The 243,000-nt window shown below is 45.5% G+C and overlaps 1 protein-coding gene across 1 annotated transcript; it reads right to left on the bottom strand.

Moving 5' to 3' along the window:
- Positions 1–98,830: 98,830 nt before the first annotated feature.
- On the bottom strand, positions 98,831–224,890 carry DYNLT3 (dynein light chain Tctex-type 3). Its single transcript, XM_086949186.1, has 5 exons — positions 224,707–224,890; positions 193,889–193,930; positions 147,105–147,228; positions 122,995–123,072; positions 98,831–99,785 (listed from the first exon to the last, which is right to left on the bottom strand). The coding sequence occupies exons 1-5, from the start codon at positions 224,734–224,736 to the stop codon at positions 99,709–99,711; spliced, it is 351 nt and encodes a 116-aa protein (XP_086805312.1). The 5' UTR covers positions 224,737–224,890; the 3' UTR covers positions 98,831–99,708.
- Positions 224,891–243,000: the final 18,110 nt, after the last annotated feature.

The raw sequence follows: 243,000 nt of genomic DNA, 5'->3' as shown, positions 1-243,000 counted from the left end.
ACCCTTTGAGAGGGTGGGCATCGACATTGTAGGGCCTTTGGATCCACCAACAACAGCTGGTCACAGGTTTATCCTGGTTCTGGTGGATCATGCCACACGGTACCCAGAGGCAATACCTCTGAGGACAGTCACTGCACCTGTAGTGGCAAGAGCCCTAATGGGAATCTTTACCCGAGTGGGATTTCCCAAGGAAGTTGTGTCCGATAGGGGGACCAACTTCATGTCAGCTTATATGCGGGCAATGTGTAAGGAGTGTGGAGTGACCTACCGGTTCACCACTCCTTATCACCCCCAGTCGAATGGACTGGTGGAGAGGTTTAATAAGACCTTGAAGGGCATGATCAGAAGTCTGCCCGAGAGCCTGCGGAGGAAATGGGATGTCCTCCTACCCTGTTTACTCTTTTCCTACAGGGAAGTGCCCCAGAAGGGAGTGGGCTTCAGCCCCTTTGAGCTTCTGTATGGGCACCCTGTACGTGGTCCTCTCAGCCTGGTGAAGGATGGTTGGGAGAAGTCTCCCAGGAAACCCCCCCAGGATGTGGTGAGCTACATGCTGGCCTTCAGGAGCCAAATGGCAAAGTTGTGGAAGCAAGCTTCTGACAACTTGGAGGCCAGCTAGGCAGTCATGAAGGAGTGGTATGACCACAATGCTCACCAGGTGGAATTGGAGCCTGGACAGAAAGTGTGGGTGATGGAGCCTGGAGAGCTTAGCGCCCTCCAGGATCGCTGGACAGGCCCCTTTGAGGTGTTGGAGAAGAAGGGTAAGGCCACATACCTGGTGGACCTTAAGACCCCTCGACAGCCCCTACGGGTGCTGCATGCCAACTGACTCAAGCCCCACCATGAGAGGCCCGAAGTCATGTTGATGATGGTGACTGACGGGGAAGAGGAAGCGGAAAGCGAACCTCTCCCAGATCTCTTTTCGTCCCAAGAGAAGGATGGGTCAGTGGAGGGAGTGATTCTCTCTCCTACTCTAACTCCTGAGCAACGGGAGGACTGCCGCCAGATCCTGGAGCAGTACTCTTCGTTGTTCTCCCTTGTCCCGGGAAGGACCCACCTGTGTACCCATGACGTGGACACAGGAGACAGCCCACCAGTGAAGTCAAAGACCTACCGGCTGTCTGACAAGGTGAAGGCTAGCATCCATGGAGAAGTTGCCAAGATGCTAGAGCTGGGAGTAATTGAACCTTCCAACAGCCCTTGGTCCAGTCCGGTGGTGCTCGTGCCAAAAGCCGCACCACCAGGCACCACACCCGAACTAAGGTTCTGTGTGGATTACCGAGGACTGAATTCAGTAACCAAGACTGATGCTCATCCGATCCCTAGGGCGGATGAATTGATTGACCGGCTAGGAGCTGCCCAATATCTGAGTACCTTTGACCTCACTTCAGGGTACTGGCAGATCTCCTTGACAGATGGAGCAAGGGAAAGGTCAGCCTTCTCCACGCCTGAGGGACACTACCAGTTCTGTGTGATGCCCTTTGGGCTCAAGAACGCCCCTGCCACATTTCAGCGGCTGGTGAACCAGGTCCTCTCTGGATTGGAGAGTTTCTCTGCTGCCTACTTGGATGACATTGCTGTCTTCAGTAGCAGCTGGGAGGACCATCTGCAGCATTTGCAGGCTGTTCTCCAAGCCCTGAGACAAGCTGGATTGACCATCAAAGCCAGCAAATGCCAGATTGGGCAGGGGTCGGTTGTGTACCTTGGACACTTGGTGGGTAGGGGGACTGTGCAGCCCCTGCAGGCGAAGATTGAGGCAATCATGGCCTGGGAACCCCCCAAGACACAGACTGAGGTCCGAGCTTTCCTGGGCCTCACAGGTTACTACCGTCGCTTTGTGAAGGGGTATGGCACTATTGTAGCGCCCCTCACAGAGCTCACCTCCAAGAAACAACCTCGACGGGTAGTTTGGACAGGAGCTTGTCAGCAAGCTTTCGAGAAATTGAAACAGGCAATGTGTGCGGCACCGGTCCTGAAGGCCCCAGACTTCTCCAAGGAGTTCATTGTCCAAACAGATGCATCAGAACATGGCATTGGGGCAGTGTTATCGCAACTGAATGAAGAGGGCCTGGATCAACCTGTAGTCTTCTTATCCAGGAGACTGCTTCCCCGGGAACAGAAGTGGAGTGCCATTGAGAGGGAAGCTTTTGCGGTGGTGTGGGCTCTGAAGAAGCTGCGGCCATACCTCTTTGGCTCGCACTTCCTGGTTCAGACTGACCACCGACCCCTTTGTTGGCTGATGCAAATGAAGGGGGAAAATCCCAAGTTGTTGAGGTGGTCCATCTCCCTGCAGGGAATGGACTTCCGGGTGGAACATCGGCCTGGAGTGGACCACGCCAATGCAGACGGTCTCTCCAGGTATTTCCGCCTTAGTGATGAGGACTCCCAAGGGGTTGGGTAGTTCTCCCCACTTTCAGCTGGGGGGGACGCTTGTTAGACCTGTCTGGCTTTTTGGCGAAGTCCCTCCTAATTTTTATTTCTTTTGTCCCCTTTTTGCCCCTCATACCCTTATTAATTTTTTGTCTACTGACTTTTTGTAGGTGTTGGCCAGGGGGATAGGGGTTCTTTCTCCCCCTCATAATCCTTTACCTCAGGCCCAGAGGCCTGTTCTGACAGGAAAGTTGGCACCACCTAAGATGGTGGCCACCAACTGCCCCAACTGTCACAAACAGAATTTGGCCATAGCCTAACATAGGGCATTCCAGAACCTTCTGGTCCATTCTGGACCACTGAGAGGGCAGCCTATATAAGGCGGAATGCTGGACAGCCATTTTGTCTGTCAGTGAGGAGCAGCTAGAGTGAAGGCTGAGGTCTAGTGGGGGTAGGATTCTGAAGGGTGGTTTCCTCTACAAGAGTAGCCCTCTGTCAAGGTTTTCCCACCTCCTTTGTCCTGTTGTCCTAGCCAAGTTAGCTCATCCTGCTGATCCTGGACAGATAAGTGAAGGGGTTAATTCTAGTAGTCCTGGGAGCTGAGCTGAGAGTTCCCCTGTGCCCCTAGTCTGCCCAGTAAGGAGGAATAGGGGGTTAGTGCTAAGAAAGTACAATTTGGCTTTATCCTGAAGGAGCCCCCCCTCCTCTTCGTTTTTAGTGAAGAAAGGAAATATCTTCATTGAACAACTGTCCTAATTCCTTACCATTGACTGGTCCTGTGGTGTGTGGCAAACCCCTCTGCCTGCTGAGTGGAAGGTGGGAGGTGAACTGGGAGCTGGACCTCTTAAACACCGATCGCGCTCTGTGCTAGCACCCTCCCGGGATCCACTGAGCCTGAGAAGCCTGGCGAGGCTTCCCTTTGTGAGCGGGACCCCGGGGGCGCCGATCGCGCATGAGTTGCGTTGCCGGTAGCGACCTCGTCCTGAAGGAACTGAAGGAGTCACTGCGCACGTCCCGTCGGATGCAGCTATCCCCGGAAGGAGGGGCAGAGAGGTGAGCAGGCCCGAGAGTGTAGCGTCTCTCCCTGGAGCGGGATCAGTGGGAGGCGGCCTCGGCGAGAGCGCTTCCGCGCATGCCCGCCGGAGAAGTGACTGCGGAGACCAGCGCTGAGGAGAGGCGCCGGAGAGTTCTGTGGCTGGCTGAGTAATCGGCCCGCTTCTTCCTGCTCGAGCGCCGCGCTGAGGAGCCGGCCTGGGCAGGGAGGAAGAGTGATAAGGCCCGGCAGGGATCTGGGGGTTTGTGGTGCCGCCCTGATTATTTCTAGCGCGAGTGCAGCGCAAAGGAGTCGGCCTGAGGCGAGAGAGAGCCTCTTCAGTCTTGGTTATTTCCAGCGCGAGTGCAGCGCAAAGGAGTCGGCCTGAGGCGAGAGAGAGCCTCTTCAGTCTTGGTTCCCCGGGCCCACGCGCCTGTTAACCCTTTACATCTGGTGCAGAACTATCCAACAACAACAGTCACAAGTAAGGAGGTAGCTACGTGGGGGATTGTCTTCCACAGGTTTAATTGGATATAAATTAAGACTCTGACTCTGGGAGTACAGCGTCTATGAGGAATCCCTCTCAGGGTTCATTCTATTTACAACAGTTCTATAGAAAAGTGTCTTAAGTGGTGCTTAAACAATTTCTTCCTGAACAGGAATAGAGAGAGGACTGTAATGTTATCCCTGTAAAAGAAAATGTTGTTCTAATCTGTTTTGAGTGCTGATCTGGCCAAAAGTACAAAGTAATACAGTGATAAGAAATGTTATACAGTAAACAGAGTACAGTAGAAGCCTAACTGAGCTAAAACAAGTGTTAGAGTTACCTACCAGTTTTGGTTAAGTGATCTATCTATTCTATAAATGCTGGTGGTCATTAGAATTTAGAATTGGGAAGTACTTCTGCTATATTCCACACAAACTGCAGTGTAATTGAATTGTGTATCCTAGAGTAATAAGTGTAAGAGTACTGACAAGTTAATTGATTAATTGCTTAGCAGTTTAGTAATATAATTGCTGATACTAAAGTGACCTGAAATGTTCTGAGCTATTTATATTTGAGAACAGAGAGTATATTATTTTTATATAAAGCAGTACGAATTTTCACACATTTTTGGTGTAGTGTTTTCTTTTTGAGTGCTATTGCGTGGAATTACTTTTGGGTGGTCTGCAACCTTTACACTGTGCCTCTGATATGCTAGTCTTGCCCTAGGCCAGGCTACCTAATTCCAACACCCCTGATATAAGTCCCAATACTTTGGGAAAATATAGACAGACACCTTTCATAAATGGAAAAATGGCTCAGGCCTATAGGGACACTTGTGCCAGTGTCACAATGGTGACACCTAACTTTGTGGACCCTGGACAGATCATGCCAGGTACAGATTTCCTGGTGACCAATGCAAGCAATGTCACTACCAGTCACAGTATGGCAATTGTAGCTTTCTCCTGGGGAGGGGTAACTGGCCAAAAGAAGGTTGTAGTTAGTTCAGACCTCCCAGTGGATTGTTTGTTGGGCAATGATTTGGAGTCATCACAATGGTCAGAAGTGGAGCAGAGGACTCACATGGAAATGTTAGGCTTGCCAGCACATGTGTTTGCTGTGACCAGGTCACAGGTCAGGAAATGCCCCACTGAACAGGTGCTGGATCCTGGAACAATGCACCAGACACCTTCCAAGAAGAAGAGCAGTAGGGTTAAGGCTGTGCCTTCCCCCTTGCCCCAGGTTGTGGATCAAGTCTCAGAGGAGGCTGACCTACAGGAATTGAGGGAAACTGAGCCTAAAGAGTTTGAACTTGATCAAGTTGAATTCCTGGGCTCAGGGGGACCCTCAAGGGAAGACCTGGGGAAGGAACAGTTAGACTGCCCTTCCCTTGAACCCCTCAGACAGCAGGCTGCTGCTGAGGCTGCTGGGAACGCCACAGGTACCCACAAGGTATACTGGGAAGATGGACTCCTGTACACTGAGGCAAGAGACCCCAAGCCTGTCATGACCAGGAGGCTGGTTGTACCCTTGACTCAGAGAGGTTTCCTCCTTACCTTGGCCCATGAGATTCCCTTAGCAGATCACTTAGGCCAGACAAAGACTTGGGACAGGCTTGTCTCACACTTTCACTGGCCACACATGAATGAGGATACCAAGGAGTTTTGTCGCTCCTGTGTCACTTGCCAAGCCAGTGGTAAGTCAGGTGGCACAACAAAGGCCCCCCTTATACCAATGCCTGTGGTGGGGGTGCCCTTTGAAAGAGTGGAGATTGACATTGTTGGTCCAATGGAACCCCAGACAGCATCAGGGCACAAGTTTATACTGGTGGTAGTGGATCATGCCACCAGGTATCCTGAAGCTATTCCACTTAGGACCACTACAGCACCTGTAGTGGCAAGGGCCCTAGTTGGAGTGTTCTCCAGAGTGGGCTTCCCTAAGGAGGTTGTCTCTGACAGAGGTGCAAACTTCATGTCAAGCTACTTAACTGCTATGTGGAAGGAATGTGATGTCAACTACAAGTTCACTACACCCTATCATCCACAATGCAATGGGCTTGTTGAAAGGTTCAACAGGACCCTAAAAGGGATGATTCATGGACTACCTGAAAAGCTCAGGCGTAGATGGGATGTCCTGATTCCCTGCCTTCTGTTTGCTTAAGGAGAGGTCCCACAAAAGGGGGTTGGCTACAGCCCTTTTGAACTTTTGTATGGGCATCCTGTGAGAGGCCCCCTGTGTTTGGTGAAGGAAGGATGGGAGAGACCTCTCAAAAAGCCTGCAACCAACATAGTGGACTATGTAATTGGTCTCCGCTCCAGGATGGCTGAGTATATGGAGAAGGCATCTGAAAACCTTAAGGCCAGTCAAGAACTTCAAAAAGCTTGGCATGACCAAAAGGCTGTCCTGACTGTTTACCAGCCTGGACAGAAGGTGTGGGTGTTGGAGCCAGTGGCCCCAGCAGCACTCAAAGACAAATGGTCTGGGCCCCACACAATTCTTGAGCAAAAGGGAGAGGTCACCTACCTGGTGGACCTTGGAACTCCCAGGAGTCCCCACAGGGTACTCCATGTCAACAGGCTCAAAGCATATGTCGGCAGGAAGGACATGAGCTTGCTCATGGCCATTGATGAGGGACAGGAGGAAGAGAGTGACCCTCTCCCAGACCTACTCACTCAGAATCCTGATGATGGGTCAGTAGATGGTGTTGTCTTTTGTGGCAGCCTCTCTGAGCATCAGCAGAAAGACTGTAAACAGGTTCTTCAGTCTTTCAGACACATGTTCTCTCTGACACCCAGTCAGACCAATTGGTGTACCCATGAGGTTGACACTGGTGACAGCCTGCCAGTTAAGAGTAAAATCTACAGGCAGCCTGATCATGTTAGAGACTGCATCAAAACTGAAGTGCAGAAAATGTTGGAGTTGGGAGTCATTGAACCCTCAGATAGCCCTTGGGCTAGTCCAGTAGTCCTAGTGCCAAAACCTCACACCCAGGATGGTAAGAGAGAGATGAGGTTCTGCGTAGACTACAGGGGTCTCAATGCAGTCACTAAGACTGATGCCCACCCAATACCAAGGGCAGATGAACTTATAGATAGATTGGCTTCTGCCAACTACTTAAGTACATTTGACCTGACAGCTGGGTATTGGCAAATCAGGTTAGCTGAGGATGCCAAGCCCAAGACAGCATTTTCAACCCCTGGTGGGCATTATCAATTTGTGGTAATGCCCTTTGGTCTGAAAAATGCACCTGCCACCTTCCAAAGGTTGGTGAATCATGTTCTCACTGGGCTGGATGACTTCTGTGCAGCATATCTAGATGATATTGCTGTCTTTAGCTCCACCTGGGAGGATCACCTGGTCCACCTGAGGAAAGTGTTAGAGGCTCTGCAAGCAGCAGGCCTCACTATCAAGGCCACCAAGTGCCAGATAGGGCAGACACAGGTTGTATACCTGGGCCACCTTGTAGGTGGAGGCCAGGTTCAGCCACTGGAGAGCAAAATACAGTCAATCAGGGACTGGGCTCCTCCAACCACCCAGACTCAGGTTCGAGCTTTCTTGGGCCTGACTGGTTACTACAGAAAGTTTGTCAGGAACTATGGATCCATTGTGACTCCATTCAATGAACTGACAAGTAAGAAAATGCCAAAAAAGGTTCAGTGGACAGCAGGCTGTCAAAAAGCATTCGATGACCTAAAGCAGGCCATGTGCACAGCACCTATCCTTAAGAGTCCAGACTACTCCAAACCATTCATTGTCCAAACAGATGCTTCTGGGTTGGGTGTGGGAGCTGTTCTATCTCAACTGAATTTTGATGGTCAAGACCAGCCCATTGCTTTTATAAGCAGAAGGCTGACCCCCAGAGAGAAGAATTGGTCAGCTATTGAGAGGGAGGCCTTTGCTGTCGTTTGGGCCCTGAAGAAGCTGAGGCCATACTTGTTTGGCACTCACTTCAAGATTCAGACCGACCATAAGCCCCTCTTGTGGCTAAATCAGATGAAGGGTGAAAACCCCAAACTGCTTAGGTGGTCCATTTCCCTACAGGGGATGGACTTTACAGTGGAACATAGACCTGGTACTGATCATGGCAATGCCGATGGGCTCTCCAGATATTTCCACTTAGAACAAGAAGACTCACCTGGCCAAGGTTAGCTTATTGTCCCAAAGTTTGGGGGGGGGTCATGTAGGAGAGTAGGGTCTGCAATCCTATGATCACCCCGATTTTTTGCTTTTGTTTCACTGGTTTACGACTTTCTCTGGCTGTGGGCCTGCCAATCAGACCCACAGCCTGGCTGTTCTCTCTCTAAATTACCACATGTACCCTAGGTGCATTTACCAATTGGTACTGGGCCACCTTATCAGACCCTGTAACTCAGGGCATAGGTGTACCCAGGGCCTACCAGGGGCTGAAGCATGTATTATGCCACCCCTGGCTGGCCTCCTAAATTTGACACAACTGGCTGCATGACAGCTGGGGCAAAGTCGTGTAATCACCCTTTGCTGTAGATATAGTATAACTATATCTAACCCTAAAAATGGACACACAGATTCCTATCAGTCACTCCTATGGCAGGCCTTGACAATCCTGAAGGCAGAGTGCTTGGAATCGTGTGAGATGGTGCTCTGGCATGAGCTGAGCCTGTCTGCAGCTTGCGGAACCAAGTCCTAATAGCTGTTCCATGATATCGCATGCCATATACTCTTAAGTGCATTATAATCCTCGCGGTTAAATGCTATCTTTGGTATTGCTTTATCAAAACATGTCGAGTAAGGTGTCATACGAATTGGAATACTAGCCCCTCGCCAATTCTGGCGACGGGGTTAGCATTCCACCCTTCTAGAGGGACACGACATGTATGTAACTGTGAACCCCTGTTAAAGTTAAACTAAGCCTCAGCTCCACAAAATGGATGCTGCCACCACAGACACGAGTCTGACCCCCTGCAGCTGGGAGTCCTTCCAGCGAGGGGAGCCTGGACAAAGGGTTTCCTGTCGAGGGCGGTGCTAGCACCGTCCCAGACAGGGTTTTGTGTATCCTGGGTAGGCAGGGCTTTACAGGAAGGTGACTGCTGAGTGGCACCCCGGTGCTCACTACGCATAGGCCGGTCAGAACCAGTTCCAGGGGCACACCAGCCCCTGGCCTGGGGAAAGTCCGGCATGGGAGAGGGGTGTAACCACCCCCCTCCTAGTCCCACCCATAGGCAGGACCTAGTCACCGGGTCAGCCCCCTTTTTTAGTATAAAGATAGGAGCGGGCCCCCTGTTCAAATTAGATCATCTTTGGAATCAAGACACGACTTTCTGCGAAAGGACATCAAGATTTCTTCTTCAAGATTCTCCCTTGTGGCTAAGGAGTAGTCACCCTGCATCAAGCGGGCACCATCCTAAGAACACTGCGGTCTGCTGCAAGTCCTTCCTCCGGAATCCGACTGCCCAGCTCGACGAGACCCGGCTTCCCTGGCACCTCTGACCTCTACTCACCTCTACAGCCAAGCTGAGACCCGTGAGTGCGACGAGACCTCGAGGGACCGACGATCGCCAAGACTGCACGACTTCTTTGCAACAAGCCCACCGTGTGCTCCACTGGTGAGTGCTTTGGGGTCCGAGAAGCCCCAACCCTGAGCAGCTCCAGCACCGAAGATCAGCCCTCCAGCATCTCCACGATCTGCGTGGGGCCCTTCTGCTTTTGCCTGCTCACCGCGCTGTGTGGCTACTAGCCGGCTGGCTTGTGGCCTTCTTCACGACGCCCGACAACATCACTGCTGCTGGTCTGGTTGCTCCAGACTGGCCCTTGCTTCCATCTTCAAGAGAGGCACCCCGGACCCTCCTGGTCCACTCCAGACGCCATTTTGAGTCCACCGCGTGGGCTTGAATTTGCCAAGGCTTTGTTGCCCAATCCTGGGTCCAGCAACGCCGACAGCTTCATCCATCGTGGGACAGCTCGCTCCTCCATCCTGGTCGCCGACAACGCCTCCTGGTCCGTGAGATCTGCGAGCACAACGTCACCCACTCACCTAGTCGAGGTGACTACCATCCGGTGCCCTCCTGGTGCCACCTGACTACTGGCTAGTAGTCACGAACTTGGTCCCCTCTGCTTTCAGGTGTCATCTATCTTCAAGATCCAGGCTTGGATCACTTCGAACTCTCTTCACTGGTCGCCTGCCAGCATCTTTCTTCCAGGCTCCTGGTCCGTCTACGAGGATTCCCGACGTCTTTTGAGACCTATGCAGCTGCAGCCCCTGGGCTAGGTAACTTCGGCATTTCGGTGCCCCAGCATAGCCTCACTATCCAAGGGTCAGAATCCACTTTCGTTTTCCTCCTACCAGGTCGGGTTCGCCCGAGAACACTAACTCTGTGAAATCTAGCTACCATAGACTTTGTCCCGCATCACGCGTGAGAGTGCACACTCTGCACCCGAGTCCCCTGGGTCTCCTAGAAGTAATCTGAAGATTCTATAGTCAAGATCTAGCGATTCCAAAGCCTATTAGTACTGTACTTACCTGCTAGTAATTTCGCATTCCACTTTCAGAGTATATGGTTTTCCGTGCCCCTCGGGCATTTGTATATACTGTGCTAACTTAAGTATTCTCGTAAGAGTTTTGTTTTGTGCTTAGTACCCTGTCCTCATAAAGAGTACAGGGCTGTTGTGATTTTAATAAATACACTGTTTATTTTCATAACACTTGTGTGGTGTCCTTTCACTTGGTGTTCAAGGGGTATATGTGTGGTATAACAGCTGGCTTAACACGCCCTCTCGAGTCTTTAGCCTTAGACTGCTCGTATCCACGCTACTAGGATAGCTGGTCTATAAGGTTGACTTACAACCAATCATCAATAAGGGTTGCTGGACTGATACATAGTGTTCACTAGAATAGTGAGCACTGCATATCAGGCCACCTTCTCACACTTGTCACTATACCTTGCATTGAATGTTTAAAGCCTGAGGTGTTGGCAATTCACCTACTATCAATACTGACCCACTAGAAACTATGGTCTGATGAATTAAGGGTTTTTACCCATTCTCTGTGGGTAAATGTGATGACACATATTAGGAAAGATTTTTATGTAACCAGCCATTTTACCTATCGGTGAAAGAATGAAATGCAGCCAAAATATCAAATATGAGTTTGATATTTCCTGATTCTCTGTAGTTTATAAAATAATTAAACTAGACCTAAAACATGAAACAAAATCCTGCATCTGTAGACCAAAGGCCACAAAACTGAAAAAGTAAAAGGAAGAAGAAACAATATTTTAGTGGCATCCCTAGAGAACAAAACTCTAGCAGAACAATGTTAGCGAGTCTTTCTTACTGCTACTTGTATAACAAAGTTAAATTGTATTTACCCCATCAGGAAGAAAAAAATGACTTTCACTCTCTTTTTCCTTTCTTTGAATGGCATTTAGTTTGTGGTTGTCCAGGTGTTTTATCAGTGTTTATATATTTTCACCGGTGAGGACTTTTTTTCTTTCAGTGGGGTTTTATCAGTTATTATAGGTTTAAACCTAAAACCCCACAGCCTATTTATGAGCTTACGATAGATAGTGGAAGTAGTCTTCCTAAGAACGGGATCGAGAAGTAGGCGATCCTCCATGGGGGAATACTCCAGAATGGAAGTGTCTCCTCGAATGTGTGAGCGCCGGGCATGCGTGAGGCACAGGTAGTGATATCGCTGTGAGTCGTGCATGTCGTTTTCTTTTTTCAGATATTTAAATGATCGGGGGCGTCCCCCTTCCACACGTCCCCCAGGTATTCAATGCCTATGAGCTTCCAACCCCGAAAGCCAGCCAATCGGGACACCTCCGCCAACTGCACACCCAGCCATAGGGGGTTCTACCAGTCAGGGAGCCCGGCCACCCCAGAAATGTATTCACCTTCCTCCAGCACTGAACCACCACTCCAGTATGCGAAGGCCAGCCTGCGGGCATAGAACAATGGTTCACAGTTACCTCTCAGCATCACCAGCCGGTCCACCCTTTATGCCGGCTCCGACTTATTGGTGTACTCCAAGTCGTTGACCACCTGCAGCTGGGAGGTCCAATAGTATAGTTCCACCACTGAGAGGGCCAGTCCCCCATCGTACACCCCCTCGTAAGTTTGCGAAGAGCTATCCAGGGGTTGCCACCATCCCAGAGTAGCGTCCGCACCGCCTGTGATATCCATTTAAAGACCCCTGGTGGAATCGGATACAGCGTGTTTTGTATATAGAGGAGGCGAGGCAGTGCTAGCATCTTGAACATTGTGGCACGTCCCGCAAGAGAGAGAGGCAGAGTACACTGGTGGCCTACGTCCGTTGTCAGGCGTGTCAGCTGGGGCTCCGGGATTTTTGAGAGGAACTCCGCCTTGTCTCTGGTAATATACACCCCCAGATACTTGAAACCGTCCACTGTTATCACCGCGGGGCACCTGGTCAGTATCCGCAGAGGAGGCCTGGAGAGCGGAAAGATTAGTGATTTCGCCCGTTGATTTTGAATCCTGAATAGCTACCAAAGAGCTCAAAGAGGTGGAGTGCCTGCGCCATCGACTGGTAGGGCCAAGCCATATATAACACGATGTCATCTGCATAGAGGCTAATGCGCTCTTCTCAGTCGTCATTCAATGCCAAACCCCAGAACAACCTTTCCCTCCTAATCCAGTGAGCCAGCAGCTCCTGACTAGGCCGAATAGGAGGGGGGCAGGGAACATCCCAGCCTCGTGCCCCATCTGAGTGAGAAGGCTCTGGACACCGTCCCATTAACTTGCACTCGTGCCAACAGCTGTTCATACAGGAGGCGCACCCAACTACAAAAAGTCGGACCGAAACCCAAGCGTTGCAGGACCATGAAGAGGTACGGCCATTCAATACTGTGGAATATGCCATATTTAAGTGAATATGGTGCATTCCTGCCTTTTCCTCTATGCTGGTGTACTTTAGGCAGCCTAGCACCAACGCATACACCCTTGCAGTACGAGGCAAGGTGGCTGTGTTGTAGGCAGGATTGTTTTTGTGCAGGAAGGGACACCTTTCTGCACAAAAACAATCCCGGGAAGCATATTCCTCTAGCGTTGTGTCCTGCCGAATGCAGCACACATAGAAAGAGGAAGTAATGAGGAGAAATAAAGGGATTTCTCCTTGTTACGCCTCCCCTGAGAAGGCGTAAAATTTTAGAGCATTCCCAGGTTTACAAGTTCTTGTAAATCTAGGAATGTGTCAAAATCCATGGGAGTTGCGTTGGACCACTGACCGCAATGTCCAAGGAATGCCTACCCAGGGCAAAGTAGCGCAACACCGCGATTTGCACTGCTTTGCGCTATTCCAGATTTAAGAAGCCACTCAGAGCGATGCAAAGTGGCTTTGTGGAGCTTGATAAATCTGTCTCTGAAGTTTGCACCACACATGTAGCCCACTGCATGGTACAAACGCGATGCAACCCTCTCATAAATATGTCCCTAAATCTCTAAGGCAATAAAATGCCAGTGTTCTAAAAGTAGCATTTTCAAAATTTAAATTTGAAATCCGACTCAACTGGTTACCTAGCCCTGTTTGGAAATTATCACTTATTAGATGTAATAAGGTAACTTCAATTGTAGCCTATGGGCAGTGGCAGGGCATCCATTGGGGGCGCTGGGACGTTGTACTACCAATGCCATGGCCCTATTCAAATTCTTAGTTCTACTTCTCCGACGCTATAAATTCCAATCAGGACTCCTGATTGGAATTAGCGTAGGAGAAGTAGAACGAGGGATGCTGAAGGGGGTGGGCGGGCCGGGCTGGGTTGCAGCGGCACTCAGGGAGAGGAGTGACCGCAGTGCTGAGCACATTAGACAACTGTCAGCAATAGTGTGCATGTTCATTTCTGGGCTTGTAATTTCTGCGATCAGCGTGAACATGCGCACTAGCCTTCCTTTAAGAGACCGAGGGTTGCTTTATGCGCAGCCCCCGGTCTCCTGACGGGCAGGGAGTATCCCTGCCCTCAGCCAATCCTCGCGCTGCTGGAGCAGCGTCAGTAGAGTGGTCGGCAGTGACGTCGCGGCTGTTCGAAGGGCGTGGGACCCTGGCCCAGGAGCAGTGACCGTGTCTGGCAAGGAGTTGAGGCTGCGCGGTACCCGACAGTAAGGTACCGTCCGTTTTATTTTTATTTATTTATTGCCCAAATCACGCGCCATCCTCTCCTCCCGCGAGCATAGAAGCGCAGTGTTTTCATTACAAGTCCGGGCTTCTGCTAGACTGTTGTGCAGACATGACATGGCATGGATGAGGGGCTGTCTCTCTCTTTCTTCTTTACCTGCGCCACGAGAAACCCATGAGGAAAGTCAGTGCCCGCAACTAAACCCAATGCTCTAGTATCGGCCCAATGCAGGGAAAACCCAAGCAGCCCAAGATCGACCCTTCAAAGGTGGTGGTGGTAAGTGAGGCAAGTGGGAGCTTGATCAGTATGGAAACGCTGTGAACTTTAGGTGAAAAATGCATTGTATTCAAGATTCTTATTCTAGAAGTTGCAGTCCGTCAAAGTATTTGTCGCGCGCGGTGCGCCTCACAAACGAATGCCTGTTGGTTGCATGCCATGTGCGTACTAGCTTTTTGGGGACTAAAATGCGCTGCTGTGTTATTTGTTGGCAGGTTATTTTTGGTTGGTATGTCGGAAAAAAAAGTACAATGGAGCTAGGAATAGACTCTGTAATTGCTTCTAAGCGCTCTGCAGACATATGAAAAGTCTTTTTTTACCGCCACATTGGGTAGCTCTGCATCAAAGCTAAACAATATTCAGAAGCAGTGCTCATATAATGCTGGCTTCTGCTCAGACCTGCAAAGGAAAGCTGCTTCAGTGAATTTGAAATACGTGCATACTTGCTTTAAAGAAGCAGTGTAAAATGACTATTAAAGGAACGAACGAGAAGCATTAGGTAAGGCCTTATTCTAGGATTCCTGTTCCATTCATGGGGAGAAACCCACGTTTGAAATGTGTGAATCCTTACACCAGCTACTTGCCCACACTCAGTCACAGATAGGAACGCAGTTGTTCTGAACAGATTTTCAGTGTTGCATCATTGAAGTCATAGGAATTGTTAAAAAGCATCACACAAACAGCAAGGACAGCATTTGTATTCAGTGGACAGTGGTACGGTTGTAGTTAGCATGTCATTTACAGAAGGCACAACCTGCCAAAATCGATATCAATGGTCCCACTAGGGATCCACAAAATTATATATGGGGTGACATTAGCAGAACATCAGAGCCATAGACTTTACTGGTATTTTAGAAACATAGTTTTTTTATTAACATGTTTTATATAAAAAAAAATTTGGACCAAATTAATGGTTTTTATAAAAGACATTTCATTGATATACATTTTTCAATTAGTGATAGAACAGAATAACACGAGTTCAATGTAAAAACAATTCAGATAAAATGCATACATAAGTTTCACGCACTCCCTAACACACAAAAGCAACTCACACACTATCCAGGGATAACTAATTCATTCGCTACCTCATTCATTCATATAGTGGAATACAAAGGGGGAAGGAAGGAGCACCCGCGGCTACAATGGAAGGAAGTGATGGTTATTAGGGCAAGGGTGCGAATTATGGACGCCGAACAGGTGACCGGATATAGTCCACAAGGACTATGCTGCTGCAGTCCATAAAGTTCACGCCAACGCGCGTTTCCGTGTTAGATGCCAGAGTGGGCCACACCTTCTTCAGGGCGGGAGTGTATTCAAACAGGGAGGGGAAACAAACGAGCAAGTATATATGGACGATGTGGCATTTACTTTTTTCACTGATTCATTTACAGGATAATCCCAACTATCGACTCGATGGATAAATAGAGAGGGTTCCGGGTCCTGTCAGGGGGGAAGGTCCTCCTATTTCATCATCAGGCTGTATCTGTCCTGTGTATCCGTTTAGTCGAGTCAGAGATATGCGGTTCAAACAGCAAGAATCAATATGGTGTATCTGGTCCCAGGAGAAAGCTATTCCTTTCCTGTTGGGTCCAACGGTAATTAACGACTCCGCTGTGGACTGGTAGCGGGTTCGTAGACAGTTTAGGACACGGGGCGGGGAGGGCACTAAGAACAATCCGGCATGTCGATCGTTGAAATGTTTCAGGCCAGCAAAACAAGTCACAGATAATCTTTGGCAATGAATGGAATCGGCCGCCAAGCTCCGCCCTCGTCCCAGTGTCGAACCCCTGTTTTCCTGCCAATAATCAAAAAATCCCTTTGGGGAACACCCTTCTATTATACATTTACAGAAGGCAAATCTTCCATTGAGTTGGCCACCGGATTTGCACAGGCACAGATGTGCTGATGGCAGGGCTCGAGTTGGGGTAACACGCGGGTGGACGGCGTCCCTCCACTTATTTTACAGGGTGGACGCCGTCCCCCCTGCCAAACCTCTTTGGCCAACTCTAAAAATGGGGGTGAAGTCAGGGGTTTAAGAGGGTGATACCATTAAGGTGAACGGAGAATCGGTTTTTCGGAGAGCGATGGAAAGAGGGCGACCTCAAATCTATGGGGCATTTTGCATGTCCGGAGAGTGAGCATAAATGATAAAAAAGTGACACCTGCCCAATGAGGACGTTTGACAGACAGGTGTGCATGTTGTGTTCCGTTAAAGACATGCTGAAATAGCAGAAGGGTTCAGAAATTGCATCTTTAATCTGCCTTCTTTTGCTGCAGGTATTAGTGAAATTAGTCCATAACAGAAGTAGTCAGGTATCGGAGACATAACTGTTTTACAGCAACAAAAAAAGCACTTTGAGTTTCTATTTTGTTAAACTGGGCTCTAACGTTCGAATAGACTGTATTATGTTATATAGGAACAACATCAAGGCAGCGAAATAATGTCAAAATGATGCAGGGAAGTACAGACAGGCTAGGAAAAATAAACACATCGCAAGTGGCGCTGGCTTCTCAGATGCAATCGCATCTAAAGGGTGAGCGAGGGGAGGCAATGAACCGATGGTGTAAGCCACCTTTTGTGACGTCAGTTCCTGTTGTGATGTCACTTCCGGTGACAGCGTCCCCCCCACTTCTTTTTTTAGGACTTGTGCCCTGACTGATGGTATTATGAGACACACAAATGATAACGTCTGGAAATTGGGATTTAATGAAAATGTAATCTATGTATCATAAAGGAAAATGACTTCATTTGTTTTGATCCGATTGGAGTCTCTGCTTCCTTCGCATTTCAGAATTATGGAGATGTGCTTACATTTGTGCTCTCCTAACTGCTTGTGAATTGTGGGATGTTTGTACAGTTCATTTGCAGCAGGGTTTTGAATTTTGATTTTGTGACAAAAAATGGCATCCTACAACCGTTCCTTTTTTGTACCCAGCAAAATCGTCTTATTTCACTTTACAAAATTCTTTCACTGCAATCAGAGAAAGAAAATTAAATACCAATCTCCCTTTTAAAACAATTTGTAAAATGACTGAGTCAGACATTGGACCTCTCTGAAAGCACAGAAAATGTGAAAAGATAAAACAAAATTTGAAACCATCTTTATTACTCCTTCATCTTCTAAACTCCGGCATTGTTATTTTGGACATGTTGCAGCACCCCATAAAGCCCTACGTCAGGGAGCACTTCTGCCAAAGTGGAAAGATTCAATAGAGTAGGCATAAATAAAGTAAATGGTATATTTTGCACCTCATTTCTCAGTGAATTTGGTCATCCACCTATCCATCTCCATTCTTCCTACTCTCCATCCACCCTTCCTCACTTCATGCACCTATCCATCCTTCCCTACCCCCATTTAATGATCCTTCTTAAATCTATTTGTTTCTCAATCCATCCACCCATCTCTCCAACAATCTGTCTTCCTTTGTTCTATTCATCCATCTTTCTCCTGGTTGGAACTCCCAGTCCGTCCATCTTTCTCTTCTTCCTTTCTTTGCTCCACCCTTCTCTCTCTTTCTTCCTTTTGTGTTGTCCTGTTGCATTTGTTCCCCTAATCCACAGTTTCATTATACTATTCTCTTGCAGTGCTGTTTATGATGGCCTTCCATCAACATCACTAAAGTCATAAACAACATGTGAAAGGTTTTCATCTTACACACTTCCCAGAGGCACCCTGCCCACTTACTAAAGTGTGGGAAGGAGGGTTATGCCACCCTACCGAGTTAATGCACCTCCGCTAGGTCCTGTATGGAAACAGGCCTATACATCAGCATGTGGCATAAAACTGTAGTTATTAAGGGCACCCAATACCTAATCACTCTTCCTTGTTTACTAAATAGATAACACCTTCATACCAGAGGTTCTCATGTGTTATAAAGGACAAACATGTGAATCAATCTCTGAACTAGAGATGGAAAAAACATAGACCTCAAAGGGCAAGATACCTCCTCTGGCCTGGGCAACACAGCTGAAAACCTGTCAAGTAATGAATATGCAGGTATCTGCCCCCCTACCCTCTGATCTAGGTCCCTGGCATTGTTATTGGCGATAAGCTAATATTGTTTGAAATGCCGCACTTGATAACACCTCTTTGTGGTTACCAACTTTTTGATTTAATTCAGCATTTGTCTGATTTCTTTGAAGATCAGCCCTATTGTCAAATCTGAGGCAGGGGTTGTGAAACTACTGAAAGGAAGATGGATCAAAGGTCCCAGCCTCACTGTCGATAATACTGCAAAGTTGCTCTACCAGTCTTTACCTATCAGTTCCTCTTAGCTTAAGCTTTCCCATTTGTCTACCTATATAATTATCATATGAAATCTCTTTATTGATTCATAACTACAACTTCACAATTGCTTTACTAACCTTCTGGCTTTTTCAAAATTGCTTGGAAATGCACCATTTGCCCACTCTTTTTTCAAAACTTTTTTGGGGGAAGAAACCCCCCTGGAACCAAACCTTTGATGGTCGTTCTCGCTCGCCACCGGCGACGGACTCATCACGAACCTTTACGCCATAACACTTTCAAATGTCACCAGCCTCCACTGCCTACGGGAGAGTTAGGCCTTGCCTTGAAGAACAAATGTAAGAGGTTTTCACTACCAAAACATGTAAAACTTAAAAGTACATGTCCCACTTTTTAAATATACTGCACCCTGCCCACTGGGGTGTCCAGGGCCTACTCTAGGGACTACTCTGTCTGGGAGCAGAAGGGCAGGAGTTATTTAAGAAGTTCCCTGAGTTGACTCAAGAGGAAAGATGAGGGCTGAATGAATTTAAGATTGTCTTAAAAAACGACATCAATATTATTTTCCAAGGGTATTATATTGTAGCTGTATTATTTTGGGCAAAATGTATAGAAAAAAAAATGAAAGTGTGTAAGAATATATCACTGTTCTCAGGAAAATAGCTACTTATTGTCAATTTGGGGAATTAGTGGAGGAAACAATGAGGCAAATTTTTTTGTCCTTAGCAGTCTGACATGATAAAGAAATGAAGGTTCACAGATGACCTTTCTTTGAGAGATGTTATGCTTAATGCCATGGTGTGCACCATATGCTGAGTTGTGTGGAAGGGGTGAAGAAGGATAACAGTGGTGACGAAAATATGTGGAAGTAAATAGTGGGGGTGAATCAGTCAATCAATGTTAGGGTACTTGGTTTTATTGTGGGTTGGTGGGCCTTAAGGCTAATAGCAAGGACAGCTGGGCAGTGAAGGTAATCTGCAATACACTGTCAGCTATTTTGCAAAACACTGGGAAATAGGAAGGGGACAAAGATGCAAACTTGAAGTTTTGCAGCAAGTTCACAAAGGAAGGGTGACCGGAAAGAAAGATGGTTGGAAGGTACAAACTCATTTGGGTGGGAAGAACTTGCATAGAGGAATGGAGTAGTTTTACATGGCACCCCATTTTGGGCCCAGTGGTCTAAGAGGAAACTTCACTGATCTAGTCCATAAGGGGCACCTGGGTATTGTGAAGTTCTAAGAGTGTATGTGGGAGGATTAAGACTTGAAAGTGGAGAGGACTATCAGGAAGTGTGGAGAGAATGAGGCCAGTGATAAAGTGTGTAAGATTAGAGTTGCTAAAGTGTATATAGGAAGTTACCCGAATGCCCATTTGAAGAAATTGCAGTCAACATTGTTGTATATCACAAAGATGATGGCTCTACGACCAACAGGTTGAATGTCATGGTGGTGTTGACCCAGTGGCCTGAGATGTCCTGTATGAAAGATATTACATCATCTTCCGTCATCAAATTTGTGGTAGAGTTGTTCAGTCATGAAAGTTTTCCCAAAGCGTAATTGATCAATAATGGGTTCCACTTATGCTCTCAAGAGGAAGATGACTTTCTGAATTTTCGTAACTTAGTCTAAAAAAATTATCTTTGTACCACCCTGATACCAATCGAATGGTGGAACACTTTACCAAAACCCTGAAAGAAGGCATACATTTATTGGAAGCAAGTTTTACAAGAACTCCTTGTAGCATATTTCTTGACAACCCACATTACCAAGAGTAAGACACCTTTTGAGTTATTTTGCATAAAGCATTCCTCATTCTAAGTTACATCCAGGACTGATGGTTGTATGGGTTAAATGGCATATGAAAATCTCACTGATGGATAGATAGAGGGAGAATGAGTTGAATAAAGCAGCTGAAAGAAAATGCTATTTTAATGAAAGAAAGGGAGTAATAAGCACAAAGGTTTGTATAAGGGATTGGGTTTAAATGTGTGGCCCAGTCGCCGCACAAAACTACATGGAAAATATTTAATAAGTCCATCCAAATAAAGGATGGCTGTTAGACCTGGCACCATAGGCGTGGGTCTCCCTTCCATTTTTTGCTGTTGCCTCCTGTATTGGCGCTATGTTTTTGCTGGTCTAGATGCTTTGGGCAGTTTGCCACTGCTGTTCAGTGCCAAAGTGCAAGTACTACCTATTGTAAATTGTTGTAATGGATTAGTGACTCCATGATTGGCTATTTGGTTTACTTGTCAGACCCTAGTATAGTGCACCATATGTGCACAGGGCCTGTAAATCAAATACTGCTAGTGGGCTTGCAGCAGTGGTTGTGCCACCCACAGAAGCAGCGTGTAAAATATGGCTCAGGCCTGCCATTACAGAGCATGTGTGCAGTCTGGGACTGCCATGTCGACCTGGCAAGTGCACACACTTGCAAGCCCCTAAACCTTCCCTTTTCTACATGTTAGACACCCCTAAGGTAGGCCCAAGGTACTCCCATGGGCAAAGTGCATTGTGTGTAAAAGGTAGGACATGCCCTGATGTGTGTGGCATGTCATGATAGTGAATTACAGCCAATTTTGTTTTTCACCATTGCAAGGCTGCCTGTTCCTATAGGCCAGAATGGGCAGTTTGATTATAACATCTTATAATCCTAACTGACCCGGGGAACAAGGTAGAAATTCGAGTTTAGTATGCCCGAACTCAGAACGTTAAAATACATCTTTATTGGGTGATTTTTACATTCTGTGTTTGAAAATACCACTTTTAGAAAGTAGGTATTTTCTTGCCTAACCATCCAGTATGTCTCTGCTGGGTTTGTGCATTTCATGTCTGGTTTGTGAGTGACAGGGGGCTGGAGAGGGCCTTGGCTCCAGCAGTCTGATGGGTCAGTGATGGGCTGAGTAGGACCTGCATTGAATAGGGAGTTGGGGGCGGAGATTTCCTTTCACTGACCTGAGCCCTCAAAGAATAGAGAGTAGGGGGAGGAGATTTCCTTTCAACTACCTGGGCCAGGTCTGCTCTCAAACAATGCTGTCTCCACCTCCTACCAGGAAGCTGCACCCAGGAGGACACAACTGGTTTTGACTAGGTACAGACACTCTCTGCCTTCAGAGAACAAAGTATTTGGCAGTATAAATATTGGGGCCCAGACCCCAGAACTTTAGATCACTTCTGGGAATCAAGACAAACCTTTGCCAAGGAGAGGAACCAAGGAAGCGGAAGGAGGAAACTGTCCCTGCGATAGTGACTGTTTGGGGTTGTCCTGCAGTGGTTACTTTATTGCCAAGGAAAGGAGAAAAGGAACTTTGTGTGTACTTTAATCATCTTGAGGAAGATCTCCAAGGGCTTAAAGCTGAGCTTGCCTCCTGTTCTGAAGTCTCAGGGACAAAAAGACTTCACCACCAGCTCCCCCTGAATTCCTTGCTGGGAATTCTACCTACACTGAGATGCCTGCTGTTGTTTGGGCCCTCTGAGAGACTGCGTGTCACTGGGAGCTGAAAGCGCGATGCAACAAGAATCGTGTCGCCGCCATAGTAGTTGCCGTCGCATCCTCGAAGAAGCGTGCCGCCGATGCAGCTGTTCGCCGTCGCATCACAGACGAAGCATGTCGCATCACCGGAGAAGCGTGTCGCCACCGCAGAGGTCACACTCGTATCCCCAGAGAAGCGTGTCGCAGGGCCTGTCGCGGCTCAAAAATTCATCAATTTCACCGCCCGGCCATTGGGCGTGCATGCCTTGCATCCAACATTGTTGCATCGCATCCAAGACACCATTTTGTCGCATCGCACCAGATCACAGTAAGAAACAGACGCTTCGCCTCCTCTCCGGTAATGAACAGATGCATCGCTTCCCCTGCGCTGCAGTAAGAAACAGGTGCACCGCCTCCCCCAAAGCAAGGAACTGAGGCATCACCTTCCCTGTGATTCTTTTGTTTGTTTTGCGTGATACATCCAAGGCACTTTGAGAGTAAAGTGTTGCATTTACCATCTACCTCGAACTAAGCTATTTGTACCATTTTAAAGTCATATTCTTGATATTGTATTGTGGATTTTTGTTGTTTGGTCTTGTGTTAAGTCTAGTAAAGATTACTTATTTTTCTAAACTGATGTGGTGTCCATTTGTAGTGTTTTCAATGTATTCCTGTATGTGTTCATAAATGCTTTACACACGGCCTCTGAGATAAGCCTGTCTGCTCGTGCCAAGCTACCAAGGGAGGGGGCAGGGGTTATATAGGAGTGTATCGCCCTTTTACTGACTAGAAGCAAGGGTCCCTATTTGGACAAAGGTGTATAGCATTGCCAACTAGAGACCCCCATTTCTAACAATGGCACAGTATGGAATTTAGGTAGATTTACCCTATGGAAGAAGAAGCTTTTGGATGGAAGGAGTCTGCCTCCTAGACAGGTTGTAAAGTTACAAAGGGTGGGCATGGTGGTGGCCATGAATTAGTCCACGACAGCAATGTGGGTTCAGAGTATGGAGGGAAAATGGTCAGTAGGAAATTGACATATTCGAAAGTCTTTGGTGTGTTTCTCCCAAGAGAATTCTTTTTGTTTTGTGTATATTATTGGTCTCTGTTTTGTGTTCCTTTGTATTGGCGTGATATTGTTTGCTGCTTTTCCTTTTAGAAGTTTTGCTTCATTTTCATCTGCTATATTTTTTAGCTAAGTGTTCGAGTCTATGATTGTGTGTCTTGGCATTATATTTGATTGCATAAATACACATAAATCTGGCAGTCACCTATGTGCTCATTGTCATGAAAAGCTGTATGGGAGGCAGTGGTATCTTGGCTACAATACCTACCAGTAGTATGAGGAAACATGCTTCTATAGGTCTCTAGCTGGACTGTGTGTCAGGGTCTAATTTGACAGTTACCTGTAGTCGGTTGGTGGGTGAGGTCATGTTTCACTCTCTTTTGTAAATCTCTTCAACAGTGGCCAACATATTTCTTGCACCTTGTAGGATCTCCTTTTGGCCAGCTAACCTAATCCTGTGGTCCCTGAGGCCCATGTTCTACTTTAAAATTTAAGCGAGGTCCCACAAAGAAATGCCTAACAAGCACACATGTTCATCAGGCCGGGCATGTGACCTTGCTCAATAGGAATGGTTGATAAGAACAGATTCTGCAGCTGCTCTGAAGACCAAAATTTGGGTTTTTTGAAATTTTCTGTGTATTATTTATATATGTATTTCTGGTGGATTAACCAACATGTCCCCCTCTGCATCACTGGGTGCAAATATCAAACAAAAGTCTAGTCATCGTCCACCATTTTAGTATGATGTGGCTAGGAACTCTGCTTAGGGCTGGTTGTTCTCCTCAGGCTGTGTGCCTTTTAGCAGATGCAGAGGCTTAAGTTTACCACTGGTGGCAGCTTACCCTTGCATGTTGTTGCAATCCAGGAGATTTCACAGGCCTTGGACAGGATGCTGATGGGAGGCTCAACGGTGCTACGGGGAGGCCCTCTTGAGTTCCCCATCAACAGAGCAAAAGCCAAGTGGCCTTAAAAGCGTCCTACTTGTCCAAGTATTGTGGAAGCTGTCAGGTGGCAAAAGCCCTAGGGGAGTCTTGGCGGTCTACGCTCTATATGTCATGCTATTGCCCTACTTCCCCCAGTTAATTTCCATAGGAGGTCACAATGATATTTTCTTTAACAAGCTTGTGCGGGGAGGTGAATCTTCTGTGCCTTGGTTGCACTACACCTAGGCATGACTTTTCCTTCTATGAAGGGCTGCTAGTGCCATGTGATTGTCCTGTCTACCCAATCCTGAAAGCATGATCATAGACCAGGTGAGAGCAGGTCAGTCTGAAACACCATGTAGCTCTCACGTCATTTGCTCAGTGGGTACACCTGTCTGGTTAATCCTGCTAGTAACATACGCTTATCTCAAAGATTTTGACATGCATGTGCTAGTATCTGCGGCTGGTACAGTAAAACTGTGAAAGCCTCATTTAATAATTTAGGGTCCTTGATTTGCTCCACCTTCAATAATGTTATTTAAATACTTTCTTTTTAACATTTTTACAATTTGGAATTGATAGTTCAAAACTTTGTTTAAACTAATTTTGGGTACATTTTCGGCAGCTTAACGAGTTTGTGGAATCATCTGGGGCTCTTTACCCGACTCAATCAGGGTTCCGTGCTGCTCTGGTGGAGATCTCCGAGGCGGTTAGGGAGTGTCTGGACTGTGGCGGCAGAGCGGCTCAAATTTTATTGGACCTCTCTGCCGCGTTCGACACGGTGCCTCACCAACGCCTTCTCGCTCGGCTTGCTGATATTGGGGTCTCCGGCCTTGCCCTGGACTGGCTGAGCTCCTTTCTCTCGTCTAGATCCCAGCAGGTCTGGCTCCCTCCTTTTTCATCCTTGGCTAAGCCTCTCACGACTGGGGTCCCTCAGGGCTCCACTTTGAGCCCTCTGCTTTTTAATGTTTATTTGACCCCCTGATAGAGCTAGCCGAACAACTGGGGGCCAAAATTATCGCCTATGCCGATGACACGCAGCTGTTGTTCACCTGGCCCAGCGCTGTCTTAGATACAGAGCGGATTCAGACCTGTCTATCCTCAGTTTTCAATTGGTTAGCTTCCGCACAATTGAAGTGCAATGAGGATAAGACTGAAATTCTGCTCTACGGTCAATTCCCCCCTAACTTCAGAGAATCACTTTGGCCGGTTGGTTTCCCGATGCCCTGTTCAGTTAATGTCCTCACTAAGAACTTGGGGGTCTGGCTTGGGGAAGACCTCCGGTTTGAGGGGCATATCAAGAAGCTGACTGGAGGCTGCTTCGGGACTCTCAAGGCGCTCCGGAAGTTTTTCCCTTATCTTCCTGCCTCAGCAAGAGAGTCAGTAGCGAGAGCTCTAATTCTCTCGCGGCTCGACTATTCCAACGCTCTGCTGAGTGGCTCCCCGGCTTACATGGTGAGGCGTCTCCAGGTGATCCAAAACGCGACCGCCAGACTGCTGGGTAATATTTCCAGCCGGGTTAGCGTAAGGAATCACCTGCAGAGTCTGCACTGGTTGCCAGTTCCTCAAAGGATTATTTTTAAAATTTTGACACTGGCTCATATAGCTATCAATGGGCTAGGACCCGCCTACTTGATGAAACGATTTAGTCGCTACTCTCCCAATCGATCCCTGCGCTCTGCCGCCCAACATCTGCTGCAGGTTCCTCGCTTCCGGCGTACCCGGCTGGGAGGGCAATCAGTGGCGGTGAAGGCCGCTTTGGCCTGGAATGAGCTTCCTCTATCCCTGCGAGCTACCTTGAATTTTGGTTCTTTTAAAAAAGCACTGAAAACCCATCTGTTTCGGCTGGCCTGCTAGCTTTCTCTTCTTTGTAGTGTTGGCTGTTTAATATGTTCCTTCATCTTCGCGCCAGGATACTCCGGCAGAAATTGAGCGCGTTACAAAACAGCATAACATAGCATAACATAACATAACATTTCAAAAAGTTGGAATTTATTTAAACATTTTGCTTGCACTTTTAAAGATTTTGAACTTGTTGGCAGTGGTGGGTTTGGCAAGTAAAATTGTGCAAAACACCATGCCTCCTCAGTTTGTACTCAGCTATATGCAAATCAGTCTTGACCCTGCTTCAATCAGAACAGTCCAGCCCGAACTGCCAATCCAGGTCCTCTCTGACTAGAACACAAGCAACCCAGGACCGGTTTCACACTCATTATGGGCTCATCAGCCAGGCATAGCTTGGTACCATTAACACACACATCTGGGTATACCTGTCACACTTAGGATGACACACTAAAGAATGCACAAAGTGATGTAGGGAATGCTTAAATGAATCTCATCCACTGGTAATTACTCAGGACCACTTCCCAATCAATCGTTATTTTGCACACCATGCAATATGAGTTTGTACCTAGCTTTATGCAACTCAGTCTTGACCCTGCTCCAATCACAACAATCCAGCCCAAACTGCCAAGCAGTAAAGACTGTCACTTGGAGCAGACCATATAACGTGCCACGAATCTGAATGTCCATGACTCGAAATAATCATACCTGAGCCACTGCAAACCTCTTCAGCTGGTCAGCAAATGTCTGCAACCCACCATGAACAACACTAACTGCATGCAGTCCTGCTGTACATCAAGTCTGTCTACAACTATACACAGCATCACACACACTCTGCCTTAGTCTCTTAAGCATATTTTAATTTTAAATACAAAGTAAAACCCAACCGATGACTATATCCCTGAAGAGAACAGAATGCAAGCCTAAATGCAGCATTACGAACAAAGGTTTCCATGGCTTGATCAACAAACATGAAAAAGATTAAAGCACACAAATCATCAACAAACATGAAAAAGATTAAAGCACACAAAACATGGTGGGAACACCCAACACATGCATCATATTAATATAACCCATGGTATGCCATCCATCTACCTTCCCACATGTCCACTGGGGGTTTGGAAGCTATGCAGTCCATGTCCTAGCAACTACAGTATGGTTCTACCAAGTCACCTTCTTTTCTGCTTGCTGTTGAGAGCCACATCCTACAGTCACACCTACTATTATCTTCAGCAACTCAACATCTACCATCACGTATGTGCAACACCTTTTAAAAACAGCACACACATTTAGGATTGGAGCTTAATCCTTGGGTAGAATAAAATGTATGCCTGAGAGCTATGTTGGCGCTGTGTACAGTTGCTTGTTGATGAATACATTTATTTGAAGAAAGGGGGTAAACTTCTTTCCTATAGAGTAGTCCTGTGTTGTATGTTTATTATTACTGAGTATTTTCTATGCTGTTGTTATTGAGTATAGGCCATATTTTGTTTATACATCCACACTGCTGGAAGAATAAACAATCCCAATTACAACTATCCACTTACTCTAGTATCGCTAGACTACCCAGGTGCAACACACTTACCTAAAATTATCCATGCCTCTGGTTCCTGTGCATTTTCCATGATTGGTGAGAGTTGCACCAGACTCAATCTGTCCAGCCCCACCACCCACCTGTTGGAACATTACCTGCAAAGACTATGGAATGCAGTATATGCCTCAGTACTCATACACCAATAACTACAATGAAACAGACATCCTGAATCAACAAAGAATACACATCAAGACCATCAACAAATGCTAATCTATGTGTCTTACAAAGTAATGCACTGTATAACAAAATTTCTTTCTACACTTTTTTACTGGTGCCACATCATCACCAGTGGCCTTTGGCTGATGATGATCCAGAAGTAAAAGGGTACTACTGGCCAGAAACCTGAGTCATGGTCGTGGAAGGTCCAGCACCTCAGCCGTTCTCTGCAATGTCATGGAAATAACACAATGGATCTAGAAATGTAACACTGCCACCCAAGATATGGCTTTTCAATGCTAGTGTGCAAAGTGCTAGGCTACTTTGTTCCCACTCATTGTCTTACAAATATTTTTGCGTTGGCGGATATGGTGTTTATGGAAGTTTCAAGATCATTAGACACATCCACAGAAATGACTAGTTCATAAAACATTTCTTGGATGGAATTTTCAATGCCTTTCGGTGTTCTATTTTCTAATAACCCTTCATTAACATTAATAATCTACCCTCCAAACTCACAATGAATGTGTTGGGATTGTTCCTCTGGTATGCATCAATGGACCATTTTGTTCTTATATCTTCCAAGTCAGCACACATGTTTGCTAGTTTTTTAATTTATTTTCGACAACTCTGAAAGTGTGCATCTTATACTGTATACTTCTAATGTCAAAGTGTATTAGATTGTGTTGGGCCTATGTAGGCATCCTGAGTGGTGTGAATTTTGAGTCACATATGCCTTAAGTTAAGACCTGAGGTAGATGAAAGTTTAGGTCTTGGTTTTCTTGGGCTTTCTGGTTATGGAGTATATCCAGTAATAATATTAACGTGTCATCATAACTAAACAGTTCTCTTATAGGCCCTGTCATATCAATGTCTGCAGTAAGCGGGCTGCATTTGTCTGGTTCTAACTTCACCTACAATCAATACTAGCAGTTCCTTGTAACTCCTCGAAGTATAACTTTTATTGCCACATGCAAACACCTAATGAGACATGGCATAGTGGACATTTCGTTACATGATGCCTCCATCACTGATCAATGGCTATTGCACTCAAAGCACTGCACAAGCAACATTGTATTGACATTGCCTTAGGCATTTAAATACGGTGAGCACAATGGGCTACGAATATGATTGGGGGCTCATCCTAAGTTTAGATTGCTTGCCCGCAGTCAGCAATATTTCATTAACATTGCACTGCAAGGGATAATGATTGTATGACTGGGCCTAGAACATCCAAGCTATTTTCTATGAAGACAGGGAATGGTCTATTACTCATGTAAATGTAATGTCTCCCACATTCCATCCACGATCACTGGTGAAGGTAGGTGGACTAGCTCGGTAGGTCACCACAATTCACAACTCGTATCTCCACTTCAGATACTACACCGAGTTGTGGTATTCATGCAAGAAATTTGGTTTGTGTTTAATTTGAGTGAGAATTTACTGGTTTTAACTGGTGCGGGTTCTTTCTAGGTCTGTAGTCAACAGTATCTCGTCCTTCATTTTTTGTGACCGTTTCGGGGGCAGTGCGGCTGCCACCTCTTCCCCATGAGCAATGATTTCTTCCTGGCTGTGATTCATTCTGTCAATGGTCTATGACAACTGTTTTATCTTTGCCAGCTTATCATTAGTTTTGTCCTCAGCAACATGCCATCTCCTTTCATTTCTGTGGCAGTTCCTCCTATGGGTGCCATTACATTTATTTGATCAAGACATTGTTCCGCAATTAACATTTTTTTTTGCATATGATATTTTGGAACTCAGAGCTAGTTTGTTCTTTTTTTTTTATCTACACAATGAGTATCTCCACTTTCTCATTAATAACAGTAGATGTCACTTCCTGTATTTGCTCTCTTCTACTTTGTAGCTCCTGGGCTTTGACAGGTGTTTGATGGATCATGGCTGACTTCTGTTTTTCTTCCTCAGTCTGTAGGTTGACTTCCCCAAATATGTTTGGAACAGCGACTTGGTTTTATGTGCGCATGACATGTATTTTGCAGTGCATCATCGAAATGTGATGCTTGATGTTTCTGACACTACACAAACCTCTGATACTGGCAAAATAGGCACATGATTTGGCTGCCTTTTGCATCTCTCTGCACCACAATTGTAAATCAGGTACTGGTGGAGCGCATCACCAGGCCCTAAGGTTGTCTATTCCTCCTCCCTCACACACCCAGGCTGTTACTGAAGGCACTTTGTTTACAATTTGTACTCTCTTTCAAGCTGTGTAAAAAAAATGTACTCTTCATTTTAGCTAAGCTAGTATTTAATTTGTTAATTCTCATTCTGAGAGCATGTGGGATATGAAACATCTTGCAGCCCCACATGTTTTCCTATTTTTATGTATTTAGAATACAATGTGTATCAGATTACAAGTATTTTGCAATCGCAAACGGTGCAAATCGCAAAATATTGGGTTTGTGACAGCAAAATAGCAATTTCCTAGATTTTAAAGTCATATATTGAGGCAGAAAAGAGTTTCGAACTCACAAAATAGGTTTTGCAACTAATACCGAATCATAGTTAGGAAGGGGCACAAAAGTTGGGTCCTACCTAAATGTGAACACATTTACTATATTTCAATGATTTATAATTCTTGTTGAATATCATTGAACAGTTTCCAACATCTTATAGAAACTGGTTGCTGATTCGCACAGGGGGAACACGGGATGCTTTAAAAAAATGCTTTCCATTTTGGAATGCAAACACAGGGATGAAGTCTGCTGTTCCTTTCATCCCACAATGCCTGTGTTTGTAACCAATCATAGGAGGTCGAAAAATGTGGCCTGCCTAATTAATGATTATTATGTGGGTCGTTCTGTGACCTCATACCAATACTCATTTTGCAACATGATTTAGTAGGACATAACGTGTTTTCAAAGTCCGTGCACAAAATGTCAACGCCCAATTTGCGACTCCTGTTTGCGAACATAGGGCTAGATGTTTGAAAGAATAGCATCTCGCAAATCGGTAATAAAACAGTTTGCAAATGGGAAAAAGGCTTCTCGCAATGTACGAACGCCATTCACAAACCACAAATAGCGATGCAACCGGTTTGCAAATCGTTATTTTTTGAGACCGTAAATAGCAACATGCAATTTAGAAATACTTAATTGTGAATCGCAAACGGAATGTTAGGGGCAGTTGCAAAGAGCAAAGTCACAGCATTACCCATTTACACATGCAATTTACCACCAATTCAAAAGAGGTGGTAACTGGGTACAAAGTATAAAAGCAGGCCCAGAATGCATAAGGGGTTTACAGAATGGCTGCCCTGTACATATTAGCAAGGAAGATGCGCACACTGGCTGCTCAGCAGAGGAGGGCGTGGAGACAAGAGAGGATTTTCAGAGTCAGGCTGACCATTTTTCAACAAACAGAGGAAGACATTTATTACAAATACAGACTAAGTAGCAATGCTATTTGGAGCTAATAGCCCTTTTAAAGCCACATCTAGAAAGCACTGCTCTGCACAGCAATTCCATCCCCACCCTTGCTCAGGTGTTGGGCTTGTTACACCTATTAGCCATTGGAAGTTACCAGGATGTGATAGCTGTTGCAGGAGGGTTGTCTCAAAGTGTGCTTTCACGTTTCTTCCAGACATTCCTAGATGCCATGCTCCTCTACATCCACCTCCACATATACCTGCCCAGAAATTATGAGGAAATGCAAAGTACAAAACTGCAATTTTACAGGATTGCCAAGTTTCCCCATGTCATAGGATGTATAGATGGGAAGCATGTTCTCCATACCATCTTGAATACCTTTTTAGGACCTGAAAACATACTAATTCCCTTAATATTCAAGTGGTTTGCAATGCGTACCATATAATAAATGATATTGTGTCACAATAACCAGGAAGCACCAATGACTCCATCATGTTTAGGCACAGTGGAATATACAGACGAGTGCCGCTCGCAGGATGGACTGTACTTTTTTGTTTGTTTGACCGCCCTTCAATGCCGGAACTACAGGGACCAGGAGCCTCGGAACTCAGCACACCTGAGCTGCAACGCCCATTGCCCACAGCGCCACAAAAATCCTATCGGCCCACGCTTTGCGGGAGCCGCTCTTAGGAGGGACTGTGCTTTTTGTTTGTTTGGCCGCCCTTCAACGCCGGAACTACAGGGACCAGGAGCCTCGGATCTCAGCACACCTGTGCTGTCATGCCCATTGCCCACTGCGCCACAAAACTCCTCGCGGCCCCCGCTTCACGAGACGCGCGCAGGCGCGCTCCGGGCGAAGCCCGGACCAAGGACGGGCCCGTCTGAGGCCGGTTGGGGCCGGGCTGGGCCACCCCTCGAACACTTAAGGAACTGTAAGTGTATCTATACTCTGGACTTCACATTACATATCCTATTTGACATTCCCGTGGTTCGTGAATATAACATTGTGCGGGCTAAGGAAAAATGGCGGGACATGTAGGAAAAGGAAGAAAGGCAGCGATTGGTGGGAGTGTTACGGTGACATTGGATAATTTTATAACTAGTGCTACTTCAGTGCTAGAGCATGAAATAGCTCTAACAGAACGCCGTCTCTCACTAGAACCATTTTACTCAAATCGATCATCTCTGGGGGATTAATGCTAGCAGTTACACCAGACCAAGCGGAAAAACGCCCTAATGATAATAATGTGGGGGATAGCGATGGTCATCGGTCACTGGAGATGATTAATTTACCTGTGACAGAAGATGCCAGTCCCATTGCGGTAATTAAGGAATCAATTGAGTCAGGTTCAGTTAATATATCTATCGAAATTGCACCACATTCCACGACAAGATCCAAGTCTAAAAATAAATCTAATACTCAAATTGCAAAACAACCGTTAGAAGTGGGATCAAATGTGAAGAGGAAACATGGAGGGGATTCTCAGAAGGCAAAGAGTCTAAATCCGAATAATAAGCATAGAATAAAAAAGTGCTGTAATACAGACTTTAGCTATACCAGAAACTATACCTTCAATGACATCTAATCCCTTGTCAAAGTCAGTGTCTATGGACCTGACTGAATCTTGTGCGCCCTCGCCAACATTTTCAGAGGATTCTATGGAGAAAATTGAGCATTTGTTTAAGTCATTAATGTTACCCCTGTTGGAGAGGATAAAAACGATTGGTGATAGGCTATGAAAACTCGAACAAGCAACTTTAGTTAACAATGATATAGTGAGGAAATATGCTGAGAGCATTCCTAGACAAAGTGTGGTGATTCCAATTGGGGAGCTGGCAAGCACAATGGCCCCACAGTTTACTCCAACCTTAACTAACACCCCCCATGCTAATGAATGGAACCAGCCAAGATGCTATAGCTCTAGAAAATAGGACGTCAAGTACAGAAGGAGGGGGAGGACAAGGGATGGGGGTAGGGAGGCTGGTAAAGGCATTAGGAGACAACAGGTTGGCCAAACAAGATATATGTGCAGGTAAGGGAGCAAAAGAAACTGTAAAACAAAAGAGTACACTCCCACGTATTGATTTACCACCAGAGTCTTTTCCATATACCGTCGTGTGGACGGGGTCCCTGAGCTGGACAAGGGTAAAATAGAAACTTATCCTCAATTAAAAAACAAAGTAACTTTTTGGCTGAATAAGAACAGACCTATCCCGACTTATATGCATGGCGAAATCCTGCATGTTCGAAGAATAAGCTGGGTGGGCCATAGACCAAAGGACCAACCAGGCGTCTGAATTATTGTTAATTTCAGGGACAGACGGGTGGTTAGTCATATCTGCAGATGGATCCGACAAAGGGGAGTGGGTGGAATTCAAACTTCAGATTTAAGACATTTCTATCCTCCCTCTCTTCTTGCTCCACTAAACTTTTATTTCCTGGGGATACAAGGAGGAGGCTCCATATAACAATCAATGTATTATACCTACTTTTAATCGTTTTGACACTCTCTATGGACCTGAGGGAGCGGATTGACTGAGTACGGGGACTTTTAGCGCCGTTAATTTGGTGCCTAATCCGCCGAGAGCTACATCTCTGATTGAAATTGCCCCTAGAGGACTAAATTGCTCGCAAGCAGCCGCCAGGGTAAGAGCTGGGGTTATTGATTCTGAAGAGCCGGTCGCACTGAAGGATAGTGGCACCGAAATTAATATCTCGACTGAAGACTCTATTAATGTTAATTGCAACTCGGGTTGTATTACTCAGGTGGATATTGTTCCAAACAAGGGCAAGTGGTCGATAATGTTTTGGAAATCGCTGGTGTGAAAACTAAGATGTCTAATCAAATCTGGTTGAATCTTGCCAATGAATTTGATATAGTAAGTTGGCAAGAAACTTGGGTAAGGGAGGCGCACCACTTGTGCGGTTTTAAAACTTTTTTTTCCCCAGCAATAGGCTCAGTTCATGGTAGAGCCAAAGGGGGGCTATGCACTTATGTATCGAATGTTTTTAAATGTGTGAAAATAGAGATTCCCATTAATAATAATTGAATTGAACTGAATGGAGATTTATAATGCGCAGAACAATGACCCGCAGGTATCAAGGCGCCTAACAAAATGATCAGAAAAGGGGCAAGGAAAAGAAACAGGAAACCTTACATGTATGCTTGCCGAAAAAGAAGGGTTTTTAGCGCAGAGCGGAAGTGCTGTAAAGACGGGAGAGATCTCAGATCCAGGGGAAGGTCATTCCACCACTTAGGAGCAAGAGTGGAAAAAGCTCTACCACCCCATTTGGCTCTTTGTACACGAGGGGTGGTCAGACGCAATTTTCCAGAGGAACGCAAGTTCCTTCTGGGAGTATAGTGGGAAATGATGGATCCGATTCCTGTGTCGCTGTTTTTGACAATGGCTCTATAGGTCATACATAGAACCTTGAACCGAATTCGGTGTTCAACCGGCAGCCAATGCAGCGTTTTCCTGGCTGCAGTGGCCGAGGAGCGTCTGGGAATATCCAGAACAAATCTAGCTATAGCGTTTTGGACTACCTGTAGGCGCTGCAGCTGGCCTTTGTTAAGCCCAGCATATAGCGCATTACAGTAATCCAGGCGCGAGCCGATGAGAGCAACAGCTATTTGTTTTCTTGCCTCGAGGGAGAGATATTTCCTGATCCTTCGTAGGGTGTGGATCAGACCCCAGCAGGTGGAGACAGTTCTGCTCACCTGGCTGCCTAGGTCGAGGGCAGGGTCTATCAGCACCCCGAGGTTCTTGGCAGACGTTGTAGGGGAAGGGCAAGTTCCTAGAGAGTCGGGCCACCAATTGGCTGACCAGATGTTTTCTTTCCCCCGAACACCATCACCTCAGTCTTCTCACCATTCAGTTTTAGGGAGTTCTGAATCATCCAATGGCCAACCGCCTCCATACAAGATCTAAACTTGGAGGTGATCAGTTCATCTGAATGGGGAAGAGAGACGAGGATTTGAGTGTCGTCTGCATAAGAGACTACCTCCATCCCGAAAGATCTTATTAGTTTGGCTAGTGGGGTAACATAGATATTGAAAAGGGTCGGGCTTATAATAGATATTATAATATGGTTAAGATACAAATAGATAAAGTACAGTGCTTGCTTATTGTAAATTTTTATAATAATGCTTCGGTAGAGGTAATGGATGAAATGTTGAAAGGATTGAGTGCAGATCTTAAATATATGTTAGGAGGGAAAACCAAGGAAGTCTTTGCTGTCTGGGGAGGGGATTTTAACTCCTCATTATGTAAAAGAGGGGAACATGGAATATGCGGTATATCGTTGAACAAAGAGATTAGTTTATCGCACTTTGAACATTCTGTATGTGGGGACCTTTTGAATGAGATTATGTTTTCGTGTGACAAGGGTTTTGCAAACAAAGCTTGTCAACCCGAGGTCCCTTTTTGCCCCACATTCAATGGGAGAGGTGCATTTTCAACAATTGATTTCATATTGACCTCGGCCAGATATAGTGAACAGGTCAAAAAATGTAATACTTTAGATATCGCACTGAGCGATCATTTCCCGCTAACCATGGAAATCTTAAACCCCGATTATGAATTTGATAAAGACAGCTTCACAAGACAGGTTGCAGACGATATTGCTTTGAACCGACAAAATGGGTATTCCCTGAAATGGACCAAAGTGGTCCCTGAGGATTTCCATCAGAATATATTTAGGAAATGTGAAACTAGTTTTGATGTTTGTCTGGATGGAAATGCTCTTGACTCTGTAATTATTAAAAATGTCTTAATTATAACCTCACACATTAAAACTAGCCTGTGGGTTTGTAGGAAAAATCCTAAAAATAATGCAGCCAGCTGGTTTGATACAGCTTGCACTAAGGCTTATTCCAACCTTAAATATGCCCTAACTGATCCTGTAAGAGATCAGAACTCAATCAGGGAATTGCGAAAGGTTTACAAAATAATGCTGAAACAGTGAAAAGATACCTTGAAAAAGGAAGCATGGGAATCATTGTGTGAGGCTTATTTGAGTAGAGATACTGTAGCTTTCTGGAAAGCAGTCAATGCACCCTTTCTAAGTGAGAAAACTAAGGCTAGAATAGAGATAGCTATTTCCGAGAGAGAATGGATAGAGCATTATGCAGATTTATATAGTGTGGCGGTCCCTATGGATCAGATTCCACTAGTAAATGAGGTGGATGAGGAGATTTTAAATAGCAACAGAAAAATGGACCTGCGTATTATTTTGAATGAAGTCACCCTGGGTATAAAAGCTAGCCTGGGAAGTAAGGCCCCAGGCTCCGATGGGGTGCCAGTAGATTTGTATAAAAATAATATAGCCTTATGGTGTCCACTCCTCACGAACCTTTTTAATGCATCTTGCTCGAACGGATTGCTATACTCTTGGTTTGAGTCTATTATTGTGCCCATATTTAAAAAGGGAGATAGGACACGTTGCGCATGCTATCGCCCGATATCATTATTAGACTCAACCATTAAGATCTTTGGGCGTGTAATTTTAAACAGATTGCAAACATGGGCTGAAGAACATTCTATAATTAGTGATCTTCAATATGGTTTTAGAAAAGGCCTTGGCACTATTGACCAGGGCCTTAATTTGCACATTCTTTTAGAAAAATATACCAAAGCTAGGGGAAGTCACATATTTTTTACTTTTGTCGGCTTTCGATTGCGTCACCCACAGTAAACTTTGGCAGATTCTAGAAAAATTGGGTGTGGAGGAAAATACAATTTTCTTTCTTAGGGAACTTTACATGGGAGCCCGGGCCACAGTTAGATTTGGTAGGAATGGAGAATGTACTAAGCCTATTAATATCGCAAGAGGAGTACAGCAAGGGTGCGTGCTTTCTCCCTTCCTATTTACAATTTACATTAATGATTTGGAAAATAGATTAGTTCAGGAGTGCAGGGACATGCCCATGATAGTTAATAGATCGGTCCCAGCACTACTATACGTGGATGACGCGGTTCTGATGGCCCGGACACCCTTGGCCATGCAAAGGATGATTACATCTTTTTCCCATTTTATGACCAAGTTGGATTTGAGAATTAATTGCACGAAAACGTTTTGTATGAATTGTGGTCCCGGGGCACAAAACAAGAAGAAAGTAACGTACATTAATTCTAAACCGTTGGAATTTACTCCAACTTTTCCTTACTTAGGTATATTGTTTGATTAAACTGGCCTATGGAACACAACAAGACACGGAGGTTGTTGTTTTGTAAATCCATAATGGCCCTTACAAATTTTAGCAAAAAATTGGGCAAAAACCCGATTGGGGAACTTTTAACTGTTTACAGAGCGACTTGTGAATCAATTGCTACATATGGTGCAGGAATATGGGGGTATGCAAGTGTGAAATCATTACAGGTGTAACTGTTTTATGAGATACCTTCTAACAGTCCCAGACAGCGTTTCTACGTATATTTGCCACACTGAACTAGGCCAACCATATATACAGGATGTTATCAACGCCCAGCCGATACTATTGTGGCATAGGGTTTGGACTACGGAGGAGTGTGTTCTTAATCAATCAATAATGAGAGATGCGATGAGTTTGGATAACATCAGTAAAATAAGATGGTTATCATATGTAAAGACGTTTCTCATACAAAGAGGCCACGAGAGTACTATGAGGATCCATTATTGTTGTCCCATGTTATGTTATGTTGTTATGTTATTTTTATACTTCTATAGCGCACGGCCACTCCACGGAGTATCCCGGCGCTTTATCGAAGGAAACCCAACCGAAGAAGGGAGAACATAACACTGAGAGGACGTGCAGACACAGGAAGCAAAATCAAATTAAGGGAAAAGCCATGTCTTAAGGGCCTTTCGGAAGGACAGAAGGCTAGAGGTCTGTCTCAAAGAGATTGGGAGGTCATTCCAAGCATGAGGAGCTAAGTAGCGAAAAGACCGTCCTCCTGCTCTAGCACGCTTGATAATGGGAACACTAATTTTTGATAGGGACGAAGATCTGAGAGATCTGGGGGGGTTATACCAGGACAATCGTTTGGAAATATATTTGGGGCCTATGCCATGTAGGGCCTTGAAGGTCGTGGTCAAAGTTTTAAACAGGATCCTTTTAGCAATAGGAAGCCAGTGTAGTGTTGAGAGAAGATCAGTGGCTCTGGCTTTTCTAGGAAAACCAAAGATGACTCGCGCTGCAGAATTCTGGGCGATTTGCAGACGCCTGACCAGGTATTTGGGAAGTCCCAGAAACAAAACATTAGCATAATCCAGCCTAGAACCAATCAGTGCCTGGACAATGATTTTTCTGTGCTGGATGGAGACTAGAGGGAGGAATTTACGAAGCATCCGAAGGATGCCGAAACATTTCCCAGTAAGAGATGAGATATGCGGTCCGAAAGATAACTCCTTGTCAATCAAAACTCCCAAATTTTTGGCTTTCAAAGACGAACTAGTGGGAGGAAACATATCTTGCGGCCACCAGGGTTTCCAATCAGGCTCAGAAGTACAACCAAAGAAGAGCAACTCCGACTTGTCGGAGTTGCACTTCAGCCCATGACGTCCAAACCACTCAAAAACAGCGCTCAAACAGCCCCTGACCTGGGCATCGTCAAACAGGCCATCCTTGTTGCTTACAAAGAGGAGCTGGGTGTCGTCAGCATAGGTGACAATCCGGGCGCCGAAGGACTCCGCCGTCACCGCCAGGGGGGCCATAAAGATGTTAAAAAGGAGGGGGCTCAGGATGGAACCTTGAGGAACCCCCACTTCTAGCGGTGACATTTCGGCGGAGTAGGGAGGCGCCCAGATTGTCTGCCGGCGGTCGGCTAAGAAGGATTTAAGCCAGTTCCACACCGTTCCCCATGTGTCTAGGAGAAAATTAAAAAACGATGTATGACGCATTTGGGAGACAAGAGAATGAGCATTGAAATGATGAAAAGTACTGTGGTTGCTCATCAATTAAGAATGATCACTAGCAATATCCAACCATATGTTAATTACACATGAAATATTTTGAAAGGTTTTTACTGACGCGCTTTAGATTTAACATTTTATTTAGATTTTTCAGTTTCCCCAAAATGAATGATTGGACAAAGCAACTTCATAAATGTCCATGTGACGATCTGTCCAATCAATCGGATATGCATATATTGCTATTTTGTAAGTTTTATATTGTACAGAGGAAAAGATGGATTGTGCCCATATTGAAGATCATGGATGTTAATCAGTGTCGCCCTGCTTTTTTAGCTATCCAGAAGCTAGATAATATACTAACTATTGCTTCTGTCTCTGCCTTTAAAAAAATGTTTTTAGAGTACGAAAATCAACTCATACTTCAGCGTAAATAGTTATTTTCTTTCTTTTTAAAAGTGTAATGATGGCTATTTTTATATATGTATATTCATATCTTCTTTTTATGTTGTGATTTTTAATTGTACTTTTATGGTTGTTTTTGCATACAATAACCGTATAAAGTTAATACTGAGTGAATGAATGAGTGGAAAGAGGGGAGTTTGATGAAGTATATTTATTAGGTACTGAAAATAAATGTAAATATAGATATGTGATTGACCAATCCTCACAAAATGTATGTTGTCTCACACTAATATATGTTTGTCAGGAGACCGCTCATATTCTTTACATCTCGGGATTCTCACACCCTAACTTTCTCCCCCTGCCCAAAATGAATGGCAAAACAACAGTGCACCTCGTTGCACCAGTGCTATGTGATATAGCAGGCATTTGCCCCAACTAAATCACGTTTTTGCTTCCTACATAAGAGTTGGGGTGCCTTACAATATGTACCAGAAATTGCATGCAAGGTTGTAGCAATGTGTCCCATCCTATGCAATATTGCCTGCAGGAGGCCTACATATTATGGTGTCTGAATCAGACAATGATGATCCTGGCCCACCTGTTCAGTAGCCAACAGAGGACAGCAGAGCTGTGGAGGGGAGAAGGCACAGGGACCACATGCCACACATTACTTCTAACGGTAAGTCATATTTAATTCCACAAAATGTAACAAAATGATGCCACTTGTTTGATTCCTCAAAGTAAAGATACTTATAATGTAAGGTGTTTCACAGCCGTTTTCAAGCAATCTGTTATTGTCATAAATCTTTACAACATGAAGTCACCATCTAAGTCGGTTACAGCACCAACAATAACTAAGCCAACATATATACACACTCCCTGATGCTGCCCCTCAATGTTTTTTGTGTGACTGCGTCCAGAATGGGATGTACCATTATGTTGAGGTTCAGGAGTACGGCTGCTACTGCATCTCCGCACACGTGGATCTGTGGCAGAGATGCTGCTGAAGCTGGACAACTCCTCACTGTCACGATGCTCTGCACCCACTCCCATTGCAATCTGCGCTGTTTGTGTGGCTTCTGCTGCAGTGGTAATCTGGCCAAGGCCCGTAGACGCATCCCAAGTGAAGTGGCCCATTTCAACCTGATGGCCATGAAGTGTTCTGGGATGGCTCTCATACAATACTGCAGAGGGGTTACATTTTTGGCACTAAATAGCGACCTCCTCCAAAAAGCAGACCCACAACAGTAACTTTTGTTAAGTACAGGCTAAGTAACTGAGGGACTTAACCTGGGAAAAGGATTTTTTTTTTATTAGAATGAACTGAAGTAAATTATTCAGTAAATTGAGAATGAGTGATTTTATATAAGGCAAGAATGGAAATGTTAATATAATGAAAGTTATTTTAGGGTAAGGATTAACCAAATATCTTTTGTAACTTTTTGAAAGTGAAAATGTTATATAGTATTTCTTTTTCCATTTTAACATTTATGAAATGCACTTTATGGTTAGGGTTAACAAGTTAAACTTTCTTTTACTGACTCTCCAGCAATACTGGTTCTTCCTCCATCATTTGTGCCTGTTCTTCTCCATCATCAATAGGGTTTTCAATGCCTTCCTCAGGCGCATCTATTTGGATAATGGACAAACTTTTGATTTCATTACACGAGGAACACAATTCTCTTTAGTTTTAATTAATGTTATAAATGCCTGACACAGACTACACTGTTTCTTTTTTACTACAAGTCTCAAAATGCACAATATGGGGTACTTTTCCATAGAATAATCCCATACTGGTATGTCTGTATTAGTTCAATTTTTAAATGCATGTAGAAGACAGTTTTAAGTTGGCAAGTGTTACAATTGCTAAAGTTTTACATTTACTTTGAGGTGGAGCAGGTGCGAAAGTGTCTAGGTTGCCTAAACCAATAAATACTTCTGCCCCCGGGGTAGTCTCTACCATTGCCTCCAGTGTAGTTGGTGGGGGTACTGTTGAGGGTCACCTCCTGTTGCCCGTGATTCACTCAGGTGTGTTGCGACCTTTTCTTTGGTGCGAGACCAGAGGTCCTACCACCTCTTCGATGAGCGATGTGCCACACCTACAGCATTTATTGCTGCTGGATCTCCTTCCAGATGTTGCTCTTTTGTGTCTGAGACACAGTCATAGCTGACTGCCCAAACAGGAGGTCATGGCTGTTACAGCACTCCTCAGTCAGTATCTCAAGTTTTTTGTTCAGAGAAATTCAATTTGTGCTTTCTCCCCTCGCCTCCTTCTCTGGCCCTTGGCTGTCCATTTTTTTGTTGCATAATGTATTTTTGTGGTCCTCAGGTTACTTTAAATGTGCGTATACAACAAAAGGGAAGGAGCCAGTCTATTGAATCAGACACAACAACCTAATGAGTGCTCAGAAAGAAATCCCACCAGACTCAGATCACTTCCTCAGCAGTCGGCATGAGTGTGAACTCCATCAGCCCACCCTTTTTGGCGGAGCCTCGTCATCTGGAATGCAACGGAGGAGAGTTTATGCAGCCAATGTTGCCCACAGGCTAACAGTATTGGATACCTAACTCCTTGCTCCAAAATTCACTCAGCCGAAATGCCTACCAAAGTATGCGAGTTCTGACGGTGTGCAGTGATATGGTGAATGTGAAAATAAAAATGGCTATAGAGACGAAAAATATGTTTATTTAGGATCGTCTGTTTGTCATAGATAAAAACAACCTGATAGTATGAAAAAAATTAACTATCTCTTTACAATAGGTAAAGTCGACATGTTTCAGCCGTGATGGCAAATCTGCCCTGCTTTCTTCAGGACTTAGTGGATGAAAAACTACTACTGCATCAGAATAACATCTATGTCATGAAAATATTCAAGAAAATGTATTCAAAAAGGAAGGAGTATGTCAGTGGTCAAAGACCACCCTACCAGAGCTGGAAAGCATGTCCATGTAGGAAAGTACGTACTCTTCTTTTCCTAAAAGAACCAAATAAAGTTAAACTGAGTATAAGGTGAGCGTAACAGAACTGAGCACAAAGGTTGTGAGTCACAGATTAAATCAAGCAAGTAATTAACCGTCCCAGCCCTATCAGTGGCTTTATCTAAAATAAAATGTATTTAAGATGAATTTAATAACTACTCACCCAACGTTCTGTGGGAGTATGCCTCCCCTCACCCGGCTACTGCTCGGTAGTTGAGGCCCCGCTCTATTTGTAGGTGAAACAGGGAAAAATGTGATGTCATCATACCACACATACCCTTAGTTTCACTCATACATCCAATAAGTTATAAACCTAAGTCAAATATGAAATCTCATCTTTCAACACCAGGCTGTAATGCAGGTAAACTGTTTGAATTAAGATAGGCCTTTTATTTAGATGGGGTCCCTTGCCACATTAGAAGAAAAAGGAAGAGCTCATAGGTCTCCTGGTACTAGATCTAGTACTGTTAACTGGTTACTAAAGATTCAACAGTAATATTGTGCTATATATACATGGAAAACAGTATGAAGTCTAGTGAAAAAATGTGTTAAAAACTTGCCCAAGTATTAGTCAGCAAGTTAAAAAGCCCAAAAAACGGTTTTGAAAATCATCTAGCAAAAGAGGCAAATTACAGAGAGGAGCAACCCTCAAAGGCTTCTTCCTTACCTGTCCGTCGGTACCCCGTGTCAGGCTTCGAGCTGGAGGGGGAGGTACCAGACGGCAGGAAGGTGGTGCCTTTTATAACACAGTTGATTGGACTAACTAGCCCTCATCAACTGATATTCCAATGGACGGGACCGACATTGTTAAGTAAACAGGCGCCCGCCAATTGCGTTATATCAGCTGAAAAGTAGCGAGCCATGTGCGAGTATGTAGCGCACCTCGTAACGTCAATATCCTGTTTGGTAAAGACGCATGTGCGCCTGGTAGTGTCTTGGCTGAGGTGGAGCAGGTGCGAAAGTGTCCAGGTTGCCTAAACCAATTAATACTCCTGCCCCCGGGGTAGTCTCTACCATTGCCTCCAGTGTAGTTGGTGGGGGTACTGTTAAGGGTCACCTCCTGTTGCCCGGGATTCACTCAGGTGTGTTGCGACCTTTTCTTTGGTGCGAGACCAGAGGTCGTAACACCTCTTCAATGAGCGATGTGCCACACCTACAGCATTTATTGCTGCTGGATCTCCTTCCAGATGTTGCTCTTTTGTGTCTGAGGCACAGTCATAGCTGACTGCCCAAACAGGAGGTCATGGCTGTTACAGCACTCCTCAGTCAGTATCTCAAGTTTTTTGTTCAGAGAAATTCAATTTGTGCTTTCTCCCCTCGCCTCCTTCTCTGGCCCTTGGCTGTCCATTTTTTTGTTGCATAATATATTTTTGTGGTCCTCAGGTTACTTTTAAATGTGCTCCACTTCTCCACCCTCACTATGCCTGCTTCCCTGGCTTCTGAGATGCAGCACTTCCTGGTTCTGGAGAAATCACCCTGAACCAGGAAGCATATTTGCGAGTGAGTTCACTAATTAAGACTACATTTGCAATTTAGGTTGTTGTAATACTTTATTTCGATAAAAACAAACTTTATCATAAAAGTACATACAATTCATTGTTAAAAAGAGGTAAAAAAACACTTTAAAAAGGTAAGATCTTTTCTAGAGCAAGTGGAGACACTATAAGTTAAAAAATAGATTAAATAAAGTCCTAAAACAGAGAACCGGAGATATTCTAGTGCATTATAATACACAGTAGTTTCCTACCCCGTTTTCGATTTTATCAGTCTTGAACGTATCTGCCAAACCTTTCCCAAGAATTTGGCATCTCTGCAAAAAATCATCATAGATGTTGTGTCCGTTACCAATATGCGGAGTGCCATCGCATGGTGCCTGACTCCCAGTTCTCTGCATACTGGCTTTAACCACCTTCTCCCGGGTCCACTGTATGCTCTACAGGCAAATAAAAAGTGTGCTAGGGACTCATTAGGGTTTGGAACTTAGGTGATTGCTAAATGCAGTTTCTAAATTAAGAAAGCAACTATTTTGCGAGTCACAAATTTCTACCGGCCACCGTACATACATGCCGAATTGTGATTACCAAATAGCGATTCGCAAAAAAAATCGCAATTTTGAAAATCGCAGTTCGTACATAGTCTTAGTAAATGTTGCCCACAGTTCACTAATTCACTGGGTGGTGAAATTCAAAATTCAAGTTGGTTTTATTTTGAGGCGCTATGTGTGTTAATGTCCATTAGATGGTGCTCTGTCCCCAAAAAGAGCTGCTTCCTCTTTTTCTTTTTCATTAAACTGTGCTCATTTTGGTTAGAAAATGCAATTTATATGATAGTAGCAGCTTTATTTGGCGTGTTTGTGCATATAACCTATGCTGCTACTCTTTGAAATAATTTCTTTAATGAACTTTGCATCTCAGTGATCCCAAAGACAAACTTTCACGAGTAAGTGAAATTTTTCTTTAAATCATTCAATATGGAGCCATTAATAGCATATACATAATTCCTACTAGGAATGTCTTGGCTTTCTGAGGACAGATGTATTGTTTTGCATTTATTTATCATTTTTATAAAGTCCAAGCCAACTGAGGAGGTGTCCGTGCACTGTACAGCAGAACCAAAACTTTACCAGTATGGCAGGAAGTCAGAGAAAATATATTGACAGCCTTTGAAAACCAGTATCAAAGGGGTGTAGTGAGGAAGGAGACCAAAGGATAAAAGAGGAACATATCAGGTTAAGTAAATGGGAGTGAGAAAGGAAGGAGACAGTGGGTTTAGGAGGTAGGTAAAACAATACAGGGAAAGGGGTTAGGAAATCATGAAAAAGGGAGACCCCAAAAAGAAGGGACCCAAGAGTTAGGCAGGAAGAGTGAAGGACAGAATTAAAGTAGAATGCAAATAGGTGAAAGAGTGTATGGGTAGTTTTGGGATTCAATGGGAATGAGTGGGTGTAAAGAGAGACTGATGTAGAGAGATAATAACGAGATAAGCGAATTGAGAACGTTGAGTGGTAGGCCTCCATTAGGAAGGAGCTAATTAATTATATGAGTGGAAAGTTAAGAATGTGGTGTGAAGACAAGCAGAGCTGATGGGAGAGGGTTCAAACACACTGTGGTTGGAATAGAGTGAGCATGAAGTCAGCAATGAAATGAAATTGAATAGATTTTAAACCGATGTGCTTTTAGACCTTTGCTAAATTGGAAGATGTTTTAACAGAGTCTCCTACATGGACGTTGATTCACCAAAATGCCAGGGGTAGCAGAAGTGACATCATATTTCCTATGAACTTAATGATGTCACAGGAAGAGTCCTCATATGACCTTTGACCCTGTATCATCCCAAGACGTGATGTTGTATAACTTTAATCCAGATGACATCATAATAATTAACATTGGTGAAGATACATATTAACATAATTAATATTATATATTCTTCTACGGGAGAACAAAGGGTGGAGGTTTCTCTTCCCTGAAAAAAAGTTTGAAATAATAAGGCTTTACTAGTGAATTTTAATGCAAAATTTTCACATACATTTTATAAAAAAAGCCATAGTCTCTAAATAAACACTCACTAAATATTCAAGTCCTTTCATGGTGTGCCAAGCTACTTACGTCTGACGGTCGCCATGAGTTCACCCAAATATATTTTTTAAATGTCCTATGGGTACCTCCTTATGTCAAACAATACCTCCATTGCTAGGACTAGCATTTTGCTGTAGTGGCCCAAACATTAAATACAATATGCCAGTGCCAGAATATTCCTAATACTGCTTCTCTTGCACTATAGAGGTCCATTATGTCAAAGGTTATGTCTCATATGTCAAGGACCATATTTTATCATGGATGGTCCCAAAACCTTGCCATGGTTGTCTTCCAAATGCCAAGCATTTACTCAAATGTGCCATCACAAGCAACTTGCCACAGGTGTCAACTATGCCAAGAATTTCCTCCAGGAGGCCAGCGCTGGCACTTTTTTATGGGTACTCCATACCAAAATATACCTACAGAGTACGAGCAGTAGCATTTTACAGTGGGTATCCAATATACAAGTATTGCCTCCAGTATTCCAATGCCAACATTTTGCCAGGAGTGCTTCTATAAGCCAAGAAGCATGCCAGGTCCAACAGTGGATCTACAAGCATAGCAGCCCATGCTCACTTACATTCACTTATTCACACTCATTCTATCACTAGCACTGACTTGCACTCATTCATTTTCACCTAATCTTGTGCACTCATTCACCCTGAATCACTCATTCACACTCTCTCACTTACTGTTACTCACTTATACTTATTCACTCATTTTGACACACACCCACGATCCTATATACAAAAAATGTCAATTGATACTTGTATAGCGCACTACTCACCCGCAAGGGTCTCAAGGCACTTGTACGAATACCGCTGTGGAACCCATCCTGGCTTTCCCTGTGAGGCGTCCACTCCTGGGCACCCCCAAGGTGGAGGCCAGGCATCCTTAGCGTTGTGGGGGGCGTTGTGGAGATTAAGCAAGCTATTGCCCGGAGTTGCAGAGTGGGACTCCATGATTGGAATAGGCACCGAGGCGAGAATTATCAGGTCCGTGGAATTTTGAGCCCAAGACCCGCCGAGGCGGGGAATTGAACCCTGGTCCCGGGACAGAACTTTGCATCAGGGTCTGCCGCTCTAACCATTGAGCCACACGTCTCTACAAACATACATGCTCACACATATACATGCTGTCTTACCCAAACTCCCTCTCAACCACATGCACTCACAAAACATACAGTAAAACTATTTTATTTTTCTTATCCAAGATGCAAGTGAAGGTCCAGATTTTGCTGCTCGGCGTTTTATTACACTAATGGTGAATAATAAACTATTATTCACCATTAATGTATTACAAATGAGCAGCAAACCGGGTTAGAGTCTGATTCTGATAATGCAAGACACTCCTGCGTTCTCAGCACTGAGTTTGCGACCTGTGAGGCCAGGGGTCACAAAGACAGTGCAAGGGGTAGCAAGTGGGCAAGCTAGGGATCACAACTGCGACCCCTGGTGACACCTAAATGACATCCATGAACAGGAGGAATGCATGGCAATTTTACACATCAGCTAGAATGGAATTACCATAATCCAGTTCCGAAAGAACAATAGCCTGAACAACAGTGGTGCAACAAAGGCCCCTGCAGTGTGGGCGGGGGGGGGGGGGGGGGTCAAGCTTCAGGGGACCCTTCAGCACGGTACCCTGACCTGAGAGCTCTTGATTAAGACTGGAGGGGGCCTCCTAAAGTTTCATTATCCCACTGCTGTATAACAGTGTGGAAGCCCTTAAGATGAACCTGCAATGTAAGTTTTTTTAGGGTATGTAGTGCAACTAAAGCAGTGCAATCAATTTGTGAGCTCATAGCCAAATGGTTGTTAATCCACAGCTCCAGTAATTTAACCTCGTCTACTGGAGTGGGTGAGAAACCACCAGTCTTGATTCTGATACCCATTTAATTTTAAATATGGACTCTTGAGGATGTCCAAGCATTATCACTTTGTAACATGAGGAATTTCATGGGCACCCAATTATGGAGTTTAGTTGTACAATGTGTAATAGCACAGATATATTGTGGTGAAGCTATTATTAGGTACAGATGTGTATGGTCTGCATCCTAGTAAATCATAACCACCTCCATCAAAATGTAAGTGATTCCACATATAGGTTGAACAGCAATGGGCACAGTGAGAGAGTCCTGAAGAAACCTACACACAACAGACGAGAGGACAGAGCTATACCATCCTCACAAGTTGTTTTTGGTTGGTTAGGAATGAGATAAACCATTAAAGTACCTTACCCCGAAAGCCCACAGCGACAAACCTTTTGTGGTCAATAGTATCAAATACTGCAGGTAACCAGGAAGGATGAGGATGCAGACATCACCCCCACCCAACATTTTGTGAAATTCATTTAGGGTTTTAAGAAGAGAGACTTCTGTACTGCATCAATTAGAGGATGCAGGATTATCTTACTTTATATATTATTTTGTAACTTTATGTAATGCTTACTACCCTGACAAAAGAAGCAGAGAAACATTTTGCGAAAAGGTAGCATGCTACTTACTCCACGAAGTCCAGAGTTAGTTTCCAGCGTGAACAAGTAAATGTTTCAATAATATATACATTAGGCCTCACTACTAGAGGTGGTAGACCGATTAGTTGTGTGCTTTTTGTTGTCTAAAGAACGTTAATTGTTATTGTGGTTATTAATGCAGATGCCTAAGTTGTAGATTATTACACATTCTTGATGGTGTTTTTGTGATTTGGAAGTAAATTGAGAGCATGCAGTGAAGTGAATGTACCAAGACATAATTAGATGTCCTTGTGCACTGTGTTGCTAAATGTGAATAGTGTTGTTAAAAAGAGTACAGATCTTTTCAATTTGATACTGCTTATACGTGCAGGGTCATTGAGTCTCAGAGGGAGTGTGTGATTCCTGTGCACTCAGGGAATGGTTCACAAACAGGGTCATGCAATCTACAAGTACTAATAGAATTTTTTTTTAGGGTTCGACAGTGGCACTAGCTGGCTGTGGTGGGTGTTTGTTCGATGTGAGACCTAGGTGAAGCTGAAATAACCACCCAACGTAGGTCTTTGGTCTAGAGATCCACCCCCCAGCTCCTGATGCAAAACTCCTGCAAATAAATTTGGAGAATTTACCAGGGAGCTGAACTTCAGGTGATCAGGCGGGTTGTTGAGGATTACCTGTTGCGGTTACCCAAGAGAGGAAGAGGCGGGGTAACCGCCAAGAATCACCCGGCTGTTTCTTCAGTACTGGAGCTTCTTTTGCGGACAAATGAACCACTTGCCGTAATAGAGCCCGGAGCAGCAGTTACAAACGCAGAGAGCAGCACCGGGAAAGGCCGTAACAAGGAGGTGAGTCCTGCATATATCCATGAAGAGTCCCATGGCGCCCTGGACGGAGGGAGCACAGAGGGCACTGATATGACTTGTGCGCTGATACATGATAGTGCATTAGAGCCCCCCTCCAACCCCCCCCATTTCGGTTGGATGGTGCGGGCGAAAAAGGAGCAAAGGGGAATGAAATTGACAGTGCTGCTTTCTTGGGTAAAAGTAATCCCGCTGAAGCAGGCGCCTGCCTAGTAGCCCCCCTGGTCACTTGGACATCGTAGAGGTAACAGGGAAGGGTAAATCGGGGAATAATGGCAATATTGGCAACATTGGGAGTAAAGGGAGAGGGACTAATAATAATCAAATGGCCAAACCAGAATAAGAGATTAAAAGCAGAAGGCAGCCCATGATGTCTGCCCCAGAAGCTAATAAAGCTACCGTACTAAATGATCTGTCATTGGACAAAAATAAGGGTTGAATTAGATAAAGAACCCAGTGACTGTTTTTTTTCAGTTTCAGAGGGGGCGGAGTAGGTCTCCGGGGGCTAATAGTCGCGATCCCGAATATAGTGAGAAAGATCGCCCCTCAACAGCTAAAAAAACTTTGCTACAAAGTGGTACTCCGAACAGGGGGAGGAAAGACTTGAAATGGCATTATACATCAGCCACTCCACTATCAGGTTCACTCTCAAGCAAATCCCTGGTGGTAGCCGATGGGACCCCACGCTGGATATAATACATCAAGCGATCCTTGCGCACAGGGAGGAAACACAACAAAATAGCTGAAGGGCAGAGGCAGAGATAAGGAAAATGTAGGGGGCCATCAGGAAGCTTTCTAAAATGTCTGTAAACATGGGAGAGAAAGTGACCAATCTCGAAGAGAGAATCGTGGCAACGGAAGCAGAAGCGACAAGTGCTACAGCCCTGGCGGAGGCCCATGGTTCACAAATTGAAGACATTTAATGGAAACTAGAATTGTTTTAAAATAGACAAAGGAGGAATAACCTCAGGGTGCTTGGGGTCTAGGAGGGCCTGGAGGGGTTAGATACAAGGAGTTATATAATTGATTTCTTTAAGGCGGCTTTTCCCAAACTGTCGGAGTGGAACTGGGCAGCAGAAATTCAAAGAGCGCATCGCACTCCGTTTAAGTTACAAGCCCCAGCAAAAGAGGGCGATAGGCCACGGGATATATTGGTATTTTTCGGGAACTTCCTCCTACGGCAAACAATCTCAGAGAAAGCAAGACCAGACGCCAAAAGATCAAGCGGAGGGGTCTCATTCTTTGTTCAACCTGATTTCTGCCACTCAATGGTAGAAAGGCGATAGAGGCAGAGACAGCTTATAAAACCTTTTCAGGATAAAAATATTCAGGACTACCTCGTTAATCCAGCGCAATTTAAGGTTATCAACCAGGAGAATACACAATTTTTCCCATCAGAGATAAAAGCAAAAGAATACCTGGACTCCCTGGACAAATAAAGATGCTATTGTTTTTTTGAATAGTGGGGGAAAAGAAGAACTGAAATATACGAACTGTTGGTTCTAAAAGGTTTCGGGAGCAGAGGGTGAGGGGTGGTATAGTATAGTTAGGTGGTTTGAGATTTATGATGTGTTATGGTAGTTACAAGGGTATAAAATAGTTTAGTTATTGATGTGTTGAAGGGACCCACAAGCCACTAGGGCCGCACACATCACATGCACAGACTAAGGTCTGAACGTCTCGATGGGGTGGAGGGGCGAGTGGAGCTAGAGAAGGGTGGGGGGTTTCATGGGGGGTGTTGGGTTGGGGGAAGGATGGGGGTGCATTGCACTTCACATGGAAGGGAGGGAAATAATAAAAGGAAAACACCTGGTGCAATAATGTTTTTGTATGGCTTAAGATATGGGATAATTCAGTAGAGAATAAGGGGGAAGCTTAAGATTTGGTCACTTAATATAAGGGGTCTGAATGATTGGAGCAAAAGACAGAGGTTGGGTCAATTAGTTAGATCAAATCAGATTGATATGATTTGCTTACAGGAGACTCATTTACCCTGGGTGAAACAACACTTGTTAAGTATTAAAGGTTTTGACCTGTTGGCCTGCTCCTCACAGACATCCACTGTCAGAGGGGTGGCAATATTCGCTAGATCCAGCTTAGGAGGAGCTGGACATCATCTGTCAGACACCTTAGGCGGGTGGGTTCTTGTGGAACTGGAGTTTGGATTTAGATTGTGTACAATTCATGGCTCCAATCAGGATGAATCTGAGGTTTTTGATCAATTGGAGGTGGAACTTTTGAACTGGCCATGTCCCCTTGTATTGTGTAGGGATTTCAATATTTCTGCAGACCTTATTTATTTTGGAAATAGGGTATGCTGGCCGTAAGCCTAAGGTATTTAGAGCATTGAGTTCATTGATGAAATCACATAGTATGATGGATGTATGGGGGATAAAGAACCTAATAATCCAGGGTTCAGATATTTTTCATGCCCTTTTAAGAACTACACTAAGATGGACTACTTTCTTATCTCTTCCACTGAGGCGCAAAGAGCCAGCTTTAAAAAACTACCAAAGGTGATCTCCGACCACAGTCCACTAATTTTAAGATATGACGTAGATACGCTAAATAGGCCCTGTACTAGGTGGACCTTTGAGAGGAGATTGCTAATAGACCCCAATTTTGTAGAACATTTAAGGAACTGGGCCCAAAATTATTTTGATATAAATCGCTATTGTGCATCCCTAAATACTGTGTGGGACTCATTTAAAGCAGCCTTGAGAGGTGAGACGATTAGTTTTTCTGCCAGGCTGAGGAAAGAGGCTGGGGAGCAGAATGACAGATTAGTGGGCCAGCTGGCAGAGGCAGAAGAGCTACACATGAGGGATATAGCACAGGGAAGGGATGCCGATGACATCACTAGAAAATTCAAGTTTTCAAAGCGGAACTATACAAATGGATAGCTCAGAAAAATGAAGATGAGTAATAGACGGACAAGGGGAAGATGTACAAGACGGGAGAGCAGGCGGGTAAACTCCTAGCACTAAGGATTAGGCCGAGATGTAGAAGGAATATAATACTGAATATACATGAAAGAAACGAGGAGTATTCAGGGCCAGATGATATCTGTAAGGTTTTTAAGAATTTTAACCAAAAAATATATATGGAGGAGGAGAGAGCAGATTTTGGTAGTTTGGCGTTTGAAGATCTAGGCCCTTAACTGGCCGAGCAGGACCGAGCCGAGTTGGATAATGATGTGGTAGTAGGGGAAGTAGGAGATGTAGTGCAGGATTTATCAGCAAGTAGGCTGCGGGGCCTGATAGTATCCCGCTTGAAGTATACAAATGTCTACAGGATGTGATAGCTCCCCTGCTGCTGGATCTATTCAACTGTATAATCTGTTCCGGGGAAATTCCAGATTCCTGGAACGAAGCAAATATTATTGTATTCCATAAAAAAGGTAAGCCTAAGGAAAATCCTGGCTCGTACCACCCAATATCCTTCATAAATAACGACACAGAGATCTATGCGAAGGTCTTGGCTAAAAAGACTGGGAAGGGTCATTGGCGGTCTGGTTTCCCCGTGGCAGCATGGGTTTATCCCAGGTCGAGGGACAACGGATCATATTAGGAGGGCCATCATGTTGTTTGATGTGCAGGCTGTCACGGGGGGATGGATGGCCATGATCCTTCTGTACCTAGAAAAGGCCTTTGATCGTGTCACATGGAAGTATTTATGGGGATATTGGAACGAAGGGGCTTTGGCCCTAAAATGATGAGTGCTATTAAGGCTATGTATGCTGATGCTAAAGCCAGAATCCAGTTGATGGGAGGTAGCTCAGAAAAGGTTTATATTTCACGGGGGACGCGACAAGGGTGCCCATGTTCACCTATCCGGTTTGCCCTGTATATTGATCCGCTGGTACGGAGGATACTAGGGTGTGAGGATATTAAGCCGGTAGTTTGTAAAGGGTTCGAACCCAAGCTTTTGACTTATGCCGATGATTTGGCTATAACCACCATTGAACCAGATACGGCTCTCACAGCACTGACAGGGATAGCTATGGAGTTCGGACACTTTTCGGGGTACCTCTGTGGTTCTGAAATTCTAAAACCTGTCTGCATTTTAATCTTGCCCTCACGTAGGCCAGTGAAGTGGGCCCAACGAACAAGTGGCTTTACCTTCTGAGTTTGTGCATATATTAATTTGGGTTTCTCTGACTCTGAATGAACTGCAGAGAGAGTAACCCTTTTCACCGGAAACTGACCTTTTGCAAAACCAGTTCCGCTAGCTGATCGTTGTCTGAGTTTTTCAATCACTGTTCAGGACCTTGTTAACCATTAGTTTCCTTGCGCATATGTTATCTTAAACAATATCTAAATGGCTTCTTTCCTTAAAGACTTTCTTTTCTGAAACATGGGTTTTCGCTATGTGTCGTGACTGCCATCTAGTGTTACTTTTTATGTAGGCCTCAGAAGTTAGTTTGTGAGCAAAGCAGTCTGACCTGTTGTGAATCATATATGCACAATAATCAGGGATTTCTTCGTGCGCTGGAGTTAATTTTAGAAGCTGGCCTTTCACCTAAGAATTGACCCTGCCAAGCCAATTTCCTTGCAAGATCGTTATTTACCTTTTCCAATCACTATTTAAGACATTTGTTAACTTTTAAAGTTTCTTTACGTATTTGTTATCTGGCACATTATCTGAAACTACTTTTCCTGACTATTTCTCCATTTCATGGGTTATGCTTTCAATTAAGGGTTTGTGCGGGCCTTCCAGATTATTATTTAGATATGTCTAAATATTAACTTGTGGGTTGGGACACTGTAAAATGAGCTTTACTGTATGATGCTGTGTGATGTCATGTACTTTCTATTGGTTGAATTTTGATGCAGGGGTGTGCATTTTAAATGTACCTTTTTGTGTATAAATAGGGATGTCTCGCCTTAGTAAAATTGAGCAGTTTCTTGAGTTGTACACCGTGTTGTATTGCTGGGATTTCTGCTACTAGCTACAGCTAATAAATTTGATTTCTGACTCCACCTAGAAGTATTCCGTGTCTCTGTATACCAAGGCAAGGGAACCTAGAGGACTCTGGGCCTGTCCCTGATGCCGCTGGGTACTTGAAAACCCGGTTCTTCAGTTGGCGCTCAATGTGGGGCGACTTCAGTGGTACCGGTCCAAGCCTGAAGATTGCGAGGAGCTACGTGAGGAAATTCTGGAAGAGGTGGACCAAAGGACTTTTCTGCGAAGCTCCCCGCTTTCCAACGGCTGCGAAGGACTGCTGCCCTGACTGTCGCCTTGTCTTGGACCCTCCGATTGATGTTTGTAAAGCGAGACGATAGACGGTCTTCTGGTGGCGTGACAGATATTTGGTTAAGTATAAGTGGGTCGCTCCCACGACTTTGTTTGATTCCTTGGTTTTGATTTGGCTGCTGCAGTATCCAAAGCCAAAGGGTTTGTATATTTACGGGTGTATAATTTTTTTTATTCCCTTTGAAATTTGAAACCAGACTAGTGAGGAAGATGCCTGGTCTTGGTAAATTTGGTAATTGGTTTGTTTGCGGTAGTAACAGGGATTCCCGATTGGAGGATTCATGTCCGATACCTCGAGTTGGAACTCCGACTTATGAACTTTACTCAAAACACGGAGTGGGCCCTATTACTTATAATGAAGTATGGGTCCGCTACACTAAAAAGGATGGTGTTTTACAATGGCCCCCACATGGTAGTTTTGAAACAGAGATTTTAGACAATCTAGAAGTTAAGCTATTTAAGAAGAAAGCCCGCCCGGCAATGTTTGACTCTTTCTGCCTTTGGCGTAAGGAAGCCAAACAGAGAGAAATTAAGCAAGCAAAGAGAGATAGGAAAGATAAAAATATGTCAGTATTGCAAGCTGCTAGACAGTTTAAGGAAGATGGAGAAGAGCGTGCGAGTGAAGTCTTAGATAGACAGCGTTGCGTGGCCATAGATAAATGTTATCCGGCCTTGCCGTCTTCTCCTCCGAAACTGATGGAAGACCCTGAAAAAGATCCTTTGATCTCTCATTTACTGAGATTGCCTCCTCCCTATGTGCAGGGTGCTACTGTGCCTCCATTACCCCCAGTTGTCCCACCCTTTGTTGTTCAACCTCCTACTGTTGTTCAGCCACCCGGTGCTCCACAGATGGTTTTGCCTTCTCCTGCGCAAACCATTCTAGGGTCGCCAGCCTTGCTATCAGCTTTGCCTCAAACTCCTTTGCCTTCTGCTTCTGCATCTTCGATTTCTACTGTTCTTGTTCCTACACCTTCCTTGCCTCAGAATACGTATTCTCCTGTTCTTATGTCTGCTTCTTCTCCTTCTGTTCGAAAACGAATGACAGAAACTGTCTCTAATTTGTTGTCACCATTGTTTGGGTCACTGAATATGACCCCTGTTTCGGAACGTAAACAGAGTCGTAGTCAGCTTCCTAGTTCTGAAGAACGGACAGTGTTGGATTTGTTGGCTCGTAGGTGGATTTTAAAAGCTTTGAGGTATAATTTGCCAGCAGTTATGGATGTTTTCTTTCAGTGGGAACCGCCTAAGCAAAGGTATGTTTTTGATGTAATGTGTACTTTTTTGCGTCAGGAATGAGAAGATAATGAGTTGGATCCGATTCCGCAGGATGTGCTTGATGTTCAGTCAGATTTTGCCAAAGGGATGATAGTTGAATCTGATGTTATGGATGCCGTAGAGACGATACTTGCTTTCAGATCTAGGCTTTCGCCTCAGACATTGTATGAACCTGATTCTTCTGTAAGGAGGAAAGTGAAACAGTACCCTATGAGAGAAGTTCCTCCGGTATGGAAAGAAGCAGTTCAGGCTAATGTAAATTTGGGTATTCAGGCCGCTCCGGCTCATTTTCAGCGAGTATGGGTACATGTCCCTTGGAAGAGAGCAGAGGTCTTGGCTCTTAAGCAGACCTTACCTGATCCTCGTAAGAATCCTGCTGGTTATTACAAGGAGTTGTCCGAGACAGTTGATGCGTGTATTATGAATTTAGCTGACATCGATATGTTGATGGGTAATGTAGTCCCTCAACCGTTGTGGGCGAAGATTCATCATGAGAATCATGCTGCTGAATTAGGCGAATATTGTTGCTGCAGATGGTAGACAGGAGGGAGGTGCTAAACCTGAACCTCTAGTTTCAGAATTACCAGGTAGAATTATTAATCTGATGAAAATGATGATGCCCGCTTTACGAGTGAATTGGGATAAGTTAGCAGCATGTAAGCAGAAGAAAGACGAGAGTGTATCTGATTTCTTCACTAGGTTTGAAGAAAAGTTTATTGATCATAGTGGCCAGGATATGAGTACGGAGGGTGGTCAAATGTTGTTTGTGGATAAATTTGTCTTTAATTTGCTTCCCGAACTTTCTAATAAGTTAAAGGACTCTGAGAGTTCATGGGCTGTCTCTTCGTCGGCCCAGATATTGGCTACTGCACAATATTACGAGAATAGGGATAAAGATGAGAAGGATAAAGTGGAGAAGAAAACTAAAGAGATGAAGACGAAAGTTCTTTTGCAGCAAGCTTATCCGCCTCGTCAGAATCAGCCTCAGTTTCAGCAACCTCCACAATTTCAGAGATTGTTACAGAAGCCCGAGCCTTATGTTCAGCTATTCTTTCCTGGCCCTAATAAGTGTGCTTATTGCAGAGAGGAAGGTCAATACAAGAATAATTGCCCGGCTTTGTTACAGCGTGCAAATGGTGTATCTGGTCAGAGAGGTCGTGGTAGTTTTCAGCAAGCTCCTAGGGGTAGGGGACGTGGTGTGTTTCCTCAGAATGAGCGTTCCTCTTCCCTACAGAATTCTGCAAATTATTTTGACAGACAGAATGTGCCAAGTGGTCAGTCTGCCCAGTATTATGTTGAGGATTACTATGTCGAAGGTGAGAGTTCTGGTTATAATGATAACTAGGACAACCAAGGACAAAGTGAGGGAGTAGTGTCAGTTCCAGTAGACCAGAGTGGACCTTATGTTGAAGTGAATACATCAGGTGTGGTAGAAACTTTTCTTTTGGAGACTGGTGCGATGAAGAGTTCTATTATGCACTCTAAACTTCCTGGTGCACCTTTGTCTGGCTTGACCAATGTTTCAGTAGGATTTTCAGGCGCCCCAGTTCGTAATCCGGTTTCTAGTCCTTTGTCCCTTTCGATTGGCCCTTGTGAATTGGAAGCTCCACTTATTTTAACGACTGGTTATGGTGAGAATCTGTTGGGTTTGGACTTGCTGAAAAGATTATATGCAACATTACATTGTTCTTCTTCAGGAGTACAACTTGCCCTTGGTAAGAAAGTGATTTCCCCAATGTATTTGTCTAAGGATTGTTTGCCACTGGAATTGCGTTTGCTTCCTGATACCCTTTGGGCTACAGGTCCAAATGATTTTGGTCTTTTGCAGATTCCACCTTATGTTGTCACGCTTAAGTCAAATGCTAGGCTACCTCGTATTCCACAATACAAGATCTCGAGCGATGGCGAGAGAGCTCTTTTAGCGATTGTTTATGATCTGGTTGAGAAGGGTGTAGTTGAGGAAACGAGAGGTAATGTTTGTAACAGTCCTGTTTTGCCTATCCTTAAACGTACTGATGCTTCTCAGCCACCTGTGTACCGGTTTGTGATCGACCTTCGAGAGGTAAACAAGATCGTCGTGCCACAGTTTCCTGTGGTACCTGATATCACTGCTTTGTTGAATTTGATTCCTGCTTCGGCAGCTTGGTTTTCTGTCATCGATTTGAAGAATGCTTTCTTCAGTATTCCTATTGCTGAGGAGAGCAGGGATATTTTTGGCTTCTCATTAGGAGGCCGAAGCTTCCGGTTTAAGAGAGCTCCCCAAGGTTATTGTGAAAGTCCCTCCATCTATAGTCAGGCGTTGAAAACTCAGCTTGACACTTTTGTGTTACCTGTTGGTGCTACTCTTATTCAGTACGTCGATGATTTGTTGATTACTGCTGATGATGAAAGGATTTGTAAAGAGGCTACTCTTTCTTTGTTGCGGTATTTGTCTGACCTTCATCATAAAGTGTCACCTTCAAAGCTGCAATATTGTCGCCAAGAAGTGACCTACTTAGGTCATCTCTTGTCAAAGGAGGGAAGGAGATTGACCCCAGAACGAATTCAACCAATTGTGCAAATGAATATACCATCCACACAGAGAGAAGTGCGTGCCTTTTTAGGTATTACATCATATTGTAGACAGTGGATCCCCAATTTTTCACTGTTGGCGAAACCTCAGTTAGCATTGACTCTGGAAGATACTCCACATCCTCTTCCTTGGTCTGATGAATGTCAGAAAAGTTTTTCTGACCTACGCGATGCATTGTGTTCGGCACCTGTGTTGGGTACCCCAGACTATAGTAAGCCTTTCACGTTGTACGTGCACGAGAGAGAAGGTTGTGCGTTGTCAGTGTTGACACAACCATTTGGGGACAAGCAGCGTCCATGTGCGTATTTCTCCTCTACGTTAGACCCAGTTGCTTAGGCGTTGCCGAGTTGTCTGAGAGCTACAGCTGCAACGGCTGTTTCTATCCGACATTCTGCTGGTTTGGTATTGGACAACATGTTGATCGTGATGGTCCCACATGCAGTGGATACCTTATTAAACAGGACTAAGACACAGCACCTTACTAGTGCACGTCTGTCAGGTTACGAGTTGACATTGTTGGCTAGTCATGTTCACATTAAAAGATGTAATGTGCTGAATCCAGCTACGTTGTTACCGATCTCTATAGAGACGGATCCTCAGGAACAGCATGATTGTTTTCTTCGTACAGAGGAAGAAACGAAAGCTAGAGTTGACCTCAGGGATACTCCCCTTGCGAATGTTGATGGTACCCTATGGGTAGATGGTTCGTGTTTTAAGCTTCCGAATGGTGAAACAACTGCAGCGTATGCTATTACAACTTTACATACAGTTGTTGAGACAGCACGCATACCACAGAATTCTGCGCAAGCAGCAGAATTGATTGCACTGACTAGAGCATGCGTGTTGTCAGAGGGAAAGCGAGTGAATGTTTACACCGACAGCCAGTATGCATTTGGAGTTGCCCATAGTTTTGGGCGTTTGTGGAGAGAGAGTGGGTTCCTTACTTCCCATGGAACGAAAATTCAGCATGGGCAGTTGGTGAATGAACTTTTGGAATCTCTCACTCTCCCAAAGCAGATTGCAATTATGAAGTGCAGTGCGCATAAGAAAGTTGTGGACGATGTTGGTCGAGGGAATGCGTTTGCGGATGTAGTTGCGAAGGAAACGGCGAAAGATATGATGAGCCGTATGTATGTTGCAGGCCCAGCTAATTGGGGTATGGCTGGTGGAATGTGTGAAGACACAATAGAAAGTGTGAAAATGATTCAGGGTGAAGCGACTGAGAAAGAAGTGAGTGTTTGGAGAGAAACTACGGGTATGTTGGATTTGACAGGTTGTTGGGTTGAGTTGTCAGAACACCAGCGATGGCTGTTGCCAGATGCGTATGTGCTCCCAGTGGTTACAATGGCTCATGGAATGGCTCACATAAGTTCGAAGGGAATATGCAAGTTGTTGGCTCCAGTTTGGCAGAATGCTGGAATTCCGAAATGTGCAGAGAATGTGGTGAAACATTGTATGATTTGTTTGAAGTATAATCCTGGTAAGGGAACTCCAACTCCAGCTGGTCACTTTGCTCCTCCGACGTATCCGTGTGAGGTGATACAGCTAGATTATATACATATGGAGAGATGCAACAATTTGAAGTATGTCCTTGTGGTTGTTTGTGCCTTTTCCAGATGGATAGAGGCCTACCCCCTAAAGGATAATACTGTCTTGTCTACAGCCAAGGTTTTGCTGAGAGAGTACTTCCCTAGGTATGGTTTGCCGAGAATTGTATGGTCGGACAATGGGAGTGAATTTGTTGGTCAAATTATGAAGAAAGTGTGTGCTGGATTGGGAATAAATCAGAAGTTCCATGCAGCGAATCACCCCCAGTCTGCTGGACTTGTTGAATGTTACAATGGTACCTTGAAGCTGAAATTAGCTAAGGTACAAGCAAGCACTGGCCTTCATGGCCGGATGCCTTGCCGTTGGCTCTTTTGTCAACAAGGACGACTGTGCATTCTCGAGTGGGACTTAGTCTGTATGAAATTGTGTTTGGTCGTCCTGCGAATGTTTGGGGTGTGCCTCATCCTAAAGAATACAGCAGTATCGAGTACCCTATGTTGGTGGATTACTTACATGACTTGACTGCTAAATTACGTGTTCTCCACCAACAGGTCCATAACAGTTTGCCGACAGCTACTACAGATCCAGGAATTTCAATCCAACCTGGTCAATAAGTCCTCATCAAGAACTTCCAGTGTACCAAGAATTTGGAGCCTAGATGGGCTGGTCCCTATTTGGTATTGCTGGTCACTGGAACTGCTGTTAGAGTAGCTGGCAAAAAGAACTGGGTGCATGCCACCCATACGAAAAAAGTTCCTTTGCCTTTACCGTATGATAAGTGGATGAGGGATGGTATAGCTGATACAGATTGCTAGCGAGTCCCCACATTTGTGCCTTTTAGTGATGCTCATTTGACATGGACACGGTCAGAACACGAGGATGATGATGTTCTGCAAGCTGCTGTGCCTCCTCATCTAAAGATTGACACCACCAATCCAGAACTTTTGTTTATGGACCAAACTGTGCCGACTAAATAACGTTACAACCTCCGATCCCGGAATAAATAAAGGGACTTTGAACATTATTTTTTTCCACACAGAGATCAAAAAGAGACAATTTCTTCAAGTATTTTGCATTTGACTTTTCTTTTTCTTTTTCTCTTGCTTTTTCTGAAATTGTATTTTGGTTTTCTGTTAAATTTTTAATTGGTTACCATTTGCCAGTTGCAGGGTCACGTAGGAGTACCAACGGTTCAGTTTGTGACTTGAGTAGTGGCAGTAGGTCTGCAGGACTTGCAGTGTCCCTACGACCTGCTAATAATCACAGCTGAAGTACTCTGTCAAGATTGCATGAGCGACATTAGAAAATGGAGATTGTATTGAGGAATGACGATAAAAAGCAAGAGATTAAAAAAAGATATTATAGAATGTTGTTCTCTAAGTGTGGTATAGCTTTATCTATTTTAATACTTTTATGTATTCTTTTAGCTACTATATTCTGGTTTGTTTCTTCTACACAATTGACGTCTGCACCAACTTCTCAACCTACTCATTCTTTTTCTACTGTTTCTTCACATGAGTTTCATACGTTACCTGTACATGAACAGACACGAAGATCAGAATTTGTGAACAATTCGTTCATACAGATGTTGCATCAGCATCAGCTAGTCATAAATACCACGAATTGTTGGGTGTGTGGTCTTATGCCACATACTACAGATAAGGGAATGCCATATTTGGTTTTGCCTTTTTCGCCTAACGGGTCAGTTTGGGCACTCCAATAAATGTTTATCTATGCGAATGAAGCCTCTCCTGTACGTTCCGTCAAAGACAATGCAAGTAATAATGCCTTGATACAGGGAATAGTTGATATGATTAGAGATATCGATGCGTATAACGCTATCCCTAGAGATGAGGTACGAGCATATGTCGGTTGGAATAAGACGACATATAGTGCTAGCTTGACGGGGAAAGAAAGACAGCGAAGGTCTCCTCCTATTTGGATTGTACCCCACCGAGGTCATCTTTGTTTGCAAGGTAATGGTCAGAATCCGAGAGCTGGGCTTGGTAAGAGTGTGTGTGTTCACACATTAGCAATATTACAGCTGAGCTTCAAGCGGATCGCCTTATGACATTACAGAACCGTTTTGTTTTGGATATTATACTTGCAGATAGAGGAGGGGTATGCAAATTGATTAGATCTAGTTGCTGCGTTTTCATACCAGATAATGCCCGGACAGTGTACCAAGCCATCTCTAGACTACATAAGATCTCTGAGTCTATTCATGTGGACGAAGGATACTGGTCGTTGATGGGATGGTTATGGGAGTCGTTGTCCAAATGGGGATGGAAGATTCTGACGTTCCTTGGTATGGTGTTAGCTATCCTTTTCTCGTGTTGTTTATGCATCCAGTGTGGTCCCGCCATTTGTAGTCTTTGTGCTATGATCTGTGTGAGAAGACCAGTTCCGAGAGAAGTGAAGGATAATAAGATGATGTTCCAGCAACACCTTGATGACCTGATGAGAATAGATATAGACCTAGATTCAGATTGCCATGAGTTTAGGTTATTGCCTACGTAATGGCAAAAGGAGGGTCTGTGGTTCTGAAATTCTCAAACCTGTCTGCATTTTAATCTTGCCCTCACGTAGGCCAGTGAAGTGGGCCCAACGAACAAGTGGCTTTGCCTTCTGAGTTCGTGCATATATTAATTTGGGTTTCTCTGACTCTGAATGAACTGCAGAGAGAGTAACCCTTTTCACCTGAAACTGACCTTTTGCAAAACCAGTTCCGCTAGCTGATCGTTGTCTGAGTTTTTCAATCACTGTTCAGGATCTTGTTAACCATTAGTTTCCTTGTGCATATGTTATCTTAAACAATATCTAAATGGCTTCTTTCCTTAAAGACTTTCTTTTCTGAAACATGGGTTTTCGCTATGTGTCATGACTGCCATCTAGTGTTACTTTTTATGTAGGCCTCAGAAGTTAGTTTCTGAGCAAAGCAGTCTGACCTGTTGTGAATCATATATACACATTAACCAGGGATTTCTTTGTGCGCTGGAGTTAATTTTAGAAGCTGGCCTTTCACCTAAGAATTGACCCTGCCAAGCCAATTTCCCTGCAAGATCGTTATTTACCTTTTTCAATCACTATACAAGACATTTGTTAACCTTTAAAGTTTCTTTACGTATTTGTTATCTGGCACATTATCTGAAACTACTTTTCCTGACTATTTCTCCATTTCATGGGTTATGCTTTCAATTAAGGGTTTGTGCGGGCCTTCCAGATTATTATTTAGATATGCCTAAATATTAACTTGTAGGTTGGGACACTGTAAAATGAGCTTTACTGTATGATGCTGTGTGATGTCATGTACTTTCTATTGGTTGAATTTTGGTGCAGGGGTGTGCATTTTAAATGTACCTTTTTGTGTATAAATAGGGATGTCTCGCCTTAGTAAAATTGAGCAGTTTCTTGAGTTATACACTGTGTTGTATTGCTGGGATTTCTGCTACTAGCTGCAGCTAATAAATTTGATCTCTGACGTCACCTAGAAGTATTCCGTGTCTCTGTATACCAGGGCAAGGGAACCTAGAGGACTCTGGGCGTGTCCCTGACGCCGCTGGGTACTTGAAAACCCAGTTCTTCACCTCCTTAATGAAAGTAAAACCCAGATAATATGTACTAGCATTATTATAAGGCAGGATGGAAGATATACGGATTGAGCGGTTTATCTGGGGTTTAGGATGTCCTGTAATGTTTACAGTCATTGAGGAGAATTTTACCCCGCTTCTTAGTTTAATGGGGGCAGAGTTAAAAAGAATAGATGCCATACATCTGTCTATAATAGGGAGAGCCAATGTGCTCAAGATGACTATGCTCCCTAAAATACTGTATCTCTTTCGCTCTATCCCGCTTATGTTGGGGGAGGGTGTGATTAAATCTTTAGAGGCAGTGTTTGTGAGTATTATTTGGCAGTATGGAAAAACCAGACGATCGCTGAAATATTTGTCCCTGCCGCAAGCTAAGGGAGGGTTGGCAGTCCCTAATATTAGATTTTATTATATGGCTTGTTTATTTAGTCGGCAATATTATTAGATCCGGCCACAGATATGTCTGACTCCCGCTTTGGTAATTTAAATCCCCCATCCATCTATTAATTGCTTTTAGGCAGAGAAGCGTTTGGGCTCCTGCTGCGCAAAACTGATAGACGCTATTATAACAAAATGCAATATAAGGTGTTAGATGGCATCTGGGGAGTCTGAAAGGTAGTTCAGAAAACAATGGCAATCCCGAAAATGAATTGTTACACTCCCCTCTGGAACTCCAGTAGCTTTCCACAATTTAGCAGTGATAGGCTGAGGAGACTTTGGGAGCAGCAAGGAGTCAGAAGAATAGGGGACCTATTTGCAGGGGACATCCTGATGAGTTTTGAGGATATTCAACGGAACTATGAAGTCCCAGTCAATCAAGGCTTTAAGTTTCTTCAATTTATCGAACTTTGATTGGTATTAGACCATGGATCTCCCCAGGCAGCAGAATAAATATGATTGAGTATTTATTAGGACAGGGAACTAAAATTAAAATGGTAAATGGTTTATAGGTCACTAATGTTAACAATACAAGATGATTTGGATAAGGTTGAGGGGATCCAGATGTTGACTTATATAAAGCGCTCCAATTGGCTGGGAAACTGTTTCGCTCCACGAATCTGAGAGCCCAACATTACAAAACACTGTTTAATTTATATTTTACACCAGCTAAGCGATTTGTTTGGGGTAAAAGGGACGATGACAAGTGCCCGAGGTGTTGCGAAGGCCAGGCAAATCTGGGGCATATGTTTTATCATTGTAAAAAACTAAGCAGAATCTGTACTGAGATTCGGAAGTTCTGGGAGGGGCTGCTAGTTGTTAAGGTCAACCTATCCCCTACCCTAATGATAATAGGAACTGATGGTAATTTGGGGCTTAATAAGGAGGATGAAGCCTTTGTTTTTATAGGGGTGGCGGTTCTCCGGATATTGCTAGCAGCAGGATGGAAGGATACTACAGCACCCTCCTTCCAGATGTGGCTGGCTAGACTCCTGGGGATTCATAACATCGAATCCTCCTTATATACCCGAAGAGGCAGGAGGATGAGGGAGTTGGGGATGAACATTTGGGCCCCCCTCAAGAGTTGGATAGATTCCCGCCTTTAATTGGTCTTATGCTAATTTTATCTTGGATCTTAATCAACTTAAGTGGCCAGCAGCTGCTGTGAAGATTGAAGGCAAGACTTTTGCCCCTAAACATGATTTCTATGAAGTAATGCTGTGTATATATATGAATTTCCCTGTAATTTTAATATTGAAAGCCATGTTTTAACATACATTTTGTGTGATCCTAGACTGTTTAAATATTTCTACAATAACCTTTTAAACTAAATCAATTATAAAAGGTATGAATTGTTGATTGTACCAGGTATTTAAAATAAAAATATTTAAACAAAAATAAAAAAGAAATATTTTAGGGTATTAATTTTCATTAAAAATCTTGTACCTTCCAGATTTTTCAGTTTACTGAGAGTTGTCAGAAATGTTTTTGTTGCTATCTCCTTATCCATAACGTGGGAACGATAGACACAGGTCTTCTTGATCCTAATTCTTTACAGATACAAATGGTATTTTGAAGCGAGAACAATGTGAGTATACCCTTAAATTGGGGAAAAAAGGCAAAGGATAAAAAGGAAACTAAATGTGAAAAGAATTTGGAAAATCTAAAATGGCAGGACAAGCAGGTTCTTACTAATAATTAAATGGTATTGGAAAAAAAATACATTTCAAATATTTGAACATCTTAAGTATTGACCACCGTGTAGTGCACTTTAAAGCAACATTCATTATTAGAAACAATCATTCCAATGAAAAGAAAACATTGGTAATGCCAATAGGTCTGGCTTTAAAGCAATGGAGTATAGTAATGTAAAGTATTCCAAGTAAATAGCATGGTAATATATATGTATTTGTGTGGAAGCAAAGAAGCGCAGAAGAATAGTGATGTAGGCAAAAAGGTGTGATGACAGTTGCACTGTCAAGCCAGACCTAACAATCCATGTAGGTTAATGACCACCCTCCTCCCATCTGTGCTTCTGCCAGAGAAAAACAACATAAATGATCAAGTTATCTAAGACACTATAATAGCATTACAATTTCGTGTGTGTGCCACAGAAAATTCAAGCTCAGGCAGCTGGATAAATAAACAAAATTATCACAGCTGCATGGATGGCAAGCACTTTTTTTCTGGAAGCACACAACTTCTGCCCACTCAAAATATGTAATCCTGGCTCCCAAAATGTGTTTGGAGTCAAAGCCAGTCTCCTATTGATTCTCATACAATTGTCTGGCAACAGCTGCCCCATCTAGCCTGACGTAAAAAGGACAAATTCATGGATTATCGCAATTAGGACTGTCGTAAACAGAAATTAATTTTGTTGGTGCTACTACAGTAAAGTAAAAAGTGACTGAATAAATGTGCTGTAAAAACAACGTACATTTCAAGCAGTGCTTTATACCACACTTTGCTAGTACCAATTGATGGTATTCAATGTATTGACCTTTAGAAGATGAAAAGCTAACACTGCTGAGATTCAAACTTGTGTTTTTCAAACTGCTGCTGATGGTTGCAGCGAGCACGAACCCGTTGAGCCACTTTGCGCAACTATGCCCTTACGTTTATGATTATGAAATATCTTTGTGATACTGTGTAATTACCTATGCTTTTATGAGGGCTCCATGAAAGGTAGTGGGCCTGTGGCGGAAGTGACGTGCTTATTTGCCTCTTACATCTGATTAGTATTTTAAAGCAGTTTGGTTAAATGTTCTCCTTAGGGATATGAGTTCTTATTCACAAAGCATCTGAACATTGACCATCGACAACCTCAATGAAAAGCCAGGGTGATGCAAGATGGAAATGTGTGTAAATACTACTAATAGAGTACATGCACAAACAACAGGATGGTTTTTGAAAAACGGAGAATGCTTTCTGTGCTCTCGGCAAGGAAAGGTACTCAAGTCTCTCCCGCCACAGGTGGGAAATTGTGAATAAAATCTGGATTAATTTAGGCACAAAGTCCAACAGAACCTTGCTGCGTACCCTGTAACATAGGTGTAGTTACTGGTAGTGACATCAGAGAAAGCAATATCAGAGGAAGTGGCGCCATCATACCTGCTATGTCATATGCTGGCATACTCGAATTTGGTGTGGATCTCCCAATTTTTCAGGCCACAACAGCTTTATGTTGCTTTTCTGTAGCCTAAAACTGCCACCACTTCAATGTAAGGCAATGGGGAAAATACATTATGTAACAAAATCTCCCTTTCCTGGTTCAAAATGTTGTCATGAATGCCATGGTAGCGATATCTTTTAGGAAATACTTTTGGGGATGGGGAACAGAGCATTTTGATAGACATTTGCAGATATGCTTATAATAGGGCTTATATGTGTCAGTTTGCCATGACACTTTCTTTCTCCATGGAATGTTATGCGAGTGAACATAAAGAGGTTAAATTGTAATCACAAATTACGGTGTACAAAGGCGTCGGAAGGACCCATGTGTTTTTCAGCTCTTTGTGCCAGTTTTGACTTGTAAGCTAATCACACTTTACATTCTTTCCTAATATATGTATATGCCAAAGGACCCCAGCATGCAGAGACTGGTTGTCTATAACGCAGGGTGTTAGTCAAGGTCTCATACTTGATAAGGGTCTTCCCAGTAGGTATACATGTGCAGGAGGTATCTGGAAAACCAATTTGTAGGGGTGTGTTCCATGCCAGGGGGAGGGGGAGAGGGAGAGTGCGAGGGAGAGGGAGGGGGAGGGGGAGGGGGAGGGGAGGGAGAGGGAGGGGGAGGGGGAGAGGGAGAGGGAGGGGGAGGGGGAGAGGGCGGGGGAGGAGGAGGGGGGAGGGGGGAGAGGGAGGAGGGAGAGGGAGAGGGAGGGGGAGAGGGAGGGGGAGAGGGAGAGGGAGGAGGGGGAGGGAGTGGGGGAGGGGGGAGAGGGAGGGGAGGAGGGAGAGGGAGGGGGAGGGGGAGGAGGAGAGGGAGAGGGAGAGGGGAGGAGAAGGGAGAAGGGAGAGGGGAGAGGGAGAGGGAGAGGGAGAGGGAGAGGGAGGGGGAGAGGGAGGGAAGGGGATGAGGGGGAGGGGGAGAGGTAGAGGGAGAGAGAGAGAGAGAGGAGAGAGAGAGAGAAAGAGAGAGAGAGAGAGAGAGAGAGAGAGAGAGAGAGAGCATCACATCGCTTCAATCAGTCTCTTTGGTCTTTTGCACTCTCTTCTCTGCCGTGTCTCTCCTTTGTCCATCTGCGCGCCTTCATCCTGTCTTGTGCCTCTTGGTGCGACTGTGCCTCCGTCTTCTTCCCTGATCTTCAGTTCCTTGAAGTGTGAGCTGTTTCGTGTGATGTGGTAGCATCCTGCTGATGCCGTTATCATGGGCCCCTTTATCTCAGTCACCGTCAACAGCTCCTTTGAGAACGGGCTGCATGATTTCCTTAGCTGCTGCTGCCGCACCACCACTGTGTCTTCTTGCTGTAGTTGCGCCGGAGTGGCATGTCTCCTTGCATCTGCGTAGGTCTTCATCTTCACTTTTGCTTCTTGATCTTTGGTGGCAATGCTGCCTCGCTCTTGCTTCCAGCTGCGGTATCCTTGTCCTGCTTGATCGGCCCAGCAGTAGCTCAGCGGGACACCGTCCTGTGGAGCTGTGAGGATTGTTTCCGTAGTCTCTTGCTACTTGGCACAGAGACTGCCCTATTGATATCTGTGTCAGTTTAGCTCTTTGTACAGCCTTCTTTATGTTTCCCATAAATCTTTCTGCCATGCCATTTACTTGTGGCCACAGGGGCGTTATTTTCAGGTGACAGATCCCTAGATACTCCATGAACTTTCTGAACTCCTCCCCTGAGAATGGTGGACCATTGTCTGTCTTTAGAGTTTGCGGGGAGCCCCACACCGCAAAAACGTTGTCCATGGCCGGCAGCGTTGAGCTTGCTGATGTTGACGACACTTGTCGCACAATGGGAAACCTGGCAAACTCATCAATTATCAAAAGAAGGTAGTTTCCGGTTTCCAGGGGCCCGTAGAAGTCTGGTGTTAGCTCGATCCACACTGCCTTCGGGAGCTCCGACATGTGTAGTGGTTCTGGTTTTGCTGGCTGCCCTGTCACTTGGCAGATATAGTAGTGTGCAACTGTGGCTTCTACCATGTTGTCCAAACCCGGGAACCACACTTTCTCCTGTAGCAGTTTTTTGTCGCAACTATGCCTCTAAGTGATTTGTGCGCTAGATTCACCGTCTGCCTCCTCAGCGCTCTTGGCATCACTTTTCTAGTTCCTCTGATTATTATTCCATTTTTAGTCTCTGAGAGCTCCTCATGGATCTTTTTGAATCCCAGCATTTCTTCTTTGATCACCCTGTTGTCCATGATGCTGTTGTTGTTGACATGCCATATCAACAAAGAGAGAGGTAGGGAGGGAGCAACACTCTTATTCCCCCCTGACATTATGAACAACAATGAAAGAGTGTTATTTGTTTGAAAACACAAGGGTATTCGAGCACATAGAGCAACAACACCTATTTGGTGTGTTTAGAAAGCCCTAACTCACCGACCTGGTCGGTGACATGCTTCATCATTGGGCCCCAATAGGAGTGACCGAATGCCACCCCAGTGTGCTTCAACGCCAGATTTACTGCGGAGCGGGTAATGTGAAGATGTGGGAGCTAAATGATAAACTACGTTAATAAGGAGAGTGTGAAGTGGTGAGTTTAAAAATGTCTTTATTGTATCAAAAATTAATTTAATGGCTGATCAAAAAGACATTAAAAATGTGTTGGAGAGCCAGGCCAACTAAGTTGAATGGTCTGTTTCCAATACTCTTAAGTGATGGTCAACATGTTTCTGCCAATGTTGGTGTGATTAACCTGGCATTCGTCAGGACCTATGGTAAAATATACCCCGGCGGTATGGACACGCTAAGGCCCACCCTACCAAGGGACGTGAAAGTTAAAAGTCGTCTGAAAAACTGCAAATGCAAAGGGGGGCCACACAAATAAAAATCGTATGGTGGTAGGTACCCTCTAGTGTCTCTGGATTCAGGAGACTCCAAAAATTAAAATGCACCTGTGGAAGCAAACAACACACACAAACATAAAGAGACAAACAAACAATTAGTTTATGCTCAAGAGTTTGTGAGTAATAAAAATGTGACTTGTGCTCGAGTGTTCCGACAGACACACACATCAATACACTAGCTATATAGTTAGTGGCTCCGCCTGAGGGTGTGTGATGAGCTGCGTCAAAGACAGCAGGTCGGTGAAATGACGATCAAAATAAATTGCCCGTGCCGGTGGGCATTGAAAGTTGCCCACAGGAGCGCGTGTGTGCTTCGATGCGCCAAAAGGGGCCAAGGGAATAGGTGTTACTATGGAGGACAGACAGGCTATAGTTGTAAGCCCTTAAGCAACGCAAGGCGCGTTGCATGTGTGCCACAGGCGGATCAATGGGCCAAAGGCCGGGGACCCCTCTACCCCGCATAATGATAACAAAGAGGCGATGGTTTCTCACTTGAGAGGCGAGAGAATATCACCACATAGACCTCGGGAGGGGGGTGAAGGCGTATTTGGCAAACCCTGCAAACAAAAACGAACAAGGGAACAAACTTTAAAAGGAGCCATCAATAGTACTTAGCTGGTATAGATCATGTGGACTAAGAAGCACTCACACCCGCGACGCCAGACACACGTATGTAAACATGCACGTTCCCTCTGAACCGGGTCTTGACGATGGGAGCCCGGTTTTCATGAGTGGAATAAATAGCAAGATCAGGGCGAGCGCGCTCGCATTTTCGGGGGTGGGGGTGGCTACGGAGAGCCGACGTGGTGTCAGCCAAAAGCCAGTGGTGCTGTGGCGGGTAGCAGTGCCATATCTCTAGTGGAGAAGTAGAGCGCTGAATTGCTCGTATCAATCCAACGTGAAAACATTTATTAAATATCACGCTGGTGACAAGTAAACGCACAGAAGTAGGGCAAATGAGTACTGGACCCGGTTGTGCAAGCACACAGATGGTCAATGTGCAGGTATGGGGTATCCTGGAAAACGGGCCAAATTACTGTAGGGAAGTCTTTTATATGTATCCAAGCTCCCAATCAGTGGGCTCCCTCAGATAGCATATATAACACAGAGTGATGCAAATGGCATCAACGGTGTATGTTAGGAGCCCTGGCAAGCAGGGGCTTGTTCGTGTGGCTTAAAGTTTGTGGATATTTCTTACATGAAAGATACCAATATAAGGGCTATATCACACCATGTGAGGTGATGACAGCAACAGTGTAGGTCTTGGGCCATCAAGACAGAAGCACTGAGATGGAGATGGACATGCCTCCACCTCTGTTGTCTGTTCTTGACCGCTTGCTTTGTGGCATCCCTTTCGGTTTCTAGTTCCAACTCTTCCATCGTTATGGATGCTGGAGTATTGTGTTTTAGTACAAAGTTCAGGTACTCCTCCGCCATCGATGTTGCCTCAGGTGCATGAAGTAGAGGGTGCCGTGACATGTAATCTGCCGGGTTGTGCTCTTTCCCTGGTTTGTGTACGACTTTGAATTCGTAGTCCATGCGTCGTATGCCCCATCTCTCTATTCTGGGTGGTATTTTCGCGTTAGGATTTCCAAAGATCGTTACCAAAGCCTGATCATCTGTTATGATGGTGAATGGTTTCCCATATATGAACATGTTATTGTGCTCACATGCCCATACTACTGCGAGGCTTTCTTTCTCTGGCCTTCTCAACATCGGACAAGCTTTTGCTTCCGTAGGACACTATGCATCTAGGTGATTCTTTGCCTGGCCTGTGTTGTACCAGTATGGCTCCCAGCCCCACCGGGCTGGCGTCCACCATCAATTCTGTGCATAGCAGCGGATCAAAGTATTCAAGGTGGTCTACCGCTATCACTGTCTGTCGGATGGCCTCAAATGCCTTGTTGCAGTTTTCAGTTCATATGAATGTCTGGCCTTGTTTTGTCAGTTCTCTCTGCAGTGTGCTTACCGTGGCAAAGTCTTTTATGTATCTTGGGCAGTAGCTGGCAAGCCCAAGGAATGACCTCACTTCTGCAACGTCACTCGGATTTTTAGCTTTTTCTAGCATGTACACTTTGCTGCGATCTGGTCGCATTCCTTTTTTGGAGAAATTGTGTCCGAAGAACACCAGTTCATCTTGCCCAATTTCGCACTTGTCTTCGTTTAGCGTCAGCCCTGCTTGTTCTGAGGGCATACATCTTGCAATGCTTTGTCATGTTCGTCATCTGATTTACCAAACACCAGAATGTCGTCACTGCAGTTCAAACTGTTTTTACCGGTCTTATTACTTGCCTTATTGTCTCTTGAAATATTTCAGCCGCCAATGAGATTCCAAAGCTTAGTCGCTTGTATCGAAAAAGACCCATGTGCGTGGAGAATGTTCTGATATATCTAGAATGAGGGTCAAGTTCTAGCTGATGATATCCTTTGCACAGGTCCAGCTTTGACAATCAACATGCTCCTTTCAGGCACCTGATCCTGCCGTCGAGGTGTGGTCCAGGGTGTCCTTCACGTTCAATTGCTGTGTTCGGTATTCTCATGTCAACACAGATGCGAATTTTGGATGTGTTCTTCTTTGGTACTGCCACTATTGGCGACACCCATGGTGTCGGTCCCTCTGCCGGCTCTATGATGTCATGACTTACCAATGCTTCTATTTCTTCCTCGACTTGGGGTTGCAAATGTATTGGCACTCGCCTGTGGTGTTGAGCCACCGGTTTTACTGCTTCATTGATGTGCAGTGTTATTTTTCAAACTTTTAGTTTCCCTAATCCATGTAGGATTCCGGGATAATCTCGCAGGATGTTTTTCTTCTCTGACATGTGGTACGTCATTGCGAGGAGGCCCATTACCTGCGCTGTGACATTGCTCAGTAGGCACGGTGTGGGAATGTCACCCTTTAGTACATGTATGTCTTCCTTGCTTGTTTGGCCTTTATATGTCAGTGTCTCTGTAAATTTTTCCATGTTCATCACTGGTTTTCTTGATCCCCACATGAATACATCAACTCTGGATGGCACCAGCGCTGGCTTTACCTCCATTTTCTCATATTCCGATACACAAATGATGTTGCATGTGGCTCCGCTGTCCAGCACGAACCGCGTTTTGTGTTGCCCCACATCTATGGTCACGGTCTCAGTTTTTTTTTACTTGGTTCTTCTCCATCAGGTGGATGCTTTCTCGACCTGTGTCTTCTGCGGACCTCACAACAGCATCGGACATTCGGTATAGGCGTTCTGCCTTTTCTTCCTCCTCTTCTCCTTCCGATTCAGCCGATGAGCTGTGGTTTGTCGTCATTATCGGTCTTCCTCTCTCACTTCTGAATTGCAGTCCCAGACATGTGCTGGCGAAGTGATTGTTCATGTTGCATTTCCTGCATGTCTGGTCCATTGCCGGGCACGCGCCCTTGTGTGGGAATTCAAGCCCACATCTGTAGCAGGTCTTTTCCTGTTGTTTCCTTGCCGCCTGCTCATTGTAACCTTTCTTCCAGGTGTTCATGCGGCTGCTCTCCACCATGCGGTCTGCTTGTTCTATTTGCTGTTCCTTACCCCGCTCCATCTGCTGTGCTTGCACCGGTGCCCTCGCTTCGGCCCTCGCCAACGATAGAATGTTTTCCAGCGAGGTTGGTTATTTCAGAATTCGTGCGCGGAATTCCGTGTCACGGCATCCCTCGATGATGCGCAGACGAATGGCTTGTTCATTGTCGAACTTGTCAAATTCACAGTGTGTTACTAGCTTGTGTAGTCGTGTCGCAAGTCATCTAGGGATTCATCTGTGTGCTGAAAAGCGATTGTGAAGGTGTATCTCTCAAAATCAATGTTTCTTTGCGGATCAAATCTCTTTGTGAGACACTTTATTAGCCCTTTGTATGTCGTCGTTTCTTCATCCGGGAGTGTCACAAGTAGGTTGTCTACTTCATCGCCGACAAGGTTTAGAAACAAATCCATTCGCTTGGCGTCTGTTACATCCGTGGCGCGCATGTAACGTTCAAATTTGTGAATCCATTGCTCCCATCTGATCCCTACTTGTGGCTCTGATAAGTTGAACGGGAGGGGTCTGTGGTATTGAGCGCTCTGCTTCTCACTCCTTTGTTCTGTAATTTTGTGGCACTTCTTCCTTTCTTCTTCTTTTTGTTGTCTTTGCTTTCTTCTTCTTCTTTCACCTTTATTTGTCTTAATTCCACTCTTACAGGTGGTTTTTGCTGGCTCCTTTTGAGTTCCTTTCTCTTGTTCTGCGTGCTTTCTGTGCGCTGTCTCTTAATGTTTGTCTTTGTTTCCTTTTATTTCCTCTCTTTCGGTGGTCTCACTTGCTTCTTTTGAGCTTTTTTTTGTTCTATGCTTTGTCTCATTATATTCCTGTTAAGTTGCCTTTATTCTATCTATTTGTCCCTTCTTGCTCCTTTTTCTCTAACTTTTTCTGTATTCATCTGTTTCCTGACTTCAAAATGGCCGCCGGGGTTTTCTGGCTCCCTATTGGCCGGGCCGCCTCATTCTAAGATGGCCGCCCAATTCTCGCGAGATCGTGGGCTCTTCCGGCTCCCGCCTGACTTCAAAATGGCTGCCGGGGATGATCTGGCTGCCTATTGGTCGCTTTGTCTGCCTTTATGATGGCCACCACTGCTCCCGCGAGATCTCGCGTGTGACTTCGACCGTCGCTCGCCGCGCTTTTTTTCAAAATTGGACACAGCCTATTACCGGCCAGCTGATATCCCCCGTCTTTCCTCACTATGCTTGTTGCGGTCGGGGTGGGCTCCCGCGCCGTCCTTCTGCTAGGCCACACGGACCAGGGTGGACTCCTGTCTCCGTATTTTATCACCGCTGGGCACCGGACACACACCCTGGGAACCGGACACCTTCATTGCCAGTTGTCGTGTCGTTGGATTTCAAGCATGACAGGAGTCATCAATTTGCATACGGTATCTTTATTCGTTTGTGGGACAGCATGTGGACCCACGTCCTGTCTCGTCCCCCATTCCTGTCAGTCTTCCCCTTATCCGTCCCCTGACCGGATCTGGTGTCCAGTTTCTTGCCCCCTCCCACGAGTCATTGTCCAGGGTCCTAGTGCCCTGTGTCCAGGTCACGACAAGTACGTCTACATCCAAGACGTAATGATGACGGTGTGTCTCCAGTGATTCGATTGGTGGGAGACCGGTGGGAATGGGGATGTACCATCCAGATCCTTCCACAGAGTTCTCTCTGAAAGGCCAAGCGTTGTGTATCACTCGTGCCACTTTGGTGCAGCCTGCCAAATAAAGGCGAGCAGAGGTAAATATCACTGGTTCATGACTAATAAATAACTAAGACTATTAGTATCTATGCACTCAGCCAGAGATATTGGCATTGACCATGTTTTTCTTTCATTGAAGTGATTGTTCCTAATGATGACATGTGTTGCTTGTCTGGAGTCTGTTCTGCATTGGCTTGGCTTGGGAGTTTTCTTCGCTTTTCAAATCTTGGCTTCACACTTTCCCCACCTAGAGTCTCCAAGCAGCATTTTTGTATTCTCTTTTCTAATCATTAGGCAGGTTCTGACCAATCCCATCCTTTCCAGTGCCTTAATATGCAATGTGCAGTTAAAGCTGCCCAACCAGGCAGCAGACCTGTGACTCCAGAGCCTCAGCATAGAGGCAGAGTGGAGATGAGAGAGCAGAAGTGAACAGAGAAGGAGACACTGCTGAAAGAAGAGGCAAGGGAGATGCTGGGTAAGAGAACATGAATGAAGAAATTCATTAGAGACAGGAGCAAGAATGGAGAAGAGGAGGGGAGAAATTAAACATTGGGGAGGGGAAAATCCACGCCAGAATGGGGAATTAGAAAGATAGAGTGACAAGTGAAATTGAGTCAGAGAATGATTATGAGATGAGCAGAGTGGGCCAGAGGTTGAAGAGAGGTGGAAGGGACAGACACTAGACTAAAGATACTGTTTACAGATTATTCCCTGTATGTTATGCCATTGAATTTATAGAGCACTGCGATTAATTGTAGCAGGGTTCTGGCACTAATAATATTGAAACAGACAGAAAAGTATAGGGAACTAATCAGATAGAGCAAAGATCTTCTTGAAAATGAGGTTTTTCTATCTACTAAGCAACTTAAAAAGCCATGTCCTTAAGGCCTTTCTAAACGGAAGGAGAGAGGGAGACAGTCCGAGTACGGTCTGAAGCTTCTTCCCCAGCAAGGCCGCCCTCACCGAAAAGCCTTTGCCTCCAGACTGCACTCATTTGTACCTAGGCACTACCAATAGTTTAGCCTCTGCGGAATATAGAAGAGGAGGTGGAATGTAGTTGTACGTCTGCCTTAGGTACACTGAGCCATAATGGTGTACTAATTGGGACACCATATATAGAGCTTTAAAGGACATTTTCTTGCCAACTTCAACCAGAGCAGAGTTTCTAATGCCTGTGAGGCAGAGGAGAACTGTGAAGCTCCCACGGCCAGATGAGATGCCGCGTTTTGTACTTGAGGTAGCTTCCGCAAGAGACCTTTATGCAATCCAAGGTAAAAGGATTTGCAATAGTAGAGGTGACTTAATATGGTCTCTGGTTACACTATTGAGTATCCAGGAAAGAGAATCCAGATGATGAAGCCTGTCACCTCAGTGAGTGATGGGTTTCCATCCTTTTTAAAGGATTTTCTTTTTTAAAGATGTTTCTTTGCCTCTTACTAGGTAGTATCCTCTGTATACAGCTCACTATGTGGTACTGCAATTCTGGACCCTGCCGTTTCACCAGCCTCGGGGTCCACACACTCGTATCGCAAATGTCGCCGTACCATGACGAATTTGGTATCTACGAACCGGTAATGATTAGGACATCATCCCTATGCATTTGCGTCATGATTGAATGATGCTAACACCCTCAAATCTTGATTTCCGTCTAGAACCCGCAGACTCCATTTTGTAAACGGCATCCATCTTATGACTTGCCCTCATATAGTCAATTGATTAAAACCGAGTTTGATCTGAAAGGACACGTCCACCGTAGCTGACTTCCCCATGACCTGGCCGAGCTGACTCCACTGCCTCCAGCCAAGCCTGTTTGGGCAGCTCCTCGCCCAGTGGCCGAGCCAAATATCATCAAGGCACAACATGTCATAAACCCTTCACTACATACAGACCCTGTTTTCCACACACACACACACCTGTCCATGATTCTTGTTTATGACCCGTTTTATGATGGGAGGGTGCTCGACCTTATTGGCATTTCATCGATATCTGATGGGAGTTCTGGATCTGGCGGGGTAATCCATCACCAACTGGACATCTGAAATATGTGCTGACCAGCATGACTTCGCTCTTTGTATTATTGTGGAAATATTTGTATTGCCATATCATAAACTTAAGAATTCTTGCCTGCAGCTGTTATTTATGTATATAAGGAGAAGTCTGGCTCTGTAAAAACGAACAGTCTCCTGAGAACTTACGGCCCGTGCGGTCGTACTTCTAGGACACATGTTACTTGGTTGCAGCCAATAAAACTCGATCTCTGACTTCAACTAGAAGACTCTGTGTTTCTGTAAGTCCAGAACAGGGAGAACCTAGAGGTCTTCGGGTGTGGTCCCCTGGCACCACCGGGTCTCTAAAAACCCGGCACCTCAGTTGGCGCCCAACTCGAGGCGATATCAAGCGGTGACGGTCCAAGCCAGATGTTCATGAGGAGCTTCGTGTGAAAATTCCTGAGGGCGGCCAGCCACTTCAGCGACCCCTGCATGTCGACGTGGTTCCGAAGGTCTTTGCTGCGAGGTTCCCCGCGTCCCGACAGCTACGAAGGACTGCTGCCCTGACTATCGCCCTGTTTTGGACCCAGTGATCCTTGGTAGAGCGAAACGATAGACGAGTCTTCTAGTGACGTCACCGATCTTCAATATTCAGTTAAGTATAAGTGCAGCGTCTCCCAGTTCTTAGTTTGGTTCTTAGTTTGGTTCTTAGTCTTGGTATCCCAGAGATACGGTTTGTATTGGTACTTGCAAGCACCAAAACCGAGGGATTCGTGTATTCACGAAAATATTGTAATTAGATAATCCCTTGAAGTTTGAAGCTAGACTAGTGAGCGAAGATGCCTGGTCTCAGCAGACTTGGAAACTTGTTTTGTCTTGGTTGTAGTAAGGACTCCCGATTAGAGGATTCGTGTCCGGTTCCTCCGATTGGAACTCCAACATATGAGTTATATATAAAGCACGGAGTAGGTCCTATCGCGTATAATGAGGTATGGATAAAATACACCCGCAAGGATGGTGTTTTAAAATGGCCCCAACATGGTAGTTTTGACTCAGAAATATTAGACAACCTCAAGGTCAAATTGTTCAAGAAGAAACCCCGGCCGGCGATGTTTGACTCTTTTCGCTTATGGCGCAAAGAAGCCAAACAGAAAGAAATAAAATTAGCAAAGAAAAACAAAAGAGGTATGTCGATGGTACAAGCTGCCATCGCATACAGGGATAATGAGGAAGAGCAGGAAAGTGAACAAATGCTCAGAAGCAGGAAACTAGCAATAGATAAATGCTACCCGATGTTACCACATGGGGGACAAGACTCAAAGGGTACATCCGAGAAAGATCCACTAATGTCCCATTTATTGAACTCACCACCCCCATATACATCAAGTGTTGTGGGACCCCCGAGACGTATTGTTATACCGCGCCCTGGCGCACGAAAAGCAGCTCTTGCACAAGCACCAGCTCCTCTTCAGCTGCTTCCTACTTCTCCGGCGCAGCCTTCTCAAGGGCCGCCGCCTTTGCTCCATACTCCATCTACCTCTACAACTTTGCCTACCGCTCCAACTATTAACTATGATACTACGTCTGCTACTGCCTCAACTTCCTCTGCTGTTGCTTCGATTTCCTCTTTACATCAGCCTGTCTTTTCTGGCGCATCTGCCTCGCCGCAAGCTTCTCCTTCTGTCAGACAGAGAGTAACAAGTACTGTCACTGGTCTATTCTCGCCTTTCTTCGGGTCACCTAAAACGACCCCTAAAACAGAACGTAGACAGTTGCGTAGTCAACTACCCGACTACGAGGAGAGAGAAGTGCTGAATGAGTTAGCACGCAAATGGGTTACTGATACTGTAAGGTATGATGTTCAGTCTGTCATGACAGTCTTCAGTCAGTGGGATTAGTCCACTCAGAGATATGTATTTGAGGAGATGTGCGTGTACCTCTGGGAAGATTTACAAGACAATGACCCAAAACGCAGAATGCAGGAACTAGCCGGCATGCGATTCAAATTTTACGAAGGCATGATTGTAGGTGCCGATGTGGAAAAAGCAATGGATCTGTTGTTATCTTATAGGAGTCAGGGAAACAGCTCTAGATCATTCAACGAGGATGATGTGTCTGGTAGGAAAAAGGCGCGACAGTACCCCATGAGAGAGGTTCCTCCAGTATGGAGGGAAGGTGATGCGAATTCACAACCACCTGTTCCACCGCATTTCCAGCGAGTATGGGTACATGTCCCCTGGAAAAGATCCGAAGTTTTAGCACTCAAACAGACATTACCTGATCCACGTAAAAACCCAGCAGGATATTACAAGGAGTTGTCACAGACTGCCAGCTCATGTATAATGAATTTAGCAGATATAGACATGTTGTTTGGGAATGTTGTTCCGCATCCTTTATGGAGTAAAATTCGTCATGCAGATCACGATCAAGAACTAGGTGACTCATGGGCTAATATTACTGCTACTGATGCTAGACAAATTGGTGGTTCTAAACCCGAGCCCTTAATAGCAGACCTTCCCGGTAGGATCATCGCTTACATGAAAACGTTAATGCCTGAATTACGTGTAAATTGGGACAAGCTATCTGCGTGCAAGCAGAAGAAAGATGAGAATGTGTCTGACTTTTTCACGAGATTTGAGGAGACTTTCACCGATCACAGTGGTCAGGACATGGCTACCGAGGGTGGCCAAAGATTGTTTGTAGACAAATTTGTACATAATCTGCTTCCTGAACTGTGCAATAAATTGAAAGATTCAGAGAGTGCTTGGGCTGTTTCCAAGTCAGCGCAGATTTTAGCCACAGCCCAGTACTACGAAAATTGGCGCAAAGACGAGCTAGATAAGACAGAGAAAAAGACTAAAGAACTAAAGACTAAAGTTCTTCTCCAGCAAGCGTATCCGCCTCGTACTCCTAGTCAGCCCAATTATCAGCAACCGCAGCAGTATTCGAGAAACGCGCAAGGGAACGAGTTTTCCCACCAGCGTTCTCCGTATGGCCCAAATCAATGTGCAAAGAAGAGGGTCATTTCAAAAGTAATTGCCAAGCTCTTGCACGACGTTTAAACGGTGTCTCCGGCGCAAGAGGTAGAGGTGTTCAACAGGCTCCTAGAGGTAGGGGCCGTGGAAATTTCTCCCAGAACACCACTTCTTTTCCGCCTCAGAATTCTATGAATAGCTTTGACCAACAGAATAATGCGTCTTCCAGGTCAGCTCAGTACTATGCAGATGACTATTACGCAGAAAACGAGAATGAGGGTAATAGTTGCTAGGACAGCCATGGACAAAGAGAGGGAGTTGTTTCAGTTCCAGTAGATCAGAATGGAGCTTATGTCGAGGTGATTACATCCGGAGTGTCGGAACCATTTCTGCTGGATACTGGTGCTACAAAAAGTTCGATTATGCACTCAAAACTTCCTGGCGCACCTTTGTCTGGCGAAATGAATGTTTCAGTAGGTTTTTCTGGCGCCCCTGTTAGAAACCCGATCTCCAATCCCATGCCCCTTTCTGTTGGCCCATGCGATTTAGAAGCACCCCTCATTCTTACAACAGGTTGTGGCGAAAATTTGTTAGGTTTGGATTTACTGAAGAGATTATATGCGACCTTGTACTGTTCTCCTTCGGGAGTACAACTTACGCTTGGTAAGAGAGTGATTTCCCCGATGTATTTGTCAAAAGAAAGAATTCCGACTGAGTTGTCATCTCTTCCAGATGTACTTTGGGCGAATGGTTCCAATGATGTGGGTCATTTGGAAATAGCACCGTATGTCATAACATTAAAAGCTAATGTTAGGTTGCCACGTATTCCCCAATATAGAATATCAAACGAATGTGAAAAGGCTTTGTTAGCGATTGTCTACGATCTGATTGCGAAAGATGTAATCGAAGAGACTACAGGCAACATTTGTAACAGTCCTGTTTTGCCTGTCTTAAAGCGTACGGATCCTTCACAGCCCCCTGTGTACCGATTTGTGATCGATCTCAGGGAAGTGAATAAGATCGTTGTACCGCAGTTTCCAGTCGTTCCCGACATTACTGCCTTACTGACAATGGTTCCAGCTTCAGCCAATTGGTTTTCGGTGATTGACCTGAAGAACGCTTTCTTCAGCATCCCGATTGCCGAGGAGAGCAGAGATATCTTCGGCTTCAATCTAGGAGGACGAAGCTTCCGCTTTAAACGCGCTCCTCAGGGCTACTGTGAGAGTCCATCAATATTCAGTCAGGCTCTGAAAACACAACTAGATACGATTGTTCTACCTAGTGGCGCGACTCTGATCCATTATGTAGACGATCTACTGATCGCTGCAGATACTGAAGAAATTTGCAAGCAAGCCACATTGTCATTGTTGCATCATTTATGTGACATGAAGCACAAGGTCTCGCTTTCCAAACTACAATTTTGCCGACAAGAAGTAACCTACTTAGGTCACATCTTATCGAAGGAGGGAAGGAGACTGACCCCAGAAAGAATACAGGCAATTGCAGAATTGAGTATCCCAAGGACACAAAGAGAAGTGCGTGCCTTCTTGGGCATTACATCGTACTGTAGACAATGGATACCGAACTTCTCACAGTTGGCCAAACCTTTGCTGGCATTAATGCGTAAAGACACACCCAATCCTTTGCCTTGGTCTGAAGATTGTCAGGCGAGTTTCCATGAGTTGCGTGAGGCATTATGTTCGGCTCCTGTGTTGGGCAACCCCGACTACAGCAAGCCGTTTACATTATACGTCCATGAGAAGGAAGGTTGCGCATTATCAGTCTTGACGCAGCACTTTGGGGACAAACAACGCCCATGTGCATATTTCTCCGTGACTCTAGATCCCGTAGCTAAGGCATTACCGAGTTGCTTGAGGGCCACTGCCGCAGCAGCTGTCTGTATTCGACAGTCCGCTGGGTTAGTCATGAATAATACCCTGACCGTTATGGTCCCGCATGCAGTAGATATTTTACTAAACAGACGAAGACACAACATCTGACTAGTGCTCGACTGTCAGGCTATGAATTGACCCTGTTAGCGAGTCACATTCACATAAAAAGGTGTGATACACTCAACCCCGCTACGTTATTACCTATTCCAGCAAAGACAGATGAGGTCGATAAACATGATTGCTTTTTTAGGACAGAGGAAGAGACAAAAGGGAGAGTAGACTTACAGGACACTCCTCTCTCTGAATGTAATGATAATTTATGGGTTGATGGTTCATGTTTCAAGTTGCCGAATGGTGATACGACTGCAGCATATGCTGTGACAACATTACACACGATTGTAGAGACAGCTCGCATCCCCCACAATTCCGCGCAAGCAGCAGAGTTAGTCGCACTCACAAGAGCGTGCGTGTTGGCGAAAGGAAAACGAGTGAACGTGTACACTGATAGTCAGTACGCCTTTGGCGTAGCCCACAGTTTTGGAAGATTGTGGCGTGAACGTGGGTTCCTGACATCGCATGGTGCAAAGATTCAACACGGCCAGCTAGTACACGACCTTCTCGAGTCACGGACCTTGCCCCTACAGGTTGCGATCGTGAAGTGCAGCGCGCATAGAAAGATCCGAGATGATGTTGGTCGAGGGAATGCATTTGCCGATGAGGTCGCGAAAGAGACTGCAAGGAACACAATGAGTCGAATGTATGTTGTAGGTCCTGCTAGATGGACCCCTGATGTGGGTATGTGTGAGGACACCATCGAAAGCGTGAAGTCCATACAAGCTGATGCTACCGAGAAAGAGGTGAATGAATGGAGAGAAAGCAAGGGTAGATTAGATGCGAATGGTTGTTGGGTCGAACTGTCAGAACATCAGCGATGGTTGTTACCTAACGCTTATGTGCTCGCAGTGGTAACGATGGCCCATGGAATGGCACACGTCAGTGTGAAAGGAATATGTAAGCTGTTGGCCCCAGTATGGCAGAATAGTGGTATCCCAAAATGTGCAGAGAATCTGGTCAGAAATTGTATGGTGTGTTTGAAGCACAATCCCGGTAGAGGAACCCCAACCCCAGCTGGTCATTTTGCACCTCCAACGTATCCGTTCGAGGTCTTGCAACTCGACTTCATTCACATGGAGAGGTGCAATAACCTGAAATATGTCCTTGTTGTCGTTTGCGCTTTCTCCAGGTGGGTAGAAGCGTACCCCCTTAAGGACAACACTGCATTGTCAACTGCCAAAGCCCTTGTCAAGGAATTCTTCCCTAGATTTGGCATGCCTAGAATTGTCTGGAGTGATAATGGAAGTGAATTTGTGGGCCGAGTAATGAAGAGAGTGTGTGAGTGTCTAGGCATCCGCCAGAAGTTCCATGCTGCAAACCACCCCCAATCGGCAGGCCTGGTAGAGTGCTATAATGGCACGTTAAAATTGAAACTGGCCAAAATCCAAGCCAGCACAGGTCTCAAGTGGCCAGACGCCCTGCCTTTAGCACTCCTGTCTACCAGGATGATTGTCCATTCTAGACTGGGACTTAGCCCACACGAGATCGTGTTCGGGCGCCCAGCAAATATATGGGGAGTACCGAGGCCAAGAAAGCTCAGTGAGATCGAGTACCCTGCACTGTTTGACTATTTGCACGAATTGACAACTAAACTGCATGCTTTACATCAACAGGTCCACAGCTCCTCTCCACCGGCATCTGATGATCCAGGCCATGCTATCGAACCTGGCTTCTGGATCCTGATTCGCAACTTCAGACGAGCAAAGAACGAGGAGCCTCGCTGGACCGGAGCTTTCCAGGTTTTGCTGTCGACCCGCTCTGCAGTACGTGTCCACGGAAAGAAACATTGGGTGCACGGCGCCCATTGCAAAAGGGTCCCGTTGCCCCTTCCATACGACCGATGGGTCCAGCAAGGAGTCGCTGACTCCGAGACTGAGTTTATACCACGTTTTGTCCTCTTCAGCGATGCACGACTAAAAGGAACTGGTACCGACAAAGAGAGCGATTGTATTTTGCAAGAATCTGTGCCACCGTCGCTGCAGTTGGACACTACAGAACCTGAAACACTGTTTGAAGATCACACCGTGCCTGGAAAAGAACAATATAATCTGAGGCCAAGACCAAGGAACTGACATACCCGAATTAGTGCGATCTTCCCTTTTCCCATGAACTATTTTTGATTTCGCAGCTCTCTCGCCCAGGGAACTAGCTCATTTTTGATTTTCGAACCGCCATCCGGTTCTGCTGCTAAGGCTGCGGTTGAAGTCTGAGGAGTGCAGCCGGGGACGCCTAGGTCAACGGTTCTGGTCAGTCTGAGGGAATCACCCCGGACTGGACAGAGCGCACATCTTGGCAGAAGCAACCTCCCACCGCGGGCAGCAACCAGAGGATGGAGTTTCCGAGGGTAGAGAGACCTGCTAGACGCATGAACTTTGAAAAGAAAATATGTATTGTAATGGCAAGAAGACGAACTCTGGTATTAAGCATCTCAATGTTGTGTAGTATAATAATGTTTTTAACTGGCTATGCTCTGTCCATCTTTCGAGTTCCATTCATACACAACACCCAGCTCACACCTCCTCCTACCGTTCCCACACACTCCTTTCACCCTTTACCTGAACACGAGTCTGCCAGAAGACTAGAATTCGTAAACAACTCATTTGTCCAACTCCTCCACCAGCACCAATCTGTGATGAACACTACGAACTGTTGGATATGCGGACTCATGCCACACACTACGGATAAAGGCATCCCTTACTTTTTCCTGCCATTTAGTTACTTCGGTTCTCTGTGGGCCTTCCAGACCATGTTCCTGTTTTCCCTTGAACCATACGTTCGAGGGGAGAACTTAAACAATAAGGCACTTGTGGCAGGAATCCGAAATATGAGTAGAGATATCGACACAGTTAGAGCCACTCCCAAAGATGAGTTTACACCATACAGTAGATGGACCATCACCAAGTATGGATTTCCCTAACTGAGAACCAGAAATCAAAGAAATCCTCCCCAGTCTGGGTAGTACCCCACCGTGGTCACTTGTGTCTGCAAGGTATTGGCAGGGATCCCAAAGCACAGTTGGGGAAGAGCATATGCACGGAAACATATGTGTTTGCCTCCCGAACTTCCCCTCCATTCTTGGCGGCTAAAGGCACCTATTTTGTCTGCCATGACAAAGCATACACATGGTTGCCCTCTGACTTCTCGGGCACATGTTTTATCTCGTTTCTGCTGCCACCCACCTACACGGCCGGGGCAGATTACCATCGGACAAGGACAGTTAGGGGTGTCGTGAGTCAAGACGACACCGCGGGTCAAGAATTTGGAGACTTCGCAAAGGGTTTTCTGCCATTTTGGGGGCCTATGGTGAACAGCAGGAACATTCGACAATTGACGAGAATAGTTGAGTCTGCCGTGACTGAAACGGCCGGTACCCTTAGCAACTTGACAACTGAGCTTCAGTCGGATCGACTTATGACCCTTCAAAACCGGGTTGCCCTGGATGTCATACTTGCAGACCGTGGTGGTGTATGTAGAGTGATCCAATCTAGTTGCTGCATTTTCATCCCCGATAATGCTCCGACAGTGTACCAGGCCATCTCCAAGTTACACAAAATCTCGGATTCTCTTCACATAGAAAAAGGGGATTGGTCTCTGCTAGGGTGGTTCTGGGAACTGATCTCTGCCTGGGGATGGAAAACTCTGATCTTCATTGGGATGATCTTAGCCGTTCTGTTTATGTTCTGCCTGTTTGTACAGTGCGCTCCTGCAATATGTGGCCTCTGCGCCACTTCATGTGTAAGGAAGCCTGTGTCAAGGGACGAACTGAGCAACAGAATGATGCTACAGCAGCATCTCTGTGAATTCATCAATACAGATCTGGATTCAGATTAGAGTTATTGCCTAATATGAGGGCAAAAGGAGGGTCTGTGGTACTGCAATTCTGGACCCTGCCGTTTCACCAGCCTCGGGGTCCACACACTCGTATCGCAAATGTCGCCGTACCATGACGCATTTGGTATCTACGAACCGGTAATGATTAGGACATCATCCCTATGCATTTGCGTCATGATTGAATGATGCTAACACCCTCAAATCTTGATTTCCGTCTCGAACCCGCAGACTCCATTTTGTAAACGGCATCCATCTTATGACTTGCCCTCATATAGTCAATTGATTAAAACCGAGTTTGATCTGAAAGGACACGTCCACCGTAGCTGACTTCCCCATGACCTGGCCGAGCTGACTCCACTGCCTCCAGCCAAGCCTGTTTGGGCAGCTCCTCGCCCAGTGGCCGAGCCAGATATCATCAAGGCACAACATGTCATAAACCCTTCACTACATACAGACCCTGTTTTCCACAAACACACACACCTGTCCATGATTCTTGTTTATGACCCGTTTTATGATGGGAGGGTGCTCGACCTTATTGGCATTTCATCGATATCTGATGGGAGTTCTGGATCTGGCGGGGTAATCCATCACCAACTGGACATCTGAAATATGTGCTGACCAGCATGACTTCGCTCTTTGTATTATTGTGGAAATATTTGTATTGCCATATCATAAACTTAAGAATTCTTGCCTGCAGCTGTTATTTATGTATATAAGGAGAAGTCTGGTTCTGTAAAAACGAACAGTCTCCTGAGAACTTACGGCCCGTGCGGTCGTACTTCTAGGACACATGTTACTTGGTTGCAGCCAATAAAACTCGATCTCTGACTTCAACTAGAAGACTCTGTGTTTCTGTAAGTCCAGAACATGGAGAACCTAGAGGTCTTCGGGTGTGGTCCCCTGGCACCACCGGGTCTCTAAAAACCCGGCACCTCAACTAGGGGCTCTGCAACTAAATAGGTTTTTACGCCTTCTACACTTTCAAGACCCATGGATAGTTTGTTTGATCTATAAGCACACTTAGAGGAGTATATCCATGCTAGGTCTTTTAATATTCCCTCGGACCCTATTTAAATGGTTTGTTTATTTTTGACTCAATATTGTCACCTGGATAACTACTCGATGGGCTGATTTATGCAGATAAGGGAGAATCTTCACTAGGACATCAGGCAGGAAGAAACAGGTGGCTGCTACATGCTGGACTTGGGCAGCAAAGGAGAGTTCGGGTACCAGGTAGACTCCCAGACTTTTAACTCCCGCAGACAGAGCAGGACAGCCTGGTCACGTATCATGCCAAGCTTCAGACGGTAAATGCTCAGGCAAGTGAATTGAATTGAATTTCGGCAAGTTGTTTTGCACCCATTAAGAGACTTCAGACACACAATGATGGAACTAGACCAAGGACTCTGCAACTTTATTCTCAAAACAAGATGATACTTTCCTAAGGATTTTATAAGCTGGGCTAGTGACCTGATGTCAAAATAATATACAGTGATTATTGTCTGGTGAGATGGTGGAGTGGGGATGAAGCTGAATGCGACAGATACTAGGTATGAATGAGGAAGAGACACCGCAGCAAGAGGAAGCAAAACCAAACAGTGCTAAAATTTGGACACAGGGTGGGGAAAAAGATTAGAAGAGGGATAAACATAACAATAGGAATGCAGAAAAGTGGAACTCTTGTTAGAGATGGAGGAAAAGAGACTGGACGAGTAAACGCAATGTGAGAAGAGAAGAGAAAAACATTGGGCAAATAATGAGAGGCACATGCAAGTGAAAGAAGACAGAGGTGTTGTGAGAGAAGGAGCAAAAGAAGGGCTGTGGAGAGAGCAGGAAATGTAAAAAGATGGGAAAAGAACATGGAAACAAGGTGCATTTTGGGAAGGGTGGCTGCAAATGAGAGATAGAGTACATATAGGAGAGGAAAGAGAACCATTCTGAAGAGGAAAGAGGAATTGCAGAGATGTAAATGAGAAAGATCATAGAAAGGAAACAAATAAACTGACAGAGATAGACGAAAATATGATTGGATAGAGCAGGTGAAAAAGAGACAATATAGAGAAGTGGTGGAGAGAAAGATATTGTACAACAGAAGAAAAAAGGGGCAGTCACTAGAGAGAGTACACTGAGAATGAGTGATACGTTAGAAGAAGAAGGTGAAAAGAATACATGCATTAACACATAGATGAAGTGGTCTCGGTTCAGCACTCTTTATCCACTGGTATGTTCAATTGTCATACACACTTTGCTTTTGCCCACCCCAACATACAGCAAGGGGCAATAGGCCAGTCACTTCAATCACTGGCGCTCTTCCAAGCATTGTCCAAAACATATGTACATCCACCTAAAAATAAGTGCACTTCAGGTCCAAAGCTGGTGGGATAATACTTTACATTGCCAATGCTTGTTCTTTACATTTTTTTTGCCTGTTATAGTTTTTTTAGTCAATTTCTTGTGTTTCAACTATGCCTTCAGGTTACAGTAATTGAAAGTCAATAGGACATTTTCTTTGAGCCAATCTGGCTCATATTTCCCTATGAAGTGCACTATACCTAAACAGAGTTTAAATACCTGTTCAATGTACCGTACAACACTGCAAGGAAGCATTCACACTGTTTTATTAAAATTAAATGCGTGTTTTCTTTTCAATGAGAAATTTTGATTGCAATCCTATGGATACTAGGTTTTGGCGTAGACTGATTTTTTTTTTGTTTTTTATTTTATGGCATCTGCTTGCAAAACCAAAGTACTTAATTCACTCGCTTTTAAAGGCCAGACATACTGGCATTTACGATGTTTGTTTTACTTTCCAGTGTAGTCAAAAGTGCGTCCTCTCTTCCTTCTACTTAGAGTTTACCTCTGTTAGTTTCCTCAACAGGTGGTGCTCAATTTATTTCCAGCTTTACCAATCAGTGCTCAACACAAGTTTATTTTAAAAATAAAATCTACTTCGGCTCAAAAAAGTCCCTGCCGGGGGAGGTGAAACTACAGTGTGTGGGGGCTGAGCTGCAGAAGGTGGGTAGGGCTTTCAAGAAGTGTGAGGTCTGTGCCTTCAGTGTTTCTAGGCGAGGTTTAGTTTCAACCAGCTCAGATCTTCTCCAGCAATGAGTCCTTCTATTGTCTTGTTAGCATCAGAACCAGCTACATGAACCAGGAAGGGGAACTCTTGGACCGCAGAGTGCTCTGCCATGATTTGCACATAGTTAAGGTGACCAAAGCACCTGTATATTTGAGCATGTGCATACACAAACACGTATATATTACAGTCAGATAGCAACCGCAATTTTGTTGCCATAGTTGTTATATGTTCAAGTGCTTCATTAATTATGCTTATATTTGTTATTCCATATGAAAAGCATTTTCAAAATTTGCTAACATCGGTTCAATTTGAAAAATATGCAAATATTCTTACAAATAAATGAATCACTTTTGTTTCACTCCTGAAATATTTTTGCAGTTTCCAGGAATAGGCCATAAAGTATGGACTCATGGCACTATTGGATATAGATGCAAAAACCATCTAGACTTTTTCACTATAAACACACAGTAGAATGCAAAGTTATTTTGTAACCACTCACTCAGGCTTTCATGGAGAAGTAGCACATGTTGATAACACATGAATCTACTTAAAACAGCCAAGCAAGCTTGAGGTCATGACTCTCTTACAGTGCATTGTTGATTTCTTGCATGCCTTCTTACTTCTTCTATAATTCATACTCATACTAGTACTTCGTGAACTTTTACAACAACACACTTTCCTTCTTTGGAGTATCGTCACTTATTGAAAAATATCAGCTGCTTATTTTTTTTCCCTTTTATCAGAATATTGGGGTTGATCACTTAACACCATCTTACTATAACAACCTTTATTACTATTTTCACTTGCTTGTTTGTATAAAAAATATATTTATTTTTTAAATGGTTAAATGTACAAAATACTTAAGGGTTTCCATATCCTAGCAGCCTGGGTGAGAGGGAATCTGCTGATTTGTGGGATAGAATTGGTGGAAGGCTATGAAGATAGAATATCCCTATACGCAGATGACATACTACTGTATCTATAATCACCGCCTAGTTAAATTAACAGAATTCTCCATATATATACTAACTTCGGCAAGTAATCCGGTTTTACCATGAATACGTCCAAATTCATAGTGTACACTTTATATGCTCCACCACCAAGGGTGCCACCCAAATATGTGGCAACAGTGGTGACAAAAGGTTTTTGTTACCTTGGAATATATATTACACCAGATCCAGCCCTCTTCAGCACAAACAACTTCATGGGTGCCATGTCCCGTCTTCACAAAGATGTGCGGCATTGGAGATCTCTACCTTTGGCCCTACTGGATCTCGCAGCACTGTTCAAAATGCGGGCACTACCACGGTTCTTATATGTTGTACAAAATACCCCTTTAAAAATCCCCGGAACATACTTCACCAATATCGAGAGTTACGTGAGAACATTGTTGTGAGATGGCAAACCCTTATGCATAGCGACACACAAACTGACAAGAAGCTGGTATCACAGTGGGAATGCACTGCCCAATATTAGACTACATTTCTGGGCATCTCAATTTGTAGTTGTCAATCACTGGGTCTATCATCCTCAAGATGAACCAGCGTATCAGGTGGATAAGCTGCTCATGTGTCCCAATGGTTACAAAGGAGCCCTAAATATCAACCTTAAACGCCAAAAACTAACGGGCCCAACAATCCTAACAATTGCAATATGGCATCAAACAAAAAACTAGGATAGTGACGCACGCAATAACTCTGTGAGCATCCGAACAGCTGGGCAAGCTAGGCACCCAACCAGGGTTTGTTGATAAGTGGGATGTCTTCGGCATTTCATCAGTAGGAGACTTCTGGAAAAAAGGAAGGGTAATCCTGTTCTCTGAGCTGCAATCAGAGTATAAAATGACTAATCAGGAAGCACTCAGAAACCTACAAATACGTCATGCCCTCACAACAGCCATTCCGTGAGATGAGGTAGTGCCAGAAGCATCCCCACTGGAAGATAGACTATTATCAGAACATATGAGTCGTAATGCAACTTCAATGACATCAAAAAGTAAGTAACAATTTACCGGACCCATTCCTACTACTCCAAGAGCATTGGCAAAGGGACTTAGGAAATCTAGAGGATGAAGAATTGCAGGAAGCACTGATGTTCCCCCGGGAGGCAGCCATTCCACTGAAATACCAACCGATTCAGCTTAAAATACTACTTAGGACATATCTCTCTGGTGGTACACTAACCAAGATGGGGAGGAGGGATGACTCAATGTGTCTTAGACTATGCACAAAGGAGGGCACATTTCACCATACCATCTGGCAATGCCCTGCTATCCAACCGTTCTGGGAGGTTATTATGTCCCAGATGCGAAGTGTAAGTGAGAAGGAAATCCACCCCACCCCTAAACTATGCTTACTTAACATATGGGAGGCCACATATCTCACAGCTGTGGAGCAACAGTGGGTCACACTAGGGTTGACTCTTACCAAGCGAAACATAGCTTTTAGGTGGGGGACAGGTGAGAGAACTACACGGTAGGGATGGGCAAGAGATATGGACAGATGTGTGATTGCTGAAAAAGACGTGAATAAGAACAGAGAATGCTCCAGAAAATGGGACAAACTATAGGGAAAGTGGAACACATATAGAGGAGAGATATGTATCTCCCCCACAAGAGAACTCAAAAGGGATCTCACGGTGAGATTTTTCAGGGAAAACGTTGGTGTGGATATTTGAGACTTATCTTCAGATGTAATATACGTCATATATATTATATTGCATACCGTATGCTTTCTGTAAAATAACATTCTACTGCCTGACTACTGTGTGACTGAATAACTTTCAATAAAAAGAATTTCAAAGACAAAAAAAATTATATGATATTGGACAAAGAAATGTAGTAAGCTAAAGGTAACTGGTGACTAATAATAACGATAAGCCATTCATCCCTAAATATACCATATGAAAAACTATTAATTCTGTGTAGAACGTATGTGCAGTGCAAGGACCATACTAAATGTACATGTTTAATTTTTTTGGTTCCAATGTTTTTAAAAAATGACAATTCAGCCATATTACTCTGGAAAACAAAATCATTTATTTGTTGAACGCATATCTATACAGAATGCTCTCATCTTTTTTACAGTTCATAGTGCAATCAAGGCAGACATAGGTTCAATAATGCATTCATGCACTGCACAGCTTGCATCAACTGCATCACAAGGAGTCCTAATAATACTAATATTTTGCTATGTATAGAGCACTTCGAATTAAAAGCCCTGGTTAACAGAACTTAATGATTGTATATGCAATATCAACAGAAATATATTACCTGAATATTAAACAAGATTTTGGCATTCTACAAAAGAACACAACGTTAGTGCAAGTCATATTGCCACAAAGATTGTAGACCATAAAACCTTAAAATTGAACTTGTATTCGCAACAAGCATTGCATACTTTCATAGATTTTCCAGAATCCAAAGCCAAACCAGTATGCACTAAGCAATCCTATATGCTGTTGCGGTCAAACATAGTGTGATGACACAGCATGAGTTTAGAAGAGTCATGGTGCAACTCTGCTTACACTCAATGGTCAGTTGATTTGTGACTGAGAACCTTTGTCAAATGCAAAATATTTCTCGAAGCCAAATATTTATAACATTGCAAAACCAACTCAAATCCAAGATTTTACTCTGCAGAACATCATTTACTGTTTAGGAGCACAAATGAATACACTTCAAATGTGCAGTGATTTGAGAGCAAAGGTACAGGCTTGGCGTCTTTTCAAGGGAAGACAACCTGTGGCCAGTGATGTCCCAATACACAAGCCAAAGGCCTTCACTCCCTCCCTGACCTCCATTTCAATTTTGAAACAGCTCTTGTTTGAATTTGCCAATTAAGGCTCTTAGTTCTGGGAGCAGTTGACAGCATGGGTTATCAGCCTTTACACCCACAAAACTAGTCCAAACTCACACAATCTTCGAGTCTCAGTACATGATAACATTCTGTGGCATTGGCTTAAGCCACCATTCGCCAGAGCCGATGTAAAGCTTCTACAAAGTCATGTGTAATTCAGGCACTGTATCAGTAATTGACTTCTGTCTATTGGAACTACATGTTGTGCAGGTGAAAGCCCAGCCTTACAAAAAAACATAAAACACTTTCTTCTTGAAGACCAAAATGTAAAAAAAGCAAGGTGCACCAAGGATGGAATTCCTTTGCTGCTTTTATGCGTTTCTCGTTCTTGACAACAATGACCTAAAAATCGAGTCCCCTGGAAATGATGATTTCTGAATAACGACATTGTGTAATCTATTTACACTAGTATGCATTTAAACACATTTTTTATTATTGTATATCGGCAATATGATATTGTACAAGTGTATATATTTGTGCAAAATTAAGCAAATAAGAATCCCAGAGGTAACCCAATAACACCATAAGTACCAGCAGATGGAGACATGCATCCACATACATCCTCGTGAGCCTGCAGGTTGGTTACATTTAAACACTGAAACCTGGCAGTAATTTACAGATGCCTACTCCCTGATAAACTGTAAGAGAAAGGTAGCTTTTCCGCCTGCATGTCAACTTACCACTAATGCGAAGAGGTGGTTACAACACACTGCTGCATTACATGGGCATATAAACGTCTGAAAACGCTTTGTATACAAAGATGCATCATAATAGTTAATTTTACCTTCATCTATATGGCTTCGTTCCCAACGTTGGTATAAGAAAGAGTGTTTTAGTCATGTTTTCAAATAATAAATCAACAGTTTTGAAAATTATTTTCCACAAGTACTTTTGAAATGTCTGATAAAGCTAGAATTGAGAATACTTCAATGATTAGGTTAAGAAAATGGTGTTTGTGTGCTTGTACCTAAACCACAGCTATGCAATAACCTTTATTTTCCTCTTAAATGGTTTCTGCTTACTTCTATCAAAATGTATTTTTAAGTTACAAGTTACATTTCCTGGTCTGTCTTCATGGTTATAAATTTCTCAGTACTTATATGGGTATCAAACCCATAGAATCAAATGAACCATTTCCTATAGCAAAGAATGACAATGCCACCCACACTAAACGCAGCACTTGGAGAGTGAGGGGAGGGGATATAGAAACTGGGGAAGAAATGGTTCCTAAATCCGCTTTCATATATAGTATGGCGTTAATTCCAAAATGCAGGCGAATCAAAATGTCCACCAGAAATAAATATGTGGGCAGCAATTAGAAATTAATATGTGGGCAGCAATTATCCACAACATAATTCAGCCAAATATATACTCCTTCAACAACAACAAAACCTGGTGGAAATATCTGAAGAAATCACCACCACCTTAAATCAGCATCTCCCATCATCCCTGAAACTAACAGGAAGGGCAGTAACCAGCGGTGGTTCCTCCGCAATGGTAGAGGAGCGTCACCCCACTGGCTCAAAGCCAACAGCTGAAAAGTCAAACAATATTTTATTTTTCAGCTGCTGGCTCAGCCAGCGTGTGTAGGGAGGGAAGAGGAATGAAGTGGTATGTGCACTTCTAAGTGTCAATGTCTGTTTGACTAGCTATCTTAGGCCGGCCAAATAAACATGTGCAATTAGATTTCTCCAACCCAGCTGTTTTGCACAGAAACAGCATAGACTCCCTATGTCTGAGTGAGCATTGAACCAGCCCATGTGGCCAATCCCCGCAATGCTCTCATGTTATTGGTAATAGCATGAGAGCAGTCCGGGGATTGACAGGGAGCCTCTGATGCTTTCCCAGTGTCTGCTGGGACCACGAAGCAGAGGAACACCGAGGCGCACGGCGGCCGGTATCTTTAGGAAAGTCTTATTTTTTTATTATCCCTTCGTGCTCTCCCTCCAGCGCTCGTGCCCATCCACAACCCCTCCAGCCGCCACACCACTTTTTGTTTGTGTCAGCCGACACAGTAACATGGGTCAATAGCAGACCTCAGTACAATCTTAGGTGCTGATTAGGATGCAAGGACTGGAACCAGCCGTCTGTAAGGCAGCGGTCCCGCACCCCGATTACGATGTTAAACATGCAGGATATGACCACCATAGCGGCAGTCACATCCAGCATGTTTAACATTGCTGAGGGTGCATTGCAGCGGGTGCTGCTGACTGAAGCACCCTCAGCAATGCTAAAAAAGCATGCTGTGTGTTTCCCTGCACTACGTGGCAGGCACCATACGGTGCCTGCCAACTGGTGAAAGGAAATGTAGGTGCGTACCATGGTACCCCCCAGTACACAACCACCTCTACCAACACAAGGGGGGCTCGCAACTTGCCCCCGAATCCAGTCCCTGCTAGCCTTTCCATGGAGGTTTCACCTCCATAGAAAGGCTGGCTTTAGGCAGCAACGTAATTTGGCGGATGGTGCCTGCTAGGCACCGCCACCCTTTTACACATGCTGGCCGGAACGATTGCCTGTGGCAGACCCGTGGTGGGCAGACTTTGCGTCCGCCAGCACACAGCCCGCCATCATAATAGGGTGGGCGGGAAGTGCTTGGCGATGGCGGAGAAACCACCACCGGCAGCCTGCCAGTGGCGGTTTCACCTCCATCATAATCGGCCCCTTAATGCACAACTATGCCCTGATTTAGAGCTTGACGGACGGATACATTGTCATACACGTGAGGGGTATTTCATCTACTTTATTCGAGTGGTTAGGCCTTACCTGCACTGTAAGGCCCCATGTCAGTGCATCCTGTTGGGATTCTGGATTGAAGTTATGAGCACTAACAGTTTGGTGTCGTCCCTAAATAAGAGTAGTTCATTTATCCACCCAAAAACATAGGACCTTATTTACAGTACTGCAGATGGGTACTTTGTCACACACGTTATGGATATCCTGTGACATCACGGATATCCTCCACCTGCAATAAGCCACTTGAGATATCAGTTGTGTTTGTGACAGAGGACCCATCAACTAAACTCTATATTAGGCCCTATGTTTTTGAGTGAATACATGAATTATTTTTAGTTAGGTACGAGACAATGCACCAAACTGCAGGCCCACATCCTAACATGAAGCACTGACAAGGGGCCATACAATTCAGGTGAGCTTTAGGGCACTGCCATTAAGGCATTTTGCCCTTCCATCCTTTATATGGGTGCCACAGTAGATTACCACTCTTAGGTGAGAAAAAGAAAGCTGAAACATGCAGCAAAAGAGGTGTGGTACTAGCACGTTTGAGTGCATATTTGTGGAATATTTTAGCACTATGCTTCTAGTAACATATAGCTAGGGCGGTGTCACCACAAGTACAGAATGGGATAACAAGCTAACCAATTCAGAAAATGTATCTCTGATTTAGCACCAATCTTTAAATGAGGGCTCTATGATTTCTCGGGAAACAGACCACACCTACTATTATTTCTATCTCAAAATATCTTGCCATAAATCTATGTTCCTGAAATTTAAGGCAAAACAGGCACTTGGCAGTCAACATCTTTCATGGTTTTATGCTTCTCCACATTCATCGCACATTCCATCTTGGTAGACTGACTGATCTTTTTGTTCCACTGACTCAACTATGCAGCCATAAGAAGCCCTGCAGCCAAAATCCCTGGAAGCTTGGTATTGAATTGCCGGTGAAGAAGTTGTCTCATTAACTAAGGTGTCTATGGGAGGGACGGGGTGGTGAATACAATGTTTGGCCAAATAATGAAAGCCATTAAAGGAAGATAGTTTCTGGTGAGATAAAATGTGAGTGAGGAAACATATCTGAGTACCTGAGGACAAGATGGAAAGGGGCTGGGGTCACAAAAAAGGTGAATTAGTGTACATAAGGAACATTTTCATTTCTCTCTGCAACAGTTACCAGGCTTTCCAAAGTCATAACACTGGAACACTTGGCACAGCCAACACTTCTCTTTCGTTAGACCTTAACTATTATATACTTATATTTTATGTGCAAATTCTACATGTTACACCTTAAAATATTAAAACACTGACAATATACACGAAATCTATGAAGTGACATTATCCTTTCTACATTTCAGGCCTCATGGAAACATAATGTATGTAAGTGCCAACATGTGACTTTAACTCAGAAAGCAGGTGTTGTGCCAGATCCATGCTTTAAATTTGGCAGGCTCGATTGATGTTTTATTGAAAGGTGACTTCTGATTCGCTGCCAATCTGCTTGTACTGCCCTCTCCTTCATGTGATAAGCCACACCACAAAACTTCATGAACCTCAGAATGAACATTTTCAATAATAATAATAATAATAATAATAATAATAATAATAAAGCCATTTCTAAAGCGCCTGGCTGCACTAAAAATAGTGTGTCCCCGCGCTAGAATGCTACTATATCTCAAGAGACAGAAGTTGAAGAGAATGAAGCAAGGGTCAGAGGGAGGAGAGAGAATTAGATAACTGGAAACAGATGAGTTTTAAGTTTAGCACGGAATCTAGTTTCTGAAGGTTCCATTCGAAGGTCAAGTGGTAGTTCATTCCAGTGTTTAGGAGCCAGGTACCTGAAAGAACGGCCACCCATCCTGGCTCTGCGGGTACGGGGGAGTTTGAACAGCATAGCTCTGGTCGACCTCAGGTTTCTGGTGGGGCAGTGAATTGTGAGGAGCTTTTGCAAATAGCCTGGGCCTTTGCCCTGGGCGATGCGATGCATAAAGCATAAGGCTTTAAATTTAATGCGTTCCTTGACCGGAAGCCAGTGAAGCTTCGCTAGATCATTCTTCCCAGATGCTCTACGAGGCAGGTTAAGTACCAGGCGGGCAGCAGCGTTTTGCACGCACTGCAGTTGGTGCAGGCCTTTTTTACTTAGACCTAGGAGCAGGACATTGCCGTAGTCAAGATGGGGTGTGACTAGGACGTGGACAAGTGTCTTTCTGGCGTTGATGGGGAGAAGGTCAAGGACTTTACGGAGGGTTTTTAGTGTGCTAAAGCATCTGCCCGTGACTTTATTGACCTGAGACCTGAAAGAGAGATCCGAGTCGAGCATCACTCCAAGATTTCTGACAGAGTCCGCGGGAGAAGGAAAATTGCCCAGTTCCGCCGGCCACCACATGTGCGACCAGGCAGAGGGGGATTTACCAACAACTAAAAGTTCAGTTTTTTCACCATTCAGGCGCAGACAGTTGTTATTCATCCATATTGCCACTGATGACAAGCATTTGGAAAAGTTAATGGCATCTTCCGTATGGTCGAGCGAAAGCTTGATCATCAGTTGGGTATCGTCAGCATAGGTGACAATATCCACCCCGAAAGCTTCAACTATATGAGCCAGGGGTTCCATATAAAGGTTGAACAGGGTAGGGCTTAAGCTGGAGCCCTGTGGAACCCCATGGCTCAGCTTCCGGGGGGAGGATTTGAAAGGGGGACAGTGCATCTGGAAACTTCTGTTAACCAGGAAAGATGTTATCCAGGCATGGGCAGATCCCTCCACTCCCATGTCGGAGAGGCAAGAGAGCAGCTTTGTGTGAAGCACGGTGTCAAATGCTGCACTGAGGTCTAAGAAAATCAACGCTGCTGTCTGTCCTTCGTCCACCATCTGTCTGAGGCACTCAGTGGAGTAGAGGACGGCTGACTTTATCCCACATTAACTGGCAACCCTTATAATGAGTGTCCACAACCACTTACTGATTAGCATCGACAGCTATGCCCCCCCTCAATTTCAAAGTGGTTCCATCCTAAAGTTTTTAAAGTAAGAAAAGCTCTTTGTTTGCTCAGTGTCTAATACATTCCTCAGCAAAGCCATATGCTGTTGGTAAATCAATACTCATGAATAAAACTGTGGATTTGGATTTATACAATGGAAAATGTGAGATTTAAAACAGTTTAGGTATCACCACTCTGGTAGGTATTAAAAGATATTTAAAAAAATGTAAAATTATATTATTTATATTTAATTCAGTGGCAAGCTTATGGTAAGTTGGTGGATAAAATACTGGTTTGCAATAATTTGCAAGCATGAAGCGTAACATTAATACACAAGTGGCTGAAATCTAAGTATGTCTGTTTTATTCTGGTGAATGTTTGTCCAGGTTTAATCCTTTTTCCTGAGCCAATTCAGAATGACCACACTCCTCTGTCACCTCATCAGAATCTATTGGCCCTCTAAAGCCAGCAGTGCATGATAAGATATACTGAAGAGGGCACTTCCAGCTTACCATGTTTCCAGTCAACCAACTCAAGAACACCACAAAGCTAACCAGTTATGTGACTACAAAAGGATCCTAAATGAAGTGACCTCATCAGGCTCCTAACCTTCCAGAAGAACAATACAATGATATATGTTAAGATGCTATTGATAGGATGATGAAGAATCTGTAGGTACACCTTGCTTTACAATGTGATGCACCTCTGATACTTAATAGTAAAAAGTAATACTCTGCTGCACAGCACTGCAGCAATGCTACTTCCAATGACATGTGGCAGCTTTGATATTGAAGAGCTTTTGAAAAATATACTCAGATAAACCTTGTTTGATTGCAAGCACACCACCTCAACATTTATGTCAGGACATAGCATTCGGGAAATCTTTAGTTTTGAATGAGATCGAAGGTGGGGGCAGGACCTGAGCGTGTGGAAGCCATTTCTACCAGGTTGGCCATTTTAAACGAGACATGTAGGGACATCTCGTATATTATTACTGATAAGAAAAATGAAAATAGTTTAATGTCTTCGAGAGATCTTTGCTATCTGTTTATATTTGAAGTCCTCTGTAATTGTTTATGCAGTGGCCTTCTGGTCCTTGCGTAAATGCTAGCATTTGAAAAACATACTGTATTTAGTCTTTCATGATAGGTTTAACAATTGCTGATCAGAATGGTTTTGTTGAATGTGTTGCAGAATCGTTGGTCTTCTTTTGCGTCAGCTAGAGAGGGATGGCAACAGCAAACACATTGACAATGCAGCACATGGTCCGATTCTCCCACCGCACTGTGCAGTTCCCTAATGCGTGAAATCAAAAGAAACAATAAGTACAAGTCATAAAAAACTAAGTTTAAACACAAACATCCCTACAACAATATACTACTGTTCCAATAAACCACAGCGCTGTAACATAAATAGGTCTAGGAATATTTATATTTAGAATGAAGACATTTGCTGTAGAATCAATACATAGTTTAATGTTGAATACAAACAAAAATAAGTTAAAAAGGCCATGGAAGAAAAAGCGTGAACATGAAGATTCCTAAAACAAAAAGCCTCTGTTCGAATGCAACAACAGAATAGTTAAGCACAATAACAGCTCTATGTTTGTTTATTTTTAGACAACCAAATTCTATTTATTTGTATATAAAAAAGAATGAGCTAAAGAAATCATACAAAAAACCTAAACATGAACTTCTCAGAAAACATACAATACAGTTTAACTGGAAAAGAATATCTTAGTGGAGCACACCTTGATGAATATAAATAGTTAGGAACTAAACAGTGTGTATTTTTATATACAATACCTTTCAACTCATACATTTAATTAAGTATATTTTATTTAACAATTTATGTAGTGCGAGGAAGGCCAATAGGTATAGGGCACTTTACATCGGAACTCTGAAATAGTGGTCAGAATGCCCAATTCCAGCAGGATTATCGCCTCAAAAACCACAAATTAATGGCAAACAATCCAGTTTTACTAGCAACAGTACAGACTAGGCAGCAGGCACACAAACTATCACGTATCTCATCACTTCACACCAAGGCATTCATCTCAATCAATCAGTCATTTGCTAAGTGCACTACATACCCGTGAGGGTCTCAAGGCGCTGGGGGGGGGGCGCTACTGATCGAACAGCCAGGTCTTTAGTGTCCTCCTGAAGGTCAGCAGGCCTTGGGTCTTAGGTCTGTCGTAGGCTCAGTGGGAGGGTGTTCCACGTCTTGGCGGAGAGGTATGAGAAGGATCTCCCGCCGGTGGTTGTTCTTCGAATGCGCGGGCGGTGGCGAGTGAGAGGTCGGCGGAGCGTAGCTGGCGGTTCTGGTTGCAGAAGGGGAGCCGTCTGTTGAGGTAGGCTGGGCCGGTCTTGTGGAGTGCCTTGTGTGCCTGGATGAGGAGCTTGAAGGATATCCTCTTGATGTCGGGGAGCCAGTGCACGTTTCTCAGGTGGGGGGTGATGTGGCCGTGTCGTGGTACATCGAGGATCAGTCGTGCCGAGGCGTTTTGGATGCGTTGTAGTCGATTGATGAGCTTGGTCGAGGAAATTCGGGGAAATTCGGCCCTACTCATGGTTAACAAACTATTTTAATGGATGGGATAGCTGGGTGATAAAAGGTACCAAATGCATTGGCCAACTATATACAAGTGGATCTCTCAAGACATTTCAAATTGTAGTGATGCCTTTGGACTGACCCACATAGACCACGGGAAAGTTCATCAATTGATCCACTGTCTATGCACAGCACTAGTAGTACACTTTGTTACCAATCCTTTTGCCCCGATCCCACAATATCTCCGGACTTGGGGTTCGCTGCACAGGACTAGTGTCTGGAATATATGGTGTATTAATCAATGTTCAACATTCCATCTGGGCCGTAGCGGCAACCAGGCACACTGGCAAACATTATTGGGCTCAGAGTACACACAAGAAAGATGGGCACAACTAATGCTAGACCACGATAGGGCATTACAAGAGTCTAAACTTAAGCTCCAATATTTCAAATTTCTAAATGAATGGTATTGGACCCAACGAGACTAAAACAAGCCCATCTCCTTGATAATGAACCAGTGATGGAAATATAACAAAGAAGCCGACGACCTACTAGACATCCTGGCCATGCCTCTCACTAAACCACTATTTGGAAGAGGTCTGAAGACATATTTGTAAGTGTAGCCCCTTTGACACTAACCTAACACCCCCCTCTCGCTTCTACAAGATACAGGGATGTTCACCTCTTAGACACCCATGTGCACCACTGGCTAACCGCCTCATTAGCATCAGCAAAGCTTTGTATTCTGCCCCACTGGTGACATTCTAGTGTCCCCATTCTTCAAGAAGGGATAAGTTAATTGTACCATACAGCACTACATGAACAGATCACATACAAACTAAATGCCAACTTGGACAAGTTTAGGAGCATATGGGGACCTTTCCTGACAAACGTAGGTAGCCCTACTTGACCACCAACATCTCTCAGTTAGTCACTTAGCAACCCTCCCCCCGGAGACTTAACTCCCTAACAGTACCAAAAGACACAAGCTATAACCTCCAGATCCAACCTGACACCTCCTCGGGAGTAAAGCCAACTTCACTGGCTATCAATATAAGTATAAGTGCTTCTCATGCCCAATGAGTACACATGTGACACGCAGAGGTGGCATCAAATCCCTGATAAGATAAGTGATCAATCCATAGGCTACTGACACCTTACCTTTTACCCAGTATACAATGAACCCCCACTACCCATAAACATGTCTTCCAGTTTTCATATTACGTACAACCCACTGGTCATATCAAGAGCACGCCTGCATCCTTCACATTAGTTCATGTTTTACGCTGTCGTAATGAGCAGTTAGGACCTTGTATATAAGAACATCTTTCAGCTCAAGACACTCCTCAACCGTCCATTCATGTCCGAACGACACCACATATCGATATAAATGACAAGGTAGACACTGCTACTATCCATGAGCCGAGACAACAAGTTATCACACGTGATTTTAAAATGGAATGGTACTCTACTTTATACTCACACTTCACCATTCATTTTGGTTTCTATTTACTGTGTGTTAGGGTACAGTTTAGTGATATATTATACCCTTTCACGCACCCCGAGGACAATTATGGTCTACAAAATGTAACTTAACAATTGGACACTGTAGTACTGTGTATTCAAAGCTTGTAATGATTTAATATAAATCATTCATAATAAATAAACAAATGATGCACAAAAAATAAACTCTGAAATAGAAGATACATCGAATGAAATGCTCATTGTAAGCTCAGGGCTCAAGACCAAAATCACAACAATTTGCTTCGTCTGTGACACTGGAAGAAATGCATGGTAAATGTGTACGTATAAATATATTTATACTTAACACAGTCAATAGCCTGTTGCCCTTTCCAAGCACAAGGAACTGATTATTTACACGGTTTCTTTCTACAGCACAATAAACATTCCAAAGAAAACACCTCTCTTTCTAATAAGAACAAGCATCTGAATGCAGATTGTTTAATTTTCGGATATACTTCCTTTAACCTCTTCGATGTGTCGGACAGCCGGGACTGTCCAACGTCACAGTGGGCGTGTGCGGAGGACTGCCGGGGGCCGTCCGAACCGCGCATGCGTCATTTTTTTCAGCACCGCGGGGAAGAGGTTAAATGTTACCCACTTTGTGGAGACTGAATGTGATGTGTTAGACCTGACATCATTGGCATGTCCCAAACCGGAAAGCAAAGAAGCTGGAGAAACCGGCCTCTTAATAGGCCTGGGAGTGGTCCTAGATTACCCTCATCTCATCCACTTCGCCAAAATCAGCAATCAGCAACAGACGCAGCGCACAGACCTCGAAACAGGCCCGGAGTGCTCCTAGAGTACCCTCACCTCATGCACTTCACCAAAATAGATGCAGCTCTTGCCCTCGGTCATTCCTTGCAGACCCAGCATTCTGACTCCAGTGATACCACAAGCGAGGATGAGCTGATCTGGCATGAGGGGTTACTATTGGGCCCTGTAATAACGCCACAATTAGCTGATGATCTTCTATAAATTTTGAAGACAGCCCCTGGCTGCCCTGGGGGCCCCTGGCGTCCCACCTGCGCCATGACTTGGATTGCACACCTGAAGCCTCTCTTTCTGCAACTCCTCCATCTTTAGGGGCACTCTGCCCATGTTTCATGTACTGTCTCACAGAGCCAAGGTTCGGGCGCATGGCCTTTGGCTGCAGGCTTTGATTTTGGTTATGGTTTTTATGTTTGCTACCTGTTGCTTTTATTCCCCTCGCAAGAGCGATACATGTTCACTCTTCTTGTAGGCTGGAAGGGATAAATGGTTAGGGTACCCAACTACAAATCTCCCTTCCCTCCCCACACTTATCTGGCATTTCCCTATGGCCACTAAACACACCATACGATTTCTCACCCCAAATGAACAGGAATACATTCAGCACACTGCCTTTACTCAGTATATGCTCATATCAAAAGACAGCAGGCACACATTAGTTTACAACAAGGGCATGCAAGGAGGAATTGTTACCATCCACGGTACCACTCCTAAACTAAACTACTCACAAAAAATAACCGGACGGTTTGACAACTATAAGAAAATTGTAAGTTGAGAGTAATGTGAAGGGTTGAAAATAGGAGAGACAATTATTTTTGGAAAGACGAGAACCCTCACTGACCAGAGGGTGACATGCTTCATTATTGGATTCCCTCTTACACACTGTGGCCGCAAGGTACACAGTGTGGGCTACAACTCTCCCTCCGGAGAGGAGCGTGAAGTGTTTTATTTCATCCATTGTTAGGATGAGTGAGGAGCAGAGTGCAAAACTAAATCAAAATAGTGAATTAAAACTATCTCCACAAAGGACACAAGACTTTATTAATTGTCCCAGCGCAAATAGGGGCCATTGTGCACGAAATGTAATCTCGCCTTAAGTTCCGGTGACGCCTGAAACGCACACTGGAGATTTTCCACTTCTGTTGCGCACAGGCCTCGCGCCACGCACATCCGGAAACAAGGCCCGCCCACACGGAAATAGCAAGAAAGGGACTATCCCTCCCCCGGGAATATGTGAAGATATTCCGCAAACTAACATCCCGCATACCAACACTCCCCAATTTTTATAACGCAGGACTATTACTCCACAAAGATATCATTTCTAAAACTTTTACAATGCATATGACTTTATCAAGCATGCTATTATAAAGCTAATGCATGTGTGGTAAAGTCATATACATTGTAAAAGTATATTATTAAAACATCAAATATATGTTTGTATATATATATATATATATATATATATATATATATATTCACATTTAGGTTTCAGGCCTTATATAGTTAGGAATTAGCATTTAAAAAACCATTGAAATTGCTCCTATATAGTTAGTTGTACTAACTATATTTCGCGCACCGGCAATCCACTGCTGATGATGTCACATATTACATCGTTCATGACATGGTCAGTGACATCACTGATGACATCTCAAATTACATCACTGATGACATCACTGATGACATCTCATTTGACATCACTGATGACATCATCCAGTGACTGTGTGTTTCTGTAAAGTTTAAATATGTTTTACATATTGAAGAATGAGTGGATGTATAAGTGTCCGGATGAAGGATTTAGTAGGTGCGTGACTGACTGTATAAGTGAGTAATTAAATGTGTCTTACTAAATGCATGGGTTAGTGACTAAACTGTCCGAATGTGTGCATCAGTATGTCTGTTGTTGTGTAAGCTGCTGCATGTGTTGATCAGTAGCTATGAGTTGCTATATGGGTTATTGTTTGTTTGCCCAAGTATTTGAATGGGAGACTGAGTGTGTGTGTGGGTGGCTGGGAGGTGTGTGACTCTGTGCATAGACGTGTGAGCAGTTGATTCACTAGGTGTATGAGTTCAAGAGTGCATGTGGAAACAGCTATATGGGCGGTTGACTGTGTGCATGGGTGTGTTGGTGAGTGAATGGATATCTCAGTGCTACATGTCCAAGTAAGTACATATGTAAAACACAGTGCATGTGAGAGTTGGCATATATAAATGACTATACATGAGAGCCAGTGAATGTGCGAGTGGCTGTATGGATCATTGTGTACTTGTATCAGTGATTGTATAAGAAAGTAAGTATGTGTTAGTATATGTTTTAATAAGTAAGGTGTTGTGGGTATAACTGTATAGTTGAGGAAATGGAAGTGTGATTGATTCTTTGCATGACTGACTAGGTGTTTGAGTAACTCCATGGATGAGTGGCAGTGTGTGAGTGTCTGTATAGGTGTACGAGTGCATATGATAGTGTTGTATTGATGAGTGACTGTATGTATGAGTGATTCTATGGGTGAATGAGTGAATGTGTGTGTAGACCTAGGAATCAGTGAGTGCGTATGTAGTAACTGGTATTGGTGTGTCAATGGTTTCAAGAATGGTAGTCTGTATTTAACACTGGGTGTATCAAAGGTTATATTAGAGTGTGAGGAGGTGCATCGTATTATCACATGATTGATATCATTAGTGATGTGATCAGTGATGTCAAATGAGATGTCATCAGCGATGTCATTTGAGATGTCATCAGTGATGTCATCAGTGATGTCACTGACCATGTCATGAATGATGTAATATGTGACATCATCAGCAGTGGATTGCGGGTGCGCAAAATATAGTTAGTACAACTAACTATATAGGAGCAATTTCAATGGTTTTTAAAATGCTAATTCCTAACTATAAAGGCCTGAAACCTATGGTTTTTTTAAGTGAATTTGCAAGGTTTTTAAAATGCTAATTCCTAACCATATAAGGCCTGAAACCTATGGTTTTTTAAGTGAATTTGCAAGGTTTTTTAAATGCTAATTCCTAACTATAATACCATATAAGGCCTGAAACCTATGGTTTTTTAAGTGAATTTGCAAGGTTTTTTTAAATGCTAATTCCCAACTATATAAGGCTTGAAACCTATGTTTTTTTCAGTGAATTTGCAAGGTTTTTTAAATGCTAATTCCTAACTATATCAGGCGTGAAACCTATATTTTTTTCAATAAATTTCAAAGGTTTTGTAAATGCTAATTCTATTAGCGGATAACGTTTATATATGTTATTATCCTTCTGGGACCACCTGAGCAGCCATCTTGTTTCATAGGAGAAGTGAGGCACAAGAGAGCACAAAACAAGAGTGGAAAACGCGAAAAGGGGGCAGGGTAGAGACCCCCTGACCTCCTAGCCCTTCTCAGGGAGTCCCAGAAGGACCACCAAGTGCAAAAAAATATATATAGTTTTTTTAAATTGCGGGGTACGCGCGCGGTACGCGTACTGTACGCGTATGGTGTGCGTACCCCTCGTTTTTTTCGATTTCTTTTTTTTTTTTGCCCTTGGGGTCCTTCTGGGACGCCCTGAGAAGGGCTAGAGGGTTGGGGGGTCTCTACCCTGCCCCCTTTTCGTGTTTTCCACTCTTGTTTTGGGCTCTCTTGTGCCTCAGTTTTCCTGAAAAACAAGATGGTGGCCAACATTTCCTGGTTTGGACAGTTTGGAATGTTGACAGTCGACTGCCAGCCAATCAGAAACTCGCTCGCGCATGTGAGGGTACGCGCACGTACGCGTACCGTATGCGTACGGTGCGCGTACAGTGAGCGCATATAGATATATAAATTGCTCAAATTTAATTTTCTCAACACCTACTGGAGGGATTTTCACCAAATATAGAAAAGGCACTACTGCATACCTGTCCCTACCATTTTGCCAAGTTTGGTGTAATTCTGTTCAGCCGTTCGGGCTGTAGCCGTGTCTAAAGGTCCCATAGAAAATGCCATTTGAAACATTTCAAATTAAATTTTCTCAAGAACTACTGGAGGGATTTTCACCAAACATAGCAAAGGCACATATGCATACCAGGCCCTACCATTTTGCCAAGGTTGGTGTAATTCAATTCAGCCGTTTGGGCTGTAGTCGTGTCTAAAGGTCCCTATGGAAATTAACATGGGGAAAACACGTTTTGGGACCCCCCCTTTCGGCCTCCGCTTGACAAATCCCCCCGAAACTTTCAGGGAAGGAGCGGAGCGGAGCTGGCCAAAATTCTAGAAAATTACACGCAGATTCCTCAATCGGCGCCAAAGTTATTCCCAATAGAATGTTGAGCGCATATAGATATATAATTTGCTCAACTTCAATTTTCTCAACAACTACTGGAGGGATTTTCACCAAATAAAGAAAAGGCACTACTGCATACCTGTCCCTACCATTTTGCCAAGTTTGGTGTAATTCAATTCAGCCGTTTGGGCTGTAGTCGTGTCTAAAGGTCCCTATGGAAATTAACATGGGGAAAACACGTTTTGGGACCCCCCTTTCGGCCTCCGCTTGACAAATCCCCCCGAAACTTTCAGGGAAGGAGCGGAGCGGAGCTGGCCAAAATTCTAGAAAATTACACGCAGATTCCCCAATCGGCGCCAAAGTTATTCCCAATAGAATGTTGAGCGCATATAGATATATAATTTGCTCAACTTCAATTTTCTCAACAACTACTGGAGGGATTTTCACCAAATAAAGAAAAGGCACTACTGCATACCTGTCCCTACCATTTTGCCAAGTTTGGTGTAATTCAATTCAGCCGTTTAGGCTGTAGTCGTGTCTAAAGGTCCCTATGGAAATTAACATGGGGAAAACACGTTTTGGGACCCCCCTTTCGGCCTCCGCTTGATAAATCCCCCCGAAACTTTCAGGGAAGGAGCGGAGCGGAGCTGGCCAAAATTCTAGAAAATTACACGCAGATTCCTCAATCGGCGCCAAAGTTATTCCCAATAGAATGTTGAGCGCATATAGATATATAATTTGCTCAACTTCAATTTTCTCAACAACTACTGGAGGGATTTTCACCAAATAAAGAAAAGGCACTACTGCATACCTGTCCCTACCATTTTGCCAAGTTTGGTGTAATTCAATTCAGCCGTTTGGGCTGTAGTCGTGTCTAAAGGTCCCTATGGAAATTAACATGGGGAAAACACGTTTTGGGACCCCCCTTTCGGCCTCCGCTTGACGAATCCCCCCGAAACTTTCAGGGAAGCAGCGGAGCGGAGGTACCCAAAATTCTGGAAAATTACACGCAGAATCCTCAATCGGCGCCAAAGTTATTCCCAATAGAATGTTGAGCGCATATAGATATATAATTTGCTCAAATTCAATTTTCTCAACAACTACTGGAGGGATTTTCACCAAATAAAGAAAAGGCACTACTGCATACCTGTCCCTACCATTTTGCCAAGTTTGGTGTAATTCCGTTCAGCCGTTCGGGTTGTAGCCGTGTCTAAAGGTCCCATAGAAAATGCCATTTGAAAAATTTCAAATTCAATTTTCTCAAGAACTACTGGAAGGATTTTCACCAAACATAGCAAAGGCACATGTGCATACCAGGCCCTACCATTTTGCCACGTTTGGTGTAATTCCATTCAACCATTCGGGCTGTAGCCGTGTCTAAAGGTCCCTATGGAAATTAACATGGGGAAAACACATTTTGGGACCCCCCCTTTCGGCCTCTGCTTGACGAATCCCCCCGAAACTTTCAGGGAAGGAGAGGAGCGGTGCTGGCCAAAATTCTGGAAAATTACACGCAGATTCCTCAATCGGCGCCAAAGTTATTCCCATTAGAATGTTGGGGATTTTTGGCCGTTTCCGACCGGTATTTGGATTTTGAGATGTAGGGGCATGTTAAATTACAGAATCGGTAATTTTACCGAATTTGTAATTTTTCCGATTCGGTAAAATACCGAATTGGTAAAATTACTGATTCTGTAATTCAACATGTAGGTAGCACTGTAATCAGTGCTACAAGGGTTTTAGAATTCGTTACTTACCACCAACTAGAAGTTGGTGGTAAATAATGAAAACCCTTCAAAAAGCATTTTTTTTGCTTTAAAAACGTGCCATGTTGCAGACATACATGCCCTCAGGGCATGTATGTCAGCAACATGTGCACCCATGCACAATTGAGGGGTGCAACAGGGTGTCAAAGTGACACCCTGTCACCCTTGCAAATTCGGTAATTTTACCGAATCGGTATTTACCGATTTGGTAATTCCCATTGATTCCAAGGCCCATAGGAATCAACGGCAATTACCGAATCGGTAAATACCGATTCAGTAATTACCAAATCATTCCGATTCGGTAATTTCAAAAGTGAAATTACCTACATCCCATTTACCTACTCTTAAATACCGAATCGGTATGATTCAGTATTTAAGAGTAGGTAAATCTGTCCCTTATTCTTTTAAATTGCATTATTTATATTTATTATTTAATTGTATTACCCTTTACACCCTAAAAACGAATCCCACCCTGCTCCCTTTAAATATCCCTGCACCCCATAATCATAACCCACCCTTACTCCTTAAAATACCCCAACACCCTTAAACTCTAACCCATCTTAACCCTATAAATATACCCTGTACCCCAAAACCCAAACCTATCCCTAAACCCAAAAAATACAGCTGAACCCCAAAACCCAAACCTAGCCCTGAACCCTATAAATGCCCCTGTACCTCAGAACCCAAACCTACCCCTGAACCCTAAAAATACCCCAGTACCCCAAAACCAAAACCTAGTTCTGAACCCTAAAAATACCCCTGTACCCCAAACCTACCCCTGAACCCTAAAATACCCCTGTACCCCAAAACCCAAACCTAGCCCATAACCCTTAAAATACCCCTGTACTTCAAAACCCAAACCTACCCCTGAACCCTAAAAATACCCCTGTACCCTAAGACCCAAACCTAGCCCTGAACCCTAAAAATAACCCTGTTCCCCAAAACCCATACCTACCCCTGAACCCTAAAATACCCCTGTACCCCAAAACCCGAACCTAGCCCTGAACCCTAAAAATACCCCTGTACCCCAAAACCCAAACCCAGCCCGAACCCTTAAAATACCCCTGTACCCCAAAACCCAAACCTACCCCTGAACCCTAAAAATACCCCTGTACCCCAAAACCCATACCTATCCCTAAACCCTAAAACTACCCCTGTACCCCATAACCCAAAACTATATCTGAATCCTTAAAATACCTAAACACCCCAAAACATATACCTCAGTACCCCAAAACATATACCCCTATACCCATACTTACCTTATCCAAACATTAAAAAATAAAAACATGCTTTTACCCTTCATGCATTTACAACGAATTTCGTTGTAAATGTATGCGTGGTAAAAGTATATAAAATGTAATGCCATGCCTTATAATGGCATTGCGGAGCCATGGTACTTTTATAATTAAAGTATGCGGAGTGATGGTATGCGGAAAGAAAGTTGCGGAATAATGGGTGTTTACCCTCCCCCGGTAAGAACAATGGTGGCACGGCGGCCCACATCTCCAGCAACATACTCATATTTTTTCATCACCCATTTGAAAAATGCACAAGTCTCTCTCACTGATGGCCAGCACCGACATACACTTTTAGACACACATCCGCCACAAGTTCTAGAATTGCGAACTTGAGAGCTGGGGAGCTACGTTTGAATCTCGGCATCAGCTCAACATCCTGTGATTCCGGGCAAATAGCTTTGTCTCCCCGTGCCTACCACAAATGAATGTGTTCTTCTGTAATGTAAATTGTGCTCATGCCATGATGTCGAGTTCGCGCTATATAATATTGCAAGGAAAAATAAAGTATGTGACCCTTTCGGCCACCATGTAAATGTCCAAGCCCCTCCTCCATTCCCCAACCTGGGGTGTGTCATGCGCCCACCACTTCCTAGCTATATCTCTCTTGGCCACTACAAAGGCCAACACTAGGAAGATTACAGGGGGCGGGCCAAGTCTATGTCGTTGGTCATTCCTAACAGGACGAGCTTTGGGTCTAACGGTATGTCTATCTCGAATACCTCATTGAGTTCTGCGATGATCTCAGCCCAATAAGCCTGAATATTTGGGCATAACCAGAGTATGTGTAGGAAGCTCCCGCTCTCATGTCCGCAGCGCAGGCAGCTAGGGTCTGACGCCCTACCCATTTTATATAGCCGTACTCTTATCATAATACACCCTGTGCAGGATCTTAAAGTGTATCAGGCGTAAGCGTGACTTAATTGCTACTTCTCTAGGGTGCATCAGTACCCCCCCAGTCCACTTCATCCATCTCCCCTACTTCCTGCTCCCATGTGGTTCGAAGGCCCTCTAGCGTATTCGGTCTATTATTCCTAATAGTTTTGTATGTCAGGGAGACCGCCATACCGGGGATCTTTTCTTGTAATAGTCGGCGCTCCAGTGGCGCATATTCGGGGAGTGGCTCTTGTAGTGCCCCTTCTACCCGCCATGCATGTCTCAGTTGTATGTATTTAAAGAACTGGGAGTTGTGTAATCCATATTCAGCCTGTAAGGAGGTGAAGGGTTTTAAAGCTTCATTTTTTACTACATCCCCTAGGGTAGAGATGCCGATGGCGTCCCATCCCTGGAACCCTCTCAGTTTGTTAAGTTCTTTGAGCCAGGAGCACTCCCATAGTGGTGTCTGCTTCGTGGGTCTGCAAATCCACCCAGTGACGTTTGTGGCTCTCATCCACGCCCCCAGAGTAATTTTAGTAGCTGGCAGTAGTCTGGCCTGACCCTTCCCACCATATATGTAGTGGAGGCTTGAGTGTGCGCCCATGGTGTGCCTTTCTAGGGCATATGTGGGGTGAGAGGCAGGTGCATGTAACCAATCATTGATGGGGGCCAGGTGCTCCGCCCAGTAATAGGCTTCCAGGTCAGGGAGTGAGACCCCCCGTCATATTGGTGTCTCTGCAGAGTTGCCAGTGCCACTCTGGGGTGCTTTCCCAACCATAGATAGGTCCGGAGCTCCGCGTGTATGTCCCGAAAGGTCTTGGGTGGCATTGGGAAGTATTCATTTTGAAAGGCGTAGAGGAATTTTGGGAGTGAGATCATTTTGAACATAGCTGCCCAACCGAATATTGTCAGGGGGAGTGATTGCCATCTGCTCGCGTCGGATTTAAAATCACGAATGACACAAGAGACATTTCGTTCATATGAGGCGACTGTCAGTTGTGACAAATATCCCTAGGTACTGAAAACCTTCTTCGGTCGTCTGTAGGTTCTGCGGCAATTGAGGCCAGTCTTTGCGCCCTCGTGGGTCATAGAGCGTCGATTTGTGCCAGTTAATTTGGTATCCTGATCTCGCTCCATACCTCGCCAATTCGTCAAACAGCGCCGGTATTGTGCTTTCCGGTTGCGTGACAAAGCAAGACGTCGTCTGCGTACAAGGACAATTTCTCATCCTGTATGTCTGCCGGTCCTATGCGGAACCCCGTGATCCCCTTGTTCTGTCTAACCGCGCAGGCCATCACCTCGATCGTCAGGGCAAACAGCAGGGGAGACAGTGGGCACCCCTGTCGGGTTCCTCGCTGTATGGGAAAAGTCCTTGACATTGCCCCGTTAACCCTCACCCGTGCACTGGGTTCCGCATATAATAAACTAATTTTACGTCTGTATTTGGGTCCGAAACCCATTTGTTCTAGCACTCCCTCCAAGAAGGGCCAATGGACGGCATTGAAGGGCTTTTCTGCGTCCAGCGACAGGAACCAGTGCGGCTCCGTTCTGCCTTCCACCACGTGGAGCCAATTGTGTGTCCTTCGTAAATTGTATCTGGTCGCCCTTTCCGGAATTAACCCGGTCTGGTCCATATGGATCAATCCTGGAATGACCCTTCTCATGCGTAGGGCCAGTATTGTGGCGTAGATCTTTGCTTCCACGTTCAGCAAGGAGATGGGACGGTAGGATGTACAGTCCTCCGCCGGCTTCCCTGCCTTGTGAATCGGGACAATCGTGGCCTGTCTGATATCCGGAGGGAACTGTTCCTCCTCCTCAGCCTCCCGGAATAGGCCTTGCAGGTGTCGAGTCAGGAGGTCAGCCATTTTTTCAAAGAGCTCCGCTGGGAAGCCATTCGAGCCCGCGGTCTTCCCTGCGCGAAGTTTGGCCAGAGCCACCCTAACTTCCTCCTCAGTGATATCGGACTCTAGATCTGCACGGTCAGCCTCTTCGAGTGTTGGGAGGTTGATGGGTGCCATATATTGCAGCGCCTCCATTTTTGAACCTAAGTCGCGGGCCTTGTATATGGTTTCATAGCAGTCTGCAAATGCATCAGCTATCTTCTCATCGGTGCAGGCCCAAGCGGCAGGGCCCACCCTTATTCTTTCAACCCAGCGGGCATCTCTCTCTTTCCTGCTGAGCAAGGCCAAGAGTTTCCCGGATTTATCGCCTACATCATATATGCGGTGTAGAGTAGCCAGTGCTTGCGTCCTAGCCTCCCCCGTCCCCAGCTGTCTATACTGGGCCTGGGTGTCTGCCAGGCGTCGTTGTGTCACTAGAGCTTTCGTGAGTAGATGGTCGTTCTCTAATTGTAGTATTTGTGATTCTAGGGTCTGAATCTCAGCCTGACTCTCTTTTTCCTAACCTCTGCCAGCCTGCAGTGGGCCCTGTCCCGGAGAACTACCTTAAGCGCTTTCCACAGAACTACCTGCGAGTCCACGGAACCCACGTTTTCTGCCAGGTATACCTTTACGTCGGCTCTGAGCCCTTTCATGATATCCGGGTTTTGCAGGTCCCAGGCTGAGAGTCTAAGGATCGCTGGGCCATCTCTTCTCCACCTGCCAATCTGTACCGCCAGGAGCGAGTGGTCAGACACCCCCCGCGCATAGTACTCCGCCGAATCCGACACCTGGGGTGCCTGTCCCGTCATGAAGACATAGTCCAGGCGGGAGTAGACTTTATGCGCTCCGAAGAAGAAGGAGAACACCAGGGCGTCCGGATGTAGCCAGCGCCACACATCTAAAAGACCTAGTGTCTCCATGGATTTAGCTAGTAGGGTCAGGGTTTGGGGTCTATCTCGCTCACCTGTCCAATCCGCGGTATTACTCATTACGCCGTTGAAGTCCCCCCAAGGATTTGAATCGTGTCCGATGTATCAAGAATGATGTCAGACACCCCCTTCATAGTAGCCGCCTGTAATTTAGGCGGGGCATAGGCCGATATAAGTGTGTATTCCTTCCTTCTCCATGTCCCACACACTCCCACATAGGTGCCCTGTCTGTCAGTCCAGACCTGTTTCACTCTCATTGGAGGATGTTTTTTCATCAATATTGCAACCCCTCTGGAGCCTGAGGTAAACCCAGTGTGTGCCAAAACTGTATATTGTCCTCTTGCCAGAAAGGCGCATTTAGTACCCTGTAGGTGCATTTCCTGAAGGAGTACCACGTCTGCCCCAGACCTTTTGATGTAGTTGTTTACTAACCCTCGTTTGATCTTGCAGCCTAGGCCATTTATTTATTTATTTATTTTATTTATCTAAACTTGTATTGCGCACAGCTACCCTCAATGGGTTTCCCGGCGCCAGGGACAGACAAGAGAAGAAAGCAAGCAAAAAGCCCAAACAGAATAGACAGTGCAGAAGGATCAATTAAACAAAAGAGTCTTTAATTTTTTCCGAAATGAGAGGAGATCAGTCTCGGCTTTACATTCCAGGTCATCACCTTAATGCCCTCCCTATGATCTGCATCTCTCTCAGGGTCCCCCATAGCCATATTGGTGATGTGTGAGTGTAAGACCCTGGGCCTCATGTGAAGGCGTTCGGCGTGGGTAGTAAGTTGACGCCCGACAGGGTGTGCTATGTAACATTTGGTAATCTCTGACTGTTTGTGGTGGAATGTGTTGCGTCTCGCACGTGCCCGTCTGACAAGTGAATGCGTCGTCCATGTTAAGTGTCTCTCTCCCCCCTCCCCCCAACACCCTCCCACTCCCCCTTGTGTCGCCCCCAGCCCGCTGAATCCAACTCAATAACGTACCCCAACTCTTCCCCGCTCCCCCCGCCCCACCTTCCTCCCCCATCAGGCCCACCATCTGCCTCCCCGCTCGATAGGCCTTATTGTCAGGAAAAGGTCTGTTGCCCTCCCTGGTATCTCCCTCCCCTGTGGAACTTGCTAGTCACACCGCAGCCCGGATGGCCACGTATTCCAAGGTCCAGAATGTTGTGTACAAGTTCTCTGTAGGAAGAAGATATGGAAAGAAAAAAAAAACAATCAAAAAGAATACAGATGTAAACAAAATAGGAGTCGTGTGAGTCACTTTCGTGCTTCCGTGTGGTCTAGCCGATATCAAGTCCATCCACCTTCCTGACTGATCAATTGACGCGGGGAATGGTCTCTTCCGGCGTCGAGGGTCTGTCCGCGGTAGGTCCGCCTTCCAATTCTTGAATGACCAACGCCAGCGGGTGGGGCGATTGGTCCTCTCCTTCCAACGCTCCGGATGATTCACCTCCCGTTCCACTTTCCATTTCGGTATGTTCCTCTACGGCCAGAGCGCCGAATCTAGATCCCACTGGGCCGTCGGGCCGCGATGAGCCAGAGTCCCGTTGTCTCCCGGGAGGTCCATTCTGAGACGGATATGGTGTCGCTTGCGTCTTCCGCAATCCTCCCAGTCTATGCCTCCGCCTTGGTGGCACTCACTCCCATAAGTTTTCAGGTAGCAGGTCTATCCTCTCTGTAGTCCTCTCGATCCCCTCTCGCCTTCGAAGGAGCGGACGCTCCTCCCACCACTGTCAAGCGTCATCTGGGTGCAAGAAGAAATACGTTTTGTCCTTATATATGACCTTTAGTTTCGCTGGGAAAGGGAGCATGTATTGTATCTTCAAGTCTCAGAGTTTTGCTTTGATCGTGTCAAAGGAACATCTCGCCCTCTGTACTTCCTGGCTGTAGTCAGGGAAAATCATTGTTTGTGAGTTCTCAAGTCTAATCTCAACAAGTTTCCTGGCTTCTCTTAGGATCAGATCTCTGTCGGCAAAGTTCAAGAAACTCGCAATGATCGGTCTCGGTCGTCCCCCAACCAGCGGTTTGGCCATTAGCGCTCTGTGTGCCCTTTCAATTATGAAGCAGTCGGAGAAGGGCGCCTGGGGGTAGGGTCTTGATCAGCCATGTGCGCAGGAATGCCGCCATGTTGGCTCCTTCGATTCCCTCCCTAAATCCCATGAAACTGAGGTTGTTCCGCCGTGCCCTATTTTCTGCATCATCCACCTTCCAGAGAAGTTGCTTGTGTGCATCCTGTAGGTCCTTGACATCCTTCCGGAGGCCATGTATGACATCCTCCGCCTCTCCCAGCCGTGTCTCTGCCGCGGTGACCCTTTCTGTAAGGTTTCTGAAGTCCTGCCTCAGCAGGTTGACCTCCACTCCCACTTCGCCTATCTTCACCTCAAGGGCCGCTCTGAATGCCTGGATGTCTGTCCTAGAAGCCTGTATGGCACTCATCAGGAGAGCTGTGTCTGTGTTTGATCCTGCCGCCTCTCCGCCACCGGGCTGCTGCGCCACCGCAAACTTGTCTATGAGGCCTTGTTTTTAGGTCTTCGCGGCCACCTCCTCCTTCCCCAGAAGCGGGCTGACTTCTCTGCCGCAGATGGGTTAGGGCAGGGTCCGAGGACCGTGCAGCAGCCCGAAGACCACTTCTTCCCTCCACCGTGTCGTCGCACTTGCAGCCTGTCCGGGAGCACAGGGATGGGCAGCCCCGGTCGTGAGGTGTTGGACCAGCAGGCGATGACCCCAGGCCGCGATGACTATTCCTTTCCCGGGGCAGGTAATGGCCGAGGCGCGGCCACAGTGGTCAAGTAGGCCGGGTCGTGGGGAGTAGGCCTTGGCCCTGAGAGGATGTGCGGCCGCAGAAATAGTTATTCCCAGGGGTCTCGGTGGCGCTGCGCGCCCTTCTCAAGCAGCCCCCTGTTCTACTGCCGTCTTCAGCGCCAATGTTAGTGCTGGGTACCTCAGTGTCGCAGCGTTGCTCAATCTCGGGGCTCTCCGGTCCCACCACTTTCCCCTGGTCCCCGGGCTTCGCCAGGATCAGCCACCTCCCGTCGTAGCTGTGCCTCGCCTTTAATTGTTCACATGCTGTGTCGCTCCCTCACCCCGAGGCAGCACTTGGGGGCATACCACTGCTTCTCGTTGGGAGCCTCTCTCTAGCACAGCCCGCCCGCCTCGGGCGTCCCTGGGGCCCAGATCTAGAGTACCGTACCTTCCCGGCTCCAGTGCCTTACGAGGAGAGGGGGCGGGGGAGGCCTCACGCGCGTCCTCTTCGATCAGCCGCTCCCCAGGGCCTGCACAGGTCTCAGCGTGTTTCGACACTTAATGTGTCTAATTTGCAGTCGGTGGGGTTTATTAAGAATGCCGGATTAAGTCGGCTAGCCGGAGCTGGCGCAGAGTGCGACTCACTCGGCCATGTTGCTAGCCACGCCTCGCTAATCACATTTATTATCATAGCTCGCTACTTTTTCCATTGCTGTGCAAGCTGAGTGATGCATTGGAAAGAATCATATGCATCTTCTGCAGCATTCAGCCACCTGGAGGAGAGGTGGAAAGCAGGCTTCCCCGTCGATCTACCACCTGCACAGTGATACAGCCGGGCAGGTTTCCCATCTGGAAGTCAGCCGCTACAATTTAAAGAGTGTTTGCAGATGATAGTACCAGAATCCCAATCCCTTCTCCGTCCAGGGGACTGTGAGATACAGAGGGCCAGTGAAAAGGAGTCCAGGTCCAGCAACTTCCATCCCAGGGTCAGCCAGTGCTCTGACCAGGGACTTGTGCAAAAAGAACAATTGATGGACAAAATGCAGAACACCCCAGTACGGAGATCTGGGCCTAAATCCATAGTTTTTTTGCTCACCATGCCTTTCCAGTTTGGACCTAGCTATATGCAAATCAGTCTTGACCCTGCACCCAATGGGAACAGTCCAGCCCGAACTGCCGTCCATCATTTGTTTGCATAGCACTTTCACCCTAAGTGGGATGGGTATGCCCAGAAGTGGGTCCCTTCCTCACTGTGCCACTGGATTCAAGCTAGCCTGGCTGATGAAGGGTAATACCCAGAAACCGGTCCCAGGATGCTTGTTTCCGGTCAAGGGAAGACCTCGCTTGGCAGTTCGGTCTGGACTGTTCCCATGAGGCACAGGGTCAAGACTGATTTGCATATGGCTAGGTCTAAACTGGGGTGGTATGGTGAGCAAAAGAACTATGGATTTACCCCAGATCTGTCAACTGGGGTGAATGTATGATTTATTCAGCATTCAGTCCATCATTTGTTTGCGTAGCACTGACCAGGGACCCGGTCAGAGCTTCGCAACCCAGACAGGGATGGAAGACCTCCTCGGGCCAGAGGGACCCCAACCCCGTCCTGGGCACTTTGAGAGACAGCAGACAGAGAGCAGAGCCAGCGCTCTGAATTGGGGCCTAGTAAAAGCTTCTTAATCCAGACAGGCAGGAGAGCCTGTCCTGGTCTGTGTAGGAAGGTACCTCCTGACTATGGTTGCCCCCAACTTTTTGCCTGTGTTTTAGCTGGTTTTTGACATAGTCGACCTGGGGCCCTGCCAATCAGGACCCCAAGCCTACTGCTCTCTCTGTAAAATGGATTCCATGTACCCTAGGTACATTTCCAATTGGTACTGGGCCACCTTATCAGACCCTGTAACTCAGGGCATAGGTGTACCCAGGGCCTACCAGGGGCTGAAGCATGTATTATGCCACCCCTGGCTGGCCTCCTAAATTTGACACAACTGGCTGCATGACAGCTGGGGCAAAGTCGTGTAATCACCCTTTGCTGTAGATATAGTATACCTATATCTAACCCTAAAATGGACACACGGATTCCCATCAGTCACTCCTATGGCAGGCCTTAACAATCCTGAAGGCAGAGTGCTTGGAATCGTGTGAGATGGTGCTCTGGCATGAGCTGAGCCTGTCTGCAGCTTGCGGAGCCAAGTCCTAATAGCTGTTCCATGATATCGCATACCATATACTCTTAAGTGCATTATAATCCTCGCGGTTAAATGCTATCTTTGGTATTGCTTTATCAAAACATGTCGAGTAAGGTGTCATACAAATTGGAATACTAACCCCTCGCCAATTCTGGCGACGGGGTTAGCATTCCACCCTTCTAGAGGGACACGACATGTATGTAACTGTGAACCCCGGTTAAAGTTAACTGAAGCCTCAGCTCCACAAAATGGATGCTGCCACCACAGACACGAGTCTCACCCCCTGCAGCTGGGAGTCCTTCCCGCGAGGGGAGCCTGGACAAAGGGTTTCCTGTCGAGGGCGGTGCTAGCACCGTCCCAGACAGAGTTTTGTGTATCCTGGGTAGGCAGGGCCTTACAGGAAGGTGACTGCTGAGTGGCACCCCGGTGCTCACTACGCATAGGCCGGTCAGAACCAGTTCCAGGGGCACACCAGCCCCTGGCCTGGGGAAAGTCCGGCATGGGAGAGGGGTGTAACCACCCCCCTCCTAGTCCCACCCATCGGCAGGACCTAGTCACCGGGTCAGCCCCCTTTTTTATTATAAAGATAGGAGCGGGCCCCCTGTTCAAATTAGATCATCTTTGGAATCAAGACACAACTTTCTGCGAAAGGACATCAATATTTCTTCTTCAAGATTCTCCCTTGTGGCTAAGGAGTAGTCACCCTGCATCCGCAGGCACCATCCTAAGAACACTGCGGTCTGCTGCAAGTCCTTCCTCCGGAATCCGACGACCCAGCTCGACGAGACCCGGCTTCCCTGGCACCTCTGACCTCTACTCACCTCTACAGCCAAGCTGAGAACTGTGAGTGCGACGAGACCTCGAGGGACCGACGATCGCCAAGACTGCACGACTTCTTTGCAACAAGCCCACCGAGTCCTCCACTGGTGAGTGCTTTGGGGTCCGAGAAGCCCCAACCCTGAGCAGCTCCAGCACCGAAGACCAGCCCTCCAGCATCTCCATGATCTGTGTGGGGCCCTTCTGCTTTTGCCTGCTCACCGCGTTGTTTGGCTACTAGCCGGCTGGCTTGTGGCCTTCTGAACGACGCCTGACGACATCACTGCTGCTGGTCTGGTTGCTCCAGACTGGCCCTTGCTTCCTTCTTCAAGAGAGGCTCCCCGGACCCTCCTGGTCCACTCCAGACGCCATTTTGAGTCCACCGCGTGGGCTTGAATTTGCCAAGGCTTTGTTGCCCAATCCTGGGTCCAGCGACGCCGACAGCTTCATCCATCGTGGGACAGCTCGCTCCTCCATCCTGGTCGCCGACAACGCCTCCTGGTCCGTGAGTTCTGCGAGCACAGCGTCACCCACTCACCTAGTCGAGGTGACTACCATCCGGTGCCCTCCTGGTGCCACCTGACTACTGGCTAGTAGTCACGAACTTGGTCCCCTCTGCTTTCAGGTGTCTTCTATCATCGATCCAGGCTTGGATCCATCGAACTTTCTTCACTGGTCCCGTGCCAGCAACTTCTTTCTTCCAGGCTCCTGGTCCGTCTACGAGGATTCCCGACGTCTTTTGAGACCTATGCAGCTGCAGCCCCTGGGCTAGGTAACTTCGGCATTTCGGTGCCCCAGCATAGCCTCACTATCCAAGGGTCAGAATCCACTTTTGTTTTCCTCCTACCAGGTCGGGTTCGCCCGAGAACACTAACTTTCTGAAAACTAGCTACCATAGACTTTGTCCCGCATCACGCGTGAGAGTGCACACTCTGCACCCGAGTCCCCTGGGTCTCCTAGAAGTAATCTGAAGGTTCTATAGTCAAGATCTAGCGATTCCAAAGCCTATTAGTACTGTACTTACCTGCTAGTAATTTCGCATTCCACTTTCAGAGTATATGGTTTTCCGTGCCCCTCAGGCATTTGTATATACTGTGCTAACTTAAGTATTTTCGTAAGAGTTTTGTGTTGTGCTTAGTACCCTGTCCTCATAAAGAGTACAGGGCTGTTGTGATTTTAATAAATACGCTGTTTATTTTCATAACACTTGTGTGGTGTCCTTTCACTGGGTGTTCAAGGGGTACATGTGTGGTATAACAGCTGGCTTAACACGCCCTCTCGAGTCTTTAGCCTTAGACTGCTCGTATCCATGCTACTAGGATAGCTGGTCTATAAGGTTGACTTACAACCAATCATCAATAAGGGTTGTTTGGACTGATACAAAGTGCTCACTAGAATAGTGAACATTATATATCAGGCCAACTTCTCACAGTCTGTAAGCATGGAGAGCTGGGAAAAGGCGCTCACTACGGGGGGCATCTCTCCTGGGGCAGCCATAGCTCGGAATCAGAGCGTCTTTATCTGGCCAAGCAGAGGAGACCTCTCCTCTGGTGTTGCAGGACCCAATCCTTGGCACTTTGAGACACAGCGGGCAGGAGAATGGTGCCCATGGCTCAGGGCTTCCACCCAAGAACCAGCTAGAGCTCAAGCAGAGCTTGCTAATTCAGCCAAGCAGGGAAGACCTCTGCTGACCTGCAGGACCCCGTTACGAGCACCTGAGAAAAGGAAGGCTTAGGAATAAAGCTCAAAGCCAGGGCTTCTACCCCAGGCCCAGTCAGAGTTCTGTCCCGGTACTTAGTCAGAGCTTCTTGGCCCAGACATGCAGGGGAGACCTTCTCAGTTCTGCAGATCCTGTCAATCAAGGCACTTTGAGACATGGTGAGCAGGAGAATGGATCACAGGGCCTGAACTTTCCACCCAGGGCCAGCCTGGCCTCTGACCTGGGCTTGGTCAAAACCTCTTAACCCAGGCACACTGGGGGGGCCTTCCAGGGCCTGCAATAACCTGTTCTGCACTCGAAGTGACACTGCAAGTCAAAGAATAGAGCCCAGAGCCAGAGGCTTTTACTCCAGGGCAGGCTACAGCTCTGACCAATGCCCAGTCAGAGCTTCTTAACTCAGAAAGGCAGGGGAGACCTCCCTGGGCCTGCGGGACACTGTCCTTTGCTCTAAGTGACAGAGCAGGCCAAAGACCAAGCCCCGGGCTGGAGACTTCCAACCCAGAGCCAGCCAGAGCTCGGACCAGGTGCTCAGTCAGAACTTCTTAATCGAACCAAGATCTGCAGCCCTTCCCAGCCACTTTGCGACACTGTGGGCAGGATAGTGTTGCCCAGGATGAGGGCTTCTAAACTAGGGCCAAGTGGAACTCTGACACAGGCCAGATCCTTGGGTCTTAACTCAGGGCCCTCCAAATATTACCATTCTTGTAATCCGTGCACATTAAGTGTCAGAGGGGGACATTTGAGGGAATGTGTCTGGCCTCCTGCAGCCCGGATTGGGATTGTAAATGAGATCTCATTGGGACTTCCAGGGCATCTCGCAAATCTGAACACGGAGTCATGCCAAGGAAATTACGTTTTGTTTCTATAAAGTACAAAATGTCACCAGTGATTTTGGATTGGCACTTTTGCACCACCCATCTAGTCATGGTAAATATCTTACAAGTGCAATTTCACACATTCCTAAATGTAATTTCACAGAGCCTTAATTGTGATACATGAATAGAAAAGAAGGGGATAGTCATCACTATAAAGATTGGGTAAAGGAGTACAAAAAAGCAAGAAAAATGAGAAACAGAAATATTCACACAATTTATACTGTCTCACAAATAGGTTACCTGACTGATTTATCTAGAATACATTGGATTTTATTACATTAAGTAAAATGTTGGAAAATGGTAAAGCATTTTTCTGTTTTGTGTAGCCATACTCTTACCATCAGTACTGTTGTCCCAAAAACATGAGCTTGCGGTGTGCAGGCCAGATCCACACTTCTGCATCACTGTACAAGTCACTAGAGAGCAGGAAAAAAACAGAAGGTTACAAAATAAAGAAAAACGTGCCCCTTAGTTATACTTATAGGTCTGGGAGATAAGGGGGAAAAGGCAATGAAACACTAGGAAGACTCCCACATGACCTGTATTTCTTATATATAGGCCTGCTCGGGCTTCAAGGGCTGATCAATACTGAAATCATTAGATCGTAAACAAATACATACTGTTATGTTGCCTTTTATTAGAAAATGTATCTTCGGCCCAACTCAATTGCCAGGGCCGGTTTGCATGCGTTGCCAGTCCGGCCTTGCCATCATTGTCTAGCTCTATAGGCAAAGCTGTTTTTATGTGCGGACAATTTAGTGTTTACAAGTCTGAATACATTCTTTACATGTGCAGTAGTGTTCTCGCCTCATGCTGCAATCTGTAGAGCTCAAATTGCTATATATACAATGACCGGACCTACATTTCTTTCCTCCTTTAATTAAAACAAAATATATGCTCTTGCGGTCTCATTTATCCAGTCCCATGTTTAATTGCGAATGCATCGTTAATTAGCATTCACTGTAGGGGGTCAATAAATCAATCAAATAAACTTTTTTCGGTTTTACAGCAGAAAACCATAAAAGTTACAGAGTTACAAGTGCATAAACACAAAGATTCATTAAAACATGATTAAAAAAGTCAAACCCACTACACAGTTTATAAGTAAAACCCCAATGCCCAGCCACGCCAAATTCTTCGACGCGTTAAAGTGCAATGTGCCCGAGAAGCATAACTTCCTATTATATTTACCTAATAGCGCGGATGTACGGCGATACAACGAGGGCCATTTCAACGCGGTCTGTTAGATCGCGATTTTCACAACGTAAGTCGTTATATCGACTTGCGCTGGAGGGGCGCTGGATTTAGGAATAGAGTGAATTACTATTCCAAATCCAGTCTACATACAGTAGGTAAGGTGTTGGAAACAGTAATTTTCACTATTCCTCAGTCAACAGCTCCTCTAGTGCAAGTCGGTGTAACGACTTGCGTAGTGAAAACCACAATGTAATAGTACCACGTTGTAATGGATGAGTGGTAAACGATGTCTCCCAATAACGCAAGCTAGACCTAATATAATAATAGATCAAACCTAGAACGACCATTGTCTACACATCCATACAGACCCTGGATTTAACAGAAGCTTTTAAAAACACTACTATAAAAACCAATGCAGTCCTATTTCAGCAATTAAAGATACATAAGGGCAGGATGAGCCTGTCTAAAATTCATTCTTTTTAAAATGGCATGCAAAAAATACCTTCGATGGGTTTCATACAACTTTTTTTTTTTTTTTTTTTTAAACCTTTATTTGGAGACAAGCAGGGTCAAGGGAAGTGCATACACAATACATACAGACATTCATGGCCATTACAATGGTACGTCAGAACCAAAAAATATGATATACAAGGTAATACAGGGCAGCATACCAGTCAATACAAGGAGCAACATCGGAACGCACAGTGCAAATTAGAGAGCAATGATCCAGCATGTACAGGCAAGCTAATGAAACAATACAATACGGACACAGGTGATTAGCGCACTATAAAGAAAAGCGAAGGGAACGCAGATGCAAGGGACACATACAATAAGGGTACCCGACAGGGATACGACCTCAGTTACCATCCATACACTTGTCAGAAGGGGAGCTACAGCCCCCAATAGCTCGCACGGAGAGGAGACAGCAGAGCCTCACCCCAAACACTGGAAGATCAGCAGGTGCAGTGTAAAATCCCAGCCCATCAAGATGTCCTCAACCAATCCCTTCACGGTCCCCTAAATCAGAATCAGAGTCCTGCACAGCTCTGGACAGGAGGTACACCTGGAGCGGGCTCCAAAAGTCCTTCGGTCTGCATCGGACAGGCATAAGGTCAGAATAGATGTTGTATTGATCCTGACAGTATATGAGGTCAGTCACCCAATCCTGAAAGCGCGGCACCCTGCCACGACCCCAGCAACAAGCAACCCTGCGCCTAGCCAGCAACAGGGCCACGTCAACAAATCTACGGTGAGAGGCAGGCACGTCCTTAGAGTAGCCCAGCAACATCACTAAGGGGTCAAATACTACCCCATCCTCCGCCATAATCTGCAGGGCCTCATGAACCTGAGTCCAGTATTCTAATACACCCGCACAACTCCAAGCCAAGTGCAGGAAGTCAGCGCCTTCCGCACGACATCTAGCACACCTGTCATCCTCCGCCAAATGAAACCGTAGTTTCCTCGCCGGGGTATAATAGTACCGCTGAACAAACTTGTAGTGGATAATTTTAAGGCGACAACTAGAAGAGACATTGGCCGTGAGCCCACAACAGTACTTCCACTGCTCGTCGGTGATAGGAGCACCCAACTCGGCCACCCACTGCTCACGCACCCGATTGGCCGGGACCGAACGCTGTCTGCGAATAGCCCCGTATAATTTCGACACCAGGTGTCGTCCATCTGAGACCAACAACACGTGGAGGGGGAGGGTAACCCCGGGCTCCGAAGGGAAATCTGAAAGCAGAGCACGCATGCCCTGCCGTAAGCGGATGAAATAGAACAGCTCTAGAGGGGAGCAAGCAGCCGCTCCAAAGAAATGAGCCTGCGTACGGAAGGCACCCGCATGAAACAGGTCGCCCCACGTGAGGATGCCCAGACGCTTACACATTCGCTGAAACCCCGTTTCCAACAACAGCGACAGATCAGGATGATAAGACAGAGGCAGAGCCGGCGAGTAAAGAAAGGAGACGCCCAGCAATCGAGCCACCCGCTTCCAAGCATCCACCGTGCACGTCACAGTCGTGCGAGGTGTCTCCACGTCGGACACCTTGCCCAGAACCATCCCCTCCAACGGGAGCGGGTGGGCAACCCAATGTTCAGCAGCAATTTGGGGCATGAACGGCGTGGGGCGCATCCAGTGATAAGCGTAATGCGCCTGAGCGCTGAGATAATAAAGCTCGAAGTCAGGGACATCAAATCCGCCATCAGCATAGGGCAACGTAAGGGTAGCCCACGCCACCCGTGGCTGCTTGCCCCCCCAGACCAAACGCAATAGCTCGGAACGGAGCCTGCGGAAGAAATAAGCACCCGGATGATACGGAAGGTTCTGAAAGAGGTAAAGAAAGCGGGGTAAAACTACCATCTTAATAAGGGACGCCCTACCGGCCATGGAAAGAGGCAAGGACATCCACCTGGTGACATCATCTGCAAGCTTGGTAATAGCCACCCCATAATTAAGCCGAACCGATTCTTCTCTGTCCAAGGACACGACAATGCCAAGATAACGCAACTCCGAGTCACACCATTCCAGAGGGTAGTCAAGGGGAAACCTAGCTACAGCAGCAGTGAGGGGCAAGAATTGAGACTTCCGCCAGTTAATATGGACACCGGAGACCCCCCCAAAAGCGACCAGCTCTCGTAAGAGCGAATTAAGGTTGTTCTCAGGGTCTTTGACATAAAGCGTAACGTCATCGGCGTATAAAGAAATACCGACCTGTCGCTGCAGACAGTTAAAGGCGCTCTGCTGGTGAAACTGACGAATCCTACAGGCCAGTGGCTCAATGGCTATAGCAAACAAGAGAGGCGAGAGGGGGCATCCCTGTCGGGTCCCTCTCGTAAGAGGGAACGAGGGGGACAGCACCCCATTTACCACCACCTTCGCCATCGGATCCGTGTATAAGAGCTTAACCCATGAGATGAAGATCCTGGGGAAGCCCATTCGACAAAGAACATCAATTAGATAGCCCCACTCAACAGAGTCAAACGCCTTAGTGGCATCGAGAAAGATGGCGGCGACCGGGACAGTAGGATCAATGGTTGACACAAGCGAGAATAAGGTGCGAAGATTATGGGAGGTAGCACGGCCAGGCACAAATCCCGACTGGTCAGGCAGCACAATAACGGGCATGAGTTCGGCAAGTCGTACTGCCAATACCTTCGCGAGAATTTTGACATCGCAGTTGAGCAATGAGAGGGGTCTATAAGAGCCCACATCCAACGGATCCTTACCCGGCTTAAGCAGCGACGTAATGGCGACCTCGCGCATGGAGCCCGGCAAACGCCCCTCCTCCAGGGACTCATCGAAAACCTCACGCAGCACGGGGGCCATGATGTCCACATAACACTTATAAAATTCAGCAGGAAGGCCATCCAGACCGGCGGCCTTCCCATTAGACAGAGACATGATGGCATTCCTGACCTCCTCCACCTCCAGGGGCCTGCCTAAGAACTCCCGATGGCCATCCGATAACCAACAGAGTGCCAGCTCATCGAGAAATCCGCCGTATCGAGTCTCACCCGTCTGCTGAGTCGTGTAAAGGTGCTTATAATGGTCAAGAAAGGTACGCTGGATCTCCGACGTGTCTCGGCAGCGAGTGCCATCCGGCGACACCAATTCCAGCACGTCAGACCCATGCCTTGGATGTCTAGTAAGGGCAGCGAGGACCTTACCGGGCCGCTCCCCTTCACAGTATCGCCTCGCCGTCCAGTATTTCCCCCTATGCTTAGCCTCTCTAGTAGCCTCCTCCTCATAGTCGGAGAGCTTAGTACGGAACTGCACCAGAAGGTCGGGATCAGAGGCAACCTGCATCCTGCGTTCTAAGTCTCGCAAATCTGCCTCCAAGCCCTCGAGGGTCCGAACAATCAGCCGAAGTACTCCACAACTTTTAGAAATAGTGACACCCCGGATAGTGACCTTGAACGCCTCCCAAATGACCTCGACGCTGTCCACAGAGCCTTTGTTCCTAGGGAAGAACGCCTCTACCTCCACGCCAAGCTCCTCCCTGAACACCGGGTCAAGCAAAGCAGTCGGAAACAAACGCCAAGGTGGGCGCGGCCTATGCAACCCGGGGACGGATAGTACAACCTTCACCGGACAGTGATCAGAATACGTCCGAGCCAAATGTGTAGCCTCCCGTAGGCCAGCTCCCAGCCCCCTAGAGAGAAACACATAATCCAGTCTTGCCCATGAACGAGCATGTGTGGTGTAATGAGTGCCCTCCTTGGTGGCAGGGTGGGCGTACCTCCAGCCATCGACCAGCCCGGCCTCTTCCACAATCCCACGTAACACTTCTCTGGCCTGTACATTATACTGAGGGCTCCCCTCCGATCTATCCGACTGGGCATGAAATGCAAGATTGAAATCACCTCCCCACACAATGTAAGTGGCATCCACAGCAAGAACATAACCCCACAAAGTGACAAAGAAACTTGGCGTATCAACGTTAGGAGCATAGCAATTAACAAACAAGACAGTGTTCTGCCCAAGCCGCCCCCACAGTAGCACATATTGCCCCTCAGGGTCCCCAACAAATCCCAGTTCCTGAAATGCGAGCGATCTTTTAACAAGGATAACAACCCCCCGAGCATAAGAAGAATAGGAAGCAAACCTCCTGGCCGCAGCCCACCTCCCGCCAAAGTTGGGGGAAGGAGCGGGGCGCAGATGCGTCTCCTGGAGGAGAGCAACATGAATAGCATGCCTGTCCAAGTACTGGATCACACTACGACATTTCCTGGCATCATTAAGTCCCCGTACATTCCAGGACAGAATCGATATCTGATCTATAACAGCAGTCGACATTACCCAATTTCAGGGCCCAACGGGACCCAATAAGCAAACACAAGGCACCCAACCACCAGCAACAGCCAAAAACATGTCCACACCCTAGGGCGCAGACACCCCCCACAGACACTCTGCACAGTCCCCAGCCATCTCCAAAACAATCAACCAAAACCACAACGACCCCCCCCCAGCCAAACCGCGCATGCAACACGCACTCAGAACAAACTGCACGCCGCATGCCACCAATCCATCTCACGCGACCCACAACTAGCACACGTGTTTCTCTTACATAGCACACCCCATCACGTGGCAGCCTAAAATGGCGGCCAACGCATCCGGGCCCAAGTCGGACCACATGATCAGTGCCGCCAGATGAAGAAATGAACCAGCCTAGATAGCAGGCATAGCGCCACACCCATACATCCAGACAGCAGCAGCACCTATTGTACCGACCCAGAGGTTCTGGGCAATCACACATGGACAACTTCACTCCCGCCCCATCCACCCCCCTGAGATCACCCCAACAGTCAGGCCACACGCGTCCCCACCCCCCCCCCATTCCCCAACAAACATCCAGTCAAACAACAAGGGACTAGAATCCAAACCAAAGGTACACATGGGGCACACCCTCCGGGGAACCTTCCAGAGGTGCACGACACCACTCCCTCACGCCACGCCAGTGTCCGCGCCAACAAGCGTCAGACGGCCCCAGGCGCCGCGCGGGGGGGTGGGTGCCCGGAGCGCAACATCAGATAGCACCATCCCGCGGTGCCACCCCGACCCCAGGAAACAGCAAGCACTCACGCAGCTCATGAAGGACGTGACCCCCGCCCCAACAAAAGTAAAAGCGGGCAATAGGAAGGCCGCAAATGCGGAGAAGGAGGGCAACAAAACTAAATATGAAAGACACGCGACCAGAACACTCCAAAAACAGGAAAAAGAGAGTCAAAGTCCAAAGTCACCACAATCAGGCGACCTCCTCCTCAGCCGCTGAATGTTCGTCCTCAGGACCTCGATCGCCTCCCCGGTCCGCAGCTGCCCGCTCGCGCTGGAGGCGCTTCGCAAAATCCTCAGCATGCTGTGGGTTGGTGAAGAAATGTTGTTTAGCCTGGTGCGTCACTCTAAGTTTAGCAGGGTATAGCAGGGCATAGTCTACCTGCAGGTCCAGAAGCTTCCTCTTCACCCCCAGGAACTTACGACGCTGATCCTGCACCATCGGCGTGAAGTCAGGGTACATGGTGAAAGACACTCCTTCGAATGAGAGGGCCCTGTTAGTGCGGGCGGCCTGGAGGGCGGCGTCCCGGTCTCGATAGTTCAAAAGGCGCGCAATAATGGGGCGCGGTGCAGCCCCAGAAGCCGGTCGAGGTCCCAGTGTCCGATGTGCTCTCTCAACGATGAACTGGGATGAGAACACTTCCGCACCAATGGCGCCCACAAGTAGCCTCTCCACATAAGTCTCCATTTTGCCCACATTCGTGGATTCCGGCACACCTACAATGCGCACGTTGTTGCGCCTACTCCTCGCCTCCAACTCCTCGTTCTTAGCGGAAATGACACGCAAGATATTGTCCATTCTCGCCAGTTGGGTGGTATGGGTGGTCGCCGTGTCATCATGGTCCGAAATGCGCTGTTCCGCCGCCGTCAAGCGCTCCTCGTGCACATCCAACTTCTGGACAACCGCATCCATGCGCGATGATATCTTGTCCACTTTGTCCACTATCGTGGCAAACCCCTGCCTCATCTCCTGCATCATTTGGGCAAAGTCCGGCGGCGGCGGCTGCGGGACACTATCAGCGACATTCGGGGGGGGGGACCGCGAAGTTCCAGCGTCCTGGAGCAATCGCGTCGCCCGCCTAGCCCCTCCAGAATCAAAGGACAGTTTGGATTGTTTAGTGTCCGGCTTCCCCATAATGGTGCGCTAGAGTTGTAATGGGGGACAAAGAGCAAATAGGGTCGAAAGCGGACCAAGGGTAAGGCCACAAGCAAAAGGCTCGAATCGTGGGGGCACGAGCAGGCCAGCGCGCCCCGCCACACCCAACGACGAGAGAATGGCCGTCCCCGCTCCAAGACCCAAGGAGCGAGCCCTCAGAAACCAAGAAGAAGATCCGTGGCGCCTCCGTGTGCAATGGTATACGGGCAGGCAGATGCAGGAGCCAAGAGATAAGTCCGACAGCAAACGGCTTGCCCAGCGAGCGAGCGGGCCCCGATGAAGAGGGGCGGAGCAAGGCCTACAACACACGTGCAGAGCCCCGGACTGGCATGAGCAACGACGCCGGGCCAAGGGGCATCAGACTTCCAGAGCGCAAGTCGGGGAAACTTGGGGTCCCCGTAACTTCGGCCAGCAACCTCCAAGCGGCCCAGGAATTGGACCGTGGGTGGTCAGTCGGTATCCCAGTAGATCCGTGGGGTCAGATCAGGGCGCAGCGATGGTCATCAGGATCACTAGGCGGATAATAGCTCCGGGCAGCGGGAGCCTCACGACAGTGCGGCCATTCCGCAGTGCGCCCTCTAGCGCCCCCCGGGTTTCATACAACTTACATAAAAACATAAAATGCAGAAAATCCTGCGGAGACTGTCGGAGTTGTTGTAAGCATTAAAAACATAAGAACACTCTGTTTCAGCATCTCCTGCGCCTCCCTGGTCGATTTCCTTGAGGTCAAGAAGGCTTCCCTGAATATTTCCACATCCTTCTTGACAATGGATTCAGGCTTACAAAATAAATCAGCATGCCCTACCCCTTCCAGGCTGCTTTTAATGTATATAAGCCAAGGAATTCGGGATGCATTATCGAGAGACATACACTCTCCTAAAATGAAATGGTTAAGAGTTAAATCTTTATTCAGCCTGCACCTCAGCAAAAACTCCAGGGGGCGCAGTGCAAGGACATCACTTAGATAGGGGACCCCAGTTCCTCATGGACGGCTAAGTTAGAGGTTCCGCGCGGAACACACAATAGACGCTTCGAAAAATCATTCTCAGCCACCTGGAGGGAATCCGCAGCAGTATAACCCCCGATTCCACTACCATAGCTCGCTATGGCCATGCTTTCGGCTTGATAAACTTTCAGCATGGCTCCTGCTGGCTTCTTCCCTAATTTAGTCGCAAAGTTAAACTTTGCCGCATTCACCCGGGCCAGGTCCCCCTTTTCCTCAAAATCAGAGGTCCCCATTTTAGTTGGTCATCAAAAAGAACCCAATAGTACGAAAATACATTGATACGGGGATCTTAGCAGGGCGAACACTAAATTGAAAGCTTTTTTGGATTGTTGCCCTACTTGCATTATGTAGGATTTTGAATTGTTTATTGCCAAACCCCGGTCAGTCATAACTCTAGTGAATGCTGCTAAAAGAGATTGCAAACCTAATGCGGTCCTGGATATAAGGACGGCATTGTCCGCATATAGCAGGACGGGAATGCCACGCCGCCCTACACATGGGAAATCTACCCCGGTGGTTCTTAGTGCAGTGTCCAGGTCATTGATGTACAAATAAACAAAAATGGAGCCAGGATGCATCCTTGCCGTACTACCCTCTTTCTCTCAAGGTCCCTAGAGACCTGAAGGTCTTGAGAAAACCTGACGTTGGCCTTGGTTAATTTATGCAAGTCCTCTCGGAAATTAACTATGCTGTTATCCTCCCCCATTGCCCTCATGGACTGCCACAATTTGACCCTGTTAACGCAATCGAATGCGGAGGACAAGTCCATGAAGGCAAGGTAGATGGTATCAGGGCGGACAACAGTATATTTGCTCAGAAGCATAGATAAATGAAGACACTGAGCAACAATAGAACGTCCTGACCGGAATCCAAACTGGACATCCGACAGCATCTTGTGTTCCTCCGCCCAGGTGGATAATCTCTGTAAGAGAATACGTCCTACAACCTTGACCACTGAGTCAATAAGGGAGATTGGTCTATAACATTGGGTACTATTCCTGTCACCCTTCTTAAAAACAGGAACAATGGTGGAAGAGGAGCAAGACTGAGGACAGCCATTCTTAGCCGCTGCGTTAAACACAGCCTCCAGTACCGGGGCCCAAAATGGAGGGTCAGACTTAAATAGCTCAGAAGGAATATCATCTGGGCCCGGCGCTTTATTAATCGAGAGCCCTGCGATGCCAGCCAGGACCTCCCCCTTTTCAAAAATGTTTACGGGAGCATTTGTTTCCCGACCTTTTTGACAGATATGCTCCATAGGACTGTCATCTGTGGCCAAGTGCAGCCATTCTGCCAGCCAGGACACTTAAAATTTCACCAACTGTTGGGGGTCACTTACTGCAGCTCTAATGTTGAAAAGTTATGATATGGTGTAGAATGTGTAATTGACATTAAGCAAAAAAGAGAAATGACCGGTCACATATATGTTGCTGTACTAGAATCTGAAAAATAACGGAATCAGGCAAAATAATAAAGAGTCACAGATGGCTGAGATATTCCCATCAGACCACCATTTGGCGGAGTTTCATCATATGGGATGTTTGTAGTTTATCCAATCAGCCGCCCAAACCATCAGATGCCAGTGCGGATAGGGATATAAAATGAAGACTCTAGCCAAGCTGTTACTCAAAGGACAGTGTTCAAGGTGTGCAGTGCTGTGTTGTGGTGAAAACTAAAATTAACTACTCTGACAGAAAAATATTTTAATAGAGTATGTCTGAGTGTCAAAGTTAAAATCACGCTTGGCATTCTAAGTATATAACTGCACTGTGGCACTGTGCAGAACGGTCAACATGTTTCAGCCTATTTGGAGATGATTATCCGGCTTTCGTCAGGACCTGGTAACAAAGCTACTGCAACTAGACAATAGTGAAGTGCTTGAGTGGAAAATGAAAGTGCCAAAAATATATCAGGGAATACTTATATCTACCCGGAACTTGGAGCCCCAATGTTCAGATGGAAGACTTGCATTCAACTTTGAATCCGCGCTCTGCGTGGGAAAAAGACCTCACCTCACCCAGCATCCGCTCGGGAATATGAGGCCCCGCACTGTACGTCGGTACCTCTCTCAGGCGTCCGAGAGGTACCGACGGACAGAGCGGGGCCTCATATTTCCGAGCGGATGCCGGGTGAGGTGAGGTCTTTTTCCCACGCAGAGCGCGGATTCAAAGTTGAATGCAAGTCTTCCATCTGAACATTGGGGCTCCAAGTTCCGGGTAGATATTAGTATTCCCTGATATATTTTTGAGTGAGCAGGGTCAGAATCAGTAACATTAGGTACCCCAATATTTGTTGAGAAGAAGTACTTTGAGTCTTTTTTTGAAGAGTGGGTAGGAGGGGTTGCAGCGAAGATCCTTGGGGAGAGAGTTCCAAATCGTAGGAGCATTACCAGAGAATGCACAGGATTGGGTCTTTTTGCATTTTAGTCTAGGAGGGATCAGGACAAGGGAGTTAGGGCTCCTCAGGGACCTGGAGCACCCTGCTTTTTGTAGTTTGATTGAAAGGTAAGAGGGGGTGTTTTGGTGAAGAGCTTTGTGCGTGATACAAGCAATCTTGTAAGTGGATCGTCCTTCTATTGGGAGCCAATTGAGATTTTTGAACACGGGAGAGATGTGGTCAAATCTTTTACAGTCAGAAATAAGTCTGGCAGCTAGGTTGAGAATAGATTTACTCGGTGCAAGATGGACTTTAGGGGTGCCAGCCAATGTGGCGTTATCATAGTCAATCCTGGAAAGGACAAGAGATTGGACAACGATTTTGAAATCACCAGCTGGAATAAAAGGTTTAATTTTTTTGAGGTGGTGAAGAGTGAAATGAGCACCTTTTGGCTGCATTTTTTATGTGGGGGATGAGATTAAGATTCTGATCAATGCTGATGCATAGGGATTTGACAGAATTAGAGGTGGAGAGGGAGCAATTAAGTGCTTTAATATCATTGATCCAGAGTTGAATGGGAAGGGAATTGTTTTTGGGAGTGAAAAGGATGATTTCAGTTTTTTTAGGATTCAGTTTGAGATAATTAAGATGGAACCAGGCTTGGACTCTAATCAGGGTATCATTGAGGTGAAAGATGTCATTGTGGGATTTGATCTTGCAGTATAGCTGAGTATCGTCGGCATAGAGGTGGTAACTGAGTTTAGCTTGTTTGAGAATGAGGGTGAGTGGTTCCATGAAAAGATTGAATAGGGCTGGGGAGAGGATAGACCCTTGAGGGACACTGAGTGAGACAGGTTGAGGTTTAGAGAGGCATTGACTGAGCTTCATTTGTTGTGATCTATTTTGAAGGAACGAGGAGAACCATTTGAGTACAGTGCCATCAAAACCAAAGCGATCTTTGAGAGTATTAAGAAGGGTAGGATGGTGGACAGTATCAAATGCAGCCGAGGGTCAAGGAGGATTAGTAATGAGGATTCACCTTTGTCTAAAGAGCGATGAATGTCATCTGTAATATTGAGCATAGCAGTTTCGGTACTGCATCCCTTTCTAAAACCGGAATGGAAAACGTCACGGAGATTGAAGGTAACAATATGGTTATCTAATTGAGACATGACACATTTTTCAAGGGCTTTAGAGAGGAAGGGAAGATTAGAGATAGGGCGTAGATTGTTAAGGTCATTAGGGTCAGCAGAGGTGTTTTAAGAATGGGGGAGATTTGACCTAGCTGAAGGGAGGCAGGAACACAGTCAGTGGTAAAAGAGGAGTTGATGATATTGGTCCATATTGGGGCAATGATGTATTTGAGTTCTTGAACCAAATGGGGGGGAAGAGGATCTTTGGAGTGTGAGGATGGTTTGAGTTTAGAAATGATGTTGATGATAGTGGTTTCTGATACTGGACTAAATTCACTCCATGAAGCATTGTTTTTAGCAAGGTGACCCGTAGGAGAGGAGTCAGATTAGGGGATAGCAGGGAGGGGTTGAGAGGGATCGAGATGTGGGGGAAAAGAGGACACAAGTGAATTAGGAATGTTAGGGAGGGTGTGTTGGTTGAGGGGAGGTTGGAGAGAGATAGGGGGGCGAGAAGGATAGTTCGATCTTGTTGACTTTATTCGTAAAGAAGCTGGCAATTTCTTCGCATCTTTCCACAGAGGCTAATAATTTAGGAGGGCCAGAGGAAGTTTGTTTTTTAACGATGTTAAAGAGTTCTCTGGGGCGGTTTCTAGCCTGGTCAAGTTGTGATCGGAGAAAGGAGACCTTTTCGTTGAAGATGTGTTTTTTGTATTGGGCTCTGGCATTTCTTAGGAGAGCCAGGTTATCAGAGGTGGGATGACTCCTCCAAGCACGTTCTGATGGCCTGAGGGCCCGTCTTTTGTTATTAAGTTCGGAATTGAACCAGGACTTGGGAGGGATGTTTTTTTGTTTTTCGAGATTGATCGGGGCAATTTGGTCGAGGGCTTCACGAATAGAATTGTTGTAATGATCGGTTAGGTCGTTGGTGCTGTGAGAGGGAGGGGGGAGAAGTAAGCAAGTTTTATTTGTGGATTCTAATTCGCCAGGTGGAATAAGGTGAAGGTTGCGAGTAGGTTTCATAGGTAAAGTGCTGATAGGGGCGGGGCGAGTAATGGAGCTATTCAAGGTGAAGAGGATAAGGTGGTGATCAGACCAGTCTACAGGAAGGATATTAGAGAGAGAGGCTAGATCCTTGCTCGTCAAAATAGCATCGAGGGTGGCACCTTTGGTGTGAGTAGGGGAATGGCAGAGTTGGGTCAGGTCAGTGATGTCCACGGCGTCTTTAACACCTTCCGTGCGGTGCAGATTTACCCCCGGTGCTGGGCCCCAATGTAAATGGGTGTGGTCATGACGGAACGGTTCCGTCATGAGCACAGCTCAACCGATGCTCATGACGGAACTGTTCCGTCATGAGCATCGAAGGGGTTAAATAGGATGACAGCAGGGTCTTCATTTTTGTTCCAGTGGATGTTGTAATCACCAAGGATGAGATTCTTAGAGTGGAGCCCGGAATAGTGAGATCGGCGCAAAGGTATTCAAAGGATGAAGGGTCTTGGAGATGGACAAGCGAGATGTTAAGTTCATCTTTAAAGATTGGGGCAAGGCCTCCTCCTATTTGATCGATTCTATCTTTTTTAATGATAGAATAGCCTGGGGGAATGAGAAAGTCGAGGATAGGAGTGGAGTGGGCGTTGAGCCAAGTTTCAGTTAGGAATGCGATGTCTATGTTTTCACTGAGAATGGTTTCCGCAATCCCAGTAGCGTGGCAGGAGGCAGATCTGCAGTTTATCAACATGCAACAGAAGGGAGTGGGGTCGGGTAATTGGGTGCGGGGACAGGGGGATAGGTCTAAGTTGTTGGGGGAGTCTAGGTGATGTCGGATGAAGGGAGAGTCTGCTCGTTCCTAAGAGAACTGGGATAGTAGACGGACGGATGGGGGGAATAGTGGACGAGAATGATGAGGGATAGACGGGGGAGTTCGTAGAAAAGTTAGCTCCCAAGGTTATTATTGGGCAAGTATCAAGTTGTGGAGGGGAGGTCGTGTTGGCATAACAGGGTGGGACGATTAAGGTAGGTTCAGCGTGTTTGGATCGGGTAGTGTAGTTACACGGGAGGGGAGGAGTGTTGGTGTTGGTAATAACGCTTGGCGGGCTGTTTGTGGGTGAATTGAGAAGAGTGTTGATGAAAATGTAAATGTAAATGTACAGGAATTTATATAGCGCAAATCACCGAGCGGTTTCTAAGCGCTTGCTTAGGGAACCCGTCCTGGTATTCCGCTGTGAGATAACCCCGGCAGGGTATCCGCAAGGTGAAAGCCAGGCATCCTGCCGCGAGGGGCCGTTGTGGAGATTAAGCAAGCTATTGCCCAGATTCGCAGAGTGTGAACCCGTGAATCGAGTAGGCACCGGAGCGAGAATTGTCGAGTCCATGGACATTTTTAGGACTCAAGACCCCGCCGAGCCGGGAATTGAACCCTGGTCCCGGGCGGACCTCTGCTTCCAGGTCTGCCTCCTCTAACCAGTGAGCCACACTTCTCCAAGGTAAGGTGTATTGTGAGGAGATCGATGTGTGGGCGTGATCTGAGGAGTGGGCTTTTACAAGGAGTGAGATATCACTTCTGAGTGAGGAGAGTTCTAAAACGAGGGACGAAAGGAGAAGTTCAACCTTAAGGAGTGAAGTGGATCAGTAGTTTTTAGGAAGTTGGTAAAGTTAGAGTTATCTAGGGGGGATAGTCTGGGGAGGAAGGGGGAAAACCTGGAGGTGGGAGGAGGGGGAATTATAATGTGGGGGGGATCATTTTTGGGGAGAGGGGGTATACAGGAGGTAGACGTAGGAGTGGTATTCGTTTTAGGCGGACAGATTGGTGAAAGAGGCGGAGAGACAGTAAGGGTTGGCGTACCTGGTATATTGTGGGTTGTTAGAGAGAACAAGGGAGTGTGAGAAGGGGGTATCAGTGGAGGATATGAGGGAGCTGTTGAGGGGGTGTGGGGGACGATTAAGCGAGGGGGGAGGATGAAGTGCATTAGGGGGTGAAGTGATATGGGAGTCGGAGGGAGATGAATAGAAGAGAGTGCATTATTGGAATGGGGGGATATAAGGGGGTACGTGGGGGAGGCTGGAGGTGTCGATGAGGAGTTGTACAAGGTGGAGGATGAGGGGGGATTGTTCAAGAGGTGATCAAAAGGAGAGGAGCGTGCAGCAGAGCATAGAGAATTCGGGGTTAAAGGGGAAGCCAGAGTAGGCGTGCGGGTAGCAGGGGAATTAGCGGTTTATGGGGATCACGAGGGGGGTGGGAGACTCATTGGTGGAGGAAGATGGAAGGGAGACATCTACATTAGGGGACTGGGAGACAAGGGTGTCGTAACAGGTTATAATGTTGAGAGTGAAGGTGGTTAGTAGAGATTGAGAATAATCAACTTGATTGGGGGAAGAGGAGTGGGAAATAGTGAGAGGGGATAATGGTGTAAGGAGGTGAAGGGAATCAGTACTTGTAATAGTGATGGAGGCAGGGGAGGTCAATTGCAGTTGGGAAAGGGCTACAGTGTTGGGTGTAAGAGAGGAGTAAGGTAAATCAGGAAGAAGAGATAGGGGGGTAGGAGACTCGATGGGTGATGAGGGAACTGAAAGTTGGGGTAAATCCGAGAGAAGAGATAGGTGGGCCAGGGACAAGATGGGAGGTGTTGGATCTAGGGGTTGAGGGGGTGAGAGGGAAGGGTTCAAGGTTTGTGTGAGGGATTGGGATAGAGCGCTAAAGTGGTGTTCAAAGATGTGGAGGTGGTTTTCAGACGCTTGGATGAGAATGGTTCCAGATTTGAAGATGGAGATTTCACCCAGAAAGGAAGGAGAGGGAGTGGTGGAGAGTTTCAGACCGTATGGGATATTGCCGGAATAGTGATAGGGAGGTGTCGGAGAAATAGGCTTTTCCATTTAGATGCGCGATTGGTGAAGAAGATGTAGTTGGTGATAATGGAGGAGTTAAGGCTATTATGGTGGTCAGCAAATAAGGTTTCTGGGTGGAGACAGAGAAGTTTGTGTTTGAAGTTTTTCTTACCATGTTTGGAGAGATGGGAGGGGTAGAGGATAGACCAAAAGTTACGGCCGAGTTTCAAGATGGGTGATGCTGAGATAGAGGGGGGAAGAGTGAGGGGAGGCATGATTAGGAGTATAGGTAAAAGGAGGAGCAAGGAAAAGGGGGAGTGGAGTTACGTTTAGCCAAGGCAGGTTACAACGATAAGAAATGAGGGTGAATCAAACAGAGGAACATCAAATGGGGTGGGCCAAACCGATACAAAATACACAAAAAAATACAAAGTACATAACGAAAAAAAGGGATACATCATAAAGTACATTCAAAGAATTAAAATAAATAAAAATTAGAAGGACGACTAAGAAGAGGGGGAGTAGAATTATGTAGAACCAGGGATAGATTACAATAATACGAACGGGGGGTGAGCCATACAGAAGGACATCATAAAGGGGGATAATATTGTCAGACAGAGAGCACAACAATAAAATAACAAATCACAACAAAAATTAATAAAGTGCACAAAATAACGTAATACAGTATAGGTATAGGTTGATGGTCAGCCAAGATGGGGGTAGTTAAAAAGTAGCATAACGTGTAGGTCAAAAGTCAGTAAAGAAGGGGGTAGAGTTGAAAGGTAGCATAGAATAGAGCATCAGTGGGATGAGTAGTAAATTAAGGAAAAAGGCAAGCGCAGGATAAATGGGGTGAACATGGATAAAAACGATATAAAAAAGAGATAGGGAAAGCAAGTAGAGAGAAGAATGTAATTTAAAGTGAAGAGATAGTAGGCTGGAGCTACAAAGGCAAATTATAATCAGGGCTCCCTTCAAAGATGGCCGCCGATTTTTTGGAGGTGGAACAAGTCCTTACTCAATGTCTATTTCTCAGCAAGGCAAGGGGACAACAACACCAAAAAAAAGAAAGGCAAAATGGAGGCCCAGTAAAAATTGTTAGTGACAGTAACCGTGACAATAACAAAATAGGCACCATAAGTTCGAGACCACAAGGAGAGCCATGAGGAGAAACAAACAAAAAACAATCCCAGAGGGCGGCAACACAACGAGTCCAAGAAAACAAGCCACAAAATAAAAATCGCACATCACCATCAGGTCAGGCTGCGAAAGTAATCGCCAATTCAGCGCAGGGCTGGGTGATTCACAGCCGAGTCCAGGGCAACCGGCCGGGACAAATCCAATCCCTGTGAAATCAGCAGGGTGAAGGTTCAAAATCCGAGGATTGGCGAGCCCAAGAAACGAGGCGGCCGAGGAAGTGGCCGAAGCAGGGGAAGATTCAGTCTCCGTGGAGATAATAGGCTGCAGATGAGGGGGGGTCGGCGAGTCTAAACAATAAGGAGGCCGAGGACACAGCCAGTGCCCCAGAAAGCTTCGGGAGCAATGCAGCAACTCAGGGACACAGGCTCAGGGAGCGAGAACGGCGAGCCGCAGCCCCAGAGCAATGCGGCAGGTGGCGGATGGAGGGCGGCGGACGGTCCAGATTGGCCAGTAGGAGCCAGTCTCAGGCTCAGAGGGGACATGTGCGGCACCACACAGAGGCTCGAGGCGAAGGGAGCACCCAGCTCCACCGCACGCACCGCAGAGGCCGGCGACCCCGGCAGCACCACATGGAGGGGAGCAGTGGAACACAGGCTCGATGCGGAGGAGCCACTTAGCCACAGTGAATATGCTGCAGCAGTAGGCGACTGACAAACCAGAGGAACCGTCCCGGGCTCCGTGCCATCTGCGAAGCTCGCGCCGGGATGACGCCCAGGGGATTCAGACCATGTAGCCGTCACCCCAGAGCGGCGGGTGGAGGCGGAGGACGGTCCGGACAGGTCTGCCGGAGCCGAAGCCAGGCTCAGAGCAAAAAAACAGGACCCGGGTGGCATCGTCCAGAGAGGAGCAGCGGGGGCAACAGGACCAAGCATCCCAAATCGGGAGAGTGGCACAAGAAAGTCAGCCCCGTAGACGCTCTCAAGACTGGATGCAACAGCAGTCGATCATAGGATCAGAGGCAGCGGCAACTTCGAGGGACTCTAAGCAGAGCACTGCAGCGATCAGTTTTGGGGGCAAGCAGAGGCAGGCCGGGCAGCTCGGACGTCTGGACTCCAAAAAAGCGGTGAGTAGAGGTCCAAAAATCAATATCTTTAGGATGTGTAGACGGGTGTTGCCTTCCGATTTCGGGGGGGGGGGTTAAGCAGTGTGGGTTTGGAGGTTTATCCGGGGATTTTCACCAGAAGGTGATCCCTAAACCAGGAGCTCTTCAATCAGCTCCTCCTCAGGCGGAGTGAGAAGATAAAGGATTTGACTTGAGCGAGTCAGCAGCCCGGCGGAGGTTACCTCACGGCAGCTAAATGTGCACCCAGGGGTCACGTTTGTCCTAATTACCAGTTTCTAAACCCTGTGCTTTTTGTGATATGCTCATGGCAAGACTTGTGCTGACAAAGAAGCCTCTGCGGAAGCCTTCAAACTGCAGCTCCAAGGATTCCGGCGAGAGTTCGGTGAGAGTACGCTGGGCGGCCACGTGACCTGGGCACTTTCGGTGTGGTGGGGTGACGATACTCCACCTCTGCTCACAATTGTCTGGGACAGACTGGAGAGGTGTTAAAGCTGTGCTGTTCAGTGATATTCTGCATCCAGTGCCCAGGCGAAGCTGTGCAAGTCTGCTGTTTGCTCATGAATGAACACGGGACACAAGTTGCGTTTTTTTTCCGCGCTTTGAGGTGTGAGCTGGTTGCTGAACCCCTTGCTCTTCTGTCAACTGGCTTTTTCAGGCTTCTTTTTGTACCGGTAATTTTAGTTCTAAATTGTAAAGTGGGACTGACCCCTCCTATGTTTGTTTCACCGTGTCTGATGCGCTTCTTAGTTATGGCAACTAGAGACCCGAGATCTTGCTTTTAGTGGTAGGAAATTGCCGCTCTCTAAGAAGAACACCTGGAAGCGTAACAGCATTTTATCGGAAAAAAGTGTTTGCTTTTGTGATAGCCGTTTATGTACACTTCAATTATTAAAATCTAAGACGAGAGGAAAAAACTGTTGTGCGACAAACACAAAACATGCTGGGGTTTCTCTGTTTGTAAGGGGAAAACAAGCGGGCCTTGGCTAATTGAAACCAGATGGCTCGGTTGGCTCCAGAGAGCAAAACGCTCTGGAGTGAACCTTTTAAAAGCAGCTGGGACTACCAAACGCCTTTGGCCAATTGCGTAATTAAGCCAGACGCAAAGGCCTGTGGCGTGTGAGCCCCACATGCATGAGCTTTTACGAAAGCTGATCTGATGGCAAGAAGTCTTTTTCCTAGTGCAGCGCATGCGCTGAGCTAGGCTCGACCTAAAAAATAACTACTCTGTCCAGTCTCCTCTCCAGGGCCTCAGTTCAGAACACACTGTGGGCTCCCCTCCCCCCCCCCCCTCAACTACACTATAAAATAACAAGTTTGACCAAGGGAGTTTGGGGACAAATTTCAAAAAGAAGTTGCAGTGCTCAGGCTTGAAAATGGCTTTCAATTGCTGGTGCCATGTAAGAGGAATTAATTATTGTGCATAAGGGCAATTACTGTCCCTCTCTCTCCCAACTCATGTCAGACTGAACCGAGCACCTGTAGCGGTGCACAGTACCTGTCCTGCTCTAATAAAGCTGCAAAATGCCTGACTCTAGCAGGGCAAATCTCCTCAGAGAAGTGCAGTTGTTTCTCTGCCGGACAGACCACTACTGAGTGTTTAAAGATCTTCATAAGCATGTATTCATTTTTATCTGGGAATCGTCTTTCCGTAAGATGATGTTTGTCCACATTCACTACGAGGCACTTACTTGCTGTTGAACACAGACTAGGCATTTGTAGAGTTGTCTCTTACTACCCATACCTTTCTTTTCAGAGGCATGAACTTGAAATGGATAATTCTAATTTCCCTATTGAAAGTTTTGAGTGACCCTGAGTGTGACAGTGTCACTGCTAAGGGCATAGCTTGAAAGGGAGGGGGGTGTTTAAGGTATGACCCCCCTCCCCGACCTCGGACCTGGGGAAGTGGGATCGAGTCTCGGTAATGACGCTAAAACTTCCTGTGATTCTGGGCAAATCACTTAATCTCCCCGTGCCTAACAAAAATTAATGTGTGTCCTCATGTAACGTAACTGGTGCTATGTAAAGCGCTCTGATACCCGATTCGGATCTAGTTTGCGCTATATAAAACTCTGTAAAAAAAAGAATTCTTGGCTTGAGAGTTGGGTCCGGGGACCCTGAGTCAGGTCCCCTATGCTTTTGTTGGTCCTTGTTTGCCTAAACAGCTTTAACTTGTTATTATTTTTGTTTTTATCATGAACTTAGAATGGGGCCCACCTACTGCATATCAGCATTGAACAGTGTATCCCAAAACTTGGTCATCTATCGGCATGCTGTTTTTTGGTCGGGAAATTTATGATTTACACCCCCTGAATCTCACTGACTAAGCTACCGCCCTGGTCACTGCTGCCCTCCTTGTGCAGTATACGGGTGTTACAAATGAGCAAACTGACTTGGGAAATGATTGAGAAAATGTCTACCTCAAAACTGGAATGCCCCTTTACCTTACTGTCCACACTTCACGACCCACGTTTGAACTTTTAGAGGAGTATAGTTTGTGTGTGGGAACAAACACTACTTCACTCTAAAAAAAAAAAAAAGAAGAAGTACCTGTATCCTGTTGCTGCCTTTTATAAACATGGCCCCCAGGGTGCAATAATATTATGAGAATATCCTGTGCCAGTTAATATTATAGCAGCCTGTATTTCAGCTTCTCTGGGTGATGTTTTTGGCAACGCTCTCCATGCACCCAAACTTTTCTTTCTCATTCCTCTCTGTTTTATGTCACTTGTATCTCTCACCCTTTCTCTTTCAATCACTTTCCCATAGTTTTGGGCTCCACTATGTTTCTTGTCCCTTCCTGTTTCCTTTTCACGCTCTTTGTTTCTGCCTTTCAAAACTTCCTTTCTTTTAACTCATCTATACTTTTACTCCTGTTTCCCAAACTTTATTTTTACATTCCTTTCTCGGTTGCTCTTTACTCCCGATTCATCCATCAGTTCTGCTCTCTGAAACTTCTGTCTCTGAGTTTTTTTCTATCCCTTGTCTTTTTCAGTCTCACTCATTTATTTTCATTTTTTAGGCTCACTATTTCCAGTTTTTATATTTCACACATTTTCCTCTTCTTTATCTCAGCCTCTCATTGTCACTTTTTAATCATTCTCTTTTTTTCTCGCCTGGGCATGCCTGCTTTCCGATCTCTGCCTTCTTTCTTTTCTTTCCCTTCATTTATCTTCCTTCTACAACGTCCTGTCCTTGACCTCTCTCACTGCCTTCCACGTGTGACCCTCTAATTTATTCTCTCTGTTTTCCTGCTTTCCAGTTTTTTTCCTTATAATTTGTTCCCGGATGTGATGATGTTCTCAATCTTTTCTTGCTGGCTCTAATTCATATTTCTCCTTCATTCTCGTGTACCATAGTCAATTATTTCTAAAACTTTTGTTGAAGTGGGATGATAAAATCTTAATGCTAATATACAGGTAAAATCATGGTCTAAATATGCAAAGCATAAAGAAGCATTCACAACCCTTAAGTACTGTGAAGCTCAGGATGTGACCACACTTCCAGCACTAACATATTCTAGCTCTACTGCACTCTTTACATGTTGGTATTTGCATAATGCACAGATGCCATTGCCTTGTAATGTTTTGGGCTTTGTGGATGTTATTTAGGCTTGAAAGTGATTTGAGGAAGTGTGTTGTGTCTTATGGGTAGCCGTGTGTGTGGGCATGCTCGGGGGAACCACTGTGTGCGGTGTTTGTCCGCCATTTTATGAGTTGGCTAGGTTGATGTGATTGTTGCCTGCATGGAAAGAGTAGTGTTATGAGTTGGCTAGGTTGGTGTGATTTTTGCCTGCATGGAAAGAGTAGCAACCTGTATTGACCTAGAACCTCACTCAAGGAGCTGTTTTGTCTAGATACAATTTATATTTTATTGATTTTAAGTTGAGACACCTGCTCATTTCCCTATTCTATTTTTTGCGAACAATGTCTACCATGCTGTCAACCACTGAAGGAATCCACCAGAATTCCTTGCAGCTGAGCAAAATGTGCTGCCCACTAAACCAGGGAAGGTGCAATGGCTTCTCACATAGGCAAGGATATACACCACGTTTTCGGAAAAAAAGGTTGCTGGGGGAACATGACCTGCATCAAATAGCACTGTGGCCTACTTCCCCAGACTGAGCTTTCATTACATGGTACTAACAAATAGCAAAGTAAACTTGTGCTAAGCGTTATATGCTTGTTGACTCATTAAATAACACATTTAATATAAGGTGATGTCAACATGACCAGCATATTTTCCATTGCTGTACACTATTTAAAAGGTTCTTAAAGGATGTTGCATTATCTCAACCCTATATCTGAAGATGTAGTTTCATACTGACAATGTATCTGAAAGCATTTTCAATAGGATTTGAATAAAGTGTGTTTGTATATAGAGTATCTCATTTGTATCTGCTAGAGATTTTACAATCCATTAGTGTGATGTAACTAAACAAAAGGTAGATCTGTCACTTCCTGTGATGGCACTGGGTCAAAAGATCGAGCGCGTTCTCATGATGTTACTTCCTGTGATGTTATCAGTACAAAGGTCCTGTGATGTCACTTCCTGTGACATCATCAAGGGTGACCGAGCATATGATGTCACTTCCGCTATCTCTGCCATTTTAGTGAACTGAAATTCATGGTTCTGTAAATGTAAATGTAAATGTAAATGTACATGTATTTATATAGCGCAAATTACCCACTTCGCAGGCATCTAAGCGCTTGCTTAGGGAACCCGTCCTGGTATTCCCCAGTGAGATAACCCCGGCAGGGTATCCACAAGGTGAAAGCCAGGCATCCCGCCGCGAGGGGCTGTTGTGGAGATTAAGCAAGCTATTGCCCAGAGTCGCAGAGTGTGAACCCGTGAGTCGAGTAGGCACCGGAGCGAGAATTATCGAGTCCGTGGAATTATTGAGCCCAAGCCCCGTCGAGGCGGGGAATTGAACCCTGGTCCAGGGCCGATCTCAGCTTCCGGGTCTGCCGCCTCTAACCCCTGAGCCACACTTCTCCTTCTAACCTATATAATGTGGTGCTCAGGCATCTCCATTGTTACACGGCTTGTTGTATATTTCTGTAAAGTCAATGGGAAAGTCATTCCGGGCCTATGGCTTCCACATCAACATTTGCACTGATGACACCCACTTCTTCCTCAATAAAGAAAAAGTGGAGCTTATGGTTGCATCTGGCTGGGAAGGCCTCCTGGGTGTATTGTTCTGGCCTGGAGGACCCTTCGCCTGTTAAAGCAATTAGGAAACTTTAGTTTATGACTGACTCCATGTTATCCAAGGCTTCTCAGGTTAAAGCATTCCTTTCAGTCTAAGACCTTATTGCTTGACTCCAGTGAGGTCACACTACACAAGTTGTCATAGTTGTTCCTCATTTTGATTATGGTAATGCCCCTTAACAGGAGCTTTCAAATTAAAATCCAAACAATTACAAGTGATTCGAAACATTGCCCAGCCTTTGTATAGCCGGAAAACATGAACATTCATCCCCTTGCTGGACTCTCTTCTGGGGCCCCATGTTTTAAATAAGGTGAACTTCAAGAGGCTTTGTGCCATCCCCAGGACAATTTAAGAGAAGGCACAACAGTTACTTTATGTATTTACTAGAATATTACAGTCACCAACTCACAGCCATATGACCATTTACCGTATCCTATGCCACACTTTCCTAGCAACTTCCAAAGTTGGTATTTGGCTGTCAAATCGCAGTCTCTTGACTTAGTAGTGTTCAGTCTCATTGTCATGGACCGTCCCAACCCCCATGTGAACTCATGCATAATGTGGTCCAATTGTATTTTGGTGCCCTGCACTTGGTCAATTACATCAAACACGTTATAATCCTATGCAGGACTTTGGAAAGGGAAACATTTGTAAAGTTGCTATTCTTTTGCCCGAGCCCATAACCGTAAAATGTTCTCAAAGAATAAAACTAAGAAAATAGTGAATTGTACTTACCTATGTATTTGTAAGCTTTTCCCAGCTTTACCAGGCGTGCTAAAGATTGCTCCACCACACTAGCCATCCATCTATTCACCTCGCCCTGATCATAATCTACTTCGCCAAGGATAACATCAATACACTATAAAAACAAAGCACACATATGTAAGACATACGCATATATGTACATTTAAGTTCGTACATGGACACTTAAAGAACACCTCACGAAGATATCAGTGTCATGTATAACTTGAACAAAAAATGCTGGCGGGCTGAGAGAATGCTAAACTATTGAAAATCAATTTGTCAATCGAAATTACTTTTATTTACATAAAAGAACAGACCAATATACTACGTTCATATATTTACAATTACATTTCTAAAAATATCAGTGTAATTCTTCACAAGCTCAAAGTGGCATCTGACCAATGTACAAAAGTAACTAGAGTCTTGTGTACAGCACTGAGGTAAAACCACCAGAACCTCCCAATACCATAGAAAGAAATACCGAGATTGAAACCAAATTCATTCGTATCCGATTTAGAGTTTAATACCAACCTTATAGCAAGGTTCCTTGAGTGGTTGAAAACTTGTAAACAACTTATACTCTGCCAACGCAGTGCAAATCCCACTGGTGAACGTAATGGGCATTTAATACTTTTAATGATGGAGGTCAACACAATCAGCTGAACTAGTAACTGTGAAGACTGTGAACGTGGAGTGACGCTGAAAGATCACAAAACGTCCTGGATTCTACTGGAAGCGCCACCACGATCCCTGACATCCAGGGCACTCACAAGCAGAGATCATCTGGGGCTATTTACCGCTGGCCATGATCTTTTCGTGGACTGAGCTGCCACTGTTTTAAATCTATCTATATAACACCACATGATATGTGTCCTCCGGCCACTCAATTGTCATTCTGTATATGACAAATAGTGGGCCTAATATGTGGCTTGCTCGGTCTACCTCTCACCTAAAGTTGCTGCAGTCTATCGGTAAGAAAAATCAGTCTAAGTATGTGGGGTTGCTTTAGCCACAGACAAAAGAAAACAAGCATTTGCAATGCAATCGGTCTCCCCTTTGGGCACTTGTAAGTATTTAGCGATGCAGCACATTATCGCACATTACTGCAACATAGCTCTGCTCACATGTATTTTCAGCAGGACATCCCCAGCTGACGGTAATCACAACATAGGGAAGACCCAACGATTCTGGTGATTATTATATATAAAATAAAATTATCACAGAAACACGAGTAAAAGCAGGCACTGAGGATCTCTACTCGCCTTTCAGTGCGATGATGCAGGAATACGTTTATCAGGTCTCTGCATAGGAAAGAGACCTTTAGTAATCGGTACAGCTTTCCCTGCAAAAACCTGCACGCTTTGCATTGCTTCCAATGGCAACGCGTGCACATCTGGCAATTCACTTGCGAGCAGCTGCCGCCATATGTTATCAATTATCGCGCCTTGCCGATCGCTCTCGCAAGGGAATCGCGCAGGCCCCTCCTCTCTCCCTCTGCTGCCGCAAGAGGCGTGCGCGCTAGTTACCATGTGTTGTTACCCGCAGTGACTTCTCAGGCCTCCCAGGGTTCTCCCCCTTCCTGGTTGTTGTCGAAGACTGTCCGATGCTCAGTTCTGGCTCGAGCGCTCTCCCACCAGGCGATCCGCCATGAAGCGCTCCAGGTCCACAGAATAGCCCCAGTCGGGCTCCTGTTAATTAAGACATGGCAGGCAACGCCATGCTCCGTCCGGGCTGTAATTCCATCTGCCAGGATGGTGTGATGTCCGAGCCAGCGCCAGGGGGCAGATGAGGACGGCCGATAAGGAAAGAGCAGTCAGAGCTCAGTCTGGGGCTGCGGAGATCCATCGCAGTGTGGCCATCTCTGGGTTACACCGAGTACTCGCTCTCATATGAGATCTCCGTCACAGAGTGAGAGCCGTTCCTCACACTGGGGCGACCTAAGTCCCTGCTCGCCATCCCTCACTTTTACTGCTGAGAGCTCACTCACACTCTATGAATTTATCATTGGGCAGGTACCTTCCCTCACGCGGGGGCTGCTGAGATCCGCTGCTAGGAGACCCCAGTATTTGTCTGCTCCGAATCACTCGCTTAAACTGGCAGGAACTCACTCACACTGACTCTGAAAACATCATCATTGGACGGAACCCTCCCTAACGCAGGGGCTGCATAGATCGGCTGCAAGGAGACCTTACTCCCTGCTCCGCACCCCTCACTTACACTGCCAGGAGGAACTCACTATGAGAATTCCTCAGCAGTGGGCAGCAGAATCCTCTATGCTGGGGCTTGAGAAACATGCCTTGAGGAGACCTCAGTCCATCCTTGACCTATGCAGACAAGGATTCCTTCACTCTCTGAAATCCTTACCTCTGACAAGAAGCCTTCCCCATCATGGAGCTGGTGGGGTTCACACTAAGCATGAGCGGATTTTGCGGATTGGCAATCCGCGAATTTTGCGGATTTGCGGATTCGCAATCCGCAAAATCCGCGGATTCCCGCGAATTTTTTTTTTTTTTGTGTTCGCCCGTGTTTCTGCCAGTTCGCGAGGGTTTTTACAATTTCGCAATTTGCGAACTTACCTGTCGGGTCGCAAGTTTTGCGAACTTGTTGTTTCTACGTGTCCAGCCTGTTTGGGACACTCTTCTTCATCACTGCCACTCTCTGTCACCACTGCCACTCTCTGACTACTCATGCCACCCTCTGGCCCACCCATGCCACCCTCTGTTTCATCACTACACCCTCTGGTTGTCCAGTGTACATTATTTTCGGCAAAGCAAAGCACACCTTCCCTGCCTCAAGTGACCTGAATTAATTTGGGGCTGATTAATGTGTCACAGAATATTTTTTTAGCTGGCACCTGCTTCCTTAGTGCGCCCTGATTAGTGATCTTTTGCACTTGCTAAGTGCTTTCATTGTTGCAAAATTAGTTACAACACCTGCCCTGCCCCAACTGACAATAATGAATTAGGGGCTGATTAATGGATTTTAACTTCCAGCCTGGCTCCTGCTTGTCTCCCTTAGCTGTAATTCAGGACCTTTGTGGCATATGTGTAACTATTCTGAGGTTCAGAGCAGGGTCACATAATAGTTTCAACTGGCAACTGAACTCTGGAGAGGCCCCTCAGGAAGCACTACAGGAAATGGCTACTAATGATGTGCCTGAACTTTTGAACCTGGTAAGTAGTTACTTTCAGTTTTGCCAAGATCGTATTTCTGCAATTTTGCACTTATTCGCGGGGCGCGAACTCACGCTAACAGTGCGAGCAGTGCGAGCAAAATCCGCTGCTCGCGGATTTGCGGATTTTGCGGGAAATTCGCAAATCTCGCGGATTGCGGATTTCCCGAAAATCCGCAAAATCCGCGAGCGGAACGGATTTTCCGCCCACGCCTAGTTCACACCAAAGTGACCTCAGGATCTGCTTCCCACCCTCTTACGCATACAGGGGGACCTCCCATGGACGTGCTGGAGGCCTACCAGGTCATGAGGCTGATGTGAGCCTATCCGTCAGGTCTCACACCCTGCACGCCAGGACTCTCCGGTACCACACAGGGCTGCCACGCTTCCCATGAGTCTCTCACATCAATGAGAGATCTGACGCTCTCTTCTTATCAACGTCTCACGCTGCAAAAGTCTCCCTTCTTCTCAAACCACTGATCTCACTACAAACATTAACACCCCCGGCCTGCACACACTGCAGACTCACTTACTCTTAAGCTCCCTTCATCGCTGGCCCCTCACACATCAATGGAGGCTCACCAGCTCCCTCTCAATCATTCTCTCCCACTGCAAGATACCGCTCAGTCCCCATGCCTCAGTGGCCTCACTGCTGACCGAATTCCCACAAGTGCCCCCCTTCATTCCTCTCCTATTCCATGTCTATGTGCCACACATTGAGTCTCACAAACATCTAGGGCGTTACAGTCACCGACTCATGACAGCTAGGCCCACAGTGATGGATCTCACGCTTCTTCCCAAGGACTCTCGCATCACCTCCTACTGACCGAGCTAAGAAGAGGGCCACCTTTCATCCACCCTGCACGTAACTCAGTCAACAAGGGGGAACATCCTTTACAACGCGGTAATGACACCACAGTGCCATTACAATGCAGGTTTCACAACGCAAGTCGTTACCACGACTTGCCCTGGAGGGCGCTCTAGGCTAAGGAATAGTAGATTTACTATTCCAGCACCTTCCCTACTGTACGTAGGCTGGTGTTGGAATAGTAAATCTTACTATTCCTAAGTCCAGCACCCTACAGCGCAAGTCGTGGTAACGACTTGCGCTGGAAAACTTGCGTCGTGATGGTCTGCTGTGTTTTATACCGCGTTGTACCGTCATACATCCGTTAACAAGTGTAAACTCCTCACTCACTCCCACATCACTTGCTGGTGCACTTCGAAGAGGACTCAACGTGCCAACCCTTAACAGTAGTGTGCCATCGCAAAAACACAATAACAGCACAACTCTGTTCCACATGCACAGTATGCAAACACGACGCAGGCCCCACACATCCATGGCGCCACCCATAACCATCTGCAAGTCAGGAGCATCAAGCATCCCAGAAAGGCACCTTCAGTGCAGCACAGAGTCCATACCCGTTGTGCACAGCACTAGCCTCCTACTCATGTACCTTTTCAAGCCATTGCACATGTAGCCCGCCCTCAACATCTTTCTGAAAGGCGTGAGCCCAATCACATATTTCACATTCCCAGTTCAGATCTCTATCAAAATTAAACAAAAGGGCCAAGGACATTGGAGAATGCACCATGTTGCAGGGTTGATTGCGTTTTGAAGCAACAAAAAACGTATGCAGCATGCTCTGTAGCATTATCATTTCACACGTTAACATGCATAGAAAGAAGACTAACATTACAGAAGATATGCATGTTTAAGGAAACAAACTACAAACATTCTGCAGATTCTATTCAACGTTGTCAAAATCGAATTTACCAACAATTAACTATTTTGTCTTGAATGGAAACACAGAATCATCACTTTGTTAACTCTGTGCTTTCTACCACAAAGAAAACAAGCTTAAGTAAACTAAATATAATGATGTACTCAGCAAGAAAGAATCCTACCTATAAACTTGTAAAATAGTTATTTCAATAAAAGGCGCGCTTCTTTCATGCTGCACAGTCCAGTTATGTTTACAATGCAGGTCTTGGAGAACCCCTGGAGATGTAAGCTCGCACACTGGTTCTGCTACAGACTCCGAGTCAAAAGCAGTCCTGCACAAGAGTACGGTACAATATCTATTAATTCTGTGCATATCTCAGTGGGAGACTCTTTAACATTCGTCAGGGCTAATGAGTGCAAATCTTCTGAAATTTGATACCCTTTGTGGACTATCTGCTGTGTTTAGAAATATATATTTGCTGTAAACATGATTGTGCATGAATAGTGAAAGAAAATATTATTGACAAGAAAGCAATCGATGTCTTACACCTCATTTGACCTATATTTGCTCGTGTAGGGTGCTTGTTTCCAAGTGCAGAAAAATCATGAGTAGATTAATACCATCCGGGCAGAAGTCTTTCTTCTGAAAACAGCACTTCGTGACTGAAAGGTGGCTGGTCATCTTTTGGAAGATTTCTGGGGTTGTGTTTCACCCCTGGTACACCATCTTCCTCAATGTTGGTCTCCAGGTCCCTCAGATGGCACAGAACATCCTCAGTGTCCTTCAGATAGGATTGGGATTTTTGAACGGTTGGTTTTAGGACCCAGTCTCAAAACTGCGATAAAGGTTCTAGTGCAGAGCCAATACCCGAGACTATCGGTCTCCCTGGTGGTGACATCCTGTTTTTGTGGATTTTGGGGAGGGTATAGAATCTTGGTGTCCTAGGTTCTGTGTTGGTCAGGAATTCGGCCTCATGTTTGGTAATCCAATCACAGGTCTCTGCTTCACTGACAAGGCTCCTGATTTTGTTCATGATCCGGGGTGTGGGGTCTTCATGGTGTATCTCAGAGCTTGTTGTATCCAATAAGAGGCGTAGGCACTCTTCCTTGTACATGCTGTAGTTCATAAGAACTATTGCCCCACCTTTGTCAGCTGATTTTATTAAGAGCTCCCGGTTGATTTTAAGTTGTTGGAGGGCCGTTCTTTCACCCCTGGTCATGTTGTGAAATCCCTTTAAGTTGTTAAAGTTCTTTTCTTCAACCTCTTTTAGTACTGGGAAAAAAATGAAAAAATGGCAAAGCTTTTCCTGTACACAAGATGATTCTCATATTCCCCAAATTAGATACAAACAGCAATCACAGTGTGCTTCCAAGGACAGGGACAGCCACTCTTTTAGTACTGCCTGTTGAAAGGCGAGGACATTGCACGAGAGGTTTTGGAATGGTGGGGTGAAAGTAGATTTTTTCCGTAGGCCAGTGTTGAATTTACCATCATCAATACCTTGTGTCTCACCAAAAGAAGTCCTTCAGCTTGATTTTTATGAAGAACTGTGCAAGTTCCCCTTAGTGCTAACTCCTTTTCGCACTACGTGTGGAAAGGTTGAACACACATTTTAATAACCCACTGGTCCTGACAAATGCTATGTACCCTACGGAGACATGTAAGCAGAAACATGTTGACCTAACTTAGCATGGTGAAGGGACAATACATTCCCATATCACCGCTCACTTCTTTTAATACCATGCATTCACTCCTTGAATGAAATTAGTTTATTGACGAATGTAAATGGTGTTTAGATCACCTCTCACTCAATCACTGGCCATCACTTAACTTTAAAAGTGCATCCCTGTCTCCAGGTGTATGCCCGCCCTCAATCAAACAGAGTTTTTAGAGGGCGAGGACAGCCTATGATGAAGCATGACACAAGAAGGTGTGTGAGGCCAGTGCGTTACTTTTTATGAGATGCCCCCACTGGTGACGCATCTCGAGGACACTCTGTAGGAATCAATAGGAGCCTGTACTAGGGACTTCCCCATTTTGTGTATACATTTCTCTCACTAGTGCCACTGAGCAGTCCTTTGAAAATAAATCCATTTTGCCTGGCAAGAGATGTGTCTGTCACCATTTCCAAGAAGCATGTACTTCCGGCCCATCTCCCTGCTCCTGTTCCCAGTGAAGGTCATCGAGAAAATCTTCAACATGCCACTGGCCCGCCACCTGGAAGACAACAACATCTTTGACCGGTCCCAGTCCAGGTTCAGACGAAACCACAGCACCGAGACAGCCCTCATCGCCGCCACAGTCGACATCAGGCGCCAACTAGACAACGGCGAAACATCAGCCCTTATCCTCCTGGACCTGTCAGCCGCCTTCGACGCAGTCTGCCATCGCACTCTAAAGACAAGCCTCCTAGAAACCGGAATCCAAGAGAAGGCCCTTTACTGGACCACGTCCTTCCTCTCCAGCAGAACCCAGAGCGTCCGCCTCACGCCCTTCCGATCCGAGGCCACTGACATCATCTGCGGCGTCCCCCAAGGCTCATCCCTCAGCCCGACGCTGTTGAACGTCTACATGGCCCCCCTCACATAAGTGGCCTGCCAACACGACCTCAACATCATCTCCTACTCTGACTACACCCAACTCATCCTCTCCCTCACCAAGGACCTGCACACCGCCAAAACCAACCTCCACGAGGGAATGAAGGCCGTCGCCGACTGGATGAGGAACAGGCGTCTGAAGCTGAACTCGGACAAGACGGAGGTACTCATCCTCGGACCCACCCCCTCAGCCTGGGACGACTCCTGGTGGCCGACCACACTGGGAACAGCACCGACACCCACCGACCATGCACGCAACCTAGGATTCATCCTCGACTCCTCCCTCTCCATGTCTAAACAGGTCAACGCTGTCTCCTCCTCCTGCTTCAACACCCTCAGCATGCTTCGCAGGATCTACAAGTGGATCCCGACTGAAACAAGAAGAACGGTGACACAGGCCTGTGAGAAGTTGGCCCGATATGCAGTGCTCACTATTCTAGTGATCACTATGCATCGGTCCAAACGACCCTTATGGTGATTGGTTGCAAGTCAACCTTAGACCAGCTATCCTAGTAGCGTGGATACGAGCAGTCTTCGGGCTAAACTCTAGAGGGTGTGTTAAGCCAGCTGTTATACCATCACATACCCCTTGAACACCAAGTGAAAGGACACCACACAAGTGTTATGAAAATAAACAGTGTATTTATTAGAATCACAACAGCCCTGTACTCTTTATGAGGACAGGGTACTAAGCACACAACAAAACTCTTAGGAAAATACTTCAAGTGCACAATCAATACGAGTGCCCGAGGGCTCGGAAAGTTTTAGTGGTCTCGGGCGGACCCGATAAGGCAAGTCGGAAGCGATAGGGACTCGGGACCCTCAAGTAAGGAGGCTATGCGGGCACCGAAATGCCGAAGTTACCTAGCCCCAAGGGCTGCGGCTGCACAAGTCTTTACAGACGTCGGGAGTCTTCGCTGACGAGCCAGGAGCCGGAAGGAAGGAGTTGCTGGCCGGCGACCAGTGTAGATAGTTCGTAGAGATCCAAGCCTGGATCAGAGATGGATGACACCTGAAAGCAGAGGGGACCAAGTTCGTACTACTAGCCCGTAGTCAGAGGGTACCGGGAGGGCACCGGATGATCGTCACCTCGACTAGGTGAGTGGGCGACGCTAGGCTCTGCAGTCTCACGGACCAGGAGGCGTTGTCGGCGACCAGGATGGAGGTGCGAGCTGTCCCACGAAGGTTGATGCTGTCGGCGTCGCTGGGCCCAGGATTGGGGCAACAAGCCTTGGCAAATTTCAAAGCCACGTGGTGGGCCTAAAATGGCGTCTTGAGTGGACCAGGAGGGTCCGGGGTGCTCCTCTCTCAGAAGGGAGCAAAGGCCAGTCTGGAGCAACCAGACCAGCAGCGTTGGTTGTCGGGTGTCGTCAAGAAGGTCACAAGCCAGCGGCTAGTGATCAGACAACGTGCTGAACAGCAGAGAGCAGAAGGGCCCCACGCAGATCGTGGAGATGCTGGGAGGCTGCGCTTCGATGCTGGAGCTGCTCAGGGTCGGGGTTTCTCGGACCCCAGAGCACTCACCAGAGGATCCCTCGGTGGTCGTGCTGGTTAAGAAATCGTGCAGGTCTTGATGATGGCCGGTCCCTCGAGGTCTCGTCGCACCCACAGATCTCAGCTGAGCTGACGATGTGGGTAGAGGTCAGAGGTGCCAGGGAAGCCGGTTCTCGTCGAGCTGGGCAGTCGGATTCCTGAGGAAGGACTTGCAGCAAACCGCAGAGTTCTTAGATGGTGCCTGCGGATGCAGGGTGACTACTCCTTAGTCACAAGGGAGAAATCTTGAGAAGAGTCGAGAGGTCCTTTCGTAGAAAGTAATCTTGATTCAAAGATGATCTAATTTGGAAGGGTCCCCGCTCCTGCCTTTATCCTAAAGAAAGGGGTGGGTACGTGACTGGGTCCTGCCCTAGGGGTGGGACCAGGAAGGGGGGTAGTTACACCCCTCTCCCCTGCCGGACTTTCCCCAGGCCAGCGGCTGGGCGCCCCTGGAACTGGTTCTAGCCGGCAGATGCTTAGTGAGCACCAGGGGGCCACTCCGCAGTCACCTTCTTGTAAAGCCCTGCTTACCCAGGATACACAAAACCCTGTCTGAGATGGTGCGAACACCGCCCCGGACAGGAAACCCTTTGTCCAAGCTCTCCTCGCTGGAAGGACTCCCAGCAGCAGGAGGTCAGACTCGTGTCTGTGGTGGCAGCATCCATTTTGTGGAGCTGAGGCTTCAGTTAACTTTAACCGGGGTTCACAGTTACGTCCATGTCGTGTCCCTCTAGAAGGGCGGAATGCTAACCTCGTCGCCAGCATTGGTGAGGGGTCAGCATCCCGATTCGTATGACACCTTACTCGACATGTCTTGATAACGCGATACCGAAGTTACTAATATGGTACGCGTTATCATGGAACAGTCATTGGGTCTTGGTTCCGCAAGCTGCAACCGGGCTCGGCTCGTGCCAGAGCCCAATTCACACGATTCCGCGCACTCTGCCTTCAGGATTGTCAAGGCCTGCCATAGGAGTGACTGATAGGAACTCGGGTGTCCATTTTAGGGTTAGATATAGGGATACTATACCTAAAGCAACGGGCGAGTACGCCACGTTGCCCCAGCTGTCACGCAGCCAGTTGTGTCAGATTTAGATGGCCATCCAGGGGTGGCATAATACACGCTTCAGCCCCTGGTAGGCCCTGGGTACACCGATGCCCTGAGTTACAGGGTCTGACAAGGTGGCCCAGTTCCAATTGGGTAATGCACCTAAGGTACACACATCAATTTAGCGAGAGAACAGCTAGGCTGTGGGTCTGATTGGCAGGCCCACAGCCCGAGAAAGTCGTAAACCAGTGAAACAAAAGCAAAAAATCTGGGTGATCATAGGATTGCAGACCCTACTCTCCTACAAGGCCCTCGTCAGCAGCAGACTGGACTACAGCAACACACTCTACGCAGGAATCCCAGCAAAACACCTACGACGACTACAACGCATCCAAAATGCCTCCGCCCAACTGATCGTCAACGTCCCCCGCCGCAGCCACATCACCCCCCACCTGAGAGACCTATACTGGCTCCCCATCGACAAGAGGATCACCTTCAAGCTCCTCACCCACGCACACTCTCCTACCTCGCTGCCAAGTCCTGGAACTCCCTCCCTACCCACCTACGGCAGACCCAAGACCTACTCGCCTTCAGAAGACTCCTCAAGACCTGGCTCTTCGAGCAGTAGCAGCACCCCCTCCCCTCAGCGCCTTGAGACCCTAACAGGTAAGTAGCGCGCTTTACAAGTACTCTTGATTGATTGATTGATTGATTGATTGATTGGGGGATAATTTACAGATATTGTTGACGCTCTTGTGTAATTTCTACATATAAAAAATTCTAAGTCATGATTAGATGGCTCTGGGAAAAAACAGTCACACAATGTACATGCATCCTATACAGTCTTAAGTCACACTAAGATAAGTAGAGAAGCCTTTTTCAGGTAATGTCAACACCGAGCTCAAGGCAATGCAGTGGAAACAGGGAGAGAAAGGAACATTTGTGGCCATTCACAAACATCTCCCCTGCTTTTCAAGCACTTACCTGCACTTAAGTTCTACATGTATATCTGAACAATCCAGGGAGCAGTAATAATATCTCATACTGCCACAGAGTGGGAGTAGGAAGAAAAAACACTTAAATAAAAAGACCATTCTCTGAAAAAGCGAAAAGGGAAGAAAAATAATGTGAAATATCAACGGTTTTAAGAACTGCGCAGTTAGAGAGTTCTCAATTAGAATACTGCATGATCGTGCCAAATTATTATTTGAGTTCTCTTGCAATATTCACCAGTGTGTGCATCAAACCGTCAGAAGTGGGTAAAAGGAAGGGTCCCCAGATCATTCCATGTCAGCCTGTCAGGGCCTTTACTGGACAAAGCAATGCATTCTGGACGGGAGAGGCACATTGCTTGACTTAATGTGAACCAACTTAACTTTGGAAGAAGGAAGTGAACGGCTTGAAGCAGGGTCTCTCTTTGGACATGGTGCTGTCTGGCAGTTTGAAGAAGTAGCTCAGACTCTATACCCCTTCAGTCTTTGACCACAGTGCTGGGAATCCCACCAAGGAGTACGGTGTGCAAATTGCTCTTGCAGTATTTATTTGCAACAGATACCCGGTGCCTTCGAAACAGAGAGCATGGTCTGAACTCACACGTGTTACCAAACAATTCGATATTTACAGAACGAATTCCACACATGAGAGCCAGTTACCTCAAGGAGTTAAACACTCACTGCTGACATCGGAGTATCGCTAGTTCTAGTTTTGACAATAGACACACAGTCTTCCAAGGTTGCCAAACCCTCAGTTAGTTCCAATTCAGCGACCCACAGCTGAAAGCTGAAAGGCTCTGCAACCCTTCGCCGAACCCTCATGAGCTGAATACCAGTGAATTCTGAAATAAACTGACAGATTTATGCACGAGGTGGAAGACTCCTGCTGTTTCACTAGCAATTTCTGAACAGTGAGTGCTAATTATACAGAATCTCAGGACTAAGAAGCCTATATCCAGTAATCTACAGGACATTAACGGAGAGCGTTGAGGTTCAAGACCCGGGTTCCCCCACAGGCCAGTGCTCCTTGTAGCTCTCTTCCCCAAGCTGCCTAACATGCAGCTCCTGGAGGTACATCGATATGCAGTGGGCCTCTGAAGAGCCTCTGAGCTTGAGTTTAGCTTTCACTTGCAGCCTTTCACTTGGCTATAGATGAAAGGGCCTCTCTACAGAGAGAAGGAAAAAATAAGAAGTGGCGACTTCAGATTGGTTCTTCCCGGCGCCCTCTTATACTCCTTGCACCAGGTCCCTTCTCTCACACTCATTCCTTGTACCTTCAGGTTCACTGCCAGCAGCTCCATTGCTCATCTGCCGCCTCCACTTGACTCAAAAATGTCATGGGACACTGAAGGGTGGGCTAGTAAGCAAAACAGAAGCCACCACTTTCTCACGGGGTGGGATCAGGTTGTTAGCCCACTCGTTCCCATGAGCAGCTTGGCCCCTATGAACTCTGTATCACCAGTGCGGCTGGAAGGCACAGAAAGGGGTGGCATTTTATCTTCAGCATGGCAGTCTTGGTTGTGGGAGCGCGTCTCACAGCCACCACGTAATCTGTCACAGGCCTATAGTGAGCGCACTTCGTACTACAATGATTGGGGCCAGATCAAAGAGCGCCAGGTTGCAGAGAGCGCATGTGGTGGTCCATACCACTCTCTAAAGTTGTGTACAAGTTGAATGTAACTTAACTTTGCGGGCACCACCAGTGAAACGCAGTTGGAATGTAAAAAAATAAACTCCTGAACCGAAAATAAAGTAAATGTGCTGGCGTGGAGAGGAATGAAAGAAAAAGAGCTGCACACAAATAAAACACATGGCCCATTGTGAAAGGATCCATGTAACAGGGTCAGTTATCAGGGTGGAAACAAAACAGTCAAAAGGTGGGACGCATGTCCACTATTCACGAACTAAAAACTATGGAATTTGTAAAGGCAGACCAAGAAACCAAAGAAAAGCCGTGGGCGTGTGGTGATCGTGTTCAATCTCCACAGAGGGACTAGAGCAGGTCTAGCAGAGCAGCACATGCGCGCTGCATCTAGGCTCGACCTAAAAATGTCCAACTAGCTCTCCTCTGCCACCGGCCCCTAAGGCACAGGCTGACTGTCCACCTTGCCCCAATCCGACACTGGCGCTGGTGGAGCTGTACTTCAGAAAAAGGGGGTGATCTGTTACACATTTAACCCCCCCCCCCACTAGTTCAAGTTCAAGTTCATAAATTTATATAGCGCACTACTCACCCAGAGGGTCTCAAGGCGCTTGGGGGAGGGTGTGCTTTTACTTATCGAATATCCAAGTTTTAAGTTGCTTTCTGAAGGAGAGGTGGTTCTGAGTAAGGCGAAGGTGGGTGGGGAGGGAATTCCAGGTCTTGGCTGCTAAGTAGGAGAAGGATCTTACCCCCATGGTGGATCAATGGATGCACAGAATTGCGGCGAGGGCTTGATTGGTCGATCGTAGTTGGCGGGTGGGGGTGTAGAAGGACAGACGCATGTTGAGCATTCGGGTCCTAGGTCGTAGAGGGCTTTGTGTGCGTGGGTGAGGAGTCGGAACGTTATTCTCTTGTTGACGGGGAGACAGTGGATGTCTTTCAGGTGACCGGAAATGTGAGCTTGTTGAGGGATGTCCAATATGAGTCTGGCTGAGGCGTTTTGGATGCGTTGGAGTTTTTTCTGTAGTTTGGCTGTGTTTCCGGCGTAAAGGGTGTTTCCGTAATCCAGTCGGCTGGTGACCAATGCGTGGATGACCGTCTTTCTTGTTTCGGTGGGGATCCAACGGAAGACTTTTTTGAGCATGCGTAGGATGTTGAAGCATGATGATGAGACGGCGTTGGCTTGTCTGGTCGTCGAGAGGGAGGAGTCCAGGATGAAGCCCAGGTTACGTGCGTGATCTGTAGGTATGGGTGCGGTTCCCAGGGCCGGTGGCCACCAAGAGCCGTCCCAGGCAGAGGGGGAAGAGCCTAAGATGAGGACTTGCGTTTTGTCCGAGTTTAGTTTTAAACGGCTGTTCTTCATCCATACGGCTACTTCTTTCATTCCTTCGTGTAGGTTGGTTTTGGCGGTGTTTGGGTCTTTGGTGAGAGAAAGGATCAGCTGGGTGTCGTCTGCGTAGGAGATGATGTTGAGGTTGTGTTGGCGCGCGATGGATGCGAGGGGACTCATATAAACGTTGAAGAGGGTGGGACTGAGTGATGATCCTTGAGGTACGCCGCATATGACTTCGGTGGCCTCTGATCTAAAAGGGGGAGGCGGACTCTTTGGGTTCTTCCGGCGAGGAACGAGATGATCAAGTCCAAAGCTTTTCCTTGTATTCCGACGATGCTGAGGCGTTGTATGAGGGTGCTGTGACAGACTGTGTCAAAGGCTGCGGAGAGGTCAAGTAGGATGAGGGCGGCTGTTTCTCCGTTGTCCAGTAGAGTGCAAATGTCGTCTGTTGCTGCGATGAGGGCAGTTTTGGTGCTGTGTTTATTATTATTATTATTATTATTACTATTATTATTATTATTATGTTTCTTATTTAGTGTTTGGCTCGGAAGCCGGACTGTGAGGGGTCGAGGGATTTGTTGGATTCAAGGAAGGCGGCGAGCTGACTGTTGACGGCTTTCTCAATGACTTTGGCAGGGAATGGAAGGAGCGAGATGGGGCGGTAGTTCTTAAGTTCAGTGGGGTCTGCTGTGGGTTTCTTCAGAAGGGCGCTGAGTTCGGCATGTTTCCAGCTTTCCGGGAAGGTAGCGGAGTTGAAGGAACAGTAGATGACATCGCGGAGATGGGGTGCGATGATCAAGTCTGCTTTGTTGAAAATGTGGTGGGGACATGGGTCGGTTGGCGATCCTGAGTGTATGGAGTTCATCAGGTGGATGGTGTCTTTGGTGGTGATTGGGTTCCAGGCGTAAAGGTTGTTAGAGTGCGCTTTTGGTTTGGGGATGGGTGGAGTGGGCTGGTCTTCGGGCTGGTTTTTGAAGCTGTTATGTATGTCTGCGATTTTGTTGTGGAAGAATGAGGATAGAGAGTCGCAGAGGTCTTGGGAGGGAGTGATGTCGTTGGTGCCGGCGGTGGGGTTGGTAAATTCTTTGACGATGTTGAATAGTTCTTTGCTGTTTTGGGCGTTGTTGTCGAGTCGATCCTTGAATGCTGATTTCTTGGTGGATCGGATGAGTTGGTGGTGTTTGCGGGTGGCGTTCTTGAGGGAGGCTAGGTTGTCAGTGGTTGGGTTTTTTCTCCAGGCTTTCTCGAGGGTACGACAGAGCTTCTTGGATTTTTTAGGGTCGTCGTTGAACCAGGGGGCTTTTTTGCTACCTTGCTTGATTTGATGGTTTTTCAAGGGTGCAAGTTTGTCAGCGCTGTTGGTGATCCATTGTGTGATGTTGGTGGCTGCTTGGTTTGGGTCCGATGATTTGGCAGGAGTGTTTTGGTGAAGCGATGTGAGGAGCTGGTCGGTGGTGATTTTGTTCCAGTTTCTTCGGGGAATTGGTTGTGGCAGGTTGTGGGTCGTGGTCTTTTTGTAGTTTAAGTGAACGCAGCTGTGGTCCGTCCAATGGAGAGCTGTGGTGTGATCGAAGGAGATGTGCTTGCTGGAGGTGAAGATGGGGTCAAGCGTGTGTCCGCCAAGGTGGGTGGGGGTGTCAACAAGTTGTTTGAGTCAGAGATTGGCCAGGTTGTCCAGAAGGGTGGTGGTATTGCTGTCGTTTTTCTTTTCCAGGTGGAAGCTGAGGTCTCCCAGTAGGACGTAGTTCTCGGAGGGGAGGGCATGTGGGCTGATGAAGTCAGAGATGTCTTTGCTGAATTGTGTGTGGGGTCCTGGTGGTCTGTAGATGAGGGTGCCTCTGAGTGTGGTCTTGGGGTCGGTGTGGATCTGGAAGTGAAGGTGTTCGGCGGTAGCGAGGATATCGTCGGTATTGGTCGTGATGCGGATGGTGTTTTTATGGGCGATGGCGATGCCTCCTCCTGTTTGGTTGATGCGGTCCTTTCGGATGATTTTGTAGTCTTCCGGGATGGCTATGGCGATGTCGGGCGCTGATGAGGCGTTCATCCAGGTTTCTGTAAGGAAGGCGACAGTAACAGTAAACAGTAACATTTGCCAAAAGTGGCAGCGCTGATATGCAGATCAGTAAATTTGGTCAATACAGCATGTGCAGCCCACATTGCAAGAAGGCAGTGTTGAGACATGCTGAACAAACAGTCAACTGACTTCTGCCATGCTTAACAAATTGTAACACTTCCCTAAGGTACCCAATGTAGCACTATCATTACAATTTCCCATACAAGTTTGTTTTATTGCACTGTTAGCGTTTTATCAAAACTCGCTTTTTTTCCCAAAACTGCAAAGGAGCATTATACCAATAGGTGATGGAATCAAGTGAGATTAGGGAGTTCAAAAATATCCCAAGAATGCATGGCACAAAATGCAAAAAGCAGGTGATATTAAAAAAGGACATAGTAATGCAACAGTACTCCTCCCTTGAAAACTCCAAGTTTCCACTAAAACAGAATGGTTTAAGCAGGAGCAACCTAATGGCAGCCGCAGTGTGGACCCGCCATCAAGACACTGCCCAGGACAAGCACCACCCCTGGACATAGCTTTGACCATTCCTTCAACAGGTCCTGGTACTTCTGGACTTGGCTCCTGTGCCTCGAGGCACCGCCTCACACTCTTACTTGCCCTCTCGCTCTCTCCTCTCTCTCTCTCTCTCTCTTGTCCTTTCTCTCCTGCTCTCTCTAGCACCTGTGGTGCCTTTCACTGCCTCTTGTTTCTTCCTGTGCTTACTCTGTTAGCTTTTGTGCCATCCATCTCTTTGTGCCTTCTTGCCTTGTGCTCTTTGCCTATATTGGCAACTTTGTGCCATCTCTTCTGTCTTGTGCTCTATGGCCTCTTCCCACCACTGTGCCATCTCTTTTGTTTTCTGTTCTTCTGTCTCGGTTACCTTTTTGTGACATCTCTTTGTGCCTTTTGTCATGTGCTCATTTGCCTTGTCTTGTTACCTCTGCTGTTTTTTTAAGATGTTGTACCATCTTTGTGACTCCTTTCTCTTCCCTCTTTGCACCCTTCCTGTGCTCCATTTCGCGCCTCCTGTGTGCCCCCGGTCTCCTCTCCTAGCTGCTCACATGCTACTTCCTGCTACTTAAGGCCCTTCAGCTAAGCACTGCCCACTACCTGTTCTCCTCCAGGACCTACATGATGGTGGCCGCAGTGCAGACATGCTGCTAGCTCGCCAGAAGAATGCCTGTATGGCTCTTCCATGTCTGGACCACGTCGAGCAACACGAACACTGGTTCAACCGCTACCCAGTAGTATTCAGCAACATTCCGTCAGTCCTTCAACCTTAGATGCCAATCTCCGCGCTGATGCTGTACCACACTACACAAAAGGAGCATTCTCTTACATCCACTGCTGCGTCGCATGCAGCAACTCTCCCACCCCACAAGCACCACCCACACACACCGAGCACACCACCCAATCCCACTAGTGGACACGCACCCCAAGACATACTATCATGCATGCTCCCCAACACGTGCTCACACACAAACCACGCTATGGAAATATGGGATTTACTAGAAAACAATGCCCCATACATCCTTTTCCTTAGGAAGACATGGATGACCTCCTCGCCAACACCCAACATCACCATGGCCATCCCAGCAGGATACAAGATCACATGACAAGACCATCAACAGAAGCACAGAGAGGAAACGCAGTAATTTTCCAGAAGACCATCAACTGTGCCACAGAGAACATTACTCCCTTAATGGAGTACCAGAATTTCAAACTCCGCATCTCTGCTAATTTCATCCTGAACAGAACCCTGATTTTCTGACCACCCGGACCATGAACAAACTTCACCAACAACATCGTAGACTTCTTTGCCCCCCAACCATCAACTCCAAAGCATACATATTCCTAGGTGACCTCAATTTTTTAACCAACTATATCTCAGCCACACTTCTCGAAAGCGTAGGAAATCACCACCTGGTAAAACATGTAGCAGGACTCACAGTCTCTGCAGGACACACCCTCAACCCCGTCTTCACCTCCTTCAACAGCATCAAGGTCGACACAGTTGCCACCTGAATTCAACTGCCTTAAACTCAAGTCAGACAAAACAAACGTTGGTGGCCTTTAGACCTAGGACCTACTAACAATCCCACCATCCAAGTTAGGATCCTAGGAATCCTCTTAGGCGACAAACTCAACATGATAGCCCAGGTCAACTCTGTGATCTCCATCTGTTTCCACATCCTGAGGATGCTGTAAAAGAATCCTCAAATGGCTACCAGGGAACACCAGAAAACAGTCACACAGGCACTAATTCCAGCAGACTTGACTACGGAAACACACTCAACGCCAGAATCACCAAACACCTTTTGAATAGACTCCAGAACTTCCAGAGCGGAAGCTGCAAAACTCATTCTCAACAAACCATGATGCTCCCAAATCGCACCACACCTCACAGAACTCCACTAGCTTCCCATACACAAACACATTCAATAAAAACACCTCACAAATAAATACAAAACACTACACAACATCGGCTCCGCATACCTCAACAAACACATACAAATTCACCATCCCACCAGGCAGCAAACATGAAATTTGTGTTTTCATTAACACTGATAAATTAAATTATGTGCTGAGTAGGGACAAGCAAGGGGCAGAATGTGAGGTCTCAGAGGAGGCTGGACTGCACCTTGAAGCCCCTGATAATGAGCCCTCACTGCCAATATCATACTAGATATGCATGGAGCAACCTTTCAGGACACCTGCAATAATCGTATACAAATGTGTATAATGTTCTTATTATTGTCAACTTGTGACATCAGTTGTCACCATTAATATGTAAATGCCATCACTACTTTACGGTTATAAATTCTTACATTTGATTTTCTAAAACAATACCTTCTGCCAGAGTTAGAACACCGTGTTAGTCTGATCATGTACTACACTGTTCATTTATTTCATAAATGAAAGTAATTATGCATCTGTATTTTGCCACCCAATCTAACCAATAGGTGGTATTGAAAGTCAATGACATTAAACTGCTTACAATGTTTGTAAGAAATGACCCACTCATAGTACATATTTTGTATTCGTTCTACATATCTGACACCAGAGGATCTTTATTAAGGAGACAGATACATTATAGGGGTTTAGGAGAAGAATCATGGTGTGCCGAGGTATTACATGGAGTAACGTACTCCTTACCGTACCTAAAAGTAGATTGTCAATCATCACGGAATTGTATGTCCTTGTAAAGTAACTCTGCACCTGGCTTCATTCTGCTTTTAGATAAAGTATTAAGGGGTACTTTATCTTAAGCATGTCTTTCTGAGCTTTGTGCCATATAAGCAAAAATCTGCAGGCCCATCTATAAGAACAACATTCTATATTAAAAGCAGCAAATCGGTCAAGTTTGAAATACAACTTTAATGTGTTTAACAGGCTGGGTTCGGCTTTGAAAAATGCAGCTGTGGGAGCAGTGATGTGTGCTTTGGTCATTTGCTCCAGAGTGGGAGATATTTTTGCGTCATCAAGTACTGGAGACAGGGGGGCGTGGCTAAGCACGCAACGTGAATGGACGCCTCGGGGTAGAGCTCCGCTCCGAGCTCCCCTTCCCGGTGTAATTATCCGGTGAATTGAATCCGAAACCAGCCGAAAACCGACGGCGCGGCAGTGGGACACCATTCCCCGACTCCCTGCCGACTTTGGAGACGATCGGCGCATCCACGCCGCACCGAGAGCTGCGAGCCGACAGAGCCGCCCAAGTTGCATCCGGCTCCGGCACGAGACAACGCCAGGCCGAGGCTTCGCCACATGTTGTAGGCCTCAATCTGCGGCCCACCCACGGATCCTCCGCACGCTGCTAGCGCACAGGAGAGTCGCCTGAGACACGGCCCGATACATCCGAGATCGCCGCCCAGGGCGATCCAGCGGCGGGCCCACGCAGCCCCCAGCGGCCAGCCGAAGACCAGCCAAGGCCGACTGAGAAAACGCAACCAGGCCAGCGACGGACCGCACAAGGCGATCTCGTGCCTGATCCTTTCATACAGCCACGACGATAGAGCTCCCTCCGGATCGCCAGGCTGAGGCGGCGGAATACGTCTAATGTCTGCTGGGCCCAGGACTCGAACTGGAACGGGGGCCCGTGGCTCCAACTCAAAGGGCAAAATGGACAAGTCGGGGAAAGCCCCCGACTCGGACCAAACTACGGCAAAATTAGACACCATGCTGGCGGCCATGGAGAGACTGGAGGAATCAATACAATTTACCCGCACGTTCCTTGCCACGAAGATTGATAGCGTGGCCATAGACTTGACTCACTTAAGAGCGGATCATAAAAAACTGTCGGAGCGCACCACAACCCTGGAGGGCGATATACAAACGCTCAAGCCCCAGGCGGACCAGTCGCATAAGCAGATACAGGATTTGTTGAACAGAGTGGATTTTCTCGAGGACAGGGCGGAGGACGCGGAAGGCAGGGCACAGCGGAACAACGTGCACCTCGTGGGGGTCCCGGAGAAATGGGAAGGAAGAACCCCTGAGGAGCACATGGAACAATGGCTGAGAGACCTGTTGCCGGAGGGATCACTGTCCCCACACTTCGTGATTGAACGGGCGCACAGAGTCCCCACCAAACCATTGGCGACGGGGTCCAATCCCAGACCCATGCTGATCCGCATCCTGAATTACCGGGACAGAGATACGATATTGCGAGAAACGCGCAAACTCCACGAGATCCGCATCGACAACGCGGCCGTGATGTTCTTTCCGGACTACACAATACAAGTACAGCGGCAGCGACACTCGTTCCTGGAGGTGAAAAAGCGCCTGAGACAGCTAGAGTTGCAGTATTCCCTGTTATTCCCGGCGAAGTTGCGAGTGGTAGCGGGAGAACGCACTCATTTCTTCACTGAACCCACGGACGTGGAGGCCTGGTTGGACAGTGGTGTGGACACAGTCCCCAAGACTCATACAGGCCCCGCGCCCCGCCGCCACTCTGGGAGCAACAGGAGAAGGCGCAGGCCCCGCCAACAGACACGGCCTGATGCCAATGGCAAACCCTCCCCCCCACCGGCGGACGCCACGAGGAAGGAGAAGCAGGACGCCCTCCACCTTGTCATGGAACTTAGTAGATCCCCCACACGCAGCGAGGCAGCAAGCGGCAGAGTACAAGACCTTCCAAGCGACGACGAAGCCATTTATGGACTGTCGGATTCACAAACATCGGGGAACAGACTGGATGTCACTCCACAGACTGCGGACTACATCGGCTAACTATGCTATGCCCTAACAACTCTGAGTAACATAGCCGGAGACGGGCGCACAGAGTCCCCACCAAACCATTGGCGACGGGGTCCAATCCCAGACCCATGCTGATCCGCATCCTGAATTACCGGGACAGAGATACGATATTGCGAGAAACGCGCAAACTCCACGAGATCCGCATCGACAACGCGGCCGTGATGTTCTTTCCGGACTACACGATACAAGTACAGCGGCAGCCGTGATGTTCTTTCCGGACTACACGATACAAGTACAGCGGCAGCGACACTCGTTCCTGAAGGTGAAAAAGCGCCTGAGACAGCTAGAGTTGCAGTATTCCCTGTTATTCCCGGCGAAGTTGCGAGTGGTAGCGGGAGAACGCACTCATTTCTTCACTGAACCCACGGACGTGGAGGCCTGGTTGGACAGTGGTGTGGACACAGTCCCCAAGACTCATACAGGCCCCGCGCCCCGCCGCCACTCTGGGAGCAACAGGAGAAGGCGCAGGCCCCGCCAACAGACACGGCCTGATGCCAATGGCAAACCCCCCCCCCCCACCGGCGGACGCCACGAGGAAGGAGAAGCAGGACGCCCTCCGCCTTGTCATGGAACTTAGTAGATCCCCCACACGCAGCGAGGCAGCAAGCGGCAGTGTACAAGACCTTCCAAGCGACGACGAAGCCATTTATGGACTGTCGGATTCACAAACATCGGGGAACAGACTGGATGTCACTCCACAGACTGCGGACTACATCGGCTAACTATGCTATGCCCTAACAACTCTGAGTAACATAGCCGGAGACGGCCACGCGGCCACTGACCCGCAGCCGCCCACGTACCAATACGTGCAACACTGACTGTCGCCCTGGATCCCACTGGCCGGAAGATGGCCGACACGCACTGAACATATCCAGCCTTTGCTTGACAAGTGGCTCACGCCAACCACGAGATCCTGCGACGGACCATCGCACAGTCCTACAGACGACCCATCTGGTCGCGGAGGGCGACGGACACGTAAAGTATGCTGGTTACTGTATAACTTAGCGGGGTCCCCTGCCTGACCGGGTGGCACAGACTGGTATACCACCCCCGGGATTGAGGCGATCCCACCCACGAAGATACTATAGACTCTTCACCAAGAGACACTGTGCGCATAGCACGTCCACCCCCCTAAAAAGGTTTAAAACTTTGTTGCTCTCCTAGAGAGTATGGACGGGAGCACGTTTCGCATCCGACCTTTTGGTATTCTAATAGTTCGAGCTGTTCAATGGCTGCATGTTCCGTTAGCCAGGTTTCCCCCCCTTTCCTCATTTGTATTGCAGTGGTCAAATCTTACATGCCTCAACACGTTGGTGGGTGGCGACTGCCGGGTGGTGGATGTGGCCTGTATGGGGGGGGGGTCGGAGGGGCCTGGAGGGGGGAGCTTGCTTTTCAATGTAATGTCTGCGGTTAGATTGTGCACGTGGAACGTGCGAGGTATTCACACACCTACACGCCGTTTTCAGATTCACTCTTACTTGAAACGACACCACGTCCAAATAGCTCTCCTCCAGGAGACGCACCTTAGTAACGCGGAGGTGCCTACGCTGAGACGCAGGTGGCGCGGACAGCTGCATGCCACGGGTTTCTCGTCCTATGCCAGAGGTACACTGTTGTGGGTTCGACCAGGCTTGCCCTGGACGACATTGGGGACTCATATAGACACAGAGGGGCGGTATGTTGCGATCCATGGCAAGCTTGACGGTAACCCGCTGGTCCTGGTCTCAGTGTACGCACCCAACACTGGGTTGGCAGATTTTCCGGCGAAACTATCAGACTCATTGGCCCCCTGGCACGGAACCCACTGGATCTTGGGAGGGGACTACAATAGCACACTGGACACTGCCCTGGACCGCTCACACTCTCCACCCCCCAACTCATTGGCCCAACATACTGCGAACTCGCTCCAAACATGGGCCACTCAGTGGGATATACACGACGCATGGCGCAACCGCAACCCAAACACTCGACATTACTCATACTACTCGGGTGCACACGCACTATACGTACGATTGGATAGGTTCATGGTGTCTAGCGAGCTCCTGCCACACATCGCTGACATTTGCTACATGGGCCGCACGCACTCTGATCATAACCCCCATGTTATGGACATGTACTGGGAGCAACCGCGACCCCCGATTCCCACATGGAGACTGCAACCTGATATCCTACTAGACGGTCCGCTCTGGGGCTCCATAGCTACACAAACAGTGCAATATTTTGAGGAAAACACTGGCACTGCATCGTCACCCCAGATAGAATGGGACGCGTTCAAAGTGGTCCACCGGGGGCACTGTCTGGGCACACAAGCTCACTCCCGGCGCCTGCTAGAAATAGACCTCAAACACCTAGAGTCCACTCTGCACCGACTAGAACAGTCTGAGGCCACTGACGACAGCGCTGCCTTACTGGAAGCGCGTGCGAAACACGACAGACTGATAGAACGGTTGAAGCACATCAATTATGCGGCCCACTCAGCGCGCACACATCACATAGGGGATAAACCTGGCAAGTTGTTAACCTGGCTAATACAACGCGAGGAACGCACATCGCCAGTGACTGCGATTCGTCTGGCCAATGGCCAGACGGTATACACCAAGACGCAAATACACGGAGCCTTTGTGACGCACTACAATGAACTATACAGATCCCGTTTGCTGGCCACGCGCGAGACCATCGAATCCTACCTAGATGACATAACGCTACCCACCATAACAGATGACCAACGTGACGACCTAGGTGCCCCCTTGGCAGCAGACGAGCTGCGAGAGGCCATATTCGCACTCTCAAACGGTAAAGCCCCTGGCCCGGATGGGTTGCCGGCGGAATATTACAAGGCCTACTCTGACATCCTCATCCCCGAACTCCTTAGGGTGTACTCGGCGGCGCTTGATGACTCAGCACTGCCTCGGTCGATGAACGAGGCGACGCTGGTGTCTCTTCTCAAGCCGGATCGTGACGGCATGCTTCTCGGGTCGTACAGGCCGTTGGCGCTGTTAAACACAGATTACAAGATATTAGCGTCGACCTTAGCCAGACGCCTGGCAGCCCTCGTGCCTGCCTTGGTACATGCTGACCAGAATGGCTTTGTACCCACCAGATGCACCTCCCAGAACATACGAAGGCTGTTCCGTGTCCAAGCCTACGCAGTACCAGAATGGCCTCGCTCGGGCTGCCTAGTCCTTGACCTGGAAAAGGCATTCGACTCGGTCGAATGGCCTTACCTACTGGCGGTTTTGCACAAGTTCGACTTAGGCGACGACTTCATAGAATTAGTCAGGCTGTTGTATAAACAACCGGAGGTGCGTGTCCGCACAGGCAAACTGATGTCTGACTCCATCAGAGTCAGACGTGGCACTAGACAAGGCTGCCCACTATCCCCCCTGCTGTTCTCGCTAGCGATAGAACCCCTAGCCGCAATGTTGCGAGACAGAGGCGCACATTGGGGTATCCCCCTAGCGGACGGGCTACACATAGTATCGTTATATGCAGATGACTTGCTTTTATACGTCAAGGATCTCGCCTGCATACCACCGGAACTGACAGACATCTTCCAGTCCTTTGGCACTATGTCGGGCCTTAAAGTCAACTGGGCGAAGTCGGGGGCATATGCATTCAGCCAGATTGTCCCAGATACAGAGATAGTGATCCAAGGCGAACGGCTACCGTGGCACCCTACAATGTTCAAGTACCTAGGCATATACATCTATAGAACACCCCAGGACATACTGGATGGCAACCTCACACGCGCAATAACTTCCATTAGATCCCAGATTTCCTTCTGGAGGACACTTCCACTTAATGTACCAAGCAGGGTGACACTTACGAAAATGATCGTCTTACCCAGACTCCTGTATTATTTTGCCAATATCCCCACATACGTCCGAGCCTGCACTTTCAGGGAACTGGAATCCATGATTAGGGATCTAATATGGAATACCGGAAGACCTAGGGTGGCCCTGAGGAAACTCTATGCCCCAGTAACTGATGGAGGTCTGGCAGTGCCAAACCTAGAACTCTTTTACCTGGCGGCGCAGTTACAGTGGGTGACGGCCTGGCTAGCGGGCAAGCACCTGGCTGATGCAGCCACGGCCGGTGATATGTTGACACACGCCCAGATCCACTCCCTCTTCCACCCCTTGGCAACCGCCAGAAGAGCGACCCAACTGCACACGGCCGTTGCTGTCACATGCTACAACAGGAGCCTGAAGCTCACTAAACATGTTAAACCGTACGCACCCGCATTACCACTCCTGGGTACACCCGCGGCCTCGACTGTCATCTCAGAGGCAGCGCTAGACCATTGGACACGCATGGGGGTAGACACCATGGCAGACCTATATGCCGATGGCGCACTGCTTCCTTTTGCAACACTAGCGGAGGATACTGGACTACCGGCGGGGCAATTCCTGCTGCACGCCTCCATTGTACTAACATACTCACGAAAATGGGGATCAATAGCGGAGGAACCACCCACACACCACCTGATACAACACCTACATGTCATGGGAAATGGCACGCATGTAGTGCACTGGTTGACCTATGCACTACTGACGCACACGCAACAGAGCCTGCAACCATTGAGAGACAAGTGGGCAACTGACAGGGGAAGGGACTGGACGGAGAAGGAGTGGGAGATGATGTTAACGGGCCCGAGAAACATTCCACGCAATGCACGATTCAAGCTCATCCAATTCTATATCCTACACCGTGCATACCTATCCCCAGACAAAATCAACTCATACTTCCCGGGCGCTACGGCCAGTTGTCCGAGATGTGCCCTGGAAGGCGCAGACATTTTGCACATGATCTGGAGCTGCCCGCACCTCCAAACATATTGGCAGGCACTGATACCGATAATGGGACGTTGCACCGACATGAAAATACAACACACGTGGGAGGCATGCATATTAGGTATATACAAGCGAACTAAACACAATAAAGTCCCCTCACGTTTCTGGGATCTAGGCCTCATAACAGCTAAACAACTGATTACGAAACACTGGAAACGACCCACCCCTCCCATGACGACGCACTGGCGAGCTTCCCTAGATAACTGGGCGAAAGCGGAAAGTATCACACTACACAATGAGGAAACTGCGGGACTACGGAAGTTCCCGATCGCAGCCTTGTGGGATGAAATGCTAGGCTCCCTACACAAAGATACTCAGACGGAACCTATCGCACCATCAACAGCAAACGGCACCCTTGCTCCTCCCGGCGGAGGCCCACCCATCCAACCTCCGGATATCACTGCAGCGCCCGCAAGCACTAACACGCAATAGCTGAAACAGGGCGGGCCGCCTGACACCCTGAGCAAGCTCCACACCCACTGCCTCGGGCCCCCCCCAAGGCCCTCCCCGCCGCTAGGTGAGGACCTACTAACACCACTCCAGGACACCCGAGACCGCGCAACACACGGACAGGTCCCAGCCCTAAGTCACACACCCAATACCAGAACGTTTGATGACCACGCTCCTACCCCAATCCCCTGTTGTTCTTTTATTTTTCCAGCTTAAGCCCCTGTTTCACATTGTTCATTCGTTTCTCTTTTCCTTTTCTTTATTGAAACGATTCGTGTAATATACTAGATAGATGGGAACGGCCATCCTACAGCATTGTTGAACTGCATGTAACACTGTCCAATTGCAAACTGTGATGTTCCCCGCAACTATGACTGACATCCTCGAGATGTGACCAAAAGCATGATGCACCGATGGAATTGCCTTTTATTCTGTGATTTCAATAAAAGATATATTTTTTAAAAAAAAAACCAAGTACTGGAGACACCGATTGGCTGTTAGATTTTATGAGGAGCAGGGCGCACGGCGGGGTACTCTTTGCAATCAGCGTTATTGTAGAAACAGAGGTTTTGTGATGGTTGAGTCAGCACAAGAGCACACATTATGTATGTTATGCTCAGCAACTCACTCTTTTTACCCTAATAATGATACCATGAGGAGGATTATCAAAGGTGTTGGTGGGCAGACTCATGCTACACCACAATTGTCGATTTGTTTTTGATTAAACAGTTGTGATACCAGGTCTGGTGGCTTTGTGGACTAATGGGTCCACTGCAGGGGCCTGTATTCGACCTTATTGTCACAGGTTCGAATCAGGTTAGGTCCACTCAGCCTTTCACCTTTCTGAGGTCGATAAAATCAGTACCATTGAGTTGGGTAACATTAAACATTTGTTATTCAGGGCCAAGACGCCTAGGGTGAACCAGCGCTTTACAAATGCACGTGTTATGTTATAATGCCATACGGAATGGATAGTAAAGGGCAATATTTACCATTGTGTTTGTGAATAATGTAAAGATTTCTTAAAATATGACTAATAACAGCATTACCAAAACAATCTTCAATATAGAGCAGGCTAACAATAAGCCTTTATAGAGCACCAAGAAGCCAATGCGACTACAGAAAACAGCACCTTCTATATCATAAACTACTACCTGGATTATAGCTTAAATAGGCGGTGTTATCAGCATGTACAACTGAAAGGCCGAGCCAGCCCTACACAGCTTCTAAACTACAGACTGCATGTCCTACACTCTGAGGAGGAGGCTTCAGAATGCTTAACTTTATTACTTATGAAACAGATTTCAGGGGAGGATGGAAGTGTACAGAATTGACCTCGTTTGATAATCTGTACACAGGCTCTATTATGATTTGATTGTAGGAGCAAAAAACGCATCATCAAAAACATTTAGAGTACACACAAAGAAATGCACAAGGCGTAAAACTGCACCTAACTGAAAAGGGACAAAAATTGTATAGAGCTTCCAAATGTTTGGAAAGTCAGTTGCTTAACAAAGACCACAAACAGCTGAGAAAAACCCACGCTCTTCATAAAAGCGAAATGTCAGCTTTGTGTGACAAGCAGAGCTCTTGACAAAGAGGATCTTTGTACAAGATGGTAAACAGTTAAAATGTGAATATCACATTCATTAGTTTTCCCACCCCAAGGCTTCTACTGTACTTCGTACAGCTGCAGCTTTAAATAGCATTTGATTAAAGCCATCTTTACTCATTTTTTATGTAAGTGGTGTCAACAAAAACAGCCAGTCTCCAGCATGGCAGAAGAAAAACACGAAGACTGTGAGAAGTTGGCCTGGCATATGCTGTCCACTATTCTAGTGTGCACCTTGCACCAGTCCAAACGACCCTTATTGATGGTAGGTTTAAAGACAACCTATATAGAAAGCTATCCTAGTGGTAGCTGTGGAAAGCAGCCTTCAGGCTTAGTCTTGAAGGAATGTAAAGCAGCTTGATTTACCAGTCTATAATCTCACGAATGACCAAATGAAAGTAGAAACACACCAGGTATATATAAAATATACATGTATTTATTCCAAACACACCCCTCTAGTCTCTTTATGAGGCTAGAGGTAAAAGTACACAAGTTAAACTCAAGTAGCACACTGTAAATTAGCACAGTATACGTTTTGCCCTAGAGGCCTCACAAATCATATACTTAGAAAGTGGTATAAGAACCACGAGGGACATAAAAACAAGGCCTAGGGCCTGTAGAACCGCTGGGGCAACCAGGAACCACCCAAGGTAGGGACGCAGGAGACCCAGGGGGGACACGGGCAGTGTCTAAACACAGCCGTGAATCACCATGACTTCTATGGAGAAACTTGCGAGTAGATTTTTAAAGAATAAAGACACTTAGGAGTGGACTAGGAACAAACCCCTTCAGTACTGGACAGTTCGAGAGTCAAGACCCACAGGAGCACTGAGGTACTCGTGTTACCTCACCCAGGGAAGCCGGGTGAATAGGTGTCTTTTTGTTTCGGGTTTCGTCGTCGTTTCCTATGGAGAGCTGCAAAGAAGTGCTGCAGGCGACCAGAGGAAGAGTGTCTGGATGGATCCAAGGGTGGATCAACGATCTGAAGAACCTGAAAGCAGAGGGGACAGCGTCTGGGTCACTTGCCAGTGACCAGGGAGGCAACAAGAAGATGCCAGCCGATGTCGGGTGATTTCAGGAGGAGGAGGTGAAACTTGACTCTTCAGCCACGAGGACCAGGAGGCTTCGACGACAACCAGGAGCTGGATTTGAGCTGTCCCACGTCAGATGTCGAGTGCTGTAGCGTCGGTATCCGGATTGGACCCAACAAGCCTTGGCAACAGCAACCCACGCAGAATGCAAAGATTAGCTTTGGTGCAGACCAGCAAGGTCTGAGGGACTCACCCTTTGGAGGGGAGTCAGGGTACGTCTGGAGCAACCAGGAAAGCCCAAGAAACAAAAGAGATTCCTTCGTGGGGACCCACCAGTCGACGGACCAGGGATCGCGAAGGGGCCTCGAGCAGAGAAACAGGAAGCGGGCCCACGAAACAATCGTGGAGTGTAGGCCCAAAAGCTTCGATGCAAATGGTGCACAGGGCTCGGTCTACAAGTAGCCCAATGCACAACTTCGGAAAAGCTCGGGAAGTAGGTGCACTTGAAAATATGCACGGTGTCCAGGAGTTCCGGTTCCACGTCTCTCGTGGTGGCTGCTGGTCTCAGCTTTGCTGTGATCTCGTGTCAGCCTCATAGATGTCTGGAAGTCCGTGTCCTGTGTCGCAGATTTCTTTGGGATCCGGCGGGAGCCTCGAAAATGCAGACCGGCAAGATGCTTCTTTGGTGCCAGTTTGAACAGGGGAGTCACTCCTTGACCCAAAGGGAGATTTCTTCAGTCTTCTAATCGAAATAGAATGTCGAAGGTCCAAGATATATGTTGCAGAGTTTCGTCCAGGGTAATCTAAAGTCCTAGGGACTGGGTTCCTATACTTATATTAAGTTTAGGGGATGGACTAACTCTAAGGTCCCACCTATGGGAGGGCCTGGGGAGGGGGTGGTTACAACCCTTCCCCTTTGTCCAGTTTCGCGCCAGAGCTGGGGCTGAGTGCCCCAGCAACCGGTTTGAACTGGGGTATGCACAGGGACACCTTGGGTGCCACAGGCACTGTCTGAAAAGCATTCTCTGAATGCACCCACTGTGCCCCAATACACTAAAGCCTGTCTGGTGTAGAGGCAATCGAGCAGGCACTAAACTTGAACCTATTAATCGGGAAATACAAGCACACTAAACAAGGAAATGTTTCTTGCATTTGTAGATTTAATATTTGCATTTGATTGTGTGGTGCATGACAAACTATGGATGATCATGTCCAACTTGGGAGTCGACCCACCAATAGTTAATTTCCTTAGAGAACTGTATTCTGCAAACAGGCGCTATGGGCTAACAGTGGCATGCACTCAGCCGTTCAGCATAGAGAGGAATCCGGCAATGTTGTGTTCTTGCTCGCTTTCTGTTTAATTTATATATATAAAGAGACCGGTAGTGTTTTAGAAAGCAGATGTAATGATCTCCCCCAAGTTGGTCACCAACCTATGCGGGCCATCCTCTATGCTGAAGATGCAGTGCTTATGGCCCGTACTCCCTTGAACTTACAGCAACTTCTTACTGAGTTTATTATGTTTATGCAGGACGTGGGATTACATCACAATAAAAATAAAACTTTTATTATGAAACTTGTGAAAAGATCACTTCTCATACCTGGGCATTTTATTTGATTTAGAGGGAACCTGTACATGTGCTATCAGATCCAGGAGGCTCCAATTTGTTAAAGCCAACCCAGCCTTGCTCAATGTCTCTAGGAAATTAAACAAAATCTCCCCAAGAGAGATGATGATTATATATAAGGCCGAATGTCGGACTAGAGCTATGTATGGGGCGGGGCTGTGGGGCTATGTCAATGCTCAATCACTGCAAATGTTTGAAAATGCTTTTTTAAGGGATCTCCTTGCTCTTCCCAAAAGCTGCTCCACTTTTGCCTCTCACTAGGAATTGGGGTGTCCTTTCTAAGAGATCTGATTAAGATTCAGCCTGTCCTGCTCTTGGACAAGATCTGGACATCACAGTCTACGGGATTAAATTGCAATATTATAAAGGACTGTCTCAAATCTTCGTATTACCTTTAAATCCCATGGCTCACATATGTTAAACAATTAGGAGCAGTTTTGGGACATTCTGCCTATTTTGATCATCCTGAGTCTTTGACTAGTATTTCTAGGAAAGAGCTCAAATCTGAATGTTTTTCTCAGCTTGAGGATGTGTAGTTATCTACAGAGCTATTGAAACCTACTGTTCCCAAGAACCAACTGATTTTGACTACACATGATATGCAACCTTACTCAATACATGTACATAACACTCGTCATAGATTTGTATTAACACGACTCAGAATGGATATTTTCAATGTCTACCTAGTTTTCCCACAGGAAAGGGACAGGTCGCAATACTGGGTAAAATGCCCTTGTGACAATGTATCCGCCCAGAGCACCATGCACATTGTTTTATTTTGTAAATATTATTCAGACCTGAGAAAATGTTTCATCAAGCCATTGTTAAGATCACTACATTTTGTGCAGTGTCAACCAGCTTTTATGTTTTTATAATCCCTTCGAGTCTGTATATCTGTGTTATGTCACGTTATCTATGGGTTGTTGTTTCTCGCAGAACGTTTTTACAATTACCTTTATTGCCAGTATAAAGTAATTACCTTTTAAGTGGTTTTATCTGCAATGCTTACGTTTTTATCAACATTTTTATAAAGAACTATTTAAAATCGAACAATGAACTAATCTTATCTTTTCTATGCTTTTATGATTTACGATGTGAACTCGAATAAAGCTTATTTTCGATTCGATATTTGAGACAAGACGGATTAAAAATAATCATGAACAAGAAAATGAAACAATCGGATTTTTGTTGGAAAAGAAAGAGTTTTATTTGTAGTTTACTCTCACGATCAAAGCAGACTGCCTCAACAAGGTTTTAGAAGGATTATTCTCTTTTTATCACTTATCGAAGGGCAGCAGGAAAGTCCCGCAGGCAGTTTTAAGATACTTGTGCTCCAGTTTACCCATTGGTTCTGAGCACATGATTCAATGGGTCTTATTCAATGCAATGATTGTTGCACCTGAGCTATATAGGCAGGCCATAGGCAAGCTCGTCTGCACTGAGATGCAACATAATCCACTCACATATGGATCAAGATAGGGCCACCGTGAGAAAAAAAAGCAATTGTAGTTAATTTTACTAAGCCAAAACATAAACTTGAGAATCATCAGTAAACATCAGACAACTCTAACTTCAGCACTAAAACTTAAGTAAATACAGTTGAAACATGACAGAAGATAGGAGTGACAGCTGTTGTATAGTGTGATATAAACTCTTTACATTACAGCATCAATGACAAATGAAAACCATCATTTGTAGTATGACATTAACTCTTTACGTTTTGGCATATCCAGTATTTGACATACAGATGCCCAATAATGGTGAGAGTTAACTGTAACACATCTGATCGAACCCCCTCCAGCAAATGCCCTCCTGGCAAAATTGACACTCTGAAGGAAAGGGAGGGGGACGAAGATCTGAGACAATGAGGGCTGGTTGACGCATGGCGGGCCAAAAGCCCTGTTTTCTCTCGTGGCATGAAAGTGGCAAATATGAACACTAGGAAGCTAGAAAGGAGAGATGAGCCATTGCCAAAGGAAGAATAAAAGTGCCTTTCTTGATAAAATAGTGCTGACTAAGACCTTGCCCACGTAATGGAAATGGTGCAGACAGTAGGATCAGCATTTAGAATCTTTGTCAATGTCAAAATATATGTTTATTATGACCGTGGTCTTTAAACAATGCAGTGGCAAAACGCAGGATGGAGCATGCGCCAAAAATTCATACACTTATTTTTTAAAAACATGTCCATTAAAAAGATCACATACACGATTATCAAAAGTACGAAATTCGGTAAAAATTACAATTATCTTAAAACTTATTTTTGTATATAAAACCTATTCACAATCTTACTACTCCAAGCGAATTTATTCCGCTAAAATCCCTACAGTACGACATTTTATTCTTTGGCTCTCAATGCACTCAGGGCCGCCTTCATAAATTTCCCAAGGGCAATTACAATATCAATGTAGGGGATTTCTGTTAAGAGGCTGGCCGCCTGCGACCTTGTTTTTACATCATATTTTATAAAAACTGGGCGCAGCCAAAGTTTTCTTTGATCTATGAGTGTCAAACAATCTAACATGATGTGCTGCAGGTCACCCTTAGTTCCCAGATTACACCTACAGCGACCTTCTTGATCTAGCATTTTTATTTTAAGGTCTCTGTTTATAATCCATGGGTTAATCCCAATTTGAAGTCTCAGGATCTCTTGCCTGAGTCCACGATTGGGTAGTCTATCAAGGTAGGGGAACCAGTTTTCTTGGGACCAAGCCTTTAGCATATGCGCCACTGATTTTTTCTTTGTTAAATAGCCTATGTCCAGCGATTTGGAGACTTCTTTACCCCTTTGTTTCAGATTACCTTTGGTACTAGGGATTTGGTATGTTCCCAGGTCCAAGTCGATCTCTAGTGAGTTGCAGATTCCAATCAGTTTTTCCCTACAGGCCTTCGCCCATTTTAGCTCACTTTTTTGAATTTCGTTGCGACACCAGTCTGCTACTTTTTTACTTTCATTTAGAATCTTGACCAACAAACGTATATATCTTCGACTCAGAATACATTGGAATTTTTTTCCACCAAAGGCAACTAGGTAGCTATCAAAAGCCTTGTTTTAAACTCAACCTAAAATTGAGTTATCCAGCCAAATGTACACAACTACTTTTGAACAGTCAATCTTGGCTACAAAAGAAATGGGCAGACAGGAGCGCTCTTCAACAATTGGACTGCAAAAAATGTGCATCGTAGCCACAACTTTCTTAGGAAAGAAATATCTTCTTATTTTCTTTGCACAAGCAAGTTCTTCATGATGTAAGGCTATCTAAACAGAGTAAAAGAGTGGCAACTAGAGAAGTAGAAAGCTATGCTAACTAATCTTACTGGTAGAAGTGAGGGCTAGGTCTTCTCAACCAGGTGGTTAGCAGTTCATTCTATAGCCATTCCGTGCTGCACATTATTGCCTGTACACACGCATCCTCTCTCTCCAAATCACTTGCTAATTTTTCAGCACAAAACCCGCCAACCAAATTTAGACTTTGTTGACTATGTACGTAACATTGAGGCAGAACTCCTAATCTTCTAACTAAGGCTGCAACCTAGTGATGAAGGTCGCCAGTTACATGAATTTCACGGGCATACACGATACGATGTTCATGCAATTTGTGACATTTCTATCAGAAATTTGGATTTTTACTAGAACTGTTCTTTATACATTTTTGTTTAAAGTACATGGGGTGCCCCCGAGACTGAAAATTGATGTGTGGACTTCTCACTTCTTGACTCGTTTTGTTTATGTGGAAACTCATACAAACAGCTGTAGTCCTTCACATGTAGATCATCGCTGTGCCAGCATCCAGATTCACCTACACACACATACATACAGGGACACTGTGTGCACTTGGACAACTGTGTAGACATAGGGGAACTTTTATTCTGAGCCCATGGTCGTACAGGAAGTGAACACAAGTAGTTAGGGTCTGGGCTCCATCGGCCACTCACATCCCAATTGGCCCCCAAATATAATGAAACCTGGAGGGGAAAGAGCATTGTGGTGTCTTGCGACTAGAAAAATTGGAAGCCTACAGAGAAGGAAAGACACAACTTTTCTGGCAGATAACAAGTGAAGCATAAAGAACAACTGTCACCTCGGAGGCAAAAAAGTGTTGCCAACTTGTGAGGACAAAGAATAGCTACGCCTGAAGAGTAGAGAACCTGGGGATCTCAAGGGGTAGAAATGTTTGCATTCAGATATGGCATAAAATCAGTGGTGGCATAAACCCAGTGGAGCCAGATGGGCAGAACATTTGCAGCCACTAGAGGCAGAAATCCCTATTGCCTGCTTTTCTGAATGTTGAAAAATGCTATTAGTAAAGTATTGTTTTTAACTCATTACTTTGTCCTGTCTGTTTATGTGTAGTCCTCTGTATGGAGAATTAGTGTGCAACTGTTTCTATCACTAAATATAAAACTCACATCTGGTCTCGTTTGGTTTTATCAGGGTCATGCTCTGCTGGCTGGAGAGGGTTCTTTTGATTGTGCCAAAGGCAAAAGCAGGATGTTCTCTTTTAATTAGCAGTTGTCTCACCTATTTGTCTGCAACACACCATATTTAAAGCTCTGTAGATTTTGACCCTCTGAACATTCTGCAATTGCTGGGGACAAACTAATAGAACTCAAGTAAGGAGTTTCGTGTCCTTTCATTTTATTTGTTTGTTTTCTGAAGGACTCTTACTAAGGATTTTGTGAGCCTTAGAGTAGCTCCTTTCTTGGAATGGACATTTAATTGGAATTATACGTTTTGCTGGACCAACACTTCCATATTGTGGGATACTGCGGTATGATTGATTTCTTAATCAAGATAATGAGATACCTTTCAGTTTGATGATGAACAATACACTTATTAACACTGCAATCTCTTTACAGTTCTCTCGCAGAAATCATTCGCTCTTTATTTTGGTGGTTCTATACTATAGTGTTATTTTAATGCACTTGTTCATATCCTCCTTGGTGATTTCATTGGACACTTCTTGCCTTGAGAAATCCGTTTCTGATATAATCCGTGTACGTCTCATTTTAGGAATTACTGGTGTTAGATTCGCCGGGGGCGGGGGGAGGTGATTTCACTCTCTCATCGACTAGTCAAGAAATAGTCAAATATCGGATTAAGAAAGTGTGCGATAATGTTTAGGATGTCATTCCTAAGAAGTTGTCCAAAGATGGCCAGGTGTCTTTTTTCTGTTTAATCAAATGCCCCTTTACCCCTCTGGCTTGCTTCTCAGTGATTGGAGAACAATTCCCAGTGACTCCACTGGCTTGCTTCTCAGTGATTTGAGTAACAAGTATATGGACAGGAGGTGTTAGTGAGAGGACTCAACTGCTCTGGGAATTCATATTGTCTGTCCAGGTTTTTAACATTACCCTATAATCTTGAAATTCACCTAAACCTATAGCCTTTATCCCTTAGTACTGAAAGAAAGTGGTTTATCACTGTTGAAAAAATCTTTCTTGAATGTAGCAGCCCAGGAAACTGCAGACCAATATCTAAGCTGCCTTTCTTATCTAGGCTATGTGAAAAACACTATGAACCGCATCTTATTGCCAATAAAATGACTTGCAAAACCCTTTCCAACCTGTATGACACCCTGAAGGAGAGACAGGGTCTGCTATATCTCACATGCTCTATGGCTATTGGTGTGTAATGACAGAGCCACTGCCTTGATTCTTTAGGGTGTTTCACTGGTGTTCAACACTATCAATACATTTATAAATAAACCCCCAAAGATTGAATGAAGTAGGGTTTGGCAGTACTACCAGTGCTTAATTTGAGCCTGTGATTTCCGGTGCTCAGCACCAGCACTTAATCATCAGCACCGGCGCTTGTCATGACCACCAGTTAAATACATTTATGGAATTCACTGAGAGATTAGGTGATTAATTAATGTGAGATGATTAATTGGATGTTGAGGCGATGCCAAGACTTAAACCTGGTTCCCCAGCTCTGATGTCAGCACTTCTGGTCATTATGCCACATCCTATCTCCACTTTCATGGTTAATAGTTGGCTCTGTTTTAGGCAGCGTTAACAGAAGAAATGGGCTGTTGCAAAATGCCTCCTGACGAGAGCCCCAGCACGTTTTGTTTTTTGGGTTACAAATTAACCACTGGGTACCACCTTAGACTAAATTCAGTATTTGTTGACAGGCGGAGATTCAACATCTTTCCTCATTCAAGACGTTGGGGACCAGGAAAATCTCTGTGGGGTGCCACAGTACCTGCCCTGACCTGTATTTGTTAACATGTATTTTTGTTCACCAGGGACTTGGGTTTGATATCTTGGTTTTACTTTTAAGAAGAAAACACTCAATATCCATATTATTATGAACTTGAATTCTATCCTTATTGGACACGCCTAAACAATATCTCTTTGCCATGAATATATCTCAATTTTTGCCAAACAAAGAGATTTTGGGTGTTAACAAGACTGAGGTGGACATTAATCATACTTAAACATCTAGGGCCCGATGTAGGTAATTCCTATTTACCTACTCTTAAATACCGAATCATACCGATTCGGTATTTAAGAGTAGGTAAATAGGAAGGGGGCAGATGTAGTTAATTCTAATTTTAGAATTACCGAATCGGTATGATTCTGTATTTACCGATTCGGTAAATACCAAATCGGTATTGCCCATTGATTCCTATGGGCCTTGAAGCCCATAGGAATCAATGGGAAATACTGATTGGTTATTTACCGAATCGGTAAATACTGAATCCTGCAAGGGTGCAGGGGGTGTCACTTTGACACCCTCTAGCACCCCAGGTACAGGCTTGTGTGACATGTGGCACATATACATGCCCTAAGTGCATGTCTGTGTGTCACATGGCACAGGTGTACATGCACTGATGTACATGTACACCTGAATTCGGTATTTAACCACCCAATTGTATTGGGTGGTAAAATACCGAATTCTGAAGGCCTGTAGTACTGTAAACAGTGCTACCTACATCTGGGATTTACCGAATCGGTAAAATTACCAATTCGGTATTTTACAGAATCTGTAAATTTACCGAATCAGTAAATTTACCGATTCTGTAAAATAAGGGCCCCTACATCTCAAAAACCAATTACCGGTCGGTAACGGCCGAAATCGGCCGATACCGACCGGTAATTGGGGACCTACATCTGGCCCTTAGTCTTAGAACTTTATCATCCCTGGCCACTATGAATAAGAATCTAGGAGCTCTGATTGATGGAGTCACAGGTAATTGCAACTGTTAAGGACGCCAAACTAAAGCTTCCCAGAAAATATGGTGGAAATGGCAGGTGCCATTTTTACATTACTAAACGCTATTTCTGCCATAGTTTACACTTGCCTCTCCAGAATAAAAACGACTGTCGAAGACATTCCCAGAAAGCTACAGGAGGTACCATCACACCCCTCAGAGGCAAAATGTCTGCAGTACTCCAGAAAGTAACATTGTCTGGCAGTCTGATTACAGGAATACCTCCCCTTACATTGCATTGCCAAGAAATTTAGAATGATGACGTAAAAAAGCTTTGTTTTTGCAGAGATACTTCAAAAGATCTGTCCCTACTTTAGAACAACTGCTGCTGAATTTATATTAAAGCAAATAAACTTCGTCAAAACAAGAAATAGCGTAGAAATGAAAATGAAAAACATGTTATGCACGGAGAACGATGAGAGAGTAAACTATTAATATTTCTTCTGACTGGACTGTAATATAAAGGAAAAAGAGAAATCACATAAGCCGGTGACAATAAAGTGAGTGGTGAAAAGATGTGCTCGTTTCTCAGAGGATTCATACAATACATTAAAAAGGTAGCGAGTGTGAACAAATGTAAAAGCCATATAGCCAGTAAAATAAACACATTAGGTTGTACTGCAAAGAGTTTAACAGTTTCAACATAGACAGGTATACACTTAAAAGAGATTTATATGGATATTGTCAACTAGGTTGCAACCCATAAGAATATGAGGGTCACCATCAGGACTTAGAAATGTGAAGAGATCCAAGATGGGAACTAAAAATCCCCTCCAAAGGTTAGAAGCCAAGGAAGATGATTGCAGCAGGTCCGCGGGAGGCAACGCTCTAACTCAAGGAAGTGCCTGAGGTCCCTTGTCCCTTAAAAGAGAAGGAAAGGGAAGGGAACTTAGATTCAATATAGAAAAAATTGTGAACACACATGGGAGGATGAATCACACAAAAATGCCCAGTCTATATAGAACTGTAAGAACAGAAGTCCCTGTAAAGTAGGGGAGGAGGCAGCACTCTCCTGTCTGGCTAAGGTTAAACCGCTTACCCATATGTTAGAGGATGAACTTCTATATGAGATGTCCACAACTCGATAGTGCTACAGCAAACAAGGAGTTATAGTGCATACAAATTAACTGTGGAGAACAAGCGCCAACCAGGGTTGAGACACCCAGGGGCGGCCTTAGGCATGTTATGTTATGTTATGTTAGCAGTTTGTATAAGCGCAACAGCTGCCCCAGCAAAGAGGCGTCTCGGCGCTGAAGATCAACAGGTGCAGAGCCGATAGAGGAGAAAGAAACTGGGACGAGGAAACCTAGGGAGGGGGAAACAGATGGGTCTTGACGGCCTTTCGGAAGGCAGACAAGTTCTCCATAGAGCGAATGTTCATTGGCAAGGAGTGGCACCTGCACAGGGCCACCAAACCCCAGGGGACCACCATTCCAATATATATCCTTAATATAATAATCTTCTGAGGATGGATACATATTTGCGTAGCGCTCCCTGGCAGGGATTTGGCGGCCTCCGGCTCTGTTCCACTTCCAAACACCCTGACCCCCCCCCCCCCCCCCCCGCTCCCCCCTTCTTCACTGGCCTCCGCGCTCCGCCCCGCCTGGACCCCCTCTTCCGGGTCCCCTACCTACGCTCCCTGCCCAGGGCCGCCATGAGCCTAGAGCCACCCCTGAGCACCAGTATAAGTATACAGTACGTACATGCACCCTTAGCTTTAATTATGTCAAAGTTGACTGTGTCATTGAAATCTTTGTTGGCCTTTCCGCTTAGCCCACTGCAATACTACAGAGCACAGTAGCAATGGCCGTTGTAGGCATGGTCTCACACATTACACGGATATTAATGCAAACTCACTGGTTGATGTTGAAACAATGCATTGAGGTGAAGATCCTGTGTTCTGCAGACGTGCGGGTATGATTCAGTCCTCAATTACTTTTGAATAATAACATCCAAGCCTTCATCCAAGGATAAGAACCATGAATGTCATTTGGAGGTCGCAGCACATGCCCTTTGTGATCCTCAGCATCAGCAGTGGCAAACTCAGTGCCAGGAACAGAAGCAGCTCGTACTTATTGACGTAGGTGGGGGCTTCACTCTCCTGGTTATACTAGTAGTGAATAATATTACATTGCTCGCTGTTAGTTTAATAAAAAATGGAGTACAAATAGCTGGAATACGACTATCCCTGGCAGCTGAGGTAAGTAATAACAATTGCTTTAAATTGCATGTATGTTGTGTACATGCTTGAAGTTTTGAGTGTGTTTATGTAAGCGAGTGTGTGTAGGTGTGAATGTGTGTGCATGTATAGGCAAGTGTGTACGTGTGAATCTGTGTGTATTTGTAAGCCCGTGGCATAACAAAACTTGAGGGGCCCCCTGTGCACTGACCCCCCCACCCCCTTTCCTGGCCCACCGCCTAGCACTTTTGATGAGTGGGCCCCCTAGAGCTCGGGGGCTTATGTTACTGGTGTAAGCAGGCATATGTGTAAGTATGAGTTTGTGAAAGAGAAGGTCAAAGGGCATGTTAAGTCAATTTCGCTATCCCAGGCATTTTGGTGAATTGACTTCCATTCTAAGAACTACAATCAATTAACTACACATTTAGGCAAGACCGCCATAATGATTTTACTTCAGTAAGTCCAAAGCACTGGCTTCCTCAGTCTGTGCTGTACTGAGCTGTGTTGTAATCAAAAAGAGAGAGGAGAACTAGAGAGGCTAGTCAGTTTCCCCAGTTTATATGTTAGCAATCAATGAGAACTAGCTCTGGTTTAAATTGTTCTGAGCTGTAACAGCCTTACTACCGAATTATGCTTAACTTCAGGATAAAAATAAAGACATGGTTCTCGTACTGCGTTCAAGACACTCTCCCTAAGTGAGAGGAAAATATCGGGTGATCGATCACCATATAGAATATAAAACGATAGAAACATGAATTTAAAGTGTAATAACTATTATAGAAAGGTGCCGAAAAAAACATTCCACTGATATTTCGTTCAAGTCTAGAGATAATTCCATTGGTTTCTGAGCCGAGGAAGACGGACAGGGTTAATTTGCACATCCTGATCAAATTCGGCCTTACCAAACATCTACTACGAATCCCCTCAAGGGAAGACATGTACTTGCAGAAACTGCCAGCCTGCCTCTTATATTTGCAATGCATAAATAATGTATGCTAACGCATGTATAATATATGTGGGACTCTAGCACTTTCTTCGACCTGGCTATCAAAGAGCAAACATTGTGTAGCTGTACAGCGGGACATTTTGTTAGAGATGGTAACATGGGACGTTATGGGCTAAATGAAACTCAAAAAGGGAACATGAACTTTCCATTAATTTTATATTTTGATTTCTCATAGTGGCTTCCGTAATGTATAAGGCTCTGGTAGAAATATGTGCTGGATCCGATTATACTGTAAAATAATGATATTCCACATTAATTCTTTTTAAATTTGAAGCATAACAAAAGAAGAGGTATGCATTAAAATGACATTATACAACAACCCGAGGGAAATTAGAGTTCTTGGTTGATATGGTCAAGGCTATGAAGTGCCTCATAAAGAATGCATACAGAGCAAATAATTCTTCAACAATTCAAAAGCGCTTTAGGCTTTTCAAGGAGCATGGAAAGCGCTAGAAAATACATATACGAAAACAGATAAATCTAAGGTTTACGAAAGATGCTAGCTATCACAGGGTATTGAGTAATCAGAAAATAGGACAAGCATAGCATTCACAACCCCATTATGAAAAGATGTTGCGATACCATCAGTACATAGTGAGATGTACAGTGTTTAATCAATATTGCACAAAGTGCACTTTGTTAAATATTTAGAAGCCATAGTAAAAATGAGCCCCGAGAAATGCAGATCCACTCCCATAAATGCTTATTTGGAGAGATACATGTGCACATGATTAACACGAGAACAACAAATTCAAACTGGGTCTAACAAATCTTGAGGCAAATGTACAGTCCAAGTATAAGCACATTTGTTTCTTCAACTGTACAGTTTTTTCAGACTTCCACAAATACGTATTTCTTCAAACATACATTCCAAGGAACATTTGTTTGCGTTTCTATTGTACCTGCACAAGATCATATTCAAAGGAGTCAAACATGGATGAAGCCAAGAAATCATCAAAGAAGACATTTTGTTTACGGAAAATTATTAAACATGATTATGGAAATAAAGCACATTGAGACTGGACAACTCTACTGTGGGCGGTGTATTATGGGCCTAATTAGGACCTCGGTGGTTCGATGGACTGCCAATGGCATGGCAGCAGTGCGGACACTGCGGCACCGACGGTCCTGCCTCCCTATTACAAGCTGGCTGTCGGACCGCCGCAACCGCCAGGGATCTATGATCCATGGCGGTTTTGCAGGGGTCTTGAGGCCGCAATATGCTTGGTGGTCCGGGTACGGCACCTCCAAGCATATTACGGGTCTCCTCTTCGCCGCGGTTTGAATGGCGGTGAGCCCACCATGAAAACTGTGGTGGAGAGGAGACAAAGGGGACCCTACAGGGCCCTCTGTTACCTCAGGGCCATGGGGTGCATGCAGGGGAGACACATGTTGTGCCCTCCTGTGAGTATGCACCCCAGTTCCCACACAGCATGGCCTGCATCAGACCATGCCGTGCAGGAACTGCCTTTGATGCTCCCAATGCGGTGTCCTTTTCATTGGAACCGCCAGAAAAACACCCGCCAGAGGCTAAAAAAAGTCATAATCTGCCGGGCAGTGTCAGTATGGCTGTGGCCCTCTTAGAGAAGGGTGGTGGTGTGGCAGCTCTGCTCCAAGACTGCCAAAGTTGTAATTAGACCCTAAGTAGCTATCATTCACTTTCAAAAACAAAAATGATATTTGATACCAACAGCGTTTTTAATGCGAGTTAGGTTACAAATGGCACAAGGTGCAATATTAAAAACATATTGTGCAACAGTTAGTGTGAGAGGTGGCACACCAAACTGCAGGGAGGCAGAGGCGAAACTTTGGTCACTAAAATTTTCCTACTGCCAGCCATAGGTTTATTTTTGCTTTTTTAGCTAAAGAGGCCTCCAGCGCCGTGGCGGGTGTCGCCTTGGTGAAGAGAAAGTAGTCACAGGCACAAACAGCAATAATAAGGAGCGTGAGTCATCATAAGAAAAACAAAAACGTCTGCACATGATGCCATGGGAGTTTACTCTCAGCAAATCCAGGACATTTCTCAAATTTCCGGTTTGGGTTGCCAGGAGACATATGATCAACCCAGACTGCAAAAAGGTCACCTGAAACATCATTGAAGGTATTGTCCTAAATAATCAAGCCTTTCACTGCCACTTCCGACAGAAGAGCAGGTGGAAGCACCACCGTTTAGATAACCTGTAGTCGGTAGACAGGATTAAGGCTTTAGAAGAGCTATGGTCTCTTAAAGAAAGCTATTATGCTTGACCATGAAAAGGTGGAGCAATAGTTATTTTTGATTGCCAGCATATGCCACAAAATGAAAAAAAGAAAATATGCTGCTTCCTATGCTTGCAATAAAAATGGACATAAATAAACACTAATGCAGCTGTTTTAGTTGTAATGTTCTGAAAAGTAAGCTTTAATTTGTCCTATGCACCAAATAAAGCACGACATAGCTAAGGATTGAAAAAAAAGCCAGCCAGCTACAATACTAGATTGTCACTTAAAAACTATAACAACAACTTTAAAAACAAAAATCAACAAATCACCATCTAACCTGGCATCAAATTGTAAGCAAAATAGATTTGACGTCTTTAAAGTTAGTATGAAAATAAAATAAAAACTCACAGTTTAAACTATCTTTGTCACTGAAGAGTAAGGAACTATTTTTAGCCGTACGTGAACAATGTGTGCATGTTTTGGGAGTTACTCAAGTGAAAGTACCCTATGAGAAAAGTGGGCTGACCAATTGCCACTTGCTGTTTGTTGTAGTGGGTAGAAGAAAAATGTGAATGACAGTGTAACAGACCATATGATGAAGCCCACTGACCAAAAGTCTCTCTGTGTATGTATATTATATCTGAATTGGTTTTTTTTAAAAAACACAGTCTGGTTAGGCAACGTATTTTATCTCAAATGCTACATCTAAAGTTAAGACACCTTAACTTGTATTTCAGACATAGCTGTCTCAAAGGTCAGGCGTAAAAATGTACTTTAACTTGTATTTCAGACATTTCTGAGACATGAAATTGATTCACAAAGGCCTTTATGAATACATTAAATAATACTGTGGAAATACTATTTCGTCTTCTGTGCTTCTGAAGTGTCTACAGAGAATGCTGAAGTGTCTACAGAGAATTCTGAAGTGTCTACAGAGAATTCAAAACGTGACTGCTTCCAAAGTGCTTATCCGGTTCTTCCTGTTTGAAAGCAGTTCACTGCCTGACTTTCTCCAAATTAATTATTTTTAAAGCTATGTGCTTGGACTTCGGAGCCTACAATCATTTTAGACCCTCCTATTTGCAAAACAAGTTGCAGAATTACCTTCCGAGTCTTGACTTTCTGTCCAAGAAACATTGATTTTTTAAGTACCTAGGGTCCATCTGGCCAGCACGGGTGCTCGGGTGTTTTCTGTGGTTGCTGCTAAAACTTCTACCAATTCAGAAAAGTATGAAAAACTTGGCCTTTCTCTAACTCATTGCATCTGTTGTTTTCAGATGCAATTAATTGCAGTCTTTAGTGCCAGGGTACCTTCCAGGTATCAGTGCTCAATAAGGTTTTTTTTTTACCTTCTTGTCCCTTCAACTGTAGGTTTATGGGGAATTTCTGTGGGCAGGATGATGTGGTTGGCAGCCAATGGGCAGCCAGGTTCCCTCAACCTGATGACCACTTCCTACGAAGTAATGTATCTGGGAATCCCATGATGCATCATCCTGCCCACTTCCAATATGGCAAGTCATCTCTCATGGCGTATGGATCTTCCAAGCCCAACCCGGAGGTGTGGCTACTAAGGGGGGCTACACACCCTGGAAAATTGGCTTGGCAACTGTTGACTCAGGTCCCAGGTGCCAGCCGTCTGCCTGAACAATGGAGCAGCCTCACTCCAAAGTGTAACCCATTTGCCCTTCAAAGGCAGCTGCTCCTTTGAAGCTCGACTTTTGGACCAACACCTGTGTGGCTTCCTGCAGGAGGGAGGTAACACTTCCTTCCACAGCAAGCAGCTAATGTATCCTTTCCTGGGAGTCCTTAGCATGTCTCCCCAGAAAGGCAGATAGCTGTTTCCGCTACAGGACCCCATGTGCAGCCAGTATGGGCACAGGGAACTAGAGGCAACAAAATTACAACTTTGCTAAAACTGCATATTGCAACTTGTTACAGTAATTTAGACCTGAAAATGAAGTTGAGCGTAATGTAAAGAGTTGTTTGATACCTTCGATGACCCACTTTTGCTATACCATACCACAGCTAAGGGGTCAGCGTGTAACTCTGCTCTTACCAATTGGGCGATCTAACTTTTCTACAGTAAAAATTATAGCTCTGTGCTTTAACTGTTAAAACAAAGTTGCATGTTCTGCCAGTAGAATACGTTAAATCCTGCTCTAGAAGTCGATTGGCCTGTCACAGGGGCTACATATACCAGGGAAAGTCTGGCTTTGCAATTACTTTAAATGGCAAAGTCAGACTAGCAGTTAAACTGCTCTTCCATCCTGCAAATGGTGGGATAGGAGTGGAATTTTTCTTGTGACCAACACAGGGTGGCAGAACCAGAGTTCCATTCCTCTGGGGTACCCTCTAACATGAATGCTCTGGGTACCATTTACCAGGGACTTGCAGGTAAGCTAGCTCTACCAATTGGGTAAAAGCCAATTCGAAATATCAGTTTAAGGGCAAGGGCACAGGCAATGAGGACTGGTTATCAGGTCTACGTGCATTCTCACAGTCGAAGAACCATCAGCATCAGTCTAAAAGCTTTGGGGTGACCATACAAAAAGGAGCATTTCCTTCCTGAGGACATGAAAGAGCTTAAATACAATCATCAAAACACAGCAATTCTGAACACAGTCCATGAAAATATGTTTTGTCTGTCAAAGACAGAGGCTAATGTGGTTTCTGAGCTGTGTCAAGGGTGGAAAGTACACTGAAGTGCTACATTTATGCTTAACATGCAACCATATCTGCAATGACATGACGTCACAGCTAATACATCACAAAGTCGCACTCAGCGAATCAGGACGCTTAGATCAGTTTTAGTCTTTTCTGATCTGAGGAACAATTAATGGGTATATGAAATATGGAATGAATATTCTGAATTGTATATACCAAGCATCTGCTAAATCTTGAGCAAATTATTAAATGAAAACAGTGTACTTTTAGCAAATCAAAGAAATCCATTAACTCTTCAAGTCTTCACTCTGGAATCTTCACAGGGTTGTTATCACCAACTCTGTAATAATTATGCACTGATAAGATGTGACAATTTTGGTGTAATTTTTTCTGAAAGAGAACTTAATAAATATTATAATTTGATGCATCATGCTGGGTAAATTCTGATGCAGTTGTTACATAAAGATGGATAGCAAAGTTGTTGCTCTTTAAAAGAGCTTAACGGTAAAATCCGAAACCGATTTTTTTTTTAAATGGTCAGCAAAAGCAGCAACTACTAAAAACATTTCCCACAAACCTCTTTCACGGTGCTGCTTGCTTCATCTGCATTAAATGTAGCCTATAACGAAAAGATAAAGCAGAGTGTCAGCATTATATCAGACCTGGGTTCTGAATCATTAATCATTGTTTTATAAAATGGCATATTAACATTCTCACAACACTTCGTGTCGCTTCAAAATTATACAGACCAATTTCGCCACCTCCTGTTTCCCTATTCGACAGTTTTATGTGCAAATTACCAGACTTCCCATTGCATGATGGCAAACGGTTGGTACCACCAATAAATATGAGAAGGAAAGAAAAAGGACCTTACTATTCCACGAAACACTGTGAGATGGAGTATGTATGCAGTCAATAAACAGCGATCTAAGAGTCGTTTATCACAAGCAAAAATAAACTCATAAAGTAAAAGGAGAGTGAAAAAGGACCGGAGTTAATAGAAGTTTCACTATTATTTGAAGACTGAAAAAGGGTGCACGTGATGGGTACATTGTTTTACCACAACCAACTAACTTCAATGATATAATGGTATATCAAGTCAAGTCAAAAAGCTTTATTTCGATAAAATTTCATTATCATAAAAGCAAGTTTAAAAAGAATTGGCAGTTAATAAAATTAATAAGACATATCCAGTTAATAGCAACAAATATGACATTTGCTAGAACTAACATAATTTAAGAAAAAAATTAACAACGTTTTTAAGCTTTCTGGCTCGAATAGCCCAAGCCCAGAATAGAAATTTGGCTAAGGCACAGACATAGGGTACATGACTGTCCGAAACAAGTATCCTGATTGCCACATCGTGGCTCCTGGTTCCCAGTTGCCGGCACAGATTCTTCAGCCAAACCCTTCTTGGATTGGCATATTCACTACAGACAAATAGGAAGTGAGCCAATGTCTCTGGATGGGCTAGGCATGAAGGACACAGGTCGGTTTTGTAAGGACAGGAATTCCATGTTTTGGTAAAAGTGTTCAATGGCAAGGTACCCGTTCTGAATTTAAAATACAAAGACCGGGCAAACGGTTTCCCGATTATATCTAAATAGGGTTCTCGCATGGGAATGTCTTTAAACTTCATATATATTTCAAGAGAGGCGGTAAAAAATGTAAAAATTGTGAAAGGCTGACATTTGCTACTGATTTTTCATAGATGAAAGAGAATAGTGGAAAATGTCAACAAAGAATAAAAAAATTGCAAATATAGCTAGAGGCAATAGAGTAATCCAAACTAGATTATATGCGAGAATATTCATAATAAAAATAACGACGGACATAAATATTGTGGCCTAAACATAACTTATAAAAAATATTACACTATTGGGTGTAGATTTTCTACTTCTAAGTATAAAGGGCCAAAAGTTCGCAAACACTATTTAAGATTAAAAAATGTGGCCCGGCATGAATTAGTCCACATATTCTGGTTCCATACAGTCACTGAACAGGTTATAGTTGCTGAAGAAGATGCTCTTCAGTCCTAAATCTCCAGTGTCATCATCATAGGCTTAGCAGCTACTCTGATTCAGAGTAGCTGCTAAGCCTATGATGATGACACTGGAGATTTAGGAGGGGGTGAGGGGCTGGACTAGTCTGAGCAGAAGAAAGGGTGGAATACTATATCCTGGGCTGTGGAGCTTGAAGGAGATATTGGGCATTTGGAGGGATAGTGTGCAGGCCCATGCTGGTCTTTGGAAGACAGTGTTGCCTCTGTTTTGTTGCATTGGCCTGCGTGCTAGATGCAGCATTGAAGAGGCACCAGGGCATCAATAATGTGTGTTGAGATGGGGCAGAACCAAATTTCAGTGATGAAGATGGCATCAAATCAGTGATCAAAGGGCGCCGGGACGCCCCTTAGCTGGGGCAGCTGTGCGCTCAAAAAATTCTAATAACATAACATAACATAACCTACAATGAGCTATTGATATGTCTGCTGCACACAGCAGTGCAGAATGCGTTTTGAACAGAATGAGCGGTAATTTGGAACGACCTCCCTCAACACATCAGAGCCTCCTCCTCACTTACTGAGTTCCGCAAGAAGCTGAACACCTGGCTCTTCATATAAGCACATTGGGACCACACTTCTGCACACCTTGCCCAAGCGCCAGGATACCGTCTAGGACGATTAGTGCCCTATTTAAATAAACATAAACTTAACATAACATAACAATGAGTGACTAGTGGGTTTGTTTTGTATTATTGTTTTGTGGGCGTGGGTGCCAGACTGTGGAGTCGGTGTCAGTTTAAGATGTATAATTGAGAGATGGGCGGGATGTTGATAGGAGTGCCTATAGGAGGGCATATGTTGAGTGAGCATAAAAAAGTTGAAAGTTGGGGCATTTTCCTAAACAAATCTCACCTTTGGCCCTTACTAAACATAACAGGAGTTTTTGAATGCAAGACAAAAACATGAATACGGTTTTGTCTGCAAAGACACAGGTTTGACAAGTGACTGAATCTGCATCAGCGCTACATGTGGTTGAATTGCACAAGTGTGACTCTGTCCCACCTAAATGTCCTTTCAAAGGCCGGCCTGACACGAAGGTATTCATTTTCAAGTAATCACAAAGGATCCATTTTATTTCAGCACATCTGGACATATAAAGGCAAAGGCCTTGGAAGTGCTGTCTCTTCTCGAGCCATTTAGTTTTGAAAAAGGCACATCTCTGACGCCTTAAATGTATGTAAACTCAATGGAGTGAGGACCATGGATAGGCACCTTAAGTATCATTCACTGGATATTAGTCTCACACACTGACAAAGCAAGTGTATTTGAAATATTAAGGGTCTGATTTCTATTTGCCATGTTCTTTTTTGGGTTGCACTGCACTACAGCGCAATTGCATTGCAACGGTTTTAGCAAGGCACTCCCAGTTTGCGCTTGATCATTTGTTCAGGAAAAAAGGAGTGTCTGGTCTGCACAAATTATTTGACAGAATGAGAACAATACGTGGCGTTTCCCGGTTTTGTGATATTGCATGGGAAGAGGTTTGGCAGATAAGACATTTATATTGCACACACAATCAAATAACCCCGCAGCAATTGAGAGACTAAGCTTGCATGAATCAAAAACACATAGGCATAGGGAGATGAACACAGTTATTCTGAGCATTAAAAAAAGCCAAATCACCACCTTTCATAGTCCACACACAAACATGATAGCAAATACAAAAAAGGTCACCCATTAAATAAATTAGACATAATCAGTGGTAGGGGGCTCCTCTGCTAAGGCAGGGAACATCGTCCCACTGCTCTTGGAGCAGTGTAAAATAACAATTTAAACGACAATAACAGAAGGAATTATCATTGTGTGCACTTAGCATGTTCTCCACCGGGCTGTAATGAACATACTGGCTGGAGTACACGTACAGGGTGTCAGTCCACGTCTGAGCGCTGAACCACGGAGCTCAGACCAGTCAAGATGCTGCTGTCATGGTGACAGCAGCGTGGTGATTGGATTAGGGGAGCCTGGGTGCTGCCGGGAGCGAGGAGAAGAGCGAGGACGATAAAGAGGCTGCGGCTGATGACCAGCAACAAGCAGGTAAGTCTTCTTTTTGTTTTTCTAAATCCTCCTCTCCCCGCCACAGTTTCGCTACCAGCCACCACTGGGAACGATAGGAACACAATCATAGGGGCTGTTATGGTTTATAATTATCTTTGTCTGCCATCTTAGAGTTGAAAAATTATAAGTAAAAAGCTTACATTTGTGAAGTCATAATTAAGTGACATCCTTTAACATGTTCAGGAACTAGGAGGATGGAGTACTCAATCAGGCGGCAGACTGAGCAAAAGATGTGTGCTTTTATATTGCGTCAGAATTTTTGTAAGTCGTTTGAAGTTTCAAAGGAAGACACTTATCTTTGCATTATGGAGACGAGCAAACATATTTTAAGCTATATAGCTTGCTTCATTCTATTTATTGCTTTTGCACCCTTTCAGACAAAATTATCTTAACTTTTTATCTAGAGATTTCTTGAACTTGACTCTTTTTTACAAGTGAAGTGTGATTTTTATATCTCACCTTGATATAAAACAATATACTCCCAGCTCCTGGAAGACAGGTAACCAAGAGCATTGTTCTTTGGCATTGTATTGGAGAAAAAGATCTCATCCAGGGACTGAAGTGAAGATGGTGTGAATAGTGAAACCTGGGATCAGATCTGAACATTCTTGACTGACCAAATTATGCGATAATCAGTTTCCTGAAGAAGCACTTTAAATGTGATTTCACTGTAATGCCAGTAAACTGAAGATCTGACGATCTCAGGTTTAGAGGGACAGTGCTGCTAAGGCTGCAGTGCAGTGGTGCATATTTATGTGCTGAGTGCCTACTTTTAGGGAAGCTTGCAGATTGAAGTTCCAGAAGCCACCCCTCTCCAGGATGTCCTGCTCCAAATGCAAGGGGAATTCACAATGTCTTCTGTCACCTGGTCTTGCAGCATGTCCAATGTTGTGCAGCATAGGTTAAAAAAATGACAAAAAAGCCTATGATGTGGCCGCCCATGTCATTTTCTAGGCGTGTGCACCAAGGATACACACGTCTACAATATGATGCAAGCTCTTTTTTTTCTTTTTGTTTCCCAATCTGAATTGGATCAGTAAACAAAAATAAAACAATTGTAGTGCAAGTGGGGGGAAGCAATGCTGGTTGGGACAATTAACATGGCAGGGGAGCTGAAATCCTGAAGGACAGGGGTGGGGAAGCAACAGGAGGGCATGGGAAGCAACACAGTGGGAGAAACATGAAATCAACACAGGGGTAGGTATGTGAACTGACACTTGGGAAGAAATCAAGAGACTACAGGGTGGCATTTCAGAGACAGTAAAGCAATGGTGGGTCAGAGCAGGGTGTGTTAAAAAATACCTATAACATTTGGGTTTCAGCAGATAGAAGACCAGTGTTGCCAGACACTACTTGGATGGCCCTGCACACACTGGAAGGTATGCAATGGTTAGGATGTTTAGGCAGAATTAATTCAATCCCAGATTCAGAGTTTTAGCTGCAGAGCTATGCCATAGATCTGTTATATGTCAGTAGATGAATGTAGTAAGGAGTACCCCTGTAACATTTAGCCATATTGGAAGACCAGGAGGCCCCTTTAACACAGTTTTATTGATAAGCCTGTTTGCAACAGGCTGAGATACATCCTGGTTATAGTGTGCATTTGTTCCCGATGGGGTGGAAGCCTTCCCTACGCAGTAAGATGATAGTCTCACTGTAGCTAAGCTTCAGTTATGTGAGCTCATTCTGCTTTTTAGATTCCCAGTTTCTCTGGATTCAGACTGAGGGACTCATTTCAATAAAAGGTCCTTAGAATGCTGTGTGTGGCTCTTCAGGTGGAACAGAGATTACACTGTAGCTATCGACCTGAGACTTTGGGGATGGTGGAGCAATTAACAAAACCTTGAAGTGTCGATTGGCCAAAGCTCATACATCCACTTCAAAATGGCCAAATGCTTTACTATTGGTTTTCATGAGTCTTCGAAGCACCCCTGACAGGAGAACAGGATTATCACCTCATGAAAACCTCATGGGTCATGCTATGAGACTGCCTGCTGTACCTGCAAATTCGCTTGTAAACATCACAGGTGACATGATACTTGATTACTAATGTGGTGCATTCTGTTTCTCTGCACACACACAACAATGAGAAAGGAGGCGCAGAGGAGAAAATATTTTAAAACCTGTGAGGGTGGACTCCCCAATCAATTAACAAAAACACAATAGAGCCCTTGGGTCTAAACAAGTAACAAGGGGAAGAGTAAACACATCCAGGTGGTGACTCTTATACTCCTACGGTAGTCCCTTCATTAGGACAAAATCCCTGGTATAGTCTACTGATAGTTTCTCTTTTCTTTTCAAACAAATGATTATGTGCAAGTAGAAGTCAAGAAAATTATTGCATTATTTCAACTGTGTATTTTCAGAGCGGTGCCCCGTCCCTGAGCTGAATGCCAGGTTAAGGTATGGATATTTATCCGTAAACTACGGACAAGATACACACAAATATACATATGTTTTTCAATTAAAACTGATTGATATAGTTGACATGTATTGTTTAACATGTGGGAGCATAATTAGACTTCTTTACAATCTTAAAACAAGAAGCATAGTAATATTTAGAATATAAATCTATGGTCTAATTTTTTTTTTAACACACTACATTCAATTTATTTGTGATTGTGTTTTCACATGGGTACGACCAGTGAATCGTCCAATAAGAATAATGATCACTGGTTTTATATATTTTTTTCTTCACTTTGGTTCACACCATCATTATAATAACTGTGGACAAGATATGACAGTCAGCAGCAGCACATATAGGTCCTGACCAAAGCCGCAACACCTTCATCAAGGGTCATTAGGCTGAAACATGTAGACCTCTCCTTTTGTAGTCACCAACTCCCAGGTAGAACTTATTCCTGCTAGTGCTCTGTTTTTGACCCTGGCCCCTTGGCGTGTTATTAAGGGCAGATTACATACCTGGTAGCCAGTTTTAAATTCACTTTCTTCACAATTATTTCTCTTTGCGCTGCACCCTCACTCACCCTCACACAACTGAGTTTAGTACTTCGCATTGTGTATTTAGTGTATCCTGCAACTAGGAATAAAACATCCCTGAGCTCCTCCCTCTCGGAGAGGGGGTTGTAGCCCATGGCAGGACTAGGTTTTCCAGTCACAAGGAGAATGCCAATGATGAAGCATGCCACCTATGGTGGGTGAGGGATTTTGTCCTAATAAAGGGACTCCCCAGGAGTGTAAGAGACACTACTTGGATGTGTTTACTCTTCCCCTTGTTACTTGCTTAGACCTAAGGGGCTCAATTGTGTTTTTGCATTCTGTTTCTCACCAGGCTGGAGCTTTCACTGCTGGTCCACTTCAGGTGCACTGTCACAACCTCAACCAAGGTGACTGGGTTCTGGTGAAGAAACATGTTAACATCTTGCCTGGAGCCAAGGTGGATAGGCCCCTACCAGGTCATCCTGATCACAAACATTGTGGTCAAATGTGTTGGGATACAAAATTGGGTGTATGCCTTGCACGCTTCAGAGAGTAATGTGCCCATTCCAAGAAGTAGTGTTTTATGAGCCAAATCCGAGATCCCCTGTATCTGTATGTCCAGCAAGACGAAAGAGGCTGAATTACAATAGAATCTCTAATCGAAAAAACTGAATCTAGTGGAAGAAGCAAAGATGAAGAAGCTCAACAGACACCAAGGAGATCCAAGAGAGCAAGAGTATCTTGTTGTACGTATTCTGCACCTGAAAGGGCTTACTATGGTGCGAATGTACAGAATGTGATAGGTCAACAACCTAATGAACTCAAATCCAGTTCATTTGAGCTCCATAATATGCCACACTGAGAAACAGCATTGATTAAATAGGGAGAGGGAGCGGCGTATTCGGGGGGAGTAAAAGGCGGTGGAGGCGGGAAAAAAAAAAAAAAGAATAGGATTTCGGTAACAAAACTTACAATCAAAGAACTTGACAAGCACTTCTTAGTGAACTTAAAAAACAAATCAATTGAGACGACACAAGATACACCGTGTTTAAAACTATGAAATCAAAGACTGAAATAACAAACTGACAATAGACAATTAACAAAAATAAAGAAAAAGAACTAAGCTGAATTCTCTACAGCCAAGGTTGCAGTAGAAGAGTAGGGATAACACATTTAGAAGAAGATGGAGTAGGGCTAGGAATAAATATCTTATAAAGATTTCTGTATATAGCTGAATTAAATAACTTCAAATGATCGATCAAGGAGTTTGCATGTTTGTACAAATAGAATTAAACTCAGCTCAATAAATCTGTATGATGCTATTATTCTACATAAGGTCTGACTATAGACAAACATGTGTATCCTTACCACAGCTAAGTGTAGAACAGTAATTATATTAGCTATTATAATCAGGGCCGGCTTTAGCGCTGATGGCGCCCTGTGCGACAATGTTTGTTGGCGACCCCCACTCCCTCACTACTACCCTTTAACAGTGCCCCCTAAAGTCTCCAAAACCATTCTCTCTCAGATGTATTTAATTAGTTATATAGCGCCACATATACCAGTGTAGGGTGGCAGAGCACTTTACATCACACAGATATTACACAGAAACATTTAATCATTTGTGTGTAAATCAGTGTATAGGACATGTTACATAAGCCAGAAGACTACAAGGCGAGTCACATGTCATCCATACTGGTAGACAGTATAGTTTAAGATTGCTTGGTCTGGAGAAGCACAGACTCAGAATTTAAAACATAAATTCAGGGTTGGGGGTAACATTTAATAATTAGGATTTTTTTACTGAAATTAACCCTTTTTTAAACATTAGAATAATGAAAGACGGAGGAAAACATCATAATGCTCTAATCTACACCTGGCAGTTTGCATGCAGCTCTTGGAAGACGGTTATTAGCTCACTATTCCATGTTAGGATTTCAACATCTATACTGCTAGTAACCAAAGGATCTCTCTGACAAAAGCACTGAGCTATTTAAACTATATACACTTTGTGATCTGCATGGTAGACATTCTTTGCAGCAGGCACATTACCCTCTGTGCTACCATAAAATAAGTTAAAACTTGCACTTGACCAAACTCCTTCTCTCTCCAGAAAGAACAATAATCACTGGAGTTATCTTGACATTTTTATTGTTGTAGGGAAAGTGCAGAGGCCAGCAATGCAGCAGCAGGTGCTTTTAAAACCACAAAATACTTTCCAACAGGCGCCCGATTGAGGAGTCAGCACCCGTTGCGGTGGCACTGGTCGCACCGCCCTAGAGCCGGCCCTGATTATAATCCTTTTAGTTGGAATTAATGTTTCACCAGAAATAGAAATACTTAGATCTGCACCTGCACCTACAACACCTGCTCACACAAAGATGGGTCAAAATTAAAGGATTAATTAGTAGATTATTTAAATTAGGAGTTTTCAATATATGTTTATTCTAGATTAGTTCAAACGTACACTCAAGCTCTAGATACTAAGGACTGCTACGTCTGTACACATTTACCTTCTTAAGCTGCAGAAGAAGTGACATCCCTTCATATTACATTATCACATGCAATTACTTGTAGTATTTTGCATAGTTTATTTTATATACAGGAGCGTTTTGAATATTATTTTTCCACTTATGATATGAACCTTTCTAAAGTTCCTCTTCAGAAAAGAATGTCTCCTCACCCACAAGCAATTTATATGGAAATTCCATGGCATTTATTTAGATCACACATGAATATAGACACTGTTAAGACATACAAACAGAACCTAACCTTTTTAATGAGACCATAAGAAAAGACATTCATCTTAACATTAGAATAGCTTACATTTTCCAACTTTTAATTTAGATAGAAGACAAAAAGGGAGATTTTGTGTTTACAAAAGGAGAAACCAGGTCAGAAACAGACATATTGGGCTTAGCAATTGTGATCATACTTTTGAAGTTTTGAGAGGACCTGTCCAAATTTTAACAGGGGAGGAGGCAGCTATTCCTGGAGTTCATTTTGCGCATGAACAGGATGCCTATTTCGAGCTGCCAGCTGATTTTGAGGATGTTTGGTATTTAACTTTCAGTTTCGTAAGTTGCATCATGTAAGTAGCATAGACGCTTTAAAAATGACAACGCCCCATAGACAGACACATAGCACGAATGATGGGACACAATTAGTGAGAGATTTTTTTTATCAATAATACCACCTGTGGGAGTAGTCGTAAATGATGAGAAAATTAGAAAGTTATCAACACTAGTAGATAAAATTAGCTACTAGTACATCTGGTGCCTTATTAGCAGTTAACACAAAATTAGTGGCTAGTAGATGAATGGTTTTGCAAGATAGATTAGCTTTAAATCAATATTTTATTAGCAGAGAAAGGCAGAGTCTGCAAGATGCTGAAAGCTCAACACTGCTGCTCATATATACCCGACAAGTGTAGGAAGATAGAATAATTTGCAAAGAACAGTTCTGATCTGAAACCTTAAATAGAAACATTAAAAACCACTAGTGCACTACGGAGTTCAGGCAAAGGAGCATCTATCATTGGCAATTGGTTAGCAACAGTAAGAGGAGGACATTTTAGGGTCATATTGAGACCTGCACTAATCATTCCTATTAGCTTGATATGCCTATACACTTTATACAAAGGATTCAGATGCTATTTAACAAAGAAAAATAATAAAGGAATGGAAAAATTAGAGAAGAATTAGAAATGGAAGGGAGAAAGAACAAAGAATATTAGAAAGCTATAGAAAATTGAAATCAATGAAAAATAAAAATATCAACATGTTTCTACAACGGAAGCCTACTGCTAGATAATGAATCGACCCTTGTTTTATATTAGACAACCGATAGAAAGGTTCTCGCTGGGAAGAGAAAAAATGACAAAAGAATGATTCATGGGAAGAAGTGTCTGGACCTCAAGAATTCAATGTTGTAACTTTTCAAGGACTAATATCTGAAAGCCTATTAAGTTCTGATGAGAAAATGGGGAGTTTGCTGATATTCTATTAGAGGATGAAGAAGACAAAAGAAAATAATGTTTCAACATAGATTTTGTGTGTTTATGTAGGTGCATGTTCCTAGAGTTGGGTGGATTCCTTCCCAGACACTCTGGTCGGAGACTAGCCTATGAGTTTCCAGAATTCTCTACAAGTGAGGTAATTTAGCCTAATTCTATATAACTGCTAAAGTAGGATTGTGAACAATGTCCAGTCTGAGATGTGAAGGCTTTATGCTTGTGCAGATTGATTTCTCTCTCATCAGGTTCCTGAATTAACACCTTATCCTCTCATTGTACCAGCTTTTTTAGAATAAGGAGTTTCCTTTATGGAACACACTTGTTGTATTATTAATATATTGACTGTGATTCTAACAAATATTTGGTTCTAATTTATATTCAAACCCAGATTAATGAAGTATATGAATGTTTAATGCTGAAAGATTAATGCCTGATGAACAGATGAAAGATTAAAAAATAAAACCCTTTAACTCACACTAACTCTCTTTATTGACTGAATTTAAAGTCTTTAATGATTCCTCAATTCTCTTTGTTGCCAAACAAAAGTCCATAATACCCGTGGCAGGATTTTTTAATATTCCATCCGAAGATTAATCTATAGAAAACCTGCTTCCTCTAAGTCAAACAGGTTACTGGTCCATGCTGCACTCTAAAATGCGTAACACTCACTTATAACAGGGGCACAATGGATTCTGATCCACATTTCAATAAATGACCCAGTTGCAGCAGCAGAGTAAGACCCTGTATATTTGAGGCTGCCATATAATTGCCTGCTTATTACACTTTTAGCATTCTATCGTGTCATCCTAAGACCTTGACAGGTGGTTAGGTCTGTCCTGCCCTTCAAGAAGCTGCATTGCGATAATAAAAATGCACCTTTTTCGCACAGCACATGTGGCTGGAGCATGGTTGCAAGGTCTCGTTCAACAACAGGTTAAAAACAGGTTTCTAAATGAAAAAAAGGGAAAACACACTATGGCTGTGAATTGCTCGCAGTATAATTTATGGACTAACCACACTGACAGACACTCATCATGCAGATATTAATTTGCTCCTAAGGGGAAGGTGAAGTGCTACAATCAATTATACAGCAGCCATATTCACAGACCAACTTAGGTAAGAAATGAGACATTCACATACAATTGTTCAACCTATAGGACATAAAAGTGATTTTAGGAGGTAGTTTGATGCTGTCATCACTAAAATAGTGACATGGGCTGTGGTATGCTGCAAAGTAGATTGAAATATGAAAAAGCAGTGTGAGAAAACCAACTACGATTCAGTGTGATAAAACTAGACTATCAGAGAAAATGATTAATAAAATATAATAAATGCCTACGTGGATTCTGGTTAGCAAAAGGGCGTATAACATCTTCTACCCAAATATTAGTGAATCTTATCACTAAACATTATCAAATATTCCCAACTCCCTTGGTAAAATAGGTTGCAAAAGTTTCCAATATCTCCCTTAGGTAGGATATATTAACCTCAAACCTTCCTAAAATCATAAAATATTTTGAAAATTATAGATATTTTCTTTGACGAATATGAAATGAAAATCATGTATACCACTTTCCACATCGGTGTACCTGAAGTCAAACTATCAAACATGTGATGTCTGACAAATCAGGCACCCAGAAATTATATACCTACACCCAGTGGTTAATGTAAACCATTGATTGCAAGTGGAGGGCACAACGCTCGTTTTTGGGAACTGAAATGTAACTTATTTTTCAATATCAGGCTTTAACTCACAGCAAGTGATAGAAAGGTAGAAACAAGCATTTACAATGCAATGGTCTCGGCATTCTTAAAGTTAGAGCTATTGGCATTGCGCATGACATTATTTTTATTTATGTTTTTGTGTTTAAAACATAAATAAATGGCATTGTCATTTACAATGCCAATAGCAGGGCAGGAGAGCAAGCACAACGAACGAGGGGGTAGGACAGCAAGCACAAGCAACGAGGGGGGCAGGAGAGCAAGCACAACCAACGAGGGGGGGCAAGAGAGCAAGCACAACCAACGAGGGGGGGCAGGAGAGCAAGCACAAGCAACGAGGGGCAGGAGAGCAAGCACAACCAACGGGGGGCAGGAGAGCAAGCACAACCAACGGGGGGCAGGAGAGCAAGCACAACGAGGGGGGCAGGGGCAGGAGAGCAAGCACAAGCAACGAGGGGCAGGAGAGCAAGCACAAGCAACGAGAGGGGGAGAGCAAGCACAACCAACGACGGGGGGAGAGCAAGCACAACCAACGACGGGGGGAGAGCAAGAGAGCAAGCACAACCAACGAGGGGGGGCAGGGGCAGGAGAGCAAGCATAAGCAACGAGGGGCAGGGGCAGGAGAGCAAGCACAAGCAACAAGGGGCAGGGCACTATCAAAATGTAACTCTCCAATGGCTATAAAAGAAAGCGCTGATGAAATTCACACCCTCCCATATTATGGCAAACTCTCTTCCGTTTAAAAAGAGCAGAATATAGCAATCTGTATTACGCATATTGAGACAAAATCTGCACCTCACAAATGAAAGCTCTGTAAGCAGGGCTTTAAGTGGGCCGGGTCTCAAGGGGTCTGAGCACCAGCAGTTTTTTTCTGGGGGCCTCGAAACGGGTCTCTATCGGGCTCTGTTTTGAGCCCTGACACAGGCAGCCCGTTTTTTTTCACGGACTGCAATGACCGCTGTTTGCTGTCACTGCAGTCCGGAAAAAAGTGCCATGGCGCAAAACAAAGCCTGATAGAGACCCGTTTCGAGACAGCAAGCACATGATGGGCTCTGCTCACACTTTACTACTTCTCAGTAGTAGAGAAGTTACAGCATGATGTCATGCCAGGGGAGCGTTGTGGGGGAAGGGAAATCCTTTAAGAGTCATTTTCTTTCTGGATTTCCCTCCTCTTTCTGAAACTCAGGAGCAGCAACATTGTGGTAGGGTCATCATGGATTTAATTGGAAGCGTTGTCAATATTATATAAAAGTTATAGTTGCAGCTTATTTATCTTCTGCAAGTAATAACCATTGACAAAGCCAATATTACTTACTTATTGTAGGTATGATGTTACTTGAATCAAATATCTGGATGCAATGACGGAAACAGCAAATTACAAGTCGGGCGGCACACTATGCTAAGCACAGATTTTTTGCGTAAGTGATTTAAAGCCACGCCCCTAATTAGTGGCCACGCCCCTTTGAGAGACCCCCCAGTTTTTTCATCCCACTTAAAGCCCTGTCTGTAAGTGAAAGCACCCTATGTTCTAAAATTGAACTTGCTTGCGCAACTTTGCACATCACACACTGTTTACATTGTCGGCAGTGGGCGTGAGATGGTGTAAACACGCAAAGAAAACAAGGGCATAATATCAGCTGTTGCACTGCCAGCACAATCTATGTTGGGCAGTAGTTGGTATCAGCCTGCAGCCACGCTCTGCACTTTTCATGGCCCCTAGAGAGTACAATACATAGGGCCTGTGCAATGAGTAAACAACACCCACTCCCACCCCCCTTCCAGAAAGGTGCCACGGAGGGGTTATCTGTTAGCAAAACAGATGCATTTCACACAAAAACCCGTGCCCTCGCTCTCTCGCCCCACACATGGCATCGAGATAACTATGGCACGTGATGGGTTTAGCTACAGTCTAGATTTCCTACAACCGCATCCCAGAAATTTCGGAGCAAGCTAGCATACCGCGTGACGCCTTCATAAGTGCATTACAGATTCAAATCCCTTTCAAGAAGCAGGGCACACAAAAGGCTGACAGCTCTTAACTGAAAGGGAAAGGCTTTGCCTGCAGTATTTCCCAGGTAGCCTTTCCAGTAGAGGTTCATGAAACTACATTTTCATTTTGAAATATTTATGATTTCTCAGAGATTACTCTATGAAAGAAATAGGCCTGGAAGCAGGAACACAAAAGAGAAACACATTGATGTTTAAACAACTAAAAGCAAGTGTAAGGGGTGGCGCAACCCACATATCGGCACAGAAGATGAGGAATGAGAAACAGGCTCTGGAGAAAACATGGTTTATTTCCCCTTCACCTTGCAGATTCTGGACTCGGATGTCGCTTATCTGTCCAATCAGCTCCTCCCGCTGGAACCAGTCCTGTTCGTGCCCGGCCATGGGGGCTATTTAGGGTGAAATGATAAATGCTAGAAACACACACCAAACGGTTCAAAGAGAGCGTGGCGGCGGAGGGGTCCTGTTCCTGTGCCAAGGGGGAAGGAGGGCGGAGGGTAGCAGCTTCCCAGCTCAGGGAGCAGAGAGGGAGGGGGAAGGCCGGGGGGGGGGGGGGAGCAACACCACACTTCAAAGAGAACCAGTGGGGGGCGGCACTAGAATGCCGGGATCACACCTGGTGTGCCCGAGGAGCTGGGATGAGTTATGGGTAATCCTGCCCAGGATCACACATGGTCCCGTCGAGGACCTGGTGGGGGGTTTCGGCCAGTCTGTCCGAGATCACACGTACTCCGCTAGAAGCGGGGGGAGAGATGCCGGTGGGTAATGGAGTCCCAGCGATAAAGGTGCTGAGACTCCAGCTGGGGGGTGTGGGACAATTGATACTGCCCTGGATCACACTGTGTGCCAGGGAGGCGCTGGGACCCCAGCGGGGAGTTAAAGCGTAGAGTTCTGCCCTGGATCACACCGTGTTCCAGGGAGGCGCTGGGACTCCAGCAGGGAGTTAAAGCGGCGGTGAGTACTGCCCTGGATCACACCGTGTGCCAGGAAGGCGCTGGGACTCAGGCAGACTACCGTGGATCACACTGTGTGCCAGGGAGGCGCCAGGTTTCAGCCTGGTCATTGACCTGTAGTTGGTTATGTGGCGGCGGATGACGAGGGTTACATTTGGAGTCTGTCACGATCCCCTTTGGAGGATCCCTTTGCACAAGATCACATCATGGAAGGATGCTGTGCTGCGAACACCGCTGTACCGGTGAAATCTGATTGGAACCGGCAGCAGTAGCACCAGCAGGACCTGAAGGTGTTAATTGGGGAGCAGCGACCGTAGGAGCGGGCAGTAGTGCCAGCAGAGGGCTGGAAGGGTCTGAGCAGGCACCCCTGGTGAGATGATCCGAGGGTGCGGACACTACATGTAGGACTGGTGCACTTGGCGCATGACTAAGTATGTTGATCCCTGTGACGAACTACGTTTCCATTCACGCCAATGTCTATATTACACTACATGTCCCAGCGCGCTATGATTCGACAAACCCCCTATCTATCCCTTTTTGGGTGATGTCGTTTTTCTTTGTTACATGGCGCTTTGAAACAGACGTGGCGGTATAAAACTACAACCCCCTTTTCTTCCTCATTTCCGGTACAGTGTGCGTCCTGATCCCGTAGAGGTGACCTGGGCCAGTGTGGAGGTTGCAGCCGCCGAGTGAATAGACTTCTCGCCTGCTCCGTGACTACTTTCTCACCATGGTCGGTGGGCGTTCCTCTGTAATTTTCGGACATTTAGGCGTAATCACGGACAGTGGGCGGGCGGGCGGGAGGGAGCACGGACAGTGGGCGGGCGGGAGGGAGGAGGCATGGACAGTGGGCGGGCGGGAGGGAGAAGGCAACTACTTCCTCACCATGGTCGGTGGGCGTTCCTCTGTAATTTTCGGACATTTAGGCGTAATCACTGACAGTGGGCGGGCGGGCGGGAGGGAGCACGGACAGTGGGTGGGCGGGAGGGAGAAGGCACGGACAACGAGACGGCGAGAGGGAGGGTGTGGGGGGCGGGACTTGAAAAAAGACATGGAAACGCCCCCGAATCGCGTCGTGACGGGGAAAAAGTAATTGACAACCCTCTCTTCCAATGGCTAGCCTCCATTTATGGAGCTAGCCAATTGAAGAAGGGGTGGGTTCAAGTCCCCAGTACTGTGCTAACATAAGATCTCGGCTCCACCCCCCCACTGCTTCGCAGCGGGACGGTAGCCTCGACCTAAAAAACAGAAAAGAGGAAGCAAATCTCGGAACATAGTGAAACGATAGACGTGGGCGAGCCAACAAATTAAGTGAGACGAGGGTCTGGCTTGCCTCTTGGAGCCCGTGCCTGAAGCCGAGCCCTGAAAATAATTGCCATGTAAATCATATAGCAAACATCACGCAAACTATGCTGAAGTCTTGTCAAAATTCAAAAATGTGTATTTCTTTAACAAGTGGAAACTTCGACATTATTGTGTCAAATTATAGCACGGCACTGAGAAGTACTTACTCAAAGTGACAGTTTTCAAACATGAATTTAGAACGATTCCTCCACCCACTGCCACCCTGATGAGAGTGCCAATAGTGAGCTAAGTGGCAAGGTGCTTTCATATGTGATAATAAAGAAAAAGAAAAATCGGTGAAATAAAGTATTAGCCTAAGATCTCACAGTTTTGTTAAGCGGGAAAGCAGCGATTAATTCAAGTTTTTTTACTTCACTTTGTATAAATCAGCCACTAGATGGGTATTTTTTCACCTTAAATGTTAATGCTTTTTTGACCTCTTGTGCATGAAGGTAGAGTGAGTAAGGCAGGCAGAAGCCACATGAAAGCTCGGCTCGTTTCGAACTCGAGGTTGCAACAAGACTTCAAGATGAGCCAGAGTCAAGCTTCAGGATCGAGCTTTCCATGGCCCACCGACACCTATGACAAGCAAGGACAGTAGGGATGTAAAATGGGAGAGCACGATTGAGATAAAGAAACAGGGAGTAAAAAGAAGTAGAAGAAAAAAGGGAAAGAAAGAAACCAGTGACAAAGAGAAAACAAGGATGAAAATGGACCAGAAAGAATGAGATAAAGAAACAGTAAGTATAATGTGGCAGAAGAATAAAGGAAGCGGTGGAATGAAGAATAAGGCAAAGTCCAGTATTAAGCAGCACAGGTGTAGGTTGTGAAGAAGCTCTGCCTGCACCTGCTTCAATATGTCACATAACGTGATAATAATACGTGGCTACAGTCCGAGATGCTCTCCAGATTTGAGAAGAGCTGCTAAACCAGTTTCCAGATAATATGTTCATGGTTTTGCAAACTTGACGTTTTAAAATAAATAGTTGGCCCACTGCAGCTAAATACAGAATGTTGTATTGTATAAGCAATGACAAGTAAGGTCAAACAGAAATGACAGATTTAACAACATTTGCTTAGGAAAGCAATAACGGACAGCAGCATTACTCAGCTAGCACGAATAATGCATGAAACATTTAGCTGTCAACAGCAAAACAGAAAATGGCGCATTGAATGTTTTTTTTATATTGTAATGGTGAGATGCCACTAAAAGGTGCCGAGTAAAATAGTTATTTGGGGCAGTTTGTAGCAGTTCAGACGCTTGGGGCGGAGGAGAGGGGGTGTTTTATTAGATGTTTCTGTTATAAAAACATTTTGCGGAGCAATAAATGAGCGGTTAAAATCTAGGAACCCCTTGTTAAATTTTTTATATTCTGTGGTTTAGCTAAAAAATGTAAAGGGGTAGAGAGAAATATGTGATGCTGCACTGCAACAGTAAGAAGGCCAGAAACTTAGATACATATTTTTAAGAAATGTTGTTCTCACTCAAGTGTCTAACATCAAAGAGTTGATGCAAACCCACGACCGAAGTGAAAAACAAAAGGCAAACGCAAAGAGGCACAAAAGTGAAGGTGGGCAAGCAAACAAATTATCAGGGAGAGTCGAGGCATGCACCAGGAGAGCCATAAAAATGTTTGACTTTTAAGTTACCGTCATGTACAAACATGATCAAGTTGCTTCAGAATTTAAAAAGTGTATTTATTTAATAGCATTTTACCCTAGTACATCAGTTTAGATCACTGGATTGAGAGGCCTTCATTAAAAGCCATAGTTTTCAAACATGAACTCAGAAACATTCATGCCCCCTGCCGTGACTACAATGCCAATATTGAACTAAGAAAAAAGTCAGTTGGCATGTGGGCACTATATGTGGCTTAGTTTCTTATTATACGCGGAGCAACATTACAGTCTATTAAATCAAGTGCAATATGTTTTTGAACAGTGCACACCCTGAACTGATGTATTTCAAGCTGTAGTCATATGTAATAATGAAGGAAAAGGAGGCACACTGAAATAAAATATTTCCCCAGGATCAGACAATTTGTTCTACCAGGAAAGCCGTGATTGATGCCAGGTTTTTTGGTTTCACATTATACAGTTCATCCAGTGATGACCTCGCTTTTTTTTCCTTTTTTGCATTGCGGCCGCAAATCTGCACCTGTGCGGCCGTTTTGAAAAGTGGGCCCCCAGCCGTCATCAGCACACGCCGACTGTGATGCATGACGGCTGGGGGGCGTCACCAGCATGGAAGGGGTTAATTCTATGTGCACGAGCTTACAACATGGGTGGCGGGCAGAACCCACATGAAATCATGGCACGTTTTGAGCTCCAAAGTCCAAGAGGACTTTGAGCTGAGCCAAAGCTAGGCTTTTGGCTGAAGTCTTCATTGGCTCCCCAACTCTACACAGAAGGATGAGACAGTAAACGGGAGTTCCAGTACAAAGGAAAAAAATTATAGGCACTGAAAAGATACATTGAGTAAAAGAGCACATATGCAGGAGCAGGAGACTAATGGGCAAGAAAAGCCAGTCTTTAGAACTATGTCGAAATTCTTTCTGCTGCAAGACACGGTTTTGCTTTTCCTGCTCTTGGAATTAAGGCGAAGAGGAAGCACGTAGGAAACACAAAATAAAGCAACCCATCATAATCATCCAAAAACGGACCCACAAACCTGCAAGATCTCCAGTATTTTCCCATAACTATCATGTGTGCCTTTTCACAAGCATTTGAGTGCACAATAAGTTATATTAATAGTGTGATATGATTAACTTCAGCTAAATGGCATGGAAACAAACAAGCATTTGCAATGCAATAGGTCTCGCATTTTTTAGAGTTGGGTATATTGGAGTTGTAAACCTTTTTTACTTATGTGTTTTGTAGTGGATGGATGTGATGGCAATTGGGTGTTTTACGATTAATCTAAAAGGAAGCGTGTTGACTGTAGGTTCTGGTGTATGAGGCTTACTGGGATACAGTTCAAAGAAATACTGGATTTCTTTTAGTAAATGGATAATAGGCACTTATTAAGGGCACAACAAGAATGCTTTATTATATGCAGGGAAATGCTCGGTATGGATATATTGAATCCAAGAGAATAGGAGTCACCTGATGATTGTATTTGTGGGTATTTAATAACGTTAAGCAGTATGATGGTGGAATTTGACTATGCTTTTAACACCACAGTGAGTGGCTGCTATGAATTTTATGGGATTACCACCATGAACCCACAACGAGCAGAATAAAAGATAACATTTGCTGTATGTAACTGGTAGGTCTGTGCACAAACCAATGAAACATAGCCTGAGGTTCTAATGATGGGACGAGCATGGAGGCAGATCCCTGGGTGCAGAGACAGACTGGGGATGCACTGGACCCATAGGCATGGGGAGCAGAGACACAGTGAGACAATGTGACACAGGATTACAGGTTATGAAGGCAGCGATCCCATGCAGTGGACACATACTGGGGGCACAGAGAGGAACCACAAACGAAAGGGGGTGCATTTGTGGGGTGGACACACATAGGGGCATAGTGTATCAACCAGGCATAAGGTAAGAAGAGGAGGATGAACACCCATCCAGGTACAGAGGTTTGGACACCATTCAGTGGACACACAGTGGGAGTGACGATGACTTGTGAGCGCTGGCATATTGCAGGGAGGCGGGGATACGGTGGGCACATACGACTGATGGTGAGCAGATAATAGGCAGAGGACATGGAGGCTGGGGGTAAGAGACAGAATGGGGATGAACGTGCAGCGGGTCATATACATAGGGCATACAGGAAGCAGGTGAAGGGTGATTATACACTGGCGGAATGGGTACAGTGATAGGGGGAGTAGAGACAACAGATTTATTATTAGAACGGATCTTGGAAGTAGTTAACCCACGCAGTGGATAGACACTTAGGGCACAGTAGGCGATTGGGCAAAGAAAGGCCATTGTAAAAGAAAAACCCAGGACTGGTCAATTGCATTCTGAATGAAATTGAGTCATCATGTAAATCTACCTTGTCAGTAAGGACTTCGAGGGTGGAGCCATGCCAGGTTTTTACAATACCCACCTGAAACATATTTACATGCGTTACTGAAAATGGGAATCAGAATGGTTCTGTAGTCTGACTCTTATCAACCTGCAATGGATGACCCTGATTTATACAAGATTAGAAATCATCATCACTATGCCTCTACAAGAGGAATAGCCATTTTCTTTAGGCTAATAATCATATTCATATTATACTGACTTTTATAAAAAAATATATATATGCTCTAGCTAGGAAGGCATGTTTTATTGTTATGTATTAAATGACTAGATTATTGTCTTATTAAAAACACAAACCTTTTGAGAAGACTAACTGCCTGCCGAGAGTGCTGGTTATTCCTTCCTTCCTCAAGTGCCACACTCAGCTCACCATTGATGGAAAAGTACCTGAACCCTGGAACTGGAAGGGATTTACAGATGGTTTATTTCATAAAGGTGAGTTTTTTTTACATACCTCACTGGTTGGATAGTCTACTTCAGAGAAATTTGCATACTTTAGAGCTCAAAAGTTTCGAAAACCAGTGGGGCTGACTAAGACCCTACTTTAAAGGGTAATGCAAATTTGGCTGTGATAATACTGCACCAGGAATTGTGATTCAATATTACAACACTAGAGTGATATATTCGGATGCATGAACGAGATACATTATAAATAACACACGTTTAGCACAATTCCAAATTACTCAGTCTTGGCAATTCAATTTGGACCAGCATTGACCAAGCACAAATTGTTTGAGAAAACACATGTGGTGTAAGTAATTTGCACAACACTTGTAATCCGGTTTAGGAGCAAATGTTCATTTATGTGTGGTTTGGGATTAGCCTGAGCCAATGACTGAGGACCTAAAGCTTTCATTTTTCAGATGTGTAAAATAGGAATTCAACTGTTTGAGAATAACACTTTATTTTCCAAAAGATAATTACGTTCTATGCACATTATACATTACTGATATGTGAGTAAACTCTGCATCTGTTTTCTTTTAGCTACGCGTACTTGTCACAATAGCCAAATTCGGAGAAGCCCATGCCATAAAATAAAGATTTACTGCGAATTTCTATGCTTCTGAGAGATATTTTATTTTAATCTAAGCACCAAAGCAACAGATCTTTTTGGAAAGCACTGGGGGTAGTTAAATTCAATGCAATTATTAAAAAGTGAAAATAGGCCCACAATAGGCTAATTAAATTAATGAAGCAGAAAATATGACTGAATGCTTTTCGAAATTAGTTATTTGTCAAAAACGTGTTGAAAAAAAATATGCTCGCAACTCTGATTACACCGAAATCATGGGGCAGAATCCCTTTTAAAGGTGAGCTCGAGTGGTGTACATAGTCACTGCATTAGCTGCCTAATATCTTCAAGCCATTTTCAGACAGACCTGTAGTTTTAGCCATCAGCGTGTTGCATTCGGTAAGTGTTGCTTTTTACATTGAACCAGCTCAAAATCCTGGCATGCAACCCTGAACATGGATGGTTTGGGATGCGGCCCGAGTGATTAACAGTGGCTGAGATTAATTTCCAGCGGTCCATCAATCACTTTTTTATGCTTTAATATGATATGTTCCCCGACAATTAGGTCTCCGTAATAGGCACCTCCGACCCACCGCAGCACCAGCCGAGGACTACTAAAAAAAGCTTTGGGTTCCAGCACGTTGTATTTTACAAACTACATACTTCATAAAAGCCCTGCGTCACAGAATTACTGGTAGGGGCCACAATAAGGGGCGTTAATTTAACCCATTCCGTGCTCGTGATGGAACCACTGCATCACGAGCCACGGGCACGCTGTGCTCATGACGGAGTGGTTCCGTCACGAGCATGGCGGCGCTGCACGACCCCCCCTCCCCCAATCCCCCCACCCCCAGCGCCGCGGCGGATTTACCGCGGCGGCCAAGGGGTTAAAAAGAAAAACCCAATGACATTGGAATGCAACTCTCCTGCGTTCAGTTTTAAAAGAAGGCCGCTTCTGTAAAGGAGGGAAAAACACACACACACATTCTGTCTTTCTCTGCCATTTCCGTTCCTTCAATTAAACCCACAAGTCTGTGGATGTTTCTTCCTCCCCCATCCTCCTACTGCATCTTTTCTTCATTGAGAAATAAACCGCCCTTTGCAGAAATCGGAAGCGCTTGTTGGTTTAAAGGTTTAGTGTAGAGGGTGCGATTTTACAGTGCATGGATATTAAGACTGTGTGTAGAGACGTCATTCAGGGGCGGCTCTAGGCTCATGGCGGCCCTGGGCAGGGAGCGTTGGTAGGGGGCCCCAGAAGAGGGGGTCCGGGTGGCCCTGGGCCCTTGTGCATTGCACCTGTTGCACTGTTGATAGTGACGCCCTGGTGCGCGCTGTTCCCATGCACAAGCAGCAAGGCGGCATTCTGCACTGGGGATCCCTGCACTGTGGTGCAGGGTTGAGCCCTGAGCGCCGGCCGGCCGGCAGCCACGCCTAGGAGCAGAACTAACCAGCACGGGAACTCTTTCGGTGTTTTGGCCGAGTTTGCACGAGCGGCCCGAGTCCATTATTCCATTTTCAACAGGGTCCCGTGTGTGCGCTCCCGGTACAGACAGCTCTGTGCGTCCGCCGTGGGCGCCAGGCAAGGCCGGCTCCGCAACCTCGAGTCACTCGGGGCGAGCTGGGTCTCGCACAGCGTGTCCCGGGACTGGCTGCAGCCGGAGACAGGGCAGGAAGGAACGACTAGCATGTGAGTGAGTGAGAGAGAGCGGGGAAGATGCTGGCTCGCAGGCTGCCCTGGGATTGACCCCTCTGTGGTGCACGGGTTTCAGCGTGCAGAAGGCTCTCCGCTCTCAGAGCCGCTCTTCCTGCTGACAGGGGTGGAGGGGGAGCCAAGCCGGAGCAGGCATTTCTTCTCGCGAATCTACTGCATCTAGGGCTTACTCTGCCCGTGTCGGACTGCAACTTCTATGACCTGAAAGTCATGTATTCGGATGGGTAGAGGGCCCCCGGGACACTTTATGTTACTTTCCTGAAGAATGTCGACGTGAAAGTGCGCTGAGATTTTGAAACATTGAAATCTATCTTTGTCTCAGATTTTTTTCTTTTACATTGTTCGTCTTCGGCTGTTGTTTTCCTGCTCTTGAAGAGTCTATATTTAACTCGTGCTTTTTTCATATTAAAAGCGCATTCAATATTTATGTTGTTTCTTGAATGCAGCTGGTTAATATGTGCTTTCAAGCACCAGCACAAATTTGTGGCGGTCCCTGTGGTTTGGCGGCCCTGTGCAGGTGCACAGCTTGCACATGCCTAAGGCCCCCCCTGCGTCATTCCCGAGCTCGAGCTTGTAATGCCCGCAGCCAGGTGACTTTAAGAGGAGGCAACAGGCGCCTGCTGGGCCGGCAGGAGCTGATCGGCCACATGTCCCTTTCATCGATCTGTCTTGAGAAGCGGCTTCTCCGCAGACATGCTCTCAGGTAGCAGCACGGGCGCCCCGTGCCATCCCTCGGATAGGATGCCAGGGTACCTGCCCTCCGGGGCAGAGCCACCCAAGTTGTGTTACCTATAGCGCTTCTCCGCCTCTCTGGGCCACATATCAGCAGCGACCAGACTCGCTCCCGGCAAGCAGCTGAGGTGCACTGTGCCATCCATCTGATAGGATGCCAGAGTGACTGCCCTGCGGGCCGTGCCACCCACGATATATCATGCGCTTTTATATATCGCTTATCACATTGTGCATGGTCCCGTGGCACTTTCGGAATCTGGGCACCCTTTATGAACAAGGTACACTCACTCACCTGAGTCAAAGTGATCCATGGACATTGTATCTGTCTGTTTTACATACTGTTTAGTGGTGAGTCACACTGGACAATGGCAGGTGAGGTTAGAATAGACCGGTATAATATTAAGTAATGGAAACCTATTGGATAGTGGTAAATTAGTGCACACACTGATTGCCACAGTGGTACTGCGCGTGCTCACTCAAAATTCAACATGTACACTGTTGTGTGCAGCTGCCCAGGTCAGCAGGCAGGTACCCTCACTTCACCACAAAGCATGATAGTGACCTTATATAGCGCACCAAGACTAATGCTGTGTCCTAGTGGCGCAAGCGCAGCATTAAGTCATGTGATCTAGTGTTTGTATAGCGTTCAACTGACACTAGCGTTGGCGACTCGCAGTCCAGTCGGTACATAGGTGGATCTATATGTGTAGTTTGAGTGTGTGGTTGTAGTAAAGCCCAAATTGCACTTTTATTAAAGGTAGCTTTGTATGTAATCATGTGAACAACCACCCACCCCCCATTTGAACTCCGACCAAGCAGACCCTCATCTGGAAACTAAACTTACTTTTGTGTACCTGTATTACACTGTGCACGTAATCCACAGGTACCTAGTGCTTTCAACTGGTAGTTTGAGCAGACCCCTCACCTGAACCCAAGTATTCCACACTGTACCTCAATCTTCTAACACAAGTGAGTGTGCACCCTGTGCCTGGGCCCCCAGCCTCCTTTGACATTATCAGCCCCTCTTGTCCCGTGACTGGACCCGGTAACTAAGACTGCGTCCCTATATCTACATCCAGCCCCTACTCATCTATCCTACGCCCTCATATTGACACCACCCCTAACCTCACCAGTGCTTGCATTGCAAAAGGAATGCAAAGTTTCACGTGTAAAAGTAACCCTGCTCTGTTTCAGACCCTGTCCTGGCCTCCCGCCTCACCCTCATCTGCCCAGCAAGCAAAGGAAGCTGGGTGATAATATCAAACACCCGAACTGCCTCGGACAACATGCCCCCTTTCTCGAATTTCATTGGTCCTTGTGTCCCCCGCCACCAAACATTTCAAACGCACAGAGACGGTCATTCTAGGCACACAATAAAATCTCGTGGACGTGGTACATTATTTCCTCCATCAAAATACTTAACAGCAAAAATTGTACATTTTAGGTACGTCCTGACCGCTCCACTCCAAATATATGAAATGTATGTGCTGTAAATGGCAAAGCACTCCGGTACCTGCTGGTCGAGTTCTCACAAAATAGACACTTCAAAGAAATGCACAGAGGTAAAAACAAAGCCTTAGCATTTTGTTGCTTCCCCGTGATATGGATACAAACACAGAAGAAGCCCGCGAGTGGTGCGCGCGTGCGTGCCACTGTGAGCCATGTGCTTTCAATTATCGCGCCCGTGTCTGGGCACGATAATTAAAACCACATGGCCTATTGGTGTCTATTAAGCGCACCAAGCGCGTAATAGACACCAATAGGCCGTGGGCGGAGCAATGCGCCCGCCTCTGACCTATTGCGTGCTGTCTTTTAATAAAACACGCACGCAAAGACCAATAACGTGCAACAGAAGGAAAGGCACATGCTTGTGCGTGTGCCATTCCTAGTTCAGCCTCAAATCCCTGTTTTTCACCTACTAAATGTCTTGCGCTGCACGTGCACTGCTACGCAGTACAACGCTAGGCGCGAGACCTAAAAATATGATTAATTACTCAATCCAAAGGACTAAACCAAGAGGCGGCTTGTGATGTTCATGTTTGAAATGTTACAGTAAGAATGAAAGAGGGAGGGAGAGTGACCGAGAGCGTCAAGATGGTGGCCGAACTCTAACAGTGCTCAGGACCCCTTTGTCATCCGCTCCCATCCACGCTAGGCTCAGGACATCCAGACATCACCGGCTACCTTGACAGATCCCTGAGACCGACTGGCTGCCATCATGCCGCCGCCAGCTGCGGCGATTGCTGCGGGCCCTGTTCGGTGCCCACCCACAACATGGCAGCACCCTGAGGGAGTGTTGCCTTCCCCACTGCCACTCAGAGCTGCCGCGATCCAGGAGGTACCTGTTCACATTGCGGAGACTGCAGGCGGCTTTTCCCATAGTTCTGTCACGCCCTGAGAGATGGGGGCACCTAGACGGAAGTTCGTCTTCCCGACTAACCCATGCTGCTTGCATTGCAGAGCCTGGAGTGGTGCGACCGTTTGTGGACCATCCTTAATCTTCACCCTGCCCCCAACCTGACACATGGGAGTTACATCTAGCACAGTGGAGGCGGTGTGCCTCTTCAGGTCACAACTCTACACAAGTTGACAACCGTATTTTCATTAGAGTGCTGCACTGATGGGATGGCCCTTAAGATTCAATGCAGCGCTCCACCTGGCATACAAGGGGAACGCAAACAACGCACATGCAATGATGGTGTAATCCATGTGGCTGGTCCCACTAGATCAGAATCTCACATTTGGCTCATGGGTCCACTCAGCAGGATCCCACTCTGGACTTTGTTAGCTCCAGGCAGCCTCCTTCTCCTCATAAGGTCTTCTGTCTCAGGTTAGGCAGAAGCTGATGCTCCAGGGTCCAGGGCAAATGATCTTAATTCTATTGGGTGATGTCCCATCGCCAAGCAGGTAGACTGACAGATCCAAAGTCCCCATTCCTAGTCACAATAGAAAGGTGTTGTGCTGAGCTTATCTGCACCAATGTCAGGTGGACAATCTTGGTCAGCTCAAGCTTCCCATTTTATAATCAGTTTCCAGACATAAATGCAATTTAGTTGCTGAGTTTTTGAAGTTTGTGTTATGGGGGTAGACCACTATGAAGGGTCCACTCATCTGTCTTATCCTTCCTACAGGATATTCACACAACAAAGGCCATCTAGGTGACAGGAGGATCACACCTGGGTGTTGGCCTTACTGATATATTTTTAAAAAAAGCTTACAAAAGGCTCCCAGCCCTACTATTTATTATTCCCTTATCAGCTACGACTTCTTCATGAGATGTGTTCAGGGCCCTTTGACCAGTCACCTCTTTTAGAATTAAAGAGCCCTTTTGAATTGTACAGAAGAGATTAACTCTTACTTCCTCCTGTGTGTTGGTGTGTCCCACTCAGCTCTCAGGAATTCAGCAATCTAAATATCTTGCTAGGTGGTCTTATCCACCTCCACCTTTTTGCTCAGTAGGCCCTGGTTCTCTCACAATGGAACCCTAAGGTTTCCATGTATTGTGCTCTTCCCAAACACACATGCATCCCTGAGCGTACACACAGCACACGCATGCAGGCCCCCATGTACCACTTCATAGGCACACATACATTTCAACGAGCTCATGTAAACGTGCACTAACTTCCATGTATTGCACCACTTACAGGTACACCTATATCCTAGTGTGCACACGCAGACACAAGTCACTGTGCAGCAGAGCATTCATCCTTGTGAAGCCCAAGGGAGGAATATCATATAAAACCACGCTTGTATTTACCATGCATGCATTTATCATGCGAGTATTGCACTGCGTTGTAATAACACATATGGTTTTACAATACACACTTACACTATGGAATTCAATGGTAACATCTGAGATAGATAGATATATATATATATATATATATATATATATATATATATATATATATATGGCATTTTTGGAGGGCAACCCCTAAATTCCCCAGCATGATTGTTTTTCCCTTTACCTCCCTTCAATCTTAAAATAACTGATGCTCCCTTTACCATCCCATAATCCCAAAAATTACCCTCACTGCCTTTACCTCTACCTGTCCCTAAACTCTAAAATCACCCTTGCCTCCCTTTACCTATTCCTGCCCCAAAACCCTAAAATAACCCTTAACTCTATTTACTGCTACCACCTCTAAACCTTAAAATTAACCTTAACTCCCTTTATCTCTACCCACTCCTAGGCCCTAAAATCCCCCTTACCTCTCTGTACCTCTACTCACCCCTAATCACTATAACCATCCTTACATCCCTTTACCTCTACTGACCCCAAAACCCATAATTAACCCTTAACTTTATTTACCTCTACCTGCCCCTAGACCAGAGGTCTTCAATCTGTGGGGCACGACTATCAGGCGGGCTGTGGATTCCTGGGAAGGGGGTCACGCATTCCCCAGCTTCACTTGTCACTACAATCCAGATTGTGTGCTTTCCTTTAAGTAAAAGACAGCCGTCCTGGGAGGCCAAATTAGATCGTTATCAGCTGCTTGCCTGAATGAAATGCAAATGTGCCTATCAGTTAATCTGCAAGTTTAAAGGATGCTTGGGAGTGGTTCTGGATGACACAGATTTCGTTTTTTGAGTGGTAGTGCCAAGAGTTAGCAACTGGGATGGGAAGTGCTTGCTTTTAATTTTAACTGCATGTACACAGCCATTAGTACCCCTAAAGAGGTACTGAGGGGAGAGTTATGTTAAATAAAAATTGCATTACATATACTTTGGTATTACTACAATCTACATTTTGGAAGCAACATTTTATCGTAAAACTATTTGCACGTTTTGCAGCATGCTATCTTACACTGTGTGTAATGCAAGTATAAAATAATGACATACATATTCACAGTGCTGTGACCTCGTAGCACTAAAAATACGCATCACTATTCTCCACTGCACCAATCAAGATCCAATTCTGTGGCTCTCTGGTTACACACAGACCTCTGCAGTGCATTAACTAATAGAGGCTTGCATTGCCAGAGCATAACTTTTTTTGATGCTCCAGTGGCGCAAGCTCCTCAACTATACCTATCAGGTGGTGCAAAGTCACCTGCATGACTTTGCATGGCCTCATCAATAGTCGCTGTGTTGCCTTAGTGTGCATCAAAAAGGTGTGTCATGAGATTCCCACGGAACACCCATGGATTTTGATTGGGTCTCATATTTACAAAATCACCTAAACCTGGGGCAGCTCCAAAAACGGATGCCTCCCCAGCGGAGGTATACCAAGCAGATATGTTTTCATTTCTCCTTGTTTTTTCCTCTTTCCTCGAGTGCAGCATTCTGCAGCTCACATAGAAAGGAGAAGACGCCTCTCATGATTGTTTTTATGAAGGAAGGTGCCTCTCACTGTACAAAAGCTATTCTGCCTACGTTGGTGCAATTTGTGCACCAACGCAAGGGAAAAGAACAGGAATGCACCGTATTTCATAAATACAGTGCATTCCTGGCCTTTCACACTGGCATTGGGGCAGAACACTTGCGGCGCTGCTCTACGCCAATTCCTCATAAAAGAGGCCCTATGTTTTCAGCTACACCTTTGACTACACCCCCACGCTCACTGACCTTTGGTTTGCCAAACACCCTAATTATTTCCCCATCGTAAAAATAATTTGCTGTGGACATTAGGGGTGTTCATGGTTGTCGATGATGAGGAGTACCAGGATCTAAAAATTTGTCAGAAAGGGCATCTTATGCCTATAAAAGTTTGAAGACCTCTGCCCTAGACCCTAAAATCACCCCCTCATCCCTTTAAAGCGACCCCATCCCTTAACTCTAAAAAACATATGGTGAATGTAACATACCCAAACATGAGTTCAGCATACAGCAGCAGAACTCTACACAAATGGGTCAGTAAGCCCCAAGCCAGGGACAGGTAAAAAGGCATGTTCACTCTACTGATCATTCATACTTAAAACAAAGTATGCTGCACCACTGCAAACATGCTTCTCAACTCCAGCTGAAAGCAAAAACCTTCCACTACATGAGGGTAGCACTTTGGGCCCCTTATGGCCTAAGCAAGACTGCAATCTGTGAGAGAGCCCTAGTTCATGGCGCACATGCCCTATTCGTGTTCACCACTGACCACAAATAGGCACCAGGGATCCAGATATCACAGCAGCTGGGGCACTCATGGAAGGGCTACACATCCATTACCATGCGGAGGACTTTTATAGTAAGGTTTTATGGAAGTAAGCTAAAAGCGTATTGCACAGCCTTCTCCACTGTGCTTAACAGAAACAACTTTGCAAACCAGATAATTGGGGCCATTATCATGGCTACGTCCCATGTGAACGTTGTTACAAAAAAACTTACTCTATTCCCCTTCAACACATAAAACATTGCAAAAAAAGTGGGAATGTTACATATGAGCAAAAAGAAACTTGACTGAATACCCCTCCTTTTCCAAATGTATGCTGAAATGTGAATTATGGGGCAGTCACCGTTTTCTCTCTCGCCTTCGAGGTACAATGCAGGTACACTGTGGGTAGGCCCAGGAAATACTACAAGTGATATATGGGACATGCAGTGCCGCGTATTTCTCATATATACACTTCTGGGCAGTCAGTATTTCTTCCCTTCCCTCTGTGAATACACTTTAAGCTCTGAGGTAGGTCTTCCCTGGGAAACGCTGCATGCAATAAATTGGATTTGATACACTGACTCTCTCTTTCAATCTGTCTTCCTGTAACACACCGTGTCGGATCTTTCAGACAGGTTGCCCCCGTTGTGTCCTAGGTTACACTGCACGTAACCTTAGCCAGCACATCTAACAGTCCCCTAGTTCAGCAGTACCTACTTCTTCATGTGGTGCTGAATTTTCATCCATGACTTGCACTCTGTCCGGGCTTCGTGTTTCCTCTATCGGATACTCGTCTTCTCTGCACTGAGTGCCTTAAGCGGAGTCTCTGGCTGACAGCTCACTTTCTGTGTTGTCCTGATGTGCGTGGGCACACCCAATGGAAAAGAGGCAGACAGAACTCATCATAGAAACAGGCGAAGGACTCGTTGCATTTTAGTTTTTTTTTTACTTCATTATACACAAATGACAGAAAAAATTGCTAGTTATGAGTACAGCAGAAATCGGTGGCAGTCATCTTTGGCTGAAACTGTCATAAATGTAAACTTTCAAAAAGTTCCAGTAGTAATTGACCTGTTTGAAAGACGAACACTATGTCGAGTATTTGAATATTTAAAATCAATTGAAATGCAAAACTGTTCTCCTTTTCACAAACATGCAAAACAAAAACGTATTTTACTGAAATTGTCAGGGATGACAGACCATAACACAATAGACATTATTCTACACTGTCATTTTGAAGGAATGCGTGCCACAGTCAAAAACGTTCGTCTACGTACGCTGTATCGGTTCTGAAAGCTACTCAGGTCCATTCATATGGCTGAAGCGTTCTGACAAATGACGGTGACATAACACAAATGATCGTGACTCTAAAATGTTCTGAAATTAGTAAACAATTCCAAACCCAAATAGTAAACACATGGACCAGGTATTTTTCAGGGACGCTGTGTAAACAATTGGGAGAGGAGGTGGGGATTAAATACACTAACACGCTCCCAATCGTGCCCTTTCTCTCTCTTTCGCTCGCCCCACCCTGCCCAGGGTTAGCCCATCGACATAAACAAGGGACGAGAGCATTAGTGCCCTGTATCAGTAATGCTTACAATACAAGAGCCATTTTAAAACGAACAGATAGAGCGTGGAGGCGTACGGTACATACACGTACTTGTCCATTTATGAAAGTGCATCTTAATTGCACTGGAAATTCTTCGTATCAGGATATGTTTCATGAGTTTTATTCCCAATTTTTCCAAATGGATATTTACAGCAGTTCTCTAATTACTTTCCACTACACAGAAAGAATAATGAATTTATTTTTTAGTTTGAAATGCTCTAATAACAATGTTATAAGAAACAACTTGTTGCCATCAATAACATCAAATGCAAGAACACGAAAAACAAATTATTGTGACTAGAATTTAAGTTAACAAAGACAGAAATACATACAATTTTGGTTATAGTCTTATTTAGAGTCCGTCCAGGCCTTTGAAGACTCTTAAATCAATAGCTACTTGCCGGTATTTTTCACTTGGAAAGGTGGTAATCCTACTATTATACCTGGCATTTTTTATGTGGTTTTCCCCTAACGTTTTGCCTTCAGAACTCCTGTTTTTGCTGACTTTGTTATGCTGGCCATAGGACTGTGCAAACTTTACCACTGTTTACCAGTACTAAAGAGCCTGTGCTCTTTCGCAAAAATATTTTAACTAGACATGAACCCCCAAAATACTGCCCACATGCACAATAAAGTCTCACTTTGGCCCTGAAAATGTAGCTTGCTATGGCATTAGTACACTGAATTTGTACAAGTCTAGAAAGGCATGCCAGTTGTTAGACCTGTCAGTCTTAGTGTGCTCTTCTCCCCAACTGTTGCTTTGCTCCTATATTTGACCTAATTTTGCTGGCTTTTGGACTCTGAGCACTTTCCCACTGTTAATTCTCTCCTCTAAACATGGTAATATTGGCTTATACCCAATGGGCATATTTAATTTACTTATAAGTTGCTAATCTATTGGCACTAGATGTGCCCAGGTCCTGTAAATGAAATGCTACTAGTGGGCCTGCAGCACTGATTGGGCCACACTTGTTTGTAGCCCTTTAAACATGTCTCAGACCTACAATTGCAGAGCCTGTGTGTACAGTTTAAACTGCCATTTCGACTTGGCAGAATAATCCTTTTCCAGGCCAAGACCTTCCATTTTATTATAAATGTCAACCCTAGGATAGGCCCAGGACATCCCAGAGTGCAGGGTAAAATGTGTGTAAAAAGTAGGACATGTACTTTTAAGTTATATATGCCCTGGTAGTGAAAAACTCTTAAATTCATTTTTCTCTTTTGCAACGCGCATCTCTCCCACAGGATAATATTGTAGTTGCCTTATTACATTTTATAAGTGTAATTTCAAAATGAGAACATGTAGTTCATGTTTGGTTTCCTGGAATCCTAAGTTAAAATATTGACTTATGTTGAAGTCGGATTTCAAATTACAAATCTGAAAATGCTACTTCTAAAAAGTTCAAGCCAGACAAAATCAAGTGTGAGTGCACTCCTCCCCTTAACTTTAAACATTTCTTGAAACTTCTTTAGTAGGTGCATGCGATCAGAAGCCGTGGATCGCCTCTTCCCAGAGCCAATACTTCAGTATACAATAATGCAGGGCACGCTTCTTTTGCTCACTCTGTCGCACTGCGAAAGCGGGATTCATCCCTCAAATTCACCAATTTATCCAGTACTCTTTAGTAATCCAGTTATTCAGATCATTAAACCAATTCTTTTAAACTTAACCTTGTTAATTTTATCACTACGGAGACAGTGTAATTGCACCTGTATATTTTGTATTTAACTTTTCATTCTCCAGCTGTATGCCTACTATGGCTTTGTGCAACGGCACGTTTAATACAGATGAATCAATTATAAAGTCGATATGATGTACAATACGATGTATGCAGATCCAATGTATTTCAAGCCATACGGCTCTTCGTCAGGGATTTCTATGACAAAATAAAAGAAACAGCTCAGCTGACCAATACATGCAAATATAATCCATATAATATGAAATAACACATACAAAATCAGCAATATACCCCTTATTACAAACACCACTATCACAAATACCCTTCCCATGACCAAAAAACACTGCTGTGTGAATATTGTGCTCAAATTCATACCATCCTAAGCCCAAACGGCAAAAACTTATAATCCAACCTCACCACTAATGTCAATCGCCAATCCAAAATACCCATGCAAATTGAGACTAATCATCTCTTTAATTCCTAAACTCCCACAATTATACCCTGCTGTCCATAACATCTACCTCACCCACTCTTTCCCTCCATATCCCTTACCTGTTAATACAACCGGTACCTCACAAATGCTGCCGTGAGTGGCTCCTGCTGTTCACCATCATTTTGTAACTCCGCCCATGTCTCCAGTTTTATCCTTCCTCTAACCTATGACGCACCTATACCCAGTGACTTCCTACCGCGCTACATGTGTTCTATGTGCCTACCGTGATGCACCGTTACTGACCCCGCCACACTCAACCAAAAACATACCACGACTCCAAGCGTAACTGTGACTTTAGTCCTCCCTCTAAACCTTGTACCGCACCTGTTCCCTATCACTGCCTACCAAACTCGCTGTGCTCTGTGTGCCCTCTAACACTAATCAAAACGTACAACTACCATAATGCACCTTGCATGCCCCACCCTACTAAACCAAAAAACATTCCCTCATGTCTCCGGCTTTACTAATCGATTCATTAGTCCCAAAATGAACATCACAAACAAAGTAATGAAAATAATAGATGTTAAATCTGTATGAAGAAAATCCATGCTAAATATTCAACTTAATAGCCATTACAAAGTTCAAAAGCATTCAATATCATAATTTAAATAATTTACTCTTTACTCTTGTGACACATAATTATTGATTTTAGTGCCATAACGCCACATCACATAACCAATTCTCCCGTTCAGGGAAAATCAGACCGCAAGAAGCATTTAAAAATCACAATAATAGAGCTGACATTTGGCAAAAGACAACAGGATCAGAACATTCAGCAGTCGCTTTGAACACGAGCGCCAGTACTGTAACATGGACGGTTGCTGATCAGTCTTTCAGTTAGATTTTTTATTTGACTGGCCAGAAAATCAACTCAAAATGCTTTTTTGAATCGATATTTTACCCAAATGGATTGTTTGGGTATATTTTTTTAGCATGTAATGCATGTTTTTTTTCTTTAAACAGGAAGAAAGTGCCATAGAGTAAGGCAGGCTATCGTGCATATGGCCCCTGGAAGTCGGGGTTAGATATGTACATGGCGGCGGAGAGGGTCACATACAAAGCCGAGGTTGCCCGAGTATGGGGTAAATGGAGGAAGTATTATGGACTGGATGGTGGATTGGGCGATGTTTAGTTGACACGTGGGGAGAAATGCACTGCATTTTTTGCCAAGAGGGCTGGCTGGCCCACCTCCGGGCACTCAAGCAGAAGACAGAGTGGGGGAGGTCACTGAAAGACCTGAAGACTAATTGGGATTCTCAGATTCATTCAGCCCGTAAAGGGGAGGAGATGTGAATGTATGTGTCGAAGATTATGCATGTACACATTTGCAAGATCGTAACCAATTGTGACATGCTTCTTTTTGTTGTTTGTATGACGCAACATGAAAAAATATATATACATTTTTTAAAACAGTAAAGAGGCAAAGAAGGGAAGAAGTAGAAGAGGCACCTTAGAGACTGGAAAGAAGGGAAACCAAGAGGGAAGCAGTGGGTGCTGGTGTGGCAGCAATGTATTATGGGGCAGATTTACAAACCCCTTGCGCCGCTTTTACGCCGCCGTTGCGTCACTTTTGTGACGCAGCAGCGGCGCAAAAGAATGCGCCATAGTGCGGGGTATCTACAACGTGAAGCATCTCCCAGATGCGTCACGTTGTAAAGCCCTGCTCCAGAAGAGGCGTACCATCGCAGGGGGAGGCGTTCCGGCGCAGGAATGCCTCCCAAAAGTGGCTGAGTGAAACCTACAAGATTTCACTTAGTCACTTTTGGGCGCATGCTGCGTCAAAAATCTGTGCCTGCTTGAAGCAGGCATAAGGATTGACGCAGCATTGTGCACATAGGGCCCCCCTGATCATTGCTGGAGCTGCGTCGTGCTTGCAACGCAACTCAAGCAATGCGCCACTTTTACCGCACAGATGCGTGATGCATCTGTGCCATTTTTGCCCCATGGTGCGCCGCATTGTAAATGCGGCGCATCATGGGTGGGGGAGCTGCGGCGCACAATTACTGGCGCATCCCTGCCTGTATGCAGGGATGCGCCAGTAATTGTAAATCTGCCCCCAAATGACTAGTGAGATATCAAGAATAAATTAGTGCAGCACAAAACCGTGAAATTATGACCTTCAAATGCAGAACTCAAACGTTTACAAATTCCTTGTATGAGTAACATGTATTTCTTTGCATTATCGAATGTGTTGTCTTAACCCCCATTAAAAATTCACGGCTATATGTCCCAGAACAAAGAGACAAAACCTGGATTGTATGAGCTGGCAAACTTCGGAGGTCTGCAAATGCCTGTTTTCAGGTCAATCAACAGAGTACTGAGAGCTTTTACTTTTGAGCATGTTTTTGCCAGTCCTCTGCTCCATGGGGTAAATAAAGCATTTTAAGAATAAGCAGATCATCATTAGAAATTGAAAACCAAGAGAGCATGCCCTGATGACTTGCAGTTGCTCCCATTTCCTCATTGTAGCCGTACAAACGTAGGGCTTCATTTACACATTGTTTGCACAGGGCAGCCCCACAAGGCTTCTTGCTGGGCTGCCCTGCTTCAAAAGAAAAGGGCAGCAATACACCGTTTCTATGAGATATGGCACATTCTTGTCCTATAACACACCTCTAGAAAACACATATGGCTGCCATGCTCCAATGCCAGCACCCTTACACCATATACCTGTGTTGAATTTGGGTTGTTTTTGGGCAGGAAGGCATACCTTCCTTCCCTAAAACAACCGGTGCCCCTGCCTTGGGCAGATGCACGGTTTTGACTCAATCCCAGATTTATGCTATGTTGTAAATCTTGGAATGTGTCAAAAAACATGGGCATTGAGTGGGACACTTCCCGTGCGGGACATGTGTAGTATACATGCAAACCACAGCTTCCAAACAGCATGATCTTGGACTAGAAAGACCATGGCTCCGTAAAACACCATACTAACTGTAATACAAAAAATTGTATATATCTCATTACTTGTCCCTGTTCCATGAGGTTAGGGTGGGCATGACAACTCGCCCAGTTAAGACTCGCATTGGAGAACATAAAAGTGCTATTCGATGTAAAAAGACTAACACGAGGTTCCAGGACCATTGCCTTGAGCAGAATCACTCCCCTGAAAGTCTACGCTGGACCATAAATGAATCCAATCCCTGTTGGTCCACACAAACATTATTCAGACAGGAACAACAGTGGGTCTTCCATCTGAATAGTAATAGGGATGGGTTGAATGACGATATACGATGGGTAGAACTGGGTTAACACTGACTCTACACACTTACAACTATCCCCACAGTTGTAGCTGAGATCAATGCCTTTATGACATTTTCCTGTTTTCACAATTCCCTGTCATGACCCATAACCAGTAGAATAATCCATTATTTGGTCTATCTTAACCATCATGCATTTCACTCTTGCTGGTATCTGCATTTATAGTCCTGCCGGATGAATTATCTTCCATGCCACTGGCTTATCAGTGAAGGTCACTGTGCTGTTTCCTGATTATTGACAGTGCGCCTCACTTAATTACTATCAAGTTCAAGTTCAAGTAACCTTTATTCGGCTTTTGAATTTTAAAACCATAAAAGCAGCAGAAAAAAGATACAAACATGCAAAAAAAATTAATTCAGCAAGTCAATGCATAGTTAAAAGAAAAACAGACTGTTTAGGACAAACTAAAACAGTTTGGCGAATCAACTATTCAGGATCATAAACCAAAATACACAGAGTCCTCCTTTGTCATCAGGTGTTGTAATAATTTGGTACTCCGGGGCCAGGATAAAAGTCATGCAGATCCCAGATACGGATGGAACCATCTCCAACTTTGTGGTGGGTAGAACGTAAATAGGGGGCAATGTTCATGTGTTTGAATTTAATTAAAATCAGATCTCCCGGAATGTTTTTGGGCAGAGAACCGAGCTACCCCACCCTCCTGACGCTCAGTATCCCACCGTCTAAAACAGATGGTAAATGTCTATTGTTTTTAAGCCAAAAAATGGCTTTATTCATTGGGTCCTGATGTAGTTCACGTTTACCCGGTGTGAGTTCAGGGACCCCAGAAAGAACGGTAACGTATGGGGCGGCTTCGGGGGGTAGGTCAATTCGATGCCTTCTTTCTGGAACTCTGTAAGGGGTATGTTTTAGATTAAGAGGAGCGTTGCGACCACTTAAAGTGGGTGGTGTAGAAGGGGGGTCATATGTTGGAAGTATACTGGAAGCATTGTTTATAGGCCTTTCGTGGGTGTTAGTGAGGGTAGAGCATGTGGGTGTCGCAGTGTTGGCATTTAGTGAGAGGGACCTTGTTACAGTGTTTTCGATCCTGGTCAGCCTCTCCCCCAGATCATTAATTTTTGCGACCAATGGTGATAGCGCACTGTTTAACATTCGTTCGATTTGGGCCAGTAGGATCAAGTGAAGGGGGGATACGGGGTCATTTAATCGAGTCGCCGCCTTATCCAATGTTAGTGAGACTGGGTTTGGGGCGGATAAATGGGGGCAGCAGAAAGTTGTTTCGGGGAATGCGGGGGGTGTGCAAATTGAATGTTCAATGTCTCTAACCACTATTGGGGGAGTTATTACATCCTGGACATAGTTTGTACCGCACATGGCATTCAATTCTTCCCAGATGGACATCGTAGTTAGGAGACAGGATGCCGAAAACAACAGTGTAAAAATCAAAACAATAGAGAGGGAATGGTTAGCACCTGACTGTACCTCCACCTGTGGTGGAACCAAGTGTAGTGCCCCGTCCCGTCCTCCTCTGGCCTCTTAGGGCCACAGAGGGCCCGCCCTTTGCCCGGGCTTAGCCCCGAGCTCGGTCCCGCGCGCGTCCCGTGTCGCGGGACCTCCCATGTGTTTTTCTCCGCCTCCAGGCGCGCCACGGGCGTCAGTGCCCGCAGGGGATGCCGGGAGTAGTAGTTCTCCCTCCGCGCAGCGGCCACCTGGTGTTCCTCGGCGGCGGCGGGAGGGAGGGCAGCCGGTCAATGGAAAGTTCAGAGTCCACCCCACGGGATTTGCTGGGGAAAGATGCGGTGCTCCTGACAGGTAAGGGCGGCGCTGGCAGACAAGCGCAGGGGAGCCCGCTCTGCCGGACCTCCCGTGTGTTTTTCTCCACCTCCAGGCGCGTCACGGGCGTCAGCGCCCGCAGGGGATGCCGGGAGTAGTAGTTCTCCCTCCGCGCAGCGGCCACCTGGTGTTCCTCGGCGGTGGCGGGAGGGAGGGCAGCCGGTCAATGGAAAGTTCAGAGTCCACCCCACGGGATTTGCTGGGGAAAGATGCGGTGCTCCTGACAGGTAAGGGCGGCGCTGGCAGACAAGCGCAGGGGAGCCTGCTCTGCCGGACCTCCCGTGTGTTTTTCTCCGCCTCCAGGCGCGTCACGGGCGTCAGCGCCCGCAGGGGATGCCGGGAGTAGTAGTTCTCCCTCTGCGCAGCGGACACCTGGTGTTCCTCGGCGGCGGCGGGAGGGAGGGCAGCCGGTCAATGGAAAGTTCAGAGTCCACCCCACGGGATTTGCTGGGGAAAGATGCGGTGCTCCTGACAGGTAAGGGCGGCGCTGGCAGACAAGCGCAGGGGAGCCCGCTCTGCCGGACCTCCCGTGTGTTTTTCTCCGCCTCCAGGCGCGTCACGGGCGTCAGCGCCCGCAGGGGATGCCGGGAGTAGTAGTTCTCCCTCCGCGCAGCGGCCACCTGGTGTTCCTCGGCGGCGGCGGGAGGGAGGGCAGCCGGTCAATGGAAAGTTCAGAGTCCACCCCACGGGATTTGCTGGGGAAAGATGCGGTGCTCCTGACAGGTAAGCCGGCGCTGGCAGACAAGCGCAGGGGAGCCCGCTCTGCCGGACCTCCCGTGTGTTTTTCTCCGCCTCCAGGCGCGTCACGGGCGTCAGCGCCCGCAGGGGATTCCGGGAGTAGTAGTTCTCCCTCCGCGCAGCGGCCACCTGGTGTTCCTCGGCGGCGGCGGGAGGGAGGGCAGCCGGTCAATGGAAAGTTCAGAGTCCACCCCACGGGATTTGCTGGGGAAAGATGCGGTGCTCCTGACAGGTAAGGGCGGCGCTGGCAGACAAGCGCAGGGGAGCCTATCAATAGTTAATAGTCTTTCCTTTTCCAACATGGCGCTTGAAAACATGGCGCTTGAATGTGTACCAATACTACTTGTCAGAGACGCCTAAATAGGCTTATGGTACACACATCATTTAGAAAGGCACAACAAGAATACAATACTACTTCTAATGAAATAAATGGATTTTTCCCACTGGTTCACAATGTATTTTGATGTTACCTAGTGTACATACAGTCTACCTAGGTGCTGAAACATCATTCAATCAAGGCCAGCTCACTCTCCAGTAACCTCGCTTGATGCATTTCGCATCAGGGGTCACGTTCATTACAATTTCAATTTTATTTGAATATGATTTGGAACTCGTTTGAGATCCACATATATACAAGACATAATTAATAACAGAAATTGCTAAGACATAAAATCCACAAGATACATTCCATTTATACAAAAACCCGCAAAAGTGGGAATCATCTCTATTAATATAATTCTAAAAAACATTAAAAAAAATTAAAAATTCTGAAACAAAACATTTCATTGGGAGGATTGAAAATGGCATCACGAAAAGATTTGGCAGAGGAAATGCTTAACTGTAAACATATAGGTCTCACCCACTTTCGACGGTGGGCCATTAGGGCCGGACATATAAAAAGGATATGGGCAATATCCTGAATGGAGTTGTCATTGCTACATAAATTATATTTATCGGAACAACCATGCCATCTAGCTAGTAATTTATTTAGCAGGAGGAGATCATGTCTCAAGAGGAACCAGAAACAGCGTAGGCCGTGGGGAAGGGTCCAGGATGCATAAGGTTGTATATGTTTAAATAAGTAAAAGTTGACAACCTCAGTAACACCTTTCTTTATGGTGAGAACATCTCTATCCCTTCTAAAACTTAACTCCCAAGTTGCCCGTTTTAAGGACAGCTTTAGCTGGTGTGGAGTTAAAGAAAAAAGAGTTGATTCCTCCAATTCTAATAAAATTGACAGCCCTTCTAAAATTCTTTAAAAGTAAAGAATATTCCTTCATAGCACCCAGTAATTCCTTTTTAATCAGAAATCTTAAAGTAGCCGATTTACTCTTTGCTAAGTGGAAGACCCAACGTATAACTCCTGCCAGGGCCTGAACCCAACTACCCCATATGCACAATTCAAGCCTAAGGGATTCTACTCTACAGGTGTTATTGACCGACAATAGATGTCACAAGAGACTACCCTCGATAGTATCTAGGAAACCCCATTGACTCAAATCTATTAGCTCGATGCCGTAGAGCAGGGAAGCTGGGATTTTTGCTCGAAAGGCCTCTAACAGATGGACAAAATGTCTTCTGCCAGTAGCCTTATAAAGAGCACTCAGTCCGTTTCCCTGGGTCTTGGCTTTCCTAATATTATTATCTATGTGGGGCTTAGCACTCAAATTGCTACATATTATTTTCCCCAGGAAAACATAAGATTTTACAGTTTCGAGTTTCTCGTTACCTAAAAACCAACTGAAATTTCCGTATTTCGTTTTTCTCTTCCCTGTGATACACATTACCTTGCTTTTGGACATGTTGATCTTCAAGTAGTGGGACTCAGTGAATAGATGCAATGCATGCAGACGATTATTTAGTCCCTTCGGTGTAAGGTCTAAAAGAAGGATATCATCTGCATACATTAAGCATGCAACCGGTTTGTCCCCTAAAGAGGGAGCAATTCCTTCGCTTAGAGATAAAAACTGGGGTAGATCACAAACATAAAGAGAAAACAACAAAGGAGCCAATAAACAACCCTGTTTAAGACCGTTAGCTGTGGAAATTTCTTGGGAAAGTCCTCTCTCTCCGCCCAGCAATACTCTACACCAGGTGTCAGAGTGGAGTTCCTGAATTAGATTTAGCATCCTAACTGGCATACCCAAAGTAAGTAGTTTCTTCCACAGCGAAGGACGGTCAACTTTATCGAAGGCCGTGGAAAAATCAATAAAGGCCGCATAGACCCCCCCCTTCTCGGACCCTGATATAATTATCAGTTATTACTTGGAGAGCTGTTAAGTTATCCAAGGTACCATGATTCTTTCGGAATCCCGTCTGTTCTAGGGGAAGTACATTTGCTTGGTCCACCCAATCATTCATTTGTTTCAAAAGGCATCTTGCAAACACTTTGCCAATTGTATCCAAAAGGGCGATTTGGCGATAGTTTTGGGGAGATAGTCGGTCGCCCTTTTTAAAAAGGGGCACTAAGATACTCCCTTTCCACGAGGGGAGAATCTTTCCACTAGAGAAACAAGTGTTAAACACAGGGCATAACAATTTGCTCCATTTCATGCCGCTTTGCTTTAAAACAGAAATGGGAAGTTCATCCGGCCCCATTGCCCCAGATGAACGCATTTCCTTTATAGCTGTTTCAATATCCTTTTCAGATAAAGGGGCCAAAAGCTGATCACTCTCTTTAAAATCTATTGGGGAAACCACTACTCCGTTATTTGCATAGAGGGTTGCGACATAATCCACCCATGATTGTTCTTCAATGGGGATAGGGAGCGGTCTAGTTCTTGATCCACACCCCTCACCTATGAGGGACCAAACTGTCTAATTTCTCCTTTAAAGGCTGCCTCTCTTAATTTTATCCACATGATATCCTCCCGATCTTTCCGTAATTTCATTTGTTGCCTTTTCTTCCTTCTTTTTAATAAAGTTACTCTGCGTGATCCTTCTACCGATTTACACAAGTATTGTTCCCTTACTAACTTGTTTATTTCTATATTAAGTAGACGTAGGGGACAAGAGGGTATTACAAAGCACCTTTTCTTAGTTGGTTTTTTAGCTGCAGATATCACTAGTTTCATAAAATCTTGGAAGCACGCAATTTCAGAACCATGCCACATAGCAAGATCGTCAATTGCAGAATCCAGAAGACTCTCCAGTTCTTGTTCTGCTTTTTTGTTCCAATAACATCTTCCTGATTTCGCTCCAAAACTTACTAGGTCACCATTAAGTGACCATTGGTCAGATTTAGGAGGGTTCATATTCATAGAGGAAGAAAGTAGTTTATGGTCGCTAAAAGCCGTTTCAATAACCCTAAGATCCTTTAGTAGGGCAAAGGTGGAAATCTCGGCTATCACATAATCTAATATAGAATCTCCCTGATAGGATTTATGAGTGAAATTTGCAGGGGAGTCAGAAGGGAGTCTTCCGTTCGCTATAATCCCATCCATAACAGACAGTTCATTAAGAAGTATCTTCCCTCGCTTGTTTGTTTTAATCTTCTCAGGAAAGAGAGCTTGGGGGATCTGTAATGATTCTTCTTTATATTTATCGCGAAACAGACTCATGCTTAAGTTAGAGATTTTGCAATTCAAATCTCCTACTAAAATCATATTAGTGGAAGGAGATTTCTCCCTAAGACTCTGAATATAGGCAAAAACCTTTTTTAAAGTTTCATTAAAACTAGCTTCCGGGGGAATATAGGCATTAATCAGCACTAGGTGTTTAGACACCTCGACATTGTCCAGGCCAGAGAGAGTTACTGCCTGAAAAAGGTTACAAGAATCCAAATAATGGGAGAAATTCCATTTTATCCGGTTGGATAACAGACAGGCAATTCCCCCCTAGCGTGGCCTCTCTTGGAGGGGACAGCGTAACCTTCAAAAACAAAGTAGTCCCTTCCTATTTGAAGTTTCTCCGAGCACTAAGTCTCCTGGAGATAGATCACACTTGCTTTTAAGGACATAAGGAATTGAATTTTTTCGGGACAATTCTTTAACCCAGCACAATTCCAAGATAGTAACAATATATCATCGCTAAAGATGAGTATTAGGCGGGTACTCAATAGTCAATTTATTTGAAAGAACACCAGGTAACCAGTTCCAGCGGAGGGTTTCATCTGAGACCTTATCCTGAGGGGGAAATATAGGAGGATTAGGGTAAAATACCAGACGATGATATTTTGATAAGCAAATTTTCAAGTCATCGAAACTGCCGGAATGTTGTGCATTTCCAGGTGCTACCTGCAAAAAGGATAAAGTAGACCCTAAAGGTCTCAAAGACTTAGGAGGTCTGACAGAGAGGAGATTCTCCCAAACAGGCATGACATTAATCCCTCTGCTCTGGAATTCTTCAGACCGTTGCAAAATTAGATTTACCACTAATTTGGAGTAGAATTTTACCCTCGTTAAGTTTCTACCCTCTGTCTTCAATATCCGTACTAAGTCTATATCTGCAGTTTGTAGCAATTTCAACTTTGCCGATCCTGGAAATATTTTAAAAGCAATGATCTATTTAGAGTACAATCAGCATCAAAAAGGGGAAAGAAATCAAAAATAAGGGTATCAACGTTTTCCTCCATGGGGATTTCAGGGGGCTTTTGACAAACCACCCCTCCTTCCCTTTTAGTGGGGTAGGGACTTGCCAAAGGATTAAGAGCGGAGGATACAAGGCCAATAGAAACGATCTAATTTTTTCGGGGAATTGAGATTAACAATTCCCCGTTTGCCGTAAGGGGCCCACCTGAAGAGCTGAGAATAAGAGGTAAGGAGTCAGAGCTCGGTGAACTCTGTGCTGCGGGAGGTGAAGGATCCTCTGCTATTTTTTCTTCCTCGCTTACATCCTTTAATACCAACAGGGAGGCCTGATGTAATTCTTGATTTGAGATCATTTCCGAATTTGCTCTCCAAAGGATTTTCCTTAGTCTATTTTTTTCAATTCTTCTAATTAGTCTTCTCTTTTTTGTCCCTTTCTTTTTATCTTTCCCTAAATTCTCCTTTTTTCTATCGCCTTCTTGTTCCTGAACCTCCTTGTCACCCATACTAAGCTGTTTATTAAAGATTGGAAATAGTTCTTTATTTTCCTTAGGATCTATTTCATACTGATCCCCTACTATCGAAAGTAGTTCTATAACATTCTTTGACCCTTCTTCGTATAAAACCTCTACTACTTGAACTATATCAACCGCACAATTTGAAATAGTGGTTTTCAAGGGGGGGGGGACTAATTGTTCCCTATCATTAGATGGGTGGAAAATGGTGGGGGACCCATTATCTTGCTTAACAATTTTCTGCTCTACAGGGTCTTCTCCCACAACACCTGAAAGTGAACTCGGTTTATACTCAAATTTATTGTGTAACAAAACCTTTAGTATTTGGGTTACTGTTTCCAAAACACAGTCAGAACCCCCTACAAATTTCTCTAATAATACTAATATAGAAGAGAGCAAGTGTTCGAGAGAGGATAGGCAGTCAGAGACAGGTTTATCCAATTTGGGAGGGACCTTAGTGTCACTACCTGTTATATTTAGGTTAGAGCACATTGAGGTATTTAACTGGGAGATATTTGAGGGAGTACTGCTATAGAGGTGTAGAACAGGTGGGACCGGTATTATAGGAGTTTTTTGAAGATCCCTTATCTTATCAGTGTCAACCTCAATATATCTATTACAAAGATCCAAATCCAAGTCAGAAAAGGCAAGGTCATTATTATACCCTTCTATAGGTGGTAAGAGGCTTGCTTCATATATTTCAGATGGAAATTCACTAATTTTAGGGAGTGAAACATGATCTAACACCCCCTCCATTTGTAACATAGCTTCCGGGGGGGATTGAAGCGGAAGAGAAAAATGCTTATATTGTTCCTTTAAATTGTATGTAATAGGAAACACTTAATTGATCAATGAAACCAAGCCTTCTCTTACTAAGGCTGGAGAGGTGGCCCCCTTTACTATATTATTCTCATGCACTGAAACCTCAGTACTCAATCCCATCCGAGAAGACAGAGTTTTTATCAAGTCCTCATCGGTAGGTTCAACAGTTAATGCTCTATTTTTCCCCCGCTCCCAGAGATTGAAAAGCTGACAGGGACCCTTAAGTTGTACAACATGATTGTCCTTGTTTCGAAGGGGGTTCGATTTTGTTTTGGAACACAACCTCCCAACCAATAGTCTTCCAGACCTAAGCTTTTTGGCCGTCATTTCAAGTGAGACTAAAGAGGTCACAAGGGTATCACTAGAAACAGCAAAGCTCGACAAAACAGTCACAGGCCAACAAGTGAACCTAGAAAATACAAAACACAGCACGGCCTTCTTCGGCCTCTGAGGGCCCGCCCTTTGCCCGGGCTTAGCCCGGCGCCTGCCCGCGCGTGTCCCGCGTCGCGGGAAAGTGATGGGATGATAAGGAGGCAGTCGGGGCGTGGTCACTGCGGGAAGAGGCGGCAGGTGTGCAGCAAATGGCCTGCTGGGCCTCGCAGTCCCGCAGCGTGAGTAGTTCAGCCCCAGGTATCCTGTGAACGGCTCCCGCGAAGCGGGGGCCGTGAAAAGCTAAGTCCAAGCCCTCGGCAATCCTCGTAATCAGGTGTCTAAAGTACGCAGGTTTCTCGGTCAGCCAGGTAAGCAAAATCCAAATACGGCTTCTGTGGAGCGCGAGCTGTCTAATCAAGGGTCAGAAGCAGGCGGGGGCGTGGTCACTGCAGGAAGAGGCTGCAGGTGTGCAGCAAATGGCCTGCTGGGCCTCGCAGTCCCGCAGCGTGAGTAGTTCAGCCCCAGGTATCCTGTGAACGGCTCCCGCGAAGCGGGGGCCGTGAAAAGCTAAGTCCAAGCGCCCTCGGCAATCCTCGTAATCAGGTGTCTAAAGTACGCAGGTTTCTCGGTCAGCCAGGTAAGCAAAATCTACGTTCATTACGTTACGATTGGATCCGGAAAGCAGCCGACTATAACTAGTGCTCAACTGTCTCCTACAGCTACCGGCGTTCCTGATCGGAACGGACAGGTTTAAAGGCGCTCACGAGTAGGTGACACAGTAAGTAGGCTCCAGCTGCTCCTGTCGAGTTTCACCTTTTATGCTCTCTAACTTTGTACTTCCAGAACTATTGTCTCCCTTTTCTTCCCCTCAGTTCTGTTTTCCTCTCTTATCTGCAATACTCGACCACGCAGCCATCACTTACTGACAGAAGGGTAGGCGTCTCTGCTTTTTGCCACACTGCGCCTCCGCACTTCATGCAATGTACTAACAACTAAATTTCAGGGGTCAAGTTGGGGTACCACGCTGGTGGACGACGTTCCCCCACTTATTTTACTGGGGGGTTGCCATCCCACCTGCCAAACAGCTGGACTTAACTCTTTGGCCCCTCTGGGACGAGGAGCTCTGCTCCTTTCGTGACGTCCCTTCCTTTTGTGACGTCACTTCCAGTGACACCCTCCCCCCACTTCTTTTTTCAGGACTTGTACCCTGCAACTAATTGTACTTTTCTCGTGGATTGTTTTTAAGACATGCACTTTATCAGATCTCTCTGTGCAGGCACTGTGGGATGATTGAGATGGAGGCACTATCATCACTACATTTCAGCTAACGATAATCACCACTATCTCTACTCTCTCGTCTTCACGCTTGCCTATTTGCCTGCATATCCAAAGAGTATACATGTCTATCAACTGTTACAATAAGTTATGTAATACGTATCTGGGCAGATCAGAAGGCGGGCACACAATCTGTGTGACTCCGCCCTTTGAACATACCCTCAGGCTGTGGATAATCTTTACATAGTAGTGCTTCAATAACAAACTATAATTAGTCATTATGCATGTGCAGTTAGGTTCTCGTGTTAAAGATAAATGACTACGAGACTGAAATCCATATTTGGTTGAAGACATTGTACCTCATTTCATGTTCTGTACTGTATCATTTCCTTGTTTACTTATTTTTCCTTTTTTTCATGTCTCCTGGAGGTTGGAATAACGAAAATACGAATAAAACGTGTTTCCTAGCGCTCAGACGCATGCTGACCTTAATATAGGTATGGTGGTAGTACAGGGTGTCTCTTCCTGACTACCACGTTTTACATCATTTTATATCACCTTACTCACGGTCCTGACGAAGCGCACTGATGATCCACTAGGGACCCGCCATATGCGCAAAATATGTTGACCCCATTTCACGTGCATCTCACTTTCACGGACTGAAAGCAGCGGTAGCATGCTTTATCCCCCCTACTTATTTGCTGGTTAGGATCAACTTCAGTCATCAATGTTGTAATTTATCTTCCGGGCTTATCTTCCGAACGCCGATGATGAAGCACAACACCCGCAAGGGTGTGTGAGGGCACCAATTCTATAAGGAGGAATTCCCCTAACTTCACTTTGATCCCTCTCATATAACACCTGGACACATTGTATCTCAAACCAGAATTGGTTGTAGAGAACTATTCTTTCCTTAGGAACAGCTACCATCCATGCTGTTGATATTCAGCCTTGGGAGCATTGGTGCTGGCCCTTAGCTTTCTCTGAAAACCGCTCCCCCCCCCCCCCCTTGATATTTTGACCATTGAGTGGGAAACCCACTGCAACGCCCATAGCACGCCAGCCCCTGCAGTGGGAGGGAATGCAGTGACTTGCGCTGCGTTGCCTCACATCATATCTAGGAGGCCATGAAAAGTCACACAGGATTACTTTCCATGGCCTTGTAGATATGGGTAAACCCAATAATCAAGAAAAGTGAAGATACTGAGCACACAGGGCTTGTAAATAAGCCCTTTACATTTAAAGCAGCATTCTGACACTCCTTATTAAAGGCCTGCAGGGCAGTGTCCTTATGCCAAGCCCAGCATGCACTAGTGCCAGGTCCTCAGGATCTGAAGCAGGTCTGCTTTTCAGGCTCTCAAAACAGAGAAACATGTTTGCACAGCAACAGAGAAAGTTACATTATTCTTGTTGTTAGGAACAAAAGAAAGGCAATTATTAATTGTAATCAATTTAATGTAATCAGTGAAAAATAAATAAATTAAATGAATAAATAAAATATCCCAAAACACAGTAGTAGTAGTGAAAACTCAGGAACCCAGAGAGCAACTTGTGTTACTAGCTTAAAGCATTGAGTCTCACACTAGACCCAGATGGCATGTTAGAATTTTGACCCTGTCCCGAATGAGCATCATAAGTGTCAACAGTGTCTGGATCATATACGAAAGCTCCAGGGCTGAAACTGGATTGCTACTGATTTGCCCCAGCATGGTTAGACTAGTTACTCCCTGATAAACTCACTGCCATTCAATCACACAACCATTAACTTCAGATTAGACATATGTTTGCTTCTTGATACATGTGCATGCAGCCCAAATACACCGTAAAAAGCACATTCAGAGAAACTCACACCCCTATAGAGCATCAATGACAGAGTGCTTCCACATACATAATTATAGGCCATACCTCAGGCTGCTGGCTCAGC

The sequence above is a fragment of the Lissotriton vulgaris genome, unplaced genomic scaffold (genome assembly GCF_964263255.1).
Source record: "Lissotriton vulgaris unplaced genomic scaffold, aLisVul1.2 SCAFFOLD_3405, whole genome shotgun sequence".
In the NCBI taxonomy this organism is placed as follows: Eukaryota; Metazoa; Chordata; class Amphibia; order Caudata; family Salamandridae; genus Lissotriton; species Lissotriton vulgaris.
The sequence above is the reverse complement of the archived record's forward strand: the minus strand, read 5'-3'. Positions and strand labels throughout refer to the sequence as shown.

Coding starts and splice junctions, on each gene's coding strand:
- DYNLT3 (XM_086949186.1), bottom strand. CDS start 224,736: ATGGATGAAAATTCAGCACCACATGAAGAA. Junction 123,073..147,104: donor AAAAGCTTACAAATACATAG/GTAAGTACAATT, acceptor CCTGCTCTCTAG/TGACTTGTACAGTGATGCAG. Junction 99,786..122,994: donor TTGGGACAACAGTACTGATG/GTAAGAGTATGG, acceptor TTCACGCATTAG/GGAACTGCACAGTGCGGTGG.